The sequence below is a fragment of the Sphaerodactylus townsendi genome, linkage group LG09, assembly GCF_021028975.2.
Source record: "Sphaerodactylus townsendi isolate TG3544 linkage group LG09, MPM_Stown_v2.3, whole genome shotgun sequence".
Classification (NCBI taxonomy): Eukaryota; Metazoa; Chordata; class Lepidosauria; order Squamata; family Sphaerodactylidae; genus Sphaerodactylus; species Sphaerodactylus townsendi.
In genome coordinates this window covers 90,405,963-90,694,320 of record NC_059433.1, presented here as the reverse complement: position 1 = coordinate 90,694,320, position 288,358 = coordinate 90,405,963, and the positions used below count along the sequence as shown (strand labels likewise).

At 42.4% G+C, this 288,358-nt stretch overlaps 6 protein-coding genes across 9 annotated transcripts; 3 read left to right on the top strand and 3 right to left on the bottom strand.

Annotated features, from left to right (window-relative positions):
* Positions 1-62,152: 62,152 nt before the first annotated feature.
* Positions 62,153-80,735, bottom strand: TMEM64 (transmembrane protein 64). The gene is made up of 3 exons (XM_048508264.1): positions 79,437-80,735; positions 67,656-67,811; positions 62,153-64,101 (listed from the first exon to the last, which is right to left on the bottom strand). Exons 1-3 carry the CDS (start codon positions 80,163-80,165, stop codon positions 63,910-63,912), a joined length of 1,077 nt encoding a protein of 358 aa, XP_048364221.1. The 5' UTR covers positions 80,166-80,735; the 3' UTR covers positions 62,153-63,909.
* Positions 80,736-107,414: 26,679 nt separating this feature from the next.
* NECAB1 (N-terminal EF-hand calcium binding protein 1) lies at positions 107,415-171,328 on the top strand. 2 transcript variants are annotated; one of them, XM_048508494.1, is made up of 13 exons: positions 107,415-107,720; positions 111,183-111,207; positions 127,287-127,395; positions 133,812-133,837; positions 139,245-139,342; positions 148,609-148,745; positions 150,769-150,881; positions 156,860-156,936; positions 165,053-165,106; positions 165,965-166,077; positions 168,377-168,451; positions 169,139-169,230; positions 170,907-171,328. In XM_048508494.1, exons 1-13 carry the CDS (start codon positions 107,601-107,603, stop codon positions 170,933-170,935), a joined length of 1,068 nt encoding a protein of 355 aa, XP_048364451.1. In that variant the 5' UTR covers positions 107,415-107,600; the 3' UTR covers positions 170,936-171,328. The 2 variants fall into 2 exon arrangements, with proteins under 2 accessions (XP_048364451.1, XP_048364452.1); XM_048508495.1 differs by lacking the exon at positions 165,053-165,106.
* A 3,615-nt stretch (positions 171,329-174,943) lies between these two features.
* Positions 174,944-185,220, bottom strand: LG09H8orf88 (linkage group 09 C8orf88 homolog). Its single transcript, XM_048508054.1, has 5 exons — positions 185,111-185,220; positions 182,786-182,877; positions 179,495-179,579; positions 176,779-176,885; positions 174,944-175,639 (listed from the first exon to the last, which is right to left on the bottom strand). The coding sequence occupies exons 1-5, from the start codon at positions 185,178-185,180 to the stop codon at positions 175,589-175,591; spliced, it is 405 nt and encodes a 134-aa protein (XP_048364011.1). The 5' UTR covers positions 185,181-185,220; the 3' UTR covers positions 174,944-175,588.
* Positions 185,221-195,347: 10,127 nt separating this feature from the next.
* On the bottom strand, positions 195,348-233,076 carry PIP4P2 (phosphatidylinositol-4,5-bisphosphate 4-phosphatase 2). The gene is made up of 7 exons (XM_048507990.1): positions 232,751-233,076; positions 218,305-218,453; positions 210,639-210,745; positions 209,355-209,478; positions 204,966-205,018; positions 200,168-200,258; positions 195,348-196,843 (listed from the first exon to the last, which is right to left on the bottom strand). The coding sequence occupies exons 1-7, from the start codon at positions 232,854-232,856 to the stop codon at positions 196,700-196,702; spliced, it is 774 nt and encodes a 257-aa protein (XP_048363947.1). The 5' UTR covers positions 232,857-233,076; the 3' UTR covers positions 195,348-196,699.
* Positions 233,077-245,041: 11,965 nt separating this feature from the next.
* OTUD6B (OTU deubiquitinase 6B) lies at positions 245,042-257,759 on the top strand. Of its 2 annotated transcripts, none has more exons than XM_048508443.1 (7): positions 245,042-245,240; positions 248,794-248,948; positions 250,042-250,134; positions 251,950-252,262; positions 253,816-253,877; positions 254,793-254,899; positions 255,282-255,917. In XM_048508443.1, exons 1-7 carry the CDS (start codon positions 245,138-245,140, stop codon positions 255,286-255,288), a joined length of 840 nt encoding a protein of 279 aa, XP_048364400.1. In that variant the 5' UTR covers positions 245,042-245,137; the 3' UTR covers positions 255,289-255,917. The 2 variants fall into 2 exon arrangements, with proteins under 2 accessions (XP_048364400.1, XP_048364399.1); XM_048508442.1 differs by lacking the exon at positions 255,282-255,917 and adding an exon at positions 257,431-257,759 and having other exon boundaries at positions 245,045-245,240.
* A 1,453-nt stretch (positions 257,760-259,212) lies between these two features.
* LRRC69 (leucine rich repeat containing 69) lies at positions 259,213-286,240 on the top strand. 2 transcript variants are annotated; one of them, XM_048508488.1, is made up of 8 exons: positions 259,213-259,415; positions 261,638-261,764; positions 263,030-263,102; positions 266,111-266,306; positions 268,260-268,331; positions 274,459-274,560; positions 279,016-279,195; positions 284,040-286,240. In XM_048508488.1, exons 1-8 carry the CDS (start codon positions 259,233-259,235, stop codon positions 284,148-284,150), a joined length of 1,044 nt encoding a protein of 347 aa, XP_048364445.1. In that variant the 5' UTR covers positions 259,213-259,232; the 3' UTR covers positions 284,151-286,240. The 2 variants fall into 2 exon arrangements, with proteins under 2 accessions (XP_048364445.1, XP_048364444.1); XM_048508487.1 differs by lacking the exons at positions 279,016-279,195; positions 284,040-286,240 and having other exon boundaries at positions 274,459-275,501.
* The last annotated feature ends 2,118 nt before the right edge of the window (positions 286,241-288,358 follow it).

Genomic DNA, 288,358 nt, shown 5'->3' with positions numbered 1-288,358 from the left:
ATATGCTACAGGAAGGGGCCATGTCTGTATGCAAGAAGAAGGTTGGAGTTCAGTCTCCACCATCTCTAGTCACAAGGCCAGATAACAGGTGATGTAAAAGACTTCTACTTGAAATCCTAGATAGGCACTGTCAGTGAGAGAAGACAATACTGGTACATTACTGGCAAGGCAACCATATGTGTTCATGGATCCATCTTAATAAGGCCCATTGCTTAATTTGGGCCAAATTCTATGGAAGTTGAGCATAAGCAAGAAACCTGTCTTCTACCATCTCTCTGACTCCTGTTCTAAAGAAACTGCAGGTTTAGATTTTAACACACATGTCTAAACAAAAAGACAAAACTCTTAGGCAAGATGGAATATAGCATTGAGATCCTGCAATATTGAAAAAGGGATAGCTTTATTCAAATAGTTAAATAAACCGAACAATAAACTCACACAAAGTAATGGTGAGCACCAATGTAATGAGCGGCAAGCTCAAGAATGTCCTCCATAAGGTAGATATTCCAAAAGGCCACATGCTCAGCATGCAAACTCAAAAGAGAAGTTGGGCAGGGTGGGGCGAGAAAGTTCAATAAGGCCATAAATAAAGTGGTGGGTTAGATTACATGTTCAGAATGGGGAGGTTCCTCTGAGAAGAATGACAAGTGCAAGGACGTAGGTAAGGGGGGGTTCACAGGTTCAACCCCCTTACATGTCCGAAGCTCTGCCACCTCCCTTACCCGCACCGGCTGGGCTCCCAATAGGCAGTCCCTTCTTCCCTCCCCTTTGGGAAGAAGAGACTGTCATCCCCGTCCTCAGAGAGCTGCTTTTATAAGCACTGAGGCCCATAAAAAAATCTATAGCTACGTCCCTGGACAAGTGGCTGGGTATTTGATGGCCTTCAGATCTGAACCAGTTGGGAAGCTTGGCATTGCCTGAGGAGAACTTGCCAGAGCTGAGCAAAAAGCTTAACAAGAGTTCCAGAGAAGTCCAAAAGAAAAAGATCCAGTCAGGAATGAAGGGAGTAAATAATGAAAATGGCCAAGTGAGGTGTGATGAACCAGCGTGGTGTAGTGATTAAGAGCAAGTGGATTCTAATCTGGAGAGCTAGGTTTGATTCCCCACTCCTCCACCTGAGTGGCAGAGGCTTATCTGGTGAACCAGATGTGTTTCTACACTCCAACATTCCTGCTGGGTGACTTGGGCTAGTCACAGTTCTTTGAAACTCTGGCCCCTTCCGCACACGCAAAATAATGCGTTTTCAAACCACTTTCACAACTGTTTGCAAGTGGATTTTGCCATTCCACACAGCTTCAAAGAGCACTGAAAGCAGTTTGAAAGTGCATTATTCTGCATGTGCGGAATGAGCCTCTCTCAGCCCCACCTACCTCACAAGGTGTCTGTTGTGGGGAGAGGAAGGGAAAGGAGCTTGTAAGCCACCTTGAGTCTCCTTACAGGAGAGGAAGGTGGGGTATAAATCCAAACAACTCCTCCTTGTCGTCTTCTTCTTAAAGCTCAGGGTACACAGCAGACCAGAAACACCTCAAAATCTGATTATTGCGCACACATTAGGAGAACCACAACACTGATATATCAAAGCCTGTTCTCTCCTGCTGTTCACCAGCACTACCTTGTCTCATACGCCAAAAGTGACCTGGCCCCAGGAATTTTGTCTCCTAAAGACCCGCCTTTCGATGGCCCCCCTCTCAAGAAATATCATGACAAAAATGAAACATTTTACATTGCTACGCTGAAAAGCCATATTTCTTTCACACTGTAATTACCGTGGCAGCAGAGAGCTTTCACCCACAACACGGAAAAGAACGATATCAAGAGAATTTGAGTCCTAGTTAAGATATGTGTTTACTTCCTCCTTTTCAAGCTGAGCCATTTACAAACTTGCAATATGCATATTCCTAATTAATGTGTACTATATTTATGCCTGTTTATAAAATATGTAGGGAATCTAAACTCCACAAACACTCATTAAAACCAAATATTAGATGTACTAAAATAAATCAGTTCTGGTCTAACACTTAATAACACTAGTAGGAAAGGCAAAAACACTATCTGCATAAAAATAGAAAATTATCTTTGCAAGATGCAAAATTATCTTTCCAACCCAAGCATTTCTGTAAAATGCACTAAAGAGTAGTAAAGAACTCTACAGCGGCCAAGGCTCTAAAAATGGCTGGCTACTCTAATGCCCAAGAGATGTGAGAACTAAAACACATACCAGCCATTCATACTTTAATCCCTTCACATCATTTCATCAGCAAATGGACAACGAAGTTTCCTCCCATTGGCACAAATTCCAGATAGCACTGGTATGAAAAAAATGGGATGCCAAGGGTGCCAAGGCTGAATTATAAGTGGGGTTGCCAGTTGTCCTTTCTCTTTAATAGGAGCTTAATGGTATAATGTTTACCAGATGCTGTTATTTACTAGACCAAGTCATATTTGTACTTTCATTCCCCTTCAATTGTATAGCTACAAACCAAAAGCTCCTTGCTTGGCAACCAGAATCCCTGGAATGTATTTATTTCCCTCTTGCAATGACAAAACCAAGGTACCTGGAGATCCCATATGGACCAGGTATGGGGTGGTCTTGGCCAATGGTCAACTGAGGTCATTGCCCCAGGGCCCGCCCCAACAGTGTGGGGGAAAGAAGAAAAAGAGCAGGCTCTGTGGTGGTGGTGGCGGCCACTACCCCATGTGGAACTCATGAAGCCATTTCTACAGTGGCTACCCATGTCTGTCCCATCTGGGACTTAGGTAGCCAGCTCTGAGGTGGCAGCCACTCATGACTGCCTTGCCTGGGCCTTGGGCAGTCACTTCTGGTAGTGCCAGCAGCTCCTGTCTGCTTTGCATGGAACAAGGGCTAACACTTGGTCAGGCCTTGTGGAAGGGGAAGAGTGGGGCCTAGTGGGGGAGGTAGTGATTCTTGGATTCCCATTCGTGACATAATAACAAGGCCAGCCCAGCTTGGTGATTGTTTTCTAAGGCTATGGAGAGCTCTGCCAATATCTGCTGACTGCTTGGTAATGTAAGCAAAGGCTATGGCTGTTATTTTCATTGTTTGCTTGGCAGGATCCTGAAAGCTTTCTTCTGGCAAGGCTCCCAGGCCTTAACAGCTGCTTAGGCAGAGGTCCAACAGGTAAAGCATTTTTCTGTCACTATACCTCTATATAAGAGAGGCTATAATGAGAAGTTAGGTGTTTGTAAGCTATAAATGGTCTCCTGAACCCCTGAGGGGACATTCATTTTGCATCATTCCCATTTTAGAAGTGCATCAGATTTCCATTGGATTAGCAAGTCCTCCTTCAGTAAAACTGTATACATGCATTGTGATAAACTTTGTGCTTTAGGCACTTCCTTTCTGGAATGCATTGCCATTGTGCAGGACTACACAGGTGAAAGGCTTCTGCTTTGTTTACTAAGCTCCAATAATCCTATGACTCTAAGAAGATTACCCAACCACTACAAGCCATATCCAAATGTTACAAGCCTATATTTGGGAACAGGATATACAACAGTAGCACCTAAAAAGGCAAAATCACCAAAGAGTTGAGGAATAGGGAATACTGATTATCACAGCATTAAGCAGGAGTGTTTTAAAGGTCCAGGTCTGAGAGCTGAACTAGATGTGACCGCATCCTGGTGGTCATCATGGTCATCTTGATGCCACCATTTTAAGGTCATTTAAAAATGGCAGGAGAGCCCTCTCCTGATTAGGAGGTCAGTATGGTGCTGATGTTCCCCACCACCCCATGCCTTTTCAAGTTCTGCAGGAGGAGGGGAGGACACTTGACAAGGTAGGGGAGGAGAGGAAGAGTGCCATGCTGCACGCACAGCCGGGATCAGGCCCTCATGGCATTTTGAAATAACTTAAATATGGTGGCAGCATCCTCTTCAATGTCTCTGGAAGCCTCTTTGTCTGTGATATTGTTCCACAACCCATTGTTCTTCCAGAGCTAAGCACAGGTTGCTCAGTTCTGTTCATCAGATCATTCTACTCCCAGATCAGCTGACTATAACCGTTACTCCCCAATTACCTCATCTATTCCAGGCCTATCCCCTCACAACTACTTATATCCTGGGACTGTATGTATGTTCTGCTGTACTGATTTTATTGTGTGCTTGTGTATCTCCATTATCCCTTAATAAAAACAGTTAAACTTTATTTGCTCTCCTGTGAGTTTCTTGCAAAAGCTGATTTCCATATAAATAGACAATCAAGGTACTGAGTTTGCCCAACCTTAAGCTAAGCCAAAAGTCTCTGCTCTTGCTAATTCCCCACTCTAAAAGGGAGAGACTCCCACCACTTTGAGTAACAGGGGAAGGTCAACAGAATCAAGTGGTAACAGGCTCATTTCCCAAAGGCCATGAAATAGTTTGTGTGTTTTCCTATTTACAGGAGGCCAGCAGAGACAACATACCCAAGCTCAGGAATCTGCAAATGGCCAAGCTCAGGGTCATTACAGTCCTGTCATCCAAAACTGTCTAGAACTCTGGATTCCAGACCCCCACCTTCTCAAAGACAACAGACTGGTAACTGTACAACAGTGTATCTGAAAAAAAAAACACAGAAAAAACTTCAGGCATTCTTCACAAAATATGCTGAAATGCATAATGTTAGTGGAAAGTTAACACAAAAATAAAATACTTATATTATGTGGGAATGAGGTTCCTTTACAAAACATTAGCCTGATATTCCAATAGAAAGAAATGATGAAACAACTTGCAAAGGTGAATGCTGCCTATTACAGATGCAAAAAGAAGATCACAGGATTCCCCTTAACTCTATGGGCTTGGCCCTTTCAATCAAGTTATACTCTGACTCACCAAAATAAGAAAAACCAAAATTGTAACTTCATTCAACACATGCTGGACTAACTTTGTTTTAGAATGTACTGTTTGTGTCTTAGTGCCTACCTAAAAGAACTAGGTAGGCAGTAGGACTCAAACAGGCCACTCTAAAACAAAGACAGTCCAGCATGTGAGCTACAATTTTGGTTTTTTTCTTTTGGTGAGACAGAGTATGGGATAGATGACTTCAAGAAGGAGGCATGATAGGTGGGAAAGACACTGGCAAACACTGCCATCTAGAGGCAAGACATCAATGGCAACATTCAAAATGAATCAGCTGAGGAAATAAGTGGGATCAGGAGGACATCTCCAATTCTGATCCATGTCTCAAGGAAAAAGAAATGCATTTATTAATAAGAACACTCAATAAAATTTCATATGGTTTAGTTTCCACAGCCTTTATTTGCTGCTACATATACAGATATGCTGAAACATGTGAAAAATATCTCTTATATAACATCCCTTATATCCTGCCAACTCTTCCAACATTCTGTCACATTTTAGAATGACCAATTATCATTAACACCTGAAAGAGCTGTGAGTAAAGAGGGTAATTCTCAATGGTTCCCACTCCATTTGACAAAACCAGTCCAGACAAAATCAATCTAGGTCCATGGTGGCGAACCTTTGGCACTCCAGATGTTATGGACTACAATTCCCACCAGCCCCTGCCAGCATGGCCAATTGGCCATGCTGGCAGGGGCTGAAGGGAATTGTAGTCCATAACATCTGGAGTGCCAAAGGTTCGCCACCACTGATCTAGGTTGTGTGGATCTCATCATCAGCAACTCTTGAAAAGAGCTCTAGGGTTGGAGGAGGGTTTCTGACACTCCCTCCTTCAACTGAAACTGGTTTCAGAAGGGGAAGCCCAGTAATCACACATCCCTTGGGGTCTCAGTGATGAGTGCTGATTGGAGGAGGGGGATAATGGGCAGGACAAGTTTTAAAAAAACCATTTTTATAGTTCTGTCTGCCAGAGTCAGTGGACTCACAGATGGATGGAAAGAAAGAAATTGAGGCTGATATGGTAGTTGGGGTGAGGAGTAAAACTCTCTGTCCATCTCTTCCTATTACAATGGAATTTTAGGTGGTAGCCAATAAACACCATTCAAGCTCTTTGTAACTTCTTTGCAATATAAGCACGAGACACAAGAACAGAAGAACTGACTTTGGGGTACAGGGCAATCCAATAATCTACTGGGAAGGAGGGAATGTAGTAGGTAGGAGCAAACTACTACTATTCTACTTGAGGTCATTAACTAATCAATATTTCTTCCCTGCTGCACTTGGCCTTGTTTAATTGCATGAAAAGGTCCCAGATTCCAATTCAAATTATCTAGTAGCAGATGTTGAGAAAGACTCTGCCTGAGACCCTGGAGAGTTGCTGCCTGTTAGAATATACACTGCTGACCTTGACAAACCAATGACTTGACCCTGTGTAACTCAACCTCTCCACATGTGTAATAATAGCCCTGTTCATACATTACAGTGAACACATGTACATCCTGTTTGTACATATGTTACATCTGTTTGTAAAAAAGAGCAAAGATATGTTCACTTTACTTGAAACTAGAGACCATTACTTGGGTAAATTTAGAGTCTCTATCACATGATCAATTTTGCATGCATTGAATGTAACATAAGAAATGCTCAGTGCAAAGAACAATCCAGTGTAGACCATACATGACTCACACATGTGCTCAATGCATCTTTAAAAAAGCAATTATCACCTCAAAATAAGAGCCCCAGAGCACAGGTGTCAAAATCGCGGCCTTCCAGATGTTATGGACTACAATTCCCATCATCCCCTGCCAGCATGACACTGGCAGGAAATGATGAGAACTGTAGTCCATAACATCTGGAGGGCCGTGAGTTTGACACCTATGCCCCAGAGATTCTAGTTGTCCTTGAAAGATGTACCACTAAATAGCAACATGTTTAGCTGGCACACAGTATAATAAAAACTCAAATTGTGGTAGGGGGTAACCATTTCTTTTCTCTGCTAAGAATATTGCTTTTTTGAATCAAGGTCTTTGACTAATATAAATGAAGAAATTAAATGTAGTTTGTCAGGATTTCAACCCCTTTGAGAGTACTGATTGAAAGATGAATAGAAGCTTTAGGAAAGGTGTCGTTTTCATTTCATGCATCCTACCTAATCACACAAAAAGTTGCTTTCTTCCGTTGGTGAAAATCTAATCTTGTCAATTACAGTCAGATGATTAAACTTCACTAAAGCAGTGATGTCAAAAGGAAGACTGATTTTTAAATGTTTGCATGCATCCTGCATCCCAGTCATGGAGAAAAATTCTCTTTTTTAAAAAAAATTACCCTGAAATGGGGTTTGTATATCCATAATTTGCAATCGATTTTGTTCTTCTCTATGAATTGGAAGGCTAGTTTACATGGAATTCACCTTGCCGATGAAGTTCTGGGACCAGAATTTTACATACTTAAGAAAATAATTCAATATGGCTTCCTAGTGAATGTGGAAAATTGGAAATTGTTAGATGGAAATTAACATCCGCCTGTTGATTTATTAATCAGCTGCAACAAACCTTGTCTAGAAGAGTTTGACCCTGGGACAGTTAAAAAGAGATTAGGATTAATGGGTAATCCATTTAATTTATTAAATAGAGAGGAAGACTGCCTTGTAATCAAGCTATATTCTTACTTATAAGGTTCTCAAGTTCTTCCGGACAACTGGAGGATTTGATAGAGGATAGGGTTGCCAGTTCCAGGTGGGAAACTCCTGTAGATTTGGGATGGAGCTTAGTGAGTATAGGGACCTCAGATGGGTACAGTGCCATAAAGTCCACCCTCCAAAGCATCCATTTTCTCCAGGGATACTGATCACCATAGACTACAGATGAGCTATAATTCTGAGGAATCCCCAAGTCCCACCTGGAGGCTGGCATCCCTAGATTCACTCTTTTAATATAATAGCTGCCATTGTACCTTTTGAAAAGGTAGTATGACAGATATCACATGAATCATTATCAACATGAAAACAAGAAAGAGCACCTCTAGTGCTCTGATTCAGGGTTTTGTGTGGTCCCCCTTTGTTTTAGTTGGAGCACAATCCACACACAGAGAAATGGACACACAGATGGATTTCTTTTTCTACTGAACCTGATTAGAGGACCGGTCATGTGCCTCCCAGCTCTTGGGCCCAGCCAGATCCCTGAACTGGGGCAATAACACCTAATCCTTGCCCCTGTGACCTTTGAAGATTAACCTACATAAATTCAGATTGCAGTGCACAGGTAGAAAGCATATGTTTAAAAACCCATATACAATTGCTGCTATCCAACCACCATACCAGTCTTCCGAATGCCTGCTTTAAGGGTCCTTGTCATCTGATAGTGGGCTACTCGAGAAAATGCTTTGTTGGTTGTGGCAACAAAACTGCGGAATTCCCTTCCTGGGGAAAATGTCTGCCCCTTCTATCACTGTCTTCCACCTGAGGGTGATAATTTTTTCCATTTCATGTAGCATTCCCTTGTTGACCCTCCTTCTTGTTTGATTTAATGTTTTTCCCCATCAAGTCACTGCTGACTTATGGCAACTCAGTAGGGTCTTCAAAGCAAGAGGTGGTTTATCTGCCTCTACATCACACCACTGGTATTCCTTGGTGGTCTCTGTGGCCCCTTCCGCACACGCAAAATAATGCATTTTCAAACCACTTTCACAACTGTTTGCAAGTGGATTTTGCCATTCCGCACAGCTTCAAAGAGCACTGAAAGCAGTTTGAAAGTGCATTATTCTGCATGTGCGGAATGAGCCTCATCCAAATAATAGGTAGGACCAGGGCTGAGAGTTTATGACTGGCTCAAGGTCACCCAGCACGTTTGCATGGCAGAGTGGGGATTGAAACCTGAGTTTCTAAGATCTTAGTCCAAAGCTTAAACCACTGCACCATGCCAGTTACTGACTATGAACTGTTTCAAAAGTTTCCTTATATGGTCTTTTTAACTGTTGACTGCCATGGAGGCTCTAATTGGGCAGAAAGGCAGGCTACAAATGTTTTAAATAACTAAAATAAAATTAGTATTCCAAACAGAGTATTATGTCTATTATGGAAAGGTAAAAGGTCAATGCATCCACTGTGGACTGTCAATAATTCTAAGTTATAGTTTCACAAATTAGGGAGTTTACAGTTAGAAACAGAATCCAAACATGGGAGAAGCAGGCAATAGAAGAGATTTTCAGAGGTATTCTACACATTATAGATGTTTTACAAATTACAAATGTTTTCTGATAATGGTAATTTTTACTTTTGTCAGCCACATAGTTTCCTAAATTTGCCAAGTCAAGGCAATAGATCTGTGAATACTAAACACAAAACATTGTGACCTACGGAGTTCAATCTTTAAAAAGCCCACCTGTTACACATATATGGGAGGTCAAGTAGTTTTTCTCAAAGGCCACAGGTGTTCCAAAAGCCTGTACCACTGTCATGCAGTCTTTTAATCATCTGGAGCAATGTAACACAGAGGACAACCCAATATCTTTCAGCCTGCAACAAAGCCACTCTCTGGAATGGAACAGCAGAATGTTTGTTAACTGGTTTGTGCTATTTAAAATGAGAACTTCTCATTTCCGTCTCTTCCCTTTTTAAGAGACTCAGACCGCCAGTTCATGTCTGATTGCATGGAAAGTGTAAGAGGTAGTTTATTTAGGCAGAATTGTTAGGTCTATCATTTGCTCACAGATTTGTCTGCAATAAGGGGAATCTCCATATCAACACTGGTGCTCAAACTGCAATGCAAAGGGAATTTATTTCTTCATGGTGTTTGGGCAGTTATGAAGGGAACAGTAATGGGACAGACTATTTTCTCAGGCTTCCTTCTGAGAGGGATAATTACTTCAATATTGCCTTAGACACCCATGGAGACAATGGGAAAGTACCATTCGGGTATGAAAAACATATTATATAAAAAAGAGAGATTAAAGTAGAAAATATGTTAATACCACTCCTATAAAACTAAATAGCCAATTTGCTACTTATTAAAGGAAACCTGGTCATACTTGCCTGCAGCTGTATTAGGGTATTTTTTCAGGTTTATAATGGTATAGTATAGAAACTTACATGGTCAGAGCACTGTCCACCCAGAGTGTAACCTGCACATGCTCCTTTGGAAGGAATGAGTATTCTGTCAGGCATACATTCATTTCGACAGGCTTGCTTATTGTTTTTGATGCTAATGTAACCAGCATATCCCTGGCAACATAAATCTCTATTGGAGACTTGGGGGAAAATTTGAAAGCAATAAAATGACAACACCTTTGTGGCTTGCTAAACAAATGTGAAATTAACAGGACAGCAAACATTTAATATGAGCCTTCCCAGGTCGGCTAAAAGAGGCAGTGGTCCACCCTCTTCTGAAAAGACCAACCTTAGCTCCTCAAGATCTGGCCAGTTACTGCTCAGTATCAAACCTTCCGTTCCTGGGTAAGGTAATTGAGAGAGCAATGGCAGTTCAGCTACAGAAGTTAAGTGACTGACCCTCCATTGGTTATGGTGGGTTTTCCAGGCTGTGTGGCTATGGTCTGGTGGATCTTGTTCCTAACATTTTGCCTGCATCTGTGGCTGGCATCTTCAGAGGTGTATCACAGAGGGAAATCTGTTACACACTGTTTCCAGAGAGAAGGGAATGTTTGGGGTATATATTGTCCATGTCCCAGGGTGGGGAACCAATCAGTAAGTGTTTGGGTAGAACTTGTTATGCAAAGATGTGGTTAATAGTATTGATAGTACAGATGCAGGCAAAATGTTAGGAACAAGATCCACCAGACCATGGCCACACAGCCAGGAAAACACACCACAACCAGTTGAATCTGACCGTGAAAGCCTTCGATAATACATTGACTCTCCATTGCTTCTAGACAGACAGAAGGTAGCCACATTGGTCTACAATTGAGCACCTAGATTTAAGTCCAGTAGCACTTCAGAGATAAACAAGATTTTTAGGTATAAGTTTTTGACAGTCAAAACTTTCTATGTCAGGAAAGACTCTTTAACTCTTGAAAGCTTATACCCTGAAAATCTTGCTGGTTTCTTAGGTGCTACTGGACTTGAACCTAGCTCTTTCATTTCTTATATTTCAGAAAACAATTGCTCCCAGTGGCACAGTTATGTGCATTCTGGCTGGTAGGAAAGCAGAACACCCAACTTGGCTTGGAACCAAAATCATGGAAAGCCTCAGAGAAATGTGTTGAGTATTACAGTTGACCTCTGGAATACAAATATCAATTCCCCAGAAGAAAATGACAGTTTTGGATGACAGAATCTATGACAGTGGTGGCAAACCTTTGGCACTCTAGATGTTATGGACTACAATTGGCCATGCTGGCAGGGGCTGATGGGAATTGTAGTCCATAACATCTGGAGTGCCAAAGGTTCGCCACCACAGATCTATGGTATCACATGCTGGCCAGATTCACTCCCCCTTCCAAACGCCACTATCCCCAGACTCTGCCACCAAAATATTCAGGAATTTTACAACCTGCATGGAGTCCTTAGTGTCTAGGCAACAACTCTATTCATACTGATTGTTGTGATCACCTGAAGTGAGTTGTCTCTTTTCCCAGAGTTCTGTAATGTGCCAGGAAGTTAACTGAGCAACACTGCAGTTCTTTTTTAATAATTCTGTGATCTTGTAAAATCCAAGCTTGTATGTTGCATAGTCCTTCTGGGGTCCAGGGGCAATGAGACGTGGGATGCTTGATAGCCAATTGGTTTTCACTGCTTTGAACAAACTATAAAGGGACTGCAAAGGAGAGCTGTGAGAAGGGCAAGAAAGGGGTGAATGTCAAAGTGGAAAGAAGAGTTCTGAGACACTGGAATAGGATGGGTTATAAATATAGCACGCACGCACGCGCACACACACACACACACACACACACCCTAACAAATGCATTAAAAATTCTTCTTTTTTGCTGAAACTCCTGAGAGCTGATAAAGATCTTCAGTGGTCTTGCTCAAGAAGAAGAAGAAGAAGAGTTTGGATTTATATCCTCTTTCTCTCCTGTAGGAGACTCAAAGGGGCTTACAATCTCCTTGCCCTTCCCCCCTCACAACAAACACCCTGTGAGATAGGTGGAGCTGAGAGAGCTCTAAGAAGCTGTGACTAACCCAAGGTCACCCAGCTGGCGTGTGTGGGAGTGTACAGACTAATCTGAATTCCCCAGATAAGCCTCCACAGCTCAGCAGGGAATCAAACCCGGTTCTTCCAGATTAGATACACGAGCTCTTAACCTCCTACGCCACTGCTGCTCCTCTTGTTCCTAATGTTTCGCCTGCATCTGTGGCTGGCATCTTCAGAGGTGGCTGGGGTCCCCTGCCCAATATATACTCCAAGAAGCAGAGGAAGTTATCTGGTCAAAATGTCTTGAACTGTTTTATCCATAGTGTTATATCACAAACTATACATTAATAAATTAACCATATATTAACTATAGGCTATTGTCCCCGGGGTGACACCTCCATCCCTACACTTATCTCAGGAGACTGTAAGCTTCCACCCGCAAAGGCACACTGGTCAGAAAGCCCCACGGTTGAGGAAGGTGCCTGCCAGGCTGCAGCAGGACCTGGCCTTGGCAGAGTCTACTCAGGAGTCTGCCAGCATGAAAGAGCACAGCCAGCTCCCAGCAGCACTGACCTTCTTAGAGGAGGGCAGCCAATTGTTTAAAGAAGTCCAAGGGGAAAGTCCAATGAACTCACCACTCTAAGACAAGTGTTCTTTGGCCCAGGGGCTTGTAATTCCCTAGGATGGCAGTGTGGTGGTAGCCTTGACTTATCCCAGGGTTGGCCCCCTGTTGAGGAAACATTTAAAGGGCATGCCCAAGAGCAGTCAGGAAGGAAGAGCTGGATCCATTCCAAGGCAGCTTCAAATAGGTATACAGCAGAATAGAGTAGGGAAATTTGGTGAAAAGAACTGCCCTCCTCTTGCTCTATTCTGAGGCTCTGTCCTGGATTACTTGCCCAGCTAAAAACGACCCTGGAGAATGAGAGTGAAATGGCCCTGAACTCAAACCTAAGGGTGGCAGAGCCTGTTGCTACCATAATCAAACGTATATGTGCAGTACTTGACAAAATCGCAGTGCAGTCCTATGCAGAGTGAACCCACTGAAATTGGTGTAAATGCTCTGGATTGGCCAACCTGGCATAAATGATAGAAGCAGATCTGCCTCCTCCACTGTATTCCTTTTTCCAGTTCAAGCTTTTAATTTTAACCTGATGACCTCTGAGCTGGACAATATTTCCTCCCTGTGGATTAGGTGCTCCCCAGTTCAACAGGTTTGCACCACTTCGGGGGATTCAGCAGGTTTGCACCACTTCGGCAGAAACCGGTTGTTAAAATGATGCTTGTGAACAACCAGTTGTTAAATTATTTGAACCCCACCACTGGAACCGGTTGTTAAATTATTTGAATCCTACCACTGGTACTCCCCCTCTCCCAGGCCTAGCCAGGCTTACACATTTCTATATCAATAAGCAAATACTGTGGATATGATGTAGCCAAAGGGTGGGGAGATATCATTGGCAGTGATCAAGACCAAATACCAGAATTTCAGTTGCACCACATGTATGGAAAGATGAGTTAGACTTACCATGAAGGTGTCTTCCATTTAGTGGGATGAAGTTATTCAATCTGGTTAGGTCATGCCTCCAACTGTTCAGGCAGGGCAATGCAAATTTTTTGTAAATTTTCTAGACTTCAGAGGGCTTCCCTTTCCAGTTTTGATTACTCTACTGTTCAGTCAGGTCACTATTGACTTAGCTCCACTGATCTAGCTGTGTGTGGGGTTTTTTGTTTTTTGTTTTGCAACAGATATTTCTTAGTTTCTTGTTAGGATGGTTAGCTTAAGTTACCTAAGTACCTAAATACTTAGCTTCCTGAAGATGTCTGAAGACAAAGGATTCAAAGTTCCTTCATCTTCCTCTTCTTCCCAAGGCACTAAGGACAAGAAAATGAAGGATAAGTCACTTTGCTCTGACTCTCCAAAAGGCAAAGTTTCCTTTCTTAGCCTCATGGAGACTTTGCAGGTTGAACAATCCTTACCTAAAGAGACCTCTATAAGTCCTGGAGAGAAGCAGTCCAGACCACTTGGTGCATCCAATTACCATCCAGGGTTGACTCCTGCTGTTTTGCTGCCTAGAAATGCTGGGGACAATGCTTCCTGAAGGAGGAAGGATATGAAAACCTGGTGAGCCTCTGAAGAAAGTCTAGTCATAAGTGTGCAGTGGCGTAGCTACCATGGGATAGGGTGGGGACAGGCGCCCCAGGGTGGATGCTGTTGGGGTCACATAGGGGCAGAAAATGCTGTTGGGGTCACATTGGGGCAGAAAAATCCACACCCCTCCTCCTTCCCCCCTTGCACCACCCCACCAGAGCCAGTGGAGGTGGCTGCACACTCCCCTGCCTGGCCCCGCCCCATCAGACCCCGCCCCTTGCTAAGGTAAGTGGGGCACAATGGCATGGGGAGGCAGTATGGGGGCCCATGGGGGGCAGAAAACGAGTCTGCCCTGGACTCCATTTTCCCTAGCTATGCCCCTTTAAGTATGATCCTATTTTGCCCCAAAATGTGCTCAAAAATATAAAAGCTTCAAATGACCTTAGGCTCTTTTATGCAAAAGATGTTTGTTAGAAGTGGGCTATAATTCTAATGGGCTATAACTTTACTTTTAATGAAGTAATCTTTGTAATGCTCAAATGTAATGAACCGTGGAACCTTAATGAATTTGGAACTTATAGAATGCTAACTGAGCAAGAAACCACTGACTCAGCTTTATCTTTGTTAACATGAATAGCAATTGAACTATGGCCCCTTCTGTCCGGGCCAATAAACATGGGTGTAGGATGCTAAAAAAAACTGTTTTGGGGAGGGGGACTTCGCACAGATCCCACCCCCAAAACAAATCTGTCCCGTGTTATTTTCCCTAGGGCGCGTTTTTTTTTTAAAATCATTAAATTAGCAAGTCATTTAAAAAATCCCAGGTTGTAGCTGCTCATGAGCAAACGGCCAGGCAGGAGGTGCTGTATTTTCCTCCTTTTTCCTTAATTTTTTTTAATGGCTTGCATCTGTGTAGCAATCTTTTTTCCCCTGAAAATGCGTTGAAGATGTCTCCTGCATGTCTTTGGCCCCCTCTCCTCCAGCTCCTACTTTCATTTTCTCTGCAGTTGCACTTGCCATTTTGTGTACTTCTGCAAAGATTCTTCTGCCTCCACCATTTGATGAAGGTTTTCCATGGAGGTTTCCTCTGCTTACAGCTCATCTGCGTATGATCTCACTGTAAAAAGCACATGAATAAAAAAAGTACGTTAATAAAAAAGTACATGTTTTGCCTGGCAATCCCGTGCTCATGTCATTTTTTTTTTTTTTGTTTTGAGGGGAGTGTCTGTGAAGCTACAATGACATAACAGTAGAACCTGCAATATGTGCATATTTGTGTCATCATAGCGTCATAAACATTCCCCTCAACACAAAAGGAAGGAAAAACAACACATATGTGGGATCACCAGGCAAAAACTGTGCAGCAGCACAAAAAAACAGCAGCACAACTATGAAACTGACAAGAGTTCCGTCAGGCAGCAAGCTGGAAGGAAGAACTGTTTTGGCTGGCAGTGCTTTTGTTCTTTGTACAAAGCAAACACGAAAAGCCAAATGGGCCTTTTAAAAACATCTGCAGGATGTTTTATTTCTGCTGTGCAGAAAGACCATTGCCTTCACAGATGAAATGACTTTCTCATAGGCTCTGTGGTATGCCATAGGAGAAGCATCCTCTTCTTGCAGCCACTTTAGGACTTTTGTTTCTCCTCTACCCTATAGTAGTCATCAAGGGGAATTGATCTTTGTAGACTGGAGAACAGTTTTAATTCTTGGAGAACTTCATCCCATCTGGAAACTGGTAACGCTGATTGTCCTGGGGTTTTTAAAACAAGCGGCACATTGTTGCAATACAGAAAGCTGCTTCCTATCCCTTATTCGCCTTTTCCCCACAATTGGTTTAAAACATTTCCAGCCTCCAAATGCTACTTTCCCCCCCCCCCCCCTTGGATTCCACACATATTTCCCCCTATTTGGTGTCAGAAACCCTTCCAAGCACATTGGATTTTTTTACAAACACTTTTACCAGAGTGTTTTTGCCAGAAACATTTCCGAGCTACTTCCCTTACCAGAGCGATCGTACTGATTCGATCTTTCTTTCCTGCCAAAAAGCCTGGCCGTTATCCACCCAATCTCCCTTCAGCTCTTAGTCAACCATTTTTCCCATCTCTCACTTTATTTCTTGCCCTCTTTCCTCTTATTTTTTGTCATTTTGTTCATTCTCCTCCCCCGCCCCCACCCCCCTTTGGTACTATTGAATCAGCAAAACTATGCATTATTGCTAAATTGCATGGTTGGAAAAAGCAGGGAAAAAATTATGGTGGCAAGGAAACAGTGTTCAGTAGAGATAAATGCAGACAAAATTCATGGTAAATGATGGGATTGAAAACACCTTCAATTTGGGATAAATGCAGTGTTTGGAAAATGCCATTATCACTCAGCCCTGCAGATTATAGTCAGCTGAACACTCTTGTAGTCCACATGAACACTTTTATATGATTTGGGCTCTAGAGCCACCATCTAGTTCAAAGTGAATCCCCACCCAAAAAGATCAGCAGCTGAAATTGTTATGACAATCAGTATCATTTTAATATTATGATACTTTTATGTGCTATACAGTTACGGTATTGACTTGCAATTGCTATCATTGACCACACAGGGGCAAAAGACCCAGTGACTGTTGTAAAAAAGAAACAACAAAATGCTTCAGAGAAACTCTTCCCAAGCTTAGCAGGAAGTAATTCATTGGCAATTTATTGCCTTCAAAATGTCTGGGGTGGGTGAGCTGTGGGGGGGGGGGGGGGGTAACATTAAATGCCAAAGAGGTCTAAGTACCGAATGACAAAATGGCTTTAAGGTTTTTTAAACTGATTTTTCAGTAGGTCTCTGTACAGACTTTAAAAAAGAAGGAATTCAAAGGCATTAGTAGGTTGTTGATTGGGGTGCCAAATCCTGGCTGGGAAGTTCCTGGAGATTATGGGATGGAGCCTAGGTAAGGCAGAGTTTAGGAAGGGAAAGCACATCAGCAGGGGATAATAATGCCGCAGAGCCCACCCTCCAAATCAGTCATTTTCTCCAGGGGAACTCATTTCCATAGTCCAGAGAACAGTTGTAATACCAGGAGATCCACCAGGAAGTTGGCAACCCTATAGATTGTGCCTATAGTGATACAGCAGTTACCCTTTTTAATAAAAAAAAAAAAAGCCCTGACGTGGCCTATGGAGGGAAAATGGAAGCCACAGAGGCCTGAAGAAAGGGAAATGGTGTAGGCAGGAGCTTCAAAAATCCACATCTTCCCATCTACTCAGCATGCAACTGTGCTTTGACTATGATACTGATGACAAATTCTCACCACCCCAGGTTTGGGGAGGTCAGAGCAAAGGAAAATCTGTAAAGTGGAGAACTAGAGGATGACACTGTGTGTGTATGTGTGTGTGTGCGTGCGTGCGTGCGTGCGTACGTGCATGTGTGTGCGCACGCACTCTAAAAATAAATAAATAATCAATCCCTGCTTTGGTTTGGATGCCAATCTAGGCTAAAACCACCCTGTGGAAACAAACACATTACAGTGCAGTCATGTTAAGAGTATGGTACAGGATGGTAACTACTACAAATGCCATCATAATTCCAAGGTACACTGGCATAAGTGGGGGATATACCCCACTGCAAACCCTCCATAGGCATAGAAATGATGATGTTGGTTGGGGGATGGGTTAGGGCTATTTCAGAATAGGGGCAGGACTTATTCTGAATAGGGACCTAGCCGGAATCCTAAATGTCCCAGCACACTCCATGTCCCAGCACACTCTGGACATGGCCCACCCACCCTAGCAGAGGAAGGGGAGAGAGGGGGAGGGGTGGCATGCAAGGAAAGGGGAGGGAGAGAGGGGAGGGAGGGAGGGAGGGGTGGCATGCAAGAGAGGAGACAGAAGGGGAGAGGGCCTGGCATCTGAACATGGCCCACCCACCCTAGCGGAGGGAGGGGAAGGGAGGGGAGGGGGGGGGTGGCATGCAAGGAGGGGAAGGGGAGGGGGCCTAGCATCTGGACATGGCCCACCCACCCTAGTGGAGGGAGGGGAGGTGGAGGGAGGGGTGGCATGCAAGGGAGGGAGGGAGGGAGGGGTGGCATGCAAGGGAGAGGATGAAAAGGGAGGGGTCCACAGTGCCCGCCTGCCTCCCTGTTTGTCACCCCACCAGTGTAAGTGCAATTTATGCTGGCGGGGTGGGCAAACATGCCAGCGCAGCTCCGCACAGATTCCTAAAGCCGCTTTGCTCCCCCCTCTAAATTGTTGTAAGCTATCTTGTTCTTTGGGTTTAACTAAGAAGTGTTTGCCAGCTTAACACAGCTTAACACGCCTCATCTCAGAACTTTACAGAGAGGGGCCATGACAGAAGTTAAATGTAAGATGCATCATAAAAGGAGGAAAACATCACAATGGGCCCTGAGGCTACATCTCCCTCGCCTCATATTAGGCATACAATAGAACACACATGGAAGAACATTTGTGGCAGAGATATTAGAGAAAGGGCCCTTTGCTCAGCTAGAGAAGAGAACAAACAATGCTGTGTGAGATTTTTAGTACTGATCTGTTCACAGTTTTTATAGATACTCCAGCCAAGGCACAAATACAAATTGCAGCCTCCAGTTCTCCTGTTAGGGATGCAAGACAATGTATCCCATACAGGAAGTACGTCTGCAGCCTTGGCGGTGGCAAGTGTTTCTCCCTGATTACTATACCTAGTCTGTGTTTTGCATCAAACAATCTTCCTCTTCACTATCCATAAAAATGTACAATGCAGAACGGGAGTCTCGGATGCAGATATTCTGGCAATGTTTCATGACTGTGGTTATGACACACTGTAATGCAGGTGGAATTCCCTCAGCAGAGGGGACCGATTCACGGAAATCAACTATAGTTTTGGATGACTACCAACAAACTCTAGAACATGCACAAACTCAGTGTCTTTCCCTGCATGGCAAAGGTAAATATTGGCAGAATGAAGAGAGGAAACTGCAAGTATACCATGAACTGCAAGGATATCATGTGTACAGTTTTGGATTCCCCTGTCTGAGGTTATGGTAGAACATTATTTATTACTGTCCTTGCTTCTCTATTGACCCTTTTCAGGTAGCTATCTAACATGGGTTGAGGCCATGCACAGTGTTTTGTCAACTGTCTGCTGAGCTTCAAACACTACCAAGAACTGCTTCTAGGCTGCTCTGATCTGGGCTTGCCTTGTGGTTCTAGCCTGGCTCCTGCACTAGTGGGAGCTTCTTGGCAGATAGTTGTTTGACTCGCACAGTGGTTTCTCTCAGGAGCCTGCAGTGGTAGGGGCAGTTCAGTGTTCCTGTGGTCTTTCAATGCAGGTTGCAAAGGCATTGGAGGATCAGGCATGATTGTCTACAGTGAAAAGGAGCATGTGAAAGGTGTTCTGTGTTGTGATGTAAGACCTCTGCCAGGGACCCAGAGAGCTGAGACCAGTCCAAGTAGGCAAGAGTATCCTGATAGACCAATGGTCTGACTCAGTATAAAGCAGTGGTTCTCAACCTTCCTAATGCCATGACCCTTTAATACAGTTCCTCATGTTGAGGTGACCCCCAACCCTAACATTTATCCATTTTACAGTTGGAGAACACTGATGCAGAGAGTTTTAGGCGACCCCTGTGAAAGGGTCGTTCGACCCCCAAATGGTCCCGACCCCCAGGTTGAGAACCACTGGTATAAAGCAACAATGTGTATGTGTAAGAACACTAACTATTGCTCCTCAATGCCTTTTGATTACATTCCACTCTATTTTTTACAGTATCTTCCAATAACTTTTCTCAGATGCAGTGTATTGCTTTTCAGCTTTATGCACATTGCTCTTTCTGATATTTGTATTCATATGTTGTACTCTCTCTCTTTGTGAACATGTATATAGATATTTCTTTTTAATCAAAGTTCTTCCTGTGGTTTAAGATGCAGATGCAAATTTTGACACAAGCAGTCTGCTGCACTAGGTTTCATAGGAAAGATTAGACTTTGGGAACAGTATTCAATTTCTCTGTGGTTGTTCTCTCTTTCTCATTCATTTTCACTCTCAGAGCTGGGCACAATATCTCCCAGCTTGCTGGCATTCACAATTTGAGGAGAGATTCAGAAACCTCCATTTGAAGCATCCTCCTTATGAATCCCCATTTATTTTCTTCTTTTCTTGAATAATTTATTCTTTGTTGCCATGGAAATACTGGCTTCTTCCCTCAAATGATACAGTTCCAGTCCTGCTCAGCTGTTTTTGTCAATCTAGAGTCATTCTAGCAGCATTCTATTGACGTTAATGCTTGAAGTTGCATTACCTACAGGGGTTTTTTAATGACAAAATGATATATTCTTTCTGTGAGTTTTACAGCTTTCTTGACAACAACTTACATGTATCAACCAGGAACATAATGACTAGATTCCCTCTCATTAATGACAGAGTCCTGTCATTTTGAACATGAACTAGATTCCTGGTCCTGCTAACCATGTTCAGTGAAGCAAGGGTGACAGCACTTCATCAGTGCCTGGGTTTACTGGAGTTTCAACCCGGAACAAATGGTCATTTCTGGATCTCATAATGAAACAGAGCACTGACTCCTCCTCACCAGGGAAAGATGCTGAAGGCTCAGAAGAGGAGGAAGCAAAGCACCTGAGACCACCTCACAGGGAAGTGGTTGAGATGTCTCCAGAGCAAGAGTTCCTCTGATTTGCAGAAGGAGCCTTAGAAGACTGAGTCTACGCTCTCTGTGGGACATGACCTCGTCTTTAATTCAAACCCTGAATCCTCCATCCCAGATCCTGCTGCCATTCTGTAGGTCTCTCCCTAACTGACCCCACTAGGTCTAGAGCCACTTCAACCTTGTTAGAACACTTCTAGCCATAAACAGACATTGTGCCTTTAAGAGCTGTTAATCAGCTCCTGGAGAGGTGGGGACTGTGCCTTCCCCTCCTTGTGGGATCTCCAGGTGGGACCTGGGGAACACACACCCACCCTAGAATTACAGCTTATCTTGACTACAGAGATGAGTTCCTCTGGAGAAAACGGGTGTTTTGGAAGGTGAACTTTATGGCATTGTACCCACTGCAGTCCTCAGGCTCTGTCCCAGAATCTCCAAGAGTTTTCCAACCTGAGTCTGGCAACCCTACTCCCCCTCCCTGGTTGGTGGTCAGATGGGACCTAGTAACTCTTTCTCCTGGAAGCAGTATTTAAGCTCAGCTGGTACAATGTCTAAGACAGTGGTCTGTTGATTCCAGTCTTCTGATTCATAAAACCTGATTCCTGCACCTGAGCTAGGAGCAAGGCAGGTCTGAGCTCTTAGATGGATCAAATATTGGATTCTTAATGCAGAAATCATGATGGACATTTTCTAAATAAATATAACTCAAGGATTATTGCCTCCATTTTACTGGCATTAGTCTCTATTCCTTGGCCTGCAACATGCCCACCTGTTCTGCCATTTTTCAAGAAAGCCCAGCAAACCTTTTCCTATAAGAAACATGCAAGCCTAAATAAAGGATATCTGTCAGACAAAGAAGTCAAGATTGGTCAAAAGTATAGGCAGAAGCAGGCTACTTAATCAGACCCATGTAAAGAAAATGGCTCCCTTTCTGAGATAGAAAGTGCAGTCTGACTCAAAGAAAAAAAATAACCTTATCCAGCACTCCATGATCAGTATTCTGAGCATTTTGATCTAAGCAAGTCATTCTTAAAAGTATACTGTTTCTTTGTTTGCCTTAATCTTGCTAACACCCACCCTACCCCAAAGATTTCAGTGTGTAATTTAACACATTTTACTTCTGAAGATGGCATCTCTCTTAGATGTAACTAGGGTTGCCCTCAGGATCGGGAACTTCCTGGATGTGGGGAAGATGTAGGCTAGAGATGGTGGACTTTGGGAAGGAGAGGGAGTTCAGCAGGGTATAAGGCCACACCGCCCAAACTCCAATGCAGCCATTCTCTTTAGAGGAACTGATCTCTATTGTCTGGAGAAGGCAAAGGAAGAGGTAAGAAGAATGATCTAGAAGAGAGCATTCAAGCTGGCCCCTTCAAGTGCTTTTTGGGGCTTTAAAAGGGCTGTCCAGACAAAGGCTATGTGTTTATCCATCTATTTTAGCTTTCAAAGGAAGCTCAGCAAGGCCAACATAGTAAACATATACATCTGCCCTCCTATTTTTAAATGTAAATAGGACAATGGAAAACATGCTTTCCAGCTCTGCTGCAGGGCAGCACTTCCTTCAGTGAATGGTTTGTTGCTGAAATGTCGGCCTGCTCCCAGTAGCGCAGTTGCTTTGATTGCTGCTACTTGATCTCCATCATTAGCTTTTTGCGAGCTTATATAATTTATAGTTTCCAAAGATCTTTTGCCCCACTGGGGATTTGAAGTAAAAAAAGAGTAAACTCAGTATCTCTTGTTAAATTAAGAAGATGTAGTTCTTTGAGGAAAGATGACCTAATTGATTTGCCTACGGCTGGCATCGTACTGTTTCCAAAGATCAGGTAAGCATAGGACAGGGACAAATCTTTGCATTTTGAAACTACAGATGCCAAAAAACAAAATCCAAATTTATGATAATTTCTATGCATGCTTCTAGCAAGAAGGTAGACACTTCACAGTTGTTTATGCTAATATTAGAGTATAATTTCAAGACTACAGAGTTGCTACAGTTTAACCTTGTGATAATCAACCAGTCATTTTAAACAATATGCCAAGTGACTGAAAGGTGCCATAAAAGAAAAGCTACCATGCCCTGAGACATATATTAATGAATGACTTAAAGCCTCCTATGAATTAAAAGCAACCACTTACAGAGGAGGCTGCCTATTGCATCTCTGTATGCTCAGACTTTCTCTTCTGTTCATCTGCCTATAAACTAGGTTTGCTAACTCTGGATTGGAAAATTCCTGGAGATTTGGGGACTGAGCCTAGAGAGGATAGTTTAAGAAAGTTTAAGAAAGGGAGAGAGTTCAACAGTCATGTGATGTAGAGTTGCCAACTCTGGTTTGGAAAAGTCCTGGAGATTTGGTATAGACTAGAGTCTGGGGTGGGGGAAAACCTCTGTGGGATACTGTGCTGCAGATCCCACTCTCCAAAGCAGTCATTTTTCAGCAGTAGAACTGATCTCTATGGCCCTTTCTGCACACGTGCAGAAACGAACCTCCACCAGCATAAATTATGCCAGTGGAGGCTTGGGGGCTGCAGCCCCAATTTCCTCCCCAACAGGAGAGGCAGCTCCACACGGAGCCATCTCTCCTTCAGTCCCCTCCACTCACCTCTTCTGGCAGGGACGGTCTGGAGGGCTGGAGGGACATGCCCACGCTACCCTCCGACCTCCAGAAGGGCAGCGTGGGCGTGTCCCTCCAGCCCTCCAGAGTGACCCTGCCAGAAGAGGTGAGTGGAGGGGACAGGGAAAACAGCGTCCCTGGGGCGCTGTTATCCGCCCGTGTGGAAACAGCCTTTAGTTCAGAGATCAGTTGTAGTTTTGGAATTTATCCAGGCCCACTGGGAGATCTGGAGCCCTAATTATGATGCCCTTTGAAGCAGCCATTTCCTCCAGGAGAACTAATAGTCTGGAGATCAATCATAATTCAAGGACAACTCCAAGGAATTTGACAACCCAGCTAATGAGGGTACCTACTTCTTTCTTGATCCTGTATCACATATGATAAGGATTATCCAGTCTTTCTGAATTCAGAAAAGTACAGAACTACTAGTCCTCATATGAAGTTTGCCCATCAGATCATTGCATGAATGATCAGTTCTGAGATCAGATGACATCAGGCGTATTCAGGGTGGTATGACTGTAGGTCCACCCAAGTGCAGGCTGCTCAGAACAATAATTGATGCAGCGTGAATGCTAAGGATGGACAATTCATATGCTTTCATACTATAACAAACCTCACAGTTTGCAAGCGTGCTGCATATTGCTTTACATTCAGTTCTATTGCTTTTCAAATATTGTTTTTCCTTTTGAAATAAAACCACTGGGGGTGCTTGTGGACAGGAAATTAGGTGTTGAAAATCGCCACTATCATGGTAGTTCCTAGCAGGAACTAAAAGTGACCCGTGCCTTTTTTTTTTTTTTTAGTGGGAGCATGATGGGTTGAATACAGATACTTAATAAATGGTGTCAAATGCAGACGTTCAATAAATTGTGTTTTATTAATAATAATTATTGATAACAAGGAATATATTTTAGGCAATGAGCACACACACACGAAGCATGCAAGGGCTAAGAGGAAAAAAGTGTGGAAGTTAGATAGGGTTTCAGGGGTGGGTGATACTTACCAGTCTTGAAGAGATATTCAGAGAAAGTAGCACTGAAGAGAGAAAAGACCAGTGTTTCCAGGAGCTAAGGAAAGAGTCCAAACACAAGTGGGCAGGTGCATGAATCCAGAACACACACTGTATGAATGGCCAAAAGGACCAATATTTATATTCCTGGGACAGTATGAGTGAAGCTGGCAGGAAAGCAAGGACTTTTCCAGGTTTACAACAGTAAGATAGGAGACACTTGATGGGTCATCAGGAGTCAGACTATTCTCTTGAATCCCAGTTGATTGCTGGAATGGGTACAGATAGGATAATTAATGGTCTGCTTAGAGCACAGATTAAATCACCTTAGGGTGACATAGTGTTGATTAGCTAGCCCTATTGTCTAGCCAGGCATTTTCTGACAGGCCAGAGAAAAAGATCAGCTACCAACCACTTTTCTGACCAAGCTTGACACACAAGATGGATCCCAACACTCTCTGAGAGGCACCCATTTTCAGTGAAGCAGTCTTGCTCTTCTGCAAGATTTTGGTCCCTGTACCTTTATAGCACCTCTTAGCAGGAGGAAGGGCCTGGCTACTTAAACTTTGTCCTGCCTTTCTTCCAGATCTGGAGACTCAAGGCAGCTTATGAAATAAATGCAAAAAATACAATTGAAACAAACACAAACAAAAAAATATAGTACAATGCTCCAACATCCTGGCTGGTGCTGGTTTCACTGATTTCACTCGCACAGGGTCATGGGCAGCAAGCCATAGAGTAAACGTGCCTATGATCATGCTTAGACTAAACACCCACCACACAGTGGGAGGAAAAGAAGCTCAGTCCAGACCACCTTCAGCTGGCAAAAATAGGTCAACAGCCCCTCCCCTCACACACTAGTTCCCCGACGCTCCTCATATCATTGCCAACCTTTAGGTAGGCCTAAAGATCTCATGGAATTGCAACTGATTTCCAGGTTATAGAGATCAGATCTCCTGGAGAAAACCACTGTTTTAGAGAGTAGAAAATATGGTTTTATACCCCACTAAGGTCCCTTCCTTCCCTAAATCCCACCCTCCCCAGGCTCCAGGAATTTCCCAGGGTTGATAACCCTAACTCCACTTCCAAAAACCTTACCAAGAGGTTACATTTGGAAAAGAAAGAAAAAAGGTTTTAAATATCATGAAACTGAAATTATAATTCTGCCCTCAGCTGTCAGAAGTTTTGGAAACATTCTAATAAACAGGGAAATAGGGTCTCTATTTAGTCTTTTAGTGTTTGTCATTTTCCTGTACAGTCTGTTTCATCAGACTAATGCAAGCACTGTGTCAACTTGTTAATGTATTTCATCTGCAGTTTGGAAAGGTTAATTGCATTGTTGAGCAATATTTTAATGCGTTCTAATTTCTCTCATCTGGATTCACCGTCCTAAGAGTTTTTGCAGAAATCTGCATTCATCACATTCCATTTAGGTGAAACCTTTCCTCCAAATATTCATTTGTGGCCACTTTCAACATTTTAATGTTAGACCTTATTCTTATCTGAATGTCAAACTCTTTAAAAAAATTGTATCAAAGGGCACTTTTCTGCAAAAATAAGCCATCAGAGCCACCATTACAATCTTGAAGCATATTAATAAAACACCTCTTCCCTTTCAAACAAGAACAATTTGGTGATAGCTTGCTCATCTGTCAAGTTCATTAAAATAATTGTGGGTTTGTGTGACAGTTTGAAAAGAAATAGGCTATAGCTCTGCTTTCCAAGCTAAATTCTCTGAGCAGTTTCCTAGATTAATGACCAAGTAAATATAGTGGTCTTTTAGGAACAAAAATTGCAATGTGGGAAAAAAACTTGCATGTTGGTACTGGGGATGCCCCTTTCAGGATATAGAAGATTATATAATTAATTGTAAAGACTATGGGATGGAGGTAAAAGTGTTGCTGAATGTGGAAGACACTTCTGCTCCCATAGGAGAGGGGCTCTGCAATTTCTGGAGAATTACCATTTGAGCTACTGTCTCTGTCCCGTACTAGATTCCATCCTCTTCTAAGGGGTCCCCTGATCCTCAGGAAAGAGCTTCTCAGGTGTAGCTGATGCTACAGGACAAAACAATGTAAGAAAGATCATACCATAAGCATATCTCCCTGTGATTCTTGGACCTAATTTATGCTCCCCCAAAGATGGTGTGGGGGGTATGCAATGAAAGAGACACAGTGGATGAATAATAAAGTCAGCAGCTAAACTTTCCTCTCCCAGACACTGGACATTGCCCTTGAAATCTAAGGTCTGGTTGCCATGGAACCTGAAGAAGACAAATGTATTGTGGAAGTACAGATCTATTCACATCCAGCACATGCTTTATAGAATGGAGGTAAATTGCTTTTTGATTCATGCTAAGAACAGAATTGCCAGCAGCCTGGAGAAGAAGTGTCCTTTAATATAGGCTTGATGTGTGGGAATGGGCAACTAAAGCTTTTCATGGTGTGGAGGTAAATAACTTCCCATTAAAAGGACATGGCATTTTTTTCTCCAAACAATTGGAAACGCTAGCTATTAATATACTCTGACTGAGAACTGAGGGAGTAAAAAGAGTAGCCAGAAACAATTATGGTGATGTCCTGCTACATTGATGCTCCTGAATCAATTGAAGGTTTGAAGGGCAATTTCTGGGATCTGGTAACAAAACTGACAACCCCGTTACCTGGTGTGCTGAATGCGAATGAGCCCCCCAAATACTGCATACCTAGAATTCAGGAAGGCTTTTGGTGCAGATGTTTTTAGATGTTTCCAGACATTTTTCGGTATATTCATATGTATAAACATTTCGCACTATGATTTTAAGTATGGAGGAGTCATGCAAGAACCTTTAATATAAGTCCACTGGCTGGCTTCTTTGGGGGTGAGATCCAGAGTTCTCCTTAGCAGCTTTCAATACTGGGAGGAGGGAAAATGGAGGTACTGAGAAAGCAATTGGGGATTGCTGAGATTGCCATAATATCTTTAGATTCAAACCTTTATCAAGGTCACACTAGGGGCGCTCAAACACCCACCAGTACTATTTGCATCTGGTTTGCTTGTGTGTCTGAACCAATTCAGATGTGTCCAGTTGCACAATTAGACTATTTTCTAACCACATCTAACCACATGTGGGAAAATATGCATCTAACCACATGTGGGAAAATACTCTATCTGAAATTTCTTTTAATTGAGAATTACTACTTATATGTCTCTGTGTGCCTTCATTGACTACCCATGAACTCTTTCCTCCCATATAATTCCTTGAATAAAAATCCTTCTATCATGAACCTTGTGATTCTGTGGAATAGCAGAAACAATTCTTATTAGGCAACACTATTCCCTGCTGCACTGTAAAAACAGCACAACATAAATATAGCACTTCTATCTTTAACAATGGCTTATTTATTTTCACAATTCTCAGGAAGATGCAGGAGCAAACTTGGAGGCTTTGCATATAAAATGTCAAAAATATTTCCTTATTTTGCTGCTGTGAGGTCACAACCCACTTATGATAACCCCATATAGCTTTTAAAGAACAAGACGCAGCGGTGGTTTACCCTTCCCTGCCTCTGCATAGCAAGACTGAACTTCCTTTGTGGTATCTCATGCAAGTACTAACCAGGATGAATCCTGTTTAGCTTCTGATATTTGATGAGCTCGGACTATCCTGGTCTATAAAGGTCAGAGTCCTTGTTTTTAGTTGGTCATCTTCAGGCTTACTTCCCTCTGTGTCATTTGTATGGAAAAACTGAACTGCCTATGACTAAAAGCAGTATGTTCCTTGCTGACTTTCGGGCTGCCTCTGGGGAAAATATAGTTAAGCACAATATTCCTTACTGCTTATTGTAGTGCAAGCTTCAAGCAGTGAAGCAACAGCTGCTGTAACATATTTTCATCCAGAGGTCTCATTAGCCTTTGGTTATTTCCCTATAGTTCCCACCTCCCTGTCAACTCTTTCCCACATTCTTTACTTAAATATTTCCATCCTGCCTTTCTCCAAGACAGTTAACAAAATGTCAGTCTGGCAGAGGATGAAACCATAAAAACCTAAGATAGTGGTTCTCATCAGCATAAAAACCTATAATAGTGGTTCTCATCAGCATAGACATAGTCAGCCAATAGTAAATTCCTTTCGTTTCTGATCTCAAGGCAGACATCAACTTCAAACCAAAGCAGTCTTAACAAAAAGCTTCCTGGAGAAGAATGCCCTTGTGTCCCTTCCCCCAAACAGGAATGAAGCTGCCTTGGACCCTCCTCTCGAAGGCCATGCCCAAGGGTCAATCCAATGACTGAAAGAAGACCTAGACTGAATGGGGGAAGACCAGACTAGTTTGCAAGAGAGCACTGTAAGTGCGCAATATGTGCCAAGAATCTCCCAATGTCTCTTATGTCTCTTCCTGACTTGATGTTCACTAATGACAAAAGAAGGTGAACTGTCTGGATAGGGAATAATTCATGCATGTGGTTCTGGCGGAAAACCCACCAGAACCAGTTGAATCCAGCCGTGAAAGCCTTTGACAATACAAATTCATGCATGATCTTCCTTACAATGTCTCATATAAATTGTGGGTGGTGGTGTTTGTTTCCTTTTCAGTTGATTGTGGTTACTTAGGCAAGTTCTTTTAAAGAAAGGTGCATGTTTCACCTATGACCCCTAGCCTCTATGTACCATAGAGGGGGGTTGCAAATTTTATGATTGGTTCTGAGCACATAGTGACATGAAGAATGCAAACATCAGCACTTGCACAGGAACAAAAAGCAGCATATCTTCTATCATTTGAATCAGCATATACATTGTTATATACATTGTTATATACCTGGCCATTTCAGTGATGCATCCTGACTTTACAGGGGCCAAAATTGACAGATCTATGATCAAAAAGTGATCACAGACTTTAATGATCTGACCATGACTTTGGGGGATGCATGGCTTCACAGGGGAAGGGTCGGTTCCTCCACTGCACAGACTCAAAAGCTACTGTCAGCTGCAGTACACAAACAGCTTATTTACCAAGGCCTGCCTGTCCATAATCCTGTACCTGATGCAAGAAAGGCTGCAAAAGCAGTGATTGAGCAGGGTCAAAGCTATACAAGGGCATGTCCAATCTGAACTTTGACAAAAGTTTCAAGGCACTTTTGGGATGTCTGCAACATCCTTAGGGACCGGATTTGCATAGGATGTGATAAATCTCCAAACGTCCCTTGCTTCATAGTCTCACACAACATATAGGCTGCCAAGTCTGCAATGCCAATGACTGGTATTGCTAAAAATGACAGGGCAAGGACAGCTCCCAATGTCTGAGCAAAAAAATGCATTGCAAACCATAGAACCAGTGTCTTAACACAAGAAAAAAATAAAACACAATTACTGTGCGTTTTAATTTTTTTATTTTTTTCTCCTTCACTTTCTTTTGTTCTTATGACTTACTAAGATGCCAAAGATCTCATCAATTAATTTAAAACCAGTGACATTTGAGATGTCCCATGGTACTCGCTGTCTTTTGCGACTGGCATTATCACCGGGTTTCTTCAGTTTTTCATTCTGTTTGTAAGCAAGAAATCCTGAACCTTTCATTCCAAATGCCTACTGAATTCCTAGTTCTATTGGGGCATTTAAAAATAGATTTTACATTGTTCCATAATCTGATTGACATATGCAAAATAAAAGGATTGCTTTTAAAAACAACAACAACCAAGCAATGATTTCCATGTTTTACTTGTCGATTCTTTTAAAATTTCCACTGAATAGTATTGTGCAAGTCCATAGCCACCATGAAATTATGAATGTGGTGAAAACTGGCAACAAACCCTAGAATTAATTTAGAATTATAGGTGCTATTTAAATTAATTCCAGTGATTACATTACATTTTCATAAACAGGTGCTTTAAAATACCTTCATGCATTGTAATGGCAGCTTGTTAGATATTCTAAGACCAGAATTCTATCATTATAATTTCTATAATAGTGGTTCCAATTAAATAATTTGTTACTTTATAACAGCCTAGTGCTTTATTTTTCATTTGCTTTATGGTCCAAGTACAATTAAGAAGATGGCTCATATGGAGCTAGAATACAATTGGACGGCATGTGAGCCCCCATCATTGTGGAAGCTAAACTGATCTGGCTGAGATCATCACCTGGTTGAGAATTGTCTTGGGAATACTATGTATGAACTACCACATTCAGTGAGGGAAGAAAAACGGGATATAAATGAAATAGAGAGTGGTTGGTAACTCATGTTGTATATCCAAGTATATATTCCTGGTGTCCTTTTACCGCTGTGCTATAGAGAGTGTCTTAACCTACTGCATCTGTGTATGGTTCTCCAGTTGCACAGTGGCGGATAGGAAGGCGCTCCAAAGGGTGATCACTACTGCACAGAGGATTATCGGCTGCCTTCTCCCCTCCTTGGAAGAACTCTATAATTCCCAAAACCTAAAGAAAGCCCAAAATATTCTGAGAGACCCGTCTCATCCAGCACACTCTCTTTTTGAACTGTTACCATCCGGCAGACGATACAGGTCTATCAAAACTAGGACAAAGAGGCTTAGAGACAGCTTCTACTCTAGAGCTGTGGCGATGCTGAACTCCGGGGCTTCATGTTGATGTGTTTGGGGCTGTGTAGTGATGGGTGGAGGAAGGGGAAAGTGAGGATGGGGTATGAGTCTGGAATTGTGTGCATCGAGGAATGCTGCTGTAAATTTTCGTTGTGCGTGCACAATGACAATAAATGCTCATGTTTATTTATTGCCAGGAACAAGCCATATTTGACTATGATGTTCTCAGATTTTTCCAGAAACCAGTATTATGCTTAAGATGACCCTTGATGTTCATACCTGGTTCCACAGATTGAGGCTGTCTCCTCAGCTCTCAGACTAAACAGCTGTGCCTTGTTTTCTAGATGATCTGTCTCCCTCTGTGCTTTTGTCAAATGGGTCATCTTGAACTTCTTGTTCTATTCTCCATCGCTCCAACGTTGCTGGATATAACTCTGGATGTGTGTTGTCTCCATTTTCCCTAAAGGTTTCTAGGCTATCAGGCTCACTTGTTACCATCTTTTTAGGATGCATATCCCTACTATAGCATAATCTTTTTATTGATATCAGATCCAGTTTTCATAGATATTCTCAGGAATTCTATCCTACCCTGTACCACTAAATTGTGACATATTAGGATGGACAGAACGTTGAAGACCTGTATTAAATTTTAGGATAACTATGGAGGCAACTTCTGGATGAAACCTTTCCATGGCATCTAGGAGAACTTTACTGAAAACAGAATATATCTCTGTTATGGAACCCACCCCCAAAATTTCTGGACTGGTGGGATGGTGTTTTTTCAATAGGTGTTAATTGTAAGAAGACTGTCCCTTGAGGGTCTGTCCCAATAGCAGATGAGCTTATCCTGCGGATCCTGCGGAAGGCAGGCAAGTGTGTCTGCATGTAAAACAGCAGTTTGAGAATGGTACACAGAGGAAAGCATATAGAGACAGCTGTGAGTAGACTAACATAATTTTGGGTACAGGATCCATATTTGAATATCTGATGTGGTTCAGTGATTGTCACAAGTCTCCAGTGCTATTTTATACAAATGGAATCAACCCAGTAACACTCACCTTGAATACTTCAGCCCAAGGCTAAAATTAACAATATAAATACCAAAAATACTGACTGGAAAGAGCAGACTTGGGATATAAATAAAGGTTTGCATGAATCTGAACTGAATGCCTATTCTTCCCAATAATCTGTATTTAGTACATTTGTTTTATTAGAAAAGAATAATCCTTTCAGACTGATAGGCACAAGGAATCTTTGCTTCTATTCTTTCCTCTCACACCTCTTCCACTCCCTCCCTTGCTTTCCTCCCCTCCCTCTCCCTCTGTTAGGGTGAGCCATGTCCAGATGCCGGGCCCCCTCCATTCCCTCCCTTGCATGCCACCGCTCCCACCCCTCCCTCCCCTTGCATGCCTCCCCTCCCTCTCCCTCCACTAGGGTGGGTGGGCCATGTCCAGATGCCAGGCCCCCTCCCCCTCCCTTGCATGCCACCCCTCCCTCCCCTTTCCTTGCATGCCTCCCCTCCCTCTCCCTCTGCTAGGGTGGGTGAGCCATGTCCAGATGCTGGGTCCCCTCTCTCCCCTCCTCTGCAAGGCTTCTCCAACCAGCACTTATGCCAAACTACAGTTAAACTGAAGGTTTGTGTTGGTAAACTTGTCATGCTGTACAAGTATATTGTCCTTATGTGCTATAAATTATTTTATTTTCCAATATTGGTGTACAAATGAGTCCCTTTAATGTTACTGTTTCAGAGAAAATGAACTTTGTGCACTTTATCTTTCAATGTTGTTGCTATATATTGAAATCCCACTCTGACTGCATTTTTCTGGAAATGACAGGGGAGTGCATCTGTGAATTGGTTATTACCATTTTATTTGAGAGCATAGCAGTGGTGTTCCACCTTAGGGTCACCCATGTCCCCGAGCAGACGCCTTTCAGCCCAAGCCCATGCCACTGAGCCCCGCCCCTCACCTCCCTGCAGGCCATCTCCTGCCATCCCCAGGGCCTGCAGGGATTTCAAATTGTAAGATGCTCAGGGCAGGGACCTGTCTTTTTCCCTCATTGTACATTGATGGACATAAGTAACTCCTTCTTTGTGCTACCACGCAACCTCCACGGGGCTTCCAGGTGGCATGGGGAGGCGGTGAAGATCAGGAAGCACCCAGCTGCCTGAAAGCCTTCCATAGCTGGGGGCATTCCTGGGCTGAAAACCTGGTAGAAACTGAGTAAAGTTGGCTTCCCCCCCCCCCCCCCCCCCCCCCATGTCCTTAGCTTGCTCCCACCCGCATTAGCGTACAACTTCAGGTGCTGCTCTTCAGGTGGCATTGGGCTGCGCATCACCTTGAGCAACTTCAGTGTGTTCATATTGTCTGATTTAAAGAGGTTCCTAAAATCTAGATGCCACATCTCAGCTGGTGTCTGTGTGTAACCCCTGTGTCAGAATGGGATGACCCAGAAAGGGGTGGAGTCTGAAATGAAGTAGAATGCTGCAGAACTCATGAGGTTGGAGGAAGCGAGACTACCAGGCTGGGACCTTGATTGATTTTATTAAGCCCTTAACACCTTGTTTAAGGTAACTGCAATGTTGTGGGGAACTAGTGGGAAGGGAGTTATTTTTTTGCTATATTGTAAATGTTAGAATTTATTGTTTCAGGGTTTTTGTGTATGTAAATGGTGAGAGTTTTCTGGGAACCTTCATCATCTTGAAGCCCATTCACCAAGCCTCAGAAGTCTTCAAAACCAACCACCAGCAAAGAAGAATTGGACTTGGCAATATCAGTAGACTGTAAATAAGGACTTGAAAATGCAAACTTAACAGGACTGCAAAGTGTAAATGTTAAATGTTTTAATAGTGTTATTTGTTAAGTAAAGTAAACTGTTTTGTTTAAATTTGGTTCTTTGCAACTCCTTCCAAGTACTGCCCCACAGAACCCACAAGCTGAGGTTACATGTGCATATCAGAAATGCCTTTGTTTGCCCCTTACTGTATTTCATTTGGCAGTTAATTTTTAAGCTTTATGGAAGAGTTACAAATCTGAACTTTGAAATATCCTGAGAGATCTAGTCTAATGATTAACAGAGAAAGACTATCTCATCCCTCTTAAAGCTTCATTGCATTGCTGGGCTTTTTTAGTTTCACATTTTATTCTACCTTCTGTCAGGGCACAAGCAGCACACATATGTGGCATTATCCTCACCAAAGAAGTGGCATTATCCTCTATAACATAGGTTATTTGTGACAGAGATTGCCCCCCAACTACCCATTATAACTTGATGGGTGGATGAAGATTTGAACCCAGTTCTTCTCAGTCTAACAACCTATTGAATATATGCCTCATAACCTTTGTTGTTACGAGAGTCTGATGTGGCAAAAGCTTGCCAATAATTACATTGTCTAAAATCATCGAGGAATTTCAAGTAGGGGGGGGGAAAGGAGACTGGGGCATACTCCACCTACAATTAATAACTTTAACATACGTTGATTTGAAAGTGAGAGGTCAGCGTGTCCTTAACATTTTGCTGCCATGCAAATAAAAGTGTTTAATGTTGTCTGGGATTTGTTCTCATTTTTATGTATGCAAAATGTCCCTTTTTGGTTTTCAGTACCTATTAACTTATGTCATTGCTAGATCCTATAAAAGCTGCTGCAAGATCCAACAAAATCCAGTGTTTAGCAGGGCCTTTTGTGCTCCAAGAAGGGGTATACTAAGCACTAAATCCAGATGCGGGGTGGGGGAGTGAATTGGCCTGAGTGAGCAGTAGAGGGCCACGCCAGTGTATTTGCCCATCCACCAGCGTAAAGGATACCTATTCTGGTGGGGAGAGCAAATCTGCCATCATGCATGCACTGCTCACTGTCATGGCAGCTATACCTTGAAGTTGCTCTGGTGTTTGATGGGGGGGGGGGGGAATGGGAGCTGGCTGGGGCTGTTGCCAGGAATGGAGCGGGGGGTGCATGACACACCAGGCGGGCATCCCCTGCGGAGGCATACCAGGGGGTGGCGGGGGCAGGACAGAGAGGGACGGGGCATTCCGGGTGCTTGGAGTGCACGTGCACGCACCAGGCACACTTCCCCCTCGCTCCATCCCTGAAGATACATCAAGTTATTTGTGTTTGTTCTATTTAAATTATATTGTTTCTTTTTTTGGGTCCTTTTGGAGGAAAATTTGGGAATAAATATTTAAGTAAAAATACTTGCAGGCCCTCTACAACAGAGGGATGATTTTGCTGGATTCACCATCCTTTGCACACTTCTTTGCCAACATGGTGTTTTGTCCAAGAAGGCCAATCACCAGCATTGGCTTTTCAGTGATCACAAGTGATGCTGAGAGGGGTAAAGTGGGGGGTATCCACTTCTACAAACTTCTTGCACAGGTGTCTTACCATGAGTGTCTTAAAGCCGCACAGAGCAGAGCTAAATTGCCAAAGGATGGATTTTATGCCCAGTCATATCTTACCAAGTCCAAATTAGAACAGATAGAACACTCTGTCGCTTTGGGGTCTGCTGGGAGAAAGGAGGGTTAGAATTCATTTCAGTATATTAACGTCCAGTCTATTTCATGGTGAAGAGTTGGGCAGAATGACTTTGTTTGGATCAATTTTAACAAAGTCATTATCTGTCAGAACAGTTGAAAACTTCCTTTGCATTCTTGGGTTCGGGTTTTATATGGCCTTGACGTCCTTTATTGGCCAATGCAGAACTGATTGTCAACAATTAATGTGTGGGGAAGTACAGAAAACAGCTTCCATTCATCTGCTAAAAAAGATTGACTCTCCTTTCTTAAACTGACAGATTTGTTTTAGTAGCTCTCCTTTTCCCTTCACTGGACCTCATTGTGGCTTTTAACTCCTGAAAGGATGCTATTTGGAACTAAAGTGACGTTCTCTCCACTTTCAGCTACATTTGTAATTATGTTGTTGATACTACAGCCCAATGTCTTTTACCACCTGCAGTGTTAACAATTTCTGTCAAGCCCACCTTCCAGCATGTCTCCTTTAATTACTGGAGACTGACGGTTTGACTCTCAGTGTAATTATGGCTGGATGGAAAACATATGATGCAGCCACTTCAGCTGCTGGCCAGTAGCCATGACAACACCAAGTAATAAAGTTTGCAACGAATGATGGACATGCAAAGAGCAAAACAATTTTTTTAAAGTGCATCTTTTTTCCATTAAAAACCTCTATTGTTTGGGAAAGAAGCTCTATTTTAAGTAACAATACTAACATAAGGCTAGGAGTTATTTCTTAGCATTTGGTTACATGGCTAAAGTTGGTTCCTGGTGCCTAGTTTGTTCCCAGTTTCTTATTCACATTTCCTAGTTCCTGAATACTGACTTGGGCAATTTGAAAGCTGTGCAACACAAAATAAAGGTTTAGACCACCACATATCATACACCCGAACATTTAGAGGTCTCTGCCTTCCAAGGGGACGTATGTGGTTCCTGGCCCAAAACCCAGTTCTTGTGCTAGCTGATCCAAAGTGAGGACTGCTCCAAACTGGGATCTGAGAACCAACTTCGGCCTTTTTTTATTTTAGTTGGCTTGGTAGCTGGCTGGTAGCCAAAAAAAGCACCTCAATCAATATTGCTTTGCTCAGAGTTTCAAGCAATTTGTTTTCTTGTTTTTTCAGTCTTGGCAAGCCTTGAATGATGTGTTTTGGCAGTTAGCATCAGGTGTTTTCAACAACAACCAGGCAATTGGGCGCCTTCAGAACAATGACAACAGAATCTCTTTCCATATTCTTCCTACAGGATGCCTACAAGATCCCATCTTGCAAAACATTTTGACCTTCTGTAAATAGCCCCAAAGTCCCATATTATGGTTGGACTTGCAGTCAGTTCCAGCTGGTGCACACCAAGAACACTGCCCTTCTCTTAAAGGAAAATAGGACTTAGTTGCCCTAAGTATTTCATGCCCCCAGCATGAAGTAGGGCAAAAGTCTGCCTTCTTCCCTCACTCTCCGGTTACAGCTACTGTTGTTGCCTGGGCCTGCTGAGCCTTGGATTGGTCCAGAGGCTGTGGATGCTGGTCTGAAGTTCAGCACGAGACCACACAGAGTCCCCACCCTTCTTGGGCTCCAGAGAAACAGTGCTTTTTCAGTTTGAAAAAAAAGTATTGCCAGCACTCATGTATAAAGTTGTGCCAATTTCCACAAATTCCCTTATGAGAGAGCCTCCCCACCCACCCTCATGCCAAAGGTTCCAGAGAGCCAATGTGGTGTAGTGGCTAACAGCAGGTAGACTCTAATCTGGATAACCGGATTTGATTCCCCACTCTTCCATCTGAGTGGCAGAGGCTTATCTGCTGGACCAAAGGTGTTTCCGCACTCCTACATTCCTGCTGGGTGACCTTGGGCTAGTCACAGTTCTTTGGAACTCTCTCAGCCCCACCTACCTCACAAGGTGTCTGTTATGGGGAGAGGAAGGGAAAGGAGCTTGTAAGACACCTTGAGTCTCCTTACAGGAGAGAAAGATGGGATATAAAGATATAAATCCAAACTATTCCTCCCCTCTCTTCTTCCCCTCTCTTCTTCTTCTTCTTCTTCTTCTTCTTCTTCTTCTTCTTCTTCTTCTTCTTCTTCTTCTTCTTCTTCTTCTTCGCCTTCGCCTTCGCCTTCGCCTTCGCCTTCGCCGTCGCCGTCGCCTTCTTCTTCTTCTTCTTCTTCTTCTTCTTCTTCTTCTTCTTCTTCTTCTTCTTCTTCTTCTTCTTCTTCTTCTTCTTCTTCTTCTTCTTCTTCTTCTTCTTCTTCTTCTTCTTCTTCTTCTTCTTCTTCTCCTCCTCCTCCATTCCAGTGAGTGCCATCTCACACCAAAGAAAGCTCTGCAGAGAAAATAAGAACATAAGTACAGCCTGATGGATGGACCAGTGCTCCATGTAGTCCAGGATACTGTTTTGTGCAGCAGTAAACCTGTTGGCCCTGGGCCACCAATAAATAGGGCATAGAGTCAAGGCATTTCTTTGTGTTGCCTCCTGGTGCGGTTACTCATTGTTTTGTAGCCTCTGTATCTGGACATTGCCTTTTAATCCCCATGGCTAGTAGCCATTGAAGGATCTGTCAGCCATGATTCTGTGTAAACCTCTTTTAAAACTATTTATGCTCATGGCCATCACTGTATTCAGTGGCAGCAAATTACAGTTTAATTACTCATTGAGTAAATAAGTTTTTCCATTTGTCTGTCCTGCACCTTATTCCCGATCATTTCAGTGGGTGCTCCCAAATTCTAGTATTATTAGGGAGGGAGAAAAACTTCTTCTATCCAATTTCTCCAGCCTGCACATAATTTTATAAGCCTCTATCATGTCTTCCCTTAGCTGTCTTTTTTCTAGACTAAAAAGTCCCAGACTGCCTTTCATTTCTGCACAGGAAACATGCTCCATCCCCCTAATCATTTTTGGCTGCCCTCCTTTGTACTTTTTCCAGCACTGCAATATCTTTTTAAGATACAGCCACCAAAGCTGTGCACAGTGTTGCTAATGGGACCACAGCATAGCTATGTATTACATTATTGGCTGTGTTATTTTCAGTCCCTTTCTTAATAGTTCCCAGCAGCCTTTTTAGCTACTGCCAAACACTGGATTAACATTTGCACCAAGATTTCCACTAAAACATCTTTCAGACTCAGTCTCAGCCCCTTCAGACCCCATCAGCAGATATTTTATTTGGAGGGAGGGCTCATATAGGCATCACCTTATGTTCTAGCATTAGCCATTTCCAGTTGATTTCAGCTGGGTTTAGGTAATTTTGACCCCTATTTGGAACTGGTATTAGGAAGGACTTTATTACCTTCTAGTTCAGAGATGCAAGCAGAGCAATTAACCACCTTTAAAGGAAGCTCAGCAGGACAACTCCTTCCTCTTATGCTTGCTCAAAATGAACGTATCACCCAACATTTATGGCCTCTTGGCAGAAATTTCCCAGTTTTGCTATAATCATCTGAAGAATTTAAGATGGAGCAATCACAAAATAAACTGGAAATGCATATTTTTTCTTCTTCAATAAGTTGGCAAACTTTCAAACTGGTCCTTCTAGCTGTCCATTTAATATCAGTTATACCTGCAAGCAATTATTATCATTATTATAGGGAAAATATTCTACTGCCCATTTCCACACTAAACGAAAAGGATTTCCCCCCTGTCCAGTTGGCAGCTTTTATTCTTTATGCATTCTTACTCTTTTCCCCTGGATCTTACAGAAGGCGGGGGGGGGGGGGGGATAGTTTACAGTTTGGCACAAAAGTGTAAGTCTGGTTGTTACACCTGTTCTTGTGTTAGAGGTAAAAAGGTGCTTTCTGTGTTAGTGTAGAAAAACAGTGTGCCTGAGTCTCAGCTATAAGCAGTGTAGAGAACATAATTTTAAAGAGAAAAAAGACTCTTGGTTGTCCTTGGCTGTTTCCAAGGTGCCTATTGAAACAATCCATTCTTCCCCTTGCTTCATGAGATACCCTTCGACTTTGAGACCATACTTGTAAAAAGGGTGTTGTTGTTTTTTAACCTGGAACTTTCAGCTGATCGTCTCCGATACAAAATACACGTTTTACTGTTTCCTTGTAAGAAATCCATTACATTTTCTGCTGGAAGCATTTTTCAGCTAAACCCAAGAGGTGTTCCTCTCACCCTTCCAAATTAATATCATTTAAATAATACCTCCGCCGCAGCTCATCTTTTAATAATCCCCAAGTCATTCAGAAATAATATAATAGCCAAGTTAAAGATGGAGGGAAGGGGGGCTGAAGGGGGGAAAGTCTTAAAATGTACTCTTGCTTTTTCTTTCAAACAACCATTTCCTATCTGAAATGTCATTATAATGCCTGAAGTGTCATTGCTTAACACATCGAATGCTTTTGTGAGCTGTTTCTAAGGAGATTTTTCTATTTTCTGATTGTGCATTTAAAAATCACGTTGCTCCTCTTCCCTTGGATGAAAAACCTGAAGCCACTTTTTATATGGATCTAAGATATAATGACCTACTTCGTAGCTCATTTGTTTCTTAACCTCCCTCCTCCCAGTGCAAATTCTTAACTCAATCTTTTTTGTAAGTTTTTTCATTCAGCTAATCAAGTTCATTCAGCTAATCAAGGCCGTTTCTGCACGGCACAATTATACCAGGTTACCATCTATATCTCACTATCCGGGTCTATTTTATCCTGGTTTCTCCCTTCGCATGGCTGCCTGTTTCTGTGGAGGAATCGAGTGAAGACCGGGGGGGCGGGGAATACTCCAGTTTGTTTCTCACGAGCCTGGGTCTTTTATATTTACACCGCAAGCATATCCGCATGTGTGCAAACATCCCCGGAGATGGAGTCCTGTGTTCTGACTGGCTGTTGTTTTGGGGTGGCAGCCTGAATGAATGTCTCTGCCCTGCCTTTTGAATTTGAATTGCTGGGACCTGCCTTTACACCTGATCTGTGGTTTTCGGGTAGGAGCACGTTTTGTGAGCCGGGAGATCTGAACCTATTGAGCATGGATCCAGATCCAGAGGTGGGGCAGCTGCTAGGTGTGTTTGTGGTGCTGGTGGCACAGCTCTTCAGCCTCATACATGGTGCCCTCGCTGTGTGTGCCCACTACCATGAAGAGATGGCCCGGGCATCTCTTCTGTTTGATGCGCTGAGGAGATGTCGCAGGTCTGCATGGTTTGTCCTGGTGACTTCCCCCCAGTGTCCTTGCTACTGGGTTTATCCACACAGGAGCAGGGACTGGTGGCACAACATGGCTTGTTGGAATGACAAGGAATGGCTGAGAAACTTCCATGTGACCAGGAAGACTTTCACAAGGATCGTGGACAACCTTAGACCCCAGCTGAAGCACCAGGACACAAACATGTGGGCTGCATTCTCTGTGGAGATTATAGTTGGCATAGCTATCTGGTACCTGGCCAGCCCAAACAGTTTCCGAAATACAAAACAGCAGTTTGGTGTTGACTTGGCAACTGTAGCAGAAGCCATGCATTAATTCTGCCTGGCCGTGAGGGTCACGCTCTTCTGGAGGGTGGTTGTTTACAAGCACCATTTTAACAGCCTGTTCTTCCAAAGTGGTGCAAACTTGCTGAATCCCACCACTGGATTTGCCCCTCCACCAGGGTAAGTGCCCTGGAGAGGGTAAATCCACTGGCGCAGCCCTGTGGCACCTCCATAGGTGGATTCAGCTGCAATCCTCCTTATTTTGTTCAGCTAGTATGTAAAAATTGGGTCACAGTCTTCAGGGTTTCCTGTTTTCATCCTTCCTAAAGGGATGGCAAATTTGTATCATTTCCATCACTGGATTGTAATCATATCCTATTACTTTACTTTGCCTGTAAGTATAGAATTAAAAAGATGTCCAAAAGAATATGGCTCTTCTGTGAATAACAACTTGCATACATTTAGACAGGAGGTGATAGATTAATTGATGCAAAGGTCAGATATTAAGGATTTGTCAGCAGAAAGACAAATAATATTTACTTTGGGTGCTGTGTGGTTTCCGGGCTGTATGGCCGTGTTCTAGCAGCATTCTCTCCTGACGTTTCACCTGCATCTGTGGCTGGCATCTTCAGAGGATGCCAGCCACAGATGCAAGTAGCGATCCGGGAGAATGCTGCTAGAACTGCGACCCTTCTTCAATCCTTATAATCCGATGATGAAAGCCTTCGACAATACAATATTTACTTTGTCTGGAATGCTAGGAAACCCAAGGAAAATTTTCTGTAGTGCCAAAATGATGAATGTCTCGGTTTATCCTGAACGAAGGAAAATGCAGATCACATAAAGCAGATTTCTAGACACTCTATCAGAATTCGTGTGACATTCATGCATTTACATGTATCCAATTTAGGAAAGGTCCATTGTTTCGGCAAGAATTACACCTTTTTTTTTTGCTAACAACGTTCCGTATTATTCGATCTTATATAGTCAAGTTGAACCTCTCTTTTTTTGTTCTTATTGTTTGCCTCTGTTCTCTTTGCAGAATTCCTTCTGCAAAGGTCGAATGTTGTGTTAGAGAGAGGGAAGGATACATACCAACATTTCAGATTAAAGAATCCCTTTCACGTGATGCTAGAGGGCAGATGCTGGCAATACAAATGTTGCGTGTGCTTTCTCTTCCTTTTGGTTGGCATGCTGAAAAGAGAACACTTCTTTGCCAGAGGGATTAGCATTTTTCTTCTTCTCAAGAATTCCCCTGCCTGCAAATTATTCTTGTGCTGCTAGAATCCAGACGGAAGCAAACCTACCACAATTTCTGACAGCCAAGATTAATTTTATTTATTAATTTTACAATGACATCAATCCCTAATGAATGCTGCGGACAGTACTAATGTTCCAAGACTTTAAATTCTGCTCAATTTCTTTCTCCCCCCCAAGTAAAATATAAAATATCCAACAGCCAATGTTGTGGAGATATCAGATCATTTATATTAGAGTAACTCTCACTGTGTTTTAGGGATGTATATTGTACCTCATGCTGTGCTTGGAGGGGGCAGGGAGAACTATCAGCCCCATTCTGCATATCAAAGAGTGCTACAAACTGGGAAAGGATGTTGTAATTCTGTCTCAATTTTGGTCAAATCCCCACTACCATCTTAGCCAGGTTTCAGAACACAAACTAACCAGGTTTGAGGGACGACCTCCCCATTGCTTGCGTGGCAGATTCCGTTTCTGGCGCTCATTGTCCCCGTTAATCCGCGTTCTGGCAGGACCTGGTTGCAAGTGGCATAGACCCCATTAACACGGTTCAGGGCTGATCCGAGGGGAGGGATGAGGGTTGAAACCCTGACTTGTTTCCCACCCTGGAGTGTGACGTGGAATTCGGGCAACCAATCAGCGCTGTGATGCGTGTGCAGCCTTTCCTTGATTTCGTTTCCGCTTTTGCAATCGGCCAGCAGAAGGGGATGCAAACATTAAACAGTGAAACGCATAACTTTAAATCGTTCATGGTTTACACAGGTAACAATTAGCTGTTTGCACAGTTAAACAGTTAAACGTTAAACTTTTACACACTGGTTTTTTTTATCACACCTCTACAATGTACGTTTCCTCAGTGGGAAAAGGTCCCGCCCCATCAAGGCACGCCAGTCAATCAGGGGAGACCGGCAAAGCAAGCTCGCCTGGTAGTGGGGATTGCTAAGAGTTCTGCAACCGGGTGTGTTTGCTGTGTGCTTGCTGCGGTGGGGAGGGAGAAACTCCGATGAAGAGGACACAGTTTCACAACGAACAGGTTTGGATCTGCGTGCAAATTTCAAGTGGGGATTCGACCTTTGTTTTTCTGTCCTCCATCTGAGTACTGGGACAAACTTTCCTCTATGGTTTTTCCACCTGCGCAAGTAGAGACAAAGGCCTGTTACATACTTATGACGTACCCCATGCTTTAGAAGCAGTCCATGCATTTTCGTTTCCTGCACAGCATTTTTCTTCTGTTTTGCACAGCCGCATCTCCCTAGTATTTTTCTTTTTTCTGCTGAGGCGCAAGCAGAATTCACACATTCGCAGCGAATTTGCCTTTTCCTGCTGTGGGTTTGTGCTCTCTCCTGTGACAGGCAGCATGAAAGAGTTCCTCTATTTTAGAAAATTAGCATGGAAAGGTCAATCAAAGATCCTATCAGGCAGAATTGCTGCGGTTTACTGCACACACATGAACCCTCTTCAATCATCCCTCCAAAGATGTCTTCTTAGTGCTTCAATCCATCTGGTTTAAATGCCATCTTTTCTCCATTTGGAACATTGACCTTTATTGTTTCTGATAGACTGTTGGATGACAGACCAATAGACTGATAGAATAATAGAATGATAGACAGACGGATGGATGGATGGACAAATGAACAAGCGAACGAACGAATGAATGAACGGATGGATCCATACATTGCCTGTGCTTGAGCAACGTAGAAACAGCAAGAAAAAGATTTTCTGAAGTGGAAGGGCAAATTTTTCTAACTAAATAAGAACATAAGAAAGAGCCTGCCAGATCAGACCAGAGTCCATCTAGTCCAGCACTCTGCTACTCGCAGTGGCCCACTTGGTGCCTTTGGGAGCTCACATGCAGGATGTGAAAGCAATGGCCTTCTGCTGCTGCTCCTGAGCACCTGGAAACTAACTAACTAACTAACTAACTAACTAACTAACTAACTAACTAACTAACTAACTAACCTCTGCTTCAGAAGATCATTCCAATGGGCTTGGTTCTTCTACTTTGTTATGGCTGTGCTGTGGGGCTGATAAAAACGCCATTGTGGAGGAGGACTTTGCATCACTGCTGCTGCTGGATGTATTCCCCCCACAATGGTGTATTCCCCCCACAATGGCGTTTTTCTGACTCACTATTTTAGTGAGTCTTTTGGAAAACCCCGGCATCCACCCAATGCCAATGAATGGCACCAAGTGGAAGGCATCATTTTCCCCAATCTGCTGTAATCCCCCTCTTACCTCCTCTTGGCTGTTGTCACTCTTCAGAGGCCAGGGGGGATGCCTCCTGGCCTCCGACCCCGGAGGTGTCACCATGGAAATGGGGGCATGTCCCCACTGCTCTGCAGGGTGACGGCTGCTGAGAGGAGGTAAGAGCGGAAATACAGTGGCGGACCCTATGTGAAGGCGGCCCTGTGGGCCACTGGGGCTCTTGGGCCATTTGCAGGATACCGTGTGACAGTCCCGGGGGGGCACCAGCATCAAGTATGCCGGCACACCGCCGCTCATGAGGCCACTGCGGAATCTGCCTCTGTGAATGCAAGAAAGCTGTGAAAGCAAGAAAAACACAGGAAACAATTTGGCAACTGATAGGGTAGGTCATATCACAGAGCAGGCAGTTCTGGCATTTGTGGGGTCTGTGGCGGGCATTCCATCATATACAGTTCAAGTAACAATACCAATTGCAATAGCAGCTACAGAAAAATGTGTAAACAAATGGTATGCAATCACCAAGAGAGAATATTCATGTGATCAGTAAAATGATACTGTTGTGGCAATTTGTATAGAATCCTGAGAGCCCTCCCTTGGCCACTCTGATAGTTAGCACATAAACACACTGTAGTGGTAATATTGGTATAACTCTGCTGGTTAAACCAAATCTTTTTGTGATATCAACTGACTTGCACTTTCCCCTCTCCTCCTGTTCCTATTGCCCTGGTTAAATCAGTGAGCTGCCCAGGAACCAAAAATGAATAATCCTTTCTGATTATTTAAATCTGATTAATTATCATAACCATATTAAAATACAGAATATTTGGGTTTTTTTAAAAAAAATGACCAAATGCATATCATACAGGTGTACATGCCACAATTTCATTTTGGTCATTAAGAACATAAGAACATAAGAACAAGCCAGCTGGATCAGACCAGAGTCCATCTAGTCCAGCTTTCTGCTACTCGCAGTGGCCCACCAGGTGCCTTTGGGAGCTCACATGCAGGATGTGAACGCAATGGCCTTCTGCGGCTGTTGCTCCCAAGCACCTGGACTGTTAAGGCATTTGCAATCTCAGATCAAGAGGATCAAGATTGGTAGCCATAAATCGACTTCTCCTCCATAAATCTGTCCAAGCCCCTTTTAAAGCTATCCAGGTTAGTGGCCATCACCACCTCCTGTGGCAGCATATTCCAAACACCAATCACACGTTGCGTGAAGAAGTGTTTCCTTTTATTAGTCCTAATTCTTCCCCCCAGCATTTTCAATGAATGCCCCCTGGTTCTAGTATTGTGAGAAAGAGAGAAAAATTTCTCTCTGTCAACATTTTCTACCCCATGCTCCACATTGCTCCACATCTGGTGGCTTATGGCTAAGTTTGTGGGATTCTTCTATTTTTTAAAAAAGTGAGATGATATGGATAAAAGTTCTGTGATGTTTTTATGTGCAGTGCCTCATTACTCCACAAAACATGATCCGTCAAGTGACAAGCAGATAGGGAGCCTGCATGTGGGAACTAGTAGAACTGTCTCTAGCTATTGTGACAACCAATTATGGATGAGCGTCTCCTGTGAAGACAGGGGACCCTGACACAACTTTTAGTGTGGCGCCTCCTTTTTGGTGTTTTCTGTTCTACTGTCTCTTCAGTTCTCCAGAGGCATCCTTGTCACATCATGTTGGAAATGTGAAGGAAATGTTTCATTATTCTTTCTTATCTAGGGTGCAACAGACATCAGAATACGAATGGACATCTTGCATTTAATTAGCACAAAGTCTTGTTTATAAAGGAAGGGCATCTTCCAGTAAGCCCAACATAGAGAAAAAAATTCTTCATGACTATTTGCGATAAAGGCTTCATGTCGCAGCAGCTTGTTATTGGAATAAACTAGAAAGATTTATGCAAATGTATGACTGAATAAATAAGGAAATATTAAACTGTGAATTCAAAGCTATGTTAGATTGTAAGGGCTTTTGCCCTCCCTTGGCTAAGGCTATAATCATAGAATTACAGAGTTGGAAGGGGCCATATAGGCCATCTAGTCCAACCCCCTTCTCAATGCAGGATCATCCTAAAGCATCCCAGCCGCTGCTTGAAAACTGCCAGTGCAGGGGAGCTAAACTAACCTCCTAAACTACTTGTTTGGATTCTGTTTATATAAAGGAAGCTCCTAAAGAAGGAAGATGCCCAATGAAGAAGCCTCAGTCAGGGTCTCTAACAGGGCACTGACTGTTTCAGCAAACATGAGTGCAATACAAACTCCAAACCAATATGCCCTGGCAAGCAGTCCCTCTTGACGTGCTCTCCTTCAGTCAGATGACTGAAATTTTTTGATCTGGTAATTTTGTATGAAGCATGCTGTTGTTATTCAGAATATCTCCCATGTGACTGAGCAAGGAATGCCCCATGAGTTGGAACTGTTTAAAATGGTTTATTCCAAAGCATGCTATCTCCTGGCTTCAATAACAGGGCATGAGGAGAGTGTCCTTATCAGGAGATGCAAATCTGCTCGTGATCTTTGGAAAGGCTCGGAAGAAAAAATACTGTGGAAAATCAGTTAAGAAAATGAGACTTCTAAAAAGGAAGTTCTACAGTGCAAAAATGAAGGAAGGGGGCGATTTGAATGAGCATTTAAAATTGATGGTTGAGATGGTTGTGCAAATCAGGGCAGCTGGAAAAAGTTTTGGAGGATGAAGATGTGATTTTTGAAATCCTGGGGTCTTTGCCAGAAAGTTTGAAAACCAAGTATCTGTGCCTGAGACCAGAGAATCATTGGACCTGAATTAGGTTCTGAATTATCTGAGATACAGATGCAGAAAGGAAAGGAAAGCATCAAATGCAATGAAAGGCTTGTCTGTGCTTAGACTGAGTAGTATTCCAGAGGTGGCCTGACCAATGCAATGTACGGTGGGACTATGACATCTTGCAATTTGTATGTTATGCTTCTTTTGATACACCCCAAAACCATACCAGCCTATTTTGCCACCAGATCATGCTGACTGCTCATGTTTAGCTTATAGTCCATCCATATCCCAAAATCTTGTTCACACATACTGCTACCCAGAAGTATGTCCCCCATCCAGTTTGCATACTTCTCATTTCCGTTGCTCAGATGTAGAACTCTGCATCTATCCTTGTTGAACTGCATCGTGTTCAAATCCACCCACTTTTCCAGTGTGTTCAAAAGATGTCATGGATTTCCATCTCTTCCTGCTGGTGTTTCTCTCAATTTGGTGTCATATGCAAATTTAATGAGTCCCTCCACCCCCTCATCCAGATCATTTATAAAAATATTGAAAAGTACCAAACCCAGAACCAATCTCTGTGGCTTCCCACTGGACACCTTCAATTGATGGCAATTCCTATGTACTTGTGAGCCTCACTGAACATAATGGACCTAATTTCCAACATGCATGGAACCATGTGTTCTAAGGCTACTATATAAATGCAGGATTATTTAGCTGCCTAAAGGGAAATCAGTGATGGGCAGTTAAAAGTGCTGAGTGCTGAGGCATTCATGAGATGAGGTTTGGTTCTGAAAGATGGATCCTTCCAGACTTCAGAAACTGAGAGAGCCTAAAAAGTTCTTTGAAACATTCTCAGAAAATATGGAAGGAAAAAGTGTTGATCTCTCATTTTTCATTTGGAGCTGCCATTACACAATGAAAAATCCAGACCCCTCTAAACGTTCTGTGACTGAAAATTCTGACGTGATTCAAGTACATGGGGCAAAGTGAGAGATTGTCACAGTACCAATCTAAATTCCCTGTGACTTACACAAAGTCTCTCATTTCATGCTTTGTACCTGGGGAAGAGGCAGGTGACCCAAGGTGAAAAGACTTCACTCAGTGGGTGTGGGAAGCATTCTATTCCAAGCCACCTACTCTCCTGTCTGTTCCTGTGGACAGCCTGGCACCTAATGGGCTGAGGAGGACTTTTTTCCTTTCCTTTGACCAACATGAACAGTGGTGTGTGTTCATGCGTGAATGAGGTAAGTCTGTTTTGCTCTTCAGAGCAGTGTTTCCTTGGGGGGGGGGGGGCTTCTTTGCACATCAAGATTAGGGGAGTTGATTGGGTTTTCAGTTGAGCAGGTTATATTTTTAAAGAGCTGCCAGGAATAGTACAGGTAAGTCAGGGATAGATGAAGTTGGGAATGGGCTGGGCAAGCCAAGGCATCTGTAAGAGGGTGAATTTGAGTTAGACCAATTTACCAGCACCATTTGGGCCTGTAAGAGCTGAGAACAAACCACACTGGGATCCAACCTTCTCCTCTGCCCAAAGAGCTTGGGGTGGGATGTGTTGTACAAGATGACTTGACCTGGCATTCCACAGCAATATTTGCTTGAGTGGGTAATGATGGTTCAGGGCCAGTTTTTATAGAATCAGGGTGGAAGCACCAAGAAATTAAATGGACACTGAAAAATGGGGTCTGAGGGATACTGGCCCAAGTTGGTTTGCATGTGTTCAGGGAAACAGGAGTTAAGACAATGTAACAGGATTTCTCCTTTCTCAGTGCCCCTCTCTGATAGATATTTGTCAGGGGGATTGTATCTAGTTGATTTAGATGCATTCCTAGCTCAATGTAATTGCTACAAGATATATGTAACCAGCCTACTATATGTTATCACTGCTGTCTTGGGACATTCTTTCCTTGATCTTTGCTTTATGGCTTCACACACTGAGTAGATAACTTGGCTTTCCCCCTGACACTTTGGTCTCATGGAAAACGGGATTGTTTCCATTGCCCCATAGGGGCAAAATGCCAGGGGCTCTATCTCTACCTATTGCCAACCTTGGGGCACCTAAGCTCCAAACTAACTTTTTCTCACATTCCTTGGGAAAATGGGAGGGCAGATTAACATCGGAATAAAGGGGGTAGCAAAACCCAGGTTCGCCAGAACTGGCTTTGACAAGCTGGCTGCTTTGATACCTAACAATAAACCTGCTTTGATACCTAACAATAAACACTGCTGATCAACAATACAGAATCCTTTTATTGCTTCAAGGTTATAAAGTGACCCTCATTTAATTCAAAAAGATATTGCCTTAGGTCTTTAGTTCCTAGATCTGTGTCCCAAAGAATGTTTGCCTTGTCGAGGACAATGTGTACTGATTATAGAATCCCCACAGGACTGTGGAAATTCATCCCAATGATTTAACTGTCGAAAGGAGATAAAGAGTGCAAACACAGCGCTCATCTACTGGAACACACCCTTAAGTTATGCCACTATGTACGAGGCTCAGCAACTGTTTTGTTTTCACTATCTGCTTGGGACTGTGCAAACAGCAGGGTTGTCAAATATGCAGCAGGCCAAACTTCTTCACTGGTAAGCTGCATTTGGCTTCATGGGACACACATTAAGCATGCCTTACCGGGGAGAATTAATTTCAGTCTAATTATCTGCAACTAAAAAGAAATTTGATTGAGGCAGATATCTACAATCATCTTTCTGAAAACATGAATATAAGTAACAATGAGGAGAAAGTAGTTCCACAACAGATGCTTTTCCAATAATGCCATCCCAGCCAGCAGTAGCTATAAACAATTTTTAGACAGATTACTTTTAAAATGTCATGAGGCTGCCATCATCTGGTATAAATTGGTACTGCAGAATATGCATACCCGAGGATGTTCCATCCGACACGTTGTAAAAAGCATTTGTCAATACCAACTGAAATTATGTTTATTGGAAGGATAAGTATAATTAATGCCCAACAGGATGGTACCATATGGATTGTATGCTGTCTATTAGAGATATTGCGTTAAAGGCAGACATTAGGAACAGTTCTGCCCTGTATCAGCACAGACAAAGCAGCATGAAATGATTTTCAATTCTGGATCCAGCTTTCAACCATTTTTTGCCTTTTTCTCCAATATGTTTTATTCAGTTTCCTTCCTTTCTGCATGTAGGTCATGCACTTTGCTTCTCAGTATGGCAAATAACACCACAGGCTTATTTCCATCTCATCATTTTCATACTGTGAATATTTTTGAAGAAATGTTCCCATGTGATGACAACTATTAGCTATTGGGCTGGGGAAAGCCTGGGCGGGGGGGGGGGGGGCATAATTTTTGTGACACCTTTAAGTTGGACATTTCATTCCAGCGTAAGCTTTTATGGACTACAGCTCACGACTTTAGATACTAGACTCCCTGACATTACTTGAGATCAGCACCTAAGCATCCACACAACCCTGCCAAGCGTACCCCAATGACTCCCTCCCCCTTGTACAACCATCTCATAAATTGCTCATTTCCTCTCCTCCATAGGACAGAATGTCAGGCTGTGAAACTTTGCCAGAGTCACTTTTCCAGTGAGGTGCAGTGGACCAGAGCATCAGCAGAGACGTAGGATGGGGGTGGGGGCGGTGCATAGCCTTCCAAAATTAAACTTTCAGGAACTTTGAGAAATAACAAGGTTATTTCTACAGGGCAGGAAGCAGTAGAAGAAAGACAGTATTGCTGGAGTGTACCTTATCTTTGTGGTATCATTTGAAGAGTTAATTGAGCACTTCCGTTGTTTTTTTTTGAGTGCTAGAGAACTTCTTTGCTTCTTTAATTGGAAGTAAATACTGCTTGAGTTCTGTGGGATTTCCTTCCCAGTAAGTGAGCTCAAAACTATAGCCTTAATCATTGAGATTTAAATGTATATTGACAATTTTAAAGGTACCCATAATTGTACAGGAGAATCTCCCTCGGCTCAGATCATGAACATTCCAAAAGGCTCACTGTATTGAGTTCTAAACTGGTCTGTTTTTATGTTTTTATAGGTATGTATTTTCTTGTGTTGCTTGAGAACTATGTTTTTATAGGTATGTGTTTTCAGTGTTGCTTGAGAACTGTCATGTGGTTATACAGCAGGCAACTGCAATGGTCAGGGTTTTTTAAATTACCAGAGTGCTTAATGTTTTTACATGAAAAAAAACCCTGCAAGATTGATCATTGCTTTGAACTGTTCACACCATTTGCCAAATGATTGCTTCACTTTTGTTTGAGGAATCTTAGTTAGCTGGTTGGTCCTAAAGGATAGTTACTCTACTGAAATGGAAGATATTTCCCCCCTCCCTCAATAATCATGCATTTATTTTTGTATGTTTCTGGTGGGTTTTCCATGCTGTATGGCCGTGGTCTGGGGGATCTTGTTCCTAACGTTTCGCCTGCATCTGCGGCTGGCATCTTCAGAGGTGTACCATGGCCATACAGCCTGGAAAACCCACCAGAACCAGTTGAATCCAGCTGTGAAAGCCTCCGACAATACATTATTTTTATATGTGTCTCAGTTTGTTTGTTTGTCCTTGGAGCATTTTTTTTTTCAAATTTCCAGGCTTTGTGATATGATTGCTGGTTTCAGAATACTGCACAGTTCTACAAATTGAACTGCCAACTTGTAAAATGCATGAGTCAACTTCAACAATCAAAATTTCACCAGAATCATGTAAAGGGTCAAAATAATCAACTTCAGAGCGTACATCAACAGCATCTATCACCCATGCTACCAACTATGATGAATGCAGACCCCACATGCTCCAAAGTGATGCATGAACTCATAATAATATATCTTAGAACAGCAAAAGTGTTTGATTCATAATACAAACAGCTTGTATGAAAAGAGGAAGTTCATACAGGAAGCCATATATCCTCAGACTTCGTCACCATCACTAACATGCATAGATAAGAATTCTATTACTAATCTGCAATGATGTTGTGGACACAATCTGACCAAAGCTAATCATGGTGGTGGGCCATGGAAAATACCATCACAAGTGTGATGCTTGTGACATCCGTTCCTGTATCTTACAGCACACAATCACCACCTGATGTGCTGTCTTCATCTGTTGCCCAGTGATATTTATCAAGTACACAGAAGTAAATGAGTCAGTTGTCCTGCAAGAGGCTGTAACCTTTTTAATCAGATAGGATGGAGAGCATAGTGACTACATTAGATTTGGACCACAGAAGGACTATAATCCAATATAAGATATTATTCATAAGAAGAACATCTTATAAACATTTATTGCCCACCAATGGAAGCAGTAAATTGAACAGTACAGCAAATTAATATTAAAAACTGCAGCCTCCTGATCTTTATAATTTTTAGTTTATGATTTAGTACCCAGATGTAAAAACAGCATCTGTGTAATACCTTTTATTAGGCCAACTTGATCATAGAATTTCTCACCAATATAACTAATCCTCAATATGGCTCAATCTGTGAATACTGATATCTGGAGATTGCAGCTGTGAACATACCTTTCTACAAATCTGAAAAATGTTCCAAGTTTGCAAAACAAACAAATCTAAAAATAAAATAAAACACTGGGTATGTGAAACAGTGAAGGATAGCCGGACTCAGATTTATTCCAAGACCTGAAACTCCAGTTTGTGGCTTTAAAGACAACCGTATGCCCCTCCAGAGTGACAAGAATTCAGGGAAATGCCTGGCAGCATAAGAACATAAGAACAAGCCAGCTGGATCAGACCAGAGTCCATCTAGTCCAGCTCTCTGCTACTCGCAGTGGCCCACCAGGTGCCTTTGGGAGCTCACATGCAGGATGGGAAAGCAATGGCCTTCTGTAGCTGTTGCTCCCAATCACCTGGACTGTTAAGGCATTTGCAATCTCAGATCAAAGAGGATCAAGATTGGTAGCCATAAATTGACTTCTCCTCCATAAATCTGTCCAAGCCCCTTTTAAAGCTATCCAGGTTAGTGGCCATCACCACCGCCTGTGGCAGCATATTCCAAACACCAATCACACGTTGCGTGAAGAAGTGTTTCCTTTTATTAGTCCTAATTCTTCCCCCCAGCATTTTCAATGAATGCCCCCTGGTTCTAGCAACTTTCTGCAACTTTCTGGTGACTTGCTGTGATGTTTGCATGACTCATCCAGGCCTACTGCTTCCTACAGCCAAGCACCCCACAAAAGTGTGGTGCAGTGGTTACAATTACACACTATGGTCTAAGAGACTCAGTGGCGTAGTGATTAAGAGCAGGTGCACTCTAATCTGGAAAACCGGGTCTGATTCCCTGCTCTGCTACTTGAGCTGTGAAGTCTTATCTTAAAATAGGCAGATAAATGGTGGGTTGGTGGGGAAAAAAGGAAGGAAGGAAATGGGAAGGTGAGGATATGAGGGTTGTTAGGAGGAGAGAAAGAGGAAAAAATGTGAGGAAAATGATACAGGGGGAAATAAGGTGCCCCTTTTAAGTCCTTGCAGGTTTCCCACCATGCAATGGGCCCAGCCCAGCAGCTGGCACTGCTCAACTGGGCCATAGTTTTTCCAGATAAAGGCTGCCAGGGGATGGGAAGAACACACAGAGGTAATTAAAGGTAGGGTGACTGGTGGAAAGAACACAAAAAGGGGGGTTAATATGGGGGGCTTTCAAGGAAGGGAAAGAGGAATAGTGTCGTATGAAAAATATATACCATAGAAAGTTATTGCAGGTCCCCCACTTGTTAATATATCTAATTATCAGCCTGGTCAAATCTATGGATACTTAAATCTGGAGACTGGAGCAGACAAGATGCATCTTTCTACAAACCTGAAAAATGTAAAAAAAAATCTGAAATCTTAAAAGAAAATAACAACAGCCCTACAGTGAAAGGTAAAAACATTTCAAAATTATAGAAGTTGAGGCTGTAGCTTGAAGAAATGAATACCCTCAGTGGCTGTAACTAGGCTAACTCAACTGGCCATCCAGGCAAATTACTACCACTCAACCTTCATGACTCACACAGGCCTGGCTGTTTGCCACTTTGGATCCCCATTGGGTGTAAACAAAATAAATAAACATTTACTATATAAATCCTTCTTCCTTGTACTTTGCACTTCCCTTCCCAACAACGGTCTTTTTTTATGTGCAAGGAAAATGCCATTTCCCAGAAAACAGATGCTGAGGAAAGAAACCTAGATCCCTTGAAATGACTGAATAGCAGCTGCCTGTGTTTTGTAGTGAAAACTATTGTAGCTCCTAGAAACCTTACCAATTATATTCTGGAAGGAAAATGTTTTCAGTAAAGACAATCCCCAGGATCCCAGATTTGTTAACTGAAAGGAGTTAAGTGTCATTTTGAGCTTAAGCAGTTTAAATGGAGTTAGGCTAAGAGCAGTTTTTCTAAGTGAACCTTTTCCGGACAGGCTGGAAATTTGTCGAGGAGAGGGAGAACAATCTTTTATATCCTTATAGAAATGGCTGAGGAAGAAAATGTGATCCATCGTCTCAATGTCACCTGTAGCACAAGGACATAATTTTTCAGAATAAGGGATCTTCTTATATCTGCCTTCCAGAGCAGCAGATGGCATGGCTGCTCACCTAGCTAAGGTAAAGACTCTCCTAAGGGAATCGACATCTAGATACATCTAGAGCCAGAGTAATAGAAAATCTTTGTGTCAGACAAGGCATAAAACCAGGTGACTTCATCAAATTTTGCTGACACTCAATGTCTTGTACACTCTGGTCAACAGAACACTAAGTCTGAGTAGGGCACTGGGTGATAGACCCACTCTGACTAGATTGTCCCTAACTGCTCGCAACCATCTAGGCTGGAAAGGATCTTGTGTTATTGATGGAGAAAGGCCTTTGTGATTGGAATGTACCTTAAGCTGCTGATAGACTGATAATTGTTAAAAATCTAACCTTGTTTCCAGTGATGGGATTCAGCAGGTTCGCACCGCTTCGGCAGAACCAGTTGTTAAAATGCTGCTTGTAAACAACCAGTTGTTAAATTATTTGAATCCCACCACCGGAACTGGTTGTTAAATTATTTGAATCCCACCACTGCTTGATTCTCATTGCAGCAGTTTCAAGATGAAGTAAGGCATTAGACACTCCTGACAGGACCTGTAAAACAGGCCCGGAAGAACTTCGATTGAATCCTCTCCAGCAGGGTTAGCCTGGAGATTGGAACTCCAGAATAAATACCATTCAAATGCCATACAGTAGCTGTAGACTTTTAGACTGGTACAGTTTTAAGGCTGAGGTTCATAACAGCCACCTTTCAAGTGGAATGATTTTAATAAAGAATGTGCTGTTCTTTCAGCATATTTGACCACCATATTGCAGTTCAACTCTGAAGCCTATACCACCGCTTCCAAGTATTTAAATTGGTTAACCTGCTCAAACTTATTCCTTTTCAGCATCCAGCTTTGCTTTTATGGGCAACTACCAAAGGCAATTGCTTTAGTTTTATTAAAGTTGATTTTGAGATGTTCCGTTTCACAGTAAACTGTAAAGTCATTTTGTGCTCATAGAAGCCCAAGAGGAGTTTTAGATAAGAGTGCAGCATTATCTGCATATAATAAGATTGGTAGATAATGTGTAGCAAGCGGGGGGGGGGGGGGTTGACATTCAACAGCTCTCTTATGTTTTACCATATCACTGATACAGTAATTAAATAAAGTAGGGACTAATAGACATCCCATATTGTATTATACATGAAACAGGGGTATAGAGAGAGCATTCCTTGTTTCCCAGGCCCGTTTTTTGACCTTTTCCCATTCCTTGCTCCCCTACTTGATTCCACTTCCCGGTGTCCACAAAATCAACACACAAGGAGGGATGCCTGACTTTCTCTTTTAGTACTTAATAATAGCCATTTATGATATGTTCCTTTTCTTTGCCAGTGAATACGTGCATAATAACACTACTTCTATGCTCCTATCCCATAGAATTAATTGTATCTGAGACTGCAGAGTCAGTCCAGTGAAAAGGGTGCCCTCTGTGAAAAAAATCCTATATATGAAAGCTTTTTGTCATTTCATCATCTGAGAGCAGCAAAGGCATTTCCATTTCAACATTTAATACTCTGTGGCTTTTCCTTTTTGTGATTAGAAATAACATTAAGAGCTGCCAGTAAAGATTATAATGTCAGATGCAATTGATTTTCCTGGTCTTCTCCAAGCTGTGTAGCAATTTTACTTTGCATTTTTTCTGCTATGAAGGTTTGAATTTTGAAATAATTTAATCGGCCAGTCATATCAACCAAATTCTATAGTATTTATGATAAAAAAATAACGCCCTAACTGAGGAATGTGCCATTTATGCATTATACAAAATGATTTATTGCGTGCAAGGCAAAGTTAATGTCTACTTTCACGATTCATGAAAATATAAACCATGTTATTTATGTTCATTTCTGAATATGATGGGATTAATCAGAAGCTTATCGTCTGATTAATCATAAGTTACCATCGATAAGATCACATTTTAATTTAAATATTTATATCCTTGGCTCCAAGTGTTTTCTTTTCCGTGGAAAACGGGTCCAAATGGCTCTTTGGGTGTTAAAGGTTGCCGACGCCTGGCCTAGACCATCCCAGACAAGTATATTCGTCCAGGCATTGCTCAAAGACTGCCCTCAAGGTGGGAGCTCACCGCGTCCCTAGGTAGCTGATTCCACTGTTGCACAACTCCTACAGTAAAAAATGTTCTCCTAATATCCAGTTGTAACCTTTCTGACTGCAACTTGAACCTGTTGTTGCAAGTCCCATATTCTGCTGCTTACAGGAACAGCTCCCTGCCCTCCTCTAAGTGAAAGCCCTTCAAATACTTAAAAGAGAACAATTATTTCTCCCCTCAATCTCCTTGTCTCCAGACTAAACATCCCCAAGTCCAGCTTTTCCTCATCGGATGTGATCTCCAGGCCCTTGATCATCCTCGTTATTCTTCTCTGCTCCATTCTGTCCACTTCCTTTTTGAAGTGAGGCCTCCAGACTGTACAAAATCCTCCAGGTGAGGCCTGACCGATGCAGTGTACAGCGGGACTGTGACTCTTTGCAATTTGGACGTTGAGTGTTCTTGGAGTTACCTAGTAGAGTTGGCTGGCAATAGGTTTAATACAAGCATGTGTTTTAACTGCTAATGCCAGTATGAAACAGATGTTAAATACATAGCATGAAATGAAATTCTGTATAAAAGAAGCAACTAATACTTCTAAACGTAGCAGATATAGTCATGCTTTCTGTGTGGTATGTTCTAGAAGGTTGAGGAAAGAAATTCCCACTTTGCCCTGGACAGGCTGCAGCAAGTTTTATTAAGGCTTTTTCTTTTATACCTTATTATAATTTCTCATTACAGTATTCTTGAATAGCAGCCAAACTGCTAAGTATTTTTACTTGCAGATTGCCAACACCTGCAGAAAGCGTCACCAAAAGCTCTTACAGCAAAGCTGCCATTGCGCCTTGCGTCTGGGATTCCTGAATTATTTAGCGATTTTCATATACACCCAAGACAAAAAACATAAGTGTTAATGTCTCTGCTTTCTTCAGTTGTGTTCCCTTCTGAATTTCTGTGTATGACTCAGCTGTTAACACACATCTGCTACATCAAAAGCATGCTTTTTGAGATGAAACTACTGAATTAGAATACAAATAAAACACAGTTGCATCATCAGTACTACTAAATATGACTTTTAATCTGCTGAATGTAGAAAAGTACATCAATATTCATTGCTATATCTCCTCAGCCCATTCCTTCCAGAATGAAATACGCCACATATGCTATGATTGCATCTCATCGGCTTATTCATGAGGAATTGTTCGGTCACTATCAATCACATTTTTTTATCCCAGCCTTCCTCCAATAGGTTTGGCATGACATACAAGGTCTTCCCACTTACTTTTGTTTCTCACAAAAAGTCGAGAATGCAGGATAGTGTTTGAGATAGCCAAACAGGGCAACAACAAATTTCTGTGATTCCAGTCTACCCCCATTTTCTTTACGGCATTATCAGTGTCTGTCCTCATATATACTTTTTCTTCTAAGGAAGAATACCTTCCAAGGAATCTGGGGGGGGGTGGGGGGGAGATATACTTTGCCACATGTAAATCAACATGGACATCTGCATTGTGAAGCAATGCTTTTCACATGAACTTTCTTCCATGATGGAAAAATGTAATATTACAACCAGTCCCTTCAACTGAAGCACAGACATTTGTACCTTTTCAAATCAACACATTTACCAGGATTATACGTCAACATCTTCATAAAACCATATATCACAATAAAACTGATAGGGGAATATACATTGTTTTGCTACATCTGCTTGACATTATCTCTGAATTAAGATTTACAAATTACAATGTGCTTGTGTTCTCACGTTTACATTAAATGTCAATGTTCACTGCACAGCAATTTGTTTCACTTACAGTTCTTGTAGTCTAGATGGTTTTCTGGTGTTTTGGGCTACTCTATATCTACTATTTTTTTATGTTCATATTAGAGAAATGTATTATTTTCACCCTGGCATGCAATAGAATACTGATCTGGTACCAATCAGATCTTTCTAGCCTAGCTCAATCTTTCTGGTTCATCTCCATAAATGACAGCCCTTCCTAATATGAAATTTTCCTGCTCTCATCCACAGCAAAAGGGTAGGCATTCCAGTTGTGGCGTGGGAAGTTCCTACAGATTTGAAGGCACTTACTGGGAGGGTAGAGTTTGGAGAGAACTAAGCTATGTTGTCATTCCCCGAGTTCTCTTTCTCCTAGATTCTGTGGTGTATCCTCCAAAGCAGTCATTTGGTCATGGGGAAATGATCTTCATCACTCTGACAAAGCTCCAGGCCTCATCTGGAGGTTAATAGCCCTAATTACAGGAACTGTGATGCCACATCCACACATGGCAAACAGCCAAGAGGCTTATAACAATGTAGCCTTAAAAATCAGTCCTGAAAGTAAAATCATCCTGCTTTTGTGTGTATCTGTTCTTATTCTTAAGCATTATCCTTTCAATATAATCAATTATTTATATATTGTATATAAACGCACAGGATTTTTAGGTTGTTTCTCCACTGGGAGTTTGAGAATGAAAACATGTAAAGTGGATTTTGCACAGTCTGATCTAATGTTCTGAATTCCTAGATATGCTTAGTAGACCAGGGGTGTCCAACTCTGGTGCTTCAGATGTTCATGGACTACAATTCCTATCAATTGGCCATGTCAGCAGGGGTGGATGGGAATTGTAGTCCATGAACATCTGAAGCACCAAAGTTAGAAACCCCTGTAATAGACCATAGGACTACAAGGAAGGAAACGTACTCAAGAATAGTGAAGAGGGAGTAAATAGGGGTATTTTTCCATCGTTTAACTAAATAAGATAATAGTGGAGCAAGCAAAAGAAAATAAAGAGAATTAGCAATACCTAATTGAACTGAAGGAATTCATACTGCCACTAGAGTGAAAACAACAGAATTCACGGAATGGGTCTTATCAGCAGATATTATGACCAAGTCTCCTAAAGCCTCTATGCTTCAAGACAGAGTAGCTCTGACTGTCAGATGTAATGGCACATGGTCCTGCCTGTCAGCTTTCTATGACATCTGGCTAGCAACCAACCAAAACAGAATGCTGTACCAGATTTACTCCTGGTTTCAACCAGCAAGACAGTTCTTACAGCAGCAATGAAGTGTGAACAAAGCTGTAAATGCTGTGACACATAAAACAGACACCTTATTTCATGAATCATAATATAATGCAACAGATTTCCCTTTGTTATGTTTTTAATGTAATATTTTGTTAGAAAAGAGCAAAAGACAAATATAAAGATTGTGTGTTTGTTTCTGTTAAATTCACACATGCGTGAATCCGATGTTGTGCGTTAACTGACATTTGTTAAGTGGGGATTACAGATCCAGTTCCATAAAACAGAAAAAGGTTGTCATAGCAATAAATATACATGCAGAGCAGTCTGCACAGGGACTTGTAAATCTCATTCTTCCCCGATCTTCCTTTCTGCACTTTTATAAGCTTTTGGGGAATTTGGGCAGACTGATTTTCCACTCCCTTGTTTTTTCCTCTTGATAGTTGTTTGCACAGTTCTGCCCCAATGGAGCATTTTTAATACCCATCAGGCTGCTGCCATTCCTCCTTTGTGGGCTGACGTTTTTTGTTACTTCCATCAGGGGTTCCCTATTAGATACAGCCCTTAACTAGATATGTATGAGAAGAATGCCACATAGAAAGATTCCTACCAAGCCCAGTTTGCAAGACCGAATTTGCAGGGTTTGCTGTCAAATATGCATGCGCGTGCGCGTGTGTGTACACTGACACATCAGACCCAAATATCAAAACTTGCACAAAGATACAAAAGTTAGGATACCCTCCAAGTGTATACAGTGCAGCGCACTTCAACCTTGCTAAGAACATTTTGAAAAGAAAAAAATACATTTACAGAAAACGGAGTAACTTCCTTTGTAGCTGAGAGAACAGTTTGGTCAGCTACTACGTACATGAACTATGAAAACTAGATCAATACAGCAAACAGCTATTTTCAGCATCTTGCCAAAGGGCCAACTATACGCATTCACAGATTGGATCTGCAAGAGAACAAACAACATGAGCCTTCTTCACCCGTCTTTCACACTATGATTCTCACTTTTAAGAAGTTGATAACACTTACACCTGTAGGTGGTAGCTGTGTAATTCAAATGTTTTGAAAATCAGAAATTGACATATATCACCATAAGATTGTACAAATTTATAGCTACCATCTACTAGTTTCTCTGGATTCACAGCTTTCATTTTTTAAAAAGGTATGTTTCTGATACTTTTGCTGCAGATATGCAATGAAAAGGGCTAGAGACTTTGTCTGTGATACAAGTATATGTAGAAAAATAAATAAACAGATTAGATAACAACTTGCAAATACCAATGGTAGTCTATTCTGAAGATTGGGGGGGGGGGGAAATGTGTTTGAGAATACAGTGATTACTTTGTAGACTGATTACAGTTTCTATTAGTGTATGATTTTAGGACATCAGGTCAACCCTATATACGCTGACCATAGTTGTACAATTAGCCAGGTTTAAGAATCAATAGCTGCTTTCCACAATTTTGTTAGGCTATCTACTTATAATTGTTAGCACCAAATCCCATGACAAAACAGCCTATAGGTAAGGTATGAACTGCAAGGTGTATGTATATAGGGAGCTGTATTTGAACGAAACAGATTTAACTTGAATGCCTTTTCAACCACCTTTTCTCCACTTCCCCATTCAAACATGCTCATGGAACATGGAACATCATTTTACAGAAAGGAAGAATTTGTACACAGGCAGTGCAGTCCTTAGAGAGATGCACCTTCACAAACTCACTGACCTCAATGGAGTGGGAAAGGTATAATTCTGCTTAGAGTAAGTGATGTGACTTAAAAGCTTCAGTTACTGTTGCGTAAATAAGGGCATTCTTTTCTTGATACTAACTGAAGCATATTTTGGCCTTGTTCCCGATAATGTTCAGCACATATTCATTAATTTTGTTATACAGTTAGTACATACTTCTTGTGGACAATTACTAGCAAGATGTAGAAAGTGCTAGTGCATGTTTTCCATAACCTTCCACATGCCATCACTTAAAAAGCAAAACTTTGAAGAATGTTCCTGAGAAATATATTCACAGTAAAGTTGCTGTTTACAAAACATGGTGAAACTAAAATAACTTCAAAATACTCCATTGTGATGAGTTTGTCACTGTTTACAAAGATGCTCACAAAATACATAACATCAAGAAATCCTTGAAAGGGATAAGATCCAAGTTACTTTGCTGACTGGACTTACTTTGCAAACAGAAGCCTTGTTGGCAAAGCAATCAGATCAATTTTTCTTTGTCAGACAGTGCCATTAAGCAGTAACCACACTCCTTCATTTTCAAAGAGCCAAACTGAACTCCTGGAAACCATTATTTGAAAATGGTACCAATGACATAAATAGGGCTTCAAGAAATGTTACTTGGACTTCAGACCCTGATGAATAAGCACCATCATAAGAAGTGGAAAGGTATAACTTTTAGTGCCTTTTGTTCACAGGAAACGTTTGAAGTTGATGGACAAGGTTTGCTGGTTGGTGACTCACTGATTAAACAGGAGCCCACTGAATGAAGATCATTGACAAAATGAAACTAACCTATGTTCCGTAATAATCTTTTTATTAACTGATCATAACCTTAGAAAAAGGTGGTACAAAAAAAGCAGCAAGTAACACAAAACCATAAGCCAGAAGTGTACTTTATTGTTCTGAACAAACTAATCAAGATTTCAGACAAAAATAAGATTATTTGAGTTCAAAGTAGTTTTGTGCTGGTTCCAACTGCTGTGAAGCATTTTTGCGAGTACATAATTCAGGTATACAAATATGCATCTGTAAAGAATTATGGTACCAACACACAAGCACAGACAGGCTTATTCCAGTCTAGTCAAACCCACAAAGAAGCATCTCAGATTCTGCAGTAAACTCGCTATATCCTATGAAATATATTCTTTTAAAAATGTTTACAGATTCCTGAGCCTCTGTAATATCTCTGCCCCTTTCTATTCACTTATTTTTGATGGAAAACCTTTGCCTTTCCCAAGTTTTTGCAAGTTTTTAAGCAAATGCAAAGAACAAAGGGACAAGTACAATCTTCACAGCACTCTGTTGGTAAAGTATCGAAGTACTGCACAAAAGGTCTACCAGAAGAACATCATTTGATGGTTGGAGGAAAGTATACTAGGAGGGAATTTTTAAAGCTTTCATTAAAGAAAAACCAAATGGTTTTCCATATAAAATAAAGGCCACGTGATGGGTAAGTACCATAGTATTCTCAGAGAGATTTAGTTCCTCCCATTTTCTCTTACCATGCATGTAAAGGTGAAGCTGACCTGTGCGCCCCAATAAACATTTTATTATTAACTAGAAAATGGATTGTAATGGAAGAGCCCTTTTGTTATTGTCAAAGTTGGTAAAGTCAGAACAAAGACTTGTATTCAGCATGCAAATTATGCATCAGGCCACTATTTGCCACAAACCATCAAATATTCCACAGTCCCCCTTTTACTTTGCATATGACACAGTGTAACTTAAAATGTTATATAAGAGCACTTCAGTCCCACAATGTAGGATTTAAACTTAGGTGAAAAATTATGAATGGCTCCATGACATTTCAGTAGCTTACAAAAATACATTCAACCAAAGATTTATGTAAGGTTTCCTTCTTACCCCCCATCCCACCCCTTCAGCTCAAGTCAAAATAAAAAACCAATATAAGGGAAGCCAAACGGTTCCAGAAATACCCAAATCCCCCTCTCCCTGGTTTTCTGTTTCCCCAAGGGTCACCAGAGAGTACCCATGGAAACACTGTTCCCTGTTGCTGGCAGGAAAATGACTGTGGGTACAGGGAGAAGTTTCTCTTCCTTAGGAATTGGTTGTCTTGCCTTCCCAGCCCTGGAGGAAAGACCTTCCCTAGGCTGAGTGCTCGCTTCTTCAAGAGGGAAAACATACTCCTTCTTGGAAACATTTTGAAAGCTAAGTCCATTCAAACATATTGTACATGAAGTTGCATACTTTACACTCATTCACCAGTACGAAAAATCGACTGTATATTATTATTTAGCCTTATAAACAATGCTAAGCAGAAAAATATTTACCTCGGGGGGGGGGGGGGGTCCTCAGGTTTGTGGAAGCAAATTCAAACAGAACCTAAAGTGCAGACTACAGGCCATGACATGTAGAATAATCAAAAAAGGTGCAGCCAAACTTGTATTTACAGTTACTTAACCACTTATTGATTCTTTGCAAAAAATCGACCACTGTGCAATTTAAAAAACCACCAGCATCGTTTGTGCCACAGTACAACTGTCAACTGCTTGGGATTTAAGTCTCACTGAGATGCTCAGAGTTGTGTCTAGGCAATAGGTTGGGCTATTCAGGTTCACAACATCTCAATGTAATACTTTGGGAATGGGGGCGGGGGGGGGGGGGGAAGAGAAGTCATACAATATTGATCCCTCCTCCAGAAAATGCAAGCGTCCTCTTGTTGCAAAATGCTGAACTGCTGTTGCTTGAATGACTGCTTTGAACAAGCGATGTCTTCATTTCCATTTCACAAGCAACAATGGCCGCATTCAACTCTACTTGAGCCCGGTGGACAACATAAAACATGAGGCCTATACTTATTAGAACCTGTGGACGAAACAGAAGTTATAATGCTCAATACATTCAACTGCAGTGATAAAAACAAATAAAATATTTAATGTGCAAGGAAAAAAGGCGTCAGTAAACAGTTTTTCTAAGTCATTTCAATGGTGACTATATATACATATATTAAAGAGAATACAAACCTACACAATGGCGAGCAAATAATCTGGGACTGCACACTGGTCTCTCACACTTGTTCGTAAACTTAGATGAATCCAATTGCATGCTTGCAATTCAGTACAGTCTGGGACACATGCAAATACTGTGCAATGCAAAAAGAGCCACAACGATTCAAAAAAACTAATTAAGTAAAACTAACAGAAGGATTTCAAGTTAGATGAAAGGGTAGCAAGTGTTTCAAATCAAAGTTTTAGCTAAACCATTCAGAAGTGACAGAACTCTTCCGCCACTTCCAACAGACTTGTATCTGTTATCTAGAGCTGGCAGGTAACACTTGCTTTAATACAATATGTTCTTTTGACTGAAATTTTATCAACAGAACCAGAGAAGGATCTAATAACACTATGGTAAGCCAATCCTAAGACACTGTACTACCTGGCATTCCTGTTAACATGAGACCAGTTTAACACATGTTGAGCCCTGACCTCCAGACCTAAAATAAGTAGCTTCCTGCACCTCTGCTCATGGACCTCAATAATCTAGTAGCACTGGCTAGACCCCCGGGCACCACTTCCTGGGGTTCACACTGCACCCCAGTCCCATTCCAGAAGTTAGAGGCAGACTACTCAACTCCATGTGGAGTTCAAGTGCTGGGCCAGTTGCCTCACTGCAATCTCCATACGGAGTTTGGAGTGGCTGTTTTATACTGGCCTCAGCTGGCTGGGGGCCAGCTTTAAACTGCAGGCTTCCAGTTGAGGCCAGCAGCAAACTTCTCTTCTCTCCTTCTCTACTTTTATGCTGCTGGCTCCAACCCAAGCTCCACCTCCAAGGCAGTTCCCAGCTGGATCAAAGCCTGGCTAATGAGCCCTTGCTGCTCTGATCTCTGCGGTGATCGTGCATGGTTGGCCTCACGCATGACTTCCGCATGGAGATTGGGGCAAGGTGAGCTCGGATGGCTGCGCTCCCAACCTCCCTGCTCACTGGCACTCAGCTGTGCTCCCCAACAGGACGTGGCACAATTGAGAAGGCCGTGGGCTCCAGGGCTTGCCTGGGCGCCATTTTATTGATTGATTGATTGATTGATTGATTGATTGATTGATTGATTGATTGATTGATTGATTGATTGATTGATTGGGCTTCTATACCACCCCATCCCCAAAGGGCTCTTTTTTAACAAGCTACCCCTGATCTAGCGCTATCATGTAACACCAACCACTGAGACTGTGAGGCAAAAAGTTGCTTATGTAAGCTCAAACCTAAACAGTAAAGTATGGCAGGGACAGCATTTCTATTATCTGCTTTGGGCTCTCAGTTTTCAAAAGGAAGGATTGGAAAAATTAAAGCAAATGTATGTCAGCATTAGAGAAGTTCTTAGATCAATCCTTAAGCAAACTCATTTGGTTGCAGGGAAAGGGACAGAAGAAAAAATGAATTCCCTCTGTGTTCTTTTTTCTTACTCCGGTAGAAGTGGACATAAAGAGTATTACTGCGAAATCAAAGCTATCCCCCCTTTTTCAGTACTTGATAATGAAGAAATAGAATTAGGACCTGATTTTGTCAGAGATACTAGTCAAAAAATTGGATCTTCCTTGGTCTTCTTACCCAACTGACAGAAGCAATGGAAATGTCTAAGCCACTTCTATTTCAATATTTTCAAATTAAAATATTGAACACGGCATGCCAGCACAGGAATTAAGCATTGCGCAAGAGGGAAAGAGCTTTTTGATTGGAGTTATGTAGCTGAGCAACTGTTTAAGTTTCAAATGCGTTTCTACATCTTGCTATAAGCACATGGTCCTAGTTGGAGGAGCTCTTGCTACCTGAGATCAGTCTTTTGAGGGCCAAGGACCTGCTATTGTGTGGAGGAACGACAGGTCCCAGCTGTAAGCAGATGCACAGAGGGTCAAACTAACTATGATAGAGAACTTATGGCTCCCGAGAGGTTGCCATCCCCATTTTAAAATTATTTTAAAGTGTGGTGAGGGCTCGATAGGGACAATGGTGTAGAACTCAACCCCTGCCCCATGTCTTTTCAAGCCCCCAAACACCTCTTGGTGGGGAGATCCAACTCTTTTAGCATTTGAAAAGACACAGCCTTGCGGCATTTAACATTCACTTTAAAATATCAAAGATGAACTTATGGCAGCAGCAAGTTCTCCATCATATTTAGTTTGGTGATCTATCAATGGCTACAAGCCATGGTGACTGAAGCAAACAATGCCTCTGAACACTAGTGCCAGGAAGCAGCAGAAGGGGGCGGTTTCACTTCTGTACTTTGTTTGGCCCTCCATATCAGCTGGTGGACAGCAATATGAAACAGTATGCTGGACTAGATGGACCACTGGTCTGATCCAGCAGGCTCTAACTTATGTTCTAATTGCATTGCTGGAATATCGAGCAACAACATATTGAACAACAAGAAACAAATTTGACTTTGAATTATTGATGGAAGATAATGTAACAAAAGAACTGACAGTTATATAGACTCCTATCTGACTATGAAGAACAAACCTGCAATTTTCAGAGAAAACAAAATAGAGATTCATCAGCAAACATATTAGCAGAAGCAGATTTGATCAAAAACCTCCTCTAAACAGGTATCCTCAGAATGAACAGAAAAACCAACTCTAATTTTTGGCACCGCCAGAGGTCTGCAGCAGATTCCCTCAGAGACGTAGCTCCAAGGGGGCGGGGCGGGGGGTTGCGACACACCAGGCATGTGCCCCTGTGGGGGTGTGGCGAGGGCGTGGACGGGGTGTGGAAGGGCATTCCAGGGCAGGGACGTTTCAGGGGCAGAGGACGCACTGGTGCACCAGACACTTTCCCCCCTTCCTATGCCTCTGGATTCCTTCCATGTATCTTGGCAACATTCAATAAAACAGACATTTTGGAGAAAAAAAATTGAAATTAATTACAGATACTGCAGGATATGATCTTCCATGGCACCCTAAGGTAATTTTACAAAGTACTTTTTAAAATGTAGTTCATGAAGAATATTTATAAATTACTGAATTTAATTACTGCAGCTCATATGTGCATAGCCATCAATTGGGAAAAAATCCTTCTGCTACAAAGATTGGTATAAAAAGATTTGGGATGCTGTAGTTCATGTCAAAATTCATTTACTATATAAAGGCAGGTAATAATATACAAAGTAACAGATTTACAGAGAAGCTGACAATGTCTGTGATGCATGGCTATAATAAAAATCAAGTTATTGTTCAGCATATTTCCTCTGCAGTTTGGAAGATTATTTTTCTCTGAATCTGAAGGAGCATGTTATGCTTTTGAAATACATGTTGAAGATACATGTATTACAATAACTTTCATTTGGAATTTTAAAAAATACAACAGACAATTAAAAAACACTGCAAAAGCAATCACAATTGCAGAATGAAGCCTAACCACCAACTGCTTACCTGTAAACTAAATATAAAATAACCGCTAACGCTTTGTTCTGCAATAACATCCTCCATTGTGCGCAAGGTGGTGCCCAAATAGGAGTTCAAGAGCTGAGTTGGAAGCAGTCCAATGGAAGAAGCCATCAGGTAGTTAGGTAGTGAAAGATCTGTTATCTAAGAGAAGACAAATAAAAGCAAAGAGTGAGATGGGTCCAATTAAGAAATTTCTTTGATTACTTCCTACTCTAAAGGATGTCATCTCCACTAATGCCATCTAAGCTTTCACTTTGGAGGCAAAAGGAAAACTCAATTTCCCAGACAACTGGGTCATGCTGAATCATTTAGCAGTCTCCAAAACAGAGCTCTGCTGATCACGGAACAGGGCTTGTAAGAGCAGCATCATTCCTTTAGTCATTCTTCCACCAATCCTAGAACCTCATACCCTTTCCCCATTCTTCTCCATTACTCAATGACTACTGCATGTGAATATACAGAACTTCGTTATATTGAACGAGATCAACCAGAGAAAGATTTTCCTCAGCATCTTCTAGCTAAGATGTTAGATTTCTAGCTAAGGGTAAGATTTTTGGTTAGAATTTTAAAATACTTTATAAGTATTAAATAAAACAAAACTGAGAAACAATTGAGTGAACATTTAATAATTTTGCATTGCTGTTCAACAAACCCTCTTTCTGGCAAAGGTACACACTGCCAAATAAACAAGTGGCAGCTCTAACAGGAATTCTTGAGGAGCACAAGACGACGAAAGATGAAACTCCAACAGCTACAAACAGGCAATGAAGATAGAAAGCATTTAATTACATGGAATTTTGGTCTGAAAACGAAAGACACTCACAAAAACCTTTCTTCAGTGCCTAAACTACCAACTTACTAAAACCCAGAACAAGCATTAACGCTCCATCTTATTTCAAAACAACCAACTAAAACAGTACAAGTGAGTCTTGGAGGCTGAATGAAAAAAAAAATCCACCCATTGGATTTATAAAAAGATAGAACAGATTAGCTACTTTAACTAAAGCCCTCATTTTTGTTGCACAGGCTAGGTGCGGCCAAACTACAGCTCACAAGCTGCATTTGGCTTTGCACAGCCAGGGAGTCTTAAGGTGGTGTGAATCTCCCCTTTGCTCTGTGTGTCCTTGCCTCCAGCTGCAATGCCACGCTTTGCCAAGGCTGGGAGGGGCAGCAACAACCTGAATGCAGGAATCAGAGGCGGAAGTTCCCAAGGCCCCTCGCAAAACGTGGCAATGAGACCAGAGTATTGCACATGCACATTCAGGTAAATCCATTTCAAAGTCAATTTTTGGAGCTGGTGGACAGCCGAGTGCAGGTGTCGGCTGAGCTGATGACTGCACACAGCTGCACTGTTGCCTCCCGAACCGCTTAACATTCCTATCTGCGCACAAAAAATGACAGATAAGAAGGGAAAATTCTTGTTCCTTAGTGAAATCTGTATATAGGTCTGGAAACATAAAACCTACTTGCTTGTTCTCTACTCTTTACAAAATGTAGAAACGTTAGGGTCATCTGTTGAAGCTGTGTCCAAACTAGATTATAATGGTTGAGAAATCTGAACATGTCTCTGGGGAGATGTTCTGGAACTGCGTGCTGATCTCCCCTTCCTCCTCCATGCCGTGCCACTGGCACTTGAGCTCACGTGGAACATAAACACCACTGTCTAGATGTGGGTTGAGATGATGATTTCCTTTCTTTCAATTATCTGACCCAAATAGTGAGGAAGTGGGGTAGGGGAAGTTAAATTTCACACCCTGATGGTACCAAGGGACCAGACACCCACAATGTGCATTTGGAGAGGATTAAGATTTGGTTCATTTGAAGCAACTACACTTACTGCAACAGAGAGCTTGCTATTAAATAACAGCCAAAAGGTCTCAGTGGGGTGAGGTGGGGACAGATAGAAGAAGGGGCAGCCAAATGTGATTGGAACAAAACAAGTTACATAAGATTAATAGATGTGACCAAAATCATCTACTATGAACAAAAAGGGAAGAAAACAAGTCAGAAGAGAAGAGAGAGATTGCTTGGGAAATGCTTTTTACTGGCCTTTTTGTCCTGCTTCTACACACACGATTATATACATGAATATTATTATATATTTGTAAAAATGTACGTGTAATATTTTTTCACGTCTTGTGGCTCTTACATTAAGCAAGTCTGGCCCCCTCTGGTATAAACAGCTGCAAGCAGGTCTCTCCATTTACTATATTTCCAGTAAAGGTAAATATAGTAAATTTCTAGTAAAGGCAGATTATATATGGCAGCCAGATCAGATTCCCTAAGAATGCAAGTTGCTTAAAGCTGTGCAAACAGATTTAACAATATATTAGAAATGGCCTTTACAATTCCCTCATGTTCATACAGAGATGTCACATAATTCATTAACTACTTGTCTTCCTCAACCTGACTGGATTCAAGGTCATCTGCCATCCCTCACACATACAGCTGTCTCCTCAATTAGATACTGAGGAGCTAACCTCAATTAGTTATTCCACAATAAAAGATGCAAGTTCAACAAATTTAGGTACAACCACCACAACTATGATAATATGAAGCCAGCACAGTAAAGTTAATGGACAATTGAGACTGGACCCGGAAAATTTGAATCCAAATCATGCAAAAGTCATTAGGTGGCCATGTATCAAATAGTATCCCTAAGAATACACTGTTCTGAATTCTTGGAGAAAGATTAAAAACACAAATTATTTTCCGTACACGGGTTAGCTTAGTTGTGGGTTCTCCGCTCATAACCACTATACCATCTTAGCTCAATGCCGATGATGAGCTTTTACAATAACTGAGCATTTCTTACTTTCTTTTCCACATCTATCTGAAATGAAAATTAACAGTTCCTGTTTGTTAAGCATTTAAAAGATCAGACCAGTGGTCCATCTATCCCAGCATCCTTTCACACAGTGGCCAATCAGCTTCTCTGGAGGGCATAGAGGCTGAGGTCTTCCCCCATGTTGCTTCATAACACTGGTATTCAGAGATTTACTGCCCCTGAATGAAGAGGCTTTCTTTAGTCACCAAGTCCTTCATAAATCTTATCCCCTTTTAAAGTCATCTGTGCCTGTGGCCACAGTGTCTTACTACTTCCACTAAGATTTCAGCACTGAGTGGTAGCTTTCTCACTCAACAATTAAGAGGTCTGCATTTTTTTTAAAAAAAAGGTTTAGTTACAGCAGTTGTATACTTCAGAAGTGAATGCATCAGTAGTATCAACTTAGTTGGTAAGCTCGGCAGTGTATTTTATTGACAAGCATACAGAAGGTTCTGTTCTGATGACTTCTGTTGAAATCTAGGTCATGATGGAAGAATACACAGGAGAGATTCATTGCCAGGAGGATGCAAATTGCACTCACTCTCTGCCTTTTAAATATTAAATCAGAAACCAGATATACTAAGTAGGACGCTCATTAAATTTTATCCGACTTGGAAACTATCACAAAAATAAGTTAAACACCCGCTGGACAACTTGAAATGTTTTTAGTCTATGAGTAATTTGTTATCTGCACACAACAAATGAAAGTGGCTGAGAATTAAATACAGTAGAAGCCTTGTTACACACACACACACACACACACACACACACACACACACACACGAGGGACAGGGTTGCTACTTAATCAAGCTTATTCCTCTGCCTTAACTCTTAATCAGGGGAATCCATCATAACCAATCCCTACCATCCCATTCATGAATGCCTGGTGTGATCCTTCCTCCCAAGCCATGGAGACATCCTCTGCAGCAGGTAAATGAGCCAGTCAGCTCCCTAGAAGCTCTTTGGCACAGCTGGTTCCCAACACATTGAGGTAGGATGATATGAAAGAAGCTGGAAGCCTGGTCTATTAGACGCTGAGAAACAGCTGGAAAAATCAGACTAACCAGTTGGAGAGGTTGGCTGGGGTGTGCACATGCCCCAAACCCCAGGGGTAGGATGACTTAGGCTTCTGGGCAATGACAGTTAACAGAGAATTCTAGATAACCAAGTGCCAGATAATAGCCCCAGGGGACAAATTGGCAAGATGTGGTTACAAATCTAAGTTCAAGTCATTGATGTTTCTAATTATAGATTTTAAACATTATTACAGCCAAAGCCCCCCTTCTACAAGAAAAACCTTTAGTTCCACAAGATGGGACAAAAATTTCCACCTTGCAGGAATTGACCCTTCAAACTATTAATCCTCCTCCTACATCCCATGCAATCCAACAACCACATAAAAAACCATCTACATCAGCCACAAATGTCATATAAACATTCTAGAACTGTATTATAACTGCTTCAGAATTGCTCTGCATATCAAGACTTGTTTTGTTGTTCAATGTGTTTGGTGGAAACGATGCATCCAAAGTTAATAAGACAACCTTTTGATAAAAAAAATTAACTGTGCCCAAGTGTCTAAGAAATATTTTGCAAAGCTAATTTATCTGACACGGCTTAGATGCTACTAATCATCTCCCAGACAGTCAAATACCTCATATCTCTGTTGGAGATCTGTTATACAGCAGTAGGAGCTAAACTTTGACCTGGCCTGTTACGAGGCCTTTGTTCCAAACTTCATGAATTGGAAGCAACAAGTTCCAACAGTGGAAGGCATAATGAGAGTGATTCAAATTATTAGGCTCCCATGAACAAGGTAAGGACACACCCAATATCACACCAGTGCACTAGTAAATCAAATCAGTGAAGAGTAAATCAAGTTTCTTCTGCAGACCCTTACATTTGTCAAGAGATGACAAGGTTTTTTCCTAAAAGGAAGAAAAAATTGTTTACATGTCAGTTATATTCAGTTTACTTTTTAAAAAAGCACCTGCTTTAAAACAAAATCAAAATTTAATTAAAATATGTTAAAATTGTGCTTATAATGTCAAGCCATGAAGCCATTATCAAACAAACTGAGCTCTTTTTAAAAGATACCTCAGAATTCAATATTTTATGAATTACTGTATCTCTTTGCCTCTGTAGGATCAGGATCATTTACTGACCCCCAATTGGATAGCCTTGTTTGTATAATTTCATGAGATCTGCAGTGCATCCAGTAGCAAAGACTGTTTGGTTAGCAGAATCGTAACTAATCAGATATTCACTCTGATCCAAATGAAAAACACTATTCTAGCCAATAACCACTAAACCACTCTGTAAAGTTCAAAGCACGAAGACTTGTTTAGTGTACTTGCATGTATATAGAACAAAACTGAAATTCACTAATCTCACTCCCTCTAGGGGTCTGCAAACTGCGGCTCTGCAGATGTTCATGGACTACAATTCCCATCAGCCCCTGCCACCATGGAATACCCCAGCCCAGTGGTGGCGAACCTTTGGCACTCCAGATGTTATGGACTACAATTCCCATCAGCCCCTGCCAGCATGGCCAATTGGCCCCAGCCCCTTGTGGACAATATCAGTTCTCAAGCTGCAGCAAGCTGTTTTTCAAAAAATATCTGCAGATCCCACTCCAAGCTATCCCCTCCTCATAGTCAGCATGTTGTATATGCCCTGTAGAAACCTCCATCTTTTAAAATTTAAGCAAGTTTAATAAAAAATATGTATTCAGTGTATAATCTACTGGGTCAGGTCTCCTGGGATAGCTGATTCTACAGGATGACAACTCAAATGTCTCTGATCCATGTTCTAATCCAGACCTTGATAATAGTTCCTTTCGCTCCACGAGCTAGCCTGTAAATTTAGAACCTAGACTAATGTTTCAGGCTTCAGAATTTCATATTTTAATTATGAACTTTTCTAATTCATTCTACCACAAAATCTAATCCTAAATTTATTTATTTTAAATTTTTATTAAAATTACCACAAAGAATTGTAGCATGTAATTAAATATATTGTTGGCACTGTCATTACCTCAATAATTTTTCATAATTCCACTATTTTAAAATGCTCCATTTAATTTATTTGGAGCCAGAGCAGAAAGCAGGCATACACCCATCACTATGGTCTGATGCAAAGTTTACATAAAGACAAGTAAAGGCAAGAATGCACATTTATTTTTAAATCATACAACAAACCATTCTGATGCAAAACAATAAACATGCTTTGGGTTGAATCTAGCTAGGTTTTTTTTTACTCAGCCTTGGTCACTTTTCCAACTTATTGTAGCTTTTCCTCATGGCTTTTGTTCATGCAGATCCCATGATCCCAAACATAGCCTTTATAGTGTTCAAGGGAACTTCCTCCCTTTTTCACTTGTGGAAAAAGTGGTTGGATCCCTGTGACAAATTTTAATAATTCTGTGTTCTATTTTAGCATGAACCTTAAAAGTCTGCTGACTGTATTGTTGTTGCTGTCAATTGGTGGGATCCCCCTGTATTCCCACTGAGAATTTATGAGTTGTGCAACAATAAAGGGGGAAAACACTGGGGAAAACACTAGGAGTCATTATGACCTAGGATTTGTCAAGAACTGTCCCAATCAATCATATTACTGGAAGGGGTTTAGAGACAGACACAGCAAGAACATTCTTTTAAATAATAACTTTTAAAAGTCAGTTAAACAGTAGTGGGAAGGGTCCTAGAAAAATTTTTAGAGCCACTCATATAAAGCAAAAAAGATCACCATCACCCAAAATGTGAATGTCTGATATTGTGCTGAAAACTGGTATTGGCTGTAAGTGTCTATGGACATAGAGTAACATCTGTTTCTATATTGAAATCCTTTGTATTTTACTATTTCAACATATATGCCAACATATAATGACTGCATTAGAACTGTACTTGCTTGGTGCCACTCAGATGTACTAGAGCTCAGATGCTGGTTCCCTGCAACCAACCAACACAGAAGGCTGGTTGTGCTCTGAGATAATCTATAAACTAGATGACTGCAGGCCACAACAACTCTAATAAGCCTCTATCATTGGAAAGAGATAGACAGTTCTTGCACCCATTCCCAGAAAAGTGACAGCACTTCATTTTCATATTGCCAGATGAGGACAAGGTGTTGTCAACCCTTAGGGGTCCCTTGACCACATTTAGAGAAAAGTTAGGCCAAATGACAAAAGATTTTGGTACATACCTCCAGGGCAGGAAGAACAATTGTACAAGTACAAGGGGCTGTACAAGTAGAAGGGGCTGAATCTAATAGAAACCCAGTCAATATCCATACTCATTCAGAGGTATACAAGCTGCAATATGAGAATAACTAAATCAGTTTTATATGTTAATTTGCCTTGATAAAATGTATTTATATGGCAATTGCGCTGCACACTACATTTCTTCCACATTATGACACAAAAACATATGAATCCTAAGAAGCTAGGCTCTAATGAATCTACCTCTGAAGATTATGATTAACAGTACAATTCTAGACATATTTACCCTACTCTACATCCACTGATTTCAACTCTACTAGGAATGTACTGTGAAAGTATCAATATTCTGCAAAAGGATCCAAGAAGCATATTTACAATTTCAACAAAACACTTTTAACCAACTCTAAATAGGGAACAAAATTCCAGACATCTATGTAATCCTGAAATCCCTGCCAGGGGGTTGCAAAAAGTCATATGTGACTTGACAGCAATACATAAATAAATGAAATACTTATTTTGTGAGACAATGCTTAAAAATATCTACAAACTGGGAGGGAAATGAATCTCAAAATAATAAAGTAATCACAAATATTTCACACCCCACATGCCAGAAATCCCTTCCTTTCTTTCAAGCTCCTTTGATCTAATGATGTTGATCAGCAGACAGGGAGCCTTTATGTCTTTAAGGAAAATATGGTGGAGAGATACGTACCAAAAACTAACAAAAGCAACAGCAATACTCTAAAAAGATAAAACAAAGGAGTGTTCACTACAAAATCTACTGAGATAAGTCCAGGAGAGAAAATGAAATATCCATAATCAGATTTTCCCAGCATTTACAAGATAAATACAGTAGATTTTTGCCATTCCTGGATTTGTGACTCACAATTTCACTTATTTGTGATTCAACTATGATAAGTATTCAGCCTGTTTTTATTCCAGCATGCCATCGTGATTATCTTACTGCTACTTTTAATGAAATGTGATTCTTTTGCTACTGAGAGTCAGCATATCCCTGCCTCCCAGCATTTGTAAACACATGAAACTGTCCTATAGTAAATAAGACCATCTGTCTACTATAGTAAGTACTATTAATTCAAACTGTACTGTATCACCATTCACGGGATTCCTGGGAACTGATGTACTGTAGCAGTCTCACAGAACCTTCACTTTACCTGTTTATTCCCCTCCAAGAGTCAACAACAGAGGGTGGAGGGGTCTGCGTGGTGTAAGGGAAGAGTTAAATCCTATCCTCACTGCTCTGTGGCCTTAATACAAACTAAGGCCCCATGCAGGTAGTGATCATTTAAAAACAAATACTGGGTAGATATGACACCAGACTTTTAGAGTCTCATCTGGTTTGGCCCTTAGTAGTAGAAATATTCCTATGTGTCCAACCAACCCAACTCTGATTCAAATATGATGACCATTATTGTTCTCTAAATGTGCTCCTATATGCACCACAACATTATTCCCGTGTATTATCACTGCAATAATTTATTCCTCGGTGTGCTACTCTTTAGTACATACAAAGTGCTACTCTTTAGTACATGTAAAGATAACACACATACTTGTCACACCCTTGATAGTGTACTGTCGTTATGTTACCTTTGTTGATGCCCGCTGAAATGGTACAACTGTACATGCGTACCATGTTGTAAGGGCCAGCTCACAGGGGCCTTGCAGATAGTCTGTCAGCTCCATGGAAGTCACATAACCATGAACAATTCATGTTTAAAGGAGGAGACCTTTAAGATACCCCAATCACATGGGTGTAAGAAGATGGAGATTGCTCCCATCATATGAATGAGGTATCTCCCAGATGCACAGGAACTGTTAGTTTATATACAATCCCCACACTCATATAAAGGTAAAGTCACAACAGCCCAGCAATTTGGTAACCTATTAAGCAATTTAATGCATATCTACTCAGAAGTAAGCTCTACTACATTCAGTAGGGCTTACTTCCATGTAATAGTGCCCAGGATTACAGATGCAGATTATGCACTGCACCTAGTTTTACACTTAAAGGCAATGTGCAAAATGTTCAAAAATAAATAGTTTGCACTAGTGCACATCTGCCATTGGAATTACTCACCAAGATGTTGACGCCCCTGCAAAATTACTGTCGATCTACACAGAGAACTAAATATCTGCACAAGTTACACAATACATGCAATACATGAGAACTGGATAAAAACGAGGCAAGCCAGAAAGCAGACCTGTGCTGCAGCTGTGGCTTTCCAAAATGTGTGCATGTAGAAATTCACATGCAGCCATGCACAAGTTTTCAACTAATTCCTTCAACTAGAAGTATTACATTATAACAGGTCCTAAACACAGAGCATCTCTGTGGCTTGAAAACTGCACAAAGAGGGTGAGCTCTAACCAAAAAAATAGTACTAGTGCCTTCCAGATTAAAAAAATATATATAAAAAATTAACCTTGTCAACATTTAACTTTAAAAGGAACTGGATCATGTGTGTCACACATAATGTCCGAACTCCCACTTTAAATCGAATAATGGTTGCTTTTTCATGGAGGCTTTTCTTTGTTTAGCTTCCAATTCTGGGGAAAACATGAACACAACATTGTACTCTACCCTCAACGTGCTCATCATTCCCAACCCAATTTTGCTCCAATCTTTTTTGAAGACCGAAGGATATCCAGCTGTCCTCAATTAGAGTGAAAGTGTGATTGGTTCTGGCCAGGCCAGGGGGAAAGCTCTGTAGCATGAGACCCTGCAGGACTTAGTTTAGCAGGGCCTGTAAGACAGAGCTATTCTACCAGGCCTTTTGTTGAGGACAGAATGGTTGAGGTCAGCAATGGCATTTTCCCATCAAAGCTGGTCTCACTGTCCATATCCCTTTTTTCCTCTCCCCTTCCTATCTTCCTTCATTTTCCTTAGTTGGGAAATGTTAAGAGCTTTTGAGAATTGAAACTGGGATTTTAAGCTGGTTTTTATAAACCATGCTAAGCCAGCAGTGGGAAAGGGTGGCATATAAATCAAATAATAAATACATATATAAAATATCCATGAATAAATGAATAAATACATAAATAAAACACCCAGAGAGTGAGAGTGAGTGCGAGAGAGAGAGTCCTATTATAAATATTTTCTTGTTCTGCAAAGGCCACATCCACATCAGCGCCATTGGCCTGCTGTCATCTCCTTGAGCCAGCCATTTTCACCACTGTGCCTAAGACAACTTTTTATATTGTAACAGACTTCTAGTAGTCCTCTGTTGACACTGCAGGGGGAAAAATGGTGGGAAAATGGTAGTCACAAGGGACCAATGCAGGAAAATGTGCAAAAAGTCTGCTATATGACAACTCCATGGCCAACACGCATGCTGCTGCTGAGCAGAGGCAATGAAAGCAACAAGCTGAATCCTCTCTGTATCGTGACTCGGAGTCTCAATGCGAATTTGCCCTAGAATTTCACTTCTCAACTTCTTTGTAACGTGGGACAGAGAAGCTAAGGGGGTGATTTTGCCTTATGAGATTCCTCCATATGAATACTTTTTAAAGTTCCCTTTTAGGAGTTCAGTGATTTGTGTGATTTTAAAAGTCATATAGACTATGCAAGAAAGTTGTGACTAAGTATCAGCAGGAATGTACTAAAGCTTTCTTGAGGTGTTGTAACCCAAGAGCTCGTTTAAATGACAACAAGAAACTTTCTGTGGTGAATAGTAAGGAGCTTTCAACTCTTTCCTTATGAAACATCCAACGACATCATACCCACCTAAATAACTTCCACTTCAGTAAAGGGAAATGTGAATTTGAGCTCCCCTCTATGGAGCAACGATCTGCTGGATGAATAACTGAGATGGGGGGACACAACCAGCATCCTCTCCACCTCTCTGCTTCCAATCATGGTCTGGAAAAACAGCTTTACCTCACTTAAAAGGGCCCTCAAGTTACCTTTACAGGGTATGTGGTTTTGGGTCTAATTCCGATACTTTTTCACACGTATGAAGTATTTTGCACACCAAATCGACCATTACAGGAGAATTAGAATTTGTCCCAAATATTACAAGCTACCTAAGACTCTTCCCACAAATATTGTTTTTTTTTAATTTTTGAACATTTCCCCATGCCTATAACTTTACTGTAAAGAAGCTACTGATGACAGAATTCTGGTCATGTAATTTGGCTCTAAAAAACAGATGAAGATGACAATAAAAGCATGATGTGAAACAGGCCCCCAAAACGGGGGAAGGGTATTCAGCTCTTGTCCCAGGACTATTCCCCAGTCAAAAAATGTCAACCTACTACTATTAGAGTCATGTGCAGAGGCAGGCAATGGCAAACCACTTCTGTTAATCTCGGGCCTTGACTTGATGGCAGTTTACACACACACATCTTTAAGCCATTGTACGAGGTAAACAGGCGACATTCGCTACCAGCCTCCCCCATCCTGCCCCAGGTCTGAAAGCAGCCCAAGATAAAAACAGGGCCAGGGTTTGACTAACTACCTAGAGCCATGCATGGCACCATGAGAGCTTTTAGCAGAGCTTAGAGCAAGAGATTACATGTCATCAAACCTCATAATTATGAGGAGGTCAGCTCTGAAAACATCTGCTGAATTTAAAATGTGCTTTCATTCATTTTCTGTTCCCCATTAAACATCTACTGACAAGGGCCTTTTCGTTCCAAAGGCACCTCTCTAGCATCCCTTAGGAACAGATCCCGATAGCTCCTTGCGAGAGGCACTCACAGAGAAGACTGCGTTTTGAAGCCCAAAGGGGATGGGGGTGAGCCTGGCCAAGGCCACCACCTTGAGGCCACTTCCTCCCTCCACCACACGGATGACAGCGCTGAGCTTCTCACTGCCCTGGATCCTGGCCTGCACCCATCTGGCGAGCAGCTTCTTGCAGACAACATGGGAGATGAAAGTGCCGATGAGGACTCCCAGCACCATGAGGCCCATGCCCAGGACGAAGCCGTAGAGGTAGCCCGCAGCCACGTTGAGCAGGATGTAGCCCCAGCCGCAGGGGAAGGAGACCACGATGAAGCCCACGGTGAAGAGCAGCACGCCGGCCAGGCTGTCCAAGCTCTCGGCCCAGAGCATCAGATCGCGCAGGTACTGGCGGACGAAGGCCAGCGAGGCGAAGCACAGAGCCGCCAGGAAGCACCCGCTAAGGCAACTCTTGCACCAGCAGGTGCCCAGCAGGCAGCACGACCAGCGCCACGTCCTCTCGCCCGAGCCGGGCCCCGCGTCGGGCAGCTGGCACAGCAGCACCTCCGCCGACGGGTCCTGCTGGGCATCACGGTGCAGCCCCTCTGGCTCGCCGAAGCACAGCCCTGCCGCCGCCGCCTCGCCCGACTCCGCCGCAGCGCCCAGGCGAGGCAACCAGCGGCTCGGGTCCTGCCGGGCTCCCTGGGCAACGGCGTGTTTGGCCGCCCGGGAGAGAAGCTGCAGCACGGCAGCCCCCGAGCTCCACATCGCCCGCTGCCTCAAGGCGACGCCAACAACGAGGCGAGCGGGCGGGCGGAGGTCGAGCGAGGGCTGCGCCTTCCCCGCTTCCCGGGCGGCCGCTCGCTCATCGCCGGCTGAGGAGAAGGACCACCGAGAAGGGGCCGCCGGCCGACTGCAAAGGCAGCTGTGAGGGGGGCGCCCGAGCTTCCCGCGCACCACCGCCGACCCGCGCAGATATTCTCGCCCCCGCGGCGATTAAACAGCTGGGGCGGAGGGAGAGGACTCGCGGGCTCCGCGGCCTTGGCGAAAGAGGCGTCCCGGAGAGCAGCATTAGCAGCAGCAGCAGAAGGGGCGGCGGCGGAGCTCCATTTCGCGACGCCCTCCGAAGGCCCCACTGTGGAAAGAGCGCCCCGCTCTGGACTGAATGGCCAGCCTGAGGCCGCCGCTCGCTGGAGAGGAGGGGGAAGCCGCCGCCGATGTGGCAAGCCCCGGCCACCGACCGAAAGGCGGCGAGAGGCGGTGAGGAGGCGGAGCAAAGCGAGAGGGCGGCCGCGCTTCACGTAAAAGAGCCGGTGGGCCTCAGAGAGGCACTGAGCTCTCACTCACGGTGTTCTTGTCTATACGTTTCACAAATGTTGCCTAGCACCAAACACAAGCACAAATGACACGTTTCTTCAGATGCCTCACTAAGGCCCCTTACACCTACTTTCCGCACGACAGCGCGCGCACGCCCTCGCACCACTCTCTCCTCGCACGGAGCATGCCTCTCACAAATCAACTCTCCTCACATGGAATATGCCTCTCACAACTCAGTACGCACACACCGCCACTCACAAGGCCACACACACACGCTTGCTTCACACGTGTTGACATACTTGAGTGTAACTACTACGCGCATAGGCGGCACAGGGTGAACCCCAGTACCCGGGCAAACCTTTCAGGCAGATAAATGTACACATAGTGTTCTTTTACATGTGTGTGTAAAACAGATGTTTAAAATGCAATGTAGACATATAAAAATATTGTATTTTATATACAATATAAAATAAAATATAGAAAGATGTTTAAAATACAATATAGAAATTGTGAACAACAGTTCTGGTGTGAAACTATTTGATTGTTTACAGGCTAGCTATGTAAATGTGGTTAACTTATATGTAAACATTGTTAAAGGTCGCATACAAATCAAATTGGGCCATTCATGTAGTAGGTGGTATGGGCAAGATTTTCTAACAATTTCCTACGGACATTGAAGAATACAGTAATTATAACTTTTTTAGGTCTATGTGCCACATACCTTCTGGGGGTATATAAATGTAACTAAACTAGGGGGAGTATGGCTGTCACATTGCATGTGATGCATAACTATGTAAGGGTCACTTCACACATTATATTTGAAAGATGTGATTCTTTGCAGAGCTCATGTGCTGCCTAGGAATGAATTGGAAACAAAAATTGAGCGTATCTGTACTATCAAGTAGTTCCATTAAAAACAAAATCTGCCTTCATATTAGGCCATGGCTTTATTGTACATTATAATTAGACTATTAAATTAGGCTGCACTAGTAAATTGTCTGGGGTTGGAATGTAATTGACAATAATAGGTTAGATTAATATCATCAAGGATTTGCATGCCGCAAAGATTATCTTGGGAGCTGAACTGATAACTGAAGTTTTTCCTTGTGTGGTTTTTTATTTCCATTAGATGTCTGTGGATTTAATGTTTGCAGATTCTTTCTGGCCTGTATGCTATAGGCTGTTTTATTTTTCCACTCAAGTGCATTAACGGGGGGGGGGGGGGAATTGAAAGCAGTTAGCAGATTATGCCAGCAGCATCTCTTTCAGCAATGTTAAATTGTTCACAATGAAATCTGTGTGGTGCTGCCTACAGAAGCTGCAAATCAAATTCAAAATTGATTCATAAGGGGAAAGTGTAGGAGTGCCACCTTAATATCACGCTCGCTTGGAAGGAAGTCCCACTGAAATTAAAAAGACTTACTTCCCAGTAAACATGCTTAGCATTTAACTAATGTACCAGTAATTGAATATTTGACCAGTCAGGATTTAGCAAGCCAGCTGAAGATATACTGCTGCTCTGAGTGGTTCTACTTCATGTCATTATGTGTGGGTAGGGAATTGTTCTCCCTTCTCAAGGCCCGCACCCCCACAAATACAGGTTCTTTCCCCTATTCCATTGAAGGCTGGAGCAAGCAGAAGGAACTGCAACTGTAAAATCATGGAGGAGAAACAACCTCAGTCACACCCATTCTTTTCAGGGCAACAATGCCTTGGACCGGGCAGCTATATTCTTGTCACTGCGGGATTTTCCAAAGCTCCTTAAATTCAAGTGCACCAGACTGTAATCTATTGGTTTGAGTAGGTTTGGGCTAATATAATGCAGGGGTTTAAAGAAAAGTGATCTGCTTAAATTTTTAAAAATGGCCAGTTTTGCATGCCGAAATTGCTCCTCGGTTGGCACGCGGAATGCCCCAGTGCTGCAGCGTGGCTGCCACATTTCTGCCCCAAAGCCGCCCTGCAGCATTGGCTTTGCTCCATGAATTTCCTGAACCGCAAAGGTTGAGGTTCTTTTGAAATGCCCTGTTGTTGCTCCGGAGGCTTCCACCACTGTGCAAAACTCCTCCATAGCAGAACCGGGGCCAGTTTTCCCACCTCGTCGCTCTGGCCCGCCCCACCAACGGACAGGCGCTGAGAATGGGCGCCCCCCCCCCCCCATTGCAGTGAAAAAAATGGAGAGAGAAACCTTGGTTTTTAGAAAGGAGGGAGAAACCTTGGGCAGAAAAGCGGTGTGTGCAAATGGGAGGGCAGTGATTCTCTCACATATGCACAGATTTTAGATTTAGATTTTAGATGGAGGGGCGGGTGGAGGACGGTGATCCCGTCGCACATGCAAGAATTTTAGATGGGGGGGGGGGGCGCGCCAGGGGACAGATGAGACTCTCTGGAGAAGGAGTTCCAGAGCTTTGGTGCCATGATCAAGAAGGCCCAGGAATTATTTTATAGGAATTTTCTGACACCTGTAGTGCTATCTAATGTAGTCGACCCACGCGGTCAGCGTAAGAACGAGACGAGACGCGGAGATAACATCTGGTGGAGATCGCCAGCAGCGGGAGACCGGAGGTCCGTGTTCCTAGCGAGTCTCCCGTCTGCCGGTTCCTGGCACCTTTTATTGTTATTCTATCGGGGGCGTGTAGGAGGGAGGACCGGGGGGAGTTCCGGGAGAACGGGAGGCGGGAGGTCGGGAGATCATCATGTGATGCATGATCTCACCTGGCTACGTGCGGAGAGGAGCGTAAGCGTCTGAGCCTAATCCTCACCTGGGGGCAAGACCATTGTCCCTGCGCCCGGTGATTGAGCCAGACAGTTCACGACCCGTGACTCATGGGGGATGAGGAGTGGGGGTGCGGTGCGACCAGAAGGCCGTAGGTCCGTTGGCGTCCCAACGTTCTACTACGGTGCTGCTGGGTCAGCAGTGCATTACTACATCTCCTCCTTTTTTACATTTTAGAAAAAGGGGGACCGAAATGCTAAGGGGCGATTTAAAGGGACGCTTGTCTCCTCCGCCGTCTGGTCAAGCTGACCGAGCTGCTTGTGTAACATTAGAACTTGGTTGCGGGGTAAGGGAAATTCGAGGGGCTTCTTACACACGTTACAGGCAATATTAGACACACATTGAACGAAGCAAGATCCGATAACGAGGCACACAATTAAACCAATGCAGAGCTGTACAATAGCACTCAACCATCCTCCCGGCAGCCAGCTCCAGAGGGCTGACCACCAATGGGGCAAAACATCATACTTCAGATTAGATACAACTTCTTGCAGCTCACGTACTTTCATATGAATCAATTGGGAATTATCAGAAAGATTAAAACAACACATATTATGTACATTCTCACAACCTTGGTGATGTAATAACAATAAGTAATCAATAGCGGCACGATTGTCTAGGGTCGCTTGACGAAGTTCCTGCTGCTCGGAGGCCAGGGCATCCAGAGCGGTGGAGGTAGAGTTGATGGACTTAAAGGCTATCAGCAGGCCAACCGGCCAATAGTCTTAGCATTGTAAGAAGCGAACCGGGGACTCCCACTAGGAAGGCGAGGGAGGCGAACTCCGCTTGGAGAGAGGCGACCGCGTCGCTCCGACAGGAGGGGTCGAAAGGCAGAGCGGAGCGGCGGCGGTGGAGCCGGGGTAGGACGATGGTGAGGCGACTGAGGCAACAAAGAGTTCGCAGGGAGTCGGGCGGGAATGTAATTAAACGTTCTCTCCCTGCAGGTCCAGAACCAGCCCCTGGGGAGCAGGATGTTTCCGAACACGGGGAATGTCCTCCATGTGTGTGCAGTTCCAATTGGCCGAGCCGACGAATGGGCCCGGGTCGGTTCCCCGTTTGGCTGCGCCGGTGATGCGGGCGCAGGTGTTAGATTCGTGGTTAGCGACAGTAGCGCCAGCCGGGAGGGTTTGGACGACGGGTCCCCAGTCGGCGCTCATAGAGTATCTGATGGATGAGGCATTCATGAAGGGGCTTAGCCCAGACTCCGCTAGGAAGTCTCCGGGTGCTTTGCAGACGGGGAGCAGGCAGGAGCTTAGCAGGCTCCCGACTCCTAGGTACTGGCCCAGGCAGAAAGATGAGACGTTGGCAGCGGCAGCAAACTGCTCCCAGATGTTGGTCTGGTGAAAGCTCGTCAGGGGGTGGCCGATCGCCATCGGCAGGAGGCAGCAGAGCAGGCAAAGGACGGTGGCCGCCGAGTTGGCGGTGATGATCACAAAGAGAGCGGCACAGAGGTTCTCGGGTGTCTCGGGGTGGTCTTGCTGGCGCAGCAGCTCTAGGGCTTGGCTGGTGGTCGCCTTGACGTCTCCCCAGGTCATTCGGGTCTTTGGGCGCTGGCGACGGCGTTCCTGTTGAGACCGCTGGGCGGGATCCTTTAGAGAGATGTGTTCCATCTCCGGGATGGGGTTGGTTTCCTCCTGGCGCCATTCCATGGGTTGGCCCGTCATGGCGAATCGGAGTCCACAGAGGCCTGTAGGAAGAGGGACTGAAACACACCCCCTTTTCCCAGGTTATGGGGGGGGGGGCCGGGTCCCGCCAGGCTCAGTTCTAGAGCGGATGGCGGGAGATCGGGATCGAGTTTAGAGTTTAGAATTTAATATAAGAAGAAGGCTTGTTTTGCTTGCAGCCTGTGAAGGCTTGTTTTGCTTGCAGCCTGTGAAGGTTGCTTTTAATGCAATCCTCCTGGGGGCCGCCTACTCCTCTTTCTTTAGTTGTTTGACAGGGAGGGCAGGAGGTAGGCGACCCTGGTGGGAATTGGCTTCAGAGCGTCATCAGGGTGCGTCAGGGCGAGGGTCCGAGCCTCGAGGGGGGAGGGAACAGGCGGGTCCTGGGGGGATTGTGGGTATGCATGCTTAATCAGCAACACAAAGGGGGCTTTGGAAGCACCTTTTGGGGGGATGGGTGCATCCGGGGAATGAAGCAATCAGGCAATTAGAGGCAAATTCCTCGCACACACAAAGGAAAAAGAGGGGGGGGTTCTTTGCAAGGGAGTTGCACTTACCGTGACCTTGGTGGCTAATGCAGGAAGCTGGATGGTGCTAAAATTTCTGATCGAATTATCTTGGGGAATTGCCGTCCGCCGAGACCGCCCCTTAAGGGGCGGTTTCGGCTGAGCGCCTGGCCTTTAACGTGGTACTGATAAAGCTGCCAGGCGCTGGGCAGCCATAACCCAAACGGGTTTGGGTATTAGGGGCATAATGGCGGCAGCCCCTTTTTAAACTGGGGCCTGTCCTGACAGTGCTGCGGTATCAGGACGGGCCCAGATTTTAATCCAGGGAGGGCCAGTCAGCCAATTGGCCCTCCCGCCTCTACTGGTCGAAAAACAGAAGGAGAAGAGGAGGGGAGAGGGAAACAGTTTCCTTACGGAGATAGAGAGTGAACTTCTGAAGTCACAGTTGGGATCAATGATCTGTGATGGCCTTACCCATCCCAGACCAAAGTCGTTTTGACCTGACTCATGAGGTCCCTTCCCCAGAGATTGACATGGATGTCTAAAACGATGGGACTGTGAGCTGCCGCTCGAGCCCTGGGCTGTTGACCGAGCGGGCGGATGCTCCGCCTTGGTTTGTCTCCCCCCCACCCCCCAGAGGTGCGGGCAAGCCTCGGTCGGCCACTGGTCGGGCCACTCGGCTGCTCTGATGACGGTAACATCAGCGCCGGTGTCCACCAGGCCCTTGAACTTACATCCTTCTATGGCGAGCTCCAGGTATGGACGGGAGCTCCCGATAGGCGTCTCCACCGCTGCGACGGTGGTGTAGGCTGCGCCATGTTGGCTGCTGGGGCTTGTAGCCTTTATTGGGTCGGCAGCGGGCAGCGCATGGGGCAAGAGAATCAACTGAGCGCAGCTGGCTCCGGCAGGCAACTCCTGTGGGATGTTTGTCCAGACTTGGAGATGGATGGGTCCTTGGTGCGTGGAGTCGATTACTCCGGGGACGATGAACAGTCCCTGTTCAGCGGCAGAGGCCTTTGGCAGCACCAGCCCAATAGTCCCGGTAGGGATGGGCTCGTCATACTGGGTTGGGGCGACAAGAACCTCGTGGGGGAACTTAAAGGAGATGGGCTGGGTGCATGCAGCGAGATGCCACGAGGGTGGTTTTGGCAGGGGCCTTGGTGTTTGGGTCTGCTCTAGTACTCTCCTCCTTGGTCCTGGGCTGGGGAGACGCCCGGGCGGGAGTTTCCCGACGGGCAGTCGTTTCTCCAGTGGAAGCCTTTCTGGCAACGTGGGCACCGGGTTTTAGGTGGCCTTCTCCTCCTGGGGGAGGACCCTCCTCCATCGGGGTTGTAGGCCCCCCCACCGGGCTGCCTACACTTCCCTCCGGAAGTGTCCGGATCTGCCGCAGTTAAAGCAGTCATCCTGAGACTGCCTCCCGGTGGAGAGTGCTGCGGCGAGGAGGCTAGCTTGGTGGGCGGAGGATCCGATGTCCTGGCAAGCCTTAAGCATGTCGGCCAGTTCAGGATTTTTGCCCAGGCCCGTGATTGCCCTGCGGCACTCCGTGGAAGCGTTCTCTTTGCGAGGCGCATGAGGAGCTCGTTTTGGGCCTCTTCGCCATCTACCTGCCTCTTGAGCGCTTCCTGGAGCCTGTTCACAAAATCGCATAGGGCTCTTAGGGTTTTTGCCGGATGGAGGAGAAACTCTGGGTTGGCTGGCCGGCATTGGGGACTTTGATAAATGCCTTATAGGCGCACTCAGAGGCAACCGTAAGGGTGGCCTCAGGCAGGACAATCTGATCGCTGGGGTTGGCGAAAGCATCGAAACCGTAAAGCTGAGCGGCTGTGTAGGCGCCGCCGGAGGCGGCTCCTGCTGATGCATTGCTGGCGGAGCTCGCTTTCCCAGATCACAAATTGCGGTGGGCGCAGGGGCACGCGAGAGGTGGTTTCCACTCGGCCGGAACCATCAGGTGCTCCCTCGCGATTGCCTCCAGCATGCCTCTCAGGTAGGGGCTAGTGATTCCATACGCCGCATCGCTTTGCGGAGCTCAGTGAGGATGTTATAGTTTAAAGGGCGGTACTCGACAACCCGCCGAATGACGCCACCCTCCCCCTCGGTATCTGTGAAATGGACGGGGCATAATGCAAGAATATCGGCATCGTCTTCCGTCAGGGTTTCTTTCTTCTGCAGATCGCGTTCGGGACTGACGGCCCAGGTGCAGTGGCTTCGGAAACATGAGCAGGCTGAGCCGACAACATTGTCTCCCAGTAGCAGCGACATCGGTAGCGAGGCGCGGTGCGAAGAGTGCGCACTATGTTTTCCCAGTCCTTAAGACTCAATGTCCCCCCCTCTGGGTACCATGGCCACTGCGCTTCAATCTCCTCAACCAATGTGCGCAGCTCCCTTCTCTTTACGGGGACCCTGCCGCATTGCGCTAACGCTTTCAGTTCGTCAACGTGCTTGTCATAAGCCCTGCTTTTGCAAGCTCCCATACTCACCGGTGTTCCGTCGGACGAGAGAGTGTCCTAGGACGCGTGTCTCTGGATGCGCCGATCCAGAGGACAGGCGATACCGAAACGGTGGTCCCTGGATGCGCCGATCCAGCGGACTTCGGTATCGCCGCCCTTCCCCAGGCCGACGGTGAGCAGGGTGGAGGTCTCGAGGATTCCCGGGTTTCGCACCAGCTTGTAGCTCCACTCCACGCGGTCAGCGTAAGAATGAGACGAGACGCGGAGGTAACATCTGGTGGGGATCGCCAGCAGCGGGAGACCGGAGGTCCGTGTTCCTAGCGAGTCTCCCGTCTGCCGGTTCCTGGCACCTTTTATTGTTATTCTATCGGGGGCGTGTAGGAGGGAGGATCCAGGGGGAGTTCTGGGAGAACGGGAGGCGGGAGGTCGGGAGATCATCATGTGATGCATGATCTCACCTGGCTACGTGCGGAGAGGAGCGTAAGCGTCTGAGCCTAATCCTCACCTGGGGGCAAGACCATTGTCCCTGCGCCCGGTGATTGAGCCAGACAGTTCACGACCCGTGACTCATGGGGGATGAGGAGTGGGGGTGCGTTGCGACCAGAAGGCCGTAGGTCCGTTGGCGTCCCAACGTTCTACTACGGTGCTGCTGGGTCAGCAGTGCATTACTACAATCTAAGATAAATGATAAATACTTACCTAATTGTTGGAAGTGTGGACAAAAGGCAGGAACCCTCTTTCACCTATGGTGGACCTGCCTGAAGATTAAAAATTACTGGACGATGATACATACTGAAATTGAGAAAATCATAGGAAAGAAATTTTTAAAAGATCCTCTAACTTACCTGTTAGGTCCAAATATGGTTAATGAACATTTCGAAAAAACACAGTTATACTTATTATTTCATTTAATTATAGCAGCTCGTCTCTCTCTGGCAAAAATATGGAAAACAGATGCGATCCCACTACTGGAAAACTGGGGAAAAAGGTGCAACAACTATTTATAATGGATAAAAGAACACACCAAATTAAACTTCTCCCTGCGGAGACATATACAAAAAAGACCCAGTCTTTTTTTTCTAAACTACCAAACTGATCCATTAGCAGTTCCAGAAGTCATAGATGAACTTTTGGAGGAAAATAGTACAGTAGAATCATCTACTCGGAGGTGAAATGAAAAGAATTCATGAGTCTCTGCTGTGGTGGGGAGCTTGAATTCCTTTCTGCAAAGCCAACTGCTGCTATATCAGGCCTGTGGAATTAGACCATTTCTGCATAAGTCACTGAAAACATTTTTCAAATGTTTTAAATCCTCTTGTTTGTCCGCAATCACCCCCTCAAAAACAGCAAGTAAACATGTTTTGAATACACTTTCACAAAAAGAATAGCTGAAATAAAAGATGTATATAAAATGTTTTGAATACACTTTCACAAAAAGAATAGCTGAAATAAAAGATGTATATAAAATGTTTTGAGGCTGGAAACAAAACATTTTGGGCTATAAACAATGCGGAACTTTACAGAGGAAATGTTTTATTTCCTGCCTCAAAACGTTTTATTTTGGTTGTGAAAGGGTTAGTCCCTTTGTGTTGCCTCTTAGAAGTCTCCCATTCCAGTGTTATATAATATTTCGTTTCTGATCCTTATATTCTAAATAAATTTTTGTCCTTTTAGTCTCTAAACCCACCCATTTTCTGCTTTGTGGGCAGAGACTTGAAATGCCCTCACTGATGCTGTTCCGTGCTTTGGGTACTTCCATCAGTTCCAGTCACAGTCTTTGACCTAGCTTATCTCTGCATTAACTTCTCCACCCTTCCCTTAACAGCTGTCGCTGCTATCACTTTACCGTCAGCTGGGGAAGCAGGAACAAATTTTTTATAGGTCCAGGACAGATGCCATTCCATCCCAGAAGCAGTGAAGCTGCTTAACTCTCTTAGGCCGTTTCCGCACGGGCAAAATATGACGTCGTCGCAACGGAAAAAGAAGCGTCAGAGCGAGAGCGTTCGCACGCGCAGCGGCGGAGGTGCGCAGTCGCGCCGTCGCGAAAACGCTAAACCGGCGCGAAGACGGTGTATTCAGAAAACGCTTAAAACCACTCTTTTTCCCCATGTGACGCATCGACGCCGCACTCGTGCGAACAGCCGCCACGGAGCTGTCGTCAAAAGTAATCCGGGCCTGCAACATCGCGAGACGCCGCTTCCGCAGCGCTTCCGTGCGAACCGTCACATTTCTGCGGGGCTGCGGACGCCCGCAGCTCCGCCTGTCTGTGTGAACGCTTTTTTTGGGATGCGTCGCAATTTGCGACGTCATCGCGTCGCTGCTTTTGGCCGTGCGGAAACGGCCCTAGTGGAAAAAATCACCCTTTGATTTTAACAGGGTGTTGGAATCCGTTTGGTCTTTTATCCTCTCAGAGCTGCTAAATTAAAAGTCTTTTTTTTTTCACATGAGTCCTTTGTAAAGACTGTTTGTGTACTGGTGATGAAGTAAAGTAATGCATTATCTCATGATGGAACTCATTTCTGAGATTTTTTTTTTCATTCAAGTTTTCCAGAAGAGGCTTTGTAGGAAAATATTACAGCCACCTCTAAGGTTACAAATGAGATGGTTTTGAGGAAATTGCAGAGACCAAAGAAAGGAGTGGTACTAGCATGTCACAGAAGCTGTGCAAGAAGTCCTAGAGTTCCCATTCACTCTTATAGCAAGTGGAGATTTAAATCTGGGTTTCCACAGTCCTTCTAATACTCTACCACCATGTTTTCTCTATTTTTGTCTGCAGCTTCGCATGAGCTGGACTTGATCAGGAACTCTGTGAAAACACATATATGTTATAAGTATACAACTGTTACATCCACAGAATGACTATTTCAACTAATTCAGAGCAGCAAAAGTAGTTTTGAAGTATGCGTGAATTTAATTTCGATTTACATTAGTAAATTAATCCAATGCATAAGAAGGTTGCACAACAAAAATCTGTGACTGGTCCAGGAAACAATGAGATTTGTTTCTTATGCCCCAAAGGCTCTCAAATTGTGTTTCTCCTGCTGCCCAGAAGCCTGTTTTGAAATTGCAAAGTAGTTTGTAGCATTGCATGGAGATGTGTAGTCCAATTAGCTATCTTACTGGACATGCATAAAACAGCTCTTTAAAACTAGGCTTTCCCTAGTATTTTGAGGCAACTGGAAAATGCTAATTATTTTTTCATTTGGTCTTTGAGACGAGCAACACAATTTTTCTTTAAGGTAGTGGCTGTGACAGAGATTACTGGATTGTTCTCCATTCTTCTCTCTCTCTCTAAAAATATCAAGGAATATATATAAAGGAATATAAACATGAAACTAATACAAACACAATTCTAAGACACATATTGCAGAACTATAGTAAAATATCAAATTTGAGCCCTTCGGGGGAGGGCGGTATATAAATGTAATAAATAAATATAAATAAATAAATAAATAAATATTCATGCTTAAAATTAATTTCCCATTCTAGATAGAAAAGTATTCCATTTTCTTAATTTATCAAACATTTGGCCATGTAGTAGGTTGGTTAGTTTACACAGATGAATATTCTGTTAATTTCTCTAACCAGTCCTCCTCCTTCAGAGTTAATGTTCTTTCAACTCTGAGCAAAAATTAGCCTTGCAGATGTTATGGCATTAAGCACAAACTCACAAACATCTTTAAAAGGAAGATCTACATAATTTAACTCAGAAAACCTCAGGGGATAATGATTTCTCTATGGCTTTAGAAATAGCTGTGGCAATCATATCCCAACACTCCTTTGCTCTCCGCACGGCCACGCTGGGGGTTGGGTCGGCTTACATGACGCCGACCCAACCCCCCAGGACCGTTTGCACGAACGGTCCCGGTAATGAACAGGAAGACGGCGCCACGGAGCGCCATCGCCCGATCGATGTATCTTCCCTGCGACCGTCCGGCGCGTCGCCAAGGCCAGGGGACACACCCTTTGCCCTGTGCGACCGCTCCGGAGTTGCAGGGCAGGGGACGTGTCCCCAGGCCTCGGCGACGCGCCAGAGGGTTGCAGGGAAGGTAGGTCGATCGGGCAAAGGGGGGAGGGATGGTGCCTTCCAGCCGCTGCCGTTCGCATGGCAGCGGCTGGAAGCCGCTGTTTTCCAACAACCTCGCTTGGGAATATGCAAAGCAGCTGCGCCCCCCATGCGAACAGCTCCCTGGGGACAGCTTTTTAGGTGTCCCCAGGGCGCTGTATTTGGCCCGTGCGGAAAGGGCCTTACACTCCCACCAAAGGAGTATAACGTTGATGTAAGAAGTCCCAAATACATAGCAATCCCCTTTGGCCCTTGATAAAATGATGCTAATTTATAGATGTCACTGATATGGTATTTTTATTACATTTTCTTGGCAGAAAGGTTTACTGAGGGGTTCAGGCCACTTATTGGAGCTTTCAAATCTTTTGTCCAGAGTTCTATAAATGTTTTATCTCATTTACTATCAGTATCTATTAGGAGATTATATATTCCTTTCACCTTTTATTGCTAATCTTCAAAACTTGTCAATAGGGTTCTTATTTCATCTTTACATAATAATGTCTGTAAGAGACTTTTCACCTGTACATACTTAAACCAAGATATTTGTCCGTTACTTAAAGATGACCATTCTGAAAAGGTAAGAATTGCTTTCCATTTTTGCCTGCTCCAAAACATCATCACATCGAGTTACCAACCTCCACATGGTAGCTGGAGGTTACAACTGATCTCCAGGCAGCGAAGTTCAGTTTATCTGGAGAAAATGTCCACTTTGGAAGGTGGGCTCTAATGCATTATACCCCATTGAAGACCCTCCCCTCTCAAAACCCTGCCCTCCTCATGCTCCAGCCCCCATATTCCAGGTATTTCACAACTTGGGGTAGGGAGCCCTGCCATCACAACTGGTTCCTAACTCACTGTTTTTTGACCATCAATCCAAAAGTGCCACACATATCTGATAATTCCACTTTTTCTCACTGTGACTCCATTCTGAATAAATGGAGCTCCTCTTCTTGACTTCGTTTCCCTGCTCAGAGAATAATGAGAAGCTTTCCTTACAACAAAGAGCTAAGAATTTCCCAGCCCAGCTATGTGGAGAACATAATGGCCAGCAGGGATGAGCAAGTGTTTCTAGTTTCATTGAGTTTTTTATATTCATGCCAACAGTTTCTGTTCTATGCTTTTTGCAGTTGGCTTTGTAGTTTGACTGGTCCTTAGGATACACCTTAAGGAATGTCACTGAAAAAAAATTAAGTGTAAGATCATAGATGTATCTTTGCTGGCTCATTTCCTTGATCAAATATGTGAAAGTATCAATATTCAGTTTGTGGTTATAGGCATTTATTATTGCATATTAAAATGATCTTTGAGTTGTTATAAAAGTAATGTGAAAAGAAATTTACTTGCTCAGCTGTTGTTGAAATTAGTAAGAAACAGTTATCCAGTTGGGGAGAGCTAGTGAAAGTTTGTTCTCTGGGATAAAAAAAACCCATGAAGTTAAATTTAAGTTTTGGATTGGGGTAAAAGTATTTTTCACCCACCCCTCTTCCTGTGGTTTACTGAAAAAAAAAATTTGTGTTGTTTTCTCAGGGGCTGTTGGCCTCCAGTCTAGCTCTTATAGTGCAGGCCAACACAGCTACCCTTTGAAACCATCATTTTGTATGTTTATTTTAAAGATTTATTAAGTATGTAATTTTGAGTGTGCTGACATGTGACTTGAAAAGAACCAATCTGAGACTGATCTAGTTTGACTGGTTAAACATCTTAGGAAAACTCCAGAGGCATGAAAAATATTATTGTAGGTTTGTGTTTAAATTGTCAGTTGATGCTTTAATTACCTTTAATTAAATATGTGGCTGAGCAAGTTGGGTTTCTTTGAGTAATATATATTTTTGTGGATTTATATCTGGGTAACTGGCACTGATATTTTTACTTTAAATGAGTTGGTTCCATAAGAGATATCTAAAGAAGAGGTTTTGTTTCAAAATGGGAGGATTTTTGGATGCTTTTTAATTGATAATATTATAAACATATAAGTTATTGCATTATTTTTAACAAATATTTTCCCTTTGTAATTGTCCATGCCTGGTGACAGGCTTTATATTTAGCTTGTGTTTATATAAATTGGTGCGAAGAATCATTATCTCCTTTTTCTGTCGCAGGCCCCAAGCTGGAAACAGCCTCCCTGTAGAAATTCGTCAGGTGCTGACACTTTATGGATTTCTGTGCCAGGTTAAAACCTTTCTCATTATCTAGGCCTTCAATGTGTGACCCCCAGGGTCTCCCTTATTGATGCCAGCTGAAGGGGAGGGGAGGGGGGATTTTTAGTGGATGTTTTTATTGACTGTTTTAAAGGATGTTTTAATTGTGGTTTTTAATGTTTTATGTTTTTAGGATTGTAATATTTAAAGGGGGCTCTTAACCTCATTTGTGAGCCGCCCTGGGACTTTGGTGTAGGGTGGGGCGTTAATGGAATAGTGCTCACTTTCAAAGGCCTAAATCATAGGTGTCGAACTTGTGGCCTTCCAGATGTTATGGACTATGGTTCCCATCATCCCCTGCCAGCATGATGCTGGCAGGGGATGGTGGGAACTGTAGTCCTTAACATCTGGAGGGCCATGAGTTTGACACCTATGGCCTAAATGGTCTGGGGCCATCATACCTGCAGGACCGCCTGTCCCAATATGTTTTCCAAAGAGCCCTCATCCAGGGCCAGGGCCTTTCCAGCACTGGTCCTGCCCTGGTAGAATGGTCTGTCATTTGAGACCGCGGTCCTGCAAGATTTACAGAGCCTGTAAGACTGAACTGTTCCACCAGGTTTATAGTTGTGGCAGCCATGGTATCCATCTAGTAGGCTTCCCTCTTCCCCATTCCCCTTCCCCTATTCCTTCCCTTTTTCTTCTCCTTCATTTTTGGGTTTGAATGATTGAGGATGTTGGGGTGCAATTTAATTGTTACCTTTATTGGAGAAGTGCTGAGTCTATAATAGACATTTTACTTTTTTTGGAAGCGGGGGAAGCTGATATGTGACTGCAAAGAAAGTGGTTCAGGTCCTGGGAACCTGACATGACTCATTAAAACTTTTTAAAGCTTACTTAGTGGAGATACAGATGGAAGAAAATGATCAGATGTATCTTTCTCAGTTAATTGTACCTGATTAGTCAGTTTTTCATCAACCATGCACTGGAGGCTATAGATTCCTTTCAGTATGGCTTCACTATCAGTGGTGCAGGAGCAGCAGTGGCGTAGTGGTTAAGAGCAGGTGCATTCTAATCTGGAGGAACCGGGTTTGATGTCCTGCTCTTGAGCTTGAGCTGTGGAGGCTTATCTGGGGAATTCAGATTAGCCTGTGCACTCCCACACATGCCAGCTAGGTGACCTTGGGTTAGTCACAGCTTTTCAGAGCTCTCTCAGTCCCACTCACCTCACAGGGTGTTTGTTGGGAGGGGGGGAAGGGAAAGGAGATTGTCATCCCCTTTGAATCTCCTACAGGAGAGAAAGGGGGCATATAAATCCAAACTCTTCTTGTTCTTCTTCTTCTTCTTCTTCAGGCTGGGCTCTGGGACACAAGTATCATTGGTGGCTTTAGCTGACTATTTCCATTTTAATATAGACGAAGGTGATTATTGTTGTTGCTCTTTTTGGATTTATCACCAGCCTAAGCCTTTGATACTGGGGACCCTGTCATCTTGTTGAGCAGTTTGGAGATAGAAATAGAGCAGGAGTGGGTTCCTTGAAAAGCTTTTCCAATTCTATTAGTTTTAAGGTCCATCTTTCCTCAGACTCCTTAAAACTGTCAGCTAAAATCTCTCAATGCTTCCATAGAAACCACTCGTTAGTTTACTCTTTTTCTTGATCCCCATTTCTTACTTTTTGAGGCATACTTATCCAAAAAGGATGATGTTTCCCCAATTATTCATATAGTTATCCGCCTGCATCAAACATTTGAAATCCATTAGTTTGTCAAAATAGAATCCCCTTCTAATTCCTTAATTAAATCTTAACTAATCCAATAAAAATAGATAGACCAAATGTATTGTGAACAAATTAACAAGCTTCAACTTAAGTAGTCAACTAACAATGTCTTAATAGAGTTAACTAATCAGATAATCCTCTCTTGACTACATTAATCAAATAAATCTTAGGCGCAGGTCAAACAAATGGCTACATTTCAAGTGGATTAATCAAACCAATAGACAGTCTTTAGCTGAATTAACCAAATAAATAGTCATTCATCAGATATCTAAATTTGTCAAATTGTCAGTTTCCAGATAAATTAATCATCATTTTTCTTTTCGAATTAAGCAGAAGGAGGGAGTTCCTGCTTGGAGGAGACCGCTCCCAGAGAAGAAGAAAACAGCTGATCCTAGTTGTTGCTATGATAGGAGAGCAACCCGGAAGCATACGAAATACCTTCCTGCCTTTTCTAAGAATAGATATATTCCCAGTAAGAATTTCCTTCCCCCACCCTTTTAAAAATAAACACAATAACCACAGCTGCACATCAAAGAGCTGCGAAAGACATTTTCTGCTCCATATCACATTAATTTCCTTTCTGAACTAGAATACAGCTGCACATTTTTAATGAAGTAGTAATTCCATCTCATCCAGTATAATTTTGGTATTTCTTTTCTCCTGGGACTCAAGGTGGAAGTTTTGGTGTAGTTCTCTGACCCCACCCGCTGGCACAGTTTTTTCATTACAGCACTAGGTTTGTCAATAGTACAGTGAAAATTAGAGAAGAAAGCTGCTGGAACAAGCTGCTGGCTGCTTTGCTCGCTGGCGATTTAAGCAGCCTAAATTCATAAGTTACTACCTGTATGTAAAAAACAAAAATTCTAATTAATCAGACAGTTAAAGTACATCATGTTTGCATAAACCGCTAAGGTTGAAATGAATCTTCTGTGCACTTGGTTGCTTCTGGAGAGGAGAAAAGAGTACATTTTCGAAGCGCTGAACACAGTCGAATGGGTGGATTACAAAAAGAAGCTTACCTAGAAATAAGGAAGGAAGAAGGAAACTGTGATTTGCAAAAGCCAGGGCTACACTGCAGGTCAATTAACAGGAAAAAGAGGGAAATTGAGAAAATTAATTGGAAGTCTTTGGAGTCATGTGGAATTAGTGGGGAGGATGAACAAGCATTAGTGAAATTGCACAGCAGATTAATGCAAGTCTTTAAAAATGAAGTGTGTGAATACAAATGAAGTCTCTGCAAATGAAGTGAGGGAATACAAATGAAGTCTCTACAAGTGAACTCAGAGCCAATGTGGTGTGGTGGTTAATAGCAGATGGACTGAAATCTGGAGAACTGGGTTCAAATCCCCACTCCTCAACATAAGTCGTGGAGGTTTGTTTCCCCACTCCTATGTTCCTGAAGGGTGACCTTGAACTAATTACAGTTCTCTCAGAACTCTATCAGCCCCACCTACCTCATAAGGTGTCTATTGTGGGGAGATGAAGGGAAAGGAGTTCATAAGCCCCCTTGAGTCTCCTTACAGGAGAGAAAGTGGTGGTGGTGGGGGGATATAAATCCAAACTCTTCTTCTTCTTTAGATAGTAATGAAATTTCAGGGCAAAACAGTCTTGGGAGTAAGCACCATGGAATATAATTGATATTACTTCTGAGTACTTTATTGACAACCCACCTTTCTACCCCAATGGGGAACAAAATCAGTGTATGTCATTTTCCTTGCCTCCATTTTATCCTCACAAAAACCCCATGAGGTAGGTTTGGGTGAGTGCAGGTGACTGGCCCAGGGTTACCCAGTGAACTTACATGGCAGAATGGGGATTCCAACCCAGTTCCTAGTCCAAAACTTTAACCTCTATACCACACTGGCTCTCTTTCTTTAGAAACCATCCCCACAGCTGCTGTGTGGCCACAGAGAACCTGAGCTGGATGTAAGGAACCCAGACCTGACTCTTTTAAAACTGCAATTAACAGTTTGGTTCTCAGTGCATAGCTAGCTCAACACACATTAATGTCGTTTTGAAGACTTTAGCTGGTTTTCTTTTGATGCCTATTTGCTCCTGCACATGAATGTGTTCCTTTCCCATAGGAAGTATATTAAACCAGACAAGATTCTGGAAAACCTGTGATCCGGTGCGTTGTTTGTTGTTGTTGTTGTTTTTGCTAAATAGCAGTCGTGAGAGGCCTTTCTCCCCCACTCATGCCACCTGGCTGACTTCAAAGGCTCCCTGTATTTGCTATTGGCTCCACTGCAGGAAATGTGCATGTTGCTTGTTGGTTCCACCAGTGAAGAAATAGCAGTTCCTTGGAGGGTGTTTAAGATCATGACCATGGTGGTTAAAGAAATTGGAGAAATACACAATTAAGTAATTTAACACCAAGTAATTCCATCCTTAAACCAGAAGAGGGCATGCTTGTTGAAGAAATTTTTCTATAACCTTTGCTTATGAATGAAAGAGGTCCAAGTAGCAGCCCAAATATTACCAAATTTTAAGGCAGCAAGAACAGAATAGATGTTGAAGAGGGAACACGAGCTGCAAAATGAAAGAGCAGACATTGTTTACAGTGCAAAATAGGTACATTTACTAGGGCTGTCACCTGGTTGAAGAAACCTAAAAAAAGCCAACAAGGCATTAACTGGACATCTAGAGACTATAGCTGCATGTTCTTTCATAAGATGAGAAATCTGGGGGTCAGAAGTGAAGCAGCCTGAAGAAGAAGAGAGAGAGAGAGAGAGAGAGAGAGAGAGAGAGAGAGAGAGTAAAGTGCCATCAAGTCACAGGCAATTTATGATGACCCCAGCAAGAGGTTTTGAAGGCAAGTGATTAAGCAAACATGGCTTGTCATTGCCTTCCTCTGCAGAGTCTTTCTTGGTTGTCTCCCATCCAAGGCCTTTTCTGCAGGAGTGATTTACAATTAATCTTGCTGCCAAATGCTACTCTTTTCTTTTGAATTCTGCATGTTTTTTCTTCCATTTGGTTCCAGGAACATTTCCACTTTATTTTTCCTATGTTTTCACAAGCACTTGTATTGCAATATTTTTTTCTATTCATTTACAAGACAACTTCTGAGCCTGCAGAGATAAGAAGCAGGGACAGTTGGATCAGCTTTGTCAATTTCACCTAAAGCTTGAAATGTTAATGTTCAGGCACTAATACAAAAAAAGCAAAGACAATTGAATCAGCTTTGTCACTTTCATATCGAAATAGCAATGTAACCTGATGTCAAAGATACACTGCGTCTGCAATTAGGAGTGAGAAATTGAAATGCATCACTGGGAAGAGGGGCACATGTTTCTCTTCAATAAGGTAATAGCATATGCTCCAGTAGGGGTTTTTTGCTTCCATTTTGTGTTGGTAGTTCTCAATGGTAGAAACAGAATTGCCACTTCAATGTAACTGTAGTAATGCTAGAGTGCATATGCAAAAGAACAAAGGGGGAGGGCTCTTCTGTGTCACAGATGACATCCCACTACCATCAGAAATAACACAGATCCTCTGAAGATGCCACCACAGATGCAGGCGAAACGTCAGGAGAGAATGCTGCTTGAACACGGCCATACAGCCCGGAAACCACACAGCACCCCAGAAATAACACATTTTCAACAGTATCATGTAGAATAAATGAAACTGAAGATACAAGGGGGGAAATGATGCAAAGCATGGAGATGTATGGAGTGATTTCATAGTAAACATTTCTAAGACGCAAGTTTCACCACTGGGAAAATCTGCGGTAAACTAGTCATGCAGAAAAGGCCCAAATACTGACCCTGGTTAGCTTCCAAGATCTGGTGAGATTGGACTATAGAATACCATTCCACATCCCTAGGAACCTACTGTAAGATCATACTTTTCAAGAAGCTCTTCCATAGAAATGTCAACATAAAGTGATGATCTACATATGCGAAGGAATCACTGCAGACCAAATATTACTGTAAGAAGTTTTGTATAGCTTTAAACACTGTCCTCTTCACAGGGGATCAGTGTAAGCATTGATCTGGGAGAGGAGGGTTATTAAATGCTGGCTAATGGATGAGAGTCCACGTGATATGCGTGCGCGTGTGCCCACATGATGTGCATGCATGCATTCTTAATTGCTAAGATTGTGATTGGAATCTGCCCAGTGTGGTGCTCAGTTACAGGACAAAGAAGGACCTACAGAGCTTCTAACTTCCTTTTAGAAGAAGGGGGAAGGGGGAGCAGGAAAATAATTTGTGTCTGAGGATCGTGGTTTGTTTTCTGCATCTTAGCTGGTGTGTGTGTTTGCGGAGGGGAATCTTGGCATCTTTACTCAGCCCAAGGGCCGAAACAGGATTTCACTCCAGTCGCATCCCAGCTTGTGTGTTTGATGCGGCCGTTAAGGCATGCACTTCTACCCACTGAGAAATGATTTAAATACCTCATTAGATATGGAGATTGTTTTAAAAAATGTTCAGCTAAAAGTTTTTTTAAAAAAAGAACACCTCCAGTAGATGGCTCTTGGGTTACAAAACAGCCAATTTCTTATTCAGTTCAACGGCAGTGATTTTTTTTCCCCAAGCAGGAAGCACAAAATCATTACCTGCAAGCAGCCCACTTCTTCTTTCAAACAATTTGTACAGCAGGAATACCTGAATACAGTAGTCTTCTTTTTCTAAATGGTAGTTTAAAGGCCTGGCAAACTGTAGGAGAAAGATCAAGCGAATTAGACTTTCTGCATAAACACACACGGGACAAAAATCATATAATTTCACCTGACTAAGCTCCATAATATAAATGGTTTTATATTTTTTAGGTCAGAGTGACAAAGTCCCTTCACTCCTTTTGGAAGGGGAACAAGATGTAGATATATAGCCTTGCTTTTTCTTTTTGATCTATTTGATCATACCCGACCATTTGGGAGCTGGGACTGTGTGGCCCTTCCACTCCCTGCTATTTGTCCTTCCGCTTTCTTTTTCACGCGTCATTGACTTAATTGACAGGTTGTTTTAATTGACAGGTTGTTTTAATTGACAGGTAGGTGACCAATAAGGGTTCTTGACTTTCCCCCATGTCTCCCTCTCCACACTATTTTCCCTGCTTCCCTTTGTCCCTCCCAATCTTTATCTAACTCCCACCCTTCTTTCCCCAGCAGCCTCTTCTCTTCTCTTTTCTCCCATCTACTCTTTTTTTCCTGTAACCCTGCTTCAGCTTGTTTGTTTTTTTCCCTGCTTCCATCCCTCCCACTTTTTATTTTTTTTCTCAGTCTTCTCCCCTTTGGAAGGCATTTAATATTATAGTCACCTAGCTGCCCTCAAAATGGCCACTGATATCTCAGAACACAGTCCTGTGAGATATCCATGGACATTCATCCCGTAAAGCTACAGATGTTGCTTCTACTAAATTGGAAGTTTTATCCTCACAATGCATGCTTTTAAAATGTCAGATTTTATGAAATTTTAGAGGCTTTCCTCGGCATTGTACGAAAATCCTCTCTGTTCCTATCCCCATTTTGTGTTCACATATAATATTCTTCGCCATTACACTACATCATCTTTTACCACACAAGATCTAGCTGTGGCTTTTGCAATAAGATCAAGGCTTAATGTTTTGCTGTTAAACTTGGCAGCCGTACTAATTTCTGCTATGTTGCAGATTTCTTCCTGCTTCAAAGGTTCCCTCATCTTACCAGTGGCTCCACTTGCTGTTTCACTAAGACATCAAACTATCACTGTCTCACCCTGCCATTGGTAGATTTTGACTTTTGAACTTGTATTTTCACTTTACCTACTTGTTTGCTGTTCTTTACTGAGATACCAAAGATTGGAAGGACAAAAAGGGCTCTGTGAGCAACCAAAAAGATATAAGGCTAAGTTGGTCTTTTATTTATTCAATTTATTGTGGCCATAATTTTCAACACTGGGCAAAATAATTGAAAAAAGAGAGAAGAAAAAGTTACTGCTGAGAAGTTCCAAGTTAAGAGCATGTTTAATTTAATATTGCTTGTTTGAATTCTAGCTCAAGCTGGTTTACATGCTTGAAATGGTTTGAAAGACTTCAGTGTGTCTTTAATTCTCCATGAAAAATCTCTCAGATGTCTTGTCACATGTTACGGTGGTGAGTTTCCAGGGGGTTCAACCTACATCATGGCTCAAGGATGAGACCAACTGTGTGCCACCACTATAGCATCATTGGTCAGCCATGATTAGAGGCCAGGACTGAATAGAGTGATATCATGAGACTGACTTTGCATATGTGGCGGAGAGATTCTGTCAAAAGCAATGGATGTGATCAGGGAAAGAAGATGGTGCTGAGTGGGTGTTGCTCTTCATTTTTAGTCTGTTTAGTATCAGTGGTAAATGTACAGCAAGATGTCCTATTGAATTTCACTATATGTTCATCCGTGTGTCTGGTCCCAGTAAGACCAGGGAAGCTCAGACTTCCACTGGTTCAGCTCACAGCCTGTTTGCTAGTCATGAAAAATGAGCCAGATTTTCATTGTAGTTTGGCTGTTTGAGAAAAATGTGAACCTGTTTATGAGATTACAGTGGAACCTCGGTTTTCGTTGGTAATCCGTCCGAAAAGAATCGATGAAAACCGAAACCGATGAAAACTGAGGCAAACTTTTCCATAGGAATCAATGTAAATCCAATTAATCTGTTCTAGGCACTCCAAAAAACATACCAAAAACACATTTTTGGTGAATAAACATAGTGTTTAATGCTGAAAACAGTAACAAACAATAACACTAGGATCAGCTTCAGAGCCAATGGACCAATGTTGCACCAGAAAGCTGTCCAAAGAAATCTGTTCCTGATGCCTCTTTAAGATTTGTCTGAAATGGGGCAAGACATTGTCATTAAACAAGTTGCAGACATGGCCTGCAACAGTGTTGTCCGTGTGATTTTTCTCCACAAACCCCTGCAGCTTACTACAAATCGATGAAAACCGAGGCAAATCAATGAAAACCGAGACAAATTTTTCACTGAAAAAATCGATGAAAACCGAAACCAATGAAAACCAAGGTTCCACTGTACTTTTCACATCTTTAAAAAGTACAGTACAGTGCCATCAGTGGAGATTGACATGAATATTCAGTTTAATAGAAATCCTTCTTTTCCGCTCCCCAGAGGCCTGATTTCTTGCATCCCACTCAAAAGTCAATATTGTAAGTCAGCTGCTTCAGACAGGTGGCATACCACTAATGGGGACATGGAGTATCCCATGTCCCCAGGTGCACACCATTTGATCATGTGAGGGGTGCCAGGCACTGGCCAGGTCCTTGTGGGACCCGGCTGGCACCTGGCAGCTTCCTCCGTGCTGCTCAGGTAGGTGCCGCGGCCGTAGGACGGCTCCTGCACTCCCTAGCATTCCATCTATGTTGGAAAATGTCCAGATTATTTTGGCCAGGACTCATTGATTCATTTTAGATTCTCTTGGATTAAATTTCCTTCCTCACTTTATTCTTCCTGCTCCTATTATACAACATTTAACTCTGTTTTCCATACCATTATATGGGCTCCATTGCAGATTTTATACCAGACAGTCCAAATCAACAGAATTTCCACTTTTCAGACCTTCTAAAAAAAATTAAGGAAAGAGGAAATCAGTTCTACTCTGGATGATGAATGCTAGATTTCTCCTCTGTCTCAGTTTCATCAAAGAGATACAGTATTTCCTGATTTGAATACATAAGATTTTTCCTGCTCTTCTAGCAAAAGTGCAATAAATGGTCTGATACTCTGCCTCAAAGAGGTTTTGTGTAATAGAAAGATATGGAAGTTGGGGGTCATATTACTAACCACTTTTATCTTAAAATCTGAAACCGTTGTTTTGCATTTCTTAAAGCTTCAGTCACTTAAAAAGGAACCATGCTTTTGTAATTCTTTAGTAGACTTTAATGAGATTCACCCATTTTTTCCCCAAGATCTTAAATTGCTCACATTAAAATAGATTTAAGGATGCATCAATTCATCACTGTCTGCCAGTGAGGAAAATGGACTGTTAAAGCATTCTGCAGAAGAAAATGAGTGAATTTAATTGTTTTGAGTGTTGAGTTATTTTTACAGAGGAATATGCCTGCCAGAGATCTTTTTTACAGAACTCCTACTGATTGCAAAAGATCTAAACTTTGCTAATGTGGTTGTTTATGTTTTCTCTGTGTGTAAAGTGCTGCCAACTTATGGCAACCCCAGTAAAAGACTTTAAAGGCAAGTGAGAAGCAAAATTGGTTCACCCCTATCTTGGTCCGAGTAGATCTCCAGTGGATGGGAACTGGAATCTAAAGTTGGATAAAGCATATAGAAGAAGAAAAAGAATTTGGATTTATACCCCACTTTTCTCAGCCTCAAGGAGTCTCAAAGTGGCTTACAAATTCCTTCCCTTTCTCTCACCACAACAGATACCTTGTTAAATAGGTGCGGCTAAGAGAGTTCTGAGAGAACTGTGACTGGTCCAAGGTCACCCAGCAGGCTTCATGTGGGCGAGTGAGGAATCAAACCCAGTTCTGCATATTAAAATCTACCACTCTTAACCACTACACCACATTAACCTTCCCTTCTCTTGTGCTTCAGTTCTGGACTGCAACTCTCAGGAAATCCATGTATGGATATCTCAATATCTGGCTCCTCAGTTCAAGAACCAATGTTCAGTACTGGAGCTCAGCCCTTAAGTAACTGAAGAAACAATAAAAGTCAAAGTGCCTACAAGTATGCAGAGCTCTGGTCATGTACCAGGTCATGTTCCTTGTGATTCAATGTGTGGTACAAGGTTTCTGGTACTTTTCAGTGTTGGCACCTTTATTTCCGTCAGGATTTTTGAACCATTAAGAACAACAATCCAGAAATTCAACAGGTGCATAATTAAAATGTTGGAAGTGTGGACTCTGAAGTGCAACCCAGCTACATCTCTGATGTACATTCTAAAGCAAGCAAACAAAAAAGGTTACATGTTGAATGTTCTTTAACCAAATAACACAAAGTATTCTAATTGTTCCTGCTGAAGATACCTCCAGAAAAAATAAAATAACAAAATATAAGGGGGAATCAATAAGGAAATTCAAAGGATCTTGGGGGGAATTGAATGTAGATTTTTTTAAAAAAAATCTTACTCAAGTTAACTATGTGGGAAGTGTATATACAGATGATCTGCCACTGCAGTCTGTGTGCATTTGCCTGTATGGATGGGTTAGCCTTTAGCAGCAGCTAGAACTGAAGAAATCAACAGGCAAAGCATTTTCACAGCAAGGCGACCTGCATTATCACTTCTGATGCGGAAACATCAGCTGCTGCCAGAGACAAAGCCAACTGAAGAGTTATTACGCACCCTAATGTTTAGCAGTTCCCAAGGAGAGGCTGTGAACACGATTGTGATACAGCTGCTTTCAGACAAAAGAAATGGCCCCAAGAAGGGTTATTTGAAAAAAGGCCAGTTAATGTGGGATGAAGAAATGTCTTCATATGATGTGAAAAGAGTTTAAAATCATCCTGAAAGCCTTCAGCAGTAGTTCCTTCTTTAATGCACTATTTAAAAGATACAAGTTTAATCCCCCTAGCCAGTATGAATATATTCAGCTGGCCATACAAAAAGTCAATGCCATGATGCCTTCTCGTCTCATCTGCTGTCTTAGGCCCCTTCCGCACACGCAAAATAATGCATTTTCAAACCACTTTCACAACTGTTTGCAAGTGGATTTTGCTATTCCACACAGCTTCAAAGAGCACTGAAAGCAGTTTGAAAGTGCATTATTCTGCATGTGCGGAATGAGCCCTAGATTTTATAATAATGTCAATGGGAAAGTTTTCTAACTTTATGTGTGGAAAAAAAAGGGTAGCAATTAGGAACTGGTTCACAAAGAATGGCAGGATGAAGGACTTTGGAAATCCCACCCCATTCCCCCAAACTCTCCCCACTGAGATTCTCTGTTAAAAAATCTATATTTATTTGTTTATTCGTGTTATATATAGTCCACCTTTCTCACTGGGTGTAAAGGTGAATTACACAGAGTGAATCAATACAATCAACAGGATGGGACATTCCATAGACAGTGCAATAGGAGTACCATTGTAGCAATATGGAACCAGCCAGAGATCTAAAAACAGAACGGAAGCAAAGCATCAGTATAAGGATAAATATGAAAAGATGCAAAATTACATAGTAGGACCCTTCTTTACAGCAAGCTAAACACAGTAGCGTAGACCACAATCCCTAGTCATTTTTCTGTTTTGTACAGTGGGACTCTATAACCTGTGTAAAAAAGCTACCTTTCCAGAGACCTGCTGGCACCACCTCAAAAAGTAAATCAATGTAATAAAATCAGAAAGCAGCATCATATTATTCATGAGCTGTTTAAATGAGTGTGTGTGTGTGTGTGTGTGTGTGTGTGTGTGTGTGTGTGTATGTGTGTGTGTGTGTACACACACATGCAGAGGTGGGATCCAACCAGGTCTCACCACTTCTCTAGAAGTGGTTACTAATTTTTTCTGAGTGCTGAGAAGGGGTTACTAAAGCATCCTCCCTGCCCAATAGGGACTGGAGGAGTGTGTGTGTGGCGGCGCCACTGTTTGAATCCCACCACCATCAGAACCTGTTATTCAAATTTTTGAATCCCACCACTGTGTACATGTGTGTGTATATACACACACACATAGAGAGATGCCAGTGGGGGGGGGGCATTCCAAAGGCAAGGTGCCACCACTGAAGAAACCCTGCCTCTAGTTTCTGCCCACCTCACTTCTGCAGGCAACACAGCACAGGGTTTGGGATTGTTTCCTCCTTTTTCCACACCTGACAAAAGATCTCTGCATCCCACCCATTTCTGAACATTTCTCTTCCTCCCACCTTTTAGTTACTTTACAAAGCCATACTTTCCTGCAAATTTGGGGAATCTGAAAAGTAAAGACACCTAACCTGCCTGTCGGTAGCCTGTTTTTGCTGTTTTCATCATCCACTTTCCTATTAGAGTGATAACTTAATCATTGTTGAGGGCTATTTCCTCCCCACCATAGCATTAGTATGTGGGAACCAGGGTGTATCTTCTAGCTAATCTTGCTTTTGTAAGAACCCAGGAGTCCCTGCCTGTATTTCAAGGAAAGGACCTGCCAATGTTAAAATTTGCTTAGGAGCCGCATCCACCGATCTGATGTGGTGCCCTCTCTAAGAACAGGTATGATTAAGAGGGAGACGTTGTCCTTACTCCAGGTTAAAGGAGAAGCACTCGGCACATGCTCACATTCTTCAGTTATTGCTTCACCTGTCCCAAGGGTGATGAGTTCAGATACGTTCGGTTATCAGACAAGCACGGCGACTATTGTGCCTTAGCAAGAAACTGAGGTGCCCCCCCCCCCGCCTCCTTTTCCTGAACGCAGCAGAGAGGGAGGAGAAAGCCGAGGCAGGTGGGTGAGGTCTGTCTTGGCTCCTTGGCTAGCCAGAGCTGGAGAAGGCGGGCGGGCGGGTCTTTTGCAAAGTCAGGGGCTGCCCGAAACTGACACGACTCGGACGCATCCATCAAAGGCGAAGACGCGGGAGACCTTCCGCACAGCATCTGCCCTGCCATCCATCCGCCACCCCGATGGCAACCACCGGCATGGAAGGAGGCAGCGCGGGCGCATCTCCGTCTTCCCCCGGCCATCCCTCCGAAGAATTCCGCTCTGCCCTGACCAGGACCAAGGGGCAGTCCATCTTCCTTGATGTAAGCATGAAAGGGTTAATCGTGGTGCCAGTAAGCCTGTCGCCTGTTTTTCCTTGCAGCTCCTTTACGCTGAGAAAGTTTGTCTTTGTCGGGGAGGGGAAGGGGATCGCATTGGCCCTTGAGTCTTAAACAGCTGCATGGCAGGAATTCAACAGGGGAAGCTGCATCTTCTTGGCTAGAAAAAAAGTCGCATCCTGTTGCATTGCAGGAAACCTTTCAGGCAAAGGAAAAAGGGAGAGGCTGCCGTATTGGTTGTTGTGGGCTTTCCAGGCTGTGTAGCCGTGGTCTGGTAGATCTTGTTCTTAATGTTTTACCTGCCTCTCTGGCTGGCCTCTTCAGAAGTGCATCACAGAGCTGTATGCAGTGGTGGGATCCAAAAATTTTAGTAACAGGTTCCCTCGCCAGCCTCCCCTCAGCAAAGGGGGCAGAGGCGTACCTAGCAAACCTGAGCCCTGGGCAAAACCTGAGTTGGATGCCCCCCCCCCCCATGGGCAGCCACCCCACCCCCAAAATTTTTTTTGCACCAGGTCATTTCTAAATCATCATCACATCATAGAAAATGCCCCAACTCACAAATTTGAACACAGCAATGGTGAAACACACAGGTTCTTTGATAGAGACTGGTGAGATAAAAGGTACAAAAGGCTGAGAATCAATGAATTGCAGTACCTGAAAAGGATTAACCGAGTTCAGGGAGTTACATTATTAGTCGCAATTGCTATATGGAACCTTCACGTTCAAAGGCAGTATGCCTCTCGGGGGGGGACGAGGGCGTGGAGATGGAAAAGCGGACCGAATTAGTAACCCCCTCTCGGCACACACAAATAATTAGTAACCCACTCTCGGGAACTGGTGAGAACCTGCTGGATCCCACATCTGGCTGTATGATACACTTCTGAAGATGCCAGCCACAGATGCAGGCAAAACTGAGGAACAGGATCTACCAGACCATGGCCACACAGCCTGGAAAGCCCACAACAACCAGTTGAGTCCTGCCATGAAAGCCTTCGACAATACATATGCTGCTGTGTATAGTTTATTCTTTGACATTTTGGTTCTAAGTACTTAATATGGAGGCAGGTCATCTCAAAGAGGAAATTCATTTGGCTGAACCTTCAGTCCCACTCAAATCACTGAGTTATTCCTCTAAGGGAAAGTTCTGAGGATTTATTTTTAAGCAAAGAGAGTGAAAAGCAACATTTTGGTGCTTCGTTGCTACTTGAAGCTGCTACGGAGTCTAGCAAAAGTGTGTGTGTAGAAATAGATCTCTGGAGCAATTTAGATAGGCACTGAAGCAAAAAAACACCCTCATTTTCTTCAGAGCTGAGCTGATGAAAGTATTTCTAATGTGCAGAGCAACAGGGATATTTTGGTGTGCTTGAGGAAAATGAAGCTCCTTTTTTTTTAAAAAAAAGAGGTGCTGAGATATATTATTGACATTTTGATTATTTCACTAGACAGTGGCTCTTCCCCACAAAATAAATCCCTTTCCAAATAAATATGTCAAAAAAAAGAAGGCAGGTACTTTTTGTACCATTTCCCCATTTCATTTGAAAGACCAGCACAAAAGAAATATTCTCTCTTATGATGCTCTAAATCATAGGCAGAAATTCTAACCTTAAACTATTCTTTGGTTCATTCATCTGCAACATTCGAACCTATGTCTAACGTTAATGGCTTGCCATGGAAAACAGATCATCTGCTGCTTTGATAAATAATCCAGTTAACATGGCTAAGGCAGGGGACATCCAAGTATTTTGGCTGAACTGGTTTGTAGATCAGTTTGACAGTCTCTTAATGATATCAATCCTAAGTAAGCTATCAGACAGATTGGGACTGATCTGGGGTAAAGGCTCTCCTGTAGAATGTATGGTGCCCAAAGAATCCTAAACAGGATGGCACTTTTTCTAGGATGGCACTTTTAGCCACTGCAAATCACACTTTCAGCTCTCTTACATCATTTCTACAATAAATATTGCATGTTTTTGAACAATGTGATCCAACAGATTAATAAAGTTGAAAGTACAAAATGCATTTTAATTGATTCTGTCTCATGTGTGTAGTGCTGAGGGAAATATTGTGAATCATACCTATATTTTAAAAAATTGATAAGAAAACTATAATATATTTGTAAGTATTTCACTCATCAAAGCTTTCCAGCCCACCACTGACATTGCAGGTTTGGTTTTCAAATGGCTTTATTTATTTATTTTTATGTATTTGTTTTAGATGTCATGATGTCTTATTGGAACTTCTTGATTGCTTTTATTTTTGGTAGTCACCTAATATGTAATCTCAAACTGTCAAGTAGTAAATACATATCACTTATCAACTATCGTCAAATATTATATATCAATTAAGTATATCTGTGTCAAATTCATTTACCAACGATTGGGTTGAACGTTCAACAAAAGTTGCTATAGGGGTTCCAAGGAGCATGTTAGTGTGCTAATGCATTTCAGTTGTATAAAAATATAGTTTGAGTCTGAGATTTTGTTCATCTCAAGTTACTTCTGTGTGTACTGGTACAGCACAGCAGCTAACAGCATAATCATATACAGAATTACTCCAGTCTAGGCACATTGACTTTTGTGGAATTAGGCCCCAGTAACTCTTCATAGGGTTTCTCTGTTCCAGAATGAGCTATAAATCTAGGAGATCTCAGGTTTAAATCTGACTCTATTGTAAACTCACTTGTGGCCTAAGGCAAGTTACCTTTACTAACCCTCCATCAGCAGTACTGGGATAATAATATTTGCCTGCCCAACAAGGTTGTCATAGATTGTGGTAACATAACAAGGTTGGATCCAGACTCAGTTTTACATCCATGAAATGGAGCTTTCCTGCCTCCTGTGTCCCATGGGAACCTACTGATCTCCATGAAATGCTGCTCCTGGGAGATGGATAACCCTACAAACAATGTGGGGGAAAGGAAGAGTCTGGGGTGGGAAGGAGGAACTGGTTTTCCCCTTCTGCTAGCAGAAAATGTAGCCTGGATCTAACCCAATCTGCAAGAAACACCCTAAGTACGTTAAAACATCCCTTAAAATGTTAAGTGTTATTATTGCATTATGAGGTCCAGCAATTGTCAAGAATGTGATAAGTGACCCAGCACTGTTATCTGAACACAGTCACAGCTTGCTAGTAGTTCTTTGAACAACTGAGGCAACTCGATCAATACATGCTACAATAGTGGAGACCAGTTACTGGGGAAATGTGGGCATGGGAGGGTGGATTACACCCTTCACGCATTCATGGTTATACTTGCAATTGAAGGGCCAGTGCCTCTCCATATTGCATGCACTACTTTAATGTAGAAAAAAATGTTGCCTTGGTACACTGCAAAATATTGCTTATGTCAAAATAACGTTCAGAAATTCTGTTTAATTTGCTGCAAAGCAAAATAGCAATATACAAAATGTGGATACTTTTTAAGAGTAATTTGTTAATTTTATTTTTTAGATTTTGAGAAGAGCAGACAAAAATGGTAAGTTGAACTATTAGTTTTGTTGTTATTTTTCAGAGCATCATTGAAATAGAGGGGATCTTGTAGGACAGCTAGTTTTAATTCTTGCTCTGCCTCTGCTGCCCCCACAGCAGTTTCTCTTTTGTTGTGGAATGAATTGCCTGGAAATCACTTTTCTGAAGTGCTGATAGCACACATGACTTTGGATTGTGCAGATTTATCTGTTGGGTTGGTGGCTGAATAGGAATTCCTTGGACAAGGGCTTATTGACCAGCATTTTTGGTCCTTTCCAAAATGATTCCATTCTATTGTATGTGTGCACACATAGAGCTCCTACATGAACATAAGAACATAAGAACTAGCCTGCTGGATCAGACCAGAGTCCATCTGGTCCAGCACTCTGTTACTCGCAGTGGCCCACCAGCTTCCTTTGGGAGCTCACATGCAGGATGTGAAAGCAATGGCCTTCTGCTGCTGCTGCTGCTGCTCCCGAACACCTGGTCATGCCAGGATGTCAGAAAAGGATTGGAATGAAAGAATTGGATGCAGTTGTTTCAGCAGAAGGATCAGCTCTGTTGTATAAGGCAGCTCAGGGGTCCTCTTCATTAACATAAATAGGGAAGATATTTGAGCACCATGTATTCAGGGCTTCTTTGAGGGTAACTGTGCTGCAGAAAATTTGCTGCATTGGGGTGTATGGTTAAATAAGTGCAGTGTAGGATGCCACAGCTAAAGCTGAAGCATATCCAATAGATACTAATCCAACATCTGTATGCAAATCTATTTTATCTATTATATCATGTCAGTTTATTTTCAATGTGTGTGCTTTAAAAATCTGAAAGCCCCATTTTGACCAGTGAGCAGGAGAAAAGAAACAAGTATGTAAACTGGAAGAACCAATCTGGCTAGCATTAATTAATTTTAAAAATGATTTTGCTAGGTCCAGGTCTCTGGGTATATGATAGAATCATGGGTAGGTGTCAGTAGCCCTGCAATGGGCAGTGTAATTCCCTCTGTTTATAGGATTCAGAAGGAGTAAATATTTGAAACATTTAATAAGACTGGATTTTTTACAATACAAAAATCAAACAGAAGGATCTAAGGGACATTTTAACAGTGGGAGATGTGTGGTTTACACACTGACCTTTGGTTGTTAATGTTGCATATTTTATCTGCTTTATTTTATTATATAAGATAAAATATTAAAAAATTAATTGCTAGGCTATGACTGTAAACGTATACTACTACTACTACTACTACTACACTGTCCATGAATACAAAAGTTTTTGTTCATCCTAAAAATAATTACACCTGGCATGTTAATCATTTTTCTAAATGCCAATCCAAACAAATGGTATATGAGATAACATACCCCTGTAATAAATTATATATTGGTATATCCATGAGATGTATAAGAACTCATGTAACTGAACATATATTGAAGATAAGCAACAGGACAATTGATGCTCCATTGATGCAACATTATATAGCTCATCAACACATAGAGAATTACATTTAATTTTGTGTACTTCTAAAATACAAGCACCATAAATTTAACAGAACAGATATCAGACAGTGTTTACTGCAGATGGAAGCCAAATGGATTTTCATATTAAAAACATATTATCCATCGGTCTTGAATTGATTTTGCCTGTTCCCTGTAAAAACCTACATAGGCAGTATATGATTATAAAAAAGATTATAAGATTTTTATAAAGTATGGAGAACATACAGCAGAGTTATTGGGATACTGGATATAGTACTTACAACTAAAATCCTGTTTAATTGAGTTTTTAAAAGTAATGATTAATATATTTAATGTACTTAATTGACTCATGTAGCCTTAAACAGAATGCGGATCGGGATAGAAAATCTTACACCTGAAGATAATTAGTAGAGGTGTATTGAAGTCAATTACAGTTTGTAGAACGTAACGAACACATAGCAGAATTGAAGGTTGATGTTGGCATCATGTTCACAGTTGGAAGATAAATGTACATAAAATATTTCAGTAATTACACAAGAAATTGCAGTATTGATTGAAAATATTGATTTGATATTTAATATTTTGATATAAAGAAAGGAATGATGCATATGGTGGATATACATGGACACATTTGTTATGGACATATGTTTTGTAAGCTTTATGCAAGCATGCTAGTGATGTGAAGAAGATATAAGTTTAATGCATGTATGCCAGAACTGTTAAAAGCATTTTGAACCTTATGTGTGATTTGGTTGTTTGTACAGTGTACTTTAAATGACAGTACATGTTTTTCTGTATGAAACTGAAAGTGATAAGAAAATATCAGACCCAAATCTTTGGTTCCAAAAAGTTTATATCTCACATGAGTGCAAGCAATCTGATTTCACAGGTACTAACTAGCAAATTTGCTCAAATACAGAGCCAAGATCTTCATTACTGGGAAAGCTCACAAAACACCACCCACTTGCTCACCTCCAATTTCAAAACAGTCATTCTGAGCAAAGGAAAAGCTGTAATTCTGTGACAGAACATCTATCCTCTGGCCATATTTACTATGGAGATTTTTTTCCTCTAATGACTCTTCTGATTTAGTGGACCTGATCCTGACCTTGTCTGAAGTGAGCCACAGTCCCAGGAGGGGGATTAAGCATCAACCTTTTCAGTGAGATGATGGGAAAGGTCAATCGTCCATGACAGAAGCCACCCCATTGGTCAATTCACAGCTAAAACGTTCACTTTCCCACTTTTGTAAAGCTATTTGCATAGCGCCTTAAGGTGTTCCCCCTTTATGGTCATCAAAGAATTGCTTTCAAGGTGTATTTATTTAGCCCCCCTAAAAATTGCTTAGCTGCTTTTAGATGTGATTTCCTTTAATATGTAAAAATGGGCAATTTAACTTCAGTTACTTCTCTTGTGCTTGTAGTTCAGAAACAGCTATTGCTAGTATGCTATTTGGAAGGGACTATTAAATGGGTAGAAAATTTGATCAAGAAAATTACATATTAACACCTGTTTTTACTGGGGAGGGGGAGGTCTGCTAAAAGTATAAAGAAACTGTTGTTGCAATCATTAGCATCTCAGTTCTAAAGATGAAGTTCTGTAGCCTTAACTAACATCTGAGTCTATAGAAGTGGTTGATTGATCTTTGAAAGATCAGTACTTCCGTAGTTGGAACCAAACTGATGAAACATCGGTTGGCAGGGTGCAGGCTGAAGTTTCAGTAGGCTTTAATTACGCCTTAGCTAAGCTTCACAATTATCCCTCAGTTTAGGCAGGTGCTGCATGGGGGAGAATGTGCATTTTGATGGGCATAAAGAAACCTGTGTGAATTCTGTATCATTGCTGTTCTGAAGCAAGAACGGAGGGAAATAATTTGTGTCTACATGTGTGCTAACATCTGTTGGCACCTTGCACTATTTGAATTCCCAACTGAGTAAATTAAAGAAGACAATAGCATCCACTTTGGTGTCTTTGGCATTTTATGGTATTATAGAATCAGATAACAAATGTTTAAGCCTACAGGGTTACATAATGAACACTGTGTAGCTTGTTCCTTTTGGTGTCTCAAGACAAACAGTCACAGCGGATGTTGCCGATAATCCACAAACCATTTTGTGATTTCACTCCATGTTGCCATTGTTTTGCTATTATTATTTTTGGTTTCTTCCTTCTTTTTGACTTACTTAGGGCCAAACCATACATGACACTTGCAATTTGGAAAGAGCACCTGTGCCTGTATATACCTGTCCAGGCACTGAGGTCACAAGAGGAGGGACTCCTGGAGGTACCTGCCCCACTAGGGGGGGCAGGGGCATGCAGGAGGGCTTTCTCTGTGATTGCCCCCAAGCTCTGGAATACTCTCCTCTTGGAGCTACCCTTTATGGGTTTAGGTGCATGGCAAAGACCTTTGTCTTTGCTCAGGCATTTGGCTAGCCTCCCTGGAAGCCCCTCTACAGCTGTTGGTTTGGGGTATGGGTGTGAGCGTGGAGGAGAGTTTGAATTAACTTTTGATTGTTTTGCTTCTACTATTAACTAATTTATGATGTTTTATTGTGATTTTTACAAACTTTGTTTAAGCTGTTTAGAGACTTTGGTATGAGGAAAGGTATAAATATTTATAAAATAATAAAAATAAATTCACGATAACATCTTTAGGTGGCCAAAGTAGCTGCACAAATACCTATAATGGATCAGGGCTGGGGTGATGTTAATTCTTTCTGCCTGTGCAGTTTCCAGACCAAAAGTTCCTTTCCTGGATGCTTTAAGCCCCCGCCCCCCTTGGGGGTTGGGGAGGAAGGGAAACCCATATCGAATAGACACTTGTTCTTATTTTCATTCCAGGGCTTAAGAAGAGTGGATTTAGATGTGGTTAGTTGGGCTGCATACACAGAAAGACTGAGATTTGTAGACCCTGAATTGAGAATATTCCTTCCTCCACAACCCCTGCGAGTATATCCTCTACCTTAGAAGGTTAGAGGCAATTGATCCAACTCTGAGTGGTCAAGAACAGTAAGCTTAAGTCAACTTGTGTCACTGGGGAGAGCTGGCTTCATGAGAACCTTACCAAGCATGAATGGGATACTGAATATGGATTTTGTCACATCTCATTATTTGCCAGAGCCTGACAGAAGAGGAAGCAGAGCTACAAAGTCTCCTAAACCATAGTGTGGGTCCAGCAGCAGGCTCTAGTACCTGGAAGATGGGGCTGCTAGCAGACCTGTCACTTTAACGGAGGCTTAATATGTGGAAATGGGCAGGTGAAGTTGGCAGTTGGCAACTTCCAGGCAGTTGACAACACTGCTGAGGGACCAGGAGGAGTCCTCAAAACCTACTGAAATAGATGGCCTTAGACTGGAATAACTCCACATAGGATTGCAATGTAAGAAACCTACCTGTGAAATAGCACCAATGGATCTTGTTGAATTCTAGGAGCCAGGGTTGTTTCCATTGCTCCTTGCTCTGGTTCCAAAATCCGGTTTTGTTGAGGCAGGATTTTTAAAAAGAATCAGCTCAGAGAACAAAACTGCCCTGCTCATCTGAATTCGTCCTGACAGTGATATATCCATTTTTTCTTTTAGTTTCCAAAGTAGAAGATTCCTATTTTCTATTCCTTGAACATTTGAAAAAAAGTTCACTCTTTCCTGCAGGTTAACAGGAAGATGGATGATTCACGGAACAGAAACTTTCTTCCTGAAATCACGCTTGCTTCAGTCAAATGAAAGTTAACCAACTATAGTATCATTTCCCTTGGCAACACAGTCTTCAAGAAATGATTTCGCAAACCTCTCTGCTCTTGCATACCTTTTCTCATCTGTTTCATTAGCATGCTCTCAAGTAGTCATAGAAACCTGTTTTGAGCTGGCTTTTTCCACTGGGAAATAAATTAAACTGTAAAGTATAGTTTTTGTTTCGTATGAAAATGATACTTATCTTTGACAGCTAATTCACCACTAACAAGGTGCTCAGCAAAGTACCAAGATTAAATTGCCCTGTTCAGCTGGCTGCAACCTGGAGCTCAGATCCAGAGCTGTATCAAGTTAAATACCCAAATTGATAGATCCAGTTTTTAGAAATGCATTTAGGCCCAGTGTTAAGTAAGGTGGGTGGGTTATTTTTATGTTTAAAAGGTTTTTTATAAACAGAAAGTGCAGGTGTCTTGGAAGGAGTAATCTTCAGCTCTAGGAGAATTTCTTGTGAAGTTGGGGAATCACTAAGATCACTCCTCAGTCTCAGTGCAAGGAACCTACTTTTACACATCAAGCCAAAACACTACTTTAAAAAAACAACCCAGAGTTTAAATTGAGGAATTCCATCTTATTGGGATATGTTTCTAGCCTGGCAACTATTTTATGAATACCTATGCATAAGCAGAACAAAGTAACCACCTCTGTGCCATCTTTGCAATGATTATTACTGGGCACCATTGGCGGGGCTGAAAAGTGAATCCTGAAGAAGAAGAAGAAGAAGAAGAAGAAGAAGAAGAAGAAGAAGAAGAAGAAGAAGAAGAAGAAGAAGAAGAAGAAGAAGAAGAAGAAGAAGAAGAAGAAGAAGAAGAAGAAGAAGAAGAAGAAGAAGAAGAAGGAGGAGGAGGAGGAGGAGGAGGAGGAGGAGGAGGAGGAGGAGGAGGAGGAGGAGGAGGAGGAGGGGGGGAGGGGGCGGAGGGGGAGGGGGAGGAGGAGGTGGTTATATGGTTCCCTAGATAAGCCTCCACAGCTCCAGTGACAGAGCAGGTAATCAAACCCAGTTCTCCAGATTAGAGTGTACCTGCTCTTAACCACTATGCCACTGCTGTACTACACCACATGGTAATGCATACTTATAGAAATGATAAAGTATCTATGGTGACACTCAGGATTGAACCATGTAGTGATGCTGGAGATGCATGATCTAATCTCCAGAGGTGTATTTTTGCTGCAAAAGTGGTCTTAGAAGGAAGGGGAATGGCTGACGTGAACTAAGGATGTGAGATGGGTATCTTAAATGGAAACACCCTCCGAACTATGGCTTTAAATCAATAATGTGCCGACCATTTAGGCACAAAATATATTTTCAGTGGATGACAAAGCTAAACTCTATAAAAGTGTGTTTATTGATAACAGACAGTGATGAAAGCATTAAGGGAAAAAACATTTTCAAAAAATCAGAATCTGATCTCTATATTCTGGCTTTACATGGCTGGTAGTTGGAAAATGGCCAGACAGTTTGAAAGAGTGACTGAAAACACTGGCCCTACCTAATCCTGAAGAGTGGGCTCTCAATGCTTTGTGATAAATTAAGTTCAGCAGATTTCTACAGTCAGGTGAATAGTGGCAGTAACCCTCACCCCACACACACCCTCCAAAGCTTAAACTTTACATAATATGTTTATAGTGGTTAAATAGAATTCGCTATCTTTGTTTTCTATGTAAGATTAGAACTCTAGCATGGAAGTAGGTTAAACACCATTATGAATACAGCCAGCAAGATAGGTGATTGCTTATCAATAAGAGTCCATTTACATTTGAAAAATGCTTTCAAGAGTCCTCAGTGATAACCTCAACAAGAAGGAATGTCCATAATCAACTATACATTCATTTCATTGTTGAAAGGGCCTGATTGTTCCATAACACAAAAAGCCCTAATTTCTACAAATGGGTAATTTTTCCCCAGCCATTGCCTAGGTAGAAATGTGCACTTAGTTCTATTGTTAAAATCCAGTGAGCTGAAACTGTTAAAACAGAAATGTAAGGGTTTGGCTGGAACCAACCTGCAAAATATTTCTGTTTTAATTTAATTGCAGTCTTACAAATTAGTCCTCAGAAGTTCCTTCCTGCAAGAAATACATTAGCTTATTTATCACACATAATGAGCTAGCCTTTTGAGTGTCAACAACAAACTGTGTGTATGTTAAGTGCCATCAGAGGCGTTTCTTGGCAAACTGGAGCCCGGGGACAAAACCTGAGTTTGGCGCCCCCCCCCCCCCGGTATGGCCGGCCATCCTCCCCCACCACAACCAAACAATGTTTTTTTGAACCAGCTCACAAAACACCTCCTACCCCAGCAAAACATACATGGTTCTCTCCCCACCAGTTCTCTTTACTAATTTTGTCCTCACACCAACCCTATGAGGTAGGCTGTTAGCCTGAGAAACAGCTCCAAGCCAGTGCAAGCGGGTATTAAGAATGTAAATCTCTCATAAATCACCCCCAATGCAGCTCTACTACAGCTGACAAGGTTGAGTGGTGTCGCCAATCTGCCAAATGTTTCGTGCTTGACATGAGACAGGCTTAATTATCAATTAACATTTATTATGTCAAAGCTGGGCCTTACAACAGAACTTCAACAAGAAAGAAAAGATTCTGAGAATTAAACAAAGCTTGAGCTACCAGTTTATTTAAAAACACCCAGAATCAAAGGCCAAGGTCATGCACCAACCCCACACCACAATCCAATACTATCAACCACACATCTTTGCATAGCAAGTTCCACTCCAAACACTTACTGATTTGTTCCCCTCCCTGGGACATGGACAATATATACCCCACTAAAACATTTCCTTCTCACTGGGACACGAGGTGTGTAACGAACTTCTCTATTTCAGGTTCCTCTTCAAACCTTCTGTTGTTGAACAGCCAGCCTTTACACATTTTTGCTGGTTTTACTTCTTTTCCATTTTGTAAAATTAACATCATTCTCTTCCACACACTAGTCTTAGTAAACAGGTTAGAAATGTTAAAACAAAATTAGTTGGCTCTAATTCCAGGGTCTTCATATTGCCACACAAATCAGCTTCATCCACTCTAGATGCAACAGTGTACCTGACTCAACCATAGTAGGGACACCTCTGCCATTTTACTGATGGAAGTGCCTATAAATGCAGCAAGCTTAACTGATCCTGATCAAGGGACTGCTGCAGTGAAGGCTGACTCACCCTTGACATTTTCAGTAAGACCAAATCCACTGGCCCTATTGAGCTTTTGAAAATGTTGGGGAGCAAGCTCATGGCTCCCTCCCCTTCTTTGTTAAGGGTTCAATCAAGTTTTAAATATGCGTGGAGCTGTGTCCAGATTGTTTTTTAGTTCCTTTACAGAAACAGAAACACTTAAATAAACAAGTACACATTAAAAAGAATAGAGAAGGGTACAGAAGGTCCAAGCCTCTACCTGATACTGGACCCTGATATATATCAACTGTACAGCTGATCTAACTTTCATACATTCCTGAACAATAACATGAAAAGGTAAAACTACTTGCACTGCAAGAGCAAAGATGCAAACCCTGTTCTAGTATTCTTGTTTAATTGGTATAGGAGAATATCTCTCTTTTGGACAACTCCCTGGCTCATCCCTCCAGCTTTCTTTATGTAGTTCTACAAACAGGAACCTGTTCACTTTCAGTGGCAAGGGTGAGGACACTGAAGAGTGCAAATTATGTTGGCTGGAACTGGAGGCCAGATCAGCTGAAAAGAAACAGGACAGACCAGGCCAAGAGAAGAAAAGTAAAGATTTGAGAAAACAGTGTGTGGATGGAAAAAGGACTGACAAAGAGAAGGTTTATGACCAAACGTCACTGGGATCCAACAAGCTAGGGGGTGCTACATCTTTTAAGTAAAATCTTTGTGCCTTTAATTTATTACACTGCTTTCCCAAAAATTGCAACCTGAAATCTACTAAGTTGAAATTCCAAGAATTGAAACTGGAGCTTGTAAGCCTCTCCTCAGCTTGGCTTACCCGTCGCCTCACCCACTGCAAGCGCCACTGGCCCTTGGAATGGGTTTTCCAGAAGCAAGCATCACTGGCAGCGGATGAGGCAGCGGGCTGCAACTTGATGGCACTCAGGACACACACACACACACACACACACACACACACACACACACACACACACACACACACACACTTGCCGATTGCATTGTTTACTGGATATCCCATCCTGTTGATTGCACTGTTTGGCCTTGGGTAATCCACTTCCAGCCTTAGTGAGAAAGGGGGGATATAAACTTTGCCAATAAATACATGAATGAATAAAACAGCAAGCCAAATTGCACAAGGTGAGAAGCTGACAACACTTCCCCATCACTGCTTGAATTGTGGTGGCAAATGTGTATGTGTGGGGGGTGGGGGGTGGAGGCTTTCACCATAGGGCCTTTATGAAAACCCTGGGGTGGGCCAACAGCCAGGGGGAGATTGGCTTTCTAACATACCAGGACCTCTGATGGGCCACTGCCCCGGGAACCTTCCAGTGGTCAAGAGCTGAGTTGAGTGGACCCCTGAGGAGCTGACTGGACCACAGGGGGCTAAAGATGCCATTACCCAGACCCCAGGTGGGGACCTGGAGATCCCACTGGAATGACAGCTCCTCTCCAGACCCATCAGAGGAGATCAGCTCTCCAGGAGAAAACAGATGCTTTGCAACCCACTGAGACCCCCCATCCCTCCCCCCCAAATCTCCTGGGAACTTGCAAGCCCCCTACCTCACCCCCCAATCCTTCACCAGTGAGGGTCTGGTGGGAGGGGCAGCAGCTACTACTGGGGGGGGCGCTGTAATCCCAGGGCTGCTTGAAACACCAGTCCTGTTCCCAGCTTTCTGCAAAGGCTTAGCAGCTGAAGAGCTGTGGGTTCCCTTCCTGAAAGCTCGCTGCCCACCCCATCTGCTCATTTCAGCTGGCAAGAAGAAAGAGGAGGGGGGGAGTGAGAGAGAGAGAGAGAGAAAGAAAGAAAGAAAGAAAGAAAGAAAGAAAGAAAGCAAGCAAGCAAGCAAGCAAGCAAGCAAGCAAGCAAGCAAGCAAGCAAGAAAGAAAGAAAGCAGCCAAACAGGCTCTGGAAGGAAGGGAGCATCCCAGGGTCGACCTCCCTCCTCCCTCCCTATAAAGGTGACAAAGAGCTGTCGTCCCCTGCAAGCATAATCCAGCCTTGCACCTGCCCAGCACCTGCCCTTGCTAGAAGTCCGAACTGGCCTAGCTTGAGAGAGAGGGGGGAGGGAAGCTGCATGGACCAGCCCAGCCATCGAGCTGACAAACCTCTCACTCCGGGTTCGCTGTGGCTGCCCCTTGGAGTCGTCAAAAGGACCGACCTGCGTCATGCAGCTTCTCTGGGCTTGCCAGCGCCTGTGGGCTTAGTGTGGACAGGCGACCACTTGCGAGTTGAAGCCCTGCTAAGCTCCGAGGGAAGAAGCGGCACTCGGTTTTGAAAGGAGGCAGCGGCAACACCAGGGAAGGGCCGAGGGGAGGGAGGGCATGGCGGACTTGGCCAGAAGTGCCCTCCACCCCTCATTGCCAGGCCTGAGATGCTTCCAACTTACCTGGTCAGCAGGCCAAGCAAAAAAACACCAGCTGGCCTCCAAACATGCCCGAGGTGGGGCGCAGTGCAAAGAGAAAGCGCGGCAGGTGAGGAACGAGGGGCAGGGCGGCTGCAAGGTGTGTGGGGGAGACGGGCTGAAGTCTGCAGGAAGCAAAAGCCTGCTTCTTCCCAACGTGCCTGTGCTGCTGCTGCTAGGCTCCAGGGGCCGGCTCGACTTCCCTTCCCTGTGCTGGCCAGTCAGCCGAGGAGAAGGCAAGGCATGCTGGGTCGGAGGGAGGCGGAGCTCCCCGGCTTGCTGGGAGCTGGGACTTGGAGCACACTACACAATGGGACTGGGCCAGTGGGCCACTGTCCAGAGTGGGCAGGGCTGAGGCAGCCTGAGCCGACTGGTGGTGTAAAGCTTGCTGGCAAAATGCTGCAGTTTGTGGGGGGACATTTTGGCGCCCCCCAACGTGACAGAAATTGTTGCGCCCGGGGACAAGGGGTACCCCATGTCCCTAGGCAAATTCGCCACTGAGTGCCATCAAGGAATTATGTGTACATAGTTGCAGAGAGTAGCTGTGTTGGTCTGCAGTGGAAGAGGTAGAAGAGGAAAATGATTTGGGTCCTGATAGTGGAGAAAGGTGTATTTAAAAAGCCTTTATTTTCCCTACTGAGGGGACGCTCGCAGCCTCCTAAAATTCTGGGGATCTAGGTTTGCTTTGGAGTGAACGATAAACCTTCTCATTTTCCAGGTCTTTTTCAGGTGGTGAGTGTATAGGCCTGGGGTTTGCTGCTGTGAGATAAATGTTGTGGTACACAAGGAGATTATTGAGATCACTGAGGCTGGATTAATATATAAGCAACTAAGAAAATTTATTTATATTTTTTATTTTATTTTATTTATACTGAAGGGCTCTGGGCGGTTAACAACATAAAATTTCAGATACATAGTAGACTGTAAATAAATCAAATTAAATTTAAAATGCAGCAAATAATAAACAATGCCGGCAATTCCTATTAGACCCTCCCAGAAGGGGAGAAGAGCATGGGTCACATAGATGGTAATAGGCCCAAAACATAGGAGGGTGGAGGGGGCACACAGTCAGCGGCTGGACACTCCAAAGGCCCGGCGGAACAACTCCGTCTTGCAGGCCCTGCGGAACTCACCAAGGACCCGCAGGGCCCGGACAGCTGGAGGAAGAGTGTTCCACCAGGCAGGGGCCAGGGCTGTAAAAGTCCTGGCCCGAGTGGAGGCCAGCTGCATCATTGAGGAGCCAGGGACTACCAGCAAATTGGCCTCCGCTGAGCGCAGAGGCCTAGTAGGGACATATGGGGTAATGCGGTCCCGGAAGTATGAGGGTCCCAGGCCGCGTAAGGCCTTAAAGGTAAGCACCCATACCTTGAAGATGATCCGGAATTCAACCGGGAGCCAGTGCAAGCGACACAGTATTGGTCGAATATGGTCATGGAAAGTGCCTCCCGTGAGCAAACGGGCCGCTGTATTCTGGACCAGTTGTAACTTCCGGATCAACCGCAAGAGTAGGCCCACGTAGAGCGAGTTACAATAGTCCAACCTGGAGGTGACCGTTGCATGGATCACCGTGGCCAGGTCTGCGCGGGAGAGGAAGGTAGCCAGCCGCCGGGCCTGTCGAAGATGGAAAAACGCAACCCGGGTTATATGGGCCACCTGGGTCTCCATTGAAAGAGATGAATCCAGGTGGACCCTCAGGCTGTGGACTGAGGGGGCCGGCGCCAATAAGGCCCCCTCCCACACCGGCGGCTGGAAACTCCCACCCTCCCCCCCACGACCAAGCCAGAGGATCTCCGTCTTCGATGGATTGAGTTTTAACCTGCTCTGTTTCAACCAACCAGCAAACACCTCCAAACAGTGCTGGAGAGCTGCAGGGGCGATGACCGCCCCCCCCCCTCCATCAACAGAATGAGCTGAGTGTCATCAGCGTACTGATGACAGATCAGCCCAAAGCTCCGTACCAGCTGAGCAAGGGGTCGCATGTAGATATTAAATAACAGCGGGGACAATAGCGCTCCCTGAGGCACCCCACAATAAAGTGGGCACCGCCGGGAGGCTTGGTCCCCACACCACACTTGCTGACTCCGATCCCGGAGGAACGAGGCAATCCATTGGAGGACAGTGCCCCGCACCCCGGAAGCAGCCAGGCGGTGGGTCAAAAGATCGTGGTTGACCATATCAAACGCTGCGGTCAGGTCTAACAATACCAACAGCGCCGATCCACCTCAGTCAAGCTGCATACAGAGCGTATCTGTGACGGTGACGAGGACAGTCTCCGTCCCATGCCCAGCACGGAAGCCGGACTGGAAGGGATCGAATGCCGATGCGTCATCCAGGAAACCCTGAAGCTGCTCCAACACCACTCTCTCAATTACCTTCCCCAGAAACGAAAGATTTGCAGGCTAGTTTTAAAGGAACAAACCAGCAGCACAGGCTTCCAGGTAGACAAAATAGACACCTGGCTGAGGCACAAAAGTTTAAACAGGTTATGACTTCAGCACATTGTCTGGAGGCCTTCAGCCATAGTAGAGACCTCATTTGTAATGCTTAGATACCACTGTGGGTATTCTTAATTATTACCAGGGCATCTGAGAGATGAAGTTTCAAGTGTTTCTCTGCTAGACAGAGGTAGAACCTCTATTTCTCTGCTAGAGGCAGAGCCTCCATTTCTGAGAATCCCCATACTTTGCCTGAGTATCTAGCCCTAAAATTAAATCATTATTTAATTATTCTACATCAGGGTTCTCTAATTTCAGGGGTTCCTTTAGGACTGACTCATGGCAACTATCTGCTTTCCAATCACAAAGAATTGGTATTCTAATAAGAACTCTCATTCTAAATTTCAATCCCATCAGTAATGGAAAAGAGAATCGATTCTACAGCCTGAAAGTCTGTTGGCAATTAAGAAGCTCAATGTGTTTTGCATCTTTCTTCTCACATATAAACCCCTGGTACTGTAGCTTAATTGACTTTTTAGTGCCAGAAATGGGCTGGGCAAATGAGCACAGCAGGTCATTGAGAAGATTCCTGAGGAGTCAGGCTGCATCCAAAGAAATGGATAAGCCACATTTGTTCCTGGCACTCTTCAGTCTCTGATGCCAGATGACACATATTTAGTTTTTTTTCAATGAGATGTTTAAAACAGCTCTGCCAAAGACAATAGCCAATTTAATGCAAAATGTTATGCCATTATATGTAGATGCTTCTCATGGCTTTGATGGTTTAGCTGTATTACAATGCTCATATCTGCATTTATAATTATTCCCTTTTCATTGCTACTGGCAAGCAAGCTTTGAAGCTTGCAGAAAGCCGATTCTTCTCAGTTTTGGGCTGATTAGAGTTTACAAGCTGCTGAAGTCTTATTGCAGCTGCATCTCAGTTAGTGTAGTATGGTAGAGTGATAAGGGTAATCGAGTAGGGCCTGGGAGACCTGGGTGGGAATTCTCACTTTGTCATGAAGCTCACTGGGTAAGCAGGGGCCAGTCACTCCCGTCTTGCGAGCATCAAATGAGGATGGGAAAATTATGTACACTGTTCTGAGTTACTTGGAGGAAAGCTGGAAAAACTATACTAGATGGATAGATACTTTGCTCAGCATCTCGTAAAGAGTGCAAGGCCACCTGCTGGAAGTGGTTTGTTGTGTGTTTATTGGTTGCTATGGTTGTGAAAGGTGGAACAAAAAAGGCTGTATAAGGTACCTGTACACCTGTACGCCATTGCTTCTAAATGACCTCTCCCTCTCATGGCACTCTTGCACATGCTGAACAATGCATTTTCAATCCACTTTCAATGCACTTTGCAGCTGGATTTTATTATGCAAAATAGCAAAATCCACTTGCAAACAATTGTGAAAATTAAGTGAAAGTGCAATATTCTGCATGTGTGAAAGTGCCCTCACAGTCTATGCAGCTACCTTGAGTCAAACTACTGATCCAGAAAAATCCATATTGTCTGCTCTGACTAGTAGTCACTGTCTAGGATTTCCAAAAGAGAAAGTTCTGTAATTCGTTTAACTGGAGATGCTAGGGAATGGATCTACATGCAAAGACTCAGCAGACTCCTGACACTTGTCTTAGAACATAAGAGCCTGCTGATCAGACCAGAGTCCATCTAGTCCAGCACTCTGTTACTCGCAGTGGCCCACCAGATGTCTTTGGGAGCTCACATGCAGGATGTGAAAGCAATGGCCTTCTGTTACTGCTGCTCCCGAGAACTTGTCTGCCAAGGCATTTGCAATCTCAGATCAAGGAGGATCAAGATTAGTAGCCATAGATCAACTTCTCCTCCACAAATCTGTTCAAGCCCCTTTTAAAGCTATCCAAGTTAGTGGCCATCACCACCTCCTGTGGCAGCATATTCCAAACACCAATCACACGTTGCGTGAAGAAGTGTTTCCTTTTATTAGTCCTAATTCTTCCCCCCCAACATTTTCAATGAATTCCCCCTGGTTCCAGTATTGTGAGAAAGAGAGAAAAATTTCTCTCTGTCAACATTTTCTACCCCATGCATAATTTTATAGACTTCAATCATATCTCCCCTCAGACGTCTCCTCTCCAAACTAAAGAGTCCCAAATGCTGCAGTCCCAAATGCTCCTCATAAGGAAGGTGCTCCAGTCCCTCAATCATCCTCGTTGCCCTTCTCTGCACTTTTTCTATCTCTTCAATATCCTTTTTGAGATGTGGCGACCAGAACTGAACACAGTACTCCAAGTGCGGTCGCACCACTGCTTTATATAAGGGCATGACAATCTTTGCAGTTTTATTCTCAATTCCTTTCCTAATTATCCCCAGCATAGAGTTTGCCTTTTTCACAGCTGCCATGCATTGAGTTGACATTCCCATGGAACGATCACTTCTTGTCCTTGGTGCCACTGATACCCTCCCTTTAGTTTGCTTATTATAAAATAGGGTTGCCAACTGCAGATGGGGAAATTCCTGGACAATTAGGGATGGGGCCTGGGAAGGCACCTCAGTGGAATACAGTGCCATAGAGTTTGCTCTCCAAAGCAGCCATTTTCTCCATTTTCTCTGTAGTCTGTAGTCTCAGTTGTAATTTCAAGAGATCTCCACACCCCACCTGCCAATTGGCAGCTCTACATACAACTATTTCCCAAGAACCTTCATTGGGTTACCTGATCATAAAGGCTGTATATTTAGGTATTATCATTGATGAACTTAGCTTTTTACCTGTGACCTTGTTATTACTGAGAAATTTGAAACCTCTTAGTCAAGTTTTCTTTTAAAATGCTATCCTAAAACCTCAATTTCAGGGGCAAACCAGTTACATATATAACTAATTTTCCTTCATCATGTTTCATTTCAGATGATGGCAAACTGTCCTTTGATGAATTCAAAGCTTACTTTGCTGATGGGGTCCTAAGCAGAGAAGAGCTGCGTGAACTTTTTCATACTATTGACACACACAATACAGAGTGGGTAACATTTCCTTAAAGATAAATCAAAGGCATTTTGAAAAGCAGTATGCTTTCCAATGTGAATTTATTCAGTGAAGTTGCTGCTTTGTGACTACAGCTTGAGAACATATGAAATGCCTTACTAAATCTAATCAAGAATTTGTTTAGTAAACTATATAATATTAGGTTCTCCTAAGTAAATGCTTAGAAAAGTCATGGCACAATCAGTTTTGTTTTATAGCATGCACAGAATTTGCTAATTTTCCCCTAAAGAAATTGTATGTGAAACACATAGGGGTTGCAAAAGTTATTTAAATATTTTTATTCCCCTCTACACCATTTGTTTCCATGCCTTCACTTCCGTAAAAGAATATCTATGGACTGTAGTTCTGATCTCCTAAAAGAGCTCTGTGGGCTGGATCCAGTGTGTTTCATTCTGCCAATGATAGAGCCTTTCTGTCATAAAAGGACCTGTGTTGCAGCAACAGAGGTGTTTTCTGCCAGCAGAAGAAGGCTCCTTGCATTGAAAGAAGGTTCTAACCCCCTGTGAAGAACAGAAACTTTGTATTGTTGAAGGCTTTCACGGCCGGATTCAACTGGTTCTGGAGGGTTTTCCAGGCTGTGTGGCCGTGGTCTGGTGGATTTTGTTCCTAACGTTTCGCCTGCATCTATGGCTGGCATCTTCAGAGGTGTATCACAGAGAAAAGTCTGTTTCTCACTGTGTCTAAGTGAGAAGGGAAAGTTTAGTGTGGTATATTGTCCATGTCCCAGGGTGGGGAAACAATCATTAACTGTTTGGGTGGAACTTGCTATGCAAAGGTGTGATTGAGTGCATTGTATTGTGGGTGGGGTTATCAGTCCATTTTTTTAATGGACAATATACCACACTAAACTTTCCCTTCTCACTTAGACACAGTGAGAAACAGACTTTTTTCTGTGATACACCTCTGAAGATCCCAGCCACAGATGCAGGCGAAACATTAGGAACAAAATCCACCAGACCACAGCCACACAGCCCAGAAAACCCTCCAGAACCAACAGAAACTTTGATCACATCTGATCCCCTTATCCATGGAGTATGTTAGCTCTTTTGTATATTGGTCAACACCTTGCAGTCTGCTGCAGAGATTCCACTGGAATCTTGGACTCTCTGCCCCTGGAATGACAATGCCCTAATCTGTGATTCTGTCTTTCATTTCTGGAGTAGAAGCATTCTGAACCTTCCTAGAGGGGCTTATGAACCATTAATACTTCACCCAGTTGATGCTGGTTTCTGGGTACTGTAACAAAATTACCCCAGGGAGGGAAAATCCACCCATGCGACTCTACACCGTTTCCCTCCCTTTTTGGATTGGGCTGTTAATATTTAGAACTGCAGTGGGTATTGTTATATTTAACTCAATACAAAAGCAAGAATATGCAAATCAGAACCCTGTCTCAGTTTTCCTTTAGCAAAGCAAAACATTCCACATTAAGGAGATTTAAAATTGCAACTAGTGATTCAGGGCTCAGGTGGTATATGCTGGGCCTCTATTAAGCCTGCAGTTACCTTTACCAAGCCATTCTGATTACACTGATTAACACCAGCTGCGGCTTCCAAACTGTCCTTGTTCAGTAGCGAAATACTGATTTTGTCTCCTAAGAAATGTTTACTGGAGAAGCATGCAACCATTTTTATTTACTCACAGAGCAGACCCTCTGTGTGGTCTTTTCTGCACAGCACAAATAGGTATTCAGGGTGTTATAAAAAGCTTTCTCTCCCCAAAAATGTTTTCAGGCATTTTATTTCTCCCAACCTGAGTTTTTAAAAAATCACTAAACTAACAATCTTTTCCCCCCCAAGACAGGGTCAAGCTGTGGGGAGAGTAGGTGATTAGGAAACATATTGTTTTTCCCATTCAGAAATTTGAAATGTCTTCATTTCATTTTTGCAGCTCACGTCTGCCATTTTGACCCACAGAAGTTTCCTCTTTCAGCAGCTCATCTGTGAGTGATTTCATTGTAAAAAATACACAAATTTATTTTATTTATTTATTTGTTTATTTCATTAGACTTTTATACCGCCCCATCCCCGAAGGGGATGTTTGTTTTGCCTGGTAATTCCACACATCTGTTGATTATTATTTTTTGCTTGTTTTTGAGGAAGGTGTTTGTGTCGCTACAACATCACATTATGAGACTTGCAGCTGCTCAGAGAGCTGGTCTGCCTCCCATTAAAAAGCAGTGGGTAGACCTGTCCTCTATGGAGGACTGGTCTACCGGTGATTGAAAGTAATGGGTAGACCTGTCTTTTGTCTACCCATTGCTCCTTATTGGGCGGTGAATCAGCCCCTGAGTGGCTGTGATTATCATATCGTGATGTTGTAGCTATGCAGACACCTCCCTCAAAAAAAAAAGGAAAAACAACACATGCACAGGATCACCAGACCAAACAAACTTTGTTCATGTACTTTTAACAGTGAAATCGCACACGGATGAGCTTCTAACAGAGGAAACCTCCTCAGGAGACCTTCAGCAAATGGAGGCTGGGATGGAGAATCTCTGCAGCAGCAGCAGCACAAAATGGCAGGTGCAATGAAATGACAAGCTTCAGTCAGCTGGTGGAAGGGGGGAGGCAGGAAAAAGACCCACTTTCCCTGGCAACACTTTTTCTTGTCTTTTTAAACTTCTGCAATATTTTATATTTGTGCTGTGCAGTTGAATTGTTGATCTTAGGCTTCAGCCTCAAGTCTCAAATTCTGAGATTCATTGCCAGGGCCTCAAGTAAGGCTGCCAGTCTCAAGGTGTGGCCTGGAGGTCTCCTGGAATTACAAATGATCTCCAGACGGCAGAAATCAGTTCCCGGGAAGAAGATGATTGTTTTAAGCAGTGGACTGTATGGCATTCTATCCCAGTGAGCCCCCTCACCACCACCACAAACATCACCCATCTTAAGCTATGGTCCCCAGATTTGCAGGAATTTCCCAGCATGGAGTTGGTAATTCTAGGCCAAGCTCTAGGCAACAGATTAAAATTCTAGGCTGTTGGCTAGTCCACACTCTCAAGTAGGGTTGCAAACTCTGGGTTGGGAAATTCGTGGAGATTTTGGAGGTGGAGCCTGGGGAGGGTGGGGTTTGGGAAGAGGAGGGGCTTCAGAAAGATATAATGTCACAGAGTCCACCCTCCAAGCCAGCCATTTTCTCCTGGGAAACTGATCTGTGTCATCTGGAGATCAATTTTAATTCCAAAAGATCTCCAGGCCCCACCTGGAGGTTGACGTACCTATTCTCTTGGGCTTCCTTTGAGGCTTATGGGCAAGTTGGATGGGCCTGTGTTGACACCTGCAAATAGAAATTGGAAATGGGAGGCAATAACTTTATTGTGCATTTGGCATAGTTTCCCTGTATGAGGTGTCCATCTCCTCTAAAACTCATGATTGTGACTTTACACAATCATAGATACCATATGGTATAATCCCTAAAGGTTTTGAAAGGGCAGGATCAACTGCCTGATAATTTGAACAGTGATAAGAAAATGGGAGAGGGAGCGATGATGACATTGCTCTAGATATTTCCCCCATCTCTGTGGTCCTTAAAATAATAAGGGGAAATTCCTAGAGTGTCACACAGAAGTGACATTACATTCACCTGCATGTCCACCATCTACAGGCTTTGGTCCCTAAATTTAAGAAGCCTAATGGGGAACATTACCATTCTGGCTGAAATGTGGCCATTAGACACATCCTAAGGGATGAACAAGCTTCTATTAAGTCTTCCCAAGGGACATTTTATATGCCCATCAGTAGCCATCTCAAGTATTTTCTTAAGTGGCGATGCCATTTCTGTCAGCATCTGGACATTTTTAGTCATTTTGTCAACCACATGATCTGTACATACATAACAATCTCCCCATTGCTCAGTATAGCTACAGTTTCCACGGCATTGCCTCCCATATTATGGTCTTATTAGGTAAGGTGGAAAAATAATTTAATGGGTAACATTATGTACACATTTTTAGGCAGTCAGTTTTTCCCCCCAGAACTGAACTGCAGGCATGTTTGGAATTTAAATATGGTCTCAACTGAGGCCTCTGTCTCTGAGAAACATTTTTCTAATAGTTATTAGAGAATAAACAGTTTGAAATTAATTAAGGATGCAAATATTCTCCTTACTGAATTTAAACTTATACAAGAACTGTTTTAATTATGGTATCCTCAAGGAAATGGTGTACAAGAAAAAAAAACCAAGCAGGAATACAATGTGTACAAACAGGGATAAAAATGAAGAAAATCCTTAGGATGGTTTTTCAAAATGAGAAAAAATTATTATCACAACATAATTAAGTTCACATGTATTAAATGCATATTCAAAAAGAATGTCTCAAGAATGGGGTCAATTCTAAAAAGGGTTGCATGGTGCAAGTTCAGGGAAGCAAAGAAGTGTGGGAAATATAGGAAATAGATCACACAGCAACTGAAGACATTTTCAAAATGTTTTCAGTTTCATTTAGAACATTTTGAGGCTGCAAATAAAACAGTTGGTGGTAAAAACAATGTGGAAATCCATGGAAGAAACATTTTATTTCTTGCCTCAAAACATTTAAAAGGTTTGTGTGGAAAGAGAAATAACCCTTGAGCTGCATTCAAGCAATAAGTTGTAATACAAAACCATAGTTCAGTGTGGCTATCTGAAGAAGCATTTGCTGTTTAGACTAGCAAGAGATGGATGCACAAACCACAATTTAGCATGGGAACTGAATTAAGATTTTATCAAGAGATGGCCCACTGAAGCTTCATTGCTTAGGGCCAAACAACATCTGAAACTCATTCTCCCACGGCACAACACACCACAACTCTGCGATCTTTGTTAAGGAGTCTCCATTTATGTTCTGCGCAGTGGCATTTGGGAGGTTTCTTGAGGCACTTATTGCCTGCTTGTTGAGATCTGAAAAAGCTGATTTAACACACATGTTGCCAGCTGCAGAGTCTGTGGAGTCAGTGCAGCCCTTTGATTCTCCCCTTATGTGGAGAATCAAGTTGCGTACCAGATTTCTGGACAATATCTGTGACTTGAGAAATTATGCCTATTATTATCTTGCTTTGTTATTCACAACTTCTCCATTCTCTCTCTCTGAGGTGGAAGGCATCTTCACAGATGGGTTATTCCTGCCTATTCCTCTTGGAGGCAGGACTAATTCTAAACTTCCTGTGGTCTGATAAGCATATTCCACACAGGATTAAAAATTTTGTGAAGGTTTACACCACTTGGTGGCAGAAGGAAAGCAGTGCTTAAATCACCATGCCACACTTAAATCTAGTCATGGTAATATTAATTTCAGCACTCTGCACCAACTCTCTCTTCTTCTAGGCAAATATTTAGACGATTTGAAGGATGGGAGGATCCTATTTTGTTGCTGGGCTTTCTTCTCCCCTCACATGACACAGAAGAGACTGGGACTGTTCTACTTTCAGTGAACTCTAGTTAACCCTGACATCTCCATGTAGGTGCTTGAGATGACTGGAGTTTGCATTTTCCTCATAAACTGGCTTTCTAGGACTAAAATTCCCATTTACCCAACTGCCTGCATTTGGACACCACAGAGTTTGCCTGAATGCTTCCAAAACCAGGAAGTTTTCAATCATGTTTGCTCACTGACATTTTATTTACTGCATTTTTGCTGTCCTGAGCTCCTTTTCTTCAAGGAATTCAGGGCCGCATACTTTGCTTACCGTTCCTCCATTTTATTCTCACAGCAACCCTTTACGGGTAGGTTAGGCTGGGAGATGGTGCCTGGCCCAAGGTTACCTGGTAAGTTCCATAGCAACCACATACCAGTAATATTACTAGTGATAGCCACAGTAATATTACCAGTAATAGCTATTACCAGTAATAGCCACAGTGTCTACTCCATACATCACATTGGCTGAGCTTCATATCTGGGGGACAGAGCAGGCAGGTGGAGGGAAGCATGTGAACACAGCAAGCAAACCAGGTTCGTGCTTTCAACAGACAAACAGGATTATTGTGATGTCTGATGGCTGCCTTCTTCAGGCTCTTAAACATGCTTGCAGTCCCTTGTTTATCTTTAGACTCTTTGATCTCTTCTAAGGATGCTGTTCTTAATGATACAGCTAGTATGTCAGCAAGTACAAGGGAATTTTTTTTGTGTGTGGCACCAAGTTAGAGAACTCTTTCGCACTGCAGATTAGCTAAATGCCAGAACTGTTGAAAGAACTGTACAACCAACTTCTTTGAGTAGTCTTTTGGTCATGTAAAAAAAAAAAAAGATAGGGGGAATATATAGACTAGGATTCTTATTTGGCAAATTTTTGCTATTGTGACCAGCCCAGAGGTTTTGCAATAGAGCGGGCTATAAATCAAAATAAATGTGTAAATAAAACTGCTAGTTATACAAAATTGAAGTATGACCCTCATGTTGTAATGTCTTTTTTTCAGCAACATCGACACAGAAGAGCTATTTGGTAAGCTACTATTATTATTATTATTTGAATTAAAGTGAACTAATCACTTCTGGGAGTCTGACAGACAGGGCCCAAGCATGAGTGGAGTGAGGTGTGTGAGCGGGGGGGGGGGATTATGGTTTAATAAACCACTTATGGGGCAGCAATCTTTCAGACTGGTTGCTTTGAAACTAAAAGCCTCTTTGGTTGTTCTAAGGCAGTGGTGGCGAACCTATATCACAGGTGCCAGAGGTGGCACTCAGAGCCATCTCTGTGGGCACGCACAAACAGAGTCACACACACACACACCCCACACACACATCTAGGCTGGCCTGGGCCACTGGGCTCGATTATTAGCATTAAACCTAAGACATAATTTTGGGGAAGCAGTGTAGGTAACCTTGTTAAGTGCTGTTAAACCCCACAGATTTTCATGTGCAGAACTAAAGTGTGATCCTTTACCTGGGAGTAAGCTCAGTGGCTGGCAATGGGGCTTGCTTCTGAGTAAACCCTCCTAGTGTTGTGATTCACCCATTGGGAGAGTTGCACGGTTTCTTCAAAGCAAAGCCACCGACAACCACCAAGCTTGCTCCCAAGTAACGCATGCCTCTGATCCAACCGTTTTCTTAAAACTAAACCTCAGTATTCAGGTTAAGTAGCCGTGTTGGCACTTTGCAATAAATAAGTGGGTTTGGGGTGGCAGTTTGGGCACTCGGTCTCGAAAAGGTTCGCCAACACTGTTCTAAGGCAATGCATTAACCATTAATCCACAGTGCTGTGTAGAAAATAACTATCTCATCTAATGATAACTCCTTATGAGATGCCAGTGTTCTGACCTAGGAAATCAAAAGTTTATTTATTTCAGGAACTGGGTGAAAATCTTGTATCCCAGCCAAAGATCCCTCAGTGTAATCTTTTATACCATTATTTAAGATTAGGCTAATTGTTTTTGAAATGACTGGGTAAATGATTATCACAAGAATATGCACACTCCCACACCATAAAGTAAATATGCATCCATGCCATATTTTATTCTATTTGACTTGAATTTAAAATGAATTATAATTTCTAAGATTCTTACTAGAGCCTTTTCACAAAAGATAAGTAGTTTCAATGAAAGCTAAATCTGAAAAATTCAGGGGTCATAGGGTATAGCATTCTTATATGGATGGTATTACGTGAATGAGCACATGAGTTTATTAAATCTTTTTATGTGAAACTTCTGAAGGCTTAATTTGATGCATCTCTGAACATACCATAATACTTTCCCAATGGATATTTTAGCAAACTTGGAGTTCTGTTGATCCTGGAACTGTTCTGGGCATGAAGCCATTTATTTACCAGCTGGATCTGACTTTTATTTGCGAGTTGTCCTTTCTATGGCAAAAATTCTGACTGAACAGTGAGAAAAATGCACTTGCAGTTTTGCACAGCAACCAGGACAGATTCTCAGGCCTACCTAATCAACCATTCTAAATCATGTATCTTATTAACTCTTATTAACTCTAAGACAATGCATTAACCATTAATCCACAGTGCTGTGTAGAAAATAACTATCTCCTCTAATGATAACTCCTTATGAGGGAGAGATACATTATCATGGCTCCAAAGGGGGCCATTGTGGATTTCAAGTCCATTTTCTTAGTATAGTCTGTGACCTTTCAGAAATAAATCAGATTTATTTTAATGATGGATTGTATGTATGAGATGGAACTGGGGTGGGGACACCCATGTCACAAGCTTGTACCAGACCTAGAAAAATATTTCTTAGACACTACTAGCAAGCTGAGTAACCTGAACAAAGGCATTCTTTTGCTGGTCCTCTTTGATAGCACTAGCTAATTGTATAACATTTGTCAGGCAGAGAGACCAAGGTCCACTCTGCACAGCAAATGCATAGCGGGTTGCAGTCAGGATAAAGTAACCCTCTTTCCTGTCTTCGTGTTAGCCTGCATCCATACAGGCAGCGATTGGAGTCCACGGAAACAATGCGGGTTGCCGTCGTGCCTTCACATGAAGCCATGACTATTTTTTTTTATTTACCTCCCACCAATGCGTAGCTACAGAGGCATGCACAAATAAACCCTCACATATGCCATTAAAGGTTGAAATTGAAATTGAAATAAACCCTCACAGCCATGCTGATGTCTCACGATACGACCATCTGCACCTGATTGGCTACACAGATGTAAGCCACAAAATTTTTAAAAAGGAAAGTGCAGCCGTACAAAGTGCCTCCTGCCCGGCCATTTGTAGCTGCAACCTGGGATTTTTGAAAAGACTTGCAAATAGCGTGATTCTAAAAAAAAAAAAAAAAAACGGTTTGGGGAAAATAACATGGGGCAGACTCACTTTGGGTGCAGAATCTGTGTGAAGTGCCCCTCCACCCTGGATTTTTCCCATTCTAAACTTGTGTTGAATTGCCCGTGTGGAGTCGGCCCAAGAGATGTAGAGATCAATAACCCTTCTCTGCTAATGTTGAGTATAACTGGAGAGACTTTTGCAGAACAAAACGTAGGTGTAATACATAGTTCTAAATTCAAATATATATTTGGAAAGTCCCCTTTCATTTGTGCAGTACAATATAGAATTCCTGTATCTTTTGTAGTTATGCAGAGGAAAGTATGCTATCCCGTGGAGCTGTTTCCTCTTCTGAAAATCTTGGGCATGGAAAGAAGTCCCGCTGATATTTTGTTATATTCTACTTCCTGAATGTACATGTGTACACACCATCGAGCTAGGATTCATTCTGACCTGGCACACTAAGATATTTAGACCAGATATAAGAACTAGGGCTGTGCATTCAGATAAAGGTGAGCCAATCCCTCCCAATCCTTTTTGCCTGCTGGGGGCAGGGGGTTCAGCTGGAAAAAAAGACTTATCTGGGCAGTGCCAAACATCCAAAGGCCTTAAAAAAGCCAAAAAGCATTCCAGCTTTTTCGGCTTTCAGCTACCTCTCCGCTGCTGCTTCTTAAGCCCAAGCAATCTTGGGAGGATGCAGGGCAGCCAACAAAGCTGAATGCGGGGATCAGCAGTCAGCAGGGAGTTCCAGTTTTTTTCAGCTTTTTCAAAATTTTCTGGTTTTTTTTTAAGCTGATCCTGAAAAATACCAGAAAAAATTGGTTCACACCCCCAATAAAAACTGTCTGCAAAATGATACTGGATGGTCCTATGTTATTCCAACAATGAAGGGGGGATTATCAAGCTAATGAACTGCCCCTAGTTTTTATACATGTTTTATAGCTTGATCAGATTGTTAATATTTTGAATGATTGCACTTTATGGTGTGCATATTTTACAATTTATACCATTGAGAAAAGCCTGCTGGTCAAAATTCATTTGGCTTTAAAGCATATTTTTAATGACTGACAATGAATTAAAGCTTAGTCTATTTTTTTTTTTTGCAGGGACCCATTGTTATCCAGTCTGCTGTTATAGTTTGGGGAGTGAGAGGAGAGGTCAACCTTTCGGGTTACCTGTTGTTACTGGATTGAAATCCCCCCCCCCCTTTCTGTTGTGTACAGCAGTTAAAAATAAAGAACTTTTGCTGTATCTGGTCACTCCAAAAACACCCTATCAAAGCTGTCAAAGATACCCATTTACAAGTCAAATTCCAACACTGCTGCTCTCAAGTATAGTTCAAAGTTGTTAGGCTATGGAAGCCCAAACAAATGCTATGAAATGAGGACTCAAAAGCCCTGTTAGATATGATAGCCATTTTAACATTTGAGGATCATTCAGTCTGAAATCTCCAAATGAGGACAGAAATTGATATATTTTATCTATGGTTGTGAGAGATTCCTTCCCCCTTACTCCCATTTTTTTTGGTTTACTTTGCTTTGGTTCAAATCCTCACTGTGCCACTGAAGTTCATGTAATGACATGGGGCCAGTTGTTCTCTCTCAGGCTAACCTCACAGGGCTATTGTAAAAATAAAATGGAGAGGAAAAAAACATTGTAAGTTACTTTGGGGAGAAAAGTGGGGCATGAATATCATAAAATAAATGAACTTGCTAGGTAGCCCTAGACAAAACATTCTAGCCTTCTTCAGATATACAATCTGAATTCCATAATTAGAACTGCTAGTTCCTCAGCTTCCTTAATTACACAATTCTTTTACACCAAAGGTAACCAAATTGTTCCAGCAGCTGTAAGAATATTTGAAGCAAAAATAATTTCATCCCTTCTGTATGGTTCGCAACTTTGGCTACAGGAGTTTGACTCTAATATTGAGAAAATACAGTCTTGCCTCCTTTGCAACAGGAAAATCTTGGAGTGTTCCAAAATGTGTCCCTGAATAGGGTTGATCTATGCAGAACTGGGTATACACCTCTATTAGAAAGCTAAAGCTTGGATTATGCTTTTTAAATTTTCTTTGGCTAAAATGCATTCCTTTAGGAGTAAAAGGAAAGTTCAAAATTTATTCTCCTATTTTAAATCTGGACCCGACTTGAGCATATCCTGGATTTGCTGTTTCCATATCGAATCCAAAATAAGAACTCTAGGATTCTCTTCGGAATTTCTCGAACCTCTTAGCGAGGAATATATATTTAGATTGCTCAGCCAAAGACTGATTGATATGGAATTTCAGTCCCTTCACCCAGTACAACCTGCAGTATGCTCTCCAGACTTTCTAAAACCTACCCATACTACATGGGAAGAATGTAGCAAAATGCCTCTGTAGTCCTCGACGGTCCATCACAAATTAAGCCAACAAGTCATGAGCATTTATGCTTGCCAGAGTAAATGCCTTTCCTTCCAAAGAGATTTACAATCGGGAGATTTCATAAGGTGTTTTATTTGCTGACTAGAGCGATGCCCACATGCTCTGTAAATGCTCGTGGATACAATACAAGCATATCCTCCTAGAATGTCAGCTTCACCCCTGCACCTCACAGTAGTCACTATATAAACCCGATTATCAAAAGATAAGAAGCAAATTTGCCTTACGGCTTCTATGTAGTGAAGTATTTACTCAAGTGATGCATCTCTCTGAGATAACCTTTAGGGTTAAGCTTCACATATCCTGGCGGAAGTAATATCCTCCAAAAGAGCGGTACTAAAATGTGTCCCTCGATGTATCAAATCATCTAAATTACATTGATTTAATGTCTGAGGCTCATGAGAAGTTGTTTATATCAGCTTTAATTAACATATGGATATCACAATAGGTCTCCAGAAAGTTTGTGCATAATTTATCCTAACTTAGTGTATTGGATGCCTTGTTGTATGGTTGTTTATGAAACGAACATACTGTATGTAGAATTATTTATGCCTAATAAAGGTTTACTGTACTGTACTAATCTGAATTCCAATATCCCATTGGAAGTCAGATCCATATGTTTATTACAATACGTTTGTTTAATACTTGTGTTTTAATTCCTGGATCATTTCTTGTTTTTGAACTGTGAATTTCTAATTCTTCTAGAATATTTTTCACATCACCTGGGAGAATATGAAAATGTGCTGTCTGCTTTGGAAGACCTCAATATATCTATTCTGAAGGCAATGGACAAAACAAAGAGAGTAAGGAGGAGTTTTATTTATTGTCATGTTAAGAGTGCAATGGTGATCATGGCTCATGTATATGGGAACTTGCTTTATCCAGAAACATATCTGCCTGTAATGCTTAATGAACATGATCAGTCCCAGTATGAGCTTCAGATGATGGAGTTTCACCTCCTGGTTCTTAACCTAAACCAGCGTAAGACATTCTTTGCTATATGCAGGATCAGAGAGGCTGTAAGCAAAGTAGACAGGCTAGGATAGAATTTGTAGACCAGAAAGGAGGCCAGATTATCACCACCATTTCTCCAGGCCGAAGAAGAAAGATGAGCAGGGCATAGAACTGTCCAGGGGCAGATATATGGTACAGGCAAACAGTAGGAAGGCAAGCAGGAAACAGTATGCACTAGCTTTGAGGTTGTTGTGGCATGGATCAAACTGGCCAGATTGGATGAACCTGACCAGTGTGGTGGGATTGTCAATCTGTCCCAGATTGAGGTAACAATAGGAATTTAATCTCCAAGTATGAACTATAAGTATATTGGTTCTGGTGGGTTTTCCAGGCTTTGTGGCTGTGGTCTGAGTATGCTTTCTTGATCCAGAGTGTCTCCATTTTCCGGGTCTGTTGGAACATTCCCCCCCCCCCCCCGTAGAGGTGTTCAATGTATTGTCGAAGACTTTCACAGCTGGATTCAACTGGTTCTGGTGGGTTTTCCGGGCTGTGGCCCAGACCATGGCCACACAGCCTAGAAAACCCATCAGAACCAGCTGAATCCGGCTGTGAAAGCCTCCGACAATACATATAAGTATATTGCTTCCTATCTTGACTGCATAGGTATGGCTAATGAGATATGTGAGGCCAATGCCAAGAAGGTTTTTTACAATGTACAGGTTCAGGGGGAAGTTTTGGGTGTGGAATTACAACATCTCACATGATCAGGTTCCCTGAGTATTTTTCCAAGCAGCTGTTCAGACACCTGGCTTATTAATTCATAAGCAATGAAAGAAAATGTAAATGTTGGCTAACAGACCTTAGCAGTGCAGCTTGGAGTCAGACCAACAAAGAACGCTAGAACAGTTCAGTGGGGAAACTAGACCCTCCAAAGCCATACAGGTCTCATTTAGTGTGTGTGTTTTCTTGAGGAGAAATGTGTGGCCAAGTCCCTGGATGAATCATTCATCTTTGGTATCCAAGGTAACCAAGTAAAGGGAGAGAAGAGGAGAAAAAAAGACAGTCTGCAGCTGACAAAAATGATCAGCACTTCTTGGAAGTGGAAGCAAAAGCTCAACTCAAGTGAAAATATTTCAAATAAAAAATATTTATATCCCCGTGCTACTAACTGGTTTGAAATCATGCCTGAAAACACTTTCAGTAATAAGTATTTAACAGTTGTGTGAAGGCAATAGAGTGGTGTGGAAAGAAAAGTGAAATATTCCAACTAGGGTTGTGAGCTCCAGGTTAGGAAATACCTGTAGATTTTGAAGGTGGAGCCTGAAGAGGGTGGAGTTTGGGGAGGAGGGAACTTCAATTGAGCTTAATGTCATAGAGACTACCTTCCAAACCAGCCATTTTCTCCAGGCAAACTGATCCCTATTTCAGGAGAACTCCAGACACCACCTGGAGATAGTCAACCCTAACTCTAACCCAGTTTGTGTCCCAGAATATAGGTTGGAAGGGCATATGGTTGACCTTGAGAGCCTGTACCTCCATACCAAAGATGTATGATGTAGAACTGGTATGCTTTGTGTGCAGGAGTGTAGGGGGAGAATATGGTGCCCGGAGCAAAATGGCGCCCAGGCACTGCACCCCAAACACACCTGGTTCACCAGATAAGCCTTTGCCACTCAGGTGGAGGAGTGGGGCATCAAACCCAGTTCTCCAGATTAGAATCCACCTGCTCTTAACCACTCAGAGGCATAGCTGGAATGGGGACAATTGGGACGGCTCGCCCCGCACGCTGCCATTGCAGTCACGTGGGGGACATGGGTGTGTCAGCGGCATGTTGGAAGTGGGATGGGGCATGTCAGGGGCATTTCGGAGCATTTTAGGGGTGGGGCGGGAGGGGGCGTGCAGGCAGTTCATGCTCCGGGCGCAGTTCCCCCTCCCTTTGTCACTGCAACCACTACACCATGCTGGTTCTGCCTGTATTCTAAACTGATCCTCACCCAACCCATCTTCAGATGTGCTACTGTTGGCTGAAAGCAAGGCATTTCTCTGCTTCTTCCATCAAACTAAAGCCCAATAGCTAGAATAGCTCAAGCTGGTAATCTGTGCCTCTAATTATGTAGCATGAGAGCCTGCCCTACCCCAAGCTAGTGAGCTATCTGTGTGATTATGGAGCAAGCTCTCCACAGAAACACCAAATTATTTGTATTTATTTTATTTAAATATTTATATCCAAATGCCTGCAGCCTACACCCATTAAAAGCCACAGTGAATAAAATGGATGCTTGCAGCATCTCTTGACTCGCCTTCATTGGCGTATGATGCCTTTGTAGCAACTAAACTGCAACATGAACGTCAGAAGGAACTGAGAAAGTGGTTGGGGAGAACTGACCAGACTACCAGTAATAGTAGTTTGAACTTAATCCCTGAGCATTCCCAAAATAACCCAAGATTCACAAAGCAAAGTAGAACATTCATACACAGAATAGTTGAATGAAATGTCATTTCATTACGGAGTACACTACAGTAATCCATCCACAAGTGTGCATAATGAGCACAGTCAGGGCAGCTGAGTCTAATAAAAGAAATAACCAGCAAACCAAATGCAGTTTGTTAGAAGGCACTTTTGGCTGCCACTCCAACTGGTTTTATCAACACTAAGGCTGGGTTCCTGAATAAAAGTTGGGAGCAATGCTGTTTGTGGGAACACAGGCTAGGTGCTCTGGCTGGCACATACACCTGGCAAGTACATCTTCTAAGTCATTCTATCCCCACTTGTCCCTTCCTTTCTTCTTCACTTCCCCTGTGAAGTAAAAAAATGGGCAGCCAGTCCACAGGGCTCTGGCTGCCAGGGATGATGCCACTGCCACGCTGCCACACTGCCTCTAGAGGACTTCCAGGCAGTGCGGGAAGGCAGCAAAAAGGAAAAAACCAGCCACCTGGAAAGCCCTCCATAGGGCTGAAGGTCCAAGGCTTGTGCCAAGGCATTCCTGGCTCTAAAGGGCATGAGGAAGCCAAATAAAGTGGGCTGCACCTCTAAGAATGCCTTGGTCTGCCAACCTCATGCACTGGCATCTGCCCAGACATCAGCATAGCTCCCCAGTGGCACCCACTGCTGGGTTTGAACACCACAGAGTTGTGGGATGCTTAGACATTGGTGTCTTTGCTCTCTCTACTGGCATAGGTGCCTCTTATGTTGGTGGAGGGGGCAAATGTGCCAGCACAGCCCTGTGCCACTCTCATATGCGGTTTTGGCCCTTCCCCCTCTGGATCTGCCCATAAGGCACAAAAGTCAATGGACATTTCATTTGGTTCAGGAATCCTTCTAAAAGTGTGGCCAACTCACTATGTGTATCTTTTCCAGCCCAAGTGATGAAAAAAATGAATGAAATCCTCCATTCTAACAAAAGGTTATATTAGATTGGCTTCTGGCACTGCATTTAATTTTTCTGCTATCACGGGTATAACTTATTATTTCTATTTTAATTAGTATTTAGTTTTATCTCTTGGAATCTCATTTTGTCTGCTGCTCCTGCAGTTGGAGAGCTAGTATTCAGTTAATTCCACACATTTCCCAAACTAACAAATTTAATTTAGCTCATTGCCCACATTTTTCACCTCCAATACTTCCCCTTGGTTACAATGCAATATGCAATACTGACTGTGTAGAAGGTACAGGGAAATAAATTGCTGTGGAGATGTATTTTATTGCTTTTCTGTCACTCAGCAGCAATCGAAACAGTTCTGGCTGGATAAAGTCAGACTATTCTTTTTGGGTCATAAGTTGGATAATATAAACAGAAGTTGCTGATCCTGAATAAGAACTAATTCTAAGCATTTCCCTTTCACTATAGATTGCCATCTAGAATGATGTCTGCATGCCTTTAACAAAGTTTTTTTTTCATGTATAAGGTTTTACAGCTCAAATCTGTGTGTACAGCTGCTTGGACACAAATGTGCACTGAATGTTAATTTCAGTGGATATTACTTCCAAGGTATGCTTGATGCCATGAGTGAAGTTCTTTTAAATTGATCTCTTATGCCAATATAAAGACTATGTTGGCCAGATAGTACATTTGGTTCAATGGCTTCCCTTAGCTTTTTATTCCTGGATAAAGTACTGAGAAAACTATCATATACTAAATAAGACTATTGGATGTTAGTACAGTCCAGTCTGTCTAACAGCTACTTCCCAGGACCTCTCAGACTGTGAACATTCCCATCCTTACTACTGGCATCCCATTTTAAACCAGAGATCCAGGAGATTAGTATGCCCTACCATGGAAATGAAAATGGATGCATGAAATAACACTGCATAAAAATGAGTCAAAACACTGATCGAATGTAAATACTGTCTATTCAGATAAGCAGAGCAAAGGCTAAGAGTTCTTCCATCAATGCAAGACATAGATATTAGGAGCAAAAACTACCAGACCACAGCCACACAACTCGGAAAATCCACACGAACCAGTTGATTCCACTCTTGAAAGCCTTTGACAAAACAGTTCTCCCATTGTTTCTACTAGATATCCCTTCCAAAACTGCATATGCCAGGAATTGAACCTGGAACCTTCTGGACCATAGCCAATATTGTAGCAAAATGGGGTTCATATGTATATTGGAGAGAGAGTTACCCTTTGCTTTTTCAGCACCATAATCATATCTTGAGTGCATCTATTTTTTTTAGGATGACTCTAAGAGTTAGATCCTAAATTGCCATTCCACTTCTGTAAAAGCTGTTCTGCAGGCAGAATAGGCATTGTCATTAGTAAAGAAGGGGAGAGTGATCCTTGCCAGTCTCCCTTCCCAGTCTAGACTCCTCCATTTTGCCCCTCCCTTATACTATACCTGGGACTTAAAAAGGAACGCAGTTTGCAAGGGCACAGAAGGCTGCAGGGAGAAGGGAGAGGTAGGGACAATGCCATCGTCTAGTACTGTGGTCTCCATTCTTTTTAAACCTATGGAGGCATTTGAACTTCTGTATGACGTTTGCAGCAACAAAATGGCTACCAAAAATAGCTGCCACAAAAGATCACAAAGTGATTGTTGCAGAGTAACTTCAGTAAAAATGTGCAGATCTTTCTGCTACCGTGGCAGCTGCTGCCAAAGCAACATTTGAAAAAATGAACAGCCAGTCAAATCTCCAGTAGTCAAGGAGAAGCCTTGCTGGACAGAAGCCCTACCTGGACCCACCCAGTTCCTAAAAATACTTGGCAGGTGTTAGGAAAATTGTCAGCTGGTGCTGCGGCACCCATGGGCAGCACATTGTGGAATCCCTGATCTAGCATAATTCTGCATGGGCAACTTACAGAGCACGTCACCATGTCTTGGCCAAACTTAACATATTTTTTTTAATTAATACATTTATCAGTTCTTTTGTACTACCTGACAGATCACTCCACCTCTAGATTTCATAATAACACTAATTGTCCCATCATACCAAGCAAACAGTCGCATCTTATCTTCCCAAATACTACTAAAGAAGAAGAAGGAGGAGGAGGAGGAGAAGGAGGAGGAGTTTGGATTTATATCCCCCTTTCTCTCCTGTAAGGAGACTCAAAGGGCTGACAATCTCCTTTCCCTTCCCCCCTCACAACAAACACCCTGTGAGGTAGATAGGGCTGTGACTAGCCCAAAGTCACCCAGCTGGCGTGTGTTGGAGTGCACAAGCTAATCTGAATTCCCCAGTTAAGCCTCCACAGCTCAAGATGTGGAGCAGGGAATCAAACCCGGTTCCTCCAGATTAGAGTACACCTGCTCTTAACCACTACGCCACTGCTGCTGCAACAAGTATTTTAAATTCTAATAATTTCATAGCAACTGTGGAATAGTGCATCTGTGCAATGTTTGGTATTTACTATATTTATAAGCATGATGGCCCCGAAGGCCAACAGCTGCAAGATTAATGAAAAAATATCAAGAATGGATGCTGGGAAGCAAGCGATCTGGAGCTGCAAATGTTTCCTTTTGTGTATTGAATGGAGTTTTTTCCTGGATAATGGTATAGCGAGGACTCCTGGGGCTTCCTTTGATTTCTTGCCCACTGTTTACCCCATGGAGGCTGATGACGCCAGAACTTAGATTTTGTGGAATAATCATGCTTCCACATTAAATCAATACCAACAGCTTTTAATATAGAAACGCATACAAAGTTTTTATATAATTACACTCTCTTTTTCTTATCAATAACAGGTCTTCTACTGTTTCTTTGTTTATCCAACCTGGAAATATTTCCCCTCCAGAACAAGGCAATTAGGTGCATTTCTTCAAGGTCTTTATAAAAACAGCCACAACATCATCATTTGGGAAGGAAACTTTGCACGGCTGCTGCCTCCAAATCGAGGCAGCACCACTCTTTCCCTCCAAACGGTGTTTTGCTGACTTGCTCAACAAGTCTTTTAGAAAACAGTGGCTTCCGCATCCAGTGCAGAGCAAACAGCACAGGGTTGAAGGCACTGTTTCCAGCCCTCCGCTTTTGTTTTTGAAACTTATCTCCTCTTCCTGCATAGTTCCATGGGGATACGGGGACACGCCTCCTGCCCTCTGCCCCCCAGGGCTTTGCCAGGGCCACGGGGGCATGTCCCCTCGTCCTGACTGAGCTACGCAGGAAGAGAGGGTAAGTCTCTCAGCAACTACTGTTTCAACAAACGTGAGTGCAGTACAAACCCCAAACTAATATGCTTTGGCAATCAGTCCCTCTCTACCTGCTCTCAGATGAGCAAAATGTTTTGATCTGGGAATTTCTTATGAAGCATGCTCTTGTTATTCAGAATCTTTCCCATGTGATTGAGCAAGCAATGACCCCCCCCCCTCCCCATGTGTTGGAACTGTTTAAAATGACTGATTCCAAAGCATGCTATCTCCTGGATTCAAGAACAGAGAATGAGGAGAATTGGCTTATTAGGAGCTGCAAAGCTGCTTGTAATCTTTGGAAAGGTTTGGAAGAAAACTACTGTGAAAAATCAGAGATCATGGAGATTGCCAGTAATGTGAAGGCTATGTCTGCCAGTATGCAGAATCTTCAGTCTGACAGAGACTCTATAAAACAAATTGTATTGGAAATGTTCCAATAGCAGTGACTGAAGACAGATCTTCCCGGAAAAGGAATTTAGAAACCTTGATGCCACCACCAAAGAGGCCCTGGAGTGTCTGTCAATTACTGTACATCCACTGGTGGGGGAACACAACATTAACTCTAGAGAATTTAAGCATATAGTAGACTCATGAAGGAAGGCAGTCTACCTTGATGTTTGAACATTTAGAGTTTTAAAAATCAAAACCAGAACTAAGTACTGTATTCTCACCCACCTTTTAGTTGACAGCAAGAAAAAAAAAGAGATTGTAAAAGGATTTTTCTCTTTGGGCGTTGACAAAAGAATTGGGGAAAAAGTCTTTTTGTTGAGATCTGGTAACTTGAAAACTCAATATTCCCTCACTGGCTTAGATAAGGAGTTCCTAGCTTCTGTTTTACCACAGTACACAAAGCATGTCTTTTTAAAAAAAATAAAAATAAAGCTTTCTAATTCCTTATCTTTGTACTAATTTGACACATTAACTAATATGCCCTCCTTTTTTTACACTTCAATTTTCTTTTATGTGTAATAGTTTATTAATAACTTTCTATGATTGGATGAAATTAATTGCCTGAAGATTATTTTTCCAAATGACTCCCTGAATATCTTGGATGTGTGGGGGACGAAGCTTACCAAAGGGTCCCTCAAGTCTGCTAGTATGTCCCCAAACAAGATCTTCAGAACCTCTGTTCATGACTGTAACTTTGACAGAATTTGAACAGCCTTCGATAACTCATCTATGTGAAACAGTTTTTTGTCAGCTAAATAAATATTAGCAAGGCAGGTCTTCTGATAATGCCGTTGCCTATATTTTATTAATTTGTTACCAAGAATGCTGTGAATTAGCCGGTCATGTTAACCTGCTGGGTGTCTTCTGGCAACGCTGAATTCGATTGCTTATCATGACACCATTCTAACGAATTGTTCTAACCTAGTGTCACCAAGAATCAGAGCTCCCAGCAATGAAATTAGGTTCGCCAGATATAGCTGCTTTAATCCAATTAGAGCAGGCTTGTCAAATAATTCAGGGAGAGGATGAAATTAGCCTTACTGGTATAAATGAGTTCTGTCATTTTCAACAAGGCCCTTGCAAATGCTTTCACACCCAACTGGTGTCTGGAGCCAAAGGGAATGACAGACAATCTATCCTGCCAGGATTTTCTGCTTGCTGTAGAAATGGCAGCTAATTGGACTGGCATATGGCAAGCTTGATCGATGTGTTTAGATGCAAAATAAATTCAGGTGATGTCTTTAATACTTCTAGGTACAGTACATAATTAACATGGATGATTTGTAAGTGGCCTCACATTTGGCATAGCAACAACTGTTTGATCTTCTGGCAGGGATAGAATAGGGTATTGCTTAGAAAAATATATTTGAAAGATGTTACCTTGATTGAGGAATCTCTAATAACAATGATGTTTATGTAAGAGAAAGAAAAGAAGGCTTCTGAAGCTAGGATCCTGAATAATTTGAGACTTATAATCTGACTCCCCTTTCAACAGGGTCTTGATGGTGACAAGCTTTATGACAATACTACTGACTTCTGCCTCTTACACATGTTCACATGCCTCTTTACCTTGCATGGTAGGTGTTAGGGCTTGGCATGGCTGGGAAGCCTCTGGTGTCCCAAGAAGGCTGACTACTAGGTCATGAGGTAAGCTATTTAGTCACTTATAATAGTGCACAAGCAGAGTAGTATTTCTTTCTTTGAGTAGAGACTGGCAGGAGGTGAGACCAAAGCAGTGAAATATAGATATGCAGTGTATAGCAGAGTGTTTGATTAGGATCAAGAAAGCCGGGGTCAAACATTAGTAGTTCTCTGGTGGCACACAGGTTAAAAATATATTGGCATGCCCTCCCACCCCCCACCTAAACACATGTTTCTATTTTGGAACAATACAGCAGAAATCTCTTTGGAATCATAGTACATCTGTTTCACTATGAGATTGTGCATTAGGAATAATGGTCAACTGTTTGAGGGAGAAAATGGCTTGGATGTGAAATAAGAAGTTTCTTTTGTCTGCTGGTGTCTCTTTCACTCTTAGAATTATCAGGAGGCTTCTAAGCTGGAACAGTTTGTGACTCGCTTTTTGTTGAAAGAAACACTGAATCAGCTCCAATCTCTCCACAACTCCCTAGAGTGTGCCATGGAAACTACTGAGGAACAAACCCGTCAAGAAAAGTGAGTGAGATTATTTTCTCACAATGACAGTGTGTCCGAGTGGTTCTGTGTCAACTGATGCACGGTACAAGGTTTACATGACCTTGCAATTTTTAAAAGAGCATTTGTTACACGTAGAGCAGTAGTACTCACTCTGTAGATCATGGATCAGTCTCATAAACATCTATACAACCTAGATACAATCATTATGAGAAAGCTGAGTTGTGTTCTAAAAGTTTTATCTCCTAGTAGTGATCAAATAATTATAATTTCTAAAGGAATAGTCCATTTCCCTGGAATGTGTGGCAGGTACCACATTGGGAACAGAACTCAGAAGAACCACTTGTGGCTCCTGAGCAACTGAGTATCACTGACTAAGGTTAATTGTAAATTAAGATGCGTCCTGAGATTTCCATAAAACCAAGCTTTCTTCCAGAAGATGCCTGAGACTTGGCTCACAACCACTGCTTTTTCAATAATGTTGCATTTCCTTCCAGACAGCAAAGTGCCTATTCAGGATCTATCTTTGTTATTATTTTTATTAAGTTAAAAAACAAACCAATATATATACAAGGATATAAAATACTCTATGCAGAACTGCTATTGATATCACAAGCACACATTTACCCTCTCATTCTGGACAGAACATTCAATTTTTCAAACTTTTTGAACATTTGACCATGTCATAGGCAGATTAGTTCACACAGGCGAATGCACTCATTTTTTCAGCCATTTCTTCTTCTTTGTGATTATATTCTTCTTCCAATTCTGAACAAGTATTAACCTTGTCAGTGTTAAAGTGCTGAGCACAAATTCATGGATTTTTTTTGGAAGGAAATCCTCACAATTCAACAGGAAAACCACAGGGAACATTGGTGACTGTATCCTTACACCTTGAGAGATCACCTTAGCAATCATATTCCAGTATTTTTCCACTCTCGTGCGTTCCCACCATATTAGTATAATATTTGCCTTGATATCACCACATATCCAACAATCTCCTTTAGGCCCTTGATATATTTTTGCCAAATTAGGGGTGATGAACATGCATTTTAAGTACATCTATGGCTGTTTCCGTACAGCCAGATTTGCGGGGCTACATCGGCATTTATTTGTTTGTTTGTTTCCATTTTTAGACCACCCTCCCCAGGAGGGCTCAGGGTGGTACATCAATGTCAAATATAAATATAACAATAAAACAATCTAATACAATTTTAAATTCACAGAATTTAAACAACCATTTAAAATGCACAGATGGCAATTTATCCCATCCCTATTCCCACATTCTCAGCATGATTCATGATTCAATGGGTGGAAGCCGGGGTATTCCAAAAACCTTGCCCCCCAAATGAGGTTTGAAAATGGCGTCTTTGCACCACTTGGGGGGGGGGGTGAGGACAATGGTGCTGCGATGCAGCAGCACCTCCTGTGTGAACAGCACTCCAGGGACAGTGTTTTTTCTGTCCCTAGGGCACTGTTTTTTGGCCGTGCAGAAATGGCCTTGGTTTTGTTGGATAATTTCTTTCATGGCTAATTTGTCCTTAGTTACACACTTTAGTTACATAATTTTCTTTCATGTCTAATTTGTTTTTAGCAACACACTGGGAAGGGCCAGCTTCAAAGCTATCATCTATTGACTGGTCCAAAATGTGTAAGTGATGCTAAGCCCCAGCTACTGTTAGGCAAGAATCATTGCAGAATTCTACCTCTAAAAGTGTATTTTTGGAAATCTGAGGGGGGTTTTCTACTGGTCAAATATAGCCATCCAAGCAAAAGGGTGTCAATTACTATTCCAATGTGGCTTTAAATGCTGACTCCATAAACTATTTAAGTGCAGAGCCACACTACAGAAAATAATAATATGTATCTTCTAATTTATTTTCTGACTTGCTTGTGTTTTTAATTTCCTTCATTTTAATTCTCTGTGTTTACCAATACAAATACCTTTTTAAGTATTGTATACAGGTGCAGTTGAGCAGGTGGAATATTTGTGGCTGGGTTGAAAATATAATCAGAATAAAGAGAGGTTCTTTTTATTTTCAAGACAAGTGGCAACAAAGCCAGAGGTGCTCACAATTCAGCAGCCAGGAAGACGATCGAGCCGAAGACTCCAGAGGAACAACAGTTTTTCTCCAGTCAGCCCACTTCTTAACTCAGGTAACACTGTAAAAGAGATGGATGCACGTCTTGTTTATTCACTGTATTTTAGATCATGTTGTGAACCACCCCGAGCCCAACAGGGGAGGTCCTGCCTATTATATATAATAAACAAATAAATAAATAAATAAAATGTTTAAAATATGCAAATAAAAACAAGCATTTTTCTTTAAATCATAGTCTAACAAGACCCATGAAGTGAAACAGCGAGTTAATTTTAATAAAATATAGACGATACATCAGGTCATTTTTCAGAAGCCAATCCAGGGGTTCCCGCAAGTCTTCCTTGGTGGGAGCTATAGCCCAGTGGCATAGCACTCAGGGAACCGGGTGGGGTGCGATACCCCAGGCGCACACCTTGCAGGGGTGTGGCTATGATGTGGCAGGGGTGTGGTGGGGCATTCCAGGCAGGGCAGGGGCATTCTGGGGACGCAGGACGAATGCGCGCTCTGGGTGCAGTTCCCTCTCGCTCCGCTTCTGCTATAGCCATTTGTACTTGTTTGATGAGCGGCATTAAACACATGGCGCAAAAACTTCCAAACACTCGTCGTTGCATCCATGCTTGTTTTTAGAGGCATAAAAATCTTAAGATGTACACTTTGAAAAAAATGTAGTGGCGCAGTGGGTTGTACAGTTCCAGTCCTTGCGCACCTAGAATGAAAGAAAGGTCAACAGAGGATGCTGACTTTTAGGCTGAACCTTCTTTGGAGATGTGAGGCACAGGTATGAGGCCTTGCAGGAAAGCATGATCGTGGGATCCCTGGCAACCCATTGCTGTAAGTTGGCTGAAGCTGTGTACAATTGAGCTGCCCACTGGTGTAGTGAGGGGTATGTCGGGCGGAATTAGAACCCAGGCATCACTTCCTGGGGTGTGCATTGCAGGGCCATACCCCCCTTGCAACTGTGCCCCAGCCCCATGCCCCCTTTTCAACTCTGCCCCATGTTCCTGGGGAGTGCAGGGCAGAGGGGCCGTTAAACGCCAGCCAGCAAAGTTGGCCCCACATGGAATTCGAATGCAGGGCCAGATGCCCCGATCTCCACATGGAGTTCAGAATGGCACAGCCTGTAGCTATGAAGGGGAGGGAATGGCACCCAGGGTGAGCCCCGGGTATTGTTTTAGAAAGCTACACCCCTGGGCTGCCCATAGGCACTGAGTGGTAATCATCTTTCTTTCCAGCTCCCCCCTCTAAAATGAGCTGTTCTTCTCATATGTACCCAAAGGAACAGTAGCATCTTCTTCATGTAAAGGGCAGCAGTTACTGCATTTACTTCTGCATTTTATATTTATCGAAGGGAAGAGTTGCCTTTACATGGATAGGCTCTAGCATAATCTGAGCCAGCTCCAGGTGCAGTTAAGTTCAAGTTGCTCTTTAAAATATCTTTTGGCTGGTGGGAGGAAAGAGAAAGAAGATGCACGAAGCAGGACTGCTGCCTTGTTTGTTCAGCTCTCTCTATTTCACAGGTCATCTTGCTCCTCCTCAAACAATAATTTCACTGCACAAGCAATGGGTGGAATGGAGGTTAGGCACGTACTAAAAAGAGGATCCAATGTCTTTGCACAAGCTGTCACCTCTGGTGAAGGGAAATGACATTTCCGCACCACTCCCGCAGTCTTTTTTTCATTGGAAGATGACAACACTGCTGATTTCTATCAAGCATGTGATGGTGAATACAGATAGCAGTTAGCAGGAACAAGGAATCATGAAGAATCATGGGGCAAGGGTAAATGATTAGAAAACTTCCTACCTATACCCAGCTCTTCATCTCTGTGATTTTATAAGCTCTCAGGGGCTGGAGGAAGCAACTTTCTGAAGGGCAACAGGTATATACAATATATATTCCTGTCAAGCAGAGTAATGAGCAGAAATATGGATTGTGTAGAACGTCTTGGAGGAACAGAAAAACAACATAGTTCTAAATCTATCTTCCCGCATATTAACAGTAGAAGAAACATGAGTATTAAACTTAGGCTTAGGATAAACTCCAGTTTATAATGACTATCAGACGTGCATATAAACTTATAAGAAATATTAAATTAAAAGCATTTTTTTTGGAGAAAAAGCTATGCAAAGTCAAACCATTGACTATGATTTGACCAGATTTAAAGGGAAATCAACCTTTATACCTAATATTCAAAATGATGCAATATCTACTTTTGAAAGGCTAATACATGAAGGTATAATGAAAATGGAAACTTCTGCAAAATATACTATATATACATATAATGAAAGGCAAATTTTGATGAAATTAGGACAAGATGACTCAGTAGTCATTAAAGAAGCGGATAAAGGAGGCGGGATTGTTATCCAAGATAAGTCAGACTATCTGTTAGAAATATACTAGCGGGGCCCAGCCACGCATTGCTGTGGCTTATTGTGGTGAAATGGGAAAGGAACAGTAGCAGCAAATCAATTGCAGAGGCCAGCAGTACGTGCTCATGCAAACACACAGCCTGATACTGTGCTATTCATTGATGTGTGTGCCCGCATTCCTTGGGTGTGGGGAATGGAAAGGCACCTCTCCCACACATCTAGGCTGGCTGGTCATGATCCTTTACCTGGGAGTAAGTTTGGTTGGTGGCAATGGGTGTCGCTTAGGAGGAACCCTCTGAGGGGCGCGACGCAGCCATGCAAAGTATGTCGCGGTTGCTTTACCGAGCTTACTCCTGAGTAATGTGTGCCTGGTTTTCTTAACTGTAACCAAAGTATTCAGGGAATCTAGGGTGCCTGGCCCCTCCCTCCCATCCCTTGCATGTCGCCCCTCACTCTCTTCCTTCCCTCACTTCTCTTCCCTTGCATGCCACCCCTCCCCCTCCCTCCCTTCCCTTTCCCTCCTCTAGGGTGGGTGGGTCATATCAAGATGCTGGGCTCCCTGCTTCCCCTCCCTTGCATGCCACCCCTCACTGTCTCTCCTCTCTCACTTCTCTTCCCTTGCATGACTCCCCCTCCGTCCCTTTCCTCTCCCTCCCTCTCTTCCCTTGCATACCACCCCTCCCTCCCTCTCCCTCGTGTGTATGTGTGTGTATGTGTTTCACTTCCACCGGAGTTACTGCCTACGTACTGTTTCCACTGCTCATATCTGGCCGTCTGAGTGAAAATTCTAAGCAGCACGAACATTCTAAGGGTGACAGTTACACACAGGCAGCTGCATGTCCTTCACCATGGAGTGCCAGGAAAAAGGCGTTTTACCTGGGCCAGGTGTGAAATTTCAGGTATGTGAACATCTAAAAACACTCTCGCCTGGCTGACTATAGTGGGTGGGAATTTTCAGAGGAATTGGCCCAGCAGTTACTGAGTTATACTAACACTAACAAAAACACTGTTAGCTAGACAACTATCAGATACCAAACTCTACACAGTGATTCAACAAGATCCAACTAAACATATAGCCTCCCTTATAAAAACAATCACAGACGAGGCAGTACAATTTGGTACGATTTCACAACATATGGACATATGACATATGGAGTTTCTTCCTCTGAGGGAAAACTTGGAAGAAAGTGCCACCAACAGCAAAATGGATTTGCTGGATGCAACCCATTATCAATATCACCTATCTTTTAGCACACTTGAAACAAAATAAATCATATATATCTGTAAATAAATCACTAGGAAGGAGTGATAAAGAACTGCAACAATAGACAGAGAGATGAACAGCACTAGCATCTTCATTCTGTCACAACAGAACAGGCTTGATTTCGGAGTGAAGGTGGTATGAACCCAATGCTTTATTTAAATTGGGTGACTACAGTTATAACTCCACTGCACATGCACTGCTTAGGCCAGTTCTCTGCCACTGAGGCTACAGATGTCTCTTGTGTCTCTTGTGCTAATGTGCACGTGTAAAAATGGAAAGCCCGGTTTAAATGGGAAACTGGTGCATGCGATGGGTAATTTCAGAGGTGGGATCCAACCAGTTCTCACCACTTTTCAAGAAGTGGTTACTAATTTTTTCTGAGTGCCGAGAAGGGGTTACTAAAGCAACCTCCCTGCCCAATAGGGACTGGAGGTGCGTGTGTGCGGCGGTTCCACTGTTTGAATCCCACCACCATCGGAACCTGTTATTAACATTTTTGGATCCCACCACTGGGTAATTTTTCCTTGCCTGCCAGCTTCTTGTCTAAGTTGAATGCAAGATGGTAAGCAGGAAAGGAACAACGATCGCTGTGTACACAGTCAGTCACAGTCATCTCCAGTTGCACTTCAGGACATGTTTAAGAATCAGCCAACTTTTCCCACATTTTCTGTTTGGGAAGTCACAATTCAACTCATACATAAGCAGGGTTAAAAACTGCAGCTGTGGCCAGAGATAGAGCTGAACAGTGTTGCACAAAGGCTGGACCTACCTGCATAGTGCTCATTTTTTAGACAGGTCACAGTCATCCCAATTTCCCAAGACCTCACCCCATACTGTTATGTCCATCTGTTGGTACTTAACTGAAGGGCAGAAAGATTAGAAAGAGGGTTGGTTTTTGTATAACCAAAGATCATCATAATAAAGGGATTTAGTCTCTGCACTTTCAGCACTAGGAAGATCTTGCACTTCTAGATCATACCATGATTGGTTTTTATAGGAGTCTATGCCATGCAGAACTTTCTGCCCATTTTATGTGTTTTGCCTACACTGTTCTAGCTGTGTCTTCTGTTTTCTGATGCTATCCTCTTTCTTTTTCTGTACAAAATTTTGAAAAATATTCTTTTTTTAACGTGACACTTTGCAAAGCTTTGGGTTGCCTTGGGCAAAATGATCTTTCTAATATTTTCAGGCTGAACTAAACTATTCTGCCTCCAGCTACAGATTGTTTTGGCCCTTCCCTGCTGACAATCACTTCTTACATCTCCCCTGTCCTACTGATAAGGATATAACTCCTGCCCCCCACCCCCCAACCCCCGTTCATTTTTGTTCATCACAACTTTTTGTCACAGCAGGTGTTATGGCTGGTTCTGCAGAGGCACTGGGATTTCCCCACACCCTGCTGAATTCATACCCCAGAGCTTCCACCTCCTCTCTTAATTTTGCTACAGCTTAAAATCAGTAATTGATAGATTGCTGAGCTGATTTTTAAGCCCCGCAAAGGCCTATGGTGGCAGCTCTATCTGAAAGCAACTTGGGGGGAAAGCTGTTTTTTTTAAAAAAACAAAAACAAACCCATTGATTTTGAGTAGGGGAAGCAAGGCCAGGGGAAGAGTTTCCATTTGGTCTCCCATCTGCTCATGCTGTGTTTTAATAATGCAATAAATACACAAATTTCAATAAATAAATAAATAAAACCTCTGAAGAAATTCATATGGCAGCTTCTTGATTCCTAAACTTTTCTTTCTGTTCCCTCTTGGAATTCAAATCGCCCTTCTTTCTTCCATTATACGTATATATATAAGTTCTGTCTCCCACAGAAACAAATCTGGCACAGTTCAAGTTTTTCATTCTAAGAGCACATCGTACTTTAGATCACAGTAATTGCCCTACAGGGATGTTTCCTAAATGCAACGCTACTCATGTCTTGAAAAGAAAAGAACACAACCTTCTGTTCTGGATTAAGATTAGTTTTTGATTGTCACTAGTATTTTAGTGGATGCTATTTGTGCTTCTGTTGGGGACATTTTAACATTGCTTTGAAAAGTACCTGAAGAAGCAAGAGTAGCGCACCTTGGTTGAATCTCATTACAACATCACTTTTCTGACTTTATAAGAGTCTGCCCTCACAATTAAGCAGAAATTGGAGCGAACTAAATTACAGTTGAGTAAAAAGGCTTAAGATTTTCTGAAAGTACCGTACTTCATAAAGACTGTATGAGTGATGGGAAGCACTTCCTGAACAAAAAAGGTGCTCCATTAGCGATGCTGAGAGGAACACAGACTACGTTAAATACAACTAAAAGCTTGTTTTTATATAGATATTGTACAGATGGCATCAAAATAAATAGATGAAGTTCTAGCTTTCAGTAATTTTTCACTTTCATTATTTATGTCTCCCAAAGGCTGGCTGGAAGAAGACAATCAGTGGATGACCCAGATTAACAGGCTCCAGAAGTTGATTGACCGGCTGGAGCAGAAGGTGTGTACTGTGCCTGCAAAGTCAGGCTCACATTAGAGCACGGGCTGTTCCAGAGAAGGCTGGCCGTTTGCCTTGTATGGTGGCACTGGAGATTGCCCATGGCAAGGCTAAGGCTGAATTCTGTTAGTTGACTGGCCTGAACTGAAGCGGCAGGCTTCACTTATTCTTTACTTGCAGCCAAGTCCAAGCATCCAATATGCTTTGATTGCCTTTCATCACATAGTGGTCTCCAAATCTATTACATGAATAATAGGTGATAATGAGATCAAAGCTCTACTGTCAGACAGATTATTGCAATGGGAATGGGTTGTTAATTAGTCATCTCAATCAATCCTCCTAAATTAAACCCAAGGAAGGCTTGGATTTATTAAGAGGGGTTTTTTTTTTAAAAAAGAAACTATTTTAGAAGATCAGAATTTATGTTTAATCTCTTTGTCTGAAAACGTTAAGGTCTTGCAAATCATTTAATTTAGGTCAATTATCCTCCAGCTACAGAACTATAGCAAATCCTAGTTCTTTAATGCCTTATTCCCATACTTCTGATTGCCTTCGCATATCACTGAATATCATGTTCTCTTTTTTGAAAGTCTGCCTGCGGTGTCACACCTGCTAACCGCTGTATAGGCTGTGGCACTGGAAGCTACTAATTATTCCATGTTTAATTACATGGATTGTCTGTAACCAAGACTGGATAGAATGTTGAGCGGCACCTTTTGTTTGGTACATTTTTAAAATTGGCAAGAGAGGTAGATGTTTCCTTAAGCCAGAAGGGAGTTGGGACAGACCTTTTCTACCAACAGCGTGGACGCATATAGCCTCCTATGATTTTGGGGAACCAGGTTTGTTTAGACTAATATACCTTCCCCTCTGTCACCATGCGTTCTTAAAGCAGCAAGTATATAGGAACGGGTTTGCTGCCATAAGGCAAGTTTTGTAGTGCACAAACAGAATACGGAGATCACTGAGAAAGGATTTGTATATAAATAATGCAGAAGATTTGTCTGCAGGCTGGTTTCAAAGAATGGATCAGCAGCACAATTCTCCAGGTAGTCAAAGGAGAAACGTGATTGTGGCACATAATTTTAAGCTTGTTATGGCTCCAGAGTGCGGATTAAATTTTCTTCAGTGCTTTCAGGCTCAAACAGGCTTTTACAAACAAGCCATTAGGTTGGATCCTCTTTAACACATAGGGTTCCACCATCATCTTGTCCTTTCCCAAGAGTCAGACTAAATGGAACAAGATCTGTTCATTACCAGATACAGGCCTACCAAACTGAGTACTCTGTTCTCTCCCAAAGGTCAAGCTAAACCACTATATCTCACTACCAGCCAGAGCTACTCTTCAAATTGTCTGCTCTTTTGCTGAAGCAGTCCTGCTGTCTCCCTGAGGCAGTTCTGGATGAACTCATTTTGAACTTCCATCTAGATTTCCACCCCCCTCCTGAAAGGTGATTGGATGCTGGAGCAGCCCTCCCAACAAGGCTCAGCTGAGTGGCTGTTTTTCCCTTCAGGGGCAGGTCTGCCTCCTGTCCATCACATAATCTACTTTTGGAAACTCGTTGACACAGATGAGACCTTTTTTGGGGTCTCCACCGGGTCAATGAGGCATACTTACTTTCACAGTAATATTAATAAACAATAAACATTGGGTTATAGAAACCAATTAAAATAGTTAATGGTACAGTAACTGTAGTCGACCCACGCGGTCAGCGTAAGAACGAGACGAGACGCGGAGATAACATCTGGTGGAGATCGCCAGCAGCGGGAGACCGGAGGTCCGTGTTCCTAGCGAGTCTCCCGTCTGCCGGGTTCCTGGCACCTTTTATTGTTACTCTATCGGGGGCGTGTAGGGAGGGAGGGACTGGGGAGTTCCGAGAGCGGGAGGCTCTGGAGATCATCATGTGATGCATGATCTCATCTAGCCACGTCTTGGAGAAGAGCGACGCGTCTAGAGCCTAATCCTCACCTGGGGCAAGACCATTGTCCCTGCGCCCCGGTGATTGAGCCAGACAGTTCACACCCGTGACTCATGGGGGGGGGATGAGGAGTGGTGCGATCACGCACCGAGCAAAGCATGAGTCCGTTAAGCGTCCCAACGTTCTCTACCACGGCACTGCTGGAGTCGGCAGTGCACTACTACATCTCCTCCTTTTTTTACATTTTAGAAAAAACGGGGCCTAAGCAGCTTAAGAGGCGATTTAAAGGGGACGCTTTGTCTCCTCCGCTACCGTTTGGTCAAGTTGACCAAGCTGCTTGTGCAACATTAGAACTTGGATAAGGGGTATGGGGAGTAGGGTTTCCCTTACACACGTTACAGGCAATATTAGACACGCATTGAACGAAACAAGATCCGATAACAAGGCACACAATTAAACCAATGCAGAGCTGTACAATAGCACTCAACCATCCTCCCGGCAGCCAGCTCCAGAGGGCTGACCACCAATGGGGCAAAACATCATACTTCAGATTAGATACAACTTCTTGCAGCTCACGACTTTCATGTGGGTCAACTGGGACTTATGAGAAAGATTAAAACAACACATATTATGTACATTCTCACAACCTTGGTGATGTAACAACAACAAATAATCAATAGCTGCACGATTGTCTAGGGTCGCTTGGACGAGTTCCTGCTGCTCGGAGGCCAGGGCATCCAGAGCGGTGGAGGTAGAGTTGATGGACTTCTGCAGTGGGCACAGGCCAGCCGGGCTAATAGTCTTAGCATTGTAGGGAAGCGAGTCCGGGGACTCCCACTAGGCTGCGAGGGAGGCAGACTCCGCTTGAGAGGGTGACCGCTGCCTCCGACAGGAGAGGGGTCGGAAGGCAGGGCTGAGCTGGGCTGGGCGGGCGGGCGTCCGGCTCCCGGGTGGAGCCTCTGGGGGTAGAGACAATGGTGAGGCTGGTCGAGGCAGCAAAAGAGTTCCGGCAGGGAGTTGGGCGGGAATGTAGTTAAACGTCCCTCTCCCCGCAGGTCCAGAACCAGCCCCCCTGGGGGAGCAGGATGTTTCGAACACGGGGGGAATGTCCCTCCATGTGGCCAGTGCAGTTCCAACTGGCGGAGCCGACGTGAATGGGCCGAATTACGGTTCCCGTTCGGCTGCGCTCGGTGATGCGGGCGCAGAGTGTTGGACTTCGTGGTTAGCGACCGTCTGCAGGACAAGGGAAAGAGCCAGCGAGAGGTTTGGGCGGCACGGGTCCCCAGTGGCTCATAGAATATCTGATGGATGAGGCATTCATGAAGGGGCTCAGCCCAGACTCCAGCTTAGAAGTCTCCGGTGCTTTGCAGATCGGGAGCAGGCAGGAGCTCAGCAGGCTCCCGACTCCTAGGTACTGGCCCAGGCAGAAAGATGAGACGCTGGCAGCGGCAGCAAACTGCTCCCCCAGATGTTGGTCTGGTGAAAGCTTGCCAGGGGGGGTGGCCGATGCGCCATCGGGCAGGAGGCAGCAGAGCAGGCAAAGGATGAGTGAGTAGCTGAGTGCCAGGTTGATGGGATAGCAAAGAGCGGTACAGAGGTTCTCGGGTGTCTCGGGGTGGTCTTGCCAGCAGCAGCGCCAGAACCTGGCTGGTGGCCTCCTGACGCCTCCCCCAGGTCATTCGGGTCTCTTTGGGCATTAGCAACGGCTGCTCCTGCTGGGATCGGGCTACGGGATCCTCTAGAGAGATGCGTTCCATCTCGGGATGGGGTTGGTTTCCCCTGGCCATTCCATGGGTTGGCCTGTCATGGCGAATCGGAGTCCACGGGAACCTGTAGGAAGAGGGACTGAAACACACCCCTTTCCAGGTTAATGGGCTGGTCCCGCCAGGCTCAGTTCGAAGCGGATGGCGGAGATTAGGATTAGCAGAGTGTTTGAATTTAATATGGGAAGGAAGAAGGCTTGTTTTGCAGCCTGTGAAGGTTGCACAATGCAATCCTCCTGGGGGCAGCCTACACTCCTCTTTCTTTAGTTGTTTGACAGGGAGGGCAGGAGGTAGGCTGACCCTGGTGGGAATTGGCTTCAGAGCGTCATCAGGAGTGCGTCAAAGGCGAGGGTCGAGCCTCGAGGGAGGGAGGAACAGGCTAGTCCTGGGGATTGTGGGTATGCATGCTTAATCAGCAACACAAAGGGCTTTGGAAGCACCTTTGGGGACAAGTGCATCCGGGAATGAAGCAATCCAGGCAATTAGAGGCAAATTCTATCACACAAAGGAGAAAGGAAGGGGGGTTTCTTTGCAAGGGAGTTGCACTTACCGTGACCTTGGTGGCTAATGCAGGAAGCTGGATGGTGCTAAATTCTTGTGATCGAATTATCTTGGGGAACTGCCGTCATCGCCCGAGACCGCTCCTCTAAGAATGGCTCTGGCTGAGCGCCTGGCCTTTAACATGGTATTGATAAAGCTGCCAGGCTGGCAGCCATAACCCAAACGGGTTTGGGTATTAGGGCGATAATGGCGGCCCTTAAAACTGGGGCCTGTCCTGACAGTGCTGCGGTATCAGGATCGGCCCAGATTTTAATCCAGAGGGCCAGTCAGCCAATTGGCCCTCCGCCTTTACTGGTCGAAAAAAGAAGGAAAAGGGGAGGGGAGAGGGAAACAGATTTCCAGCTGGAAATTAGGGAGGCAACTTCGAAGAGCACGATTGGAATCAATGATCGTGGCGGCTTTACCCATCCCAGACCAGAGTCGTTTTAACCTGACTCATGAGGTCTCTTCCCCAGAGATTGACATGGATGTCTAGGAACGGCTGGGCGGACTCACAGAGCTGCCGCCGAGTCCTGGAGCTGTTGACCGTGAGCTGGCGGATGCTCCGTCTCCTCGCGGTTTGTCTCCCACCCCAGATGTGCGGGCAAGCCTCGGTCGCCACTGGTCGGGCCACTTTCGGCTGCTCTGATGATCGGTAACATCAGCCGGTGTCCACCAGGCCCCTTGAACTTACATCCTTCTATGGCGAAGCCCAGATATGGGCCGTGAGCTCCCGATAGAGTGTCTCCACCGCTGCGACGGTGGTGTAGCTGCGCCATGTTGGCTGCTGGGGCTCGAAGCCTTTATTGGGCCGGCAGCGGGCAGCGCATGGGGCAAGAGAGAATCAACTGAGCGCAGCTGGCTCCGGCGGGCAGCCCTGTGGGATGTTTGTCCAGACCTGGAGGTGGATGGGTCCTTGGTGCGTGGAGTCGATCACTCCGGGGGCGATGAACAGTCCCTGTTCAGCGGCAGAGGCCTCTTGGCAGCACTTAGCCCAATTGTCCCGGTAGGGATGGGCTCGCCATACCAGTTGGGGCGACAAGAACCTCGGGGGGAACTTAAAGGAGATGGGCTGGAGTGCATCGTGCGAGATGCCACTTAGGAGGGGGGTGGTTTTGGCAGGGGCCTTGGCGTTTGGGTCTGCTCTAGTACTCTCCCTCCTTGGTCCTGGGCTGGGAGACGCCCGGGCGGGAGTTTCCCGACGGGCAGTCGTTTCTCCAATGGAAGCCCTTCTGGCAACGTGGGCACCGGGTTTTAGGTGGCCTTCTCTCCTCTTGGGGAGGACCCTCCTCCATCAGGGTTGTAGGCCCCCCACTGCCTACACTCCTTCGAAGTGTCGGGTCTGCCGCAGTTAAAAGCAGTCATCCTGAGACTGTCTCCCCGCCGGTGAGAGTGCTGCGGCCAGGAGGCTGGGCTAGTGGGCGGAGAGGACCCAATGTCCCGGCAAGCCTTAAGCATGTCGCTGCCAGTTCAGGATTTTGCTCTAGGGCCTCGTGATTGCCCCAAGGCACTCCATGGAAGCGTTCTCCTTATGGTGGCTTATTGAGGAGCCTGTTTTGGGCCTCCCTCGCTATCTACCTGCCTCCTTGAGCTTCCTGAGCCTGTTCACAAATCCAGCAGGGCTCTTGGGTTTTGCCGGATGGAGGAGAAACTCTGGGGTTGGCTGGCCGGCATTGGGGACTTTGATAAATGCCCTTATAGCTAATTCCTGCAGGCGACCGTAAGGGCCCCAGGCAGGACAATCTGATCGTTGGGATTGGCAAAGCATTGAAACCGTAAAGCTGAGCGGTGTAGGCCGCCAGAGGTGGCTGCTCTGTTGAAGCACTGCTGGCGGAACTCACTTTCCCAGACCACAAATTGTGCAGGGCTCAGGAGCATGTGCTAAAGGTGGTCTTCCAGTCATCTGGGACCATTAGGTGGTTCCTTGCGATGGCCTCCCAGCATGCCTCCCACCGTAGGGGCTAGTGACTCCCACGTCCCGCATTGCTTTGGCGGAGCTTCGCAAGGATGTTATAGCTTAGGGGGTTGTAATCGACAACCACTGGATGGCGCCATTCTCCCCTCAGTATCTGTGAAGTGGATGGGGCACAATGCAAGAATATCGGCATCGCTCTTCCGTCAGGTTTTCTTCTGCAGATCGTAGCTAATGCCTATGAGTTTTGAAACCAGCGCCATTACGCGGGCAAGCTGACGGAGGTGCAGGGTTTCTCGGAAAAATGAAGGCGGAGCAAGGGGAGGCTGACTAGCCGCTGGAGAGTTTGAATTGGGTGAAGGGAGCCAGGGGCAGAAGGAGGACAGGAAGCGTCCACCGAAGTGGATAGAGAAAATTCCGGGCTGGAAATTGAAGGTGAAAGATCGGGAAGGGGAGGGCGGCCTACAGCAAGGGAGCCGGGGAGGGTCTGCAGGCTGATGGCGACAAAACATTGTCTCCACGCCAGTAGCAGCGACATCGGTACGCAGGCTCTGTCGCGAAGAGTGCTTCGCCCGATGTTTTCCTAGTCCTTAAGATTCAATGCCCCCCTCTGGGCACCATGGACACTGAGCTCAATCTCCTCAACCAATTTACAGCTCCCTCTCTCTTTAATGGGGACCCTGCGCACTTTCGTTAACGCTTTCAGTTCGTCAGCGTGCTTGTCATAAGCCCTGCTTTTGCAAGCTCCCATACTCACCGGGTGTTCCGTCCGGACGAGAGTGTCCTAGGACCGTGTCTCTGGATGCCGCGATCAGAGGACAGGCGATACGTAAACAGTGGCTAGTCCCTGGATACCGATCCAGCTGACTTCGTATCACGCCCTTCCCCTCTTGAGCAGGGTGGAGGTTCGCAGGCCCATCCCGGTTTCGGCACCAGTTTGTGCCCACGCGGTCAGCGTAAGAACGAGACGCAGACGCTGGAGATAACATCTGGTGGAGATGCGCTGGCAGCGGGAGACCGGAGGTCCGGGTGTTCCTAAGCGAGTCTCCGCTCCGCCTGTTCCTGGCACCTTTTATTGTTACTCTATCAAAGCAGTGTGGGAGGGACTGGGGAGTTCCGAGAGCTGGGAGGTCAGGAGATCATCATGTGATGCATGATCTCATCTGCCACGCAATGCGGAGAAGCGTCTGGCGTCTGAGCCTAATCCTCACCTGGGGCAAGACCATTGTCCCTGTACTCGTGATTGAGCCAGACAGTTCACGACCAGTGACTCATGGGGGGATGAGGAGTGGGGGTGCGATGCGACCGGCAAGGCCGCAGGTCCGTTGGCGTCCCAACGTTCTACTACGGCACTGCTGGGTCGGCAGTGCACTACTACAAGTAACACTTTTCATATTTACATATATTTACAAACCATTCTTTTCTGTTTCTTGAAGGCTATATACAAGAATAAATTTGTTTTACATGCACGTCATTGCAGGCCGGTATGCAATTTGAACATTTTTATATACCCATCTGGAAACTTAAACTGGAAGTATGCACACAGCTGGAAACACATATCCTTTAATCTAAGTTCATGCACTTGATTGAAAATTAGGCCTTTAATGGGTTGTTCATTAGTTAGGCCTGTAATAAGCATAAGCCTTATTTCAGTGTACAGTCTCTCACCCTTTTTCTCTTTCCAAAATTGCATGGCTACAGATATTCCTACGACTGTTTCTCAAGGATGGGTATTCATCACTGCTGATGTATTCTTGAAATTTGCATACAGGCTAGTTTGAATTACATGAACATGATGGACTAAAACTACCTTTCTTATGTCGCATGTATTCCATAAAGGAGACTTCAGTTCTGATATTTAGTATGTTAAGCTACAGCCAAATAATTTTTGAAAGAATCACAATCATTTTAAGGCAAAGCGCATAGCTAATCCATGGCGGGTTTTGTTTTTGTTTTTTGCATTTTCTGTTGATCCCGTTGACCAGAATCTAAAGCTTGAGCCACTGGAAGAAGAGGTATCTGAAGAAAACACAAAATCTGTAAGTGTTTTTTTTTTTTTTTTGCCCAGGCCATGAATTGATGAAAGTAAATTATGAAGTTTTGTGTGCATAAAAACTGTCTTCTACAGCACGGCAGCTGGAAATGTTTTGGAAAATCCATTCGTGGGATGGTCTAATAAGGACTGCAATCTTATGCACTCTTACTTGGCAGATGGGTTCTAGGGAATCTGTGCAGTTTACTTCTGTGTGCACATGATTACATGCGTAGAATAATGCTGCACATCATAAATATGGGTCCCCCAAAGATACAGAATCACATTGGAGTACAATTCAGTTTCACTGTTACTTTCTGAAGTATTGTTACAGAAATTATTTTAAGCACTGAGGATATAAACAAGATTTAAATCAAGGCATGGCCACTTCTATTTGAAGGCATACACATCTTTGTCAAACCTTTTTAAAGCTCACATTATATACGTTTCAAATGGTGAACAACTGATGTGTCGATGCAGCTGAAACTCAATGCTCTATTTCACAATCAACACACAGATTTTGTAAACGAAAGACTAGTGTTAGGTCTATGTGTACTGGTTTGTGGCCACAGATTTGGCCAGATTTGGCCTTCTTCTCTCTGACTGGGGAGAAGGAAGGACTAGAATGAGTTGAGGGGGATGGAAACAAAGAACCTAGGCAGTTTGGGGGTAGAGGAAAACTGGCTACTGAGCAAGTTAGGGAGGCAGGGGGGAAATTGGTGACTGGGTAGGTGAACAGGGACAGAATAGAAGAGGGGAACAAACTGGCTTTAAGCAAAATAAATGGTATTTCTCCTGCCCTGTAAGTTCTTGGGGATCCTTTTTGTTGTGTGTCAAATGGCACTATTTTGCTTTTATTTGTCAGCACATGATGATTGTTCAGCGTCAGATGACAGTGATAGCGGAAGAACTTGAGCAGTTCCGCTTTGCTCTGAAGCAGTACATGGACATTGCCTCATCTCAAGATGGATGTCTGCAGTGAGTATCACATTCACTATCCTCAGTGGAGAAGGACATGGAAGCCTGAATTTACACGAAACACTTACAGTCCAATCTGGATGGGATGGCAGACCCATCTCTGTAGGTGGTGCAGCCCTGTGCCAGTGCAGATGCCCTCCCTGCCAGTGCAAGGGGCAAATGCACCACGGGAGAGATGACTTACCCAGGAGGGCAGGCGTCACATGGCTCCACAGTACCCCAGGTGGAAGCTGCCATCTTTCCCTAGGCCCACCGGTACAGAAAACTGTGCTGGTGTGGCTGGGGGCATTCCAGGGGCAGGCCAGGAGGTGGAGCCAACCTTAGTCAGTTTCTATTGCCCACCCACCTCCCATCCGCCAGTGAAGCCAGCCTCAGAAATATGCTATGTTTTTCGTGGGCTATCTCCATTATTCCCTATGGAGGATTTTTGCCAGCTGTTTTTCTTGTTGTTCTGAGCTTACCATACAGTGGAGAAGCCCTTTGGAGAGGATGGGGTGGTACTGCATGGGGCTGTTAAAACCTCCCAGCCCCTCTCCTGCTGTTGGTATTCAGATATAAAAAAACAGAAAGGGAGATTTATGAACTGATTAACAATTGCATCCTTCCAAAACCATCTTTTGTTCCAAGTCGACTCAAATGAGGAAATGCAGTAGACCTCATCTGGGGAAGGAGCTGTGGCTCAGAAGTTCCAAGGTTGAGTCGAGCAGAGATCCTGGGTAGCTGCTGCCAGTCTGAGTAGACAGTATTGACTGATGGATCAGTGGTCTGATTCAATATAAGGGAGGAGTGTGTGTTGTGTTGGGTATGTGATCCTCACATTAGTCATCCTTAAGTTCCATCAGTTTAATTGGTGTTTAATGTAGTAATGCCCAACGTTTTCCTTTGTTTTTCACTGGAACGTTTGACTGTTTTAGGGTTTGGGCTGACAAATATTTATCACTATCTTATCTCTGGACATTAAAAATATGTGAAACGCAAGCTTCTGCAAGTGAAGAAATCAGTATTTTAAGACAGTTTTAAGTTTTTTCAACTGATAAGAAATTGCTGCCTTGCTGCGTTATTCAGAAGCTATTCATGTATTATGGCCTTCTGTAACACCAAAAGGCATTTAGAAATGTGGTATGAAGCTCTGGTTCTTTTGGTCTCATCTCTGCCCTAGCATCAAGGACAATACTCAGTTTCACTCCATTATTGATGCTGCAAAGCCACCCACTTCAGAACAATTACCATGGTGGTATTTGGCTTTAGACTGCAAATGTGCAGATAATGGTGGAAGAAGTGTATATAAACCAGGTGATAATTTGGGCTCAGTATTCACTGAATCTGGGAAGTTGTTTGGCTTTGTCTAATCAGTCATGTGTCTAAACAGGCATTTGTAGCCATAAAGGATTATAGATGCAGAGAAGCATTGGGAGGAGGCAATGGCCCTTTCCCCACATGCAGATAATGCACTTTCAATCCACTTTCAATGCACTTTGCAGCTGGATTTTACTGTGCGGAATAGCAAAATCCACTTTCAAACAATTGTGAAAGTGGATTGAAAGTGCATTATTCTGTGTGTGCAGGACACATAATTTACCCAGCAGTTCAAATGTTGTTGTTTTTGTTTGCTATGCACCAGCAGGACAGTGCTACGGAGCAAAATGAGAATCAACCCATTCTTCAGTACCCAAAGCTACGTAAACTAGCAAATTCATTATAACATAAGAGTAAATAATACTTTTAACTATCCACTTACTATCTAATACTGTCCACCATGTAAGGCAAACTGGGGGATTGAAGGAGTCATTTCTTATAGGTACTTTCAGAGCAATTAGCCAAAGAATCTAATTTGGGATGCAGTTAACTGTAGAGGCAAGTCAATAAAAGTGTTGCTTCCACTTTCTTGAGAATAAAAGGGAGCAATTGAATAGAGCTCTTTCTCTCCTGACTGCTAGTCCTATTTGTAATTTCTTGTCTGTGTCAGTCTTTAGCCAGGAAAGAAAAAAAAATCCTTGCAATCTCTGGGATGCTCCTGATCTACAATAAATGCAGACATGCAGACAAGCAGATGTTCAGCAAGCCAATGATTTTATTAAGAGCGGTTAATTATTTGCATCACAAGGAAAAAGTCTGACATACATGCAAACTAACTTGATGAGCAAAGCACACCCCCACGGCCATTTTCTTCTTGTTTAGCATTCTCTTGTCTGTATGTCTGTGGTGCCACCTGGTGGTTCCTTGCAGATTTAGGAAGATTTTTTATGTTTGCTTAGGTGTTTTAAAAAATAACTTAGAAGTTCTGTCCTCACTTTCTTAGTATTTCCATTCAGAAGCTTGCAAATGAATCACGCTTCATCGTTTATGAATTCTGGGAGAACAATGCCTGGAACAGGTACACAATTACTAGCGTTATTTCTGACTGTTGCCAGTTATAAAACTTCGGAAATACCAAATCCCCATCTCTCTAGAACTGAAAGCTGATTATCCAACTGTATCTTCTAATGAAAAGGATAAGTGTTAAATATAAGTAAAACATCGTCTTTGTTTATATTAGTTAGTGGTTCCATGGTATTTTTCTGCAAAGTAATGACTTCCCATGTTAGTTACATTGCTAATACTAATAGACCTGAGAGGTGTAAGGACCGATGTATTAATACACTGAACACTTATTCTTGACAACTTATAACAGCCCCTTAAGAAATGTTTTTGGTTGTTGAGGTCACATTTACTGATGATTCAATACACCCACACATAAGGCACAGTTACCAGTGATCCCCCCACCTCTACTTGCCACTGCATTTGTAATCCAACTTGAAAAGAGGCACTGAGCTTGTGCACGTTACTTGGAGGCACCATTCTCTTCAACTGTGTAAGGGCAGTCCAACCGTGCTATGTTTTTGAGGTGCTTACACATGGATTGAGGAGTAAGTCTGAACTGGGCTGTTGTCACTAGTCACAGTAAGCTCATGGTAAATATTTTGCCTGGACACATTCTGTATTGAGAACTGATTATTTTTAAATCATGAATTGATGTTAGAGGAGGATGGCTAAACCTTAACATCTTTCTTGTTTAATACAGCCATCTCCAGATGAACTACAACAAGACATTCCAAAGGAGTAATGTGGACACCCTGGAAATGCCAGAACACATAACAACTATGCTAGTGCCTGGTAATATCATGTCTTTAAAGCTTTGCAAATAATTTTCCTCTTACCAGTTCTCGCCTTCCTTCTGCTTGCATTCCCTTCCAGGGACAGCAAAATGAGACCCATTTTTTGAAGGCAGAGAGATCCCCTCTTTTTTAAACATCTTGTAATTTAGTTTTCCACAGGCAATACCTTTCTATAAAAACAGTGAATTCTAGCCACCCTTTCTACAGCTCTGCTTGGCAAAAGATACTTTATCTTTAAAATAAATGGCCATGATGATGCTGATGACTTAATAGGATCTGAATGCAATTCTATTCCAGTTCACTGGGTGTGTTGCCACCAACTAACTTCAGTAAAGGATAATACTATGCCCTTTTCTGCAGCTTTTTGAATTTCATTTTGCTAAAACACAACCAGTTCTAAAACCAGTACAAACAAAAATCCTAACTAAAAGACAGAGTAAACCATAATAATTTTCCTGTTCCTGAGGACTTCATGAATGAATGAGAAAGGGAAAAAATGCATGTCACTTGTATTTTGCAGAACAAGAAGAGAATGCGAAGGAAGGCAAAATTCTACTACCCCACAACAATTGTAGCAGCTGAAAAAAAAATCTAGATCTCTAGTAGTCAAATATCCCTTTTAAAAAATATGAAGCCACAACAGGCCAAGACTTACTGGTGAATTCCACCTGTGTTAGATTTCACCTGCCTAATATTAAACTTAAATGCTATACTGTCGACTGTCTAAATTTTGCAGATTTCTTGCTGCTGCTCGGACTTTATTAACAAGGCCAAGATATGCTGCGTTTTATTGGGGTGGGGTTTATTTATATAGAGCCAAATTAACTAATATTTAACTGATTTTAGTCTCTGATTTTATTGTGCTCTATCCATGTTTTGTTCACCGCCCTGAGCCCTCCGGGGGAGGGCGGTTATATAAATATTAATAATAATAATAATTGGGATTTCATACTATATTAAAAGTACCCATCTTCAGTACTGAAATATAAATATTAAATAAGGAATTAAATGTAGTCTGGAGTGAAGGTGTTTTGAAGCCCTCTCTTTTATTGAGTTGCCTGAGTGTGTAACCATGACAACAACATTATTTAACTCACATCTTGACTTGTAAAGCCTCAGGGACCTATTAAAACATGAATACTTCCTTTAAAAATGGAAAAGTTATCATTTTTGCCCTGCCTTTGCAAGTTAGTGTGACTCCTAAACTAATTTGAGATTGAAAAATCTGTTAAAAGTCAACACACGTACAAATCCTCCCAAAACCTGGTTGCTGTTCCCTTCCCAATTTCTTTACCATGCCAACAGTTAAAATATTACATATGTTCTCATGTCTTGCTTTTTTTTTAACAACTTAGCTTTTATGCAACCTTCACTTTTAGGGTGACTTTTAGGGGAGGCATCAAACTGATAGTGGAGGAAGGCTATAGTATAAATTACTTCATTTCAAAAGTACTTTAAGTTTTTAGTCTCATGTTTTATAGTCACATGTCCTCCATGTGTTTTGGCAACACTGTGCTTGCCCTGCATCTATGGGCTAACAGTCAAATACATTATCTACTCAGAGCAAGGTGGCCCTGGAATATTCAACCATTTGGAGGCTCAACAAGAAAAGTAGCTAGAACAGGAGAGAACTGTCAACAAAAAGAATAATCATCAATACTTTTTTTCCCCCAGCTTCCTGGTGGGTCCTGAACAACAACTAGAAACTCTGCTGTAGACTGCAACCAGATGGTGTAGCATTACTCTAAATCAGAATCCTATACAGTCATTATGAAATCTCTACAGCTAAGCACAGTCACAAGCTTCCATTTATTTATTGGGTAAAGTTGTATTGGTTGACATCTCCTCATGGCTGCTACTTTAGGGAATATGCTGTGGATTGATCTTTGTTACTAATTCTAATTATACTGTGTTTTTAAATGGCTTGAGTTTAAATATTCTCATCATAGTGAGCAACTTCCTCTTCCAGAGTTTCATCCTTAATGGAAATGTGGCTCTAAAGCTCATCAGGTTTAGCTTATTAGGTTTCTTTTGAGCATTCGGGTTTTGGATGGAAGGCAGGATATTATTGTTAAAATAAATGCTATGGAATCATATTGAAAGTTGTTGTCCTTGTTTAATGCTGTGATGAAGTCAGTCCTCCTGACAAAAATATATTACATGTAGAATATCTATAACTCATGGACATCCAGTTTTTCAGTATTTTCTTCTTCTGCATTATAATGTGAAATGAAACTGAAGACTGAAGCACAGGCCCACAGCAAAAGCATTAGTCTAGGAATAAGGAAGTTCCTACCATACCAGCAAGAGAGCACAATCATTCATCTTCGCATAGAGAAACAGAAAAGATTCTCAAAGGAAAGTCAATCTGTTACTTAAGAACAAATAGCCAAAAAACAAACAAACAACAAAAAGTAATCAGAAGTGTCAGGAGAAAGTAGTAACAGGCGTGTTCACATTTACACAGCTTTTGTTTCAAACTTCTGCAAAAAACATCTACTTTTCCTAAAAAACTAATGGTCTCTGAATGTGATGCCATTTTATCATTATTACAAAATTAAAAACATGCTATAGTACATACTATTCACAATAAATTTGGGTCCAAACCAAACATTTATATCACATGTAAAAATGCTACTGTCAAAGCTATATTGAAAAGAGTGGTGAGTTCTTTTGCTAATCTGGACTTAGCAAACATAGTACTGAAGTGCAAAATATTAGAACATTTCTGAAAGTCCTTGTAGAAAGGTATTTTATAATTAACTATACTCTGTCCCAACAAAAGAAAGAAATGCAGCTGTATGTGGTGTGGTGGGAAAAAAAGTCACATTTTTATGTAGTTCTAAGAAATGTGATTCTCCAGTTGCATTTAAAAAGCTATTTTCAGCAGTTTCTGTCAAAACCTTTCTTCTGTGCACTATTAAGCTTGCTACCTTGATAAAAGATTACTTTTAGTGCATCTAAAGTCTATTAGCAGAACTTGCCTTTTGCAATCATTGCGTCTACCATGCTGAAGCTGACACAAAATGGAGGGTGCACTGATTGCAGATGATTCTACTTACATATAAATCTACAGAGACTCCGCATGATGCAAAGCTTAAGGTTCTATTCTTAAGGTAAGAATAGAATGTGGGAAGCCTAGGTTTGAATCCCCACTCGCACCATGGAGATTTCCTACGTGACCCTGGGCCGGTCTTACACTCTCAGCCTTGGCCCTGGCTAGTATCTGGGAGGCAGGCAGAGGCAAACCATCTTGAAATGTCTCTTTCCTTCCTCTTTCCATAAGTTAGCTGTACCTGGATAGCAAAAAAAAGACAGACAGGCCAACCACCAAAGGAAAATCCTAGAACAAAAGCAGTGTTTAGGATCAACCAAAATAACACAGGAAGGTGACAAAAATTATGTATGTTCCACTTGGTTATAGAGGAATTTGGTTTTTTTAAAAAAACAACTTTATTGGTTTTCAAGTTAATTACAAAAAAGTTAAATTTTTCAAAGCGAATACAATTCACAAAGCACATACTGATAATACATCAACTTAAACTTTCCTCAATATTTGAGTGAGAATTATTGCTTTTCTTACTAATAGTATAACAAGGTGTTCCCCTATCTTATGCAAAATAAGCTCTTCAGCAGTATTAATTCCTCTGAAGATGCCAGCCACAGATGCAGGCAAAACATCAGGAGAAAATGCTACTTGAATACAGCCATACAGCCCGGAAACCCCACAACACTTCAGTGATTCTGACCGTGAAAGCCTTCGACAACATATTAATTCCATAGTTGAAAAGAAAAAAGTTTGTTCTAACTTAAGTTATTATTTTTAAACAAACCAAAGAAAATATATGGCATTCTTCTCTCTACTTCTTCACCTATCTAATCTTAATACCTTTTCCATTCTTCTCCACAGAGCTTTAAATCAAGTTTTTTGTTAAGATAATTCAAACATCCAAGAACTTCTCTTCTGGTTGTTGTTTCAATTTACATATGAGTTTGACAATGTTCATTGTCTCAATTAGTTCCAGAGGAATTTGTTGATTATATGCACAATGGCAGTCATTATTGTTTTAATTTTTTGGCCTACCATTCTGGCACAATGCAGTCAAAAGGAAAGGTTCAATGTACATATTTCATGTAAAATAAATGAACAAATAGCAGAGGCGCCTGGGGCAAAATGCTTCCTGCTTCCAGGCTGCTCGTGTGGGAGCCATTTTGTGCTCCCCATGACTAATTGCCATGCGCCCAGGGCACATGTGTCCCTGTGGCAGCTACGCCACTGACAAATAGGAAACGCATTATGAAATATCTCCCCCCGTCCCCAGCAGGCATGCAGCTTCATGAAGATTCCAGACCACTCAAAAGACTACAGCATAGTATCAGTTTTTTTGTCCTAAATGTGCTTCATGGCTTTTGGATTAAGATTGCAAGTACACATAATATTGGGAGATCTGCACATTTGAAAAACCAAAACTATCCAGGGGAACTAAGGTTGTTTTTTGTTGTTGTTGTTGTTAAAACCAGCCCCCTATGAGGTGCTATCTGACCTATTGGGAAAATGTCATGACTAGTACGAGTACCTCTGTGTTTGCTTGAATGAGGCAAGTGGCAGCTGCCTGAAGCTACTCTCAGCTGAGCCTACCTCCTCTCCTCAAATCTCTTCTCCTCTTGTGTTAGTCTTTCTCTGCTCTCTGTGAGCAGCAGTGGCGTAGTGGCTAAGAGCAGTGGCTAAGAGCAAGTGCACTCTGATCTGGAGGAACCGAGTTTGATTCCCAGCTGTGCCACTTGAGTTGTGAAGGCTTATCTGGGGAATTCAGACTAGCCTGTACACTCCCACACACATCAGCTGGATGACCTTGAGCTAGTTACAGTTCTTCTGAGCTCTCTCAGCCCCACCCACCTCACAGGGTGTTTGTTGCGAGGGGGGAAGGGCAAGGAGATTGTAAGCCCCTTTGAGTCTCCTACAGGAGAGAAAGGGGGGATATAAATCCAAACTCTTCTTCTTCTCCTCCTTGGTTATTTTTGTTTTTTAAGAAAATACACTGGAAGCTTCAGACTGCAAGCCTCACATGTGATTGCACCCAAAGGAAGAAGAAGAGTTGGATTTACATCCCCCCTTTCTCTCCTGTAAGGAGACTCAAAGGGGCTTACAAACTCCTTTCCCTTCCCCCCTAACAACAAACACCCTGTAAGGTAGGTGGGGCTGAGAGAGCTCAGAAGAACTGTGACTTGCCCAAGGTCACCCAGCTGGCGTGTGTTGGAGTGCACAGGTTAATCTTAGTTCCCCAGATAATCCTCCACAGCTCAAGTGGCAGAGCGGGGAATCAAACCCGGTTCTCCAGATTAGAGTGCACCTGCTGTTAACCACTACGCCACTGCTGCTCCAAAGGAGTGGGCTGTATTCAGAGGTTTAAGGTGATTCTCAATTCTTCGGAAAAATGAATTTTCTACTTGTTGATTTACCTATCCATCAGGAAGATTGTAGGCCTGGCTACTTTTAGTCTCATTTTCCTATGTAGACCATCCCTTTGTATGTGCAAGGACAAATGTGTAGGGCATAGGTGTCAAACTTATGGCCCTCCAGATGTTATGGACTACAGATCCCATCATCCCCCGCCAGCATCATGCTGGCAGGGGATGATGGGAACTGTAGTCCACAACATCTGGAGGGCCGTGAGTTTGACACCTGTGGTGTAGGACAATCTATGCAACGTAACCTGCTTCCCCATGCCAACTGTCCTTTCTGAGCCTCTTCTTCTATGATGGCTGCTTCAAGCCCTTCACGAACAGGCAGGAACAAATATTTAAAACAAAGATGTCAATACCATAAAGGAGTTGTACTTATTTACCACAATACCTGAAGGAAGACAAACTACACAGACAAAGCTTGATTGTGTGGCTGCTGAACAGTCAACTGTGGAAGGTATACCATCTTTCAGTTTAGGGGGGAAAAGCTTGAACAACTGTATACAGTTACAACATACAATAGATTATTCAGGAAATTAGATCACTGACAGAGCAATCCTATGCATGTTCACTTAGAAGTAAATCACACTGTATTCAGTAGACCATTCACTAGTAAGTGATCAAGATAAATATATATATATATACACATACATGAGCATGCTTATTGGTCCATTATCACTGCTGATGGCAAATTGAAAAGGGTTGTCAATATTGGAAAGATCAGAAGAACTGGCTTAAACAAAATCTGAAATTATTCACATAAACTGTGCAGATAATAGCTTTATTTCTGACATGAACTGATGGGTACATCAATTATTAAGAGATAAATTAGATTACTGTCTATTGGTATTAGAGATCACATTCCCTTAATTTTCAATGGCAACGAAGATTCCTCATCTTTGGAAGGACATATCATCTCCTGCAGTAGGTAGTAAGTAGTTTTTCTGCAAGATAAAAAGTTCCACTGTAAAATTTAATTAACAAAATTTTAAATAAAATATTTTGGCAAGCTTTGATAATGAGATGAGGATCACTAGCTGTTTATAAGCATCTGATTCTGAACAAGGAAACCACCATCAAATGAGGTTAATACTGCAAGAAAGCATCAAGCAACAGTGTGAATGAATGCTCTTGAAATCCAGCTATGAGCTGATGAAAGAAAAAAATTGAATGGAGGTGGAGTAACTATACTTCTATAAGAACCATACTTTCTGCATATTGTATCCCAACTCCAACTATTCTTTAAACAGGTAATTTAAATAGCAATGTGGAATTTGTTGAGAGGAGTCACCAACAGGAAACATGCAGAATATCTTTGCTATGCTTCACTCAGAAACTGCTGTGCGAATGCCTCCTCTGGGGCACTGTATTCCACCTGTGTGGAAACAGCCTAAGTTTGGGCCAGCCAAACAGCCCTGGGCACCCCCAGACTAGTTTTGGTGGGAGGCATCTCCTTGCTCCTGGGAGAAGGAGTGACTATCCAAATGTGCCTCCCCCCCCCCATGTACTTAAGTAGCACCCAGGGCTCTAGCACCCTCGTGCCCCCCCCCTTGTTATGCCCATGGATGTGTTAGGTACTCCTAACCCATCTTATGTACATAGTATGTTTAGCTGGACCCTTAGAATTAGGAGCCAGCTACTGTTCAAACAATAATGGTCAGGATCCAAGGGTACTCTTAGGGGCAGCATGCTAGAAAAATGGCATTTCTGTTGAAAATGTGAAAGAATGACTTTTGTCCATTTACTTTTCAACTACAAATCCACACTTCTACAACTATGCTGCTTTGAAGGGGCCCTGATTCCAGGAGCAGAATTTCACTTATTCAGTGGTGGGATTCAAATAATTTAACAACTGGTTGTTTACAAGAACCATTTTAACAACCGGTTCTGCCGAAGTGGTGCGAACCTGCTAACTCCCACTACTACCCTTATTCCACAAGCTTTGTTCTGCAAACAGTACTTGTTATCCAACTCAACAATTCTGCTCCTGCAACAAAAGTATCAATGGTCAACCTTTGCTCCTAAATGGAGTAAAAGCCACTTAGATTTTTCTTTTAGCTCAATCTGAAATGCAAATACTCACTGCTTTTTCAAGTACAACAGGATGATCTGGAAGAAATTCTGGTTTCTTTTGGGCAAGTGAAACCCTTGAAAGCTTCAAAAGGAAATCTCTGCTATATGTTATTCTTTCTGCCAACACAAGATGAGAGAATTAAAATGACAAGTTGAGAAGTACATAGCTGTATAGAACAGGATGCAGACATCTCTCTACGAAAACTACATAAACAGATTTTAAAACTGATTTATGGATTTTGTACTCACCAAGACCAAAAGGCACTTGCAGAACTGATATATTATGAAGGAAGTTAAATGGAATTCATATTTGCTGCAGTGCAAGTAGCAGAACAATAGTTCTTAGAAGCATATATATACGCTAGTTGAATTACAGCAATTATAAATTCAACAGACTACTTGCACTGGATAATATTAGCATTTTAAAGCTGGTCTCACATAGCGCTAGTATTCCTATGAAGGGTCACTACTCAAGCAACAGATATAGTATACCATTAACCTCCAGTATATGAAGACCCCAGTTTGCAAGGTGCATTATTGTCTGTCTGAATGAGCTTCATCACAAGTAAATGCTCATTTAGTTACCCTGACCCATTCCAACTGTGTAAAAACATAACACCAGCCTATTATCACTTTTAAGTTTATTTTCCCCAACAACTACAGACAAGTTAACATCTTAAACAAGTATATTTGTTCTGCTTTAAACCTATATTGTCACAAAATGGTACGCAGAGGTTCACATCCAAATATAACTGATGAAATTGCAAAAAGAAAAATAAATAAATCCCTAGACAGAATTCCAACTGAAAAGACTCCTTTGCTCACCATTAGTAAGAGAAAGTAACCACAGTATTATCACCTGTTCCTTTTTTATCACTTATTTTCATTGTTGTTCAGGCGAGTTAGATGCTGGCACTTTTTATAATAACCAGCCAGAGCTTAACTGTTATTAACACCTCAAGAAATCTGGCTCTACAACTTTATTTTGCTGTTCTCTCAGAGACATGACCCTCAGACAAGGAAGAACTCTGCCATTAACCACTGAACTCTCTAAGGCAGGGGTAGGGAACCTGCGGCTCTCCAGATGTTCAGGAACTACAATTCCCATCAGCCTCTGTCAGCATGGCCAATTGGCCATGCTGGTAGGGGCTGATGGGAATTGTAGTTCCTGAACATCTGGAGAGCCGCAGGTTCCCTACCCCTGCTCTAAGGGAACAACCCGTAAAAAGTTGCCAGATTTCATAAATGTGTTGCTGGCTGTTCATGTGACACTCATCAGAATGTTCTGCAAAAATTGTCACATTCAATGAGGGCTGGAAAAATGAGACAGCAATTAAACCCCACTGCTCCTTGGAGATCAAGGAAAAGGGAAAAAAGGTAATATACTTGTATAACAGTGAGTGGGGATTTCACTGCGGCTCTCCCTAATCATGGTTTTACAATCTAACCCAGAATTTTTTTTTTAAAATAGGACTTCTAAACTTACTGTACTTCTCAGGTCCTGTTTGCAAAGTACCAAATATACTTGTGTATAAGTCGACTTTTTCAGCACATTTTTAATGCTGAAAAAGCCCCCCTCATCTTATATTTGGGTCTTATACTCAAGTATATACGGTATTTATATACAACTGTTTGTGCTACAGCTGAAGCTCTGTTTTTGTAACCCAGGGTCCATTAGGGGGAGCTAAAGAGCTCAGATTTTCCATATAAGGAAGAAAAGACTCCATTTCCTCAGAATTGTTAAGAGTCCTGTAGCTGCCACAGGACACAGCTAGAGAGAACTGTAAAGGACTGAGACCCTGCTAGTCTGTTTTGCATAGCAGTCCAGAACTATTATATGTTGATTGTTGTTTCTGTATTTGTTTGCCAAATTTCATTGTTATACTGCACACTATTGTTTATGAAACAGAAAACAGATTTAAAGTTTCTTTTGTTGTAAGTGTAGTGAATGTTAAGGGTCACAAGGTGGGATCACATTGTCAAAGACTTGAACTCCTTTTCCATTTCTGATAATATCCCTCTTAAAATCTAAGTTGGGTTACATTTGGACATGATGAGGATGAATCCAGTTTTGAAGGATTGTAACTCTTGTGTTTTAGCTTGGTTGCTGATTGAGCTAAGGTTTTTGTACTTTTAAAGTTATTGTTGATACTATATTTTTTGTTGACCCTCTTTTCCTCTTACAGAGATAGTTTACTGGTTTTCTTTGAAATAAACATTCAAAAACATTTAACCTACTGATGCCTCAATTAATGTAAATTTATTGGTATCTATTTTTATTTTTGAAATTTACCAGTAGCTGCTGCATTTCCCACCCTAGACTTATACTCGAGTCAATAAGTTTTCCCAGTTTTTTGTGGTAAAATTAAGTGCCTCGGCTTATATTCTTATACTCGAGTATACGGTAACTTGTACCCTGCTTTCTTCCTCTCCAACATAGAATATTACATTAAGAACAGAGAACTTTTAAGATGTGCTCAAATTTTTTAAGAATGTAATCCTATGTAAATGTGCGTAAATCAAGCTATACATTTCTTTTAGGTTTGCTGCACTCACTCATTAAATGAAGACGCACCAAGCTTCTAAACTTAATTAAATCATCCAGTCCTTAGATAGATTAGTCTCCCAAGCAGTGCCAATAAGACAACATATAGCATTACTGCAGTAGTACATATTTCTCTTACAGTTGACCGATATTTTTCAACATTTATGTACATAAATTTTACCTTTGGGGATTTCAGGCTTATGTTGCTCTAACAGACCAGGAACCAGAATTTCATTTAAGACTCGCATTCCATTAGGTTTGCACATCTAAAAAAATTTAAAAGGCACAAAATTCATTCTGATCCTCTATGGAAGTCCATATAACACTACAACACAGAATATTGCTTACTCAACCAATTAAAGCAAAAATAATAATTGGTTCACATAAAGTTTACTAATGGGAAGGAAGGGCATACGCAGAATGCTTTATTCCAATGGGAAAAAATGGAAAGACTGAAATGCTTTTTAAGGGAAGGTTTTCAACACGGTGTTTTAACTGTTCTTTATTATGTCAAAATCCATTCAAATAACCATGTAATAATATTTACTATTGTAAGGAGAAAATGGAATACAAGAAGACAAATACAGTAGAAAATCAACATCTCCCTCCTAAGATTTTCAGCACTCTATACAAAACAAATGGGTTGAAAGCTGACTCCTGCAAATCTAGCTCTGTGGAGGGGGGGGGATTGCCAACCCACTCTTCTTCCCCAACACCCTCTAGCCCCAATCCCCCAAGTACAGCTCTGCTTCTAGCAGTCCAGATGCAACCCACTGTTCGTTTCCAGGATTAGTTATAACAATGTATTTCCAAAGGCTTTCATGGCCAGAATCACTAGGGTGTTGTGGGTTTTCCAGGTTGTATGGCGGTGTTCCAGTAGCAATGCTACTGGAACATGGCCATACAACCCAGAAAACCCACAACACCCTAGTTATAACAATGTTTATTTTCTGAACTCTTTCAAAATAAAAGTTTCTTCTATACCTAATTAATGTGTCTTGAGAGATTGTTTCAAAAGGTCAGATAATGAAGACTTCCTTTTCTTTACTCCAAGAGCTGATTCAGACATACCTTTGCAATCCTTCTCACCATAGCTGAAAATACTGGAAACATGGTGTGGTCATATATTGTTTTCCCTTACATGTTCCTTCAGAAAGCACAATGCGCCATTACATATGAACTTGGCAAATCCTGAAACCAGGACTGAAACATCCAAGAGAAAGAACACAGACCTATGACCTAGGCAAAAATAGCTAAACTATGGATGGCATTAGGTGTGATCTGCACTTTTATTGATGGTTTATATTTTCAGTCTTTTAGCATGGATCCCACCAGCGTTTTCAGTCAAGTTCACCGAATTCTCCTCCATACTGCAGCCCATGTCCTCCATGCCGTTTGCCCGTACATGTCCCATGAACCCTGGCATAGCCTTTTTGTGTTCTGAGGAGACCCTCCTCCCATTCCCATTAGAAGAAAAGCTGGTTGAATCCAAACCTTGACTTTTGTTATACTTTTTCAACAGACTCAAACCAAGAGATGCTTAGGCACCTCTAGGGGAAGAGGTTTGCAGCTCCATTTTCAGCAAACCTTTGGGTATTTTTAAATTTTGATTTATTTGCTTAGTTATAAAAATATTAACCTACACGATGTAATTAGTTTATATGCTATGCATTAGAGTCTTCATGTAGTATGTTAAATTTGGATTTATAAGAACTTATTGAATATATTTCAATTTTCCCAAATATTTCTGGATTATTTTTCTGAAGATAATTCCTTATAGATTTCTAATTTTTGACCACATATGGTTCAAGGTAGGTTATAAGTTAGTAAATACATAAATACGATCTTCTGGCCTATAAGAGAAAACACTGAGATTTATTTCATCATGGCATTGCGAATGACAACTTTTTCTCAAGTCCTGACAAGAAGTACCGTATATACTCGTGTATTTTTACCACCAAAACCTGGGAAAACTTATCGACTCGCATATAAGCCGAGGGTGGGAAGCTGGGGTTTGAGGAAGCCCAGCCAGCCGGCAGGCAGAGGTAGCTCCTTATTTGGGCAGTGACATCAGGGGGAGGCAGAGGGAGCTCCTTATTTGGGCAGTGACTCCCCCTGATGTCACTGCCCAAATAAGGAGCTCGCTCTGCCTCCTGGCTGGGGTTTGAGGAAGCCCAGCCAGCCAGGGTGCCTCGGGGTTCCCCCTTCACCCTCCGAGGAAGGCAGCAACAAGCGGCTTGTGCAGCTACAGGGAGGTCATCCCAGGCCACGTCCCCAGCCTCGGCAGAGGCCTGAAGAGGCCTCTGGTTTCCCCTTTGCCCTCCGGGGAGGGCAGCAACAAGCGGCTGGTAAGCGATGACTCGTGTATAAGCCGAGGGGGCATTTTTCAGCCTTAAAACAGAGCTGAAAAACTCAGCTTATAAGTGAGTATATACGGAATTTGTAGAAGAGCAGGACTGGCACAGATGGAATAAGATTTCTTTGAACTTGGATAACTAGCCTTAGTAAGTCAGGTTATCAACCAAAAATGAGGAATGTGCTATCAGCATTTTATATGAGCCACCCTACAGCAACCCTACAACAAAATCAGTTCAAATCACTGTGCTATTTCTTTCAAAAGATGAAAATGCAGTCTCTATATTTCATTAGAATGAGTTCTTCCACAAAATTCAGACATCATTCCATAAAGTACTTTGTTCATACAAATCCCACTGTATTCTAAGAAGCAGCAATATTTCTGATTAAGTAGCATATACCAGCTAACAAAACAATAATCCAGCAAGCACTCTACTGCTCCTGTCTCACTTATCCTCAAAATCTTGAGGTAAAACATACCTATTTCACAGACTGCACATTGCAAGTAAGAGTCAGCAAACATAAATACATTTGAAGAAGAGGAGTTTGGATTTATAACCACCACCACACCCTTGCCCCCCGCCATAAGGAGACTCAAGGCAGCTTACAAACTCCTTTCCCTTCCTACCTTCCAACAGACTCGGAAGGTAGGGGGAGCTGAGAGAGTTCCAAAGAACTATGACTAGCCCAACATCACCCAGCAGGAATGTAGGATTGTGGAAACAAATCTGGTTCACCAGTTAAGAATCTGACACTCATGTGGAGGAGTGGGGAATCAAATCCAGTTCTTTGGATTAGAGTCCACCAGCTCTTAAACACTACATCACGCTAGCCATGTTCCCCTGACTCAATCTGCCTCCCCACCCCCACAATTTCCCCTTAATTCCCCAAGTGCTACAGGGCCCAATTCAGATCTAGACCGGGAAGAAAGAGGAATCAATCTTCCCCACCTCCACATTTTCCTGAACTGAAACAGTCCTGGGGACAAACAAGAAGGTTTGGGGGAACCTGACCTGATTTGTGGCTAGATGTATCACATAGTCTGGCCCCAAGAGGTGGAGAACTGTCACCTAGCAAACAAAGCCAAACCTATTTATTTAATCTATTCAGTACTCACCCAGTCAGTTTCATTATGTAAACATATAGGAGTGCTGCATGAAAATGGACCCTGGAAACTGAAAGCAGTTGCTGATACTAGGGGAACAGAGGCTGTTGAAAAAAGATCAGTAAGATATGTTCACTCCTTTGAAAATGAACTGGAAGAAACCTACCCTCTGCTAAGCAACTTTTAAAAGCTATCTGAACCGCTGTTGCAGTGCTATATTCAGTCCAAACATAACAAATGCTGTCACTTTTAAGGAAATGTGGTAGAGATGGAGCAATTACATTGGTCTTTTCTCCCAGGTTGTATTGGGATATCTTGTCAACTCCAATGTTTTGTGATCCAGTTAACTATATTATTCTGACATTGTTGTTTTAGAATGGTATGGACTGGCTGAGAGCTGTGGCCAGATTGCTTGCATTATTTTTTAAAATTATTTTTGCATTTATGTTTTACTGTATTTCTCTGCTTTTGTTTTATTTATAATCTCACCAACCTATGGTTGAAAATATTTTTTCTCCCGTCCTAACCTTTTTTTTTCTTTTTAAAAAAGCATCTGTTGCTTTTTCCAGCATATGAAAAGTCTTAATTTTTCCAATATAGAGAATTAGAAAGATTGTGAGAGATGAGAACTAGAGATGTCAAGGCTTGGGAAAGGGATAAAACTGGATGAACTGTGGAAAAAAGAGGGAGAAATTTTTTCCCTACTCCAAGATAATTGAAAAAGCCTCTTACACGATATTTTCTTTTAAAGCAAAAATAAAATTATTTCTAAAGTACTGTTACGAAACTACTTTGAGCCAATTCTATTGCTGTAAGATTAAATCACATTGCTCCTACATTCAAAAGCAGCAATGTTAGTAATATTTAGTAATCCAGTTAAGTGTACTATTATTGGATTTGACTGAGGAAATTAGTTTTGACTGACAAAAGCTTATGCAGGAGTAAATGTCATTAGCCTTTAAAGTACCACTGGACTTCCATTTTATTTTATGAAACAAGAAACATTCTTAGGATTTGACACTGGACAGTACTTTCAGAAGTTGCAAAACACAAAGCTTCTTCGGATATTCAACACTGCACCAGATTCCTCTATCTTGGGTGGTAAAATGATGAATATTTGAAAATGTACACACATAATCACTGAACAAACAAGCATGTGGAAGAGCAGAGAAGCAAAATTCTTTCTGAAGTTCATGAAATTTTAAGTCAATTTTAAATCAAAGGTCATGAATCAAAAGCTATGAATGAAATGATGGAGAGCAAACAACACAACACTTGTCTGGCCTCAGCTATGTCAATGGCATTATTCAAGAGCTGCTAATGTAATTCAAAGATACAGGACTGGATCTAAAGGACTACAACCCAAGCTCAATGATACCTGCCTTCTGATCCCTACATTTCCAGAAGCTGCTTAGAATTAGCTACTTTTGGGAATAGCATAGAATACAGTGGTCAGAATGCAGTGGAAAGGAGAATAATCTTCAAGTTTGCAGAAAAGTATGAAGTTAAAAAATATGTCTAGGAGGTTATCCTAGGCAAACCTGTTAAAATGCAAAAGATAAAGTTTGGATTAGTTGAAGGGAGGGAAGGCAGAGCAATAAAGGAGAAAATGCAGGTCATCCGTGATAGGGATTTACAAGTTTTAAGAATGAAGCTTCTTAGCAGGAGACATGATTCTGTGAGCATATGAGTTCAAGGCCATTCAGAGGTTTGTAGGTGATAACCAAAACTTTGAACTGAACTCAGCAACTGTTAAAATGGAGTGTCTGCAGGTCAGGAGTGACATGCATGTTTCACATGGTGCCCAATAGTGGTTGGCTGCTGCTCCTGAGCTAACTGAAGTTTCCAAGTTGCTTTTAATGGAAGTTTATTACAATAACCTAGCTTCAAGGTAACCATAGCAAGGATCAACAAGACCAGATTAGTCAAATCAAGCTAGAAGGCTATCTTCCATGCTAAACAAAATGAGTAGAATGTCTGTTTTCCCACTGCTTTAACTTGGTTCTCCAGTGCTAGTCCTGGATACAGAGTAACCCCATGCCCTTGTCCCTTAACTGTCAGTAATCATCATTAGGACTCCATCAGTGGTGGGGAGCACAATGCTCTCTCATCACCTCCCCGCAAAAAAACTCTTCTATTTCAGCATTCTATAACACCAACATTCATGCCGAGATGGAGAATGTGAAAGTTTGTGGAGTATTGTGCTAATCTGGTTGGTCTAAATAAAATGGAATTACATGGCTTTTGGGTTTGACTAATGTTCGAGTTTCCTTAGTTCTCCTATGAATGTTTCACAATATTTCAAAAGTACTCTGAAATCATGATCCAGATACTTACTGTGGGAAGAAAGGTGGCGTGCAGGTCTTGCTGGCTGGAGACGCATGCCAATCATTCTTCTTGTTTCCATTTTTTAAACTATTTGAGATGCCATACTATAAAAGTCAAAGTAAAGAGTCATGTAAATAATAGGGAAGCATTTGTTTAAAATATGTATTTTGCCTTTCTTATGGCTCAAGGCAGCTTACAAATCATCACTAAAACCATCAAAATTTAAAATCAACAAAATAAAACCCCATGCTTCCAAATTGTGGGGCCAGTCCTTAATTCCCTAAAAGATTATTGGCTTTTTTCCTTACCACTGTAGATTGACTTTGTATAACTGTTTTATTTAGTGTTATTTTTGTTCACCTGTTTTATCAAGCCAACTGAAAAGTTAAAAAGGCAAATAGACATCTCAATAATTTGAGCTCAGCATTATTGATGTTACTACCATATATACTCGTGTATAAGACGACCCGCATATAAGTCGAGGCACCTAATTTTACCACAAAAAACTGGGAAAACTTATTGCATATAAGTTGAGGGTGGGAAATGCAGCAGTTACTGGTAAATTTCAAAAATAAAAATAGATACCAATAAAATTACATTAATTGAGGCATCAGTAGGTTAAATGTTTTTGAATATTTATTTCAAAGAAAAACGGTAAACTAGCTCTATAAGCCCTGATTCTCCCTTTAAATCCACTCAGAAGAGGGGAGGTGATTTAAAGGGAGAATCTGGGGAAAATTTGAGGGTGCCTGTCAGGGGAGGAATGTTTATGTTAGCAGTACCAACATTTCAGAGTATCTTTAGGAGACCCTCCTAACAATGCCACCCAGATTTGGTGAAGTTTGGTTCAGGGGGTCCAAAGTTATGGACCTTCAAAAGGGCAGCCCCATCTACTATTAGATTCCATTGGAAACAATGGGGGATGGGAGCACCCACTTTGGGGATCCATAACTTTGGATCCCCTGAACCAAACATCACCAAACCTAGCTGGTATCAGCAAGAGTTTATCCTGATGATACCACCCAGGTTTAGTGAAGTTTGGTTCAAGAGGTCCAAAGTTATGGACCCTCAAAATGTAGCCCCATCTACTATTAGCTCCCATTGGAAACAACGGGGGAAAGGGCATAAGAACATAAGAACAAGCCTGCTGGATCAGACCAGAGTCCATCTAGTCCAGCTCTCTGCTACTCGCAGTGGCCCACCAGGTGCCTTTGGGAGCTCACATGCAGGAGGTGAAAGCAATGGCCTTCTGCGGCTGTTGCTCCCGAGCACCTGGACTGTTAAGGCATTTGCAATCTCAGATCAAAGAGGATCAAGATTGGTAGCCATAAATCGACTTCTCCTCCATAAATCTGTTCAAGCCCCTTTTAAAGCTATCCAGGTTAGTGGCCATCACCACCTCCTGTGGCAGCATATTCCAAACACCAATCACACGTTGCGTGAAGAAGTGTTTCCTTTTATTAGTCCTAATTCTTCCCCCCAGCATTTTCAATGTATGCCCCCTGGTTCTAGTATTGTGAGAAAGAGAGAAACATTTCTCTCTGTCAACATTTTCTACCCCATGCATAATTTTATAGACGTCAATCATATCCCCCCTCAGACGTCTCCTTTCCAAACTAAAGAGTCCCAAACGCTGCATAAGGTGCTCCAGTCCCTCAGTCATCCTCGTTGCCCTTCTCTGCACTTTTTCTATCTCTTCAATATCCTTTTTGAGATGTGGTGACCAGAACTGAACACAGTACTCCAAGTGCGGTCGCACCACTGCTTTATATAAGGGCATGACAATCTTTGCAGTTTTATTATCAACTCCTTTCCTAATTATCCCCAGCATAGAGTTTGCCTTTTTCACAGCTGCCATGCATTGAGTTGACATTCCCATGGAACTATCAACTAAGACGCCCAAATCCCTTTCCTGGTCTGTGACTGATAGCACTGACCCCTGTAGCGTGTATGTGAAGTTTGGATTTTTTGCCCCAATGTGCATCACTTTACATTCTGCTACATTGAACTGCATTTGCCATTTCTTAGCCCACTCACTTAATTTATCAAGGTCCGCTTGGAGCTCTTCGCAATCCTTTGCGGTTCTCACCACACTACATAATTTGGTATCATCTGCAAACTTGGCCACCATGCTACCCACCCCTACTTCCAGGTCATTTATGAATAGGTTCAAGAGCACTGGTCCCAAAACGGATCCTTGTCCCCTTTGGGGGTCCATAACTTTGGACCCCCTGAACCAAACTTCACCCAACCTGGCTGGTATCATCAGGAGTGTCACCTGATGATACCCTGAAATGTTGGTGCCGCTAGCCCAGGGGTAGGGAACCTGCGGCTCGAGAGCCGCATGCGGCTCTTCTGCCCTTGCACTGTGGCTCCATGAGCTGAGCCGCTGGCCCCATCCTTGCCCACCCTGCAGGCAGAAGGGCGGGCGCACCAACTGCCCGCGGTCGGCTGGGCCGTGCCGTGGGCTTCCCCTCTCGCCCACCCCGTTGGAGCGGGGCGGGTGCTTTCCCAGTGGCCGGCAAGGCCGAGCCACCAGCTTCATCCTTGCCCGCCCTGCAGGCAGCAGGGCGGGCGCATCCATGTGCTTCTCAGAATGAGCGGAGTAAAAGGTAAAACCCACCCAATATATATAGTGTTATCTTTATTTTAAATGTCAAAAATTATTTGCGGCTCCAAGTGTTTTCTTTTCCCATGGAAAATGGGTCCAAATGGCTCTTTGAGTGTTAAAGGTTCCCTACCCCTGCGCTAGCCTAAAAACTGCACCCCCTGGTGGCCGACAAAATAAGAACCCTAAAATATTTTTTAAAATACACCTCATTCACGTATAAGTCGAGGGGAGCTTTTTCAGCACAAAAAATGTGCTGAAAAATTCAACTTATATGTGAGTATATACAGTAGGTGTTTAACTCTTTCTGACATAGTTATATAGTAGCACATCATTACCTCTCAGTGGCAATGAATTCCACGGCTCAATTCTATCACAAGTAGACCATATTTTCATTTAGTTTTCTGTACCCCAGAACTAGCACTAAGAGAGGATGGCTCTTTACTCACTTTTTGGAAACATTAATGATTGTTTAAACTTTATTCACATACATTTATTCATCTTCTCTGACAAAATTCATGCCCAGTTGTAACAATCAATTCTCAAGGACAGCATCTGATCCAAACAGAAATACAAAATACTGTTCTGACTAACCCAAGAAGCCCTGATCTAGCTAGTTTAGCAAATGACAAGAATGTATTAGAATTACAACTATGATAAGTGGAACCATTTGTCATGTAAGTTAGGTATGGTGGCACCATTCTACTTCCTATATCTTTATAATATAGGAGTCACCACAAGTCTAAAATATCATACAGAAAGCATGTTAATGTTATCTAGTCAGGCAGCAAGTTAAAAATACAGTATTTTAGGCATTTACAAATATTGTGTACAAAGTAAGTAAAATCTTATACACATTCTCCACCATGTGAACAAGGACAAGGAACACCTTTTCTAAGCTAGTGCTTACCAAGACATATTCAAGCTTTACCAAGACATATTCAAGCTTCTTCAGCCTTATTTATTTTAACTATACACACTGTACTTACTTTTTTCATTTGTACATCACCTTTCTCACATACAAGTTAGAATGTTAGAACAAAACACAGCAATTAAAAACACAATAAAAATTACCTTACAATCCATAAAAATTAAAATAACACAATGTATCCTTTCTGCCTTCCTGAAGAATTACATTCAACGCATCCTGTGGAATGTCGGTAGCATGACAGCCTTGCTTCTTTTTTTTAACAAGCTGGCCATTCCCTGAGGTGGGAATCACAGCAGAAAATGCTCAGCTTCAGGCAGCTGTTTATCATACCTATCTGCATATATGTGGGTCTCATGCCATAAATATTGTAAGTACTTTCCAGCCCTTGAACAAAACCCAAAAATTGATTGGTAACCAATATAAAATAGATGCAAGAGATCAGTCTCAAATCTTCTATCCCTGAGCACGATGACTGAACAAGTAGTGGCTGGACAACTCCGAGCTTTGCTTTACTGAGTGAGGCAAATCATTCAGATCCCTTCCACTCTGAGTTTAGGCCTGGTTATGGGCCTGAAACAGCATTGGTTGCTATGGTGGATGACTTGAGCTGGGAGATGGACAGAGAAAGTGCAACTCTGTTGATTCTCCAGAATTTAGACCTCTCAGTAGCTGTCAATACCGTTGATCTTCAAATCCTTCTGGACCACCTATCTGGTCTGGGAGGAACTATTCTGCGGTGGCTCTGGTCCCACCTGGAGGGTAAGTTTCAGAAGGTGGTGCTGGGGGACTGCTGCTCAGCCCTTTGGCCTATGGGGCTTCACAAGACTCAACCTTGTTCCTTGTTCTCTTTAACATCAATGTGAACACACTGGGAGATGTCATCTAGAGATTTGGCTGGGCTGCCACCAATATGAAGATGACACTCAGCTCTATCTCATGTTTCCAGCCAATACCAGGGAGGCAGCAGAAACCCTGAACTAATGCCTAAAGGGAAGTTTGGAGTGGATGCGGACTAGTAAAGTGAAACTTAATCCCAACAAAATGGAAGGGTTATTGGATTATAGGGACTGTAACACTCCTATCTTGGCTAATCTACACTGTTTCTAGGCATAATTTGCTGGTCTTGATCTTTAGGGACCAGCATTCCTGAAGGACTACCTAATCCCTTAGGAGCCTGCATAAACAAGTGCTCCACCGCTTGATGAGATTAGGTAGGTGGAATGCTCTCCCCAGGAACATTCATCTGCCCTCTTCTGTTAACTTTCGCAGGTTAAGTCCTTTTTTATTGTTTTGGCATTCCCTCCTTTTTAACCAGTATTTTAATTACCATTTTGTATGTATTTATTTGTATTTTAAGGGTTTTATTTTAAAAAATGATGTGTGTTGGAATTGGTTGATTGAGATGCATTCCTGGAAACTTGCACCTGCTTAAAATAATTAATCGCTACTGCTATTAAGATATATGTAACCAGTCTGCTATATGCATCTACTGCACATTCTTTCCTTGATCTTTGCTTTATGGCGTCACACACTTATCTCTTGGGGCAAGAAGCCAGGCGGCTCTCTCTTGCAATGTGCTGGCGACCTTGGGGCGCCTTAGCTCCAAAGGCTGTTTTTATTTATTTTATTGGATTTGTATCCCGCCCTATCCCCGAAGGGGAAACGGGAGGGGGGCTCGCTCAGGGAATAAAGGGAACTGTGAATAGCAGCTTCGTTGGAACTAACTTTACCAGTGTGGTGCTTCGATGCCTGCCTACTCAATAAATGATACTGATCAATTCTTCAGAGTCCGTTTATTGGCTTAAGGGTCTGAGACCTAACACCTGGATGGTCCTCATAAGGGCAGAAAGGAGGGATACAATTTTTTTACATAAGTACGTTTGCATACTCCACGTAGATCCCAATCAAGCTGCAAAGATCTGTACCAACAGAAATTTTCTGAGTTATATTCAAGATAGGCCCATGTATACTATGCTGCAATAGTCTAGAGCACAGGTGTCAAACTCGCGCCCCTCCAGATGTTCATAAACTACAATTCCCATCAGCCCTTGCCAGTATTGCCAGTGCTCATGTTGGGAGGGACTGATGGGAATTGTAGTTCATGAACATCTGGAGGGCCACGAGTTTGACACCCCTGGTCTAGCGGTACTGTGGCATGAAGTGGCGCCCCAATGTGGAACTTTCGCTATTCCACGTGAAGTCAATGTACGACTCCAAAGAGAACCAGGAATAACGAGCGATCGACGTCGTGTAGCCCCCCCCCCCCCCCCCAAAAGAAAGAAAAACAAGTGTCGGAGCCATCGAAAGTTTCGCGTTCCTCCGAGACCATGCAGTGTTAAAAATGGCGCCTCACTCGGGCCGAAGAGAAGAGGCAGCATGCGCAGCAGTTCCTCACATGGGCGCCCTCCCAGAGACGAAAGAGGGCGCGCGGCAAACCGCCTTTAACCGCGTGTCTGAGAACTCGTCTCGTCGCTGCCAACTTACCAGCACCATAGAAACAGTTTCGGGGAGCTCGGCGTCCCCACTCTTCGAAAGTAACTCAGGAAGGGGGGGATAGGTTGGAACCGTCTCCACCTATTAACCGCTCAACGGTCGCGCAGGCCTCGGGGAGGGCTCCGAAGCCACCTCGCTCTGAATAACCGTCTCAGGTCGGGTCACGCGCCGACGGTAGGCGACTGTGGGGAGTTCCTGCTCCGTTCTCTGCGAGGGAGAATCAAGCGGAGAGGGAAGCCTATCCTTCCGTCCTCTTGAGCGCGTGTAGGAAGAAATGGGCATCTCAGAACGAGGCGACGGAGAGTTTTAACCGAGAAGCCCGACCTCAGCATAGGTAAGTGGTGTGTCGTAGGTACACATTGTGATACGTGCCACGCGGGTCTGTAGCTTTGGTTATCCCGAAGCAGGAGAGTAAAAGGGGAGCGGGTGTGTGTTTGGTTGCGGAACGGGAAACAGTTTAAAAGCCCCCCAAAAAAGGACCAGCAGCTTTTGAGTTGGCTGAATAACTTTTGTTCAGGCTGGATGTTAAATAGCTTCTTGTCTGGGATGGGATGCCTAAAACGGGAAGAAATGCTTGCTTTTGGATTGCCTTTATGGCAGTTTCTCCTTATCTCCTTTCTAGGATAGTTTTGTTAGCTATAGTCTATGGACCGACCTCGTCAGATCTTGGAAGCAGGGTCGGTCCTGTTTAGAACTTCGATGGGATACCCCTTAAGAAAGTTCAGGGTTTCGAGTCAAGAGACGGGCAGTGGCAAACCACCTCTGCAGGTGCCTTGAACACCCTACAGGTTTGACATAAGTCAGCCACGACTTGATGGCGCTGTCCACCAACGGACAATCCACATAGAATAGCGTAGTCAGGCTTTGCCCAGTGCTTACTTTTTGTAGCCCAATCCTGTACTTTTTTTTTTTTAACCAGGAACTAAATTCCCCAGTCAGTGCTGCTGAAAGGGGAGTTGAGACCAAATGAAATAAATGAAATTTGCACTTAAATCCAGTTCATTACAAAGTTGGAAATGAATTAATAGGGCAGTTTCTGGAATGAGTGTTCAAATCAAATCATTTAACCCTTGTAGTTTCTAGATGTTTTCTGCAAACCCTGCTTCCTTATAAATCAAGTTTGCTCAGCCAGCTAGCTGACTGCTGGTGTTCTGAGTGGTGGCAGCTCTTTGAGGAATTTCTTCCAAACATAGTACACAATGGCTTGGGGTTGCTTTTTATTTTAGAAGTCTTTGTTTCTTCTGTGAAATCTCCCTAAGCAAGTGTATTCTTTCCATAAAAGAAGCCACATTTTCCTGTACTATTCTTTTCTTTTGAATCAGGAATGCTTTTTCTTCTGTCTTTGGAGGCGGGGTTGTAATGTGTGATATGTTGTCCCACCTCTTGTTTACCTAGTTGTGTGAATACTGCACTGGCTCAGATGTGTTTGGGGACAAAACAGCAAACAGCAGGCAGTGAGTGGGGAAGGGTGGAGGCTTAGATTTTGCTATGTGTTATTGTTTTGTTGATACTGTGATAATGGAAGATCAGCATATGCACATGTGCAGTCCCACAAATGTTTCTTACAGAATGGCATCAAGCACTCCAATAATCCTCTTGCCCAGGGTAAGTCTCTACATGGCAACAAAACCAGTGCACAGCTACCTAGACAGACATAAATGTATGGTTTTATTTAGACTGTACACTAACAGCAATTATTTGATTTTCTTCATCTGTAAGATTTAGGTATTCTAGTTTGAGTATTCCACTATGTCAATAGAATCCTTGCCCACAGTAACTGTACAGTTTGTGGGATTTGATTGTCTTTTCACAGAAATGGTTTCATCTTTTCCATCAAGGACCTTTTTCTTCTATACTTTTTCCTTTGTGTGTTAGATCCAGGCAATCATGGAAGCATCCTCTCCTGAATTGTCCCTTGCTGAACTGATACTTGTGGGGAAAAAAATTGTTTGGCCTAGCATTATGGGTGGAAACTACAGGCTTCTAATCAAGTTGAGTTTAGCATCTTGCAGTAACTGGTAAACACTGATTAGATTCTTATGCTGGTAACTGTACATCTTTGTACCAGTGAGTGGATCAATCAGGAATGAACAGTTAGTCATACTTTATTTTCCAAGAACACAGAGATACTAATTAATTTTTATCTGTATAAATTCATGATCCAAAACTTTAGAATGAGGTTTCATTAATAGGCTGATGACCCTCTACTTTGTATTAGTTTATTTAAACATGCTGGCAAAGCTATTTCATAAACGGCATTTAGGAACATTAAACAACCAGATGATATTAAGCAAACTTAAGTTGAATCCAAACACTACAGAAGTGACATTGATGCATAATCCCAGTGCCCTTGAGCAGTGGTTCTCAATCTTCCTAATGCTGCGACCCTTTAATGTAGTTCCTCATGTTGTGGTGACCCCCAACCCTAACATTTGTCCATTTTACAGATGGAGAACACTGATGCAGAGAGTCTTAGGCGACCCCTGTGAAAGGGTCGTTCGACCCCCAAAGGGGTTGTGACCCACAGGTTGAGAACCACTGCCCTTGAAGAATGGCTAGACTTACTTGGGCCAGGGGTTGTGGAAAACTGGAGGTCCTTGCCTTGCCCCTGGGAATGGAAATTTGATAAGCTTGCTCAGGTTGCTGGTCCTCAATGACACAAGTTCTTTCCAGACTCTTTCTTAATTATTCCTTTTTTCTTTTATTCTCCCTGGCCACTTCAGTTCAACAAATAGAATGCAAGTGCTGTCTGACATCCTAAGATCAGACACTCTTTAAAAGATTTGAATTTGATTGATCTGTACTAGACAGGCATCTCCTGTGTCTTGCTTATGTTTGGTAAGTGTGGACCTCAAGCATAAGGCCTTTCTGTGGATGCAGAGGTCAATTTTGGGGGGAAGGGGGAGAATCTTGATCACTTGGTCCCTTTCTTCTGTCATTTATTATAGTGCTTTAGGGTTTTTTCTCCCCCATTTACTGCTTTTGCTTTAATATATAGAGGTAATCAAAATGTATATCTGTACAGGTATTTTTAGAAATCAATTTTGGCATTTTCCGTCACTACATTATTCATACTATTCTAAATAATGTTCAACTGGACACCAACTTAAAACCAAACAACTGACACTTCCTTTGTGAAGTTATCTTTAATGTGCTTTTGGAATATATTATGTAGGTTTTAAGACAATGTTAAAAAGTGGTACATTCTCAAAAATAATGGGCACCATTTATATGCATGTTTTCTGGAGCAGGAAATGAAAGACTGTCTTAATTAAAAGCTGTGCAGGGATGAAAATGAACTGATGAAAAGTTACTTTTGTCAGGTGCGGCTGGCATTAATTGAGCAAGATCTTCATTGACTTGGAAGAGATAAATAGAATGTTAACTGGAGTTGGCTTGTGGGATAGCTGTTCTAGTATCCTGCTACAACATAAAGAATTTTCACCCTGGTAGGAAAAAGGAAACTGTCAAGCCCATCGACCTCCTCCCAAAATTCAGACTCAGGTTCACTGAAATGATTTAGTTTCTTTGCTGGAGCTATCATTCTCACACTAAGCAGTAGTCTATATTCCCCGCCATGCACCCCTTCCCTCTAACAGTTTTTCCAAAAGCGAAAATGTTCTGGAGCTATGCAGCTTCTCCAAGGCTGGAACCCTGGTAAGGACCAGGTGCTGTCTGGCTAGGAAAGAAATGGTTATTACTACCCTCTAAAACAAAGAAAGCATAAGCAAGGATTGTTTGGTGCCAGTCTCCTCTGGGTGCCCATGGCAAGAGCTGATGGGGGAGGGCGTCTTGACATTCTGCCTCCCCCTTCACCCAAGTCTTGACTTGGTTGAGAAATGTTTATGAAACTCCCGCAGCAGTGGTTGTTTGTCTCATTACTTTGAACGTCCCTAAAAACTTGAATCCCAATTTCCATCTGGGCTGCAGACATCACAGATTTTTCATCTTCTCTAAAGTTAATGTTCAGTGAAGTTGAATTCCTTGCCCTGTGCAAGAATACTTTTAATACAAACTATTATTAAAAATGAAGTGAAACATACTGTGCTCAAGGGACTGTCCAACAACACACATTATTGTAATATTGTAGGTTTTGCAAACCAACATATAGGCCAAGGTAGTTGCAGGGAATAAGACACTGGCTGTTGGTCCACAAAAACCTTCAACTCCGCACACAAAGTTGACAAGTCCACTGAGAAGCGATACCAGAATCATTAGATTTGAATAATAATCTTTATTAGTGTATTTTAAAAGGTACATGGTAATCCTGAGCTACTGCTTTCATACACTGAACAGTATACAAAGACTTTAATGTACAGTTTGAAGGATATTTATTGTGCTCCCAAGTTCTCATCCAAGCATTGCTTTGCCTCCCAAAATGAATATAGGTAATTTAAAATACTATATACAGCCCTGGAACATCCACATTAATCTACCCCCTTGACCCCATTATCTAACAACTATGGTATCTAAAGAGCTCAGGGAATTTCTTCAGAATTTAGAAAAACTTCATGTAAAACTTGGGCAGTGCAATAACTGGTCCCCTTATTCACTTGTGAACAGGCTTCGTGAAAATTACATTTTCCATCTGACTACTTATACTGACCAGTTATACCTTATTTGAATGACTAGAGTAACTGTTTACTCTATTTCATTTCATATCAATTAGTGTAAAGCTATAATATCTCCCTTTGCAGTGAACAGAGAATTATTCTCCCATTAGGGAAAATAAACCATGATCCAAACAAAGCAAGAGGTAACCCTAGATCACCCTATAGTCATCTACATTTATAAAACAAGTCATATCAAATACTTCCCTTACTTAGACCCTGTAAAGGAACTCATACAAATAACTGTTCCACAAATCCAATCATGGCTTTAAGGATTTTGCTGTAAAAAGGTAAAAAATATAAAGTCCCAGGGTCCTTCAAATTAAAAAAAAATTGCCCAACGTGAACTTTAATTGTGGATAAAAGAACTTTTTGAAGTCTGACTACCAAAATATAGCATCTCTTGAATCTGAAAGCATATGGTGTTTACAAATGATGTCTCTCGAACAAAAGCTCCACGCTTCAAAAATGATGCACACTCAGTAAAGCCACTCTGATCTCAGGCAAAAGTTACAGTAAGCAATCCAAGCAAAATGCTTATTGCTTAAATTTTAAAGCAAGCCGCTTTGTTTTTAAAGTGTACTTACAAATGTGAAGCAGTTGGAGAAACACTTATAAACATTTCTTGCTTTTGCATACACATACCCAAACGGCACAGTCGGATGTTTTATACAGAAAAAAAAAACACTGTAGGATGGAGTTCAATACAGCAGTACTTTTAAGACAGATGTATGATTTTGTAAACAAAGCTTTAGTAATTCAAAGCTTGGGAATCTAGCAGCAAAACAAACTATTTGCATATAATGTAGTGCAATTAACATTTGTTTTTAAAGGATCCCCAGTCTTAAAACTATTTGTAACAGAATGGAAACATTAAAGGAAAAAGTTTAAATTAATCTGTTCATATTATCAGAATTCTAGAGATTGCCACTTTCTATAAGTTACCATTAAGGAGATTATGCAAAACTGTGTTCTGGATAACTGACTTTTATGGCTCCCCAATAACACGCTCGAATTAGGCAGACCAAGCCTAAGAGATATACAATAGCCCAAGAAACATACGTGGCATGAAAATTTCTGGCAAAATCTTGTGTACCAACCTAAATAAAAAGAAGCACAAGAACAAGTAATTAATACTTTGATTTTCAGACTTTAGATGTTTTATATGAATGAAGATTCATATACAAAATGAAAAACAATTGGCATGGAGCATTTATTTTATTTATTTATTTATTAATCTTGTATACCGCCCAACCCCCGGAGGGCTCTGGGCGGTGAACAACAGGAAATTATAATTACATAACAGATTTTAAATAAGTTAAGATTAAAATGCAGCAAATAATACAACAACGCCCGCAACAATTCCTATTAGACTCTCCCAGAAGGGGAGAAAAAGAATGGGGCCTATAGATGGTATGGCCCAGAATACAGGAGGGTAAAGGGGCACTCAATCCCACAATTAACCCATATAGAACATGTTCAATGCATGAACTCACTTTGGTCACAGGACTGCCTTATAAATATGGCAACCAGACTATATGATACTGCATCCCAAGTCTCCCATAAGGATATAGCACCATATTAGAGTTGATTCTTTTTTTTTAACTTTTAGAAGTGCTGTAGGGACCTGATCCTGCAGGGGACTGGGAGGTTGGGGGTAGAGGTGCTGCTGTCTCTCCTCCCACACCATTTTCAAGAGCTGAGTGGTAAACGAAAAGAAACAGTATTGGCTAGTTTGAACCAGAATACTAGGTATCTAGATAATTTGGTCATTCTGCACTCTATAACATGCTTTTCTACGGTGCAGAAACAATTACAATATGCTGAGCTATGGAAGAAAACTCAAAAGTCTCCAGCATATGGAATAGGAAGACTGCCAATAAACAGCCCCAACTGAACTACACTTTATTTTGGGCTGTGACATAAATGAGTAAATATGGGCTCTGAATTATTTGAGACTTGATATCCATTATGTGTGTGTATTACTGTAATACATCATCATCAATATATATAGCTTTCCATAAGGCCAAATCTGTGGACACAAAACAGATCTACAAGCACGAGACAAGCCTTAAGGTTTATACCAAAATCTGAAATCTTAAAAACAAAACAGAACCCACAAACACATTGTGATGGGGGTTAACCCCTCCAAATAATAGAAGCACTGCCTGAAGCTTTAATAAACAAATGCTCTTTGTGGCCATTTCTAACACCTATAACAGTATTGTCAGTTGAAACTTTCCTTTCTGTCAGTATAAGGCATGGGGCAAGAGCAGGCCCCTTTACAGGGCTATTTTTGCCTTTGAAGGGATGGTTCACTGGAGTCAGATCCAACAGCAGCCACTATCCCCCCCTTGCTATCACCAAGTTATTCCACAAAGGTCAGTACTGTGCAGTTGTTAATTTTATACACTAATTTAGGAGACCCCAGGTTCAGATCTCCAGTCTTCCATGGAAGCTCACTGGGTAATCTTGGGCCAATTCGCCTAATCCACTGATCGCAGGATCGTTGTGAGGATAAAATGCAGGACAGGAGTATAATGAGAACTACTTTGCTTCCCCATTGGGAAGGAAGGTGGGGTCTAAATTAATAATAAATCCAGCTAAAGGTGGGGGGCAGAAAAAAGATAAGGCTGAGATAAGGAAGTAGGTGAAAGCTGAGATATATAAGGGTTAAAAAGGAATAGGGAAAGGGGGAAATAGTGTGGGGAGGAGGATATTAAAAATGAGTTGTCCTATGTAAGTGCATATAGGTTCCCACTATGCAACTGGGCATGGGGGCCAGCACTGTACAACTTGACCAGACTTTTCCCAATGAGAGGTTACTAGAAGGAGGGAAAGCTGAAAATGGGATGAGATAAAAGTATATTGGTTGGTGGATGGAGAAGAAAGCAACAAATGGGGGAGAGGGTATGCAGGTTTCCAGGGAAGGAAAATAGCAGGAGAAAGGAAATGAACCCCTTCCCCCCCAAGTCCTTGCAGGTCACCACTTGTATTTGTTCTAATTGTTAATCTCATTGGGGGGAAAAAGTCTTCCACTGTAACATTCCAACTGTTTTTTGAATTCTTGCTAAGTTTTTCTTAAGAGGGACAGCAACTAAATTATTCAAGGGGACAGAATGTCTTCATTGTATATCATAACTATTGTAAATCAATAAAAGTTTATTTTTCCATCACTAAGTAATGTATCTGCAAACCAACTGTATGGTTGTATATATAGAGCTTAGATAAGTATGCATGGGATTGTACCCTAATTTAGAGCAGCAGATTCCTACTGCAAGTAAAGACCAAGTATGTAGAGATAAACCTGTGTAATTATTCAGGACCATAGTGGAAGTTCAGGAAACCATGACTTGCATTTTCTATGCTACTTTCTTTATTACCATTGACGTCACCAAGGGCAAGAGAGGCAGCAATCATGTGGACATTTTTGCTCCAGTTTGGCATCCAAGTTAGAGTTTATAAAACATGCATGGTTTATAAAACATGCATAAAACATTATCCCCTAATTATCCACTTTCCCCCTTGTATATTCACAAGAAAGGGCACTGGAGACCTACTTTTATGCAAAGGAAAGTTGGATATTTAGATTTGTCAATTCCAAGGTTTCAAAAAAAAAATCTTGTAAAAGATTTTTAGTAGGGAAAATGATAGCAAGGAAATGGGGGCTACAGTAGAAACTGCCCTGTCAGTGGTCCGTTGCTGCTTCCAGTGCAGCTGTATTGCAGTACCAATGAAGGCTACTTGGAGACTCACTACCATGTACAAGCAGACATAATTTGTTTGTCTGTGGCATGGAAGAGTAGCCAAGTAGTGGTCCTTATACATACAGGGCAGGGCATAAGTGTAGTGCATTAAGCTATGGGACCTTACTCACTTATATTAAACCTTCTCTTCTTGCTCCAAAATGAGCAGGGCTTCAGAGGAAGGGAAAGTCCAACCAACTCAACTGATGGCACCAGTCTGGTATTTAAACAGTGTTCTTACAGGGAGGGTGTGCGGAAAGGGATACTGAACACCCTTCTTCCCCACATCCTCCAACTCTTTAGTGGGAGAAAGCCACCTGAGAAAATGGCTTCACTTCAAATTGCACTCCTCCTGACTTAGGCATGGTTGGGCCGGACCTATATCTGAAGGTACTGGTCAGCTGCCAACACACCTTTGGACCATGGAAAGAGGAGTTTCACACCTGCACAGTACTGCTGCTTTCCTTCAAGATAGGCATGTTTCTGCAGAACAACCTGTAGAATCTGAAGTGTAGTGAAATGTTTTTTAAAATATATTTTGATGGGTATTTGCTTGCTTTTTTAATTTTTAGGAGACAAATATACTGTAGATTCCCAGAAGTTCAAAGATGACTGGCTAGCTACAAAAATACTGCTGGCTTTGTTCAACTGCAGCATACTATTAATCATACTACTCACAGTTAATCCAACTCCAATGAAGATAAATATCATTCCAATGGTAATATATGCACAGCAGCGTCTTCGTGGGAGCGCGCATCCAACAGATGAGCTAAAAACAAACAGTACAGCAGGACAAAAATTAAACCCAAAGCCAGGTTTGACATGGAATTTAACAATACAGTTATCTACATCGCAACTTTCTCATTGTGTTTTTGACATATTGCGGGTCGGCATAAGAAATTAAATGGGATTGGGGGGGGGGAGTTTCATGGAAGCTGCAGACGACGTGTGAAGACCAGCAGGTGATACAAAAAGTTTAAAAGCTCAGAACTGCATAAAATATATATGTTGTATAATATTATCTTTTAATAACATAAATTTACACAATTTCTTTTTTAAGTTAAAAAAAATAAGACTTCTTCTCTGGTGTGAAAGGAGGGCAAACATTTTTATGCAGATTTCCAGATCACGGGGGTCCCTTAACACCAGCGGTGTAGAAGAAATAACTGAATTGTTTTAGACACACCAGAAACAGGAAATGGGCCCACATGACAAAAGGGTGAAGATTGCTAAGGAAGACTGCAAGTCTTGAAATAATACCACTGTGTTCACCACACACCTGCAAGAGCACAGAGAAGTGTGTTGTATTGCACTGAATTATCAGAGTAAATAATAGAGCAGAGGTGCAAGTCAGTTGTAAATATAGGAGCAAATCCTATACAAGTGCTTAGTCTGGGTACCTGTGCAGTCTACCTGTCTGCCTCTCCTCTTTTGCTGGAAGACAAAGCACAGAGATCTTTCTAGAAGTTCATGTGATTCTAGGCACGTGACTTCAAAAGTTAACTCTTGCTTGACTGAATGAAGTAGGCACTAGAAAAATCCTAACCAAGTGGCACCATAACGGTGTCCTTATGTGCTACCTTTCTCTGGGATCATACTGCAGCTCAAAGTCAGGAGCCTCATTCAACAGTATTTTAAAAATGTTTTTGGACCAACTTTTCATGAATTGGTTACCTATTAGCAGCTGAGTGATATGAAGGGAAGCAATTAGAATGCACAGATATTATTTTATTCATTTGTTGCTTTTAATAGGGTTACATCCTTTGACAAAGCAAACTAGCAATACATGAACTATAGTTCTACTCTTGCTATGAAGAGCAGCAGTTTGTCATTATTCTACAAAAAGTCTGTATCATAAGTCCATGAAAGGTCATCTGGAAAATATTCAGTAGAACTAGTTCATTTCATTGAACACTATAAACTAAAATATGTATAAGACGAGAAGGTGGCTAATACATACAGTAAAAGTAGAGTAAAATAATTAAAGGGTATACTCTGTTTTCCCTGGCAATTCTGAGTACATAACAGTAATTTAAACTTGACAATTCTAAACAGTGTGTGTTTCAAAGTGTTAGCTTTGTATTATACTAAGGGCCAAACCAGCCAAGATGCAGAGGGACACCTGTAATCATTAGTTTAATTTTATTATTTATATACGTCTGAATAAAATTCAAGAATAGAAGCAACAACTAAATGTTCATGTGATCAGCCAGAAACTCTTAAGGCTCAAATTAACTAAATGTTCAGAAAGGGTCCACATGACTAGGGTGTGACTACAGTTTTTTTAAAAAAATCCTTCTGGAATACCTTCAAATTGCCTGGCTTAAGAAACTTTACTACAATAAGGCATTTTCAGGTATTCAACTGAAAAGGCAAAAATAAACACAGCTGAGCACTGCTTATTGAAGCTTTCAGGCTCATGTTCACAGCTTTCTACTGGTCCACACATTAATGAAAACACTTGTCAAAAGGATGTGCTCTGTGAATTTCACAAATACTGCAAACTGTTTTACACATATTTTTGGTTTTTAAGGGGATGATTATTTCCATATAGGAAAATGTGAATATATATTATACTATTTATATGTACGAATGCATGTTTTGCTCCCTCCCCCCAATAACTCCAGGGCATGCATCTGTATCAAACCTTATTCAACTGAAAGGATTAGGTTTCAGTCATTTAGCTTACTGATATCAAACTCAGACAAACTTTGCAGTGCTAAACACTAGTTCAGCGAAGTCTCCTTTCTCTTAAACGTGTTACCAAACTCAACTGATTGAGGTGCAAAGCAGTTTAATAGTCATTTTGATGCTGGGGCTACACTCCTGGTTTAGGAACAGGATTCAAATCCCCAAGCTGCCATAAAGTTTCCTGGGACATCTTGGGCCAGTCATCTTTCCTATGACTTTCCAAACCACAGTCTTGTGAGGATAAAATAAGGAAAGAAGAACCACGTTTATGCCACACTGAGTTAGTTAGAAAAAGAATGGGATTAAAATTCACAAGAATTAAATCCAAGAACTGCACTTCACAATATGAATCGGATTGAGTGACAGGGTACATCAGTAGTCCACATAGAGACAAGTGTCAATAACACTGATCGCAATAGTACTTCTTTAGGTGCATATAACTGACTGTCATGCTTCTTATAATACAGACAACACCACATATTTGTCTTAAACTGATTGACTCAGCCAACACACACCAAGTAAAAATGAAGGATTAAACTGGATACCTTAAATAAAGAACTACTGTGTTGTAGTAGATGAAATATTTGGCCTTAGAACCAAGAGACCCAGATTCATGCTCACTCATGAAGCTCACTAGGTGCACCTGGGCTAGTTATTTTCTTTCAAGTTGAGTTACTTCGCAGTATTGTTGGGAGCATAAGTGGGAGTAAGGATTCCATGTATATCACATGAGCTCCTTGGAGGAAAGATGAAGTACAAATAAAAACATCTACTTATAAGTGTGCTTTAAATTTTAGGCTTCGCTGGGGGGCAAATGTTCCTCCCCTCCCTCAGTGACACAAGTTGAACCTTACAAAAAAAAACTCAGATGGCACACCTGTATCCAATTCCCAGATATTTTCAAAATCACTTTCAGTTGGTCACTGAATGAATAAAAGTTTTATACCCGTGCTTATTTCCTGATATGCTCTAAAATAATCTGCTGTGGATTTAATGGGGCACCTCTAAACTTGGGTCAGATTCTGTATCTATACTAGATGGAGAAGAAAGAACTGAAGTAAACATAGGCTCATTCCGCACATGCAGAATTACGCACTTTCAAATTGCTTTCAGTGCTCTTTGAAGCTGTGCGGAATAGCAAAATCCACTTGCAAACAGTTGTGAAAGTGGTTTGAAAACACATTATTTTGCATGTGCGGAAGGGACCATCGTTTTTTCATAACAGCTTCAAAATGTGGAGAGATACAGCATTCACCCAACTCTCACAAAAAAATCTTTTCATTCAGGCTTCAGGTCTTCTGCTGTACCCCTCCCTCCACACCTTACTATTTGCTGTTCTTTCTATGCAATATATCCTGATCCCCCTCATACCCAGCACAGATTTATCTATGAATCAGCACATGCTGCAAATGTTTTAGCAGCTGTACACCTCTGGTGTTCAGCCATATAGTGTCTTCCCTGAAAAAAGGCTTACAGTTGCCACGGGGCCATTGGCTTGTTGAAATGAGTTTTCATCACTTTTCTGTGAATATCAACAGATAATCCACCTCGCAGCCACCACAAGTATACCAAGTCACCAAAGTGCTAAAGGAATCTTATCATTCATGGGCTCTGGGCAGCTAGCCAACTTGTCTGCCTGCCTGTTGCATGAGATTGCGCAAAAGCAGGGTTCTGCCAAGTGTACAGGCTGTCAGCATGGTATTCTCAATGGAACAAGTTTTGACCATTGTTGATTCCTCTGGTTAAGGGCCAGGACTGAGTGCTACGTTTGAATATCTAACACATTTCATTAACAGGCAACCTCTATTCCCCAGGGGTGCCAGGTAACAAAAGCCCTTACCGTGTTTAACAGCTGGCACTACTGACATGAGTAAATGACTACCATCCCAGAAAGCTCCTTCTTATTTGATATTGGATGCTTCTTTTTGGTTCTAATTCAGTTATGTACCTTCAAGAAATACTCAGTTATATCAATCCTGTCTGACAACTGTCCTGTTGAAATTACAATATTTAACACTTTGACAGAGATGATGAATTAGGGTTGGATCCATCAGCAATCCATCAGTGAAGAACAGTGAAGTTGCAGATCTTCTCCACCCCACAGACCCTTCTGGCCCTGGCAGGGTTGATTCCCCAGAATGATAGAACCCCTGAGGGGCAACAGCCATGAGGGTCAGTAGGCTGCAGTAAGAGGGAAGGGAGCAGAATTGTCCTCCCTCCCTTCTCTTCCATCATCAGCTTTACTGACCAAAAAAAGGGTACACTTGTGCAGCTTTCTCCTTCCTCGTTGCAGCCCACCATCCCAGATGGCTGCTATTCCCCAAGGGTCCCAGGAATCAACCTTGGAAGGGACTACTGAGAGGTGCAGAAAGTAGGAAAGCTCTGCATTCCTTGCATGAGTGGATCACTGGAGCCACCCCTGAATCTTCATGCAAATTTTTTAAAAGGCATATTTTTTCATATCAGTAACCAGACAGCTTTTTGCTACTCCATGTCGACCCCATTTTTATTTATAATTGAAAATATTTATATTGAATATAACATAACACAGTTTTACAATCTACACTTTGTTAGTTTCAGCTTTCATTTTAATGACTATCTAAGCAGCTGCAATCAATCAAGAACTTTCAAAAACTCTTGACTTGGGAAGAGAAGGAAACCAGATTGCTGGGTAAAGTGACCTTCATTATCAATATTTTTCAGATATAAAAAATAATTTCTCATCATCGAGAAATTAATGTAATCCTTAAAATGCACATATCAGCAGCACCATGTTGAAACTTACATTTTTTTGCAATGTGGGCACTTTGCCAAAGTGTTAAACCTTAGTTCCATCCACTGTATTTAAAAAAAAAAGGGGGGGGAGGTTGGAAAGAGAGAGAAAAAAGTTGAAAAAAATGCCAGTTATGTTATGTTAAATGTCACGGGGGAACACAGCAAAATATTTTGATTCTCATTTTCTTCCGTCACTGGGATGCCCTTTTGCACACAATATCACCACACTTTGTGGTTTGGGATTTCCATACGAAACAATTTCCCATGACTTGCAAATTATGAGAATGTCTGAAATAATACAAGCTCTGGTACAGATGGAAGCAGCCGTAGTTTCATGTCATTTATTTGACTGTTGCCCTCATTTTGAAATGAGGGAGAATCAGCCACTAAATGCATTGTTAGTAACTGGGCTGCTCATAATTTGGAAACTAAGTTTACTGTTCAGGTAAAGATAATGTTAAGGTATACATTCTGACATTTTCAGATTTAGTAGTGGGAAATATGTTTTTAAAAATGAGTAAAAGACTGATTAACCGCATTACTGGCTTTTTAACTGTACTCCTACTCCTGTAATCTACTCCTGTAATGCACCGTATATAAGTCTTGCCTCAAAGTCTACATACAAACTCCATTTGGTGCAGAATGCCAAATCTCAGTTAATATCAGGAGCTCTCATATATTCTGCCATGATAGCTTCACAGATTTAGTTCAGTCATGCAAGCCAGATGCTATCTGGTTATCCAGAGGCTGCTGCCAGGCCTAAAGTTGCCAACCTCCAGGTGGGATTTGTAGCTCTCCCAGAATTACAATTGAACTCCAGACAACAGAGGTCTGTGCCCCTTGGGGAACATGACTGCTTTATAATCCATGGCACTGTAATTGGCTGAGGCCTCTCCCTTCCCCAAACCCTGCCCTCCTCAAACTCCACCACAGAATATCGAAGAATTTCTTATCCAGGAGCTGGCAACCTTAGTTAGGCCTGGCCCCTATTAGTCCACCCTCAGAGGCCAAAAATAGGCCTGGAAAGGACCTTTGCCCTCTCCCTCAGCTTGTTTACTCACAGAACCCCCAGCTTAGAATGCTATAGTTGCCTAGAAACAGCCTGAGGAAACGCACTGATTAAAGCTACAAGCAGTCCTTTTATCATTTTCAGGAATTTTAAACCTACCAAAAAAATTTTCTTTTTAAATGTTACATTTTTCTACAAACCTGGGGTCCTTTTCAGGTTTGTAGAAAGATCTGTCTTGCCCATTCACAGCTCCAGTCACTGGATTTAGATATCTGAAAACTTGGCCATCTTTGTTAATAGAATGTAAGATTTAAAAAAATTAAAATGACATCTAGAAAAAGTGAGTTACCAGAGTCATTGATATTCCTGGGGCATAATCACAGAAAGGAAGAGACTGTTCCCACTTGCCCGTTGAAAATTGTCTCTAGTTCCATAGAAGGATCGCCCAAACTGCTTGCAATTCACAAGCAGCTCTTGGTAATGTGAAGATTACGTCAAAGTTAATTTACTACTTGTGAGTATTAACCTGCTCTTTACCTCATCCCATCTAACTCATAATAAGTTCTAGAAGCCAAAGAATCTCACCATCAGGTTTATATACCCAAGCAGGCTTCAAACTTGGTTTTCAAAACACAAAAGGTTCGGGCATGTAGTGGGGAAAAGCATGCTGTTAAAATAAAAAAATAAAAAATTCCACTCATAGTCTCTTGGATACGTCTCTTCAGATACCACACCCCAGGTACAGAAGGTTCAACAGTGCTCCTATTCAACATATGTGATGATGGAATTGGTTTAGTGGAGAAAAAGTGAGAAGAGCAGTTGTTTTCTTTGGGAAAGGGAGGGGGACAGGAAGACAAAAAGGAATGAGTCAAATTAAGAATGCTTGGATATAAATACGCATCCAAAACACTGCCAAGAGTGCACAAACACCATCTTGGTTCTACTTCTTTTGGCCGTAGTGCTGATTCAAAGCTGAAGTTTCTTCTTCAGGTGCCAAACCTGACAGGTAGGGGACAACATGGAAAGAAGCAGTGGCCTCTTGTGTTTCTTTTGCCTTGGATCCATCCATATTGGGCTGCACAAGAAGGCTCTTCCTAGCTTATCTTCTGTGGAGAGGGAGAGCTTCACATGATTGGCCTTCAGTTCTCAAAACTCTTATCTAAAATAATCCTACATACTTCAAAAAGAATACTGTAAGCATCAGCAGACACTTCTGTACTAAATGCAACAACAGAGCTCTCCAGACAAGCTGGTGAAACAAAGTCTTTGTTCAAGAGCCAAAATTCTTAATTACAGATGTAGTTATAAATGGAAAAATCAGAACAATGCAAGACTCAAACATCTAGCCAAATTTAAAAAAACCTTGGGGTTCAATTATCAATTCTGTAGCTGCAAAACTATAGAGGTTGTTTTGCACTGCAGTTAAAATGAAATATATGATGAGAAAATAAATCATACCTTTCGGATTTGGGTAAGGGAGAGTTTGAAGAGCTGCATAGACATTGAGTGCCCTCTAGAATTAAGAGTTTCTTGTCTTCCACTTGACTTACAATAAGCCCTTTATCCAGTTTATTGTCCATTTGCTGACTATTGTCTATTAGTCAGTTCTAAGACAAAGAAAGCTGTTTCTAGTGGAAACCAGACCTGCAGTTCCTTTATCAAGGTCATCCCATCAAACATTCCTGTCTGTGGCATTTTTCCGAGAGATTGGCCTCAGGAGGAAAGAATGACTGAAGAAGGTTATCAGAAGCTAAAAGCACAGGATCATTTTAGGAAAACAATTGGAAACTTAACTATCATATACAATGTGAACTGATTTGAACAAAGTCCAGATTCTTCGATGAAGCTTTTTAATGTTGGGGCAAGGTCCTGAAGACTGTGGCAGTGACTCATCTGCAGGCTTACTTGGAAGAAACTGATATTCAGGGCCCATGTCAATCTGGTTTCAGACATGGTTAAGGAATGGAAATGGCCTTGGTCGCCCTGATGGAAGACCTTTATTGAGAGAGAGACAGGAATACTACCCTATTGGTTCTCCTTGATCTCTCACTGGCTGTTAATACCATAGACCATGGTATTTTGCTGGAAAAGTTATGGGGAATGGGGTTGGGAAGCACGGTGGCTCTCCTCCTAACTTCAGGATTAGTTCCAAAAGATAGTGTTGAGAGACTTGTACTTGCTGTGGGGTTCCTCAGGGCTCTGCCTTTACCCCTATGCTATTCATGCTATGCTACATGAAACCACTACGTGAGGTCATCAGGGGATTTGGAGTCAAGTGTCATCAATATGAGGATGACACCCAGCCATATCTCTCAATTTCATCAGAGTCAGGAGAGTTGCTCTATGTGTTGGACTGCTAACTGGAAGCAGCTATGGGCTGGATGAGGACAAACAAACTGAGGCTGAATCCAGACAAGACAAATGTTCTCTGTTCCAGGCTCCTGAGTAAGCAAGTTCACAGGACACCCAGTTCTGGATGGGGTTTTATTGCCCTAGAAGGACCAGGTGCAAGATCTGGGGGTGCTCCTTGATTCATTGCTGTCAGATGATGGCAATGGCCTGGAGGACCTTCCAGCAGCTCTGTCTGGTTTGCAAGCTCTGCCAGTTTATGGACAAAGGAGACTGGTCACTGTGTTACAAGCCTGATCGGGGGTCCCTTAAAAATAGTCTAGAAGCGAAGTTGTGCAGCATACATCAGCTAGGCTGTTAGCCAGTATATTTAGCTGGACACACATCACACTGGTCCTTAAGAAGCTGTCCTGACTCTCAATTCACTCCTGGGACCAATTCAAGGTGTTAACATTGACGTACAAAGCCCTAAACTGCTTGGGCCGTGCCTACCTGAAGAAACGCCTGTGCCCGTATGTACCTGCCCAGGCACTGAGATCAGGCCCAGGTACTTTCTCCGGCGGAAGCAGGTGGGGAGACACGGGAGGGCTTTCTCCATGATTGTCCCCAGGCTCTAGAATAGTATCCCCTTGGAGATTCGCCATGTCCCTACCCTTTATGGGTTTAGAAGCATGGCGAAGTCCTTCCTCTTCATCCAGGCATTTGGTTAGCCTTCCTGGAAATCCTCTTTACAGCTGCTGGTCTGTGGGGGTGGGGGTTATCTTAATGTTACTTTAATTGCTGTTGAATTGTTATATTTTATTCATGATCTTTTTATTGTGGTTTTTGTTTTTTAACATTTGCAAGCCACCAAGAGACACGTATGAGGCAGAGTATAAATAAATAAATAATTTGGGCCAACTATATGTGACATGAAGACTTCTGGACCTCAGGACCAACTCTAGAAATGCTTATTTTAAAAAGAAAGTTGTCATTATTTAAATGATGATTTTTAAAAGAAATGGTTTTGTTCTTTGGATGAAGCTTGTTGGCTGTCCTTACCAGGAATGTATTTCCACAGTGTCCACACACCACTCTAGTGCCTTCTGGCTGAACAGGTATTGCAGGCTGTGCTGGTTGCTCTTCTGGAATCAGCATAACCGGACCAAGGTTAATGATGCGTCTACTGTAGGAAAATGAAACAAGCTTTCAGAGGCTACTGGAAATTTGATTGACTGCAAAGTTTAAAAAAGATGCTTTGGAAGCAGCTATTGTCACAAAACAAGAACCTTTACTATGTGACTGATGTAAAGCTCTGGCAATCATTTTGTGCATAGTTCTGCCTCCTGAGGCAGCCATTTTCTAGTTGCTGCATCCACCATGCCATGTCAGAATTCCAAAAGTGTCCGCAGGCTCAAAAAGCTTAGGGACTCCCATTTACATTCTGCTCTATTGTGAAATCTTTTCAATATCAGTTAGCACTGTGGCCCTTGGTTAATGATCTGTGATGCCAAAAATGGTACTGGTTGGGGGGAAATCCTGCACTGAACAGAACTGTTTCTATCCCCAGTGCCTCAATAAAATGGCAAGGCTACCATTGTGGGAACAGAGTGGATTAAAAGCCTCCTTGCATCAGTTTTGGCTGAGAGTCCAGCACACAATCCTATCAATATAGCATCAAATTTACTAATGACATTGAGTGTAAATACATAAATTTGAACATAAAGTAATTATTTTGTTGCCCGGATGCTTGATACCAAATTTGTTTTTCCTCATTTTGATATATTGTATTTAAGCATCTTTGAAGCTCATTTACAATGAAATTCCATGTCATTACTGGCAATTGAAGCTAATGGGCTTAAGCTGCAGTAACAGCACAGGATTTCATCATTAGTGCCTTTTTTGACATGTGGTTCTTTAACTTTTACAGTATCCAAGAAGTATATATGTAAGGTCTGAGACAAGGGAACCATGATGCAGTGTTCTCAGATAGCAACAATGTTGAAAGAAAACTGCATTAAAGCAGGTTCCCATTGGAAATCTCTTTGCATGATGTTTGTAATAAATTAATGTTACTCAGAACTTACAGGGTTCTTTTCAAAATCAGTGCATACTTTATTAAAGTTTATCAGTGCCCACAATACATATTCCTGTCTAATTTGATTATGACCATGGCAACAGTAATTGTTTTTCTTCCCTGAAAGGACTCATTTCGATCTGCAAAGGCTAGAAGACAACATCTTATGCGAAACAAAAGAAATAGTCAGAAAAGCCAGTTTCATGCCATTCTTTTGACATTTTTGTGATAAAGGGAAATAAATAAAATGTAACTTTTAGAACTCTTACCAGTTTGGTCTTGGACATCCTATTCTCCGTGATGTATCCTTACAGATAAGAAGACAATTACACGGACATCTAACATACTTTTTCCCTGAAGGAGGGTTTTTGATTGGCTATAGAAAACAAGAAAAAGAAATTTCCTGTTTAATTTACTGATTGTCAAAGAATACAAATGCTGAAGTATTTGAACAATACAACAGATCATGATCAGGCAACTCAAGGCTGCAGGCAACACAGGCTTGATGCACTGGAAGTGCAACTTCATTACTTCTTGATATTTTTACTTCATCTGTTTTTGTTGTATGTTAGATCTATGATCTGTGTGTTTTCTTCCTGCTCAAAAAGAATGTGGGAACATTTTTATCCCGCTTCGTTATGTTTACTTCTTTTGATTTTGATGCTTTTTAGCTATGTGAAACCACCTACAAAGCCTTTGCCTTGAAAACTCTATGGGATCACCATGAGTCAGCTGTGACTTTATGGCACACACACGGTTTGGAAAGCCTTTGACTGACAGACAGGATACTTTAAACTAATCAATAAAGCATATCATAAATAATGATCATATGTTCGTATTAATAACTAGCTCAGTTAACACTTCTTTACCTCAAATATATCTTTACCGCTTCCCTTTAAAACGCTGATACTACACACATCTGCCCTGAATTAATTTTCCTCTCTGTCCTCATACCTACCCCAGAATATTTGCACCAACTCTTCAGATCTTCAAAAATAGTATTTAGTTTGGTATGGAGTCTAACACACGCAGAGTGATTTTCACTGATTCTCCCAACACCCGTAAGAGCCTGGATGTCCTATGCTGGCCAAATTATGTCAAGTCTCAGAAGCCAAGCGAGGTTGGCCCTGGTTGGTACTTGAGTGGGAGACCACCTGCTGTACATCAGCTATGACTTGGTTGAATTTTCTAACATCACCTCTTTAAGACGACAGTCAGAACAATTATTGGTTTGTCGAAGGCTTTCATGGCCGGAATCACTGGGGTGCTGTCTGGTTTCCGGGCTGTATGGCCGTGTTCTAGCAGCATTCGCTCCTGACATTTCGCCTGCATCTGTGGCTGGCATCTTCAGAGGATCTGAAGATGCCAGCCACAGATGCAGGCGAAACGTCAGGAGAGAATGCTGCTAGAACACGGCCATATAGCCCAGAAACCAGACAGCACCCCAATTATTGGTTTCTTTCTTCCTTTTTTTAAAAACAGCTGTCAGTTTTTGAGCCTGAGGTTAGATGTATGTTAAGCAACCACTGTAGGTGGAGAATTACATTCCCGGTTACAAAAAAACTAGTATTCCTGTGAATGGAGAAAAAAGAAAAAGGTGCAAGATAGAGAAGTTCATTTGAACTTTTAGATCCCACTTTTAGATCCCAATGGATTTTGCGACAAGCTTCATAAGGGGATCTAATAAAGTTAAAATAGGAAGAAAATACGAGTGAACCAGCAGGTAAGAGAAAAAAGGAGAACGACCCATTGGATACTCACCGTGAAGGGGTCTTCTGCTGGATGATGGGAGACCGTCTTGCTTGGGTGTTCATCACTTTCTCTCAAGGAGGCAGGAACAATTTCAGTTAGCCACTCCCAACTGCCTTGCTGCGTCAGTTAAGCCCCAGTATCTGGATGCCGCAGAAGAACTTGCACAATAAAAAGTACAAACAACGCACACGGTTCAACAAGGCCTAACCTGACCCCCTAAGGTCCAACTAACTAGGTGGCCAACCAACCAAGATAAAAAAGGAATGTAGACTCTAAAGAACTATTAACAGAATGATGGATAGGAGCACATTGTTGGGGAGACCCATAACAGGGTGGGTCAAGACGGTCTCCCATCATCCAGCAGAAGACCCCTTCACGGTGAGTATCCAATGGGTCGTTCTACTGGATGGTGGGAGACCGTCTTGCTTGGGACTTCCCGAGCAGTACCCCAACATTAGGGTGGGCCCAATTAGTCCCCCACAATGTGCTCCAGGATACGCCTACCAAAGGACGCCTGGACCGCATCGATGGAAGATAGTCGGTAGTGCCTAACAAAGGAAGACGGAGAAGCCCAGGTGGCAGCTCTACAAATCTCCTCGATGGGCACTTGCTTAACCAGGGCTGCATTAGCTGCAGCACTTCTAGTTGAGTGTGCTGTTATAGCACCTGGGATAGGAAGGTGGTTAGCCTTATGGGCTTCTGCAATACAAGCTCTAATTTTATGCCTAATAAAGGTTTTTGGATTTGGATTTACAAGCTCTAATATTTGAACTTATCGCTGCCGTGGACATGGCCTCCCCCAACCTAGGAGGCGCCACATTAATAAAAAGACTCTCTGACTTTCTGAAGGATTCAAAACGAATAAGGAAAGCTTTGAGGGACCGTCGGACGTCCAGATGGTGCCAGAGACGCTCCCTAGGATGCTTGGGGTCCGGGCAAAAGTTAGGGAAGACGACTTCCTGTCTGAGGTGAAACCTAGAGTCCACCTTAGGCCTGAAGGTCGGGTCCAGTTTAAGAACCACCTTTTCAGGAAAAAATTGACAAAATTGTGGGTTGGTGGACAGTGCCTTAATTTCTGAAACCCGTCTGGCCAATGTAATAGCTACCAGGAACAGTAGCTTCATTCTTAACCACCTAATGTGGATAGACTGGACGGGTTCCAACCGAGATCTAGTGAGAGCATCCAACACTGAATGCAATCTCCACGTAGGAAACCTGTGAACCACTGGTGGCTGAGACAATTTCACCCCCTTCAGGAAGCTGACAACATCAGGATGCCTGGTGATGGCTTCCCCCTGCACATTAGGAATGACAGTAGCCAAGGCTGCTAATTGTCGCCTAAGTGTGGAACTGCGAAGTCCGGACTGGAAGCCATCCTGAAGGAAACGTAATATGTCTGCCAAGAGTGGACTCACAGGGTCTACCCTTTTACGCGAACACCAGCATGCAAAGGCCTTCCAGGATGAGTTATATATCCTAATAGTGGACCCTCTTCTGGCAGCTAACATAGTGTCTACTACCTCCTTGGAATAGCCCTTGTCTGTCAGCCTGCTCCCCTCAATAGCCAGGCGGTCAAACTGAATCGCCCTGGGTCTGGGTGAATTAAAGGACCCTGTATCAGAAGGTCCGGCACCACTGGCAACCGAAAGGGAGGGGCAATGCACAGCTCCTGGACTACTGAGAACCAAGGACGTTGGGGCCAATTTGGAGCCACCAAAATCAGTAACCTCCTCTCTTGCTGAACCCTGTGCAGCAGTTTGGACAATAGCGGGAACGGGGGGAAGGCATAGAGAAGACCCCCCCGGCCATCTGGCAGAGACAGCGTTCGTGTCCAGCGCCTGTGGATGGTAAAATCTGCTCAGAGACATCGGGACCTGCTTGTTCTCCTGAGAGGCGAAGAGGTCTGCCGTGGGTACCCCGAATCTCTCGGTGATCAATAGGAACACTGATCGGCTCAAGCTCCACTTCGTCTCTCTGACCCTGGATCTGCTGAGCCAGTCTGCTTCTACATTCAAGACGCCACGAACATGCTCCGCTCGGAGGGAGGCCAGATTCGCCTCTGCCCATATGAGAATCTTGAAGGCTTCCCTGTGTAGGTCCGACGATCTGGAGCCCCCCTGATGGTTGATATAGCACTTCGCGGATATATTGTCCGTGTGTATGATGACATGACGTCGAAAAATCTTCCGGCGGAAATGCTTCAGAGCCAAAAAGATCGCTCTGACCTCCAGAACATTTATGGGCATCCGCTGAAGCTGTACTGGCCAACTGCCCTGTGCTTAGAGGGGGCCCAAGGTTACCCCCCAACCGATGAGGCTGGCATCTGTGAAGATGTGCTGGGGTTCCGGGACTGAGAAAACCTTCCCTGTTGTCAGGTGTTGATGGTGCAACCACCATCTCAGACTGACCATGACGACAGAAGGAAGTCGGATTGGCCTATCTCTCCTGAGAATGATCTGTGAGGCAAAGGGGCGAAGCAGGGCCTGCAAAGGTCTGGCATGGGCCCTCCCCCACTAGATCATATCCATAGTTGAGAGTAACAACCCCAGAAGGCTCGCCAGCTGAAGTAAGGTGGTCGTGCTGCGCTGCAAAGTCTGTAGTACTGCCTGATGGATCTTCTGAGCCTTGTTCTCAGGCACCGATAGAGTGCAATTGGTGGTGTTTATCAGAGCTCCTAGATGTTCCATTGTACGGGAAGGAGTCGTGGAGCTCTTGTCCTGATTTATCATGAATCCGTGATTGGACAGTGATTGCTGTACCTGGAGGACATCCCTTTTCGCCGACTCCTCTGACCTTGATCGAATCAGGATGTCATCCAGGTACGGATGCAGATGTATGCCCTGACTCCTGAGAAGGGCTATAGGGGCTACTAATACCTTCGTGAACACACGAGGAGCTGTCGCTAACCCGAAGGGGAGAGCTATAAACTGGAAGTGATGGTGCCCTATGGCGAATCTGAGGTACTGATGATGGGCCGGGTGGATAGGAACATGCAGATACGCCTCGGACAAGTCCAAGGAGGTCAAGAAGTCTCCGCGTTGAATGGCCTCTACCGTGGAGCGGAGTGATTCCATCCGGAATCTGAATCATCTGAGATGCCTGTTGACATGTCTTAAATTGAGAATGGCTCTGGTGTCCCCATTCTTCTTGGGGACTGTGAAGAAAGGAGAGTAAGTTCCTTTGAATAATTGGTCTTCTGGAACTTCCTGGATAGCGCGGATGTCCACTAGGTGTTGTACCGCCAATCTCAACTGTGAGGCCTTGGATGGGTTGGAACTGACCAGGGAGGGAATGAACCGGTTTTGAGGCCAATGTTTGAACTCTAAGGAGTAGCCTATGGAGACGACCTCCCTTACCCAGGCATCTACGTGTTCCCCTTTCCACACATGGCTGAAGGCCAAAAGACGCCCCCCCATCGGAAGGTTCTGCCAGTCACGCCTTGTTTCCGCCCGGCTCGGAACGGAAACTCTTGCTGGGCTTGCCCTGAGATCTAAAGTCCTGTCTCTTACGGAAGGATGACTGATTTTGCCAAGAGGGTCTTCTCCCATCCCTACTGGAACGGAAGGGAGGGCGAAAGGATCGAAAGGACTGCCTCGGCACAAATTTAGGTTTTTCCGCACGCACAGAACGTGGCATGGTCTTCTTATGATCTTTGGATTCTACCAGAATGCGGTCTAGTTCGGTGCCAAAGAGAATACCAGCCTGAAAATCAAAGCTAGACACTACTGTCTTTGACAACACGTCCGCCTGCCACGGCTTGAGCCAAATCAAACGGCGCACCACTGAAGCGGTGGCCATGGTGCGTGAAGAATTGAGAAACGCATCTAGCGATGCATCAGCTAGGAAAGAAGAGGCCATTAGCACCCGCTCTACTTCCTCCCTGAGACCCTGATCCTCTGGGGGAATGCGTGCCAGCAGGCGTTGAAGCCAGGCAATGGCTGCTCTAGCCACCGTGGCGGCTGGGGCCAGAATCTTGGCCAACATAGCCGTGCCCTCATGAACCCTGCGGAGCAGGTGGTCTGCCTTTTTCTCCAAGGGGTCCTTAATGGATCCCTCCCCATCCCTATACACCAGACCCCCCGAATGCAGAGCTGAAACTGGGTCATCAACTAATGGAGTCTTGGTGAGAGAGGAGAGATGGTCAGGAGTAAGATAGAGCTTCTTAAATACAGGAGGGAACCCCTTATTTTTTGCCGGGCCAACCCATTCTTTTTTAAACTTTCTTTCAAAAAGTTCGGGGAGAGGAAAATATTTTTGAGATTCCTCATCTTTGGGAAATATGGATGCCAACCCCTTGGGGCAGCCCTTGATAGGTTTGGCATTTTCCCTAGCACCTGGATCCTCCGCGTCTGCAGAATCATGTAATTCCAGTGCTGTGATGGTCTTTGACAGAAGAAAAGAAATATCCTCAGTTTTAAAGAGTCTGTGAGACTGTTCAGAGGATTCTATCTGAGGTGATTCAGGCTCTGAAAAATGGTCAGAGTCCGGGTCTACCTCACCCTCAGAAAATTCACTGACATCCGAGCTGGGGGAAGAGTCCCGCCATAATCTGTCCCTGATGGATCTCCTAGGTGACCTAGATCTGCCACGGGATCTATGGGGTAGAGCCCTAGAAGAACAGTGGGGGCTACAGTAACGCCCCACCTGTTTCCTGATGGAATCATTCATTAAGGAGATCAGACGATCCGGTGCGAAGTTGGCCCACTCAAACCCTGGCTGGCTAGAAGAGGGCCCAGCAACCGCCTCCCCTTCGGAGTCTTGCCTGTGTGACAGCGCTGAAGACGCTGGCGCTCTGCTGGGTCGAAGGCCGCCGTGCGAGGCCGCCGCCTCTGAGGGGCGACTCAAGGCTTTCGCCGTCGCTCGCGCCTCGGGCCCTGTCGTCTCCCGGCCCTCTGACTGGCTGCGGCGTCGATGTAACGGCCCTGCTGAGGAGGAGCGCCTCAGACTGCCATGGCTGCGGGCGTCGTCTCTCGACGGGGACCACGGGCCAAGCCGCCGCCTGCACTGAGTCCCCGGAGCTTCTTCCTCTCTCCCAGCCCTCCGGCTGTGCGAGGAGGAACTGCCCGTCCTTGCCGCCGCCCTGGTTCCCTCAGCAATGGAGCGCACGAAGCGCTCCCGCGGCGGGGAAAATGGTGCCGACGCCATCTCCTTGCACAGATGGCGGGAAAACTTCTGTCCTCTCTCCGGCTCGCCTCACACCTCAACACAATCACTTCACACCACACACACAACAGGGGTGGAAGGGAAGGGTAGGAGAGGGTAGATGCAGCACAAAGGATCAATTTCACACACAAATAAACAAGCAAACAGATTTTCTCTGAAGAGCCTACAAAGATCCTGCTCTCCCTGATCAAGGCAGGAAGATACTGGGGCTTAACTGACGCAGCAAGGCAGTTGGGAGTGGCTAACTGAAATTGTTCCTGCCTCCTTGAGAGAAGGTGATGAACACCCAAGCAAGACGGTCTCCTACCATCCAGTAGAACAAGATGAAAGGTAAAACAGTTTATTTATCCTTGAAAGTAAACTAGCAAATGAATTCCAAAAGCATCCATTGTCTAATTACAAAATCCTCAAGAACCATCACCTTCATTAATATAATGTGTATTAAATGGACTGTGTATTAAATGGATACCCTTTAATTCTATTTGAAACATATCAAGTATCTTGTACTGAGCTAGAGAATTGCTCCAGCAAGTTCTGTAAAGAGCGTGGGGGAACTGTCTTGAAACATTATCAAGGAAGCACTCATGCAAGCCCATCATATTTGCCAGGGTCTTAATAGGGTACAAACTGTAGGTATCTTCTGGGTTATTTGGGATTTTATTTTAAATACAAGTGATTTTAATTATGGCTGGTAAGCCACCTGGAGCCACCAGGAAAAGTAGAATATAATTTTTTAATTTATAAATTAATAATAAATTATCATTTCTAAACGGCTGCAGTTTTCCAGGGTCTTTCATAGAAACAGTTCTCGGAACCTGAAATTACTCCTGGTCTGGAATCGAAACAACCATCAACACCAACTGGTTATTTGTTTTCAATCACACATTTGCCAATGGATTTTCTTGCAACAATAATCTTTCTCATTCTCTACTGAGCACTTAGGGTGACTTATTGATCTTTTGGACACAAAGGACTTAACAAAAGCGTGTCACAAAGCAAACAGCCAGTAAAACCATTTACCGTAGCTTCATTGCAATCTGTGCATTTGACAACATGCTGGTGAAGCTTCCCTTCCAAATTGATTAACGATTGGCACACACGGCAATTGATTACAGGAACACCACTGGCATCTGGACTGGCAATGGCAGTATATGGAGGCGGAAGCTCAGCTGCAAAGAAAGAGTGTAAAGTAAATTGCACCAGAGCTAAAAAAAAAAGGACACACAAATAGTGAAAAATATTCTAAACTCTTTTACACTGAAAGATTAAAGTGCAGTCATTGTGGTACAGCAAAAGATGACATAATATGCTTCTGCATTAAAAAATAGTCCCAAATGAATATGAGAATTATCATTCAACTTTAAGTGTTGCCTTCTGTCAAAGTCATTATTCTGTGCATATTTAAACATGGCTTGGCCGGGGGGTGGGGGGGAGAGCAATCTTCTGGCTGTCTTGCTGACGGGGAAGAATCTTCAGGCTGCCTCCCTCACAAGGATGCAGGCTACGGCAGCAAGGCTCAGTGAGCAGGGGGAGCAGGAACCCACTGGGGGGAAGAATATTCAAGCTGCCTCAGCGGAAGGCAGCAGCAGTAGTATGGCTTAGCTGGCAGGGGGAGCAGGAGGATGAGAGGGAGAGTGTAGGTGGTCCCAGGCGGCTGGGCAAAGCCCCATGTCCAGCCTCTTAAAGGGATGGCAACAGGTGTATGGGGGGAGGGGGACGCACATGCAGAACCAGGTAGACACTAGGACACAAGAGGACCATTCTACAACAAGAAAGATTTGGCATGTGGCAGATGAATATAGTACTTTAATCTTTCAGTAGAAAAGAGTATAGTCATAAGAATAGCTAAAGAAAAATCCTCAATCAGTTAACTTTTCACATGGGAAAAAATACTAACCTAACTCCTAACAGCCTGTCAATTCTGTGCCTGTGGGCAAGCACAGAACATTCCCAGAACTCCAACCCTCCTGATACAGAATAATTTCCTCACTCTGATACATTCGAACTAAGGTGAAACAGTTACTAATTTTATGGTTCTGGCTTGACCTGCCTAACTTCCCAGAAGTCTGCAAAAGAAAGTGGAAACGAAATGCAGACTTGACCAGATTGCTGGAAGATTCAACAAGTGACAGCTCTCAGCAGGGTTGAAAGTATTATGCTCCTAATTAAGTTGTCAATCAACTGGATCCCTTCTTGTTCTCTCCTATTAGCCCTGTGATTAAATAGTAAATCGTAAATCAGATGACCTTGTTCAATGTAAGTCTGTCTAAAACTGGGTTTTTGACATTACTTATAAACATATTTCTTGGTGAAGTATTTTGACCAACACACTAGCCTATCACATACCAGGCATTTTTTATACTAAAGGAAACAATTTTACATCTACATTCTGGAACATTGGGGGTAGACTGTACTATGACTTTTCACTGAACATTTGAATATTTTATATTCGAGGGTTTTTTTATTTATAAAGCTAATATCAAGTCTCTAATTTGGCATATCTTTTCCCCACTCCACATTCATGTCAATAGTAGTTCCTCTCTACCACATGATGTTCAGTCACATGATGCCCAGGCATGAGTGGTAGTTTCTGCACAGCCCAAATATGATGGGCTAAGGAAGCTATTTATCCCATTTTGGGATAGAACTTCGCACAGGACTCTTCCCAAAACAAGCTTAGCCTGTTAAATTTTCCTCAACCCAGGTTTTACAAAAATCATTAAACTAATAGTCTTTTCGGAGATACCAAAGGAGCCACAGCTATCCAGAGTGTTTGCAATCGCTTCCTGGAGGGGTGAAATCTCCAGTATGAAGACAAATGGGAAACTGGGTTCATTAATAACAAGTTACACACGTTATTAGTTTCATGTGCAGAATCCACTAGTGTCAGGACACATCCAAGCTAAAGCCCAAGAGCCAGCAGAAAGAGGCAGAATCAGACACAACCCCCTTTAATTTCATCATACTCAGTGGAAAGAACAGTAGACTTTGAAAGAAATTAAGCCTCGTCTACTCCTATACCTGGAAGTCAAATAACCAATCAGGAAAGACGTCTCAGCAACCAATCAGAGTACGTTTAATACACACAAGTTGATCACTCTAGGACTCAGGCTTTAGGAAGAATTCAGCACGCAGCATTTTCACTAAGGACCCAACCACATATTATGTTTCCCCTTTGGACGTATCTAAATGGGCCTGAGAGACGAGTTCTGAAGTTGCACACTTCCCATGGTCAGAATCAGTCGCAAATTGTACTTGTGTTAAAGTTAGGCTGGGCTCATGTCATGCCACTATGGCCCTACTGTGCCCAATCGTGACTTTGCTCTGGTCTCTCAGTTGTGCTCTCACTTAGGCGTACATGTTGGAACACTGGTGAGTGTTCTTTAACTTGCCTAGGACTGTCCATATCTGAGACACAGATGTGTGCCTTCACTATTTCCCCCTTGCCTTTACTTTTGGATTGTGTGCTGACCTGATGTTTACTTAGGAATCAAACCTTGGCTTGGAATCTACATGGATAGATAGGTTTAATCTGTGCTTTACCTTCTACCTCTTGGGCCTCTTGCCTCTCCTTGAATGATACATGTTGTATGGTGTGCGCACACGCACATGAATCTTAGTACTGTGTACTGTTACTGTATAACTGATAATATTGACTGCTTAAGTCCATAAACTCTTTCTGATGTCATTCTATCCAAGACTTTCAGTACTACAAACTTGTGCAAGGAATATTGTCAGTCATCTCTTTTAGCAATCGTGTGCATCCTTCTCCAAACTGGAAGCCTTCCTTTAAGGTGGTTATAGAACCTAAGCCAGCAGTAGTTCCTCTTGCATAGGAATGAGGCAAAAGAAGGAAGGGTTTTTTCCTTTTATATACTCATGTAATTCCAGCAAACTTGAGCTGAATTGGAAACTGGGCCACATTCATACCAACATACACCAGACATGGCTCACCACCGATATGAAGTGTAATTGCAACTAATAGCTTTTTTTCTCCACCAAGTTGCACACCACACGTGGTTTACAAAACTAGGTCATAAGAATACAGGTAAATACAAAGACATCCCATCACTAAGCAGGGAAATGATGCGATGCAAGAATAACTCCAGTTACATTGTATGTATTTCTGCAATATAATTCTAAGTGATTCTGGCAGAAAGGAAGCTGTATTTTAGGATGCTGGAGGAGGCAAACACAATGACATTATTTTTGTTTCTTAGTTTTGATTGATACCGAAGACAGTTGAAAATTACTGAAAATACCAAAACAGCATACTAAGGTAATGGATAAAATGGACTGATAGGATGTGACAGGCAATGACAAGTCCACAGAGACAGATATCCCTGCATTTGTGATCTACCTTATCACAGAGACTTTTAAGTTTTTTATGACACTCCACCCCTGCTGCTGTCAAGAATCACAACTGCAAAAAATATATATTAAAATACTTACAACTGAGAATGGGGAGAGAGGTTTGCTTGAAATCCTGAAGCACAATAATGCTCAGATGGGCAAAATAACGGAATCGAGGCATACTGTGGATGAAGCTAAGCCCTAAATGGTAAAGTCGTTCCAGACTATTGAGATACAAGAGCTCAAATTAACTAGTGCATCTTCCCAAATGCAAATTAACTCTCTATTTATAATTTGTGATGCTTCACAAGAAGATAAACATTTTTTTGGCCTTCACTGGAAAAAATTTTCAGACCCCTGCCAGCCACTGAGGGAACCAATTAAATTTATCTGGCTCTGTAGCTAGATCTTTTGACCCCACAACCTTTAGGAACCTCATCTAATAGCTGAAAATGGAGTCACATAACTAAAGAATGGCACATAAATTCCAGGGGTACCAAAACCATAAATTCAGTGGACAGTCTTAGCTGAGCTGCTGACCCCTCAATCTCAAATTATGGGAATATTAAGGCCTTTTGGGGCTGTTACAAAGTTTGTGTTATGGTATATCCCCCCAGTAATGGTTATTGGCCTTCCTCCCTGATTTTGGTATTATATATCAATGGATTTTTATTGATTTTTTTATAATTTTAAACATTTTTAATTGTTTAAATATTTTAATGTTTTAATTTGCCTGGGAAACCCTGATAAGGTGGAAAAGTGGCATAAAATGTTTTAAATAAATAAAATAAATAAGTTTGGCATGAAATCTTGCTTACAGAGGAAGCAGTCACATAATGCACACCTGTTTGAACCTGCACAATGTTCATCAGCCACTGTTATGTGGAATTCACAAAAACTAACAAGGAAAGAACCCATACTCTACCTTTTAGAGAAGAACACTGAACAAAATACTTTTCAACCTATTCCCAACAGCATCTTTCTATGAAACAGGGCAATAAAATGTTTACTAGAAGTTCAGTGTGTTTACCTTTATAACGTATGTGAATAATAAGACCCAAAGTAGTCCACAGAGTAATCTATGACATACTGTGAGTCTTGTAAAATATGAGAGCATTTGTCAGAATGTACTCAAAGCCCTCATTTATATTTTCAAAGCTGCCTCTTGCAAAGTCCATCATAGTTGGATCATAAAGACTGCCAGACAGGCAGCTGGTTGCTCACCCCTACATGAAGAGATGGGCCTATGATAGAGTACAGAAAATGGGCCTAAAGCAACTCTGTAGCATAGTCTGACTCTGAAAAAAATATCCTGGATCAGCACTATCTGTAATGTGGCCCCATAACGAATTATCTCTGCAATGAAGGGCCATAAAATTGATAACTATCACATCTCCTATTACTAAAGTGCAGGGCTGGTAAACACAAAAAAGACAAGAGAGGTTTGCTTCCTGTCAGCTTTAGATGGTTGGGAATGGAGACTGAAGAGTGAGCATTGTTTTGAGCAAAGAGAATCCCTCCTTTAACGGTGAGGTTCGAACTCCCCTTTCACAGCTTTAGAGTTCTTAGTGGCTGAGGAAAGAAGATGCACATCATAAAGTATGTTTATCCCAGGTCAGATGAAGGAAGGAAGAGCCCCGTACAATTTAAAGGACTCCAGTCCTCTCTCTACTTCCCTCCATTCTTAACAGACCTGCTGAAGCTCTAAAGCCTGAGCAGAGGAACAGCTGTGCTCCTGGCTGTTTTTGATGTTAATACCATTAAGCTGAGTCAGACTGACTGGAGCCCTTCTCCTTGAGCTAAATGGTTTCTAGCTTGTGCAGAGTTCAACAGTGACACCATTCACAGAGATGTCTCCATGAAACTGATTAAAGGAGATCCTTCTACTTGAGCTGGTAGTTTTCTGGGAAGAGCATAAAGATGGCTGCAGGCTCTGTGGTGCTGTGAAAGAAAAGTCGGTTGTAGAAAGGAAGGACCTGGTGCTTGTTCCTCCACAACATTTTGCCTGGGCAAATCTTATGCTGGTATTCTTCAATTTATTCCCATATCTTCTCATTTCAGACACCTCTGGTTCTCAGTTGGGCAAAAAGTTGGTTAGAACATAAAAAGAATGTTGGGACATTATTTGTCATTGTCAAATATGCATTTGGAGAGTGTCAAGTTCGCACCATCTTGGAAGAGTGTATTTGGAAGTACAGAGAAGTAGCTAATACTAATGGGTAAGAAAATGATCCTTCCAGTCTTTACAAAAGTTAACAGTTTTTCAAACAGCATAAACCAAAATTTGTCAATGGTTTGAGGTGCATGATTCATAGATGCATTATTTGTAAGACAATCTACAGGCATCTATAAAAATTAATCAAAATAGGACTTAAATTCCTGCCTCCTAGCCATTTACTGTAAGCTTCAATTTAACAAGCTTCAAGGCTTTCCAGCACTCTTGGGATAATAAGTTTGATGCTTGTTCTTGGCATTAATGTTTATAAAGTTTTATAGGTATTCCTCAATAGCAATCTGCTATTCCTTCAAAATAAGAGAAGGAAATAATCAAGCCAAACAGGATGTCCTCTTCCATGAAGGCTAGATTCAACTTAACTGCGGGTAGTTCATTCCCTGCCAGGTTAGGAAAGAAGCAAAGAACACTAATGATAGAAAAACACCTTTGTAAACATTCTGTTATTTGCCTTACAGGGCCCATTATGCATGGTGAACTTGCCAAGGTCCCAAACAGTTCGCCGCAGAGGCTTTCATTTTGGGGCATGCTGATTATTATTACACACTTCCCTTTTCCCCTGTAATTTCTCGCCCTCGTTGCAGTGGGGCAGGCTGGTGAGATCAAGAGGGTGAGGGGATCCACCATTTTGACATGTCACCAACAGAGAAAAAGAATCAGAAAGCCTCCTCACACCCACACCCACACTTAAAAAAGAAACATAATTTTTTCATTGGAGTGCCACATTTATATTTATATATTGATACAAAAATATTTGACCAAGGGATCACTTTTTGTTCAGCAGGGTCACTGATTATCTTCTATAGTGGGAAGGAAGGAGGGAGCCGCCTTTTCCCAAGCTCTCCAGATTCTTGATTGTCCCTTTCCCGATACGCCAGAGAACCCCAGCATTTAATATTGTTTTAAAAAGTTGACAACAGGGAGGGGGCCAAGGGGAGAGGCATGGAAGGACAGCAAGAAGGAATGGGAGGGGGGAAGCTAGGTAGGTTGGCTGTGATTGGAAGAATCCACAAGGTGTCACATTTGTGTCTGCAGGAACAATCATTTGGAAACAGCTACCGGTACCCTATTCAAAGGAAGATGCTTCGTTTGGAAACTCCCAGAATTTTATGATGGGTCCCAGACTCCATGGCAACCATTCTGTGGTCAGCCAAGCCACAACCCCGCCTTGAGAGATTTATGAGATCCATCTGTCCTCAAAATCCAAAAAATGTCCAAAAGGTTGGCAAACTTTCTGAAGTTTCTCCCCCCCCCTCCCCCAATACCTGAACATTACCTTGAGTTTAACCTCAAGAATGCTTTGGAAAACCAAAATGCGTAGCCAACACTATTTTGTCCTCTTTAACTGCATTTGACATTGTGATGAAAACACTGTCCTATTCTTACAGTGGAGTTTTAAGCAGATTACAACTGAGAACCAGGCTAACCTGCAATCATTTCTTGTCATGCTTCAGTGCAGTCCCATGTGAAGGACTGTGTCAGAGCAGTTAAAAATACAGAACTTTAACAAACTTGACAGTTTGCCTTCTCTCTCTGTTTACATCTGAATAGCTTGCCCTGGGGTAAGCAGCAAAAAATTCACAGACAGCAATCAGCGAAGCATGTGACCTGGCTGCTTTCATATTAAAACAGGCAAACTGGTATTTCTGTAGCGGTGATTGGGGAATGTGTGTCTTACTTCCATAACATATTTTACACAGGAGCACATGGTGTTACCATCCCACTGAGGTCATAGAAGGATACCCCAAACTTTGTTGTGCTTCCTACAATCAAGTATCTATATTCTCTTGTGATGAATTTAAATCAGAAGAGTTTCTGCTAAATGTTAAGCATAACTCTCTGACAGAGAAGTTCCTCAGTGGAACAGGCTTCCTCAGAAGATGGCAAGCTCTTCTTTGAAGGTTTTTAAGCAGATGGTAATTTGCCAGCAAGACTGATTCTGTGAACTCAGGCAGATTAAGATAGGGAGGACAGGAAAGGATAAATTAACACTCAACACTTGTGCCTCTTTCTTACACATCCGGGGTAATCCTGATTACCACTTTGGGGTCAGGCCAGAAGGGCTTGAGATCCTGGAGGTTTTTTGGCTAGGAATAGAGTAGAGGACATTGGAGAAGTGGAAGGGAGTAATTGTGAATTTCCTTTACTGTGCAGGGAAATGGGCAAGATGACCCTTGAGTTCCCTGCCAGCTCTATGCTTCTGTGGTGTAAAAGCACTCCAAGAATGGAAGATGCAGGTCCGATTCTGCATGGTCTACATAAAGAAGCAGTAAAGAGTTAGGTTGTGTCTTTTCTTTAAAGAGGATGCCAGTCTTCTCATTTTTACACTATAGTTCTCTGACTTGAGACCGAATCCATTAATGCTTGGTCTCCAGTGGTTTGGCAGCAAGTTCTGCAGCTATAGATCTCATTTTCTCCATGTCTCTTCTGCCTCTAAATTAGCAGGGGAAGAAAGTGTTAAGATTTATCCAAAGGATGTTCAATTTCAAGAACATAACAATAGCAGGTTTGGGTTTGTTTTTTTAAATACATACAGAGGCCAAGAGGATATGGCTACAGCACAAGAAATGGGCAAGTGAAGTCTTTGCCCTTGTAAACAAACTCAAGTTGATGCTAAATCAAATTAACAACTTCCAAACAATCTATTTTGAAATCTGTTTTATCGGGGGCATCTGTAGCACAAGAATAATTCATTGGCTCTTTGTACAAGGTCTAAGTATTGAGCCCAAATGTTCAAAACTTTTCATCTTACTCAGTTTGGAAATTTAGTTAGATAATCCAAAAGCTGTTGGATCCATCAAAAATATGGTTGACAACCATAAGAAATCCCTTAACCTGCAGTTTGTCCATATATACATAAAAGTTAGCAGTAACAACTGCGACCTTTTACTACTAAAAGTAAAATACCTTTTAAAAAAACTTATAACTGGTAGTTCAATGACTAGAAGAAGCTGCATAGTAACTACTAGTTGTAACATAGTCAGACACCAAGACTAATGTAGAGCAAGATCTAAATATGGAAATGCTTATTAAAATACCAAATGTTTTAAAAGGATGAGATGAACGTTTAACTGATAGCTTATTATAAAGGTATATTTGATATTTAGTTAACCCTTGGCTAATTTTGCTGTCCAAACTTTCCAATAGTCCTTTTCCCATTCTCTGTCATTTAAAACTGAAGAACTTGTTCAGTATTTGATAACTGCAGCCAGAGTAGTACTTGCCACAAAATGGAAAGCAGAAGAATGTCCAGGTAAAGAGAATTGGAAAAATAAATTAATAGAATATGCAATAATGGCAAAATTAATAAATTCTGTGAATAAGAGACCAATCCCATTTTCCAATATAGAAAGTATATTACCTATATTATTGCAACAACAAAAAAGTAAGGGTGAAAAGTGAGGGGTATTATTGAAAAGATGTTTATACATTTTCATTAAGTTAAGTTTGATGATATCTCATATGTTTGATTAAAAATGGGCGAGAAATGAAAACATAAATTATTAATCTTGTTATGAAAAATGAGAATGATATTTCACCTTAATCTTTATTTTGTGGGGGAAAATATACAAAGTTACAATAGAATTGTCTTAATTAGAATATAGGTTATTATAATTTACATTAATTATAGTTATTATTGGAAACTGTTCTTTGATTATTATGTAATATAATATGTATCACATGGTTTTATCTCTTAGCCTTTAAAACGAACTGCAACTATGGCCCTTTCCGCACGGGCCATTAACACCGCCCTGGGGACGGCAAAAACGCTGTCCCCAGGGAGCTGTTTGCATGAGGGGCGCAGCTGCTGCGCAGCCGCGCCGCCCTCGCGCCTCCCGAGCTGTGCAAAGCCGTTGTTTTCCGACCTCGTTTCCCCAGCGAGGTTTTCAGAAAACGGCAGCGGCTCGAAGGCGCCCCCCCTCCCCCCTCCACTGTTCACCTACCATGTCTGTGACCGTCTGGTGCGTTGCCGAGGCCTGGGGACACACCCCTCTGCCCTGCGACGCCGGAGCAGTTGCGCAGGGCAGGGGGGCATGTCCCCAGGCCTTGGCGACGCGCTGGACGGCCACAGACATGGCAGGTTGGCCGGGCGACGGTGCTCCGTGGCGCCGTCTTCCCAGCTGTTTCTGGGACCATTCGTGTGAACGGTCCCAGGGGGGTTGGGTCGGCGTGGAATACGTCGGCCCAACCCTGACCGTCGCCATGCGGAAACGGCCTATGATTTGATCTCAGTTTCTTTTTTATTTTTTATTTGTTTATTTCTCAAATTTGCTATACTGCCCACCCCCAAAAGCCTCTGGGTGGTATAGAAGAGTCAGATAAAACAGCATAAAAACCTTAAAACAATCATATAAAACTAAAACAGTTTTCAGATGGCAAAGACAACTCTAATTCCAGTGAGCGGTCAAGAACCAGTATTCCGCCTTCAATATAGGGGATGGCAGTCATATTTCACCCTCAATACAGGAAATGGTACTCACATCAGCGGCGGTCTCCATTTTGCCATTTTGTTATTTTCTATTTATTAAAAAAATTACAAGACCTCATTGTGTATTAAGCCCTCCTTTCATTGATACTAAGCTGAAGGCCAATGGAGGAGTTTAGATCATTCACTAACAGACCAATCATAAACTTCATCCATCAGAAGTAAGGGTTGCCATGGCCTACCAGCCAGCCAGAAACCTGGGCCCCTTCCGCACACGCAAAAATAATGTGTTTTCAAACCACTTTCACAACTGTTTGCAAGTGGATTTTGCCATTCTGCACAGCTTCAAAGAGCACTGAAAGCAGTTTGAAAGTGCATTATTCTGCATGTGCGGAATGAGCCCTGGTTGAGATATCACTCCCAGGAAAATCAACTTCTCTAGGAAATGCCAGAAATTCTATTGTATAATCATAAGCTTCTGTAAATTTCTAAAGACTACTGACGCCACTTCCAAGTCTTTCCTGGATGTGATGTCACACCATCAGCCTAGTTGGAGCAGTGGCAGGAAACAAGAGGCAAGGAATCACTCATTCCTACTGGGCTGGCAACCATAATCAGAAGTGATGCAATTTGAAACCATTTGTCCCATATAAATGAGAGACTCTCTGATAACTTCATAGATAAAACCACTCCCTCTGGCAACTGTAACTAAGCATCAGCTCCAATGCTTGGCAGAGACTTGTATACCCTGCAGCTTTACCTCTTCCACAGATGCAAAATCATCTCCTACTACCCTCATAAATTCACAGCTTCTTTAATATCAAACTTTACCTTTTTATATAGAACTATTATTTACACTCTTTATGTGAACTTGATAACTTTCCATGTACAATTTCAGCTGTTCTTCATAATCTGGTATGCTTTGTAGATTTGTTATATCTTGGTTGGATATTCCTGTGCCATTTTTAACAGCAGTTACTAATGTACTAAAACAATTATAACATGATGGTACAGTATCTATTCTCTGCCACTTGTTACAGCTGTGGACAGTTAAAAGCAATGATATTAAGTGACTTGCACTTGTGGCTCTCCTGAGCACTGTTAACCCAGTGTGGCACCTGCCCCATGTTTCAGGAAAATGGGCAGGACCATTGCTTGGTAAGGCAGGTGATTCTCAACTTAAAACAGGTGACTCCAAAGGAATGGGTGAGCTGGGAGCCTCCCTGAGGTGCAGGCCTCATGCCAAGGACAGAGGTAAATGTGGCTATTTTGATTTATATTAATTGTAAATGTGACTGTCCAAGAATGGTTAAAAAGCCATTAATCTGTTCATTACCTTACCTCACAATGTACACATGACTACTTAGATGCAAGAAGACACATGCTTTTCAGTGGTCTCTCTGTCTGCATAAAGCACACATGTTGACAAGCCCTTTCTCGTGAGAAGGTAGACCCCATCAACAGCCCTTGAAAAGGATACTTGACTGAATCCAGGTTGCTTTCTTTATGCCAGCACCAACACACATCCATTAAAGTAATTAGCAATCTCATTACTGGGGAGCACAAAGATAAGACTTCTGCAATCAAGACCACTAGAAACATTCACCTTAGGAGAATTTGAAATGACTACAGAAAACATGGCCTTGATATGAGTGCTTCAGTGTGAGTGAAAGAAGAAATCAAAAAAGCTTTATTTATTTTATATTTTTGAATTTAAAACAAACCTGTGTGAACTATACCATGTTTCAAAGTTTCTATTTTGTATATGATTAGCAATTTAGATCAATAATTTAATATTACCAGAATGTACAAAAAGGCTACTTAGTCCTGTCCAGGTAGGAAAGACCTTCTGTTTTTAGTACTGCTGGTAAAACATTCAGGTTTAGAGCAACACATAAATTAGCTTATAAAGCTCTCAAGCAGGAGTTACATGAGGCAATAAAATGTAGAACCTAGTCCTAGTACAAGTATCAAACCTGGAAAGCCATAAAACAGCTCCAGTCAATGTGGTACAGATGGTGAACCACTGAACTTAAGAGTAGACAGGCTTTGGCTCAAAACTCTCAAAAACTCATGGGATGGCCCTGGGCCAGCTGCAAGGATGGTTCAGATAACAACACTGATCCATTTGCTTGGACACTCATTCCTTCCCTCACACACTGACAGTGAAATGGTAACGTCCAACTTAACACAAACTGTAATTTGTTAAGACATCAAAAACAGCAAACCATGGTTTGAAGATGGTTTGGACCTATAGCTTGCCAATCCAGATAAAATGTCAAACGATGGTTGTGCAACTGTACACAAACATGTTAACTCAATCTGCAGAGCTCCACTGCCTCTAAGGAATTCACATTTGCTCAGTTTCCTTACTTGTATGTCAGAGACAGCTCCGCACGTTGACTTGACTATGAGTACAAAGCTTCATCCCTCCTACTGGCATGGATTAGGAAGACCTCCTTCGCACTGCTCAGTCATAACATGTTAGTCTGCTAGATGAGCATGGCTGTGAGTACAAAGAATTTATTGTCATCCACTCTGCCATCTTAGATGATCTTGTTGTATACTCATTTTCACACTTGATACCTGCTGTTTGTTTTGTTCTTCAGTTAGGCACATCTACTCTCTAGGATATTTCCTATTTGTCATATGAAAGTAAACAACCAGTACTTGTTCTTGAAAGTCTTGAGCTCTTGGTTATCTCTTAACAGACAAAGACAAGTACAAAGACTCACCAGATACAATGGGTAAACATCTTAGTTTATTAGTTACTTTGTGTTTCTGAAGAGGAATCTGGGAAAGTTAGATGAATAGTGGACATTGAACAGAACCTAATCATAAAGCAACACTTGAAAGATGTCTACCCACCTAGGTAAAATATGTATTTAGCTGTAGAATGAACATGAATTAGTGGCTAGATTCATTTATTAGACTACAAAACTGATTAAAGCTTATGCAATTTTGTTGGTCTCCAAAGTGCAACTAGACTTGAATTCTGTTCTGCTATTATGAACAAAGACCTACGTGAAACAATTAGTAAGTTTCCCTCTAGCAACTCCAAGAAGTACCAATGAAAAGACTGATGTAAATCAGGAATTTAAAGTAGTCTTTAAAAAAAAATCAATCCACTCTGTTTGCTTCAACAATTTAGTTTAATCACAGTTGGACTTAATCCCATTTTGAACTGACAGAGCAAAATTACCTTTTGAGTCCTGTTAATCGAACTTTATGGGCCAGCTGTTTCAAGTACACATGACAGTATTAAAACACTCTATTAAATTTTTAAAAACCCAAACACTTCTGTTCAAGTCAGAGTCTCAACATGACTGCCAATAACATGACCCTTCTTGTCACAAACTACCTGTTGTTCTGGAGCCACAGAGACATCTCCCTAAAATACAACTAATATTAGGCACAACCTGTTTATGAGGCCTACGAATCCACCAGGTATTCAAATCTTTTCTTTCCCACATTACAATGAGAAGAGAAACCTTTCTCCACCCTCAGTGAGGTGGCTAGAAACAACAGCAAAAGGCAAAATAGATTTAGATCTCTACGCAACAAATGCAGCACTCACAAGGGCAAGAACCTAAGGCCGAGTCCTTAGGATCATGTAAGACTAAGCATCTAAAGTTTCACGAGCACGTGCAGAGTGATTTCCAACCAGAACAACCAACGCACAGACCTCTAGGAATGGAAGTATTTCCAGGTCAGAGAGCAAAGCTGCGAAGGCTGCTTCAGCCTTGTCAAGTCCTGTTCAGAAATTAACCCTTCCTTCATTTGTACCTTGTAAACGTTAGGCTTTATAGTTGGGGTTGTTTGACATTTGCAGTACAAACCATTCCTCCCTCCCCAAATAAAAGATGGGGTTTCAATTAAGAACCAGAACTTAATGCTTGTTTGAAACACACAGAAAAAACACCCGGCCACAAAGTCTGTTTTGTTGGGGCGTCCTGCGGACCCTGCACCCACCCCGCCTAAAGAAAGCCCCGATTCAGCGGAATTGGAGGAGGGCAAAAATGAGAAGCGACGCAGAGTTAAATCCCCGGAGCATAAACCTTCCTTCAAGGACACGAGAACCACGTGCGTAGAAAATGCTTCCCCTCCCCTCCCCCCATTCCAGCAAAAGCCGCAGCCGCCCCCCCGCCCCCGCAAGGGTGTGAAAGGCTGCATGATTGATTCTTTCCCTGCCATTAACAATGCACACTTATGGCTGTCGGGGCTACACGCACACACACTTTCTCCTCTTTCTAAGACGCCAGGAAGCCCCCTCCAATGGCAACAAAAAAAAAATCCTGCAAAGTGGCTATGTACAAGACACCAACAACACACCCCTCTCCCAGCAGTCCGTTCTCCTTCTCCCACCTTAAGTTAGCAACGATAGCCAGGATCTGCAAAAAAATGAGCGTCCCCCGGGAGAGGCTCGTCGTGCCGGGGTGGGGGTGCAAGCTTACCTCTGGGGCTGCTGTCTGCAAAATACGGCGGGGCCGTCGGCGTGACACTGCCCGAGCCGGGGGCTGACAGCAAAGGGGAGCGCTCGTCCACCCCATCCGCAGCCATGGCTACTGCAGCAGGAGCTGGCAAGCCGAGAGTCCCCTCTGCACACACACTCCCACCAAATGTGCGAGTCACAAGGCAGTGGCGAGCAGGGGAGGGGAGAGGGACAAGCTGAGAAAAAGGCGAGGGAAGCCGGCGGGTGGGGGGGGGAGGGTTAGAGAAAGGGGGGGGGATGGGAAAGGCTCGCCAAGGCTCTCTCCGAGGTCCAAGTTGATCAATGGAGCGGGGGAGGGGCGCAGAGGAAGTGCTTCCTGCTGGCGCAATCCCTGCAAAAGTTGAGCAGGAGGCGGGGGCCGGGGAGAGACGCCTTATATTGACATACGATGCATCGGCTGCTTGGAAATCCACATACACCAGGCTGGAACAATATTTCCCGTCCTTCGGCCTTCCACTGAGTCCGCTGTTCCTTGTCTTCCTAGGCAGATGCGGGCAAAACACTAGGAGCAAAAACTACCAGCTCATGGCTATACAGCCCAGAAAACCCACAACAGCCAATAAATCTGTACATTTCTTCAGCAAGAGAAAACCAGCAAGAGTTTCAACATTTCCATTCACTCTAGCAACATTGTGGGTTGTGTGGCTGCCTGATACTAGAGAAAGAGATAATGCTGTAGACTTGGTAGGAACATCTGATGAATTAACTTAACAACAAAGTACAAACTGAGGACAGACTTCCCAAAGTGTCTTCAAAGTTCAATTATTTCAGTGGGGCCCCCAAACACTGTAGATTCAAAGACCAATCACCTACAAGGACTTGGACAAGCTTAACATTGCTTAGGATTACATTGCTAAAAATGTGTTTCACTCTCCAGCTGAAATCAATGGGACACACAGCCCATTCATTTTTTGAACCTTCCTGAATGGGATTTTTTGCCAAGTAAATGCATCTGTGTTCTCACAATCTAGGCTGACACCTGCAACCAGCATACACGACCACACACTGGAAAACTAGATGTTATCCCATGAAAACCGGATTCAGAAATACTAGATGTAAGGCAAGGAAGATCTCAGGAATGCTCAGTGCAGGGTAGACCTTGCTTATTACTGTGAAAGCAAAGGGTTTTTTAGGTCATTGTCACAGCTGATGTATGGAGACCCCTGGAAGCGTTGTTTTCAAGGCAGGAGAACTTCAGAGGTGATTTGCTATTGCCTGCCTCTGTGTCATGACCCTGGTATTCCTTGGAGGTCTCCTTTCCAAATACTTCTGAGATCTAACCCGATCAGGCCGCTAGCCTGAGCTATCCAGGTAAGGGTTCCTATCCAGGTAAGGGCCCTAAGCAGTTTACAACAGTTAAAATCAATGAAACATATTTTCATAGAGATTATTTGTTTTCTTTGTCCAATTTTGAAAGTGTTAGAATTGGATTAAAATATCAGTATAATTACAGACCTGAAGAAGAAGGTCGGTAGTTTGGTTCCAACTGCTGCATCTTTCTTAGAGAAACAAGACTGAGTGTGTAAAATTTGAGTTTTGTAAGGCTGAGGAGTAGTGCAGCGGCCCCATTCTGCAGGCCTTTATACTTTTGAACATTCCAGTCCCTGCCATTTAAGTTTACACTGCTCTCCTGGTGCCAGAAAGGCTTCACGCAACACAAGTCACACAAGTCATGATGACTGACAGTGCCATCCTAAGCAGAGTTACACGCTTCTAAACCCACTAACTTCAATTGACTTAGAAAGGGATATCTCTTCTTAGAACTACACAGCAGCCCTCTGGGAGCCTTGGGGCTATCCTTTTGCATTTCTTCCCCTGGCCAGCAATTAGACAGATGTTTGCAGCCCTATATCATTAAGATACATTATCTAAAGATTAGAGGTTTCAAGGCAGCCCTTTCAGTCCTTGTCATTGTGTATAACTCTATCAGGTAAGACTCTGAGTTTAATGGCACATATGATGCAGATGGACAGACACCCCGAATCACACTAAAAATTGAAAATGGTGTTATTTCTTTCACTGTTATTTATTTACATAGACTTATATTCTGCCTATGACTAGATATTTTGAATATATTACAAAAACACTTACAGATTGTATATTGAATTTACAAAGGTAAACAGAACAAGTCAAAATGCCTGTCATACTAGCAAACAATCTATAAAAGACTGGTTCTGGTGGGTTTTCTGGGCTGTGTGGCCGTAGTCTGGTGGATTTTCAATCATCATCATCATCATCATCATCATCATCATCATCATCATCATCATCATCATCATCATCATCATCATCATCATCATCATCATCATCATCTATAAAAGAAATAGTAGCTGTAATAACAAGAGACCCACAAGGAATTGCATGGGAAGGATTAGCAGTGCAGTGATAAGATATTATAGAGATTTTGGACTACATGACCAGCTTCCTGTTCCTTTACCTCTCAACCTCAGAGATAAGTCTACTATTGTACAGCATTTGCCTTTACTTATGCATTTCAGGATTAGGAGAGCAGGAAGTTGATAATATTGCCTTGGATCAGAGTGGTATAGCAACGGAAGGGTGAACTTTTGCCATGCATCTCAAGCCTAATGTTACACCCCCCCCCCTCCCCATTGCAGGATATCAGAGTCCACAGGGGATAGTTCTGGAGAAACGGTTTTTCTTTGATCATAGTATCACCCGGGGCTTTTGGCTTCCAGATCATCATGGAACTGGGACAAATGGGGATACATCCCCCAATCAAAATCCTCCCTTCAAGGATAGCATAAAGTGTTAGAGGCTTTAGACCAATTCCCTGCTGTCTTTGTATTTTTTTAAAAAATAGTCCTCTCCGGATTGGCTGCCACTGCTTCCCACCTGCCAAAGCCTAAAGATTCCTTAATTACCTTTACCTTAGTGTAAGGTGGTCTTTGGTCTTCAACGGGAGCCATGGCGGGGAGGGGGACAATGTGGGCCACATTTTTCTCCCCCATCCCACCACTGCCAAAGCCAAAATTCTGCTTTAGTTACATTTAATTTAATGTGAGGCAAGTAGCCAAGAAGAAATTGCAAATGTGGACAAGATCACGGAATGGTCTTGTCCCTGTCCAAATCTCCTCCCAGCTGCTCGCCTCACTGTTCTCCACCTCCGCTTACTCCCTTCCCTGCCCGAATTAAACTAAAAGGAATTCTCAGGAGGCAAGCTGAGTCCTTTTAGTTAACCTCCCTGTCCTCAGTCTCTGCTGCCCCAGGAAGGACTGTGGAGGCCACACTGGGACAGTGGAGTTTAGGCGTGTGTGTGTGTGTGTGTGTGTGTGCAATTTCAGTGTTAGCCCTGGCTGCCATTTATATTGCCAGACTCCTCCTTGTATGCTCTCATACGTCTTACAAAGATGGATTTTTAACTCAGAGAATCCTTTGCACATGGGTATGTTTGGCCTTTTAGCCAATTTTTGAAATACTTTTGACAGATTCTTATTTCCTAATAAAAACTATTTGGAATCTATCATATAATGTGCTTACACATTTATGGATCAGATTGTCTATGCTTACCCACATTTAAAAGTGAGTGCAGGAATGAAAATTTCTGTGAAAGCCTAAGCAAAGTCCTACCTTTCTACATCCGCTGAAGTCAGCTCCACTAATAGACTGCATTTGAAGCAATTTAAACAACAGACTGCTGTAGAGAAATCAGGGGCATGCTAAACTCATTTGTTATGACTGTCAGAAATGACATAAATGTGATTTGGGCAGGCCAGGCACTGGGGGAGATGGTCGGCACTGGAGGGGAAGCTGACACAGCTGGCAAGCCCACTGCAGGTTTGCTAGCTCAGATCACCACTGGTGCGTGTGGCTGCCTCAGCCGGTGAGCACACAATGAGCTCACCAGCTTACGTTGGCACGGGAGGGGGGAGGTGGCTCGCCAGGACTGATAGGCAGTGTGGATGTATGGTTGCCTGGATTGCTCAACCCGCAACAAGCTTGCCAATCTAGATTGAAGGGTGGGGTGCCTGGATTTGGAGCCTGTAACAGGCTCATCAGGCCAGATTGCGAGGGGTATGGGTAGGTGCCTGGACTGGCAAATCCACAGTGGGGTGGGGTGGCTACTTGAACAGTGGTCTTGCCAGGCCATATTGGGAGCAGGGGTTGGGTGGGTGCAGTGGTGAAGCCACTAGGGGATAGGGGGTGCTCAACGCACCGGGCGTACTGATTCTGGTCACATGGGGGCGGAAAAATCCCCTGCCCCCCATGGGGGGGGGGGAGCCAGAGTGTGCACCGGCCGCACTCTGGCCTAGCTACGCCTCTGGGTGGGTATCTGGATTTGTAAGCCCACCACAGGCTCACCAGGCCAGATCAAGAGCAGTGGGGAGGGTGTTACCTGAACTGGCTTGCAGGCCTGATACATTTTCTCAAGGGGGCCGATCCAGCCCTTGGTCAAATGTTTGACATTCCAGAATTAGAAAAAGCTGCAGCTGCTGGTTTTTTTTAAAAATTGCTTCATAATTAGCATATGGTTATTTAGGTATCAACTACATTTTCAGGTAAAAATCAGTTTGATGATTATGGAAATTCTGTTCTTTGCAAACATGATTAAAATGACTGGCAGACTTAGGATGCAAAATGTTTTTTTTCCTTTAGGGTTGATAATGATTTTATGCATGATTAGCCCTTTCCTAATCTGAGCCTATAAATATCAGTTTGGTAAGAGAGTTCCACATCTGTATTTTCCTGCAGTGACTACACTCTTGGTTTTTATTCATTCTCTTATGCCGCTCACTGTTATCTTTTACAGCCTTCGAATTTTTCACAGAAGATTAACGAAAAGCCAGCATATTTTAGGGGCATTTTTCATTATTATGACTACGTACTTCTCTGTAGAGGGGAAAATAAACCAGCATAAGATTTCTGGAAGCTGCTCTGGTTGATAAGTGGATTCTTGAAAAAATAAATCTTGTGGAGATGACTCATTAATAATATGCAGGTTTTTAGCCTAGAAATAGGTACAGTGGCTTCAGCACCATTTGGATTTGTTAGGATAAGTCTGTAAGAGCTTTACATGTAAAAAAAATTAAATGTAAAATAAAAAGCCTCATCTGGTACAACATCCTGGGTTGCTACCATTTCCAGTGGCAAGAGCCATCATCAGAAATTGCAGTAGGATGGTGATATGCATTGCTGTTCTTCAGTGTGGAAATAGGCAGAGAGAAGATTTGACAAGGGTGTGGTGAAATGACTCCCACAGGTAGCTTGTTTAAAAATACAGGTTGGGAAGGGAAATATTTTCACTGTGCTGATGCTCAGAAGCTAAAATGACCTTCCTAGGTAGGATAAGACCTCCTGCCACCCAAGATTAGCCCTCAGCTTGGAATCAGCCTGGATGGAAGAACTGCAGAAGGTCATGGTCCTTTTCATACCTATGTCTACCTGAACCAGAAGACCAGCAACCACATATACTGATGAAAAATGCACATAGTCTTTCACTAAGACCACTTAGTGACCATACAAATCAAGAGAATGTGGTACTGATAACACATGGTTGCCAATTTCCAGGTACATGCACACAGGACATCTGAAACTGGCAACAGTAACGATGGACTGTCAAGACAAAATGGCATATTCTGCCTCTTCTGGAACGAAATGACTAGCATTTGGTATAAAAGAAAGAGAAATTATTTTACAAGGGAACTGAAGAATTCTCAGAGATTCTGAGAGGAATGTTTTTGTATGCCAGAGCTCTTCACTGGGTGGGTGAAAAGAGGAGCCATGAGGACTGGTTGAAAAATGTGGCTTCTACAGGAGACTGACATTTCAGTCAGGGCAAAAAAAAAGATGGCAACTCTGAACTAGTAACTTTAAGATTATCTGCACAATCCTATGGAGAGTTGCTCACCATAGGATTGCACTGTAAATATATCTTACTTCACCAATTAGAGCCAAGTTTTATATCTTGAGACAGAGAATTGTGTTCACTTACCATTATTTACTATTTACTCTGTACTTAGAATTTTTTTACTCAATATTTTTTCCTTTTTCAAACCAGCAGTTTAAAATCTAAGAAAAATTAAAGTTTTATTTTAATGGAACAGGTGGCTAACGTTTCATTCTGCCTCACATAAAATTCAAATTGGGTAGAAAGAAAGGGAAAAATTGTGCTACCAAAACAGTTCAGAAAGCCAGAATGCTGTAGTGGTTAAGAACAGCAGACTGTAATCTAGAGAACCAGATTTGATTTCCCATTATTCCACATGAAACCTGCTGGGTGACCTTGGGCTAATAACAGTTCTCTCAGAACTTTTTCAACCTCACCTACCTCACAAGGGGATTGTTTTATGTGTGTGTGTGAAGGGGGGGGGGGCAATTGTAAGCCACTTCAAGACTTTTTACGTTAGAGAAAAGTGGGGTATTAGTGGGGGGGAAATGGTCTTCTTTCTTAGACTTGCCCTGACTTTCAGGGTAAATTGATGAGAGAAATGAGAGAGATAAGATAATTTTTTAGAGTCCAGAAATTACTATAAGATAATTTGAGAGTTTTTTTCTTTAAACAATTGAAAAACAGTAATAAAACAAAACAAAGTCTGTTGAAAATGAAGGCAAAGTTTCACATATCAGTTATGTGCACGACCATGGTCAATTGGGGATCAAGTATGAATCAGGATGGTGCCACAATTCTATGCAGCCAGTTAGTTATAGTACTCTCAATGCAACCCTAAGAAAAGTTACATCCTTCTTAGTTAATTGAAATCAATGGACTAAGAAGGATGTAACTCAGTTTAGTATGTTCTTACAAGAAAACCAAGCTAGTGACGTGAGAGGGAACATCGGCAGGCAAAAAAGCAAATTAATAGGCAAACATTTGCACAGACATTATGCCTCTCCCCTTGCATTGTGATATTTTCAGCACTGCCAGTACTGTTGGCAAATCACAGAGAATAGTTACAGCTTAACCTGCTTATAATGTGATTAAAACTGGCAGGCAGTGAAATGCAATCAGTTTCCTCAGTTGCCTCACATAGGATGCCACTGCAGACGTTCAAAAGCTGGAGACTAGTTTTGTGTGTGTGTGTGTGTGTGCTTGTTGCATTTAATCTGTCATTTTTAAGCCTCCTTGAGGACAATTTGATTTGATTTCAATCTTTTACATGAATAATAAACTCCTGCAAGTCAAGATATAGAGGAATAGTCATCTTCAGCAGAATACAGCAGTCCAATAGAAAAGCAAGCTGGAAAGGGTGAAATCCTCCTTATTTGGAGGACACTGTAAAACATCTGACTGAAAGACAATTTTTCTAAGGGGCTTTGGGCAGAATGTACAGTTGTCTAGGGGAGCTTGGCTAGCCTGATCTCATTAGATCTCTGAAGCTAAGCAGGGTTGACCCTGGTTAGTAATTGGTTCAGAGATCATCAGGAAATACCAAGGTATGGAGGCAAGCAATGGCAAACCACTTCCAAATGGCTCGTCTTGAAAACCCTGTGGAGTCATCATAAGTCAGTGGTCACATAAGTCAGTGGTCACCATACGTCACATCCATACAGGGAACTTGTGCACAGCACATAGGTTTACATACTACATGTTCCACTGAGAAAAAGTGGGGGGGGGGATGTATGTCACACTGAGCTGCTTGGGAAAAGGGCGAAATAAAAAAGTGGCAGATCATAGATCCTGTCTTGAGGAAGAAGAGGTGTAAGTGCTGGAATCAGACCCTCAAAGGAGGCAGGAAGAGAAAGGAAAGAAGGAGAGGAGTCTGATTTTTTTTTTAAAAAACTGGGATCAGTCCTAACTGCCTGTTCAGAAAACTAACTGAAGTAAGCAATCATTTCAGAACTTTCTAGGTCAGCATATTGCATACAATATGGTATTTGAGACCCATTTCCAACTGCAGCTCCCAATGCAACCCATCAATTTGAAGGGGGTAGAGTCACAAATCTGATGGCACACAATAGCTGCAGTCAGGGAGTTCATCCACGGACTTGCACTCACAGGCCAAAGAGCCTCTTGGATCCCACCTTCCATTTTTATCAGCAGCTGTCCTTCATTTTCTACCGTCCTTCAAAAGTTCAGAGTAGCATTGATAGGATCATCCACATTCATCCTTACAACACCCTTCTGAGATAGCTCAGGCTGGCAGTGAATAAATGTCCAAGACTGCCTGAGGAGTTTCAAGACTACCGCTCGCGACGGGCAATATGACGCCAGTGGAAACGGTAAAGAACCGCTTATAGCGAAATAGCCGCTCGCATCGCCAAGAAGGGCGAGGTGCGATTCGCGACGGCTGGCCGCTGAAACGCTAAACCGGGCGGAAGATGCCATATTCAGAAAACTTTAAACCAATTTTTTTCCCCTGTGACGATCGACGCCAAGACTTCGTATGTAACAGTCGCTAAGGGAGCCGCTTTCAAAATGGCGACTGCCAGACGCTGCTTGGTCACCTTTTCCCCCACACACACACACGCTGTCCCTGGTGCTTTCCTCGTATGGCCACACCTTTCCCAGACCCATGCACTGGGACTGACAGTAGCTGGGAGGGGAGGCACTGACAGATGGGGGACGGGCAGGACATCAGGGCAGTCACGCTAGTCTCGTGACTGCTGGGCAAGTAAGCATGACGCCGGCCTGCACGGTTTCGCGAGGCTTAACGCCGCTGGTGAGCCGCCTGCGAGCGCTTCAGTGCTTAACCGTCACATTTTCTGCGGGCTGCGGATCACCGCAGCCCTCACTTCGTCTGTGTGAACGCTTTTTTCGTGATAGTGCCGCACTTTATCAGCCATCGCTATCAGCTGCTTTTGGCCGTGCGGAAACGGCCCATGCTTGGTCTCAGTCCCACACTATACCAGCTAACAGTACAATCATAATCTCATCCTTCAACTTCTGTGAACTTGGTGGAACAAACTCTGTTTAGGATTGCTCTATGGCAGTTCCATGTTTGACACCACAGTAGTGGTGAGATAGAATTTTGTCCAGTACTTCTAAACATCTCTATGGTTCTTTATGCCAGTGCTAATGCAATACTTCAATAGGGTAAAGTCCCTACATTATATAAAAGATCACATTACAAAGTCAACATATGCTGCTGAAAGACAATTCCTTTTACTCAGGCAAATTATTGTGACAGCAGCCATCATTAAGGCAAAGTCTTAATTTACACAAAACAGATCCCCAGTGTGAAACATGTGGTCTTGCCATGCTCCTTTATTGCCATCATTTTCTGTGTGGTGCCTTTGCCAGTTATTTTTTTTTAAATAATCCTTTGGCTGTTCTTTATTTTTAGAATAATGCAAGAACTGTCCAGCACAATACTTAAAGTAAATTGGAAAGATTAAGTATGATTTATGGAGGGGGGGGGGGGGGAACTGCTGGCGTAATCTAAAAATATACTTCTATGCTACTTTTCTGCATGCCAATAGCCTTACTTTAGAGTCAGTGCCTGTCAGCCTCTGCTTTTAGGTTCCTTGTATACTCAAGAAGAAGACAAATCACTTGTGATTAAGGTGGTGTTCATTTGGAGTTTAGCAAGATGTTATTAGAAGGATGGCATTACACAACAATGTAAAATCAAGCAAATGTAGCCTCACTACATCCCTCTTCGAATACTGAGATTCCTGTCAGTCTCCTTGAGATAGAGTTGCCAGCTTTTACATGGAAAGTTGCAAATCTTCCAGAAATACAGTTGATCTCCAGATTATGGAAATCAGTTCTCCCAGACAAAATGGCCACTTTGTAGGGTAGACTCTATAGCAAATATATTCCACAGAGGCCTCTGCCCTTCCCAAACCCTCCCCAGGATCTATCCAATATCTAGGACTGTCCCAACATAAAGTTAGCAATCCCACCCTAAGATGTCATTCTGTAAGATGAATTACTGGTCACATGTCCTAGTGACAGTCAGTGAAATCCAAAGATCTTGTGGCTTTTAAACATTCATGTTTCCTAACTGCATGCAAGCACCTGTCCTTGGGATGATTTCCCATTGGCAGGCTGTTTTAGTCTTCACCATAATCTCTAATTGTATTCTAATTGATGGGAACTTGGCAGTGCACTATAGGCCTGAAGCCTGAGATAGAGTGAAAGTGGGCCAATGAAAGTAATTCATGTGGTTCAATGTAAATATTCAATCTCTTCACCATATAATGTTCGTACTTCTATAAACCTGTTACAATACTATTACCACTGCCAAGCTTAATTCATGACTAACTATACAATGTGTGGGAGTTGTTTATATGTACATCCTTAAAACTCACTAAGCCCCCAGTTTAGTCTGGGAGTCTGACATCCTAGTCTACAATATGACAATGGTAATCATTGGATAATCATGCTGTTTTCTTGCTCAAACGATGATCTTGAAAAACCACTATTTGCCCGATTGTGAAAATCCAACAGGTCAAATAGTGCGCACTCGGGAGTTTTTGATTGGGAAAATAGTGCAGGGGAGTGACATAAACACCCCCTTCCATCCTGTTGCAGTCCTGCTGTCAAATTTCTCCACAGACCTAGAGAGTAAATCAACAAAAACTGAGAGATCTGTACACTACACCACTAAGGTAGCCATACCCCCAAGGAAACATGCAAACCAAAGATTTCCTGCGACATTCACAGGACTAGCTCATACTACTAATGGCAATGCTGCACGCACCACTGCACTCAGTAAAGGTATCCATTTACTTCTAGAAAGTGAAAAGTTCCCAGGGGTTTGCTGCATTTTCATGACTATTTTGTTATTTTTAGACTTTGACTGGGCTTTAAAAAAAATCTTTACACCACCTCAAGTGGTGGGAAAGGTGGGCAAAACATTTTAAATAATTAAAATACAAGCCCTTTGCTTGATGCTTACATTTCTGCTGCTAATGCTCTTCTTTCTCCCTCTCTCCTCCATCATCTCCGATATATGGGTAAGGTTTCTTATTTTGTCAATAAGAAGGTGCATGATAAATGACAGCACTGTACATATGGATTTAATTCCTTATTATACTGGCACGACTTCAAACCAATTTTACTTCTACTCTCTGTAAGATAAATATATTTCTGAAAACAAGCCTATCTTGCTCATACGGTGTCAAATTCTTTCCTTTGGGCTGTGTATGGGGCCAGGCCATTGCAACGGCAAATCACCTCCAGTTGCCATTGCAACTGCATAGTGATGAAGCTCAAACTTTCTAGAAATCACACTTTCTACCACCAAAGCTGCTGTCTTCCCGTCTCGCAAATCACTTCTCATATAGTTAACAAGAATCCTTTCAAGTTCTTGCTTGCCAAGAAAGGCATTCTGGCTATGTTCTGACCTGTCCTCATTATCATGACTTTCACTTTTCTGAGCTCCTCACGGAATAGGCAGAATAACTAAACATATGAAATAATTAAATAGTAAATAAATAAATATCTTCCAGGCCTCAGTTCTTACAGTGGTTGAAAAAAGATGAAATGTAATCCAAAGCATGTTTACTCGGAAGCAAGTTCCTTTTAACAGAAACGCCCAAAATAGCAAGCTAGCTATTGAGTTTCAGAGTTCCTCCTCATGCTGGACAGTGAACAAATGAACCCAACTCTATACAGGGTGAATTCATATATTCATATGACCAAGGATTATGATATAAACACTGTCTTCCAATCTCTACACCACTTCCCTAAATGTGGAATCTGCATACTTCAGAACTCACTTAGACCATTTTGCAAAACAGCAACCAGGCATTTGGCATTTTGTAGGTGAAGGACAGAGCAATGAGTTCTCTGGTGTCGGAAATTTGTTACATTTCTTTAACAGCGGAGTCTACCCAGACAGGGTGTCTCCCCTTTCTTTGCAAATAAAGCTACTTAAAGCTCTCTCCTGTTGGTTTGAAATATTGTAAAGTAAAGAAATATTGGGCACCACACAAAGCTGCCAGGTTCTCCAGAGAAAATGCTGTCTATAGCACATAGATCGAGGACCTGTAATGCAAAGCCCCACCTGGATATTGGCAACCCTATGGAAACCACACCCCAACAGATTATGCATTGGCTTCACCAACAATTTGGCCTCCACTATCTGTGACAAAAAGGGCAGCATTTTGAAAACCACAGGCTGACACCACTATGCCTATCATCAGGCTTTTCTCTCCTTTCTGGAAAGTCACTCATTTGTAAGAAGCACTTTCGTGTTCTATCTCCAATCAAACCCTTGGAGTCACAGTATTACAAAAGACCATTAGGCGGCGCACTCCTTCAACAGCACAGATTCCTTCTCCCAGCCTTCCTCCTCCGATATCCTTTCTCTATGGCAGTCCTTCCCGGTGGGCGGGGCCGGAGATGCACGTGTCTCCTGGGCTCGCTTGCTTTGCTGCTGGGTCTTGCGCGGCACCATCGCCCTGGGTGAAAGCTGTGGCGGCCGGCGGTGGCGCGGCCGTCATGGAAAGGCCGGGCGAAGAGGAAGAGGAGCCGGCTGCAGAGGAGGGAGACGCGTTGGCGTTGCTGGTTAGGAGGCAGCGCAAGGAGAAGCGTGAACTGCAGGGTGAGGAGACCCGGGGCCCCCGATGGGTGTTGCGACTAGGCAGAACCCCGGATGCCAGGGCGGGCGAATAGGTTGGTAAGGTCGGTAGCTGGAGAAACAGGCTCCTGTCCTTGTTCCTATTTAAACCTACAAAGCTTTGTATCGTAGTAAGAGTGTCAGACTGGTTCTGTCATGAAAGCTTGCCCGATGGCCTTAAGCCAGCACACTCTCACCTTAGACTACCCCAGAGGGTTGTTGTGAGGATAACACGGAGGGGAGGATAACACCGTAAGCTGCCTGGGGTCCCCGTTTAGGAGAAAGATGAATAAACGAAACGAACGAATAATTATTTCAAAACATCAGTGACGTTTCTTGAAGCAGGTGGCAATATTGGTGGTTTTTTATTTTTAATGAAGGCGAAGGCCATTCTTCGTTGTTTTTCCCATGGTGACTGTCAGCAACTCTCCAGGATCTCAGGCAAAGAAAGCTCACCAGTTAACTGTCTGAGATCCTTTGGCTGGAAATGCTAGGGACTGAATATGCAGCCTTCTGCATGTAGCATGTGCTTCACTTTTTAGCCATAACCCCTCTCTGCTAATTGCTGCTGCCGCATATCAAGTTGCAGTTAAAACGACAACTGGCCCTAGACACATGGATTCTAACGCTGGCAAACCCTAGAGCAGCGGTGGCGAACCTGTGGCACGGGTGCCAGAGGTGGCACTCAGAGCCCTTTCTGTGGGCACGCGTGTACAGAGTTCATCATGTGGGGGGGGGGGCAGAAAATCACCCCCACACACACACACCTAGGCTGGCCTGGACATGATCATTTACCTGGGAGTAAGCTCGGTTGCTGGCAATGGGGCTTGCTTCTGAGTAAACCCTCCTAGGGTCATGATTCACCCATTCGAAGCGTTGCACGGATGCTTCACCAAGCTTACTCCCGAGTAACATGCGCCTTGGAGCCAACTGTTTTTTCTAAACTAAAACCTCAGTATTCAGGTTAAATTGCTGTGTTTGCACTTTGCGATAAATAAGTGGGTTTTGGGTTGCAATTTGGGCACTCAGTCTCGAAAAGGTTCGCCATCACTGCCCTAGAGGGTAGAATGTATCTTGTACTGACTCGGTTATCTGATTTTGACTGATACAGGGACTTTTGGGTGTAGATCTTTGTAGCACTCCTACTGCATGCCACATTTCCAGAGCGAGGAAGCCACAATGGTAGCTGACTGGGCAAACATACAAATTAGATGATTTCAGCATTATACTGTGAGCTTTTGAACTGGACACTAAATAAGAAGTAAATTATGCATTTTTAAATAAAATTACATGGGTCACAGCTTTTCTTTTTTTTTTAAAAAAAAGGCGTTATCTCATTGTAACTGCTAGCACAGAGCAAGCTAAGCCACACATGGTCAGAATGCAGGTATGTAGGAGATCTTCTTTCAAGGACAGACATTGCATTTCTGGCTAGTGGATTGCTTGAGACAGGCCAGCAAAATGTACATATTAGTATTCCTGTATTGCATGCTGCAACGATGCCTAGATTTGGGGGAAGAAAGAGTATCTAGTAAGTGCCAGGAATGTGATTGTGGAATGCTATCACACATTAACAACTTTTAGCTGGTGCTGCTCAGAAGCTTATTGATGGAACAGTGGAAATGCTGTCCTATGCTGGAGAGGTGTGGTACAGTGATGCAGCCTTGTAAAAACTGTGCCTGTGCTACAGAATTGGGTGGCTGCTGGTTTTTGGAATGCAGCATAAGTTATTTTGGGAGTCTTGCCTGCAGAATCTCTTGGCATGCTGCAGTTGCTCTGTGTATGGAAAGATAATTTCTAAGCCTAGTCAGAGCTGTCATAATGTCAGCTGCTGTCATAGCAGAGGAAGGAGTCCCGCTTTCAAGCACTGGAAATGAGAGCTTGTTTTCTTGCTCTGTTATGATGACCCCAAGCCTACGCAGCAAGGCTCTGCGGATGCTATATAAAAATGCATGTAATCTCATGAGTAGTCTGAACAATCGACTTAATTTTTAATTTTTTTAAAAGCTTTTCCAAAGTATAGAATTGAATATGTGCTTATTGTAATTTCTTATCACTGAGAGGTTTGTTCAATAGCACAAAACATACTCAACTAGCATCCCTGATATAACGCTTTATAATAGCTGATCTTAACATGCATCTCGTTAATCTCATACAAATGAAAACTTCCTTAGAATGTAATGTTAAAGAAGTGAAGTTTTGTGTTGAGTTGCTATAAATAATACGAACGTTGAATTTTATTACTTTAAAAACTAATCTTTCTGTCTGTGTTTGGAAAGCAGTGGTTCTGCATTATGTTTGAAGTTCATGAGTAAAATAGAAATGTACTACACTGATATATTTTCTGGAAAATGATTAGTCAGATCAGGTAGATGTACATTAGCAGGTATATATGATGGGCAGTATCCTGGCCTGCCAGGCTCACGGGGAGTCAAGTTACAGCTGCTAGCTAACACAGAGGCAAGGCAAGAGAAGCTATCTTACTTTGAGGCAAATGGAGCAAGGTAAAGCTGGGCTGAGGTTTGGTCAGCAAGAGTCAAGGCTGGGTCAAGTCAAGTACTCTGAACTGAGTCTCAATCCTGGGTTATCTGTCTGTGAGCAGGTGCTGTCAAACTTTCAACAACTTTGCTCCGGTGATGTTCTCTTTCCACAGCCATCTGTGCTGTTGCCTAGTCCTGATTCTGAGCAGACTCTAAGCATTCCCTGTAATGCACTCTGTGCCTTTTAGAGTGCAGTTCTTGCTGGGTACAGATTATCAGGTGTCTCACAGACTCAGGTGAGCTGGGTGGACTACTAGTTTGGGCCTCCGTGGCTGGAGGTGCTTCTGCAAACCCTCTGACTTCCAACTCTTGACTTGGGCCAGCTCTGTCTGCATCCTGTGAGGCTACTGGCTGTACTTGAGGCCCAGTCAAATGGGGCTGCAGCATGTTGGGGTCATCCTGCCAGTGCTCCTTATCGGAGGACTCCTGGCTGGCTGACTCCAAACCCACGACAGGCAGCCGAGTCCAGAGTCCTGGGGTGACCAGGGACAATGTCATATCGGTGGTGTCCTGCCATCTCCAGAGGACTTTTTGGTGGTGCGGGGAGGCAAGAAAACCCCTCCCCTCACTGAAAAGCCCTCCAAGTTCAAGTCCAGGATGCCAGTTCCCAGGAGGCAAAGCTGGGGTGGAAGCCTTCTAACGCTGCCCCTGCCACCACTCTAGAACATCCCCGCTGGACCGGTGGAGGTGCAGGAGTTCTGGCATAGTGCTCTGTGCCATGTCTGGCTGTTGTGGAGGGTCGTGACGGCTGCTCACCATCAGATTTGTCCCTCTGCCATGGTAAGTGCCCCAGGGAGGGTACTGCCAGCATAGGCCCCACCACCTCCACAATTCCCTTCATTCCTGTCCTGTCCCCCCCCCCCCTCCCCCCTGGATCGGAAGCATAGTCTTGTTAAGTTTAAGTATTAACATTTCTAATTATTGACAGTGATTTGAGAATAATTATTGACAGTGATTTGAGAATAATCCTTAGGGGCTTATCATTTATCTAATTGCAGCTAAAATTCAAGGAATGAAAAATGCTGTTCCAAAGAATGATAAGAAGAGAAGAAAACAGCTGTCAGACAGTGTTGCAAAGATGGAGGCAGATCTGGAACAGAAGCATAAAGAAGAGCTGAATGAACTACAGGAGACAGTACCTGAGGAGAGTAAGGTGTGCTAACTTTATTTCTGAAGGCCCATAGGTACATTTTGTTCTTGCTCTTAGCATAACACTTTAGTTACATTTGTTAATGAATTAGGTATTCATCCCAAAGTCATTGGTGTCTTTTGATCTTGGTAGAGGTAATTTTTTGTGCTCTTCTGACATGTGCAGTGGATGAGTAATTTATGAGAGCACAGGTAATTCTTGCCAACTATACTGCGTAAAACCTAGACATAACTGTAGGGTAGTTATATGAAACACACTGCATGTTTTCAATGTTCATGGTACTCTCTGGGAAGTCGCAGACTCTAGGACCCAATAGATTTTATTTGCTTTGCTTTGTACAATAGCAAATATCTGACTGTCTGTGGTGTTTGGGATTTAGATCACTGCTCTGTGTTGATTAGAGAGCTTGCATTAATTTGACTGTCATCTATGCTTCTTTGGAATGTTAGAGTGCAGTTTTAGTGTTCTTACTCTGCTTGATCTATTGAAGACATAACTTGCATGCAGCATCTGTGAGGTGATTCATAAACTCTATTTTTAAGCTGCCTGGTTAGTGACTGGAATCTGCATATTGGACAATATTGTCAAGCACTGAAACCATAAGAACCACTGGTAATTCTTATGCCCAAAAAATCTTTGCTTTAAAAGTCAAGCAATACTTTAGGAGTGGTAGGTGGCTATTTGTGTGTGTGTGTGTGTGTGTGTGTGTGTGTGTGTGGCGCGGGGGGGAGTAATTTAAAAAAACAATTGGAGATTTCTAAGGCTACACCTCAGAAAGGAATGGAACTGAACTGATTTATAATTAAGTTGGCTGTTGAGGATTATTTCTAACATTTGTTCCATCAGAATAATATGCTGGCATTTTCATATATGCATTACAGGAAGAGGCATAGAAGGGATTGAAACGTTGGCTTAAGTATGTTGATGTGATGACAAAGTAGCTTTTCTGTTATGGGCTCCTGTAGTTGGGCATGGTTCCAAATGAAGCTAGTTTTCAAGTGTCCTGTATTTACCCTGAAGCTGAAATATGAAAAGATTGATAGTTAATTCTATGCTTTGTTTATATATAATTGGGTAACTTTTATTTGCCATTTAGGAGGATTCTGCAGCTATAAGTATGGCAAGCTTAGAGCTGGAAAACACACAACAGGTTCCGCCTCCTCGAATATCAAAAGCACAGAAAAGGCGGGTAAGATTTAGATTTGAAAGGGCTTTTTTCTTCCTTGGGATTGTATTTGTGAGTGGCACTGAAGACCAAGATTCAAGTTTTGGGGAGAGGTCCAGAGGACTTTTCAGTGGCTCATGCAGGCAAAATATAAAAACTCACTGTCACCAAAAAAATGGTCGACTCCACCCCCATCATGCCTTTGGAATGCCCTCAGCCATGCCAGCACAGCATCCTGTGCTGATGGGACTGAGAAATGGTGTCGTGGTGCCGTGAAGCTGCGTGGCTTCCAGGTGCCCCTATATCTGACCCCTCCAAAGGTGAGTCTGCCCTGACCTCTGGATTGGGCTTTTAGATAAGCTAAACTGTGTAGTGGCTAGAGTGTTGGACTAGCATCTGGGAGATCCCGGTTCAAATCCATATTCAGTCATGGAAGCTTGCTTGGTGACCTTGAGCCAGTCACTCTTTCAGCCTAACCAGCCTCACAGGGTTGTTGTGGAAGAGGAGAATAATGTTGTAAGCTGTTCTAGATCCCATTTGGAGAGAAAAACGGTATAATTATCTGAATAAATACATAATTATTTAACATTATTTGTAGTCCACTTTTTTTCTGAGATTCAGGTTGGTAACATAGTTCACATTAATACATCAACAAGATGGGACATCCAGTAGGCAATGTAATATTATTGCAACTGCAAACATCCAAACCCACACTGAAATACATAGTATACACTGTTACATATCCGTGTTTCCCCAAAATAAGACAGGGTCTTATATTAATATTTGCTCCAAAAGATGCGTTAGGGCTTATTTTCAGGGGCTGTCTTATTTTTTTCCATGTTGTCCTGCACACTGGCTATCTATTGGACCATCTGCCAATCCCCTCCCTTCCCAGGGTTTGATCACTGGGGTTGGGTGCCAGACGTCTTCTATTATTAATTAAATTATTTATTGAAGGCTACTACTGCTGCCGTAGTTTTATAGTTTCAAGGCTTTGTATTTTAACTGGGGTTATTCGATTTGTTTTATTGTATTGTTGTTTGTTGTGCACCACCCTGAGCCCTTTGGGGGTAGGGTGGTTTACCAAATCGAATAAGTAGTAGTAGTAGTAATAGTAGTAATAGTAATAATAATAATAATAGTAATAGTAATAATAATAATAATAATAATAATAATAATAATAATAATAATAATAATAATAATAAGTTTTTGATGAGAAGCAACTGGAAAAACTTACACGATACGAGGATTTAAGGATTGAGCTACAAAAACTCTGGCACAAACCAGTAAAGGTGGTCCCAGTGGTGATCGGCACACTGGGTGCAGTGCCTAAAGATCTTGAACGGCACTTAAAAACAATTGGCGCTGACAAAATCACCATATGTCAGCTGCAAGAGGCCACCCTACTCGGCTCTGCACGCATTATTCGACGATACATCACACAGTCCTAGATGCTTGGGAAGTGTCCGACGTGTGATGTAATACAAAATCCATCATATTGATCTTGTTTGCTGTGTATAACTGTTTTGTAGTAATAATAATAATAATAAATTTTGCACCCCAAACATGACCAGATCAGCTGCGCCGGGGAATCTGTAACTAGGGCTTATTTTTGGAGTAGGGCTTATATTTCAAGCATTCTCCAAAAATCCCGAAAAATCATGCTAGGTCTTATTTTCGGGGAAACAATGCTAGGTCTTATTTTCGGGGAAACAGGGTGGTAGTATAATACATGCAGCAACAGGTTCAGGTTGTAGGACATACTGTGTCTCACACGTATAAGACTGTATAAGCATGGGCAAATGCAAAGTTTCAGTGTGTTTTGTTTTCAACTTGCAGGAGAAAAAAGCTGCATTGGAGAAGGAAAGGGAAGAAAGAATAGCAGAAGCTGAGATAGAAAATTTAGCAGGAGCTAGGCACCTCGAAAGCCAGCAACTTGCACACATTTTGTCAACAAGGCTGTTAGAAATCAAACAAATCCCCTCTGATGGCCATTGCATGTACAGAGCGATTGAAGATCAGCTCAAGGAGCGGCAAAACTCCTGGACTGTTGCGACTCTTAGAGCTCAAACGGCAGAGTACATGAGAACTCACACAGATGACTTCTTACCATTCTTGACAAATCCAAACACAGGTGATCTGTACAATCAGGGTAGGTAGATAGTTTTTGTTGTTGTTTGCATTTCTGCTATTTATATATTTCTGCTATGGTAAGCGTAGAGTCAGCTTCTTTTACAGATAAACCAGATTGATTCTAGTTGTGTGTCATGTTTTGTTTTCATAGTGTGATTGTGCCAAATCTTAAGGATTTCCAACGAATTACAAGTTATGTTCAACATAAGCCTGTGTCTGTTTACTCACATACAAGTCCTTTGTTTTTCAGTATTATTTCCAAGTAGGAATACCTGAAGTGAATACCAGTTGCAACAGGAACATAACATATGCAACAATATGTGCTACAATTACTTTCCTACCAATCCTAAACATAATTCCCTGTTTAACAACATAAAATTCATAATTTATACTTTGGCTAGCGTATAGAATTGCATATATCTTCACTGTCTATAAGATAAACTTCAAGTATACCTTCTACTTGAGAAAGAGTTGTAGATCACACTATCCCATGTTAATTTTTGTCTCCTGAGAAGGAGGAAAAGATAGAAGCTGAAGGTAGAAAACATATTAAGCAAAATAATATTTATCATTTGGGTATTAAGCTAAACTTTATAATGTTGAAAATCAAGATGAAATTTCAAATAATTTATTATGATTGAACATTTTATATCATATTAATGGTTGCCAAAATTACTTCCATTGAAGAAAATTCTTACATTTTACATACGTTTACAGTGTAAGAGTTTTCTTCCCCATTGCTTCCTAGAATTTACCACTTTTCCATTAAAGAAACAGCAAAAGTCTTCAGACTCTAATTAAAGAAACAGCAAAAGTCTTCAGACTCTTTCATTTGGCATCAGTGAAATGCGTCATAAGACCAGCTTTTTCTCACTCATAAGAGGTATTGACAGTACTTTCCAATTTTTCCATTGGAAAAAGTCCTCAAACTTGAGATCCTCCTGCATACATTTTGTCCTCAGACTGCTGAGGCTTAAGTCAGGAAATGCTCCTTGCCTGGAGCAAAGTCGACTCTCTGGTTACCAGAATGGATCCAGCCTATTATAGCAACTGGATCTGCTATACTAGCATAGGTGTCAAATTCGCGGCCCTCCAGATGTTATAGACTACAGTTCCCATCACCCCCTGGCAGGGGATGATGGGAACTGTAGTCCATAACATCTGGAGGGCTGCGAATTTGACACATGTGTGCTATAGCATTTCCTCCAAGTCATATGCTCGTAAATTGGAGAAAGATCAAATCCCAGATAAAGCCCACTGTGCAATTTAGAAAAGGTCCAAATTATTATGGTGAATGCTCTACTGGCAATTAAGTCTGTTCTTTTAGTGCATTTGGTATTTTGTCGCTTCACCTGGTTAGAAATTTGCTTTACTCTCATTTCTGTTTTCTTTGATGAATGTGATATCTTTGATTGTTTTATTTACTTGTTCCCTCATCTGTTTTACTATATGAAGGGCAGTTCTTTTGCAGGCTATCTTGTCCATTAGCTCTTTCCATTTTAGCTTCACTTTTTTTCTCTTCCGACTTTCTGCTAAGAGAGACTTAATTCAATGAATTTTTTTCCCTTGTAGATGAATTTGAAAAATACTGTTGTGATATAGCAAACACAGCTGCTTGGGGTGGTCAGTTAGAAGTAAGTATAAATCCTGCATACACCCCATAAATAATGTCTTAAATAGTAATGTCTGATATTTGTTGATATTAGATATTTGTAAATAACAAAAAGTTGTCATTTTCTATTTATACTATATGGCAGAAATGATTAATATAAAGCCATTACTGGGACTATTCCAAGGTGTATATTCCTCTGGGAAACCCCAAGGCTTGCAAAAGAATCCAAAACTAAAAAAGAAAAAAATAAGAACATAAGAACAAGCCAGCTGGATCAGACCAGAGTCCATCTAGTCCAGCTCTCTGCTACTCGCAGTGGCCCATCAGGTGCCTTTGGGAGCTCACATGCAGGATGTGAAAGCAATGGCTTTCTGCGGCTGTTGCTCCCGATCACTTGGTCTGGTAAGGCATTTGCAATCTCAGATCAAAGAGGATCAAGATTGGTAGCCATAAATCGACTTCTCCTCCATAAAACTGTCCAAGCCCCTTTTAAAGCTAGCCAGGTTAGTGGCCATCACCACTCCTGTGGCAGCATATTCCAAACACCAATCACACGTTGCGTGAAGAAGTGTTTCCTTTTATTAGTCCTAATTCTTCCCCCCAGCATTTTCAATGAATGCCCCCTGGTTCTAGTATTGTGAGAAAGAGAGAAAAATTTCTCTCTGTCAACATTTTCTACCCCATGTGAGCACCTATGTACACATTACATCTTTTTAAAAAGCTAAACGACGTCTTGGAAGATCACAGGTAGCACTGTGAGGGATGCCTAGAAGCCCCATACCTGGGATTTTAAAAAAAAACGTTTTACATTCAAGGTGTCACAAAGATGCTTCATCTTTATTATGAGTTTTTTTAAAAAATAGCTAAAACAACTTAAGCGTTGAACCAGAATAATACTGTAAGGATCTGATTTGTGCACTGTAATGTTGCCTTACAGTTAAGGGCTCTTTCACATATCTTGCAAACCCCAATTGAAGTAGTACAGATGGATTCACCTCCCATTATCGTTGGAGAAGAATACAGTAGGAAGCCACTAATACTTGTGTAAGTAGATACTTTAACCCTTGTAGTTCACTGTTATTAAAAGACTATATAAATGGCTGAAGCTGAAAATACAATAAAATAAAACTTATAGTTCTTTAGTATCTGAACAAGTCTTTGCATGAGTACATTGAAACCAGTTAAATTCATGTAGGCTGAAATACCTAGAAATAAGACATTGATTTGGGTAGGACATATTTTTGAGGTAAACATTCATAGGATTACACTGCAAGTATTTTATTAGAGCAAGCATTAAAGAAAATTAGAGCAAATTCATTCTTCTATTTGCCTGTGTGACCACTGACAGGAGACTGTTAACAGTTCTGTGTTGGGCACATATGCAAAAGGGTGCCTTTTCTGGATCATGATCCTTTCTCTCTTGCAGAGTATAGACAGTGGGCAGAAGGTTATTATTAAGGTCATTTTACATTCCATATCTCTAGTGGAGTCTGGCAGTAAAAACTTAACCACAGCAAAATATGAGGTCAGTACTTAAATAATTTTTCTAGGCTCCCTTTGTTACTATGGACAAGTAACTCGGCTCTCAAAAATGCAGTAAAAGTTGAAACCAGCCAATGTTGCCAGTTTTAACTTTTTCTACTTTTTGATGACTTGTAAGCCTTTATTTTTTAAAAAAAGATTCAATGTTGTAAATATAACAATATTTTTTAAGTTGGGTATTCATTTTAGGACTGAGTGGCAGCATTAAGACCTCCTTCAGACACACAGGAGAATGAGGAGGGAAAATGAGGAGGGAGAATGCGGAGGTGGTAAAATAAACTATACCACTTCATACTGCTGGTGGTAGATTCTAGCTTTGAATGTACCGTGCATAAAAAGTTCAATGCAGATAGAAAGACCAGCAGAGAATTCTATCATTGCTTTCTCTTTTCAGAGCATTTAAACTTAGAGGAGTGTTATAAAATATTACCATGTATACTTGCTCATAAGTTGAGGTTTTCAGCTTTTTTTTTAGGCTGAAAAATGGCCCCCTCAACTTATACGCAGGTCCCACTTACAGGTAATTCTTGTGTGGTGTTCCCCCTGTCCTGCCTTCTTCTCTGCCGCCTCCCCTTTCAGCCACTTTCTGTGCTTAGTTTTTATCTTTGCTCTCTCCTGCTGACTGGCAGGCCCCCTCACTAACTCACCTTTTCTTTCTTTTCCTGGCAGACTGAGGCTTAGTTTCAGAGAAGCTGCTCTGAAACAAGAAAGCCTGATTCTATGGTTTTTTGGTACGCCCAAAAAGATTGCTACAACCTTTGAGCTGCATGTTCATAGGGCTGGGCTGCCTGTCCGAGACTTGTATATCTATGGTTTTCTTAAAGGGCAATGCTCAGGTGCTTAACCAGCCTTGGGTGGTGCTGCCTGAAGGCTCCCCTCAAGATCAAACTGCCAAATCGGCAGCTTGGCTTCCATGGTTTTTTTTGGGAGTAATGTCTGGGGCATAACCTTTGGAGCCAGTCTCCTTAAGAAAACCATAGGGTCAGGCTGCCCAACGGGCAGCTTCTCTTAAACCAAGCCTTAGCCTGCTTTCTCTGCTTCGCTGTCTCCTGCCTTCTTCTCTGCTGCCCATTTTCAGCCACTTTCTGTGCCTCGTTCTTCTCTGCCTTTTCCTCCACCACCTCCCATCCCGTTCACCCTCCACGGCCCCTAGCTTATTCCCTTTCCCTAGACCCACCTCACCCCTCCTTAAAAAGCCTCCCAAAGGCTTCTGGGGCTCCTTTCCCCCAACTGCGGCTCCTTTGCCTGCTCAGCACCCCATCTCCCCATGGACCTTTCCCACCCTTGACTTATACACGAGTCAATAAGGTTTCCCAGTTCTTCAAGGCACTATTAGGTGCCTTGACTTATAAATGGGTCGACTTATACGTGAGTATATACGGTATTCTCTTTGATTATTCACCTACAGTAATGCAGTTCATTCTGTCATCTTGGCATTTTCCCATCTCGTTCCGTTTTAAGTTTTATTCCGTAAATAAAAGGTTAGAGTGGGGAAGTAGCATGAAGTTAAGAAGGGAGATGATTTTTTTTTAGGTTGAATTGGGCTGGGGCTTGTTTACAGTACTAGTTAATGGTGAGTTCATAGATAATCCAATTCAATGTTCATATTGCTTTCTTGGGAGGCAGCATTTCATTCTAGGTGAAAGCCCAATCTTCATATTCTTAGAAGCTGCTATCATGGTTGAATTTGCTTTTCTCCTATTAGTGAATATGTTGCAAAAGTGCAAGGATAGAATTGGAGAAGCTTAGAAATTGTCAGTCCTATGGAACAAGCATCCTTGGGAAGTTGTTCATCTTTTTCTCCATATTGTGTATCAATTGATTTTGATTAACCTAGTTAACTTCTATGTATGTTAGTTTAAGGGGAAATGCGGGTTTTGATCTTTGCTGAACCTTTTCATTATGCTTGAGTTAATTCCTGATATTCATTTTATATATTTCTCACATTCAGTAGTAAGCAAGCGTAACTTTTACTCTACCATTTATGTTTAGAAGAAAATGTATTGCATATTCATTATTGTTTTTGGTTCTAGGTATATGAGACATGCTTATGGATTAGGAGAACATTATAATTCTGTAAAACCTCTGTTGGAAACGACTACAGATAATGAAAGCTAGTACACACTTCCTCAGAAGATACGAATTATGGATATTTTGCTCTTTAAGCAATTCACCTTTGGATAGGTCTTAAAGCAAATTAATTTTGTCCTTTTTAAAATAAGAAATGGATGGTTTTGGTGTATGTATGTGTATATATCAGAAATATTTTTAAGCAGTATAAATTCTGATGCAATCATGTTTTAGAAAATTGTCCATAAAGTGTTTGTAATGCAATTCATAATAAACTATATAATATGAAGTATTTGGTTTGCACTACATATTTTGTTTTGTAGTGAAGTCAGTAGTATGTAGGCTTCTGTTTCAGTACATTTCCTATGAACAGAATTTATTAGATGAAAGTCAAAATGAAATTAAGATGCTTTAAGTAGCAATGTGAAATTGAAACACTATTGAAGTAATACTAGGGTTAGGGTGCCTCTTATGGTTGAAGTACCTTAAACAATACTTGTGACTTTTTTCTTTGCCTAACTTCTCATAGGTTAGCAGTTAATATTCTGAACATTACAGGTGTATTTGATTCAGAAGCTCAGAAATCCCAGTCTGTTTTTTACACGCTTTAGCCCTTTTAAAAATCAGTTGTGATTTCTTCTTTGCTGTTAATAAATAGTCTGACTGCTTCTTTCTTAATGGATCACCTTAATGGATTTCCACACACATAGTTAAGAATATATTGTGCTGCTGGCCCCAGTTGTTTCAAACATGATAGAGCTACATGGTGATCTGGGGAAAACATGCATTTTTAGTCCATTCTTCCATAGGTCCATTATGCGCAAGTTGTCTGCTGCTCAGCAGGGGCGAATGTCTGTCACAGGAAGATTTCTTGTATGGATGTATTTCCCCAAGCCCCATTTTCAGTTTCCATTCTCCCCACCCTAAGTGATACCACTTCTAGCACAACTTTAATTTTCTTTGCCTTGGATATCTTCCCTCCACCACCAGCCCCTCCCACCCCCTCACATTCCCATGCACACCTCTTCCCTTCCCCCTTTTCAGATGTGTTATTTCTTCAATTTGTCTTATTTGTTATATTGATATAGCGATATAAACAGAATCACTGAATAATCTCTGTCTTTTATTGCGTTTGCAAACCTCCAAATGGTGGATCAAAGGGGGGTTGTCTGTAGGATGAATTAACAGTAGTGAGCTAACCATTTAATAACAAAGCTCTCTGTCCTCCTGCTGCAGGAAGTCTCTCTGTGTGTGGAGGGCAGGAGATAAATATAACACTTTTTTAAAAAATTAGTTACTGCTTTACAGGCTTTATATGAATATAAAAGGAGAAACTGTGAGTGTTACTTTATGCTTCTCATAGGAACTGGAAGAATATGTTGGCAAAGCACTAATTCAGGGGAATACAAACACGAGCAGAGTTACCTGAACACACATCCAAAAACGATGCACAGCGTTTGCTCAAGACGCTGCATTTTGGGGCATTGCAACTAAACGGAAATTACTTATGGTTGACATAACTGTCACCGAACAGCAGCCAAACTGCCCACTTTCCTGTAGTCGCTGTTGAAGTTAGGCTTCGCTCCTCCTTTATCCCCCTCTCGGCACCCGTAGGATGTCCGTGTTGCCATGGCCACGAGCGACGCTCGGCCTTTCGCGGAGACGCGTTTGTTGTTTCCATGGCAACGGGGGGCGGCCTTAGTGACCTCAGCCGTTTCTATGGCGCTGTAGCTGGGTACCCTTTGCGGCCGAGAAGGGCAGGGGCATGCCCGAGTGGCCGCTGCTCCGAGCGCTCCGAGGCGGTCATGCGACTCGGTCGCTTTCGCTTACGGGGCGTCGTCTGTGCCGCCTGCCCTGGGGCTTAGCCAAAATGAGGGCGTTGGAATGCCTGGACTTGCGGAACAATAGGTTGTGTCGGCTGCCCCCGGACATGGAGGCTCTAGGGCGGGTGAGATTTCCCTAAAGAGTCCTGGTTGCTTGAAGCAACCTCTCCGCTCAGCTTCATTTAAACCCCCACCGCCCCGTCTCTGGGGTTGCCGCTTTCTGGCCCTGCTTGTCAGTGTCATAAAAGATGGGCAGGCAGTTGCAGCTTTTCTAGATGGCGACGAGAAAAACCTAACTGATAAACAAAAACAAAAAAAAATGGGGGGGGGGGAGAAGAGAGGGATACTTATGATTAACAGCCGCATCCACGCATAGTTGGCTAATTGCAGCAGTTACTGGCGACTGTTAATTGTTAATCTGGAGCAACCACGGCTTTTCCCCTCCTTTTTTCAATCTACACTCCACGTTGTAGCAGGGGAAAGGAAGAAAGCCCATAGGCACTTTGGACTCGGCTATGATGCAAGAGGTTTTCCCCCCCCCCCCCCCCCCCCCCCCCCGGCACTCCCTCCTGCCACTGGCCAGTTTCAGCCAAACTCTCTGAGGCTTCTCTTGGACCTAGCCAGCAGTGATATGGGGCCAGGAAGTGATGGCTAAGACTTCCTCCTGACTGGGAATGAGGCAAGGCATTGGCCCTGTCTACAGTGAAGTCTGCGCTCCTAACAAGAGTGGCTATGAGGAGTAGTGTGTAGTAGGGCCGTTAGCTGCTGATAAATGGTTTGGGGCCTGTAAATTCTGTGACTGACAATTCTGCAGATTGAACATTTTCTTGTCTCAATGTGAAATTCACTCCCATAACTGATAATATGACACAGATGTTACATTTTTAATGGCTGAAAATACAGGGCACAACCTCAACGATGAGAAGCCCATTAACGTTCTGTTGATTTCAGTAGAAGACATTTAAGCACATGTTGAACTTTTCTAGTGGAGTCATGAGATTCAGAAGTGCCTGACTTTAGTAGGACTGTGCCCATTAGTTTCTGAGGCTTGTATCGGTTTAAATCAGGATAATCTCCAGCTGTATGTGAATCATGTGGAAGTTACTGGCTGTGAACAGCTGGATGGGGAGGGTGCCTACATCTTTTATTCTAAGCCTTTGTTTGTTTAAACTGTCATAAAAGTGGTTATGAAATTTTATTTTTATGACATACTGAACCTTGGCAGTATTATAACTCAACTTGGGACTAATATGCACTTTTGAAAAACCAACATTAAAGAAATGTTCTGGTAACTCTCAAATTACTTCAAAAACATTTCACAAAGCTCCATGAGTGGGTCAAGAAAGTGCGTATTTTTCCACAATTGTAAAATATTTATGCTTCATGCAGAAAGCAGCATTGTTGAAAGTGTTGGCTATACCAGAATACAGTATTTTAAGAAGTTCTCTGCCAGCTTCTTTTCTTGGAATGTTGAGCAAGATTATGTTTTCTCCTTTGCAATTTAGTGGATTCAGGTGCAGCTTCATTGGGTTCCTACAATTTGTTCTTCCTAACTTATATTGTGGATGGGAAATGGAAGCTTTCCTTCACATTATAACATGTGGATCATTTGAAAAGCTGTTTTGTAACAGAATTTGGGAACCTGTTGCTCAAATAAAAATTAAATTTAAAAATCCTGTTGAAAATATAGAAACACTTGGATACAATTATAACTCTTTGGAGCAGCAGCAGCGGCATAGTGGTAAAGAGCAGGTGTACTCTAATATGGAGGAACCGGGTTTGATTCCCCGCTCTGCCACCTGAGCTGTGGAGGCTTATCTGGGGAATTCAAATTTGCCTGTACTCTCCAACACATGCTAGCTAGTCACAGTTCTTCTGAGCTCTCTCAGCCCCACCTACCTCACAGGGTGTTTGTTGTGAGGGGGGAAGGGTAAGGAGTTTGTAAACCCCTTTGAGTCTCCTATAGGAGAGAAAGGGGGAATATAAATCCAACTCTTCTTCTTCTTTGGATTTTTCAGTTTATACACTTTCTGGAGAATATCAGGTTTAGGGGGGAGTTGCTTTTTATTTTACTCGATTGGCAGGCTCATATTTTTCTGCATCCCTGGTAGCTCTTTGGATATGTCAAAACCCTTATCTTGTCTCAGTGACATAGTGTGCTGCTTTTGTAATTTGCATTCAGAAATCAAGCTTATCATTGTGGTTATGTGCAGTATATACAACCGTTTTTTTAAGTTTACATTTCTGAATCATTGGATGTAATGTTAGCTTAAAATAGTGATAACACGTGTATGTAAGTATTGTTGCTGTACCAAATGAGACAATTTAATTGAACATCTGATTATAGCTCAAGGTACTAAATTTGGGAAACAATATTTTTGAAGAAATTCCAGAGCAGCTGATGTGCCTCAAATCTCTACAGAAGCTTCATTTGTTTGGAAACAAGATTACCAGAATGTCACCCTTAATATGTGGTAAGATCAAACAAATGATGCCAAAATCAATTATGTATAGCATGTATAGCATGAGTATGTATAGCAGAGTATGTAATACTTCCCCAATTTTAAAAAGTTGATCAGTTGTGTGAATGCACAGACTGTGTTTATGCTTGTAAATAAATGAGATAAACACAGTCTGTACATTCACCCAACTTATTGTATTCAGTGTGGTTTCTCTCAGGTAAGTGTTCATAGGGTTGTATCCAAGGTAAAGAAGGTGTTGTTTATTTGTGAGACTTACTATACCACCCACCCCCGAAGGGCTCTGGGCAGTGTACAACAGATAAAATACCATTAAAACATACAATTACAATATACTGATAAAAACCAGAAATAATTTAACACAACAAAAGCAGATAACAAGAAACCCAACAGCAGATGGCTAAAAACCTCCTACACCTCCCCCCCCCCCCCGGGAGGGGACTAACCACAACAATTGTTGTCTTCTTTCAAACAGTTGATTTCACCAGAGGTGTGGGGGAGAATGGTGCCCAAGGCAACACCTGCTCCAACCTCCCCCCCACGCCCCACTTACCTTAGCTGGCAGGAGCCTGCTGTGGACTGCCCCTCAAGGGCACCTGGTGGCCGCCCATCCAAGCTGCTCCTTTGGCCAGTGGAGGCTCCACTGGCTGAAGGATCAGCCTGGTGCGGCGGGACCAAGGGGAGGGGTGTGGGGGGTGATTCTCCATCCCCACAGGACCAGCTGGAGTGCGCCTGAGGATATGTGCCCCACATGTCTCCTCTGGGTTTCACTGTCATTTAAAGATAAGTATATTGAATGAACGGTGTTCCCACAAGAGTCATCTTAAAAGAAGCATTATCTGCACTGAGATAGAAAGAGTTAGTCTGTCCTGAGATAGTATCTTTTGTCTGTGGTGTTTGTGATCATTAAATGTATAATTTATAAAACTTCTGCTTGATCAGTTAAGGGCAGCTGGGGGGGGGTGCTTAATCAGGTAAACACTGCAGAACTAAATATTACATATATATGTCAGCAATTACTTAAAAAGTTGTAGAAATATTTTATTAACATTGCAGTGCATCTCTTTTGAAGCATCTTTGTTAAAATTTGCCATTTATGCAAGCACTGGTGAAATGAACTATGACATAGAAATAACAGCTAGGGATCAGAGTTTCAAAATAAAATAATGTATCTGAATATTGCAATATAAAAGTCCTTAATGCACAACCATTAAAAATAATCTATCAGAACTAAATGCTTAACATAATGTTTTTCATAGGTGGATTGCAGAATTTAGTACTTTTGAATCTGAACAACAATTTGCTTAGCCATCTTCCTCCAGAGATACACAGGTAACTTTGATTTGTACATGACTGCAGCATCACCTGAATGAGCTATATACTAACATTGCCAATAATCTGGGAAAAATGTCTTGCCCCCTTTAACAGAGCCAGCGTGGTCTAATGGTTAAGGTGTTGGATTAGGACCTGGGAGATCCAGGTTCAGATCCTCATTTGCGCCACGGAAGTTTGCTGAGTGACCTTGGGCCAGACACACAATCTCAGCCCTCATTAGCATATGAATAGGAGACCTAGCATAGCATAGCGCCCAGGGGGTGGGGGAGGGGGCATCTTGCACCGGACACGCGCTGGTGCGGGGGCATTCTGGGGTGGGGGCGGGCACGGGTGTGGCAGGGGCACAGGGCACACACGTGCCCCAGGTGCAGTTCCCCCTTGCTACGGTTCTGATACCAGGGTCGTGATGTGACCAGTAATGGCAAACCACCTTCAAATGTATCTTGCCTTGAAAACCCTTGGGTCTTCATAAGTCAGTTGATACTTTACGCTCCCCACCAAAAAAAGTGTTGTAATAAACATTTGAAACTTTTCGTATCTCAGAGGTAAATAACCACCTGGTAAATAATATTAAAGAAGCTGGACTTTCCCCCCCTCCAAGTTGCTGGAAACTCTACTATTGTCAGCTTCCCTGATCAGACAACTAATCACTGGATAGTTTCAAGGATTTTATTGATAGACTACAAGGAACAAAGGAAGACGATTCTAGCAAAAAAGCGCCAAGCAGTTGATGATATAGTTGGTGCATCCCAACCCCCTTCTTGGGAACAGAGAAACACAGAAAGGTTTGGACGGGAGGCCCATCCCAGCAGTAAACTCCCAAGGCCAAACCAAAGATAGCCAAGCACCTGCTGAAGCGAAAATAACTTTCCACACAAAGCCTCGTCCTGAAAAGCAAACTCCACAACAATATACTGTGCAGATATTCTTGCACCGGACACGCACTGGTTCGGGGGCATCAGTATGTACTGGTGGGAAATTCAGCATTAAGTCATACTTATCTGGACAAAAGGCACATGAACTGTGGCTTCTTGTTAATCTTTAAACACAAATAACTGTGACAATCTGTGTGTGAAGATCTTTACAAATTCAAATTTCTTCATGTTTTTCCTATCAGTGAAATGCATCAGTGTTATTGCATTTATCAGTATGTGGAATGGCATATATCGTCTAAAACCGTTTTGAGACAAGTGTGACTTCCACATGGGGACAGGCTTGTGTGGTTTCAGTGTCACTGGAGTGGTTGTTGATAAAGCACAAAAGCAACAGGATCCAGTATATGTATTAGCTACTTTAGACGCAACGAGAGTCACTGGTTGACAAGACGAAGAAGAATCCGACCAATAATAATGATCACTCACGTTCCTGATGCCCTGATCACTCACGTTCCTGATCACTGGCCAATAATAATGATCCAGCTCACGTTCCTGATGCCCAGATACTTACAGTGACAATGGAGCATCCCCATAGCAGCAGCTTTCCTAGCACTTTCCTTGTGTCATTCCCCGCTCTGGCCACTAGAGGGATTTTCTTGGCCTTTAAAAAGAGTATTGGAAATTGGCAGATTGTTCTCTAGGACAATAATGGTGAATCTTTTGATCTCGTGTCAAAAATTTGGAAAATGCTTGCTTTGACTGATGGCGTGTCACTCTCCCTCTCAAACAAAGGAGAAACATTAGTTAAAAGTCATTTATTAAAAAAATACAGTCCAATAATGTTTGGTGCTGTATATTATACATAAAGAAGTATCAAATACTTGCAAACATGACTCCTATTCAACAAGGAGAATAATTGATGTGAACGCTGGTGTGTCACCCAAAAACATTGTGACATGTTACCTTTGACACACGTGTCATGGATTCGCCACCACTGTTATAGGGTAATAACATTGTAATGATCTGTTAAAACAGTGTGCTAGTTCCCAGCTTTCACATTAAAAAGAAAGTCTCTAGCCCTTTTTGTTGTGAAAGGGAAATGTATGACTCACATGTTTTGCCTTATAACTCTGCAAAGAAAAGGGCAGATAGACAGGATGGCCAGGTAGATAGGTGATTACATAGGTGGTTAGCAGGCTAAAGAGTAATCCTACATGTTGTCATAGTTTATTAAGATCTGTAGAAAATAAGATAATGCAGAAACAAAAAAACAGACTTCCCTTCCCAGCCAGGCACCCAACAGTGGAGAGATAGAAGGCTGTCAGGCGGATACTGGGGATTCCTGCAGAAGCCTTCTAAAGCAATAGATGAAAAGTACAGACAGCCTCATCCAGAGGTCCTTGCTTCTCATATATGTGCAAGAAATCCTACATCTGGCAAGAGTGTTCCACAGGACTAAACTCTTCATAGGGTTTATCTTCTCTGTTTCAGCTGCCATTGCTTAAGAGGGAGCCTCAGCCACTTCTTGCATTACATTCACAGTGATAAAGCAGCTCTGGCCTTCCAAAAGCGAGCTCAAGTTATAGTCACTGAAGTAATTCTACACATGCCAGGACTTTGAAAGTCAGTGTAGTGTAAAGATTAGAGTGCCAGACTAGAAGCTGGAACAACTAGGTTTGAATCCCTGGTCTGCCAAGGAAGCTCATCACACACTCTCAGCCAAGCCTAGAATCATAGAGTTGGAAGAGACCACAAGGGCCATCAAGTCCCTCTGGCATGTAGGAACACACAATCAAAGTACTCCCGACATGTTCATCCAGCCTCTGTTTAAAAACCTCCAAAGAAGAAGATTCCAAGGCAGCGAGTTCCACTGTCTACCTCACAAGGATGTTATAAGGTTAAATTAGAGGACGGGAGAACAATATGATGAGCTGCTTTGGCTCCCAATCAGTAGATGAGTGGGATAGATCTCTAATCTCTTATGGTGCAGCAAGCCAACAGAGATATATATATAGGCTAATTAACAGCTTCAAACTGTACATCTAGGTAATCAAAATCTGACAGCATACAAGCAGCATAACGAAGCAATAGAGGTGTGGAGGGTATTATACCACTATGTTTTTTTAATAGGCTCGAAAATCTTGAATGCTTGAGTCTGAACAATAACCAACTGCGAAGTATCCCCAGAGAGTTGTGTAGTCTCCAAAAGCTGTGTGAGCTCCATTTGTCTCACAATTCTCTCACAGCACTCCCTGAAGAGATTGGTCACCTGACAGAACTCAAGATCTTGAGCTTGTCAAGAAATCAAATAGAAGAGCTCCCTGAAGTGAGTGGTTCTGTGCCTCGGGAAACAGCTTCCTCTTGACACCGTTCAGAAATCTTTCTGTGACTGCAGAAGAATAATTTTAAGTAGCTTGGTAATTTCAGTATTGTGTGGGCTGTCAACATGTTTTCTTTTTCAGGGAATAGATACAATAAGTAAAAATACGTCTGTTGTTAGAATGGATTGAGTCCGAGGCATAAGCAGTTCATATAACTGCTCTCCTTGTGTGAGCTGGGAGCAGTGAACTCATGTAAGATGGTTTCCTGTCTTGGGAACAATATCTTTGACATAGTGATAGAACAGAGGCCCCATCCACACATGCAGAATAATGCACCTTCAATCTACTTTCACAATTGTTTGCAAGTGGATTTTGCTATTCTGCACAGCTTCAAAGTGAATTGAAAGTGGATTGAAAGTGCATTATTCTGCATGTGTGGATAGGGCCAGACTGTCAACATCTAGGTTTCTTTCTGTCTTTTAAATTTCTGTCAGAAATTTTGAATATTGAAATTAGACTGCATAAATCCCCGAAGAAGGGCTGTTTAACCAGGTATTTTGCCATTATATTTAAACTTTTAAAAAATTAAAATAACTTCAATTTTTCAGTCATTGTTTTATTCTACATTATTTCTGGTAAAGTCATGCTGAATAAAACCAAATGACTGACAAGCTTGACAAGCTATTGCCATATTCCTATGGCCATGGGGTGGATCCTTCCCCAACCAACCACTTCACTGACCAAAATGTGTTTGTTTGTATAGATTGATTGAAGTATTCATACCACACCTTTCATCTTGGTTCAACTCTGAAACCTTCCTATAAAGAACTCTATGCTTGTGTTTTAAAGAGAATAATTTTAATGTATTTTTCTTCCTTCCATTCTTGTTACATAACAGTCTAGTGACAGCAGTTCTTAGCAGTCTAGCGCCTCGCAACATTAACATAAACAAAACAGTCTTGAGCTTGCAAAAGTTTGTGCTGCAATAGATGTCTTTTACATTCCATAGGGTTTTGTTAACACAAACTTAACATGGCTATCCCCCTGCAGGCCATTAGTTTAGGCCCAGTTTACATTTGACTGAATTAAGTGATGTGTTTTTTTTAATTTCCCAGAACTGTCTATGTCCATGATACTTTACAGAGCACAAGGAGGCAAATTCCTGCTCCAAGGAGCTTATAGTCTAAAATTTGAGGCAAAGAAGTTAACAAAGAGAAGGGAGAAAATATGGGGACGAAATTAGAGAGGAATGCGTGTTCATTCTAATGACGTTTTTGGGTTTAGTTCCTAAAAAGCATGTGTATGTGGATCTAAAGGGATGTGCAAAGTCTTCAAGTTCTTCCTGGCTTATGCTTCTTCAGGAAGACATCCCTACACAAACAAGACATTTTGTGAATGGAGCAAAATAGCTTTAGTCAGGAAGGTACTCTAGAACCTTGGGCCAGCCTTAGTAAAGCCCTGCTCCCTACAACTAACTGGTATTCTTACCTCTTAGAGTAATGACTCACCTGCTGAATTTAAGGTTGCCAACCCAAATGGAAAAAATGGCCTGTCCCTTTAATAGAGGCTTACAGAGGTATATAGCATCAATAGATAAACAAAGTCCTATTAATTCTCTATTAAAGGGACATTTTTCTCCAGGCCAGTTGGCAACCCCATTTTTAACAGAGGCAACAATAAACTGTTTTAATCTGACATATTTGGTAGGAATGACTGGCCTCATTAATTTTGAGGCTGGCTTTTAGGTCCAAAGAAAAATTGTCAAGGCCTACCTTATTCTTTTCCAGTTTCCTAGTTTCCCTTTTAATATTGTTATTTTTCTTCTACTGGTAACTGTTTTATTCTCTTCTATCATTTATATATTTAAGATCATTTTCCTTCCTATGTATAAGCATTTAATACGGTTTATTTGTATTATCACAATTTGACATTTATGATATTTCTTAATCCACTTTAAGGGAATTTGCAAAATGGTGAGCCTTCGAGTTCTAGATCTAGCAGGAAACAACATTCAGATTTTCCCAATAGCAGTAAGTATGAAAATGAGTAAATATCTTGAACTGAATAGTCTGTAGATTGTGGAAATTACTAGAATGAGTTTCAGAAACATTGACACTGAGGCACATATATTGGAATATGCTGATAATCATTATTAAAATCTGCTTTATTTGAATTTATTGACATATGATTTATGCATTTATTTGTTTTTGAAATTTACAACTAGTCTTCCTTTAAAAAAAACAAGCCCCGAAATAGCTGACAAATGATGTGCTGTGTTAATTATTAAAATTTTGTGTGACAAAAACTTTTTACTTGCCTCATTAAAGGAACTGACCCCTTAACAAATGAAAACTAATGCATAGAAAAGCACCAGCTATTCAAAATTTTCTCATTTAGAGCAATGCAGTTATCCAGAAGTCTCACTTTGAACTAAAGGTATAACTGAGCCTGCAAGTGGGGAACAGTTCTTCTAGTCCCAGGGTACGTAAGTGGTGAACAGTTCTTCTAGTCCCAGGGTATGTATAGACTCTATAGGTTCATGGTGCATTACCACTGGAGAAGTGGAGAAATCTAGGCATGACCAGTCCCTGGATGGGAGATCTCCATACCACCATTGTGGAAGAAAGACAGAATGTAACTGTAACAGCCACTGTAAAAAGAAATTGATAATAGCACCACTATAAGCCCTTTACTTTGATCACATTATAGGTTACCTGACAAGCGATATGGAGACTGTGGATTCTTCTCTCCTTTACCTCAGTTGTTAGGGAACTATAGTGACTTCTGTGTGACTGATAGAATGTGAATGCCAGTACAGAACAGGAGTCTCTGTATATCGCACCATACAAGCATATTATTTTGGTACTCTTCTCTATAAATTACTGGTATTCCTTTTAAAAAAAATGTGATCCAAGTTCACTGCATGTCACATAAAGACAATGAATAATTTTGTGACTGTGGGTGGTGAAGACGTAGGGATATTACAAACACCTGAACTCATCTTCTTTCCTGTACAGAGCTAATTTCAGTTTTGCAGAGATGTTTGGAATCATGGAAGAGGAAAGGGTTAAATGTCGTCTTACCCTCCTTGGGAACTGCTAGTTAACATTTAAAATGTAATGGAACATTCTGCACATAGTTCTTTCAAGTCTGGTCTGGTTTGGTTCTGAAAAAAAAGGAAATTTTAGTGAATGTTTCCTTACAATTTTAGAATAGGTCAGGTTGATATTTGAACTGTGTTTTTGTTGTTGGTAATGTAAAGCTTCTTGTTAATAAAGGAAAGAATGGGGCAAGTGGGAGATCTGCATGGAATTAAGGAGAGCAACTCATTTCCCCTTCCTCATTATTTTAGCCTCTTTTTTCCCTTTCTTCTCTCCTTCCCACCCACTGACCAATCTACCTTCATCTGTCCCCAGTCTTCCATTTTTCCTTCCTTCTTTCCTATGGCAGCTTCTACATGGGAAAATTCTGTGCAGTTCTGCCTGCTGGGTGAGGCCAGGCCCAGTTGTGTTATGGGGAACCTGCAAGAACTGTTCTCAGTATTCCCTTCCCAACACTGTTTCCTTCTTTCTTCCTGTATCCTCACCTTTCTCTGCTTCCTTTCCCCCTTTCCATGCACCAACAAATCTACCTTTTATGTTCCCCCTATCCTCTGCTATGAGTCCTCCCTCAAAGAACGAAACAGCGCTGGAAAGCCCCTGATGCTGCTCAACATTTTATTCACAGAAACCAAGGCTTGAAGGATGGCAATACTGTTATGGTTGCCAAGGAGTAGCCACTGAAGCATTCATTTCTTAAAGCTGCAGGAGCAGGGTCCATTATTTGAGGGGCGGGTTCAAGCTTGCAATGTATTTTTTTTAGATTTCAGATTTTTCTGCACTTCTGGGCATTTTTCAGGTTTGTAGAAAAATCTGCCTTACCTGTTCATAGCTCCAGTCTCTGGATGTAAGTATTCACAGATGTGATCATGCTGAGAATTCGATATACTGGTTGGTTTTGAATATGTGATTGCAATAATGTCAGCAATCACCTGAGGGCAGTACTAAATAATGTTATAAGCTCCAATGCTCATGTTATCTTAGTACAGAAATACTAAGAAAAAAATCCCTTGGAACAATTGCTATTAAGAGTTTGCATTTATAGCCTTTGAGTCTGATAGAACAATTATTGGAATTTGTATGTAATATATGAGCACAAAACTGTTGCCTGCTTTGAACAAATATGTGTTATGTAGCAAACATGATTGATATGTTCATTAGCCTTAACTGGTATTGTCAATAGCATGGATAACATTCCTGTATGTATATGAGTTTTTAAAGTGTGTAAATACATGGATATATCATCTGTATTGTTGCAAGAAAAACTGGTTTTATGCTTAGTGTAAGATTTTATTTTATATGGCCATAGGCAATAACAATATAAAAACATAGGTGTAAAAACAACACATTTTACAATATATAGCCAGATTATGACATAAATAATCATAATATAAAATTAAAACTTAAATTCCAAAGAGATTGTACAGTAAAACTTTCTAATAAACCTGGAAAGTAGCATGTTGAAATGTAAGTCATTCCTCTCGGCTACATGTTTTAGATACATATTTAACCCATATTTTTCTGGCAGCCAGGGTAAAGAGAGACACCCAGTTGGTGATAAATGGGCTGGTATCTCATAAAAGAAGAGAGAGCTTCTCTATATTGGAGAGGGGTGGGGGTAAATTTTATAATATCTTTGCAAGGAATTTGGCTCTAGGGTCTTTTTAAAGAGGGCAATAAACTGGATTTATATGAATGTACATATGTAGCTGCCTTCAGGCTCTAATGTCTCAAGTGCTGCTGGCAGATAGGTCCTACAACAAAGTTAGGTGAGGCAGTGTGATCTTCATAGCACACTGAAGAACACATAATATTCCTAGCAAAAGTATTATTAGAATAGTAACTGTATCAGCCATGTGCATTCAATTATGGCATGTCTACCTGAATCATTTCTAATATAAGTCAGGACAATCTTACTTGTCAACAATTCTCTTTCCAACTCTCCAGCTGTCATCAGTGAGAGACTCGGGCTAAGGTCATTCCTGCAGTTGCATGTATTACAAAGGACAGAACATTTTAGCTCAGGTTGAATATACTTTAGGTTTGAGAGATCTATTCCAGGGTCTACCAGTTGAACCCAGTTGTAAAGTTGCAGTTACGTGTTGCAGCACATGTGCTGAACACTGGGGTGTCTGCCTGTGCAAATACAGGTTCACATCTGAATTCCTACACATTTTGGATTCCAAATTAAATCCATAAAATACTACACAAAAACTTGTTCAAGGCAGCCACTTAATACCACTATTACATAAGTATTTATGTCACATTCTTACTTATGACTTTAAAAGGGAAAATTGGCTGTGGGGTGGCCAGCTAGATTTGTGGATATAGTAGTGGGGGCCAGTCCTTGCAAAGGTGAGAACTTGAAAGAGTCAGTTCACATTGTCAGTTCAACACTTTTAGCCTAACTATGGGATAGTCAGACATTTTTAGTCTAACCTACCTCACAGGAGGATTGTGAGGATAACATAGAAGAGAACAATGCAAGTTGCTTGGGGTCCCCATTGGGCAGAAAGATGAGTATCCATGAAATAAAAAAAATAAGTCCTTGGAGGAACTCAGGTTCTTGTGTGTGAATATTGTCTTTACATAGCCTTGTAAAACTGTGAAATGAGTCACAGTCCATTTTTTTTAGATTATTCCATCCAACTTTAAATCACCTGAAAAATACACACATGAGAAGTTCAAACAATTATGAAAACTCAAAGAAGCACATTATAAAACCAAATTGATTCTGAACCATAAATCCTTCTTGGACCTATCATTTTACAAGTGTTAAAATTATGTAAGTTAGCAAGGAATGAAAGTTTGCAAGAGTTCTATAATATAAACAGTGTGTACGTTGGCATTAAGATATGGTTCATTGGGTCTATAAATCTCAAGTACCAGTAGGGGAAAAAATGAAATCTGTCTGTATGCCAAAGTGTAGATGAGGCTTTAAAGCGAGGAGTGGGGTGGGGGGTTGTCCACTTTTGTTAGCTAGATGTAGAGGAGAGGGCGATTGTTTCTCCCAGTGGGAAAAACCTGGCACTATGAAGCCAACGTTAGGGATGTTTCACTTTGTGTTTTAAAAAGTATTTCTGGAGTGCTAATGTGTACGTTTACATTTAAAGTAAATTCTGAAGGCCTGTTAATTGCACTTTTTACAGCACTTCTTACAATGCTTTCTCAGTGATAACAGTGCATTTTAAAAGTGCTGAATTGTCCCAACTATTTGTTGTGATAACTTTTTTCCCCTTATTTGAATAAACAGTTATGATTCTTGTGTTGTTTCTTAGAATATAATCATACTAATTTTCTAATATGAATAAAGTAAATATGACTGGTGACCTTTTAGAACTATGTTTACTATCAGTGCTATTTTCAACTTTTAAAAACAAAGACCTGATTGGAATTCCTTGCTCAATTGTATACATTGTAATAATGAAAGAACTGCATTTGTCATAATAAACACAGCCTTTTGAAGTCAGTGGGCTGAAAATACAAATATCCAGTCATCTGTATCAAGATGTGCCTTTTACTGTAATTCAGTTAAATTAAAGAATTGCTAAGTATCATTGTTTTCAGTGGAAGAAAATACTTAAATCTCTGAAATCATCTGAATTTGGCGTTTTAACTTCAGCTGGATCCTACCCTGTATCTACAAGTATCTGCTAAATTCATCTTCATGAACAACTAGTAGTCACTTTTTATGTGGAACTTGATCTAGTTGTAGAGCTCCAAGCTGCCTGAACTGTTCACTATATTTTATGAGAATGAAGTCATCTCTTGATGTTTCTTGCAAAGGAGATTTTGGATTACACCTCAGGGATTCTGTCATGGTTGTAGTTTTATAAATATCCTAAGAAACTGATATATTTTTATGATGACTGCTACTTTTACAGTCCATTTGATCCAGAATATAATTGCCTGTTTACTCTTCTTGTCCTAGAGGCACAAAATTTTTTATGTGACAAGTCTCATCATTTTATAAATTTGGAGGGAAATGTTACAAGAGGGTTTGCAGATATGGCAGCTGCAAAGAATTTTCTCTTCTTGCTCTTTTTTGTTTCAACTCCCTGCAGGTGTTCTCATGAAATCACAGTCTTCTGGCATACACAGCTTGTGTAAAATCTACAGGCTTCACCTAGTTTTGTTTAAATATTGATACTATTTTTCAACACTGACATCTTTCTCTCTTACTCCTCTTTACGTCTGTTATGGTTTCTGTATTGGTTTTCTACTTCTGAAAGGAGGAGATCTGAATGAACTGCCTATTGGTGTTGATGATTATTGATGACTAGCAATAAAGCCCATTGTGCTAAACAATACAACAAGTGCCAGACAGCTGTTGGTGGTGGGCGGAACAGCAAGGCTCATTATTGAACTCAACTCTTCTTGCCAATTTCAACAATATATACTTCCCCCTTTTAATTTTTTTAGATGACATGTCTTCTCAGCTTTACAGAATTGATAGGACTCTCGTATAAAGTCTTTGAAGCTTCAAAGACATGCCATTTAAAAAGGGAAAACTATATATTGCTAAAATCGACAAGAAGAGCTGAATTCAATCATTTACTTTATTCTGCTCCTGCCTTGCTTCCCAAAGTCTGCAGACCTTGGAAAGAGAAGGGGGGGGCGTTGGTCATGTCCTGGCTTGAGGGTCTGCAGTAGGAAGCAGTTGGTATGGTGACGGCTGCGGCGGCTCGCAGGGCAGAGAGTTGTTCCAGAGCTGGTCACCCCTGAGCAGCCCAGGTAGCCAATCGCTGCATAGGACACACTTCTAGTCAGTTGTCACACATGACTTGGCTGGGAATGAGTCTTGTGTGGCAATTGGCTAGGAGTGCATCGTCGTCACGTGTTCCATTGTTACTAAATTATGTCTTAGGATAGGTAATTATGATGCTTTTAAATGTTTTAACTAGTTGGCAGGGTATCTGTCTTTTGATCTTCCTTTTCTCTCTCTTCTGATCTTAATTAAATAAAGTGCAAAATATTTAGATTGGTATTATATAAACGTTTCATTGGAAAATTTGATTTTGTTCTCTTATACTAAATTTTGCTTATGTTCTTTATACAGATGCAGGATCTTGAGCTGGTGGAACTTTACTGTGAAGGTAATCCATTGCTTCAGAGGCATCCAGTTAGTGCCATACAAGAAGAGGAAGTTTTGACTCTTAAGGTTACTTATTTTTGCTTGAGGTTTTCAAATGACTTTGTTTTCGAATGCCGAAGTAATTTAAAGTATGATCAATCAAATTATTCTAAAAAGCTGACAAAAATGATTACTACTCTGGTGGATGGGGTTAATTTTGTTTTTAAAAATTACTTTGGAAAAAAATGCACCTGTGACTCCTATAATGCAGGATTTCAAAGGCCTTGGTGGGGGGCAGGAGGGAAGTTTTTTTTTTTCCAAATTATACCCACCATGCAAATTATTTTCCTAACTCGGAAACTTATTTCCAAATCCATTCTGGACTTTATTTGTTGAGATTAAAAACAGATATTGTTAAATTATTTGTCGAAGGCTTTCACAGCCAGATTCAACTGGTTTTTGTGGGTTTTCCGGGCTGTGTGGTCGTGGTCTGGTGGATCTTATTCCTAATGTTTCACCTGCATCTGTGGCTGGCATCTTCAGAGGTGTATCGGATAGAGATGTCTGTCACACACTGTGCCCAGTCTGTGAAGATGCCAGCCACAGATGCCACAGCAAGGATCTGCTGACATGAGTGTGGATTCAGCCTGTTCTTCCTTTAAAACCAGGTCATCAGCATACATTAGACTTTCCTTTGGCTGACTGAGGTTGAGATGCTCTTCCTTTATAATAACTTTACTGGGAGCACAGGGAGCACTTTTAGACCACTTTTGTATTGTGTAAAACATTTACAGTGAGGGCTGAGCCATTATGGAACTATATACTTCCATAGTCACCAATTCCTTAGGGCAATGGTTTCCAACCTTTTTTCACTCACAAACCCCCTGGCAACACATTTCCCTGAAATTGTACCCCCATATTAGCAAAATGTTTGTAATTAATACTGTTGCTGTTATTTCAAATGTATGCGTTGTAACTGCAAACGAATGGCCCAATAATGGGATTAAAATCAATGGAATATGAACAAACAGTTTGTATTTATTTACACTCAAAACTCAAAAGATAAAATGAGCTCCAGTTAATACTTAGTTAACTTAAACACTACATTGCATGTACATTACTTTTTTTTCACTTAATTTATTAACACTTGAAATCTCCAAAAGAAAAGTAGGGACGATGGGAGGGGGTGCTGCATGATGAATGACTGAGCCCGGCACTCAGATAGAAGGTGCCTCCGCCCGGAGCCTGCAATCAGAGCATATCTACAGAAAATGTCACTCAGGGAAAACTCTCAAACGGTGTCTCCCCCAACCTCCTGCGATCTGAATGTTATGCGCCTATTGACACACCCCTAGATCACATTAGCCTTTTTATCACTGCATCACACTGGATACTCGTATTTCACTTTACTGGCCACCTATACCCCAAGATCTTGTTCATGCACACTGCCACTCAGTAATGTATCCCTTATCAAGAGAGAAACAGGTAGAGGAAAGAAAAATAGGGGGGGGAAATGGAAGAAGGAGAGAAAGGGGGGATACGTGTACCCCAGTTTGGGAACCAATGCTTTAGGGCAGCTACAAATTGAGATAGGATATTGGATAGTTTTGGAGTATCCCCTAATAAATTTGCCCTAAACTGACTCTGAGGATGCCATTTGCATCGCTGACTAGTTGCCATTTTTGAGTTTAGAAAGTTGCTGTTCTCCAAATTAGAGCGCCTGATTACAATGATTTGTGGCAGGGCGACTTAATTTTGGCTTTGTGATTTTTGTATATGACTTGTCTTGGCAACTATTAACTGTTGTGTACTTTGTTATGAGTAGCACAAAAGAACTGCATTTTTTGTGCTTACTGCAAATAGTCACAGTAACATACATATTAGTCACACAAACACACTTCCTTGCAGAACATAGAAGTAACTGAAAGACTCTGTACTGACCTAGGCCATTTCCTCATGGGTTTTCTGCCCTGGGTTCATGCTTGGAAGCAGCTCCCCCCCCCCCCCGCCCCCACACTTCCCATAGTATTGTTCTATGTTCATGCACTTCCCAGGATTTCCCCAACTTTTCTCTGGCTTGATGTGAAGTTGTGAGGAACCTTTCAGTAAAGTGTAGATGGCTACCTTGTGGGTAGGAAAGGTCACTCTCCCCACACATGGTAGACATTTTCCATGACTGTCCCCACTGTTATTCTTTTTAATTGGCAGTTGAATATCATTATATTTATATAACACTATAACAATATGTGTAGCAGGTTCTTTAACCTTCTAGCTTCCTTTAAAAAGAAGTAAGTCTCTAGTTTCTACTGTTGCAGAGGTATAAGGAGCAACGTGCATCTGCAATAAAAGAGAACCTGTTACACATATGGTTATATTGATACAAGGCTATTCAGTTTCTGAATTTTAAAAAAATCAAATAGCCCTGTGGCCCAGGGAGAGGGAAATAACTGTTGTTGAGGGATGGAGGTGGAGAGACTGGGAGGAAACCTGCCATGTGGAAGAGCCATTATTTCTGTACGGTATCGTCAACTGCTGGAATGCTAGCCTCCAGGTGGGGCCTGGAGTTCTTCCAGAATCATAACTGATTGCCAGACTACATTGATCATTTTCGCTGGAGGAAATGGCAACTTTGGAAGGTGGACTGCATGCAATCACTTCGCTGCTAGTTAATTTCTGTTTCTCGTGACTGTCCCATCTGATTCAGAACTGTGTTTGAAAACAGAGAGCCAGGTGCTCAAATAAGAAATACTAAGTAATATTTTTTTGGGGTACTTTTCTTATTGATTTTCATTATGTAGGGTTGTCAACTCAGGATTGGGAAATTCCCAGAGATTTTGAGAGAGAAGCCTGGGAGTGTAGGGTTTGAGGAGGGACCTCAGTAGGATGTAAAGATATAAAGTCCACCTTCCAATGAAGCCATTTTCTCCAGAGGGACTAATCTCTGTGGTGTAGAGATGTTGTAACTCTGGGCAGGAGCATACTGCCCATAGGGACCTGGGGTAACCCATGTTCCCAGGCACACTCCTTTCGGTCAGGGAGTGGGAGGAGTGGCATGCAAGGGAAGGGGAGTGAGGGAGGGGAGGAGAGGCAGTAAAGGGTGCCATGCAATGGAGGGGAGGAAAAGGGAGGGGCTCTGAACTCTGGACATGGCCCACCTCCCTACCAGAGAGAGGGGGAGTGGAGGGAAGGGGAGGAGTGCTATGCAAAGGAAGGGGAGGGAGGGGTGGCATGCAAGGGAGGGGGTGGGGCCTGGCATCTTGACATAGCCCACCCACCCTAGCAGAGGGAAGGGGAGGGGTGCCATGCAAGGGAAGGGGAGTAAGGGAGGGGAGGGGTGGCATGCAAGGGAGGGGAGGGAGGGGGCGCCAGGTGAGGTCCCTGCACCTGACCTCTCTTGTGGGGGGCACCAGGTGGGGGCTCGCACCTGACCTTTCTTGCGGCTCACACCTGACCTTTCAGGGTGCCGCTTGCCGGTGTGTGAGGCTAGTTCCAGCCGTGCACCCAGGAGACCTCTCTTCCAATGGGGGATCATGCTGGTGTGTGAGACCAGTCATGGCCACGCAGCGGCCTCTCCCCCACCCGGGATCACACCGGTGTTGTTGCATGGCCAGGAACCCCCCTGCAAAGGGAGTGCTCTGGGTTCCTGCTGACGGGGAGGGCAGGAGCCAGACTGCCCCTGCAGCCTGGCTGGGCCACCGCTGGGTTCCCCTCAGGCCGCCCTGCCAGGTCCAGCCTTGCCAGGCTGTCTGGGATCACTGTCACCGGAGCAGCAACCGGGACCGCTGCTGTCGGAGCAGCTGCCGGCTAAGGTAAGTGGGGCATGGTGGTGGGGACAGCTTGGGGCACAGGGGCGGCCCTCCCGAAGCAGGTGTTGCCCCCGGGCGCCATTTCCCCCCGGTACGGCTCTGTCTCTGTGAGATCTCCAGGTTCCACCCAAGGCTGGCAACCCTAATGACTATAACAAATAGGGTTTTTAAAGGTTTTTTCTGTTCTCATCAGTTAATAAATAAATGCATGGCCATCTCAAATGTAGCCATTTTTTAGAATTCCTTCTAATATGTAACAGCAAATTCATAGCAGTTCCACCTCATTCCTGGGCTTTGCTGAAAATTGCCTATGTGTGATGATCATGCACATAGATATTTTTCTGCAGCTAGGTAGATGTCTGAGATAATTACCTACACAAAGAATGGAAGTCTCAAGAAGCTCTAATGAAAATTCTTCCATCGCATTAGCGTATGAGTTGTTTCTAGAACATTTTCTTCTCATTTATCTATAGCCAAATTTCCTTTGGATTCCACAACTCACAGATGTCACTGCTAGCTAAGGTTATGTCAGTCTTTTGGAACTGGACTCGTGCCACTTCACTGCAAGTAATTGTTAAATTAATAAATAAAGAATAAATGCACCATGTTTAATATATAGCTTGATTAGAATTCATTGCTATATAAAAGGATGTTCGATTTGGGAGTAAGAAGTATTAATTTTGAGTTTGTCATCTTTTCAGTAATACAGATATTCTGATTTCCCCCAATAAAACAGGAAATAACAGCAAGATTTATTCTCGCTCAGCTGAAAAGCGACAACCTTTCTTTACACAGAGCAATCAAGCAAAACGCAGAAGCACAGAATATACTTTCTCAGCAACGAGAATGTGCTCAGTGTGGATGTAGTTTTCTGAACATATGGCTAGAATGCGTACAGTTTGTAGATGTAAAACAGGTAAGTGGGAGACCCATGGGAGGCATCTCATTATGTCCGTGAATCCCCCTCCATACATTATTGCTTCTTTCCATACATCATCATCATCATCATCATCATCATCATCATCATCATCATCATCATCATCATCATCATCATCATCATCATCATCATCATCATCATTTCTCCTCCTCCTCCTCCTCCTCCTCCTCCTCCTCCTCCTCCCATTCTCTCCCTCCCAGCCACTAAACCTACCTACCTATGGCTGTTGTGGGTTTTCCAAGCTGTGTAGCTGTGGTCTGGTAGTTTTTTGCTACCAGACCATGGCCAAACAGCCTGGAAAACCCACAACAGCCAGTTGATTCCAGCCAAGAAAGCCTTTGCTGCATTTCTTGCTGCATTTTTATGTCTTGCTGCATTTTTATGTCATCCTTTCTGCAAAGGAGTTTTGTGAGGTAAGTTATGCTAACAGAGAGTGACTGACACAAGGTCACCCAGCGAGCTTCATGGTACAGTGTAGACTGGAATTCAGGTCTCCGAGATCTTTGTTCTATACTCTGACCACTACACCATACTGGAGCTTTCCATACACAAGCCCAGCACTCCAGCAGTACATCACAATGGCTCTCTGTTTTTCAGTGTCGTTGATGCATCTTTTAAACTTGAAGATTGCTGCAGCATTTTCTTAGCACTAGAATTTTTACCAGGAAATAAGGGGTTATGTGTGTAGGTACATTCAGAAGTGTACCCCTAACTGGTTTCAGGCTCTTTATGTCTGTGTATATACAAGGTGCTCAGGAGCAGTAGCAGCAGCAGCAGAAGGCCATTGCTTTCACATCCTGCATGTGAGCTCCCAAAGGCACCTGGTGGGCCACTGCGAGTAGCAGAGTGCTGGACTAGATGGACTCTGGTCTGATCCAGTAGGCTCTTTCTTATGTTCTTATGTTCTTAAGCATGCTTTGTGGCAATATCAGGAAAAAAGAAGAGACAATTCTAAACAGTCAATATACCTGAATCTACAGATCTGTTCATGGTTTCTTAGTTATTCTGGTTTTCATATGATTTTGTTCTCTCAGAATATGACTGTGACTAGTACCCTAGTTTGAGATTTGCTATTTTATTATAATATGGCCGAGAAATGAAAGGTCTTGAATTCCATTGCCTGGCTCAGATTGATATATTTTTTTTCATTTCTCTTAGCTCTGCAATTTTTGACTTTTCCCTAGTTCCTCTTAAAGTTAAAACTGTAGGGAGTAAGCTACTTGTGTGTTGCATAATGAACTTTCAGACTTGTGTGCAATGATGTAATACAGAGAAAAACTAACTTTGAAAGAGATTAAAGTGAACCTGCCTTGCTCCAAATGAGTTTGACTTGGAGGATCTGCATTCTGGAAAAATCATTGTAATTTTATTACAGCACACCCTTCGATCACATTTAGCAGAGCCCCAATAAAGCAGGCTTTGGTTTCATTTATACTGTGATTTAATTTTTTTCATGATTTATAACAATTAGCTTTCTAACTTACAAGGAATGGGGTTTACTGTGAAAAGTTGAAAACCATCATGTTTGTAAGGTTATAATTATCATTACAATATGTTAGCATTATACATGTGTTAAAATATAGGTTAGAAGAAAACTGGTTTCAACAACCTGCTAAAATGCATACCTTTTAATCACAATTTTATCTTTTGTGGGTTTACAATTGTCTCTCAGTTACAAATACTTGATCCATACCCAGTACAAAATAAATTGAGAGAGGTGGTCCTCAACTACTCTGGCCCATGTCTCAAGAGTCACTTTAGATATATCTGATAAGCACAGAGCAAACGCTGTGCCACAGTCAGGTTTAAATAAACCAATTCCTTAAAGGTTTCTCAGTTTCAAAGTTTTATTTTTCGTTCAAAACTGCAATTCTGGGAGATCTGTGAACCTCAGGGAGGAGTCTCAGAGCTCTATTGTTCGCAAATATGACTTATAACTTTTCCATTAGACCCTCCCAAGCAATTCTTCCAACATTATCCATTGGTTGGGCTGTGAAGATGTATAGACTGCCTGTCATGCTCTTAATCTTTCCACACACACGCCCCATAGCCCACCTTTGCTTTCTATATTTGGGCATACTCTTTATGTCACCTTGCCCTGTACCAGGATTTTGGTTGCTATATCAACCAAGCCTGTTTTCCCCCATTATCTCTTTTGGCTTGCCCCCCCTCTCTCTTTCTCTCCCCCCCTCCATCTTTATATATATTTATTGTGCACATTGTTTTAGTTGTGTTTTTGCTGTACACCACCCAGAGCCCTTCAGGGGTAGGCGGTTTATCAAATTTAATAAATAACTATAACTATATAGACCCCTCAGTTTCAGAGTGGTTTGCCATGTGAGTGACTGCAAGGGCATATCTGTAGAAAATGGCACCCAGGGCAAGCATTGCTGGCTCTCCCCCACTCACCATGCTTCAAGCCTGCAGTTTAAAGATCAACCTAGTCAGGCTGAGTTCAGTGTTGGATTGAGCACTCACTGTGCCTGGCTGCAGCTTCATACTGCTGTCTCTGCCCCCCCCCCCCCAAGTTCTAACTCCAAAGGTCAGGTGGAGTCGGGGTGTGTGTGTGTGCAGAGACAGCAATATAAAGTTGGAAGATATTGTGGTGTCCCTTTCATCACTGGATAAGAACATAAGAAAGAGCCTGCTGGATCAGACCAGAGTCCATCTAGTCCAGCACTCTGCTACTCGCAGTGGCCCACCAGGTGCCTTTGGGAGCTCACATGCAGGATGTGAAAGCAATGGCCTTCTGCTGCTGCTGCTGCTCCCGAGCACCTGGTCTGCTAAGGCATTTGCAGTCTCAGATCAAGGAGGATCAAGATTGGTAGCCATACATCGATTTCTCTTCCATAAATATGTCCAAGCCTCTTTAAAGCTATCCAGGTCAGTGGCCATCACCACCTCACCTTCACGTCCACAGTCAGACCATGAAGCTTTCTGGATGAAAACTTTTTATGAGGATAAATTGTGGCTTTGAGTTCCTTGACATTTGAAAGCCAGTGTGGTATGGTGGTTAAAGCGTTGGACTTGGACAAGGAAAACTCAGGTTCCATTTGCTACTCTCCAGTGAACTCGTTGGATGACCCTGAGCCAGTCACTTTCCCTCACGTTGCTATGGTGGGGATAAAATGGGAAAGGGAAAACTCTGCCTGCTGCCCTGAGCACCTTGGAGATGTGGAAAAAAATGAATTGGATACACATGACAAGACAAAAACATAGATAATAATAGTTGATACCAGTTAATAGTGCATACCAAATATTTATGCAGAGGAGCAGCTGTCAAAGGGAGTGGCGACTTTATTTCTGAGTAGCTCAATCTATTTAACATGGCCTTGACTTCTAAATATATCTATAAAGCTGGTTATATATTAGTTTATTTTTAGGGTACTGGAATTATTATGAGAATTGTGATTATGTGAATTGCTTGGCTACTCCCATATGACTTTGCATAAATGTCCTGTGTAAGAGAAAATTATATGATTTGTAGAACAATGACCTTAAGGGTTAGTTGTATCAGGAATCTCCTAATGGTCTTCAGGGATTATAAAAGCTGAAGAGGACAATTATTTGCTCTTTCTGCTGTGGAAAGAATGATTATCATGAACATTGTGAAGAACTTCCCTTACAGCACTTTGGCAAGAGAACAAGACTTGCTGAGCAAGTTTCTTGCAAGTTTTTAAAGGCTGGATAAGTAAATATTGAGGTTGCTTTAGACTTTGGTTATTGATACTTTGGGCCAGTGGTGGTCTTGCCAATCACTAGGATTCATTTTAATTCTGTGATGATTCTGCTGGATCCCCCAAACCCAGCCCTTTATCTGAGAATGGTGTAAACCAACCTTGAGCACTTGTCTGGAGAGGTACATGCAGTTTTTCCTAATAAAAATAAGCAACTCACCACTACTCTGGTATTTCCAGTAGAGGGATGTAACCACAAGTAAGGTCTAAGATTTAGTAATTCTTTAAGCGCATTCCAATATCACACTTCAAATAGACCCAGAAAGAAAGCACAGAGGGTACACACCTTGCAGAGGCGTAGCAAGGGAGAAAAGCCCGGTGCACAGATGCGTCCTCCGCCCCGTCCCATACTGGAACGGCCCCGCCCCAGAACACACCTGCCACGCCCCCACCACACCCCACCATGTCCTCGCCACACCCCCACAAGGGCACCTTGGAGCTACGCCTCTGACACCATGTTATTTTGTTATGAGGAACTACTAGAGTTTAGACTGAGCACTGAGGACACAAGGTAGGAGAACTTCAAGCAGCATCCCACATAAAATTGAGACTACACTTCTTAGGTCTTTTAAAGGGCAACTGCTTGCTACCCATTTGAAGGCCTGTGTTGAAGTGGCAAATCTGACGCTATTTTCTAACACCTCATCATCAGGTTATGACATCTTTAGTCTCAGTTTCACTATTCAGCTGCTCCAATTATTAATTTTTGAATATAATTCAATAAATTAGCTTTCCCTGAACTTCTGTTGGCCAGTTTCCCTCATCAAATTACGTAATGTTGGATCTCTCTTCACAGATGCAAAATTCCTATTGCCTTGCTCCTCGGTGACAAATGTGGCTCAGTGCTCTGAGAGACAGCTGTGACCTTGACACAAAGATTCTTAATTTTTGAGCATGGTTACTGTTAGCCCTAAGACTGGGTAAACCCAGATAGATGCCAGGTGTTGTTCACTATATGGATTGCTGTGAGGGAGATTCACAAGCAGCCTTCAGTTCATACACAAATATAAGTTCATAGTGAGGAGTGATCTACAATGTACTGCAATATTTATGTAGCAAAATATTTTCCCTTTCCTTTCTTTAAAGCGAATGAAGACCAGCAGAAACCTTCACCTTTTACCTGTCAGGATACTGCTGTGCTCATACCAGTGTTTTAACCGCCATGATGATGGACTCTTCGGAATTGCTGTGCCTTAGAGCAAGCAGTGAAAGCACGTGGGCCTCAATCACCATAACTATTGTGGCATTCTTAAGAACTGAACTTAAGCGTGCATTGGTATGAGTTTAAAATACAGTGTTATGTTGAAATGATGGTTGCAGTGAAGTGATCTAGTCATGGGCAGAAATTGTTCTCTACAGCTGTGTAGCGCTGGCAGTGCATTTTGGCTGATTTGACTGTGCTTCTGAAAATGGATGACTCAAGCTAGTGACATTGTTTAACAATGAGGTAAAGTTTTATAATGTAAACTCTAACTAACCTGTGTTACTGTGGTTGCTTTGGCTTCCCTGTTAAGATCTATCCTGCCTAGTGTGAAATTCTGATGAAGTGTGCTCCCCCCAAAAAAATCTAAGGTCAGGCCTTAAAATGACTGAACAATACTTTAACATGTGTCTAGTGATTACGTAATCCTTGATTTCCATTATAAATCCTGTGTTCTAGAAGTTTATAGCTTGGCTTTAGAAATTGGCATGCAGAATTTTCAACTCAGGAGAAAATGTGTTGGAGTGTTTTATAAAAGAAAGAAAAAGGTGACATATTTTAAGAAGGATTTCTTTGCTCCAAAGAACTTTGATTATAAACAGGCTGTGTGAGATGGAAAACATTGGGGAGGGGGGCGCCATTCCACAAGGGAACAGGCTGTTCGGTAGGTAGAATTTTGATTTATTTGTTTGCTTTTTCATTTTTGCTATCAGTTCCCTTTTTGATTCTTGTGAATGTTTTATCTAACGTAGTTTTTCTGCTTCTCCTAACTTACCATTTCTAGAACCATTGCCACGTAAATAATGCTACAGAAAACATGTCTATTACTTAAACTAGTTCCTAAATATAAGCATGTGGTTTGACTTCAGTGTTTACATAACAAGATTATGCAGGTTCTAATCTAAAGTGAGTGAATGTTATTTCAGTTTAGAGTAATAAGTGAGACCATGTGCTTGCCCTAAATAGTAGACACTTAATATTTCCCTATTTAAAAACTCCGTAAGAATAATTCAGCATGCAAATTGAATATTCCAGAAATACATTCACATATTATCAAAATATATGTGTCAGTACATATTTGACTTAATTTTAAGTTATAAAATTAGAAGGCGCTAAAATGCATTTTTTGCCAAAATTGCAATAAATCCATGAATTAACTGTATGTGACGAGGAAACAGTATATGGTGAGGAAATAGAAGCATGCATTCTAAGTGAAGGCCAGGGAGAGGGGAGTATAGAAGACTCCACTGAGCCCTATGATGAAGACGTCTCAGCAGTTCCAATCTCAGAATCTAGTTCCTTACAAAGTCCCTGAACATTTTGTGGGACTAAAAGGAAAGGCACCTAGGCAGCCAAGCCAAAAAACTTGAGAAGATAATAAAAAAGGTTAAATAATGTTCCTGTGGATTGAGGGGGTGCAACTCCTTAAGGAAAGGAAATCAGATGATATTGTTGTTAAGTCCTTCTCATGCATAAAAACTCAGTCTTGTCAACCAATTCAAGCCTTGTTATCAACAGTCATTCTAAAAATGCAATAAAAAACAGCTGGGAGGATGCTCATCTCTGCACACAAGCATTAATAGGCTCTGCCCTTTGAACAGTAAAACATTTTAGATAATAAAAGGATATGCTGAGAAATAAAAACTAACTGGGGTAAGAAAAATGTAAAACTAGGATGAAATATCGGAGGGGACACAGGAAAAGGAGCTGAGTTCTGCCTCAGGAAGAGAGCAGGGGCAGCTCAGGTCTGGCTCAGGAAAAAGAACAGACAGGGTCAAGGCAGAGTGGTTTAGCTCTCTCTCTCTGTGAGAGCAGAGAGTGCTCAACCATCAGACCTGTCTCTGATAATGAGCAGACCTTGTACAATTTAGTCTGACTCTGGGGAAAACTGATGTGGGTGAAATCCTGTGGGTGAGGGAGGATGCAGCAGAGTGGCAAGTCAATAAAAGTCTGTTTGTGCCTGAAAGCATGGTAGGAAAGTCTGACTACTCCTAATCAGTTTACATTTTTGTGCCTTAGCCAGGTTTCTACTTTGCTTACCTGGACACCTATGCTGCTGGTTTGTTCCTTTAATATCAACCTGTAAAAAAATAAATCATAGATTATATTCAAATACTGCCTCAGTGATCTCAGTAATCTTGTGCACCACAAAACTTACCTCATGGCAGCGAACCCAAAACCTATGGACTTGGTATCTGAATGTCTGTTGCCTTGAAAACCCCACCACGGGTCACCCTAAGTCAGATGTGACTTGACAACAACAACAAAAGATAGTATGCAGGTAGCTGATTCAACAAAAGTGGTCTTCAAATGAACTACCTGTTTAGTTATGTTTCTATCCAACCCTACACCCTCCAAAATGGGTCTCAGAGTGGCTATGAAGCTCCACAGTCTATAACATGCAAGCATTTCCCATCTTGTAACTTTCCAGAAAATTTTGTTGCACCAACACGATACTAATATTGACTAATGGTCACTGGCCTGACTTTTGACTAGGCTTGGTTAATACCCAAATTTGGATTTGGATTTATTCGGGCATAAAATTATCTGTATGTCCGAATAAGGCAAATAACATATTCGGATATACCCGAAAAATTCGAGTGTCTGATTTTTTTGTATTTTTGTGTGTGTGTGTTTTCGCATTTCAGCCTGCAGGGGGCGCATTTTTTAAGCTGTGTTCAACCACACTATTCCTACAACAGGACAGCATTTCTGTTTTCTGAAGAGAGGGAAGGCTATTTCCATCAACTACCCCTCCAACTGCAGGCTTCTCTATGCTGTTCCTGAGTGGCCACTGACACTTAAGAACAAACTTTGAGGGGTTCAGTGATGTGCAGGAGAAGGGGGAAGCTGAAGTATCCTGCTCTGCAAGGCTTCCAAATATGTGCTAGTGAGATCTTAAAACTACCATCTCAGTTGCATATACTAAAGTGCTGGCTGTGTGCTTTTAACGCATACCTTTGCAACAGACCAGAAGCAACTTGGAATGAGACTTTCACGTTGACTCATGCTTACTTGAGTTTTGCAGTGGTGCATGCAGTTTAAAATGTGACAAATTTACTAACTAAACTTCAGGGGCTTTAATGAGGTTTAATGCAAAATCCTCAGTCCTAGTTCTTTCATGAAGCTGGTTTAGTTTCATGGGAGGTTAAATGTCTGACAAGCTGACTGGATGTGTACAAAACTACAGTATGCATAGCATTGTTTTCATTCTAATGCAATGAGAGAAATAACTAATGTGGCAGTGCCATTTTCAAAGCACAAAGCAAGTGTTCTTCAAGTTAAACTTTCTTTTCCCCCTGAGAAGACTGGCAGAATTGGAAGAAAGAATTCACAAGCAACTGGTGCTGGCATGACTTAGGGTAATTATCTTACAAGTAATTTGGTTGAACTATGAATTTAGCATAAGGGGGGTCATACTACCTCTCAGTGAAAGATAATAGAATCCCTTATGCAAAATCAATGCTGTAGAAATAACTTAAAGTTTATAGGGTATAACCAGGACACTGCTATCAGCTGCATGTCTAAATGTTTCCAATAAGAACTATATTAGGAATAATTTGAGAGGGGTAGCTGTGTTAGGGTGTTGCAGCCAAAATAAGCAGGAGTCTTGTAGCCCTGTATAGGTGAAAATGTTTATAATTTAGCAGACTTGTTGGTTGGCTAGAGCCCACTCAGACCAAGTAGATCCTAGACCACAAAAACAAATGCTGGAATAAAAATCTGTTCTTTATGGTGCCAAAAGACTCCTTGTTTGTTATTAGAAAGGATTTTACACAGTCATTATTCTGACTGCATAACTTATTTTAAGAATATAAATGCTAAAATGGCACTGTTCTGAAGGCAATTAATTTGAGAATCATGTAAATCCTTATTTCTGAGTTTTTAAAATTTGAACATTTAGATATGCTTCAAAGAATACTTGCATTTGTTTAAAGAGTAATTGCTTTTATCATTGCATTAGAACAAAAATAATGTTTGCAACAGGAAAAGGGGTCTAAAATCAACATCCGAAGCTTTATTCAGCTGTATTTTATATGATTGCTTTCCTAGCATTCATTCAAAACAAAATTATTTGTTTTACAAAATGTATATCCCACCTTTCTGCCCTCACAAGAACTACCAAGATGGGTAACAAATTAAAACATACAAAGTATCATGTGTATGATGTGCAGTCAAGTCACATCATGGTGCTGCTATGAAT

Bases quoted from the DNA above. Each gene is read 5' to 3' on its own strand.
- NECAB1 (XM_048508494.1), top strand. From the start codon at position 107,601: ATGGCAACCACCGGCATGGAAGGAGGCAGCGCGGGCGCATCTCCGTCT. The intron at 139,343-148,608 runs GTAAGGAGGAGT...TTTCACTCTTAG, and splicing joins CAATGGACAAAACAAAGAGA to AATTATCAGGAGGCTTCTAA. The intron at 156,937-165,052 runs GTGTGTACTGTG...CCCGTTGACCAG, and splicing joins TTGACCGGCTGGAGCAGAAG to AATCTAAAGCTTGAGCCACT.
- TMEM64 (XM_048508264.1), bottom strand. From the start codon at position 80,165: ATGTGGAGCTCGGGGGCTGCCGTGCTGCAGCTTCTCTCCCGGGCGGCC. The intron at 67,812-79,436 runs GTGAGTGCCTCT...GTCTTCTCTTAG, and splicing joins TTCAAAACGCAGTCTTCTCT to ATAACAGATCTTTCACTACC. The intron at 64,102-67,655 runs GTAAGCAGTTGG...TTTCGTCCACAG, and splicing joins ATTTTATATTTAGTTTACAG to GTTCTAATAAGTATAGGCCT.
- OTUD6B (XM_048508442.1), top strand. From the start codon at position 245,138: ATGGAAAGGCCGGGCGAAGAGGAAGAGGAGCCGGCTGCAGAGGAGGGA. The intron at 252,263-253,815 runs GTAGGTAGATAG...TTTCCCTTGTAG, and splicing joins AGGTGATCTGTACAATCAGG to ATGAATTTGAAAAATACTGT. The intron at 254,900-257,430 runs GTAAGTAGATAC...TTTTGGTTCTAG, and splicing joins AGGAAGCCACTAATACTTGT to GTATATGAGACATGCTTATG.
- LRRC69 (XM_048508487.1), top strand. From the start codon at position 259,233: ATGCCCGAGTGGCCGCTGCTCCGAGCGCTCCGAGGCGGTCATGCGACT. The intron at 263,103-266,110 runs GTAACTTTGATT...TTTTTTTAATAG, and splicing joins CTTCCTCCAGAGATACACAG to GCTCGAAAATCTTGAATGCT. The intron at 266,307-268,259 runs GTGAGTGGTTCT...ATCCACTTTAAG, and splicing joins AAATAGAAGAGCTCCCTGAA to GGAATTTGCAAAATGGTGAG.
- PIP4P2 (XM_048507990.1), bottom strand. From the start codon at position 232,856: ATGGCTGCGGATGGGGTGGACGAGCGCTCCCCTTTGCTGTCAGCCCCC. The intron at 218,454-232,750 runs GTAAGCTTGCAC...CTTTCTTTGCAG, and splicing joins TGCAGACAGCAGCCCCAGAG to CTGAGCTTCCGCCTCCATAT. The intron at 205,019-209,354 runs GTAAGGACAGCC...TTTTAAATACAG, and splicing joins ACTGTGGAAATACATTCCTG to TGGATGGAACTAAGGTTTAA.
- LG09H8orf88 (XM_048508054.1), bottom strand. From the start codon at position 185,180: ATGGAAACAAGAAGAATGATTGGCATGCGTCTCCAGCCAGCAAGACCT. The intron at 182,878-185,110 runs GTAAGTATCTGG...TTTTTTCAACAG, and splicing joins ACGCCACCTTTCTTCCCACA to CCTCTGTTCCCCTAGTATCA. The intron at 176,886-179,494 runs GTAAAATTTATG...TTGTGTTGGCAG, and splicing joins TAAGCCTGAAATCCCCAAAG to AAAGAATAACATATAGCAGA.